Raw genomic sequence first — 243,793 nt, 5'->3', positions numbered from 1 at the left:
TTTACTAGGTTGTGTGGTTCCTGGAAGAGCCATTGCTTGACAAACAGCAATTTCTTTATGGGAATGATTCTGTGCATATGAAGGTGGTCCTTTAGGCTTTGAAAAGGCTCCTAATATGTGGGCAAAACCCAAATTGTTTAGTGTCTAATTGGGTATCTGGCAGAATACGAACAGATCGAGAAAATCTAAACTTACTCTGTACTATTGTATTTAGCAGGAGTCCTTTTAAAATCGGGAACCCATTGCGATTTCACAAATCTCGTATTAGCTATTCATCGGCTGTTTGTTAACAGAATATTATGGATGTAAATAAATAAAGGAGCTTTTTGGATCCATGATGTTGAAGGATTCTGTTGAGGACCAAAAATGGTTATTCTATGGCATCGCTCTGCAGAACCACTCTGGCACCTTTATTGTTAAGTGTCCTGTGATGAACTGGAGTTCCATCCACGGTTGCTTTCTACACTCTAGCAGAGAAGGCTCCCCCATCCTCGTGACCCTAAAATAGTATTATGTAGTTTCAGTAAACAGATGGCCATTTATAATATATTGCCCCAGGCATTTCATCTTAAGCTATAAGGTTTCTGGTTTTGGCTCTTCCTCTCACACTTACTTTAAAGTCACCTACCCATACCACTTAAAAATAAAACACTTGTAATATATGGCGTTCTTTAAAACACTTTAGTAGAGAGTTCACCACAGAACAAAGTAATATGAATTAAAGACTGCTTGATGATATCATGTTTTACAGCATAACAACTTTACAGTGCATTTTTTGGCCTGGCATGGTGGATTAGGTCTCTGTGCTTTTGAAGACGTATGAAAGCAACTGTATTGTATCTCGGTTTTTGGCCACTCTGATTCTGGGTTTCACACTCATTACGAATTGGATGAAAGGGGAGTGTTCAGAACAGATCCTTCTTGATTATTCTATTTGGAGTTAATACTGTAAAGAGGTCGACAAAACAGAAAGTGTTCCTTTGTGATTCGTGAATTCAGCTAATTGTGAACTGAGTGTTTATTCATGATGAACACCTCGGGCCCCACTTTGCTCATAGATCCCTCCCTTTTGTTACGCCTCTCCCGGGGTGACAAAGCCGGCAAGTTCAAGAGCACAGTGGCGCTCTCCCCAAGCACCCCACCCCTCCTTATTCGCCTTTTACTCGTCGCCTGGAATAAAAGAGCTCACAGCGAATGGTTCCACCTTCAGCTTGCTTGCTTGCTTTCTTTCTTCTTCCGAGACCTGTCCGCAGCATCACGGAGGATTAAACGGAGCGGGCATCGCAGTTACGTAGCCGCCTTCTTCTCTCACGGGCTTGGGAGCATCTTGAGCGCCGCTGTCCAGCATCCGGCGGTGCTGAAGTGGCGATGCGCCGGCGATGAAACAGCTCGCCGCCTCAGACCTCCGACAGACGCCATCGCCATGGACGAGGATTTGTTCCAGCTGAGACAATTGCCGTAAGTCGAGAGCCGTCTGATGATAAAGGCAGCGCGGAAACGAACGGGGTTGGGATGTAGGAATGCGGCGAGCTGGGGCCTGCGAGGACGGACCGCCAGACGCAGCGGGTACGTGTCGGTGTTTCTTCAGGTACGGAACGGGGCAAGCCGGGAGTGAGCGGGGTGGAGTGACACGAATGAAATCTGTGGGGAATGACTTGGAGAGGGGTGTGTGTGTGTGAGAGAGAGACACAGCTTACTATCACGGGATGTGGGCGCTGGCAGCTCCTACACATGACAAGATTTGTATGTCAGCACCAAACGACACACTGCAAATTGCATCGCTCGGAAGACCCCACAGGGAAGTAAACAGATCTGAATCGTCACGATAGAGATGAAACAGACATCATAAATCACTAAGGAGACAAAGAGAATATGTCAAGCTGTCTTGAAGATATATAGCACCTTTTACACTGCAAACAGCACTGTAGCTGAAAGTAATGTTTGAGTACGCATAAATTTGTCATTATTTGTAGTTCAGTTCATATCCACTTTACAGAGCACTCTTTAATTCAAACAAGAGTACAATTCAAAGTATACAAATACAGGATCATTTTGTATGTATTAAACTATAAAGAAACAAACTTTATTAGGTAAAGATGAATTTATGATTCATGTGAGGATATACATCCCGACTCTAGGAGACTTGCAGTGCGAGATGATAGCGCAGCAGAATTAAGATTAGTCCAGTTGGAACAGAAGATTTAGATTAAACACTATCATTGTATAACAGTTTTTAAAGTGTGACTTCAAGGTGACCAAAATCACAGACAAGCACACTGTTAAGAATGAAGGAGCCAAATTGGTTCTTTAGAGTAAAGCCATAGGGGAACCATTTTTGGTTCCAGAAAGAACCTCTGTTTATTTAAACCCATAACAGGTTCCTTAAATAGCCATGAAGAGATGATAACAGATTTCTGAAATAACAAAGTATTCTTTCAAAAGACTCTTGTTGCATGAAATAACAAAGGCTAAATTCAGGTTTTATTAGCTTTGTGTTGCCTATTAGATTTTAAAGATTTCTGTTTTAGGAACCTTTTCAAATGCCACAGAACCAATATTATATCCAAAGAACCCTTTCCAGAATGAAACAGTTCTTTGTCAAGTCTAGTAGAACCAGTTCACCCAGTAAAGTGCTATCAAGGATCCAGTATTATAAGAGTGAAGGCAGGTTCAGAAAGCAGCATTTGCACAATATTACAATCACAATATTATTGTTGTGTCAACAAGGCTCTGATCCAGTATTGGTTTCCTCATTGCATTAGATGCTGTTAGGCTCTATCCCTCACAAACTTGAACATTTTTAATAATCAATGAATGCGTTATAATCAAACAAAAAAAACTTTGCTTGACAAGTGAGAAAAAGGTGGGTTAAATGGGTGCAGTTGGTGAATGTAAAGAGGATGCTCATATCTGTCATTGCTTCGTGCAGCACATTTCATGGCGAATCTTATCAACATTATGCAAATGTTATGTATTCTGTTGTGTTCCATGTGTGTTGTGGGTGGTCCCCCAGGAGGCAGGGCCACCTGCCTTTCATTGTCAAGGGACTGCCCTCAACTCTATAAAGGCAGGACGACCCACAGTTCCTTGTGGTTCATTAAAAATGCTCATGGCTCATGCTCAAGTTCTCCTTTGTATTTTGCTTTTTGATTAGTTTGTGAAGCATCTAGATTCTGACTGCTGTGCTGTTTTTTGACTTTGTGTGCTGATTTTCAAATGATTGGCCTTATTTGCCTCCCTGCTGTGCCTTTGGAGCTTCACTCTTTGACAGTTTTTTTGTTTGTTTGTTTAAATAAATCTTTTATTTATACAGATCCTATATGTTCCTTAGTGTAACTAGCCAGGTATTGTATGGTATTTTCTCATCTAGTGGGCATTTTGAGTATTTTGAGGACATTTGTGCTTGGGACCCCTCTAGGACATAAAACATACCTCAGACAGTCAGACAGACTCAGCCCCCATTCCGGCCTGGAGGGAGAAGGGGTGCCAAAAATTCTACCTGTCCCTTTCATTCCAGAGTGTGCTGGCCTTTTAATATCCTTTCATCAAAGCCAACCTGTATTCCCACAGGCTAGCCGACTATCATTTTAAGCCATAGTAATTGCAACAATTGGTTACTATACTATTTTTTTCCAAGTACATGTTTTTATCATTATATTTTTACGCCGTCCTCATGACACTCACTTAATCCAATATAGAGTGATGGGTACAGAGCCTATCCAAACAGCAGTGGACTCAAGGTGCAAAAGCTGATGCCAACATCCAAATACACCTAAACAAAACATGTTGTCATAGGATCATTCGACTCACAAAATGGAAAAAACAATTGTACATTATCATTCATTCATTAACTTCAGGGTCACAGAGACCTGGAGTTTATCAATTCAACAGAACAAATCCAAGGACAGAGTGTGTGCTTTTAAAGGAAGAAGCATGGTTACCATGACATCAAAAGCCTAAAAATATTGCTGTCTTATTATAGTAGCTTTACCTTGAGAAGCAAGGTAACCAACTGTCTGAAGGCCCCACTCATCTGACACAAATAAAGGATGATAAAGGCGCATCTCATTTGGCTGCTTTTACTTTCTCCATTTTTTTTTCCTAGTGTTTCTTTAAGAATAGATAGATAGATAGATAGATAGATAGATAGATAGATAGATAGATAGATAGATAGATAGATAGATAGATAGATACTTTATTAATCCCAAGGGGAAATTCACAATTTAATTTTTAATTTCAATTTTTAATTTAAAATACCCGGGTTTGTTCATGTATTTGAGATATTTAGAATATATTCACTGATTAAAAGGCTTTACCAGGATTTATTTATAAATTAGAAAATGGAGCATTTTAGAATTTGAAGGAAAAGCATCACTTGCCAGGTGGTAATTAGACAAAGCTTGGGTCACAGGTGCATTGTGGGATTTCTCTCATTTCCTGTCACTTTCACAAGCTCATAGTACTTTATATTTATAGTCTTGAGCACTGTCAGGTTAAGGGTCTCCTACAGTGAGTCAAAGGTAGACATGGACAAGTCTCAGTGCACCCTATGACAGAATGAAGTTGTGTGCAGACCGAGAGAGCTCTTGTCGATCATCCACATCAGGAGATGCACTTATGGAAGCCGACCATGCAGCCCAGTGTGACTTATCTATCACCATTGACCAAATGTTAGGTTGCAAGTTAGGCATCCCAAAAATACTACTGTCTAATACACTGGTACGTTATTACATGTGTCTGTGGCTCTAGCACTAGCACGACAGTGGATACGTTTACAAGTAGCTACATATTTAGGGATGAGTTGCAAATGCACAGTGCAGTTGTTTCCCAGTTTCTGTCGCCATTGCACTGATTGGCATTAGTGATGGGAAAGGTCAAACACCTTAGCCAATGGTTGGCCACTCACCATAATATAAATAGAAACCTGCTCATCTCATCAGTTCTATAAGAATGGCAATAAAGAAACAGATGGCTGTGACAATAAAGAATCAACTTTACCTTGACTTTAGGTTGACACTTACTGTAAGTTAATTGTTTGGTGCTTTACATTTCTGAATTACATTTAAACTGTCCCACAGTTTTGCATAAAGACTTGATCTGCTCTCTCTGCTTCTGTTTCTAACAGCAGTAAACTATCATATTTTAGCAATCAGTTTTAATTTTCCTACTAAGGCAGTGGATCACTTTACCACTGTCTGCTTAGTCTGGCCATTACAGATTCTGGGTGAACAGTGCAGCGGTGATACTAAACACGTTTTGGGATGGACACGGCATCTTTAAAAACCTGACACAGCTGCTTAAAGCAGTGACCCCATGTCTGACGCTGTTGCATTACTGAATGTCGATATGTTAGGAAGAACCTGCCAGGAGTCACATTGCAGGTGACATGTGTACTATGATACTAGAGGGCACCTACTGGACAACCTGTAATTAGAAGTAAGTGCTTGTTCCTGCGAGGCAGTAATTGATGTCTTCTCTACATTGATTTTCACCCCGCTAATATCAATTCATGGACATAGATGTGTCATCTTGTTAGTTCTAAATTAGCTTCTACAATAGAAGCATCTCTAATTCGTCAGATGTTTGTGAACTACGCTCCACAGTATATCCAACCTGTATTGTCATAACCCACTTGTGTGAAGCTGGGGTCTATCCTGGAGGTTTCGGCAGCAAGGCAGGAACCAGTCCAATGAGGTGTTCATTTGGTGTCAGTATTAGTGTTTGGAAGTGACCTACTGTAATCTTTATGAAAATCTCTTCATTTCACCCTTCATTGCAGATGAAGCCAAATGGTGTTGCTGAGAACAAAATAAATTATACTAGCTTCTTAGATTCCTTTATTTTTTGTTCATATTGGATCACAGGCAGGTTTATTTTTACTTTTCCAAAACAGTATTGAACTTGCATCATATAAAATCATTCTATATAAAAAAGAACATTCAGTGTAACATCCACCCAATCCTTTTGAATCTATACAATGCAATTCATTGTCATAGTGTGGTAGAGGGGGTGTTCCTGGTAGTGTCAGGATCAAGGCAGGAACCAGCCCTAGACAGGGTGCCAGACCATCACAGGACACACGCATAACACTCATATTGGGCTGAAAAGTCACAAATTAACAAATATTTCATCATTTGGTACTTGGAAGGTAAATCTCCACACAGAGCCTTTACCAAGCTGGAATTCAAACCCAGTCTGGTGCTGCTCTAAGGCAGCAGAGCCCACTACTGCATCTCCATCCCACCTTGTAGCTTTTGAGTCCAACAACTTAACCACTGGGCCACACTCCATACAGAAAGCCATGTTACCTTCAGATCAATTTTTTTGCCGAAACGAGCAAATTCCCATGTATAACAGACAAAAGTCAAGCAGCCTAAAATAGAAAGTGAACACGCAGTAATTATGCCATCCTGAATATTATTCTTGAGACTTTTCAGAGCTCAGCACCCTGTGATGTGGCATGGGGGTGTTTAGCGGTTATCCCAGCTGATCCTGGTAATTAACACATCAAAAACTGCTAACATTCCCTGAGCTTTACTAGCTTTGAAGCAGCAGGCAGCCTGAACACATCTTGTGTAACAAAGAAGGAGCCTGGCACAGAACATAGCCCTGCTTCCTCTCACCTCCTAGAATCTGGGTTCAAATCCTGGCCTATCTTTATAGAAGTTGCATGTTCTCCCTTTATGGAGATTACAGCACATGTAATGGCAGAAGAACAAAGCGCTGACCAAAAGGGCTCTTAATCCTGCTGTTTACTTATGGTACTGACCTGCCAGTACGATACCACTTTCAAAATTGACTTTTTGGTAACTTTCTTGAAATGTTTATACCACCCAATCCTAATATACAGTATCTAACAAAAGTGAGTACACCCCTCACGTTTTTGTAAATATTTTATTATATCTTTTCATGGGACAGCACTGAAGATATGACACTTTGATACAATGTAAAGTAGTCCGTGTACAGCTTGTCTAACAGTGTAAATTTGCTGTCCCTTCAAAATAACTCAACACACAGCCATTAATGTCTAAACCGCTGTTAACAAAAGTGAGTACACCCCTAAGTGAAAAATGTCCAAATTGTGCCCAAAGTGTCAATATTTTGTGTGGCCGCCATTATTTTCCAGCACTGCCTTAACTCTCTTGGGCATGGAGTTCACTGGAGCTTCACAGGTTGCCACTGGAATCCTCTTCCACTCCTCCATGACGACATCACGGAGCTGGTGGATGTTAGAGACCTTGTGCTTCTCCACCTTTCGTGTGAGGATGCCCACAGATGCTCAATATGGTTTAGGTCTGGAGACATGCTTGGCCAATCCAGCACCTTTACCATCTATTTCTTTAGCAAGGCAGTGGTCGTCTTGGACATGTGTTTGGGGTCGTTATCATGTTGGAATACTGGCCTGCGGCCCACGGAGGGGATCATGCTCTGCTTCAGTATGTCACAGTACATGTTGGCATTCATGGTTCCCTCAATGAACTGTAGCTCCCCAGTGCCAGCAGCACTCATGCAGTCCCAAACCATGACACTCCCACCACCATGACACCGGGGAGGGAAAATGGCTAATTGGGCACAATTTGGACATTTTTCACTTAGGGGTGTACTCACTTTTGTTGCCAGCAGTTTAGACATTAATGGCTGTGTGTTGAGTTATTTTGAGGGGACAGTAAATTTACACTGTTACACAAGCTGTACACTGACTACATTGTATCAACGTGTCATATCTTCAGTGTTGTCCCATGAAAAGATATAATAAAATATTTACAAAAATGTGAGAGGTGTACTCACTTTTGTGAGATACTGTATATCGCCCCAAGGGAAGAATTTAGCATACATACACATTTAGTATATTAAATTCTGAGACTCAAGGTAGCACTTGTAAAACTCTTGCCAATATGGTCATATGTGGTGTGGTAGGAGGGAGAGTTTCAAAGTAATACGAGTAGGCACAGAAGTTGAAATAGCACCAATGGGTCTCCAGCCTTACTTTAACATTCTGACAAATAGAGTCTCATGAACACAGCTAGGGAGAGAGCTCCAATGAGCAGGAGTCACAAAGACAAACAAATGGAGCTCTGGAATAATTCAAAGACTAAGAATGTCAGGTGCAAAATGTGCTTACAGAGTAATTTGGATTATCCCAGTATGGATGTTAGTTAGAAAAGTTTCAAAATATAAATAAAATTTGTTATTATTATTATTAAGGTGACAAGAAAATGCTAATTTGGAGGGTGAGTGTGTTAAACCCACAGTGATTCAGTGGTGGGATTTGATTTCATACATGATTTGAACTACAGTCTGTGTTTTGGGGGTGGTGGTTGCTTGTTCTCTTGTTTAACCCCGGAAGAAGTCACTGTTGTCTCTTTTTGCTTTTTAACACACAGAATGTGTGACAAACTAAAAAAGCATTAGGTAAATTACCAGACAGGGAGCCTGTGTCCACAGTTAATTACTTTTTTCCTTTTGTTGTTTCCTAGCGTGGTGAAGTTCCGTCGCACTGGGGAGAGCTCACGTTCAGAGGATGACCACGTGTGTGGAGAGCATGAGATTCACATCGAGGGAGTCCGGGGAGACTTAGAACATGTTGAGCTTGGTGATGAATCGGCTGTGCCTAAGGAGTTTGCCAACCCCACTGATGGTAAGACAGGGAGGAGTAATAGGTAGCACAACAGAACCTGGGCCTGAGCAGATGTGCTAATGAAATTATTAGTCATGTGCTGTGGTTTCACAAATGGAGGTATCTTGGGTTGAGACCCTGCCAGTTGCCCATAATCACTCTTATGTTCTCTGACTTGCATTTTTTGAGACATGCTGCTCCACATGTTTCAAGTCTAAATTCAATTCAAGATTGACCTTGCTGGCTTGGTTGGATTCGACATAAGAAATCTGACAGATGAGAGGAGGCCATTCAGTCCATCAAGCCTGTTTGTTCATCCAGTTGCTAAATTGTTCCAATATCTCATCCAGATCTGTCTTAAAGCTTGTCAAGGTTTCTGCTTCAACTCCATGATTCAGTAGTTTGTGCCAGATTCCTACAACTCTTTGAGAAAAGAATTGCTTTCTGGCTTCAGTCTTAAATGCCCTTCCCATTAATTTCGCTGGTATCCTCGAGTACGTGATTCACTGTTAAGTTGAAAGAATTTTGCTAGATCTGCTTTAGCGATGCCTTTGAGGATTTTGAAAACCTGAATTAGGTCCCCACATATCCTCCTTTTTCTTGAGAATAAACAGGTTTAATTCTCTGAGTCTGATGGAGAAGGACATGTCCTTAATTCATGAGATGTACCTGGTTGCTGTCCTCTGCAGAGCATCAAGTGCTGCTATGGCTTTTTTGTAGTGTGGTGACCATGGTTCTGCTGTCTCTGGACATCTCACATTCAACTTTTGCTCTCATTGCAGATACATTTATGGTGGAGGATGCTGTGGAAGCAATTGGCTTTGGAAAATTCCAGTGGAAGTTATCAGTCCTTACTGGTCTGGCCTGGGTAAGTGGGAGTCGCTCATGTAGTTGGTGCATTTGTAGAGCCCACCATGTTGTCTCTTTGTGTTCAAGGCATGGGGCATTTGGCTTTATCTCTTTCCTTAGTGTGTTACAGACCTCTCCTTTGGTTTATTTTTATAGACCTGGCACTTGTGCCCTTCTTTTGGGACACTAATCCCTAAATCTGATACACCTGGCCTAATTGGGGTTTATACACAAGGTCTGGTTTCTTTTTTTAGCAGAAACAGAGGACATTTTATATATAAAAAATAAGATCTAAATAGAGGCTTGAGAAACATGTTACTTGTTTGCTTTAAGTGTGGCACAAGGATTGGGAGTCTTAGGTTCAAATCCATACTAGATATTTTATCTGAGGTTTGTTGTGTCTTTATGGGGTTTTCCATTCCCAGGATGTGCTAATTAGGTGTAGTCAGGGCCAGTGAGGCTGAAAAGAGAGCTTGATGCTATGTAATATAACATTTTCACATTTACAGGTAGAAGCCCTCTTGCTTTCTTGGGCAAGGGGAGTTCCTTTAACTCACCTGGTCATTACATCTCTCCTGAAGAATGGGCCTGAGTTGCCTCGAAAGCTTGCATATTGTAATCTTTATAATTAGCCATTAAAAGGTGTCATTTTGCTTGACTTCTCAACTGGTTAAGAAAATGGAGGCCCCGCGTTCACAGCCTGCCTTTTGGTTTAAAGACGTGAACCAGAGAAGAATGGACCCAGAGAAACTTCTCACCATTGGCATCTAATAACTCTAAAGTGGCCCAGTATGGGTGAGTGTGCCCTATGATGGCCTGGTGTCCTGTTCTCGATTGGTTCCCACTTTGTACCCAATGTTAACAGCAACCCTCAATCTCATAATAATTTCTGAAAAATGGATAGAAAAGTATTTGTTCAATTAAAGGAACTGGGGTCACTGGTTCAAGTGTCCATCTCTGGTCTGTGGTAAGAAAAAGACAAAAATCAAGGAAGGAATATGTAAATGATTTTTAAATTATGCCCATTAATTTTGCTTGTTTCCGCACAGATGGCTGACGCCATGGAGATGATGATCCTGAGCATTTTAGCCCCTCAGCTGCACTGTGAGTGGAGACTGCCCAGCTGGCAAGTTGCCCTTCTCACGTCGGTAAGTTTGTTGTGGTTTGCTCAGTCGTGTGTCAAGCTCCACTTTACGCCTTGCTGTGAACATTAACCTCTTCCTTGCCTCATGAACAAATGTGAATACTGCAAGTGTTTTTGGATTAACACTCTTAAAGTGAGGTGATGGGCATATCCATTAATTAGAAAACTCTTGCAGAGGGTCATTGACTTAAAGCAATTACAGGGTTGCATGCTGTGTATATTCCTAAATAACCTAAATTATTTACAGAAATCGTTGGTGCCACCATTATGATACCTGACAAAGGCACTCAGATTTACTTAACAGGCAATTAAAAAGATTACAAAAATGAATTAACCATTTATTATTCTTTTACATGTTTTCTTTTTTGGAGCAAAACTATATGAATCGATCAGATAAATATTTAATAGTATAAGTAAGGATTGCTGTACTGGAAAAAAGGAAGCAGCAGTTTCACTGAGTTAATGCCTTATTAAACCTTAGTTACCATCTTTTGGAAGTGTGGAAGCATCACTCACAGCCTTTGTTTTTTTTTTTCTTTTTTTTGCAGGTTGTCTTCATTGGAATGATGTTGAGCTCATCGCTGTGGGGAAATATTTCAGACCAGTACGGGAGAAAAACAGTATGTACATCATATAGATCATCTTGAAGTTATGAACAAAGCCGTTTGTATTTTTAAGGTGACAAAGTGACTCATGTTGAGTTATGCGAGAACTTTAATTTGGCCCAGTCTGAGTTGGTTTAGTTGTTTGTTATTTAGATTTATCATATAGCACCTTCTTTTCTGTCTATCTGTGTTGAACAAAAGAATCATAGAGGCGTAATTTAACCCGGATACCAACCCAGCCAATGTCCATTTAATAATAAAACTTCAACATAAAACAGTGTCTCATGGGACACAGACAAAACAAAAGTAGATTGTGCTCCTCACACTTCTTTAAGATTCAAATCAATTGGTGACATCTCTGGCTCGGTGTCCTGAGTTGGTCAGAAAATGTCCTTCCCCCTCCAAGCTCCCTGTATATATCAGCCCATCTTGAAAGGGGTGGCGCTTCCAGTGCCCTACATGATGTTGCCTCCAGGTGACAGCTCCATCAGAGATGCAGTTAGCGGCAGTGCCCCCTCCTGCCTGGTAGTGTTAGTAATCAGCTTATCTGAGCCCTTCGGGTAATCCCTAAGCATCTATCTATCTATCTATCTATCTATCTATCTATCTATCTATCTATCTATCTATCTATCTATCTATCTATCTATCTATCTATCTATCTATCTATCTATCTATCTATCTATCTATCTATCTATCTATCTATCTATCTATCTATCTATCTATCTATCTATCTATCTATCTATCTATCTATCTATCTATCTATCTAATGCCTTTCATAATTATTTCTCTGTTTATCTAAACTATGAGCTTACCCTACCTGTTCTCAGTTGTAAAAGGATTGAAGATTCTTGAGCGTTTGCCTCTAAACAGCATGTGTGTCATTGACAGGGGTTAAAGATCAGCGTGCTGTGGACACTGTACTATGGAGTACTCAGCGCCTTCGCCCCAGTGTATGGCTGGATCCTCTTCCTGAGGGGCCTGGTGGGAGTCGGGATTGGAGGTGTTCCTCAGTCGTAAGTAGACCTGCCAAATTGCAAGCCTCGAGAAATAAGATGGCTGGGGTTGACGGATGTCTAAAACAAAAATACACTCAAGAAATGGTATGGATTGCATAATACAGTATGTCTCAGGGACTCCTAATAACTGGTTACACTCATTAGCATTCACAGACATTCCACTACTTTTTTCATTCATTTATAATTTAACATAGTGGACTGTATAATACATGGACGCATTTTTATTACTATAGTAATTAAAATTATTCCATATCTGAACCGTGGCTAATGTTCAGTTTCATTGTAATTTCATGTTTAATATGTAACAATTACATAAATAGTAATTTTGAATACAGTAATGAATTGTACATGCCTAAAGCACAGGTTGATGGATACACAGAGTGGATGATATCTATTTTTAGATAGACAGACAGATATGAAGGGTGCTATTTAATGATAGATAGATAGATAGATAGATAGATAGATAGATAGATAGATAGATACTCAAGGTTCTATATAAGGATAGATAAATAATATTTTATATAGCAGCTACATGGAAGATGAAACACAGTGCCAAATGGTATAAAGAAAGTGTAAAACCATTTCAAGACCTAGAACTATACGCACACACAAAATGCCCAGTGAACATGTATTGTTTAGTGTCCCTATGCCAGTCTGTCTGTTATGTTAATATTTTGTTGGTGATATTGGCCTATTTAAGGCAGTTTTAAGTCACCTTCTAGAAGATTTCGAGTAGCAGCTCCCTACTAGGCTGTCACAAGGTTCTTTAGTTTTGAAGGGTTTGCGTCGTTGTTTTGTCGATTTTTAAATTCCACCTAACTGATGGCCCGCCAGCACCTCTCAGTGACGTAAGATCATATTGTACTTTTCTAGAGTGGGTTAATGGACCCCAGTGCAAATGTCAGAATCCATGAACTTTTGAGGATTTTGCTGATCAGTGATAGTGTGTAGGTCTTATGCAGAGGTAATTCTAAATATCATCATTTTCCTGAGCAATTGATGCACTTTCAGCATTAAGTAATCTCCTGCCATTCAACTGATCTTGTGAGAGTTCTGTTTTCAGTAGTATGCATAACAGAGCATGACCACAAATCCATGACCCCTCAGTCATCTTTCAGTCAGACATTAAAGCATTTTTAAAACTTACCCACCCCAGCATATCTGTCTTTGCTGGTTACTCCTTATAAACCAGTGAAATATGCTTTGTAATCTTCTATTACTTCATGTTGCATCCTTGTTGGTTTTTCAAAGCTCCTCATGATGGTGCTAACCAAAAGTGAGGTTTGATTGACTCATTAAAGGAGGCTGTTTTTTGATGTCTGATTGTTGCTTTCCTCATTCGTTCCCCCAGAGTGACGCTATATGCTGAATTCCTGCCCATGAAATCTAGAGCCAAGTGTATCTTGCTAATAGAGGTAAGGCTAATCTTTTTACTACTTGCTAGACTGCAGTTCTAATACAATAAACCATTGTGAGTTGCACAGACAATCAGAGACAGACATTATTGTAAAAATACAGGTCGGCATGTCTTCATTTGTACACACAGACACAACACTTGGAGCACCATTTCTAGCTTAATGTAGTTCTGTTTTACACTTTGGACAGTACCACCTACAGTAAATGCATTTATGACTGAGCTATGCTATAGCTTACAAGTAGACAGCCAAAGCATTCTGGGATGCCTGACATGAATCTTGGGTCTCGTAAAGCAGCAACAACCTCAGCACTTAGCAGCATACAATAAAAAAAAATACCTCACAATTACAATATTTAGAAAACCAACACTACACAAAATTACTTTGAAGATATTAAAAGATTGGTGCATCTCCTCCCATTCTAATACTCTTCCCTTGATTTGTAACAGGTGTTCTGGGCACTAGGAACAGTGTTTGAAGTACTGCTGGCCATCTTGGTTATGCCCAGATTGGGCTGGACATGGCTGCTACTCTTGTCCACCTTGCCACTCCTTCTCTTTGCCATCCTTTGTTTTGTAAGTAGAGCACATTTTTACAGCGTGGTCCAACTGTATCACAATACATGCTAATGTTCAGCCTTGTCTTTTTTTCCCCCAAAAGTGGTTGCCAGAGAGTGCAAGGTACGATGTGCTTACTGGAAATCAAGAAAAGGCTCTTGCCACATTGAAACGCATTGCCACAGAGAATGGAGCTCCCATGCCCCTTGGGAAATTAATTGTAGCCAGACAGGTGAGTAGAGATTAGCTGTGCAGTACAATGTGCTGGCTGCTTAGATGATTTCTCTTACGATTGTTCACCATCGGCACACTGGACTCCATTGTTAGCCATGCTGCTCCTTACAATAGAGCCTAATTGCATATTGCTGCTAAGTAAAATAATGATAAGTCTAGATTTCTTAAATGTGATTCAGCTCTGCAGTCCATTGAAGTACTCAGTAATATTTTGTGTCATTAATTTTATACACTTGCTCAGTTAATTTAGTCAGGTTCTTTACACTATATTCATTCAAAGGAGCACATCATTAATCAACTGAGTGGAAGCAGCAGACAACTTGCCAACAGAGCAGGCAGAGGAGCATGGCTGTTCAGTTCTTATTTGAGTAAAGCATGTAAGATTTGGAGAAATGGGACAAAATATAATTTTACCAAGAGAGGTTAGGAGTATCCCTTCTAACCCCCTACATTATAGGAGCAGCCATCTGTGGTTGACCGATCGATTGATCGATCAGTCCCTGCCCAAAATGGCTAACACGCAAATACTGTACAGAATATACTCAACAGGAAGATGACTACATTTAAATAAATAATATATAACAGTGTAATTAAATGTGGCATTTTGAAATTGCTCAAGAAAACATGTCTAGCCAGAAGTTATGTTGTAATGTCTGAAGATAGCTGGTGACAATGATCCCCTGGGAGTGTCCTGGCGTAATCAGTGTTGTAGTGAAAGTTGTCTGATTAATTTATTAATTACCATTCCCAGTGAAACTCTCTAACTGTGGTGTTGTTAAGTAAATTACCTGGAAGAGATGTCATCAGCAAGACAGTATAAAGGTCACACTGAGCACTTCCTCATCGTCCGAGTTTACGGAGTGAACATGAAGGTCTTAGTGAGTTATTCTTTAGGTTGTCTTCCTGGCTAATGAATGAATAAATGTATGGTTCTGATTTTTGGCTTGATGTCAGTGTGTGTGTGTGACCTCCTAGTTGTGAATCTTTGCCAGTTTTCTGATTCACATTTAATTTTCTGGTATTTTATTTTCCAGTCCCTTACTAAGTAATTTTCTGCATCTCACATTCTGGCAGAACAGTTATATTTGTGGTCTACTGTGCATTTCACCTTTTTTTTTTTTCCATCCAGCCTTCCATCCATTTGCCAACTCACTTATCCAGTTTAGTGATGCCGAATACTGAAGCCTGTCCTGGAAGAACTGGGCAGTGGACTAGGACCAGCTTTAGAGAGGACAGCAGCTAGTTAAGCTGTGCTCTGCATCGCCTGTGTGTTTAGTAAAGGAAGAATAACCAGTGCATACAGAACAAGGGCATCATGGGTGTGTTCATAGGCAGTACCTCATGGCACATGTTTAATTATTTTAAATGTTGTATCTCAAAATCACCACTGTTAATGTCTAGACATTATAAATAGGGATAAATATCTATAAGATAAAGGATGATTGTTTTTTATGTGTTTTGATGATGTGCTCCATTAAAGATGTCATGTAAAATACAGTTTGATTGATTAGAGGTCTCTGTCGTGACAGCAGCTGGTCAGGTGTAGGTTGTAGTTCTTAGTTTTTCATTTGTGACCATGTAGACCAGGTCACGTCCTTCTGCATTCCCAATAGGAGCAACAACTAGGTAAGAAAATGAAGCAATGGATAAATGCATCAAAGAAGGACAAAGTAAAGCAGTTGAGTCATCCTCCACCAAAAACCACCACTGCTTTGATGTCCCTAAATGGCAGAGTCTGGGTTATGTGGTGAGCGTGCTGCCCCTAAAAATGGAAAATATGGTAAAAGAAGAAAAAGAAAACGTGATTGTGGACAGATTTTGTTTCTCTTTGACAGGAGGACCGGGGAAAGATTCGTGATCTGTTCACTCCTCATTTCCGTTGGACCACCTTGCTACTGTGGTTTATTTGGTAAGTATAACATTCAGTAGAAATGGCAAAACCTATTTTGCCCCCTTCAGCATGTCTCTGTAATTTCAATTTGAAATATGTCACATACTTAAGCACCTGGTCAAAGAAAAATCTAATTGTTTTGTATTTTTGAGGTTCCAGTATTTACTTACTTATTTGGCCGACACCTTTATCTGAGGTAACTTGCAAAATATGAGATACATTTGGTAGCATTTCTTTTTTTTCCCAACTGGAGCACAGACAAGTGAAATGACCTGCTCAGGGTAACACAGTGTCAATAGGGGGATTTGAACCCACCACCTCAGGGTTTGAAGTCCAAAGGCTTAATCACTATGCTACCTCCTCCCAGAGTCTAATGCAGTTGACCTGCTTTGGCAAATCTACGCCCAAAAGTGCCAGTTGACCACCAAGTATTTCAGTCCCTGGTGAGGAAGTGGATGCATGGCACAAGATTTGTATACCTTGAATACAGGTAAAGACAAGCCATCCATCTTGTGCAGGCTGAATTAATTATTTGCACTCATAGACCACATGAAAAAATTGTGATTTGTTTGAGCAGGAAAAACTCCAGAAGTCTAAGTTGAACAGGGCGCTTGTAATGAATGAATACTAGGAGTTCTTTAAAATCAGAGTGAGAATTGCCACATACATCTCTGCTTTTCTGTCTGTGTTATTATGACAACTTCAGCTTCTCCACATCCATTCATAGGAAGATTTTACAGGTCATTTTGTAGCAATCTAAGTGGTAATTTCATCCAACCTGGTATCTGAGAAGGAATCAGGAAGATGTTAAAATACATATACAGAAGGCAAGAACATAGAATGCAGTGATGGCTTAACTGTCCGCTTAAAGTCGTGAGAATCTGCTTTTATTTATTCATTGAAACCTGCTAATAATTTAGGAGTGGAGTGTCTGTCCATGTTGGCTCATGTGGGCTATGGATAGTAATTCTGTCACACATAGATTGTTAATGGCATATTCTTCAAATACCTTTAAGCAAACTTTTTAAGCAAAGTCGCCCCTTCTGGCCTCCATATCAGCATGGCCTTGTTACACTTTCCTGTCCTTCTCTTCCAGGTTCTCCAATGCCTTTTCATACTATGGTTTGGTTTTGCTGACCACTGAGCTTTTTCAAGCTGGGGATATCTGCAGCGGTGAGTGACAGACTAATTTTCTGATTTTTTCCTGTATTTCCATAAGACACACTCTGATTATCCCTTTTAAGGCTAAAAACCATTTAATAAAATGGAGAACCCTGTTAGCCACCAGGATAGCCATAGCGATCAATCCTTGGGTAGAACTGGTTTCTACTTTTAGGTTGACAGTTGGGGGCTGACCGCTGGCTGTGAATCTGAGGCCTCTTAAGCAGTAAGCAGCAGTGGAACCGGTGGAGTTAAAGGGACCACCGTCATGCCCATTTGAAGAAATGGTCTTTATGATGCAGCGGCAGGCTTCTCATCCGTGTTCAGCCTCACTGTCCCTCACTACACTTGCCACAAGTAAGGATATGAAAATGGTGGGGTCTGAAGTGATTTCTCGCTGATGACAACAGCATTGTCTTAAGCAACAACCCCAGCGTCCATTATGAAAGGGTTGGTGAGCCTTCAACACAGCTTTTGTACTAATTAGGATGTCATATGATTGCTTTAGGTCATTGTAAGAGTCTCCTTTCACTGTTACTGTATTTAGTAATGCTTACGAATGAAAGTGTTGGCAAGTAGCCGCCATTAAGAGGTGGTATACCCTCTCTGACCAGTGGTGCCCTGAAAGTCAATGCAACATAAGATGATGTGTTCACTGTCAGTGTTTGAATGTGGTTCAGAAATGGCCAAAAACATCTCATCCTTTTTCCACACAGCCCCTCAGAGGCAAAAAAGGGGACTGGAGAGGGCGGCTCATTGTCTAAACAAGTCATATGAAATGGAGCAGAATGGAGACATGGTGGTTAGCACCGCTGCCTCCCAGATTCAGGATCCCGGTTGCTCTCTAGGTGGTTTCTGTACAGGCTCCCTGGGTCTGTGTGGATTTTTCTTCCACATTCCTAAATGCTTGTATATTAAGGTAACTAGCAATTCTAAAATGGCCCAGCATGTACAGTGGTGTGAAAAACTATTTGCCCCCTTCCTGATTTCTTATTCTTTTGCATGTTTGTCACACAAAATGTTTCTGATCATCAAACACATTTAACCATTAGTCAAATATAACACAAATAAACACAAAATGCAGTTTTTAAATGATGGTTTTTATTATTTAGGGAGAAAAAAAATCCAAACCTACATGGCCCTGTGTGAAAAAGTAATTGCCCCCTTGTTAAAAAATAACCTAACTGTGGTGTATCACACCTGAGTTCAATTTCCGTAGCCACCCCCAGGCCTGATTACTGCCACACCTGTTTCAATCAAGAAATCACTTAAATAGGAGCTGCCTGACACAGAGAAGTAGACCAAAAGCACCTCAAAAGCTAGACATCATGCCAAGATCCAAAGAAATTCAGGAACAAATGAGAACAGAAGTAATTGAGATCTATCAGTCTGGTAAAGGTTATAAAGCCATTTCTAAAGCTTTGGGACTCCAGCGAACCACAGTGAGAGCCATTATCCACAAATGGCAAAAACATGGAACAGTGGTGAACCTTCCCAGGAGTGGCCGGCCGACCAAAATTACCCCAAGAGCGCAGAGACGACTCATCCGAGAGGTCACAAAAGACCCCAGGACAACGTCTAAAGAACTGCAGGCCTCACTTGCCTCAATTAAGGTCAGTGTTCACGACTCCACCATAAGAAAGAGACTGGGCAAAAACGGCCTGCATGGCAGATTTCCAAGACGCAAACCACTGTTAAGCAAAAAGAACATTAGGGCTCGTCTCAATTTTGCTAAGAAACATCTCAATGATTGCCAAGACTTTTGGGAAAATACCTTGTGGACTGATGAGTCAAAAGTTGAACTTTTTGGAAGGCAAATGTCCCGTTACATCTGGCGTAAAAGGAACACAGCATTTCAGAAAAAGAACATCATACCAACAGTAAAATATGGTGGTGGTAGTGTGATGGTCTGGGGTTGTTTTGCTGCTTCAGGACCTGGAAGGCTTGCTGTGATAGATGGAACCATGAATTCTACTGTCTACCAAAAAATCCTGAAGGAGAATGTCCGGCCATCTGTTCGTCAACTCAAGCTGAAGCAATCTTGGGTGCTGCAACAGGACAATGACCCAAAACACACCAGCAAATCCACCTCTGAATGGCTGAAGAAAAACAAAATGAAGACTTTGGAGTGGCCTAGTCAAAGTCCTGACCTGAATCCAATTGAGATGCTATGGCATGACCTTAAAAAGGCGGTTCATGCTAGAAAACCCTCAAATAAAGCTGAATTACAACAATTTTGCAAAGATGAGTGGGCCAAAATTCCTCCAGAGCGCTGTATAAGACTCATTGCAAGTTATCGCAAACGCTTGATTGCAGTTATTGCTGCTAAGGGTGGCCCAACCAGTTATTAGGTTCAGGGGGCAATTACTTTTTCACACAGGGCCATGTAGGTTTGGATTTTTTTTTCTCCCTAAATAATAAAAACCACCATTTACAAACTGCATTTTGTGTTTATTTGTGTTATATTTGACTAATGGTTAAATGTGTTTGATGATCAGAAACATTTTGTGTGACAAACATGCAAAAGAATAAGAAATCAGGAAGGGGGCAAATAGTTTTTCACACCACTGTATGTGTGCACAAGTGATCTCTGTGATATGCTGGTGTTGTGACTGAAATTGCAGGGAGAAGCTCCTCTACCCACAACCTTGATTTATATTAATTAGAGATGAAAATTTTAGGTTATGTCCTGTAGTGCGGATTCCACAAAAAACATGAATAAAAGTGAAAATGGACAATTGTGTTGAAAAGTGATGTAAAGGTAGTGTGTTAATTGGTCTTAAAGGCCTGTTTGTATAAAATGATGGACTTCATCTGAACCAGATGTCATTGCTCATACAGAAGTCAAAAGAGTGTGTTTTTCAATTAGCTTTGTATTCCATTGCAACTGTTTTCATGTACCCATCCCTTATCCTGTCAAAACTGGGACCAGTGAATCATTTCTAATAAAATGAATGCCAGCCAAGTCACCATGCATACCTGATAATCACATGAGGATAACAACAGACCAGCATGTAGGTAGCTGGAAGGATCATCAGTGATTTGTGTTTTAGCAGCATCCAAAGGCAGGAGGACAATGGAGCCACGGTGCGGCCTTGAATGTAAATACTTGACAGAGAATGACTACAAGGACCTGCTGTGGACCACGCTGTCCGAATTTCCAGGTAGGTGAGCTCCACTATGTACTCTGTGATGGAAAATTCACACCTTCCATCTTAGCAGGACCATGCAGGGCATTCAGAGGGAAATGATGTCACCCAACCCATTATACTGACAGTTTGTTTTTTTTTAATTTTGGTAATGTCAATACATTTAAACAGGTCTGACCGATGTGAGTTCACAGTGTATAAGCACACTAGGCCAGTCACCTTTGGAATAGTCTTATTGCACCTAGAGACACTTTAGGACAATTCAAGGAAAGGGTGCTAACAACATGAAATTTGTGACAATATATCTGTTGCTATTAAGTCAAGTGGATTTAACTGATTTACAGTGTCATGTTTTATACAAAGATCTTGCAGAAAGAAAAAAAATCACTAAAAAGTGCAACTGAACACATGAACAAGTTAAAGCATATCTAATTTATTAAAAAAAGTCAAGGTGCATGAACTAACTACCAAAACACACACATATCCACTGCTTTGTAGAGAAATACACATAAAAAAAGAAATTCAGTGTGCAGTCCCCTGCATTCTTCTTATGCAGCACAAAATAAAGTGAAACTGGTGACTCTAGGCAGCTACAAATTTGTCAGTTTTAACTGAATTATATACAATTCTCAGTCCGTCACCACTTTTTGGCAAGTCTGGTTAAATGGTGTTATCAGCAGCACTGACTTCTGTCATCTCTTGTAACATTATTTGTATTCCAGTAGATTTCAGTCCTGTGCCAGGGCTGCCAGAAGAAGCTTCTGAAGTAGATTGAGGGTTTTATAATACTGTATTTGTAAAAACAGAAAAAACATTATTTCCAAAACAATTTGTAATATGTTTATGGCCAGTAGCAGTTTTTACTTTCTCTATTTTCATGCTATGATGCCAACAGAGGGGTGTGATTTGGCTGTTATTCAATTATTGAGATGTGTGATTGGCTGTTATTCAATTATAGAGCGGTGTGATTAGCTATTATTCAATTATATAGATTCTTCCTGCAGATCATAAATAATAACTGTCAACCCCTTGTCAATAATAACTAGCAGTTTCTTTATGACACTTGTGAATCATTTTATTGGTCTTTATAACATTACTATTCACAAGCTGTGTGTGCCATGGCCTCACAAGTCCAACTTAAGTCAGTTATTTACCTTCTTAGCAAAATTTGCTGATTCACTTTGTTTGTGCCACTACACAGTACACACCCTCCATTTGCTTGACTGCTCAACCAACTCCCTAGTTTGTAGAATGGCCAAATGAATTTAGTGAATTAAATTTGCTCAAAGGCTGTGTTGTCTTTGTTTCTTGAAGCTGAAACTGCTAACATGGCTACTTTTATGTAGCTCCGACACACATGGCTCTGCCCCACAGACTCTCACTTGCTTATTTCCTCACAGGTCTTAGTCAGTAGTTCTTCCATCTTAGCGAGTTTAGACAATTAGCAGTGCTAAGTGTTCTCCGTGGATTAGACATGTACACAAAATGGAGCTGCTAATCTTAAAACTGCAAGGTGCAGAACAGCACTTGGCGTACCAATGGCAGTTAGAGTGTAAAGGAGCAATATGAGTAGGGAAGGAGTGCTTGAATTAACATTTTAAAGGCTGTGGAACTGCCCTCTACTGACACGGTTCATGGTGCAACAGAAACACACAAATAATGAACACCCATCAGAGTAGTGAAGAGTCACTTAGCTAGTTAGAGAAAATCTTTTTAAGAAGTAAGGACACCCAGAGTGAACCTTCAAAGATGTCATCCTAGGGTGGGCATTTGGACATGTAAGGATACCAAAATAATCTAAGACTTTAGACTGGGCAGATAACAGTGTCAGCTTGGAAGTGAATTTTAGATGCCTCATTTGTTAAATGTCTAAATGAAATCTTTGTTAATCTGATTATGTTTTTTTTTAGTGATAGTCAACATGAATTATTTATTTTAAATATTTTTCGAAAGAGGTTCACTTTACAGACCATTTTGGTTGTTATTAATTGTAAACAGACTTCTTTCCAGCTTCTGCTAATCCCTGTTTTGTGTTTACTGTTCCATTTTATTTCAGTGACCTCTCATCACACACTTTACTAAATATAACCCGTTCATCTGTTTGACAGGAGTGCTCGTTACGCTTTGGATAATTGATCGGATTGGCCGCAAGAAAACAATGGCACTGTCTTTTGTTGTCTTTTCATCCTGCACTCTGCTCTTATTTGCCTGCGTAGGAAGGTGAGAATTCCTCCCTGTGTTCCCATTGTGACCTTCTGAGGTGTACATCTGTGTTTAAAATGTTCTGTGAAGATGACTTTAGGTGGGCTGATCATATTATAGCAGTTGAACTGTGTTGACTACCTGAGGCTTAAATCCATCAGGCTTCCTCAAGTGCAGTTTCATTTTCAGAATATAAATTTTATCCTGAAAGGAAGGCATACATGTGTGTTTCACAAAGGGTAATCTCCTCCAAAACTAAAAAAATAAGATGCCTCTTTCATATGAGACTCTAAATTACTTAATAAAGGTTTATGAAAAGGATATTGTTACGTATATGAGAGGTGACGTTCTCTGGCCGTTAGTGTGGCATACTGCCAAGTCGCCTCAGAGCAGGCAGTAATATATCTTAATCTCCACAAAGTAATCTATGTGCATGGTAAATTTTGCTAGATAAATGTTTTCATTATTATATGGTCTGTTTTATGTTTCCCACAGGACGGCACTCACAGTCTTTCTGTTTATTGCACGAGCATTTATTTCTGGGGGATTTCAAGCAGCTTATGTTTACACTCCTGAGGTGAGGAGGCTTTAGCCATACTATTATAATTCCCTCTATAACAATAATAATAATAATAATGATAATGCTAGTCAATGAAGATTTTGTTTCCCAAATACTTTTGGGTGTATTTTATGGATTTTGGTCTGCTGATCACAAAAATCACCTTTAAATGTAAGTGTTTATATTGTAATTGCCAATTTTTTTGTGATTTTCTCGCATTTTATAAGCATGCATACACAATAGAGCAACTACAACTGCAATATCTGCGTTGATCTAAAAGTAGTAGCACTACAGCTCAGATATACCAAGTACTGTTGTTTCCTTTGTGACTGGGACAGCCATTCTAAGGGGTCTCATTATATTAAAAACATCTGGTCGCTCAATAAGAGCAGAAAGGTGTAGCACATGTCAACCCAACAAAGATTTTTGCCTCCTCTCCATATAAAACAAATGAAAAATGAACAAGGAAGGTAAACAATTTCAGTATGTGAGGCAGATGTTTCTACAAATAACTGATGCCAAGATTAAGGAAGGCATTTTTGATGGTCCTCTAATCAGACGTCATCAGTGACAAGCAGCTCGAAGATCTGCTTGTGTGGCCTGATGAAAATGACATGGAAGGCATTCAAGGATGTAGATGAAAATTTTCTTGGCAACTACAGAGCACCAGGCTATGTTCAGCTGGTTGATAACTTGCTTCAAGCGTACAATACCATGAAGTATAATATGTCGCAAAAGATTCATTTTCTGCATTCACATTCCTCCCTGCTAACCTTGGTGAAGTTATTGACACTCTTAGTTAAAGGTTTCACCAGGACATTGCATCAATGGAAATGTAGTATCAGGGAAAGTGGAGTCCATCGATGCTGGGCGACTGTTGTTGGACACTGAAACGGGAAGCAACATAGGCAGAGTACCCATGAAAATCAGCAGCAAAACGTTTTAGCTCAGTTGAACTAATGTGTCAGCATCATTAAGTGACTAAACACACTAAATTCAAGAAATGTTAATTTCTTGCTTCTCTGAATTCCTGCATGATACAGTCAATTTAGTATGCTTGTGTTCAGCTTGAAGCTATTTATCATAATCATGAACAACTTTGCAGGAAGCAAACCAAATTTAAAAAATGTGTTACCCAGTTTAATACAGACTTCAGGCCTTATGACCCTGAATTGGATTCAGCAGGTATGAAAACACTATGGTGTGTTATAATAAGTAACAATAGTGTTTCCTATAGCACCCTTGTTGTTCAAGGGAGTGGGCAGATGTTCTGTAGTTGGGAGTGGGGCTGGAGGGTCCTCTTCAACCTTATGTCGCATGTAGTTATAGGTCACTGACCACATTTAATATCAATAACATTTTCCACTACTGTGGTCTGCATCTACTGAGAGCATATATGGGAATATGTTGTAATCGTAATAATAATGATGTCACCTTATCCCACAGGTCTACCCCACAGCCACACGAGCTTTGGGTTTGGGGACATGCAGTGGGATGGCTCGAGTTGGTGCTCTCATCACACCCTTCATTGCTCAGGTCAGTTAGAGTCCTCATACCTGAGGAGTACATGACACCTTTGATTCTTTCAGTTTGCTTGGAATAAAACAGAAGCTCATCATTAGCATCCTTTGGTTAGTCACAATCTGAACATCAAGCACCCCAGAGCTGCATGGTCCTGCAAATGAGATTCAGCTAGAATGGCTCCAGAGATGGTAGACAGTGTGTTATTGCTGTCTACTTTGAAATCTACACATGGTGACATGTTGGTCCATTTGTGCTCTTCTGCTCCCCAGTAAGTCATGGACAAAACAAGTGAAGGCCCAGTCTACTCCATCAAGGTGTGGAGTGCTGGGGTGCACATAACACCCAGCAGTGGTGGCCCAGAAATTCACAGGATTACTTCAGCACTATTTGATGGAAGCCTGTAGTTTCCACAAATTCTGCGTATTTATTTATGTTTCCATTTCAAAGACCCCAAAAAAATCAATTAATCATAAGATGTTTTTTTCGACTGGGAGTCCTAAAGTATGCAATTCTCAAAAACACTTCTAAAAATACCCACCAGAGGGGGAAATCCTGTCCTAACCCTCAGCTAAATACGAAAAGGGCCATATAGTTTCTTTATAAAAGATTTATTCTTCACACAAATGCTCTTCAATAAGTCTGTGGAGAACAAGGGCAGTAGTATTCACCCAAAACAACAAAGCCAGAATGAAATCAAAAACAGCATGACATCAAAATCCCAAAAATCACAATAAACTTACAAGATCACAGTAACACAACACTTCCTAGGGCTTTCAGTCGAACTGCCAGGAACAGTGGGAGTCCCTCGCCCTTACAGGGCAATCTCCAGTGGTGATGGGCAGGTGGCCCTGCCTCTTGGGGAACCACCTACAAAACACAAGGCACATTAAAATGGCAGATTATACACAAAGACACCAAACAATACTTAATGTGTTTTATTAGTTTGGGGTAATATCATATTTCTGATATAATTTCCAATATTAACATGAACAAAGAAGATATAAAACAAAGATTTAAACCCCAACTGGTGGGGGGAGGTTGGGAGACCCTGGCTGAAATAGAACAATTAAAGGAAGGTTGTTTTTGGAGTCTACTGCCGAATGTAACTGTCAAACAGTTGGCCATTGAGTCATCAAAAGCGTCAGAAACATACACACACCGGCCACTTTATTAGGTACTCCTTACTAATACTGAGTTGGACCCCTTTTTGCCTTTAGAACTTCTGTAATTCTTCATGGCATAGATTCAACAAGGTGCTAGAAGCATTCCTCAGGGATTTTGGCCCATACTGACATGCTAGCATCACGCAGTGGCTGCAGATTTGTCACCTGCACATCCCTGATGCGAATCTCCCTGTCCACCACATTTGGAAGGTGCTGTTATTGGATTGAGATCTGGGGACTTTGGAGGCCATTTGATTCCAGTGAACTCACTGTCATATTTAAGAAGCCATTTTGAGATGATCTGTTCTGACATGGCACGTTATCCTGTTGGAAGTAGCTATCAGAAGATGGGTACACTGCAGTCATAAAGGGATGGACATGGTCAGTAACAATACCCAGGTAGGTTGTGGCATTTAAAAGATGCTCAATTGGTACTAATGGGACCTAAGCATGCTAAGAAAATATCCCTGTTGATACAAGAGAGGATGGATCCATGTTTCATTTTGTTGGCGCCAAACTCTGACCCTACCATCCAAATGTCGCAAAAGAAATCAAGGCTCATGTGGCCAGGCAACATTTTTCCAATCTTCTAATCTCCTATTTTGGTGAGCCTGTGTGAATTATTGCCTCAGTTGCTTGTTCTTACCTGACAGGAGTGGCACCCAGTGTGGTTTCCTGCTGCTGTAGCCCATCTGCTTCAAGATTCCACGTGCTGTGCATTCAGAGATGCTCTCCTGCATACCTCGGTTATAACTAATGGTTATCTGAGTCACTGTTGCCTTTTTGTCATCTCAAACCAGTCTGGCCATTCGCCTCTAACCTCTGCCATCAACAAGCCATTTTCACCCAGATGACTGCCGCTCACTGGATGTGTTCCTTTCTTTGGACCATTCTCTGTAAAACCTAAAGATGGTTGTATGTGAAAATCCTAGTAGGTCAGCAGTTTCTGAAATCCTCAGACCAGCCCATCTGGCATCAACAACCATGCCACATTGAAAGTCACTTAAATCACCTTTCTTTCCCATTCTAATGCTAAGTTTGAACTTAAGCAGGTTGGTTTGACAATATCCACAGGCCTAAAAGCACTGAGTTTCTGCCATGTGATTGGCTGATTAGATATTTGTGTTAACAAACAGTTAAACAGGTGTACCTAATAAAATGGCTAGTGAGTGTACATTATATATTAAATAGCATTCACATTCATTTAGTCAACACTTTTATCCAGAGAAATTTACAAATGTAAATGATCCAAGTAATAATATCCTTATTCCTACAACTTCAGTTAGTTACACTTCTGACAATCACACAGGGTGTCCTGCAGTATACAGTTCAATGTGTAGGGGGACATGACAGATAATCCTACAGCAATCTTACCCCTCATTTTTTTCTGTTTTCTGCTTCCCCAGGTCATGCTAGAATCTTCTGTTTATCTCACGCTCTCTGTATACTGTTGCTGCTGCGTTTTGGCCGCCATTGCCTCTTGTGCCCTGCCCATTGAGACCAAAGGGCGAGGCCTACAGGAGTCCAGCCATCGAGAGTGGGGACAGGAGATGGTGGGTCGAGCATCACATAGCACAGAAGGATTCCACCGGTCAAGTTCGGGGTCCCAGGATTAGCGCAGACGGGAGTGGAGTATGGGACTACTCAGATTTGGGGTATGTGGGGACACACTAGTGGCTCCCAGGGGACCATAACACATTGTCTAGCCTGTTCACCGAGGAGTCAAGGAGGATGCCTGCTTATACAATGTGTGTTTATGATTGCATTTTATTAATGTAACGACCAAACAAATGTGAATTATAGACATCACTGGCAGTGTTGCAGATCACATGTCTACAGCCGAGGACCTTGGTGGGCTAAGGGCCGGTGGGTGGTAGAGGGAGCTCACAAACAATCTGTTTGTATTTTGCTTCCCCTCGTTCAAACTGAGGTATTGTAACTGAGATGAAGCCAAGCACCCCTCTGTGTCACATTTCTTTAGTGTAATAATGTCCTGTACTGTAAATGCAGTCATAACAAGAGCTCTGGCTACATGGCTTACACTGCTTGGCAGCCTCCTTTAGTCAATGCCAGGCCATGCGTTTCCTTTTTGAGTGATGTTAGCAAGCTGCTTGAGCTACAATGTCCATGTACACAAAAAACAAAGTCTAACTTTGATCATCCTGGGATGGCCACATGAGTCGGGTGCAGTAATACTCTCATTTTTTGAACTGGACATTATTTAATTAAGAATTTTAATTTTCTATGAAGTGCACATCCACTTAACAGTCCAAATGCAGTATGGCTCTCAAATGTCTGGTGGTTGTCCCTGTGACCCCCAAATCACCTACCACTGGGAAGTTCTCTTAATTTTGTCCAGACACTTGCTCAGTTCTCCATGTGCCCTGTGCCCTCAGCCATCACTTGGCACTCTCATTCTCATTCATTGACCAAAATGCACACATTCATGAGATGCAGCTTGACCAACTCAGCCGATCAGTTTCAGTTCTAGACGTATACACTTTGCCAGGACAGTCAGGTCCTCTGAGAATGTAAGATCTCCTTGCACACGGCTCAGTCTGCAAATCTGGGGATGGCACAGGGGACAGCCAGCAACATACACACAGATTTACTCCATGCCTGCCTTTTGCAATCTTCTTGCTACATTAAGTGTGTGTACACGGGTTCCTGCCAGCGCACTGTTTGTAAATGTGTATGATACAATAAATAATGTTTGGAAAAGTGGATGCCAAAGATGTTCTTTTTTTAAAATTGTCACCAGCTGGAATGTGTCTGCTGTTACTGCTGTTTGTTCGTCAAGACAAGAGTTAGCAGCATTTTCTCTGGCAATTCACTGTAATCGAATGGTGGCATCTGAGGGTGGTATTGCCTTTTCCTTTTTACACTAGGCTCGGAGGGCAGCAAGTCTTAAATTCAGCAGTGTGTGTGTGTGAGGGTCATGAACACATTGTTTTTAATTTTCACATGGGTCAGTTTTGGAACCCCGGGACAGTGGTCCAATTGGTTTGCCCTATAACTGGCTCTGTGCAACAGACAGCTCCATTTTGTATAACATCTCTTTGTGACTGACTGCTCCATTTATGAAGCAGTTCTGTAAAAGCTTCATGCACTCAGCTAATCACTCTCAGCCACTGCAGATTGAAATATATATATATATATATATATATATATATATATATATATATATATATATATATAATATATATATAAAGCTGAATGCATGTCTGTTTGTCCAGTGTTGAAATCCACAACATCTAACTTCTTTCTACCAAATTCTTCACAGATTTTCCCACTTGTACAGTACAAGACCATAAGCTGTGTTTTGTCTTGACATTTCATCCCCTTTCTTTAGTGACTGCACCACACCTGCGCTTTATTAGGGATGCGCACCTCAGAGACGTTTTTGGGACTTGGCCCAGTTATGCAACATTACTTCCCACAGTGGGTTTAGTCAGTGAAATTATGGTTGAGGCCACCATTTTTCTCCCCTTGACCGCACAGGTACTTTTAGGGGTGGCACTGCTGCCTTGCAATAAGGTATTTCACTGCACAAACTATATTCCTTAGAAATACACCACTAACTTTGAAAATGACAAATATCTCACAGTTGTAAACTTTACTAAAACAAATTTAAGTACATAGAATAATGTTTCCTTAGACAAATAAAGTGAACAAAAATGTTTTTTGATATAGGTGCTTTTAGACAACTGAAAGTTAAATACATGTGTTTAACCACCCACCTGAAAATTTCAGCTTCATTTGACGTTCTGCATCCACAAACCCAAAGTTACTCTAAACTCATTTCAGTACCATACAGTACATACGTCAATAAACATCTGTGTGTGAGGATGTGACATTAATGATAAAGTACAGATGTAAATGGATTTGTAGAGCTAACAAGAACAAACTGAACAAAAAGGTCCCACTGGACGCGTGTGTAGCTTCAGGTGCAGCTTCCCATATCGGCCTGCCGCTGCTGCAGTTGTATTGTGGCGAAGCAGCACAAGAAGTGTCTGAAGATTTATCAGGAGGAGACTATGACAGTGCTGATTTTCTCATTTTTTACTTCTCCTGCTCAAGCTGAATCCATCACATAGACTTGTCTTCATCTTCTCAAGGTAAGAAAAACCGATACATAAACTGTCTTTAATTACAGTATGTACTATGCATACATACTGTACATATAATTTCACTCGGTCTAATTCAGAATCCGTAAGTGACATTTATTTCTTTAACTGATTAATTTTCCAGTGCACAGTTCTGTATTATATATGACCATTAGGTTCAAAAGTTGTATTACAATGAAAATTAGTATTCTCAGTCAACCTTAAATACATTTCCAATTAATTTTTTAGGAACAAATGTTGTTATTTTGACATCAACAATAAAGATGTGTTGAACAGTTCAGCAAAAATCAAAAATGAGAGACAAAGCCATTGTTGAGGTTTTGAAGGCAAGGCCAAAAGAAATCATCTTGGAATCTCAGAGGGAGTTATTAAGTTCCGAGCTTAGCCATCTAGGCCTGCAAAATAAAGTGGAGGTCAGAAATGGATTTTGAGCTGGGTTGCTCTTCCTTTGTTAAAAATGTTAGTAAAATATCTGTTTATCAACTTAAGAATACAGCAAGAGTCAGACCTTTTTTGACTCTTCATATATATATATATATATATATATATATATATATTATATATATATATATATATATTTTATATATATATATATATATATATATATATATATATATATATATATATATATATATATACTGTATATACACTAGGGGGCTCTGTCCTCTGCTCGCTTCACTTGCCCACCCCCGGGTTTGGTTAACCGGATATACAATTTAAAGAGATTGTTATTTTCATGGGAATTGTTACATATGCATTATTTTCACTTTTACTTTAAAACTTTAGTAAAAACAATATTTGGAATTAACTTTTCTTTAAGATCGCATTGAATTTTGATTCCGTGTTTGGACTTGCATCGTGACAACACACCATGTAACTGCCTGTAAGTGAATATCGTTTCTTTCTCTCTAATAAGTAAAATGACTTTTTCGGATGTTTGTCCATGCTCTTTCTCCTTTGTTTCGTCGTTAACTTGTTATCTAGAACGTATAAAATTATTGTCCTGATATAATTTATAAGAGCTGAGAGCACAGAAAATGTGTCTGCCAAAAAGCATTCACACGACTGAGGTTAGATGACTGTGGTCTTGTTTGAAAATAGTTGTAAGTAGGGCATGACTTGAAAGAATATCATGTTAAAAGTCTCCGGCTCACAGGACTTCATACCACAACAACGTTTTTAGAATCTTTTAATTCTCGCTGGCAACACAAATTAGACAATCTACAAGTCTCCAACTTTAAATCCGAACAATATATTCGATCTCTTTCGCTGTTCCGTTATTTCACCAAGTAATAATTTCCGTTTGTTTGTGCTAATGCAATCTTTCCTATCCTTTTTTTTGAGACTTTTGAATTTTTGTACTTCCATAATCTCTAACCTGCTCTGCATGTGTACCGCGCCAACATTTTTGAATTCTTTATGACGTTCTACTTTGTCATCTACTCTTTGTCCTTTATTTCTGACTCCTGGCGTGGACTTGTCTTGTAGGACGTATAAGTGTCTCTCTGAGAAAATCACGTCCTGTCTCCTTCTAAGATTTATTTTTATTATATATATAATATGTGTGTGTTTGTGTGTATGGCCAGAAGCTGGTGAAGCAGTGAATCTGTAGGTTACAGTTAGCTAAATTCTGTGCTCTAAGTTGTGCAAAGGCCATCTTGTGAGATTCTTTTTAAAAGCTGAAATCAGATATCACCAAAAATGACTTGGTCTGTTGCATTTAAAGTCATTTGAAGCGTAGCTGCTTATCAATGAATAGCACAAACTCAAGATTTCCAAAACCGGACCTTCAGCTTTGGATCTTCAAACATGGGTACCAAAGCCTGTCCACCAGAGGGCTCATAAGCGGGAGTGAGTGGTCAGCCTCTTCTTCTTGAGAATCTTCCCAAAAAGGTTTGCGGCTTCCAGCGCACAGCCCCAGTGCATGGTGAGTCCACAACCTCCATGTCCATAATTGTGGATAACCTTTTATTAAAAAAAAAAAAAAAACAACAACATACAGTGCTTTGTGTGGCATAGTGGTTAAGGCTTTGGACTGAGGTTGTGGATTTAAATCCCATTAATGACACTGCGTGACCCTGAGCAAGTCACTTGACCTGCTTGTGCTCCAATTGGAAAAGACAAAAGAAATGCAGTCAATTTTATGTCACATGTTGTGCATCACCTTGGGTAAAGGCGTCAGCCAAATAATAAGCACACAGTTTGTTTTAAATAACACCATTACATATAGTTAGTATCATTCTGTGTAAATAATTATTATTATTTATTTATTTTTTTACAAGAGTGAATTTGTTCAGGGTCAGGATTTGGGTTTCCAGACCAGCTCCTTTGTCAGCAGACTTCACTGTTTAAAGTGTTTAAGCTGTTGGAGCAAATTTATATTTTATGAATAACAGTGCCCAAAAGGGGCAGCTTTGGCTTTTTAAACCTTGGGCTCAGTAGTCTTCTGCATACAAGCAAAGTTGGATGTGGCATGTAAAGGCCTTACCTCACACTGTTTATTTCCCAACTGCAAAGTCTCACTGTCCAGTCGCACTGAACTGCGCACTGGCCGCAGGCCTGTCCAGTCATCCATAATTCGGGCATTCTAAAGAAAACAGATGCAGATGCTTAACACTAAGTGACCAGATGGCCTAACATATTACACATGTTTAAACCCAGCTGTTTGCACTGCTGCCTCTGTGATGGACTGGTGACATATCCAAAGCTGATTCCTTACTTACCACCGATACTGCCAGGATTGGCTCCAGCTCCCTACAAACACAAAGATGGCCAAGTTGGTGTGGGAATATTAGGTCAGCTCATGATTGCCTGGTGCAGCTCTCTGCAAAAACTTCTGCAGCTCCTGCTTTTAGCCACAAGATCCACCATTACCAATCACTAGACCAACTTTTCTTAGTGTTCCTTCTTGTGATCAAGTTTGCTAAAGCCTCTGTCCATGTATTTTGAATGTACATCATTATGTTCACAAGATCATGTAAAGGTACACTGCTCCCTAAACTGTAAGGTGCATGTAGCCCCTCAGACCAGAGTACCAATTAGATGCAGTGCCATTGGTTCTTTTTAATTGGCACATTTCCAACTATCTCACTATCTCCAACAGGGTTGGCTTTACCATACTGGCGATCAAATATCATACACTTTCTACTCTCGTGAAAACTCAAAGTGGGGGGCCCACCCTGTTTTTCAATCTTACAGCCATGTCTGTCTCTTGTGAAACCCCAAGAGGGACACACCCAAGGTATTGAACCACCATGTATGATTCATGCAAAACCCCATGGGGAAGCTCTTTGATCTGATATTAATGTATGACTTGTGCAAAAGCCCAAAGAGTGCACAAATACCCCAAAAATACCTGCTCTTTCATGCAAAAATATATAGAACTACTGCCTTCAAGACTCCATGGTTTGGGCACAACATTTTCTGTTTTGCGTATTGCAGAAGAAAAGCCAGAACCAGCACTGGTTTTCAAAAGTGTGTGGGACAAAAATACAAAATACTGACCTTTATTCCTATTCTGGTAACTGTGTGATGTGCATATGGCCGCAAGGCTTGTCTCAGAGCACCTATATTTTCCTAATATGTAAATGGCAAATGATTTAGCATCACTAGACTGTTGCTATATAACTGAGTGCAAGAACATCTGATATGCCTGGCTGCTGTCAAGGGTTGGTTCCTCCTTTGCACCCAGTATAGTTATGATGGACGAAATGTGCAATTTCAGAAATACACAAATGCCACCAACAGCGATAAGCCAAAGCGCCACTGAAAAGAAGGAGTGGGACAAAATGACACCAAAAACAACCGAGAGACCCCAAAAGATGAATTTGTTATTGCGGCTAAACCTATGAAGGAGCTTGACAAGCTCAAGTGGCTCCTGCATGTCACATTAAGTTTTTTTGGAATAAATCACAACACAGAAAAATACATTAATTGTTAACTTTATCTCATTTTAGGACTACATAATCATTGAGTTTCTTTCTGATATATAAGACCATAGAATTGAAGGGGGGTGGTGACTTTGTTTTTAAATTCATATATATACATATTCATATATATATATATATATACTGTATATATATATATATATATATATGGAAGAGAAGGTCTGTGATACGGTTTGCATATTTGCACCCCTGATAGGGGTTGAAAGCTCAGGAATAAAACTATTTTATGATACGTGATTAGTTTTTTCTCCCTTCGTGGATCTCCAACTGCAAATTATATATATATATATATATATATATATATATATATATATATATATATATATATATATATATATATCTGTCTCAGTAATTCAAACAATGCACAATGGCAAATTTTTCCACTTTATTTCTATGTAGTCTTTGGCAAGTATGACGGTGATCCTGGATTAATTGGCAGTTCTAACCCAAGCCGATGTGCACCCTTGTGCCCATTGACTGAAGGTTCCTGCCATGTGTCCAGTGCCAATGACAAACAGGCTCTGTCCTGGCCAGAAGTACACCAGAAAATCCATGGCTGAATAAATAATGCATACTGCTATACAATTCTGGCTATACTGTACAGGGTTGCTGGGGGTCACAGATATTAAAGTGACCTTCTACATCTTGGAGGTAGAGCACAGCAGTTGCTCTTTATCTTTAGCTTGCTGTTAAAATTCATTATATGTCAACCTCCTAAGCACCACTGACTTCAGTATGAAGGAGGAATAATAAAGAGTTTCCTACAACTAACCTTCAGGCTGGGCGCCAAGCGGCATCCTTCCTCCCAGATTTGCCTGTGATCCTCAGAGTTGTTGGCTTCACTCCAGTTTCCCGCTTGAAAAATGCCTCCGACAGTCACTGAGCGACTTCTATGAAGAGATGACCATACAAAGAGATACATCAGGAGCAAATATGGTCCTATCTGTTACGAGCTGCCAGTACTGCGACCTTCTAGGTGGTAACCCACCTAAGTCAAATGGCCTGTCTTGGGGAAGCTGTGTTCCCCTAAATGTTGAGTGGCCATCCCCACCTATTAACTCCTACCTCAATTAGGTGACATCAAACAAGCTGATTCACACAATGGGCTTTAAAGAACCTTTAAAAATGAATATGGCACAATTTAATTGTTTTAGGTCATTTCCGGGGATGGAAACATGTACATGATACAGGAAGAGATCCACACTGTTGCCTGGAAAGCCTTTGTGGGTACTGGGTAAAAAGAGGAAGTCCTATTTGTTTAAAAGTGCACCTGATGGAATCAACACATCAAAATGAGAGACTAGTCATGAGAAACTAACAAACTACTATATGACTTTTCTCCCAACCAGTAGTTGGCAGTAATTCCAGAGCGAACGGGCACCCTGTTGTCTGTTTAGGTTATCAAGTGTGCCAGACACTTTAACGGGGAATTGTGAACATTGGTGGAACAACTTAAGGGCTATCAAGGGACATTCCCGACCCTGTATGAAACCCCAAGGGTTTAAATGTAGCACCATGTTGGTGGTCCAAAAAGTTTCTAGGCTGAGGGGCAAGTATTCACAAAATGGAACTGGGAACAGCCTCCCTACTTACTGTATAGTCACTAAATGAACCTCATGTGGCCTCCGGGAAACTTCTGTTTGGTTTTATTTCATATTTTGTGCTCTTCATATTCGGTAAAAAACCCTCCATTATATGTGTTTTTGGATTAATAAGATAGTTGTACTTGTACTTTTTGACATTCTTCTGCTTTTTGGTGGCATACACCTCATTAAGATTACGTACACGTGTGATGGCAGGCTAGTAGGGTCCTCATTTTCAAGTTGTTACTTATCATGGAGGGTGAGAGCTTGGCAATAAAAAGCTTTGGTAGATTATGCATTGGCAATATTAGACCACCAACAAGGGGGACTACAATTGAAGGGTGCCTAAAGATAATTATCCTGGGGCATAAATATGAATGAGAGACTTGGAGGGATCACAGCAAGCGGCATGCGAGTTCTTGAAGTTGACAGATGAATATCTAATTATTACTAGATTTCAAATGTTTCCAAGAGGTGGTCTAAACTTCAGGAAAAAATTGGGATTCAAGAAGGATGTTTAGGGCTGCTAGGCTTCAAATATATGATCTCCAGGAGTGCCCCAGGCCATTCCTGCTCCCTGAAATGATCTCTTAAGTTCCTGTCTTGGACTTAACTGACCCCCCTGGCTGCTTTACCTGTGAGCTTCAAGTCGGGAGAACTGCGTGTAGGAAAGTCATGAAGAAGAGAATCCCAGAAATGGAGAAAAGACAGGAGGAGAGAAAAAGAGACAGATGTAGGAAAGAAAACCAGCCACCATACCAGTTTTTTAGGTAGGTTCATTGTCTTTTTCTTTATATTATATATACTCTCGCCAATTCCCTGTATAATTCTGTGATTTATATTTTTTATTATATTAAGCTGTTTTGTTTTCTGTACATTTGTCTTAATGGCTTTGTATTGGCTTGAGGGATCAGTTGATAATGTCTTACAAGACATACAGTATCTCATAAATTTTGTTCTGGGAAATGTACAGCATTGTCATTACCAATATAGTGCTACCCAGGCACCCAAAACGTGCTAATTGACAAGACAGCATGGGCAGCCACTGTGACATTGTAGTGGTAGGTTCAGATGGAAAGCAGTGGGAATTCTTTGAAGAGTTTCAGGTACCTTCTGCACTCCATCATGTCTTACCCTGGAATGATGTAGGCTGAACAATATTTGCCACTTTTAGGATTGTGGGTTGTGATGAAATGTTTTAACCAAGGTGCGTCCACCTGCAACAAATTTCAAAAATAGTCAATCATGAGCCATTTTCTGTCATCTGGTAACTGTTTCTGTTTTACAACTCCTTTGTCTTGTGTAAACTTGCAAACAGAAATTCAGTTTTGCCCCAGTGTGCTTCAACATCACTGTGGCCATCGAACTGCTACAGGTGAGCCAGTAACCACTGGGTTTAGTCTTCACTAGGTCTTATACACACCTGGGCACCACTGCTGAACATCAAAGTGAAGTGAATGGAAGAGAAGAAATTAGTAAAGAAAACACCTGCCCTTAGGATCTGTCCTTGTCCTGGTGTCAGCAGAGGGTCTGGCTGCAGCTCACCGGCTCTCACTCCAGTACAGTTGAGAATGACATCCACTCCGTGGTCCGCCAGCTACACCAAAAACAAAGAAAAGAGAGGACAGAATTAGGGTCATAGCCAGAACAATCAATACCCCTGAAAAGAGAAAAGCAAAATAAAATTGGTTAAGACTTCCTTCTAATGTTCCATCTGTCACCAGCAAGGAATCGTTTGTCCCACTCTGAGGAAGCAACCCTGGCACTGATCATTCACCACGGGCCTGTTCGCCACAGTCAGATAACCAGACACACACTCTTTGAGACATGTGAATAAGACTGGAGTAAACCATGCAAACATGGGCAGAACATGCAAGTGGCACTCTGTCTCGACGCTGGGGAGGTGGCAGTTGTATTAACCGTTGGGCTGTTCCACCACATTCATTCCAATACTTTAAATACAGCAAGAAAGGCTTGATAAATGGTGAAATACAGGCTTCTGTTTCTAGGATTATGAACAGTGAATCAAGTACTCGACACCAGTGGAGATTAAGGGGAAGTGCATTAAGGACTGAAACCATGAAGCATGTCTCATTGGAATCTGGAACAAACTACCAAGACATGAAGCAGAAACCTTGACAAGCTTTAAGATGGATCTCGATGTGATATTGAGACAGCTTATCTTTTAGCTAAACAAACGAGCTTGATGGGCTGAATGGTCTCCTCTCGTTTGTCAAATTTCTTTTGGTACTTAATAAACACTAACAGCTTCCATTCAGGCATTTCACTAGAATATTTGGCACCACCTTTCCAGATAGCCATTCCCCCTGTTGGGCTCACATAAACATTCATGGCTGCTCTCTGCTTCCTGTATGTGGCCTTTTAATACCATAAGCCCAGGGTTCAAAAGAGATGATGTTAGGGCAGAACCGAAATGACAATTCAAGTCTGATGCACAGCAGGGCCATGACACCTATCCATCCAATGTTCTGTAATCTTCTTCAAAATTAAATTTACATTTTTAAATTAACTTTTTAATTACTGTATAGCATGCAGAGTTCATACATTTTAACCACTCACCTCCCTGAAGGACTCGATCTTCTTTTGGTGAAATTGTACGCCTCGTTCAGTGAGCCTAAAAAAATAAGGAAATGTGTGACTGGAGTTAATGCGATTTTAGACACACAATTTATTTCAAAATCATTATTTTTTGTTCTATTATGGTGTCCTGTAAGTCAATAGTAACCCATTACCTTTTTGGCATGCTAAAGCTTCACATAACCGAACTTGGCAGGCATATCACGGCAGTTCAGTCTTACTCTGTCTCAATGTCTGATGACCAATTCACAAATTTGCATGATTTGACTAATGGTTCAGTGTCAATTCGTCATAAATCTGGTCTTACATTTTTTCGTTTACATGCTATTGTGTGTTTCATGCCCCATTCATGAATATCGAGGACTTGCCAAGTCTTTAGAGTCCTGGTGCTTCCTGTTTTGCTATATGGCTGAGAGACATGGACGCTATCCAGTGACCTGAGATGAAGACTGGACTCCTTCAGTACTGTGTTTCTGTGGAGAATCCTTGGGTACCGCTGGTTTGACTTTGTGTCTAATGAGCAGTTGCTCACGGACACCTGAATGAGGCACATTACCTGCATTGTGAAGGAGCGTCAGGTATGGCACTACGGACAAACAGTACAATTCCCCAATGGTGATCCAGCTCACATGATTCTCATTGCTGAGGACCCTAGTGGCTGGCCCGTGCCCCATACAGCCTACTGAGCAAACATTTCCCACTGTGTGCATTTCAAACAGTCCTGGAGTTGTTATATGGCTTCTCAGGCCATATTTTCACTGTCTTTGTGGCAGTTGTGTTTCTGCGGATAAGAGGTCTTGTATGCAGGCAACACAAATAATGAAAAATGGTCAGAGTGTCCAAGGGGTGGGGTAAGGAGGGCTTTGTAGGAGTCTTTAACGTTAGTATACAATTTATCCAGGGTGTTTGATCCCCTGCTGGTGCACTGCACGTGTTGGTAAAAATCTGGAATACAGTTGGAAGATTTGATAGAAAGATGCTCGGCAGCAATGATCTGGTACATAGCCAGTCCCATACACCCACACACTGTCCCTGCTTCTGCTTCCTTTACCGACGCCGCCTCTGACTCCACCTCGGCAGGATGGTAATCCAGGGAGCCACCAGTATTCGGGCTATCTCCGTCTGGATGCTACTGGAGTTAAAATAATTGAATAAATATGTTCACAGCTTTGTCCAGTATTAAGCAACTCTGTGCGACTGTATGAACGTTTTGCACAAGGGATCCATAGCCAAATTAAAAGAACAGTTAAATAACCAACGAAACATTGAGGAAGGTACAAAGCCTCTCCGTCCAGATGCACCACCATGCTTTGTGCAAGAAGGAAGGAAGGAAGGCGATGAAACAGTGCAAACTGACCTGTCCATGAGCCATGGCAAGTAACTCTTTCCTTCTATCATAAGGGTAGTGTTGAACCAACCACAGCTGTGAAAAAAGAAGAGAAATGTAAATTAATTTACATATTTATACCTACACCTACAAAATCACTGTAGATATCAGTGTGACATTGATTCTAAATTGGTAATTTGTGGGATATGTAAAACAAAAAAATATATAAATTATAAAATTGGCCTGGTGTGATCAAATAACTGCTGGTTGCGATGCAAGGATCTCCATCTTGCCTGCCCATTTTCTGTTGACTGCATTTGCTTTGTCCTGGTTGTGGTGGTAGGGCCTTTTATTCTGGATGGCATGCTAGCACATTATAAGAAAAGAGTTTAGCATTGCTGGTCAGTCTTTTGGCATGTCTTTGGATGGACAGGATGGATTCAACTCATTATTAAGGACTGATGAAATGACGACCTGACCAAGGTTTGTTCCTGCCTTATGCTCAATGCTGCAGGAAAAGGCTTCAGCAGCCCAGTGTCCTAAATTTAATTATTCTGCCTTATGCTTACTGAGATAGCCTGCAGCTTCCATTGGCCCCGCTCAGGATAAAGCAAGTTTGGAAAATGGATGGATGTATGCTTGTAGAATGTTCTGTTAGCTTACATAAAAGATGAACCCAGCAGCTTGCAGGACTGACATAAAGGTGAGGGCCTCCGTGCCTACTTAACCTGATCAAAAAGGGCAGTTACTTAAAAACAGGCTTTCCAGTTAAGTGCCCATTTGAATTAGAAAGGTAGGGCAAAGTTTAAAGTATAAAATTATTCCGAGGTGTAAAAACAGAAATAATACAACAAAAATTACAAAGGGAACACAGGAGACAGCTATGGTAGTAAGTGCATTGGTGGGGGGTGGGGGGACACAAAATACAGTTTGGCACTGGGCTGTGGGGAGCTCTGTGATTTTGTATTTATTGTTAGTACCTCCCTATTTTTAAAAGCTTCAATTAGGGGGGGCTGGAGCCAATCTCAGCAACATGGGGCACAACCTCATGATGTATACACTCTTGTGGCTAGCCAGTCTGCAGTCAGTGGGAGCTCCATGAGACCACTCACATGGACATGGGGATTAGGTGCAGACTCCACAATGATCCCTTGGTCACCATTCTTAACATTTGTTGCTTTATGTTTTTAGAATACTTTATAATTCACCAATAAGCACTTTTCTTATATTGTTTTGTGGATGGCATAGCATTTCTTGTCTTTCAATTTGAGGGGGAAAGAAGATTACTTCAGCCTGCAAAATGGCAGTGACATTAGGTTTGTGGGGGCAGTTCTGTGTATGTTTTGTGCAGTTCTCTTAACCTCCGCCAGTCACAGCCAACAATAAAATGGCCCAGTCACAAACATGAACATCGTTTATAATGAAAACTGTGCCATAGCAGTAACCGGACTAGGAGCAGTCAAGGGCAGATAGGGGTTCAATGGCAGTCCTCCAGGACACGAGTCTCGTGTCATTTAAGAACCTGTCATGGCGAACAGACGTTCTTCACGTACTTATAATCGGAACATCTTCATCTCTTGAGGGGTAAGGTGCCGGAAGCCAAGCACAATGTCCTTCCAAGAGGGTTCCTGTGAAAGAAAGAAAATGCCAATAAATGGTGCCAAGGGGCACACAGAGAGATGGTGGACAACCCCAAAAATAATTACCGGCATAGGCTCTGTAAACAGACTATATCCAGACTGAGTGAAGATTCCCATTTGGATGGAATCCGGAGAGTTGATGAGGCTTAGAAGGTAATCAAATGTCTCTTTGTTCCATTTGCTAAATCAAAAAAAAGTCATCACTACAGTTTCTCCTTTTTTTGTGTGACAGAATTAACTGCTGTGATGAGCGGAAATACAGACATTCTCCAAAGACTTAATCAGGTAAGACCACTTTAAGCTCCTCCTCCTCCTCTTCATACCAGCCAGGGCTTGTGATTGGGTGTAGCTAGAATGCATTAGCACTGAGATGATGACATCATTTAGCTCCTCTTACCCAGTGTCTGTTAAAGTAGCAGCCCAACCTGGTAACCAGACACAGCTTAAAGCATTTTTTGTGTTAATTATTATCATAGATTTTTACCAAATATGGCCATTACATTGGAACCCTTACATCAACTGTTAGACAAGGGAACAGTGGTGTTGTACAGCAGTGGAACAGAAGGCTTTTCAGAAAGCCAAGGAAGCATTACAGTCTGACCAGTTATTAGTTGTTTTTGATGAGGGGAAGGACCTGTAGTGTACCTGTCTTGGAATGCCTCGCCATATGCTTTGGGGGCAGTCTTGTCTTGCATTGTGGGGGTTTGGAACAGAAAGACCCATTGGTTATATGTCTGGTATGCTGACTAAATCTGAGCAGGGTTATTCACAACCGTAAAAAAGAAGCATTAGCCATCATTTTTGGCCTGAATAAGGACTGTTTGGTGAACACAAGGGGGTCTCACAGTTGGCAGTAGCACCCATTCAGCACTGGGCATTGATTCTAGCTTCTTATGAATATACTTTAATGTATAAAGAAGGAACACAACCTGCTAATGCTGATGCTCTGCCACAATGTGGAGAGACTGAAGAAACCCCACAAACTGAGGAGGTCATCAGGCTGTTGGAGTACATGAACAGCACACTTGGGGGGAGTCAGATAAAGACATGGACATGATGAGACTCTATATTGTCATAGGTGCTTCAATGGGTTCTAAAAGGGAACTGGTCAAGTAAACCAGTGGAGCCATCTTGGCAACCGTTTGTTCACAGAAAAGCCGAGTTGAGTGTGGTGGATGGCTGTATAGTATGGGGGAACTGGGCTGTAATACCTCCACAGGGTAGGAAGACATTAATAAAAGAACTACATGAAGCACACCCAGATATCTATCATATCAAAGCACTGGCTCACACTTCTGGTGGCCAAATATGGATAAAGAAATAGAGCTTGCCATCCGTGAATGCACCAGATATCAAGAAAATCAGATTTTACCTTCATCCATGAGAGTGGCCTGAACAGCCATGGGCTCATCCTCATATGGATTTTTAAAATACTATTGATTTGTGTAGACCAGGGGTGGGCAGATTTGGCCCTGGAGGGCCTCAGTGGCTGCAGGTTTTTGTTCTTCCTCCAGTTTCTTAATGAGAACTCAATTTCTGCTGATGAAGCAATTATTACTCACGTGACATTTTGATGCTTCATTTTAGTGGTCTCGCTTGTTAAGGTTCCCTATTGTTAATTGCTTATTTCAGTCTTAAACAGCTGCATTCAGTGTTTTAATGGCTCCTTATTAGCAATAAGATACAAATGACAAAGGTGCCAGCAGTTCTCCAACTATCTTGTTTCCATTGTGTGGAATCATCATGCACCATTTGGTTTAATAAAACACTTAAGAGAAAAATGTGACAGACTGAAAAAGATCTATTTTAGGATGATTTCCTTGGAAACAAAAAAGTCTATGATATAACATTACATTGCAGACTAACAACCCATAAAATTAAATAAGATCAGAGATTGGCAAAGATTGTCCTGTAATTAAGCAACTGGATTGAAGTGAAAACCTGCAGCCACTGCAGCCCTCCAGTACCGACGTTGCCTACCCCTGGCGTAGATAGACATTCAAAATGGATAGCTGCCCACCCAATGCAATCCATCACATCAGTGGCCACTATGGAAAGGTTATGAAGCATTTTTGTCACACATCGCTTACCAAGAGTTGTATTAACAGACAATGGAAGCTGTTTTGTCAGTGCCAATATGAATCATTTTTTTTTAATGAATGTAACATCAGCCCTTTATCACCTGGCATCAAATGGCCTGGCAGAACAACAACATTTATTTATATAGCACATTTTCATACAAAAAGTAGCTCAAAGTGCTTTACATAATGAAGAGAAGAAAAATAAAAGACAAAATAAGAAATTAAAATAAGACAACATTAATTAACATAGAAAGGAGTAAGGTCCGATGGCCAGGGTGGACAGAAAAAACAAAAAAAAACTCCAGAAGGCTGGAGAAAAAAATAACATCTGCAGGGGTTCCAGGCCACGAGACCGCCCAGTCCCCTTTGGGCATTCTACCTAACATAAATGAAATAGTCCTCTTTGTAGTTCGGGTTTTTCACGGAGTCACTTGATGCTGATGGTTATACAGACTTCTGGCTTTTAATCCATCCATCATTGTTGGAATATCATGGTGCTTTGGGTAGATGGTGGTGGCGTGCGCCACCACCAACAGGACACCGGAAAAGGAAACAGAAGAGAGAGTAGGGGTTAGTACAGATTTTGAATGAATAGTTATTATAATGAATTGGATATACAGAGTATCAGGATTAAATTACAGTGAAGTTATGAGAAGGTCATGTTAAAATAATGTGTTTTCAGTAGTTTTTTAAAGTGCTCCACTGTATTAGCCTGGCGAATTCCTACTGGCAGGCTATTCCAGATTTTAGGTGTATAACAGCAGAAGGCCGCCTCACCACTTCTTTTAAGTTTTGCTCTTGGAATTCTAAGGAGACACTCAGTTGAGGATCTGAGGTTACGATTTGGAATATAAGACGTCAGACATTCCGATATATAAGCCGGGGCGAGATTATTTAAAGCTTTATAAACCATAAGCAGAATTTTAAAGTCAATTCTGAATGGCACAGGTAACCAGTGTAGTGACATCAAAACTGGAGAAATGTGTTCGGATTTTCTTTTCCTGGTAAGGATTCTAGCAGCTGCATTCTGCACTAGTTGCAAACGATTGATGTCTTTTTTGGGTAGTCCTGAGAGGAGTGCGTTACAGTAATCTAGCCGACTGAAAACAAACGCATGAACTAATTTCTCTGCATCTTTCGATGATATAAGAGGTCTAACTTTTGCTATGTTTCTTAGGTGAAAAAATACTGTTCTAGTGATCTGATTAATATGCGATTTAAAATTCAGATTACAATCAACGATTACCCTTAAGCTTTTTACCTCCGATTTGACTTTTAATCCTAATGCATCCAGTTTATTTCTAATAGCCTCATTGTATCCATTATTGCCAATCACTAAGATTTCGTTTTTTTCTTTATTTAATTTGAGAAAGTTACTATTCATCCATTCTGAGATACAAGTTAGACATTGTGTTAGCGAATCAAGAGATTTGGGGTCATCAGGTGCTATTGATAAATACAGCTGTGTGTCATCAGCATAGCTGTGGTAGCTCACGTTGTGCCCTGAGATAATCTGACCTAATGGAAGCATGTAGATTGAGAAGAGCAGTGGACCCAGGATAGAGCCTTGTGGAACACCATATAGAATATCATGTGTCTTTGAGTTATAATTACCACAACTAACAAAGAATTTTCTCCCTGCCAGGTAGGATTCAAACCAATTTAAGACACTGCCAGAGAGGCCCACCCATTGACTAAGGCGATTCTTAAGAATATTATGATCAATGGTGTCAAATGCGGCACTCAGATCTAAGAGGATGAGAACAGATAAATGGCCTCTGTCTGCATTTACCCACAAGTCATTTACTACTTTAACGAGTGCAGTTTCTGTGCTGTGATTTGTTCTAAAACCTGACTGAAATTTATCAAGAATAGCATGTTTATTGAGGTGCTCATTTAACTGTATAATGACTGCCTTCTCTAGAATTTTACTTAAGAAAGGCAGGTTAGAGATGGGTCTATAATTTTCAAGAGCAGAGGGATCGAGATTATTTTTCTTAAGTAGGGGTTTAACTACCGCAGTCTTAAGACAGTCTGGGAAGACCCCCGTATCTAATGACGAATTTACTATGTCAAGAACATTGTCACTAAGCACGCCCGATACTTCTTTGAAAAAATTTGTTGGTATTGGGTCAAGGGCACAGGTGGAGGGTTTCATTTGAGAAATTATTTTATGTAAATCAGGTAAATCTATCCTAGTGAAAGACTTTAATTTGTTTATTATGGGGTACTGGGGTTTAGGAGGATCCTTAGTGTTGGGGGAGATATACTATGTTATTTCTAATATCATTAATTTTTTGATTGAAAAATACAGCGATAGCCTCACAGGTTTTACTGGAAGTACTTAGGAGGCATTCCTTTGAGTTACCTGGGTTTAACAGACGATCAATTGTTGAGAATAAGACTCTGGGATTACTAGCATTGTTATTTATAATCTTAGAGAAATAGCAGCGCCTCTCAAGACGGACTGTGTTATTGTATTCTGTTATTTTAACTTTTAATATTTCATAGTCAATAGTTAGTTTAGTTTTCCTCCATTTACGCTCAGCTCTACGGCATGTTCTCTTTAAATCAGACACTCTTTGGGTCTTCCATGGTATAACAATGCTAGAAGATTTTTTAACTGTCTTTTCAGGTGCAACTAAGTCAACAGCAGCCCTCACTTTAGTATTAAATCTTTCCACCTTACTGTTTACATTCTCCTCGCTATTATAGTTGGCACTATAAACGGACTGATTGGTTAGAATGTTTGAAAGTTTTAAAGCTGCTGATGAGTCAAAGAAGCGTTTTTTAACAAAATGCTTCTCATGAGTGTTTTCTATCATTATTTCTATATTAAAGAGTAGAAGAAAACGGTCTGATAGACCCGTATCAATGACCTGCTTTATATCAACTTTTAGTCCTTTAGTAATTACTAAGTCTAACGTATGACCTGCTTTATGTGTAGGCTGATTAACGAGCTGTCTCAAATCAAAAGAGTCCAGGAGGTTCATAAATTCTTTTACTTTCTGGTCACATTGATTATCTATATGAAAATTAAAGTCGCCGACTATTAAGAGTGTGTCATAGTTCGTAATTAAGATTGACATCAAGTCAGAGAATTCCTCAAAGAAAGACGCGTTGAATTTTGGAGGTCTATACACGGATAATACTAGAACGTGAGAATCTCCCTGAATAATAATGGCGAGATACTCAAAAGACTTGAATTTACCAAAACTGATATTTTTACATTTTAACCTGCTAGAGTAAATGTTTGCTAGCCCTCCACCTCTCTTTCCTTGGCGATCAGCACGAGTAAAACTGTAATCCGGAGGCGCAGATTCGATTAAAACAGCTGCGCCATCTGAGCTAAGCCACGTTTCACTTAGTGCAATAAAATCTATTTTTTTATCACTAATAAGATCGTTGATAAAAAACGTCTTGTTAGTTAAAGCTCTAACATTTAATAGTGCCATATTCAATGTTTCGGAGGAGCAGAGATGAATACTATGTGCGTTATTGATATATGGAACAAGAATTAAGTTATTTTTATTAGCGCCGCTCTGCGTGTATTTTTTGTTTAATCTATGATATGTTTTTATAGTTTTAATACATTGTTCATCTAAAGTAGTAACTTTAATTAAATTATTGGTGTTTATGCCGTATTGCCTAGATTTTCTATGTGCATTAAGATTGGTTATTACAGTATTTATGTTGTGCACTTTTATGGAAGATTGTATTAAACAATTATCATGACCAAGCACAGGAGTGGCATTTCGGAAGGGGTTAAAAGCAGAGATAGATAGTCAAGATAAACGAATTACCTTGGATATGTTTTCGGAGAGGACCCGGGCGCCGAAGCTATTCGGATGCAGGCCATCTCACTTGAAAAAACGCGGTCTTTCCCAAAAGAGGTCCCAGTTGTTGATGAACCCGATGTCTTGATTCTTGCAGAAGGCCTGCAGCCAGTTGTTTAAACCAAGCAGACGACTGTAGTACTCGTTTGATCGTCTGACGAGAGGGAGTGGACCCGAGATGAAGATCTTTGCCGATGGGGTCCTCTCCTTTGTGTCTTTAATTAATGCAGTGAAGTCTGCCTTGAGGATCTCGGACTGTCGGTGCCTTATGTCGTTTACGCCAGCATGTAAAACAATGGCTCCAACTGCCCTGTTCTTGTAGATCGCCGGCGCACGTCTCGTCACATCTCGGACACGAGCACCGGGAAAACAAGAAACAAAAGATTTTCTATTAGGGCAAGTGATATTGAAGTTCCTAACAATAGAATCACCTACCACTATTACATCACTAGGAGCTGAAGGCGAACTGGGGACGCTTAGAGGGTCAAACCGGTTCTGCGTTACGATGCTTGCCTGTGCCGATGGAGGTGTTCTGGCCTTGAACCCCCGCCTGCATTGCTGAAATACACCGAGGTCATCATCGGTGTTGCTCCTACGAGGCGCGGGGGTGAAGGTGACTTGAGCGGCACAACGCGGGGTTGATGTTACGCTGATAATAGATGGCGAGGACGGTTTATCCAACAGCCGAGCCTTCAGATCTCTGAGGTATCTTCGTCTGGACAGAAGTTTCTGAATCTGTTCATCGAGTGCCTGGAGTTCCTCGACTACAATTTCAACGCGATTCACCTCACTATCGGCCATTGTCCGTTTCTGCTTCCGCTTCATGCCCTAGGAAGAATGAGAGAGATAGGTTAGAGTACTATTCTAGAGTAGAAGGAGCAGTTTGGACAGTTAAAGAAAGCCTGAGGAAGTTGACAACTGGGACACTTGAAACTAGACTAGCATGTTTCCCGTTATGCTGCAAGACAACACCACAGGCTTAACTCCTGCTGAGTTATTAATGAGGCGGTAACTAAAGACACATTTGGATTTACTTAGTCTGAGGCTGGTGGAAAACAGTGGCAGAGAAACAAGTGAAATGAAGAGCCACCATGACAATCCTGCAAAGGAGAGGACATGCTCAGTGAGATATCCTGTTTATATTCAGAATTTCCAGACATCAGAGAAACGTTTTATACGTGAGGCAGTAATAGAGCAGACAGAAAATGGGCTAAATGACACCAGGACCACATCCGCCCCAGCCGTAACCAACCAGTGCACAGCTGGCTGTGAAGCAAGATGACTTTTTGGTCCCTATGGCAGATGAAGGTCAGAGAACAGAACATGCAGAAGACGAACCAGTCATTAATCCCTTTCCAATGCCAGAACCTTAAGAAGGGTCCAGTGGCCTACAGTTGGAGAGCAGAGACGGGGCAGAGACTGTTCCAGCAGTTAAAAGATATCCTGTTGGACTGAGGAAAACACCAGCTTATTTGAAGGACTACGTCTGAACATGGACAGGGTTGTTTTATTTTTTATAGGAGGGTAGCAAAGGCAGTGCACTCAACAGAGTACAGGAAGCTGATAAATTATTACTATTTTATCCCGTTACTGCTTTTTTTTCCTTTCTCCAATTTAACATTACTGAGACAGTAAATTCAGTTTAATGGGGTGAAGTGTTGGATTATTAATCAGACAGCTACAGAGGCAGACCTGACTGCAGGGGTCCTAGTGGTGAGGTGTAAAGAGGAGGTCCAGTTGACCCAGGCTGGCAGGAGTACCTGTATGTGTATGAGTTAAATGGAATGGTGACAAACCTCCTTTTATTTACCACTGCAGCTGACCACACCCACTTGCCCTTAGCCCCTCCTCTAATGTTTAGTTGCTAGAAACCAGAATGGGAAAAAAGTAAAGAAGATAAAAACTTTTTACAAGGCGCTTGGTCATGCAAGTTTTTATGTTTTGTTTTAAACCCGTGTTCCAGATTCTCCTTTAGCCAACACATTTTCTTCCTGTTTGTCAGTTCCATGTATCCGGACTTCTGCCTGTTTTTAGACTATAATTCTGCTTGTTTGAAATAAATGAATCAATGCTCCATACTAGTAAGCACAGCAATTATACGGACAGAAGAGAAACTAAATGCCAGACATTTTTACATCAGGCACTTTTTAATTACTTTTTTTTTAAAATATTTACTTAAATTCTCAAATCTTAAATATTTATTTGTCCATTTTCAAACTCTTTCCCAGCTATTCCAAGGCACAGCAGAAGAGCATCCCTCAGCTTTCTGGAGTTCTTACAAAGGTGAAGTACTGAGGCTAAAGACTGATTCTACAGTAACATGTAAAGTATTAAGGCAAATATGTGAGTAGAATATCTTTGAACATGAAACTGGTAGGAGGAAATACTGCAACCAGAGTATCACTCCAAGAGAAAATCGGGAAAAAGTATAATAAATAGATATAGTGATATGATAGGCATTGTATAATTCACTGCTAGATGCAAAACATGCCATACGATAGATACAACAGCAGTATTAATATTGTCACATTTAAAGATGATAAACAAGAGCAGAGAATTCAAATGAAAAACAAATCAGCTTACCTGATGTACTCCTTAGATAGATAGATAGCTAGATATGAAAGGCACTATATGATAGATACAGAGATTCTCACGTTTCCTGCATATTGCCGTTATCATGCAAATAAGGCTGCCATAGTCCTGCTGCCCCATCACTGGTGGTCAGTGGAGTGAACCGGTCCGTATACACATCAATGGACAGAGGGGTCACCTTAGAATGATAGCGGTCATGTATGCACAGTGCTGACGACAGCCCAATGACCCCGGCACCAATTACTGCAACACGCATATCTGATACAAAGGAGATAAAAATATTAGAAGAAATAAAATAAAAACACAGACAACACCACTGTCTTTTTTTTGAAAGTATGCAATGCTTGCTGTCTAAAATGGTGTTATCTGAGAATCATCTAGCACTTGCACCTTCTCAGCTGGCCTTTTGAACAGAAGGGCTTTACCACCTGGAGTTCTGTCCTTTCAGATGTGAGGTCCCGGCTGAAATGTTGAGGCAGCAGTTGCTGATACGCACTTTCCACCCTAATCACTGCTAAGCTCTTAACACCCTAGTGGGGAATGAGATGAACAGCAGAAATATTACTGTGTCTGCAGGGGCCAGTAACATGGCCAAGATAACAAGAGGATTAGCAAGGCATCCTCACACACTGAAGAGAGACAAAAACAGCAAGGAGTAGAGAGCACAAATTGTGACAGCTGCATTGTAAAGGAAATGTCAAAAAATGCAGATAAACCGTTGAAAATATAGGTACAGTAGTCTATCACACTACCATCCTTTTATGACCCCATCCATTCCTGTCTAGGAAGCCAGTCTATCCCAGCAGTAAAGGGCAAAACACATGCCATACCATAAAATTGTTAAACTTATTCCAGTTCATGGTGGCAGGCAGAAGGAGCCTTTCCTTACCGCCCTGGGCAGGTTACTACTCCATCTTGTGTATCTATTACATGTACACACACCAAACGCACAGTCCATAATATAGCCATGTCTGTGAGTCCTTGGACTGTTATCCATGGAGTCTGTATGTTCACCCCGTGTCTGTGTGTGTTTTTCATTTAAGTACTTTGGCTTACCTCCCACATAACAAAGCCTTGCACAGGTGAGTTTGGCTTCTTCGCACCAAATGCAGCTTTGGTGGGTACTGGTCCCCCTGAATTGGGCAAAATGGGTGCAGATAATGGGGAAATAGACACCTAAGGATTTAAAAATATGGAATCCTCATTGCTATCGGTAGTAGGCAAATGTGGTAATGACCACTGCCTACAATATTCAAAAGCAATCAAAGCACACAGTGTACCACCAAATGTAACACAAGAAGAATTTGCCTAACAGAAAGGAAGTAAATGTTATGATAAACAGAACGAAAGCAGCAGTTGATATGGTTAAAAAGCAGTATGATCCATGTCATGAATCCACCAATTCCAGTAAAGTTTTACAGAAAGCTGATGTGTGTCCTGCAATTACAAGCAAGGCGGCTGATAATCACAGCCAGGGCACACTCATACAATTAATTCACATAGGCCATTTAAAAAAGAAAAACACACTTCTTTTAGCTGTATGAATTATGTGAAAAGAATTTTGATCAAAATAAGGGCATGATAACCAACACACATCTGTCAAACTTGCTTCCATTGTTCCATCTTCCCAGTTTCTAACGCAATATACCATTTTAAGGCGATAACAGAATCAGCACTTGGTGTAAAGTAAGAGCTAAGCCCGGGCTGGGCATCTGTTCATCACAGGCCAACTTTCCACACCCGCACTCACTTATACTTCTTAATTTAGCATCATCTACAGTGAAATTCATACTGTTATTAGAGGAAACGGTACAGTTTGGAACCGTTGCTTTAACGAGTCGGAATACGTCATTTTATAACTGAAAGAAAGTGTTTTGCAAATTAATGAAAAAAACACCTTCTGTTGTAGTAACAAAATGATCTTCTGTGTTGAGGATTTCTACCGACACCGAAGACAAGTTTGATCCATTCCCACATCCACCCGTACTCACTTCTAAATGATCCAAAACTTATTTCTCAGTCCAACTGCGGGACGACTTTATACGAAAATGAAAGTGCAAGAGGATCCATGCCCCCTCTTACGTTGTACGCCTACTTCGACCAGACGGCAAGCCGCCCGACCAATGAGCTGTAGTGTTTTGTAATATTTGGTGAGTTTGTAACTATCGGATGTATGTCCCCAGACTGCTTCAGCTTAAAGCATATCAGATCAAATCATGCTTTTTTGTAAAAGAAGTTTGTCGTTTATACGCAGAACTGGAATCTTTCTTCTCTTACGGAGAGCCGGGGCAATAGCTGTTACGATGTTTAATCCCAATGCTTTCTAATCTGTAAGAGATTCTGAGATTTTATTTTGCAGAGGCAATTCGCTTTGATTTTTCGTTTACTTGTTACATCCTGGATATTTGTATACCGTTAACCGAGGCCCCGCCCCTCTAGCGGTCATTGGCTGTTGCAATTTTCCAGTCAGGTCTGCGCAGCTCTGCTTCATTCGGTGATCTCTATGTAGAAACATCTGTCGTATGTGAAAATATGAATATATTTTATATTTATATATAAATATAATATATTTATATTACATATATAGTATATGAAAACGGGAAAAAGCGTAAGAAGACCATCAGTCAATTAACTGGAAAGAACCAAAGCGCCGATTATACATTACAGTACACTTTTGTTCTCCCCAGAGACCATAAAGGAGTAACGTCAGGTATGAGCAGCATTGAACAGGGTGAAAATCCATCCATTTTCCAAACCCGCTTTTCCAGAGCAGGGTCGTGGGGACGTTGGTGCCTATCCCAGCAAGAATCAGGTACAAGGCATAGTGCCAGCCCATCACAGAGGGAACACACACACACGGGTCAGTTTAGCATCGCCAGTCCACTTAACCTGTATCATTTTGCACTGTGGGAGGAAACCTCTGCAGACAAGGGGAGAAAATGAAAACTCCACGGAGGGAGGCCCGGTATCCTTACTACCACTGTGCCACACTAAAGCAAAATTAAGTTTGATGTTGTGGCATCTGAGTGCAGGAGGCATGGTTGACAGACCCGTCATAATAAAGAAATGGTTAATTCCAAAATTAACTTAAGTATTCACTCAGTCAAGTTATATTTTATGTAGTGGAATCATTTGATTAAACATTTACTGCCTCCATGTGGTATTCATCAGATCATGAGCCATTTCTTCTCTTCTCTCTACTTTTCTCTATCTATCATTCTGGTTTATATTGAACTTAGCTTCCTTTCTCCAAAGAAAATTTTTCCAGAACTGGAAAGTCTTTTAAAAAATGTTTTCTGGCAAAGTCGAATCTGTCCTTGCTATGCTTGAGGTTAACCAGTGTTTTGCACCTTGTGGTAAACCCTCTGTCCTTACTTTCATGAAGTCTTTTCTTGATTGTAGACTTTGGCAATGATAGGCCTATGTCCTGGAGAGTGTTCTTGGTTTGGCTAAATGTTGTGAAGGGGATCGTCTTCACGAAGGACAGAATTCTGCAATCATCCAGCACAGTTGTCTTCTGTGGTTATCCAGGCCTTCTGGTGTTACTGAGCTCACAAGTGCATTCCTTCTCCTTAAGAATGTACAAAATGATTGATGTGACCACTCCTGGTGTTTCTGATGTCTCTCCATATTCTTTGTCTTCTTTTCTCTGCCTAGTGATGGCCTGTTATTACTTGCATGCATAGACAGCACTTTGGACCTCATTTAGAGAGTCCACAGTGCCAGCTTCCAAATGCAAATTCCACACTTGAAATCAACTGCAGACCTGCTTAATAGTTAATGAAATAAAGGGGGGCCTGCTCACACCTGGCTATGGAATAGCTTCTCATTCAAACATCCAAATTCTTTTAAGCCCCTGAGCCATGTATAAAAATGTCTGTCATTCTTAAATGGCTTATACTGTATTTTTGGTAAACTCCTGAAATTAAAGGTGAAAGTCTACACTTCAATTACATCCACTGAAACTAGCTGACAGTACAAAAAAAGGTAAATAAAAAGAATAGATCAATAGATAAACAGATGTGAAAGGCACTATATAATGAACACAAAGATAGACCTGCTGAAACATACATTTCCTGTAGCCGATCTGCTTCTTCTGTTCTTAATCCAGACCAGACATGAGAAGAGTCTGTGTGAGGTTTTAGGCGCTAACCACATGGCACCGTTGTGTTTTTCACCCAGTTACACTGATGGTGTGAATATCCTCTTATTGGTAATCGTCCTGGTGTTCAAAAGCAAACGGCAGCATTTTAAAATGACAGCAAAATCAGTGGTGGACTTACCTGTTTGTAGTTGTGTTCTCTTTCTGGGAGTGATGGCTGAAGCTGCCGTGGACTAACGCCTGATGGTGAGAGGGAACTGAACTCCTTCTCCAGAGTACAAAGTCCTCCGACAGTGCAGCCAAGAAATGGGGCCGTGCAGGAGTGCCCAGATCAGATAAAATGCAGGAACATAAATCTGCAAACTTCAAATAACTTAGTGAAATTCAGAAAGCAAATAACTTCACCAGCACTGATGAAAATGTGCAGTGATGAGCAAATGCAACATATTAATAATCAAAAAATACAATGATTATACTCGTATATAAATAGTTAACTATCAGTTTTATGATCCTTTTTTATTGGGCACATGAAAAGCACCAACCCGGATTTAAGGCCAGTCTGTCACAGACCAAAACACACGTGTATAAGGCGACGTGAACTGAACTGTGGGTAGCCAGGGACTCCTGCCATGGAGTCGAGCCTTGCACCCCACTCTGCATAAACAGACTCAATAAACAAATGGAGAGTGCCAGTGAAGGAATGGATCGCCTTCCAGCCAGCACATACTATAATCTATTGTGCACTGAGCTCCAAAAAGTTCCTTCCACTTGGTTGTTTTTTTTATGAGCCTCTTGTTATTTTATAGAAGATTGCAGCAGTGATATACCATAGAGTGTAAAAGCCACCAATAAACAGAAGACAACCTTTGTCATCCCACATACAGTAGACGTTTTAAACAAAACCAGGGTTCCGCCCTGTGGGTTCCTGACCTGTCATTCGAGGCTGTCATTATCTATTCCTAGAAGGAAGCATTCCTAAGCATCAGGACACCTGGGTGTTGTGTAAATATGAGTGGTCCAGGTGACAGATTTGCTCCCCATCCTGTGCTGGTTGCAGCATTGCATCTGATCCTGCCATGACCACAAATTGGATTAGGTCAGTTTGAATGGTAGGGTTGTGCCATCTCGACTGGGCCCTTCTGAGAGAGTTTGGCATGCTGCTGACCTCTAGTGGTTCGAAGTGATCACAACAGGGATAGTATTCGTTAGTCATTCTCTTCTCTGTCATATTTACATATTTTATATCTTCACCAACATGTCCATTGAAATCTGCTCCAATCCTTACTTTCTTTCCCTTGGGTACACTCTCCACCACTTCATCCAACTCATTCCAGAAATCTTCTTTCTCATCCATCACACACCCAACTTGCAGTGCATTTGCAGTAACAACATTCATCATGAAACCTTCAATTTCCAGCTTCATAATCATTACTCTGTCCAGCACTCTTCATCTCCAAAACACTTTTGACATACTGTTCCTTCAGGATAACTCCTTCCCCATTTCTCCTCCCATCACCATGGTAGAATAATTTGAATCCATCTCCGATCCACCAGGCCTTACTCCCCTACCATCTGGTCTCTTGCATGCAAAATATATCAACCTTCTTTCTCTCCATCACATCAGCTAACCCTCTCCCTTTACCAGTCATACTGCCAACAATCAAAGTTCGTACCCTCACTTCCATTCTCTTTACCTTCCTCTTCTCCCCCTGCCGACAGACACGTCTCCCCCCCTCTTCTTCTCCTTCTTCGTCCAACAGTAGCCCAATTTCCGGCAGCACTCTGTTGGTTAACAGTACTGGTGGTGGTCGTTGTTAACCCGGGCCTCAACTGATCCGGTATGGGAATCTGTATTGTTGTCCGCATATCGACCTGGCAAAATTTTACACCAGATGCCCTTCCTGACATTACCTTCCCGATTTATCCGGGCTTGGGACCAACACAAAGAAACACACTTGTTTGTGCATCCCCTGTGGCTGGGTTCTTCTATATTAAGATCAGTAGCAATTCTAAAATGGCCCAGCATGAATGTGTGCACAAGTGATCTCTGTGATATGCTGGTGTTGTGCCTGAAATTGCAGGAAGAGGCTCCTCTACCTACAGCCTTGATTTACATTAAGTAGAGTTGGAAATGTTAGGTTATGTCCTGTAGTGCAGATTCCATAAAAACATTAGAAAAAGTGAAAATGGTCAATTGTGTTGAAAAGTGATGTAAAGGTAGTGTGTTAATTGGTCTTAAAGGCCTGTTTGTATAAAATGGTGGACTTCATCTGAACCAGAAGTCATTGCTCATACAGAAGTCAAAAGAGTGTGTTTTTCAATTAGCTTTGTATTCCATTGCAACTGTTTTCATGTACCCATCCCTTATCCTGTCAAAACTGGGACCAATGAATCATTTCTAATAAAATGAATGCCAGCCAAGTCACCATGCATACCTGATAATCACATGAGGATAACAACAGACCAGCATGTAGGTAGCTGGAAGGATCATCAGTGATTTGTGTTTTAGCAGCATCCAAAGGCAGAAGGACAATGGAGCCACGGTGCGGCCTTGAATGTAAATACTTGACAGAGAATGACTACAAGGACCTGCTGTGGACCATGCTTTCTGAATTTCCAGGTAGGTGAGATTGGGCTTGATCGGTCTATGTAAGAGCATTTTGTGAGAGTTGAACTAGTCAGCTGAAGAGCAGTGTAGTGACTCAGCAATCAGCTGGAAATAAGGAGTTGTGACTATGAGCCAGGGTTAGGCTCCTGATTATTTAGTCGAGGAGCTTTACTAAATGCATTGTGGGTTGATATCAGCATGCCATTTCACACAGGGGGGTTATTTTCCTGTGTATGTTTTTTGTTTTTTATTGCTTACTTTATATGTGTTGGACTTAAAACTGTATTTTTGAACACACCCAAATGTTTCCCTCTTTATGAGCTGTCATTTTTGAACTGAACTATTAAATAGCCTTTTGATAAGTTCACCAACAACTATATCAGCCATGTCAAAAAGTAATTGCCCCCTAAAAATACTACTTGTTTGTTTTTACCCTTTAGCCGCAACAACTGCAATCAAATGCTTTCCGTAACAGGAGATCAATCCTTAAAAATTCTGACCCACTTTTCTCTACAGACTGGTTTCAATTCAGTCACATTGGAGGGTTTTCAACTCTGAACTCCCCATTTAAAGTCCTTCCACAACATCTCAATGGGGCTCAAGTCAGGTCTTAAGGTTTAGGACTGACCTAGATAGTCTTTTTCCAGCCAGAGGTGTATTTGCTCTTGTGCTTCTGACTCTTGTCCTGCTGCCTAACTCGATTGCACTCGAGCTTAACATCACAGGCCGATGCCAGGTCGTTCTTTTTCAGTTCTTTCTGGTAGAGAGCTGAATTCATGCTACCCTCAGTTATGGCAATTTGCCCAGGTCATGAACAGCCAAGCATCCAAACACCATCCTACTGCCACCAGAATGTTTGAAGGTTGGCGTGATGCTGTCTTCCTAAAAGTTCCACTTTTGACTCCTCAGTCCACAGAACATTATCCCAAACGTTTTGGAGGTAATTGCCGTGTTTTGGGCAAATGCTAAACAAACCTTTATATTCCTATTGTTAAAGCAGGAGTTTTTGTCTTGCAATTCTTCCATGGATAACATTTTTACCCAGTGTCTTTCTAATGATGGAGCTATGAGCACTGACATTAACTGAAATGATAGAGCCCTGCAGTTCCTTTAGATGGTTGTCTGAGTTCTTCTGTGAATTCCCAGAAGAGGTTTCTATGTGCTTGTGGAGTAATGCTGCTAGTCTGGCCTCTCCTAGGCAGACTTACCATTCCAAGTATTCCAAGTTTTCTCCATATGCAAATGGATATCACGGTGGTTTGCTGGAGTTGCAGTGTTTTAGTGCTTTGTAACACCTTCCCAGCTGATATTTTGCAATAACTTCCTTTCTCTGATCTTCTAGAATTTCTTTTAATTGAGCAGTGGTGAGCTGCTTGTTTAATCCTTTCAGCTACTTTTACATTACTGGAAAGGTTCAACTGAAGTGAAGCAATCAAGCTTGGGTGTGCCTAGTCTTGTTTAACCTGTTATCTTTTAAATTTGGTACATCAGTTGATTGAGTGTCTGAGGGGGTAATTACTTTTTCATTTGGGTGATTTGTTGGTGAACATTGTAAATCAAATGGCCATTTAAAAGCCTGTATTTTGTATACTTATACAGTAATCCCTCGCTATATCGCGCTTCGCCTTTCGCGGCTTCACTCCATCGCGGATTTTATATGTAAGCATATTTAAATATATATCGCGGATTTTTTGCTGATTCGCGGATTTCTGAGGGCAATGGGTCTTTTAATTTCTGGTACATGCTTCCTCAGTTGGTTTGCCCAGTTGATTTCATACAAGGGACGCTATTGGCAGATGGCTGAGAAGCTACCCAACTTACTTTTCTCTCTCTCTCTTGCTCTGACTTTCTCTGATCCTGACATAGGGGGATTGAGCAGGGGGGCTGTTCGCACACCTAGACGATACAGACGCTCGTCTAAAAATGCTGAAAGATTATCTTCACGGTTGCTACCTTCTGTGCAGCTGCTTCCTGAAGCGACATGCTGCACGGTGCTTCGCATACTTAAAAGCTCGAAGGGCACGTATTGATTTTCGATTGTTTGTTTTTCTCTCTCTCTCTCTCTCTCTCTGCTCCTGACGGAGGGGGTGTGAGCTGCCGCCTTCAACAGCTTTGTGCCGCGGTGCTTCGCATACTTAAAAGCCAAACAGCCCTATTGATTTGTTTGCTTTCCTCTATCTCTCTGACATGCTCTGCTCCTGACGCGCACTCCTTTGAAGAGGAAGATATGTTTGCATTCTTTTAATTGTGAGACGGAACTCTCATCTCTGTCTTGTCATGGAGCACAGTTTAAACTTTTGAAAAAGAGACAAATGTTTGTTTGCAGTGTTTGAATAACGTTCCTGTCTCTCTACAACCTCCTGTGTTTCTGCGCAAATCTGTGACCCAAGCATGACAATATAAAAATAACCATATAAACATATGGTTTTCTACTTCGCGGATTTTCTTATTTCGCGGGTGGCTCTGGAACGCAACCCCCGCGATGGAGGAGGGATTACTGTACTGAATTTGGAGATCAGAAACAATTAAGTGTTATGAATAAGCAAAAACAGAAGAAATCTGGCATTGGCAAATACAGTACATGGAACTATATATACTGTATATATATATATATATATATATATATATATATATATATATATATATATATATATATATATATATACAGTATATATATATATATACAGTATATATATACTGTATAATATAGAGAGTTAGATATGAGGACAGCAGCATTCATATGGCAAAAAAGAAAGTGTACATATACACACACACAAAATAGAAAACAACCAGCTAGCATTGTATAAATATTTAAGTGTCTTTAATTTTTTTGTCCTGTATCAGATTAGCCTGCACTGCTTGCCATTAAAATCACAAAGCAAAAAAACTCTTCCTTTGATACTAAAAATTCATTTGGCAGTGAGATTTGTACATGTGCTCTTTAGTGTCAACGATGTACAAGCATCTGATTGTTTTATATAGCGTCACAATGTCCCATGACACTAGAAGTACCAAGCCGTAGTGCAGTAGCTCTGGTGAGCCAGCATTCTCCATAGTGAATTAGAGTAAACATCGATCAAATGAATCCCAATTCTGACGTTACTAAGACAAGGTAAAAAGCAGCACTGTTCAAAATTAATGGTGTGAGGAACCAATCTGACGAAAACAGAATTACAAACAAAAAACGTAAGAATCAAGGTCTGATGGCATGAAACAAATTTTTACCTTAAGTTAACCAAAGGCCATCTTGTGAGATTCTTTTTAAAAGCTGAAAATGAACATCACGAAAAATTACTTGGTCTGTTGCAATTAAAGTCAAATAATTAAATTCCTTTGAAGTGTAGCTGCTCAGCACTGAATAACACAAACTCAAGATTTCCAAAACCGGACCTTCAGCTTTGGATCTTCAAACATGGGTACCAAAGCCTGTCCATCAGAGGGCTCATAAGCGGGAGTGAGTGGTCAGCCTCTTCTTCTCGAGAATCTTTCCAAAAAGGTTTGCGGCTTCCAGCGCACAGCCCCAGTGGATGGTGAGTCCATAACCTCCATGTCCATAATTGTGGATAACCTTTTATTAAAAAAAAAACAACATACAGTGCTTTGTGTGGCATAGTGATTATGGTTTTGGACTTCAAACCCTGAGGTTGTGGGTTTAAATCCCACTAATGACACTGCGTGACCCTGAGCAAGTCACTTGACCTGCTTGTGCTCCAATTGGAAAAGACAAAAGAAATGTAGTCAATTGTATATCACATGTTGTTGTCCCAGATGGATGGGGACCCTACCCACCCAGGATGCCTGGATGGTCCCCGTGATGGACAATACCTTCCCTGGGCCACAAGGGGCAGCTGCCCGGGTCTGCTTATGGGCCACTGGACCGGAGCTGGGACGCTTATCCCTACCAGAGGACGTGGCCCCCGCCAGGGGGCACCCAGACGGTTGTGAAGTCCTGGATGGCAGCACTTCCACCACACCAGGAAGTGTTGCTGGAGGAATTCCCATGGGCACCCGGAGTGCTTCCAGGGGCTCTCTTGACACTTCCGCCACACCAGGAAGTGTCGTCAGGGGGAGCACCTGGAGCTCATCCGGGTCAGCATAAAAGGGACCGCCTCCCTCCAGAAGCTGAGCCAGAGTTGGGAGGAAGGAGACGAAGCTTGTGAGGAGGGGAGTGGAGGTCAAAGGAAAAGAAGAAGAGAATGAGAGAAAGAAGAAAGAGTGTTGAAGGAAGGCATTGTGGTGCTCAAAGGAAAATAAAGGAGTGTTTTGGACATACTGGTGTCTGTCTGTCTGTCTGTGTCCGGGGGTATGCTTTCCACATGTGCATCACCTTGGGTAAAGGCGTCAGCCAAATAATAAGCACACAGTTTGTTTTAAATAACACCATTACATATAGTTAGTATCATTCTGTGTAAATAATTATTATTATTATTTTTGTTTTTTACAAGAGTGACTTTGTTCAGGGTCACTCAGTGAGCTGGCAGGATTTGGGTTTCCAGACCAGCTCCTTTGTCAGCAGACTTCACTGTTTAAAGTGTTTAAGCTGTTGGAGCAAATTTATATTTTATGAATAACAGTGCCCAAAAGGGGCAGCTTTGGCTTTTTAAACCTTGGGCTCAGTAGTCTTCTGCATACAAGCAAAGTTGGATGTGGCATGTAAAGGCCTTACCTCACACTGTTTATCTCCAAACTGCAACGTCTCATTGTCCAGTCGCACTGAACTGCGCACTGGCCGCAGGCCTGTCCAGTCATCCATAATTCGGGCATTCTAAAGAAAACAGATGCAGATGCTTAACACTAAGTGACCAGATGGCCTAACATATTATACATGTTTAAACCCAGCTGTTTGCACTGGTTTCTCTGTGATGGACAGGGGCCACATCCAAAGCTGATTCCTGCATTACCACCGATACTGCCAGGATTGGCTCTAACTCCCTACAAACACAGAGATCCCCAAGCTGGTGTCAAAATGTTGGGTCAGGTCATGATTGCCTGGTTCAACTCTCTGCCAAACTGCTGCAGGCCCCACTTTCAACCACAAGGTCCACCATCAGCAGTCACTAGGCCAGCTTTCCTTCATGTGACAAAGTTTGCGGTCCACATATTTTAAATGTGCATTGTCACCTTTATAGAGTCATTTTAAATTTCTACCTCAGCTGTTAAGATTTGATCACCAATATGGGCTTATACTGCATCCCCTGACCCAGGGCTCAATTAGATACAATGCCATTTGTTCTTTTTAGTGGTACATTACAAACTGCAGCTCCAATAAAATGACTCAAAGCAAAATACTCGCAAATGATGCTTTGCATATTATCACTGATGTAAGTGATATGGAGATGGAGATCGAAAACAAAAGTGAGGTGCCAGCATCATTTGTTCGGTCCCCAGCTGATCGTGGTGCTGAACACGGTGACTGAAGGTTCCTACCATGCGCCCAGTGTCAATGACAATGGGTTCTGTACTGGACAGACATACATCAGTCTTATCTTATGGATGAGTAAATATTGCATCCTACTATACAATTCTGGCTATACAGAGTTGCTTGTCACAGTTAGTAAAGTGACCTCCTACATCTTGGAGGTAGAGCACAGCAGTTGCACTTTATCTTTAGCTTGCTGTTAAAATTCATTATATGTTAACCTTCTAGGCACCACTGACTTCAGTATGAAGGAGGAATAATAAAGAGTTTGCTACCACTAACCTTCAGGCTGGGCACCAAGCAGCACCCTTCCTCCCAGACTTTCCTGTGATCCTCAGAGTTGTTGTCTTCACTCCAGTTTCCCACTTGAAAAATGCCTCCGACAGTCACTGAGCGACTTCTATGAAGAGATGACCATACAGAGAGATACTTTAGTAGCAAATACGGCCACATCTAACAAGAGCTGCCAGTACTGGGACCCTGTAGGAGATAGGCCATTTGAATGAGATTGGCTGTGTTCCCTTCAGTGCTGAGCAGTCATTCCCACCTCTTATCTGCTTCCTAAATTAGGAGATGCCAACCAAGCTGATACTCTATGATACACACATTAGGCTTTAAAGAACCTTTAAAAGTAAGGGTGGCACACTTTTATTGTTTTTGGTTGTTTCCACGGCTGGAATGGAGGTAATGGGAGGGGTTGCTGAGACCTCATTTGCAAGATGTTTCCTATAGTGCAGGACAACAGCTGGGCCATAAAACAGCTTTGCTAGATTATATAATGGTAACCCTGAACCACCAATACTGAGCATTTTGATGGATGGGGGCCTGAAAATAATTATACCTGAGGCATATGCATGAATAGATGACTTGGAGGAACGATAGCAAATGGAGTATGAGTTCCCAAAATTGACTAATTTCTATGAACTTACCACTATAATGGTCAAGTATCCTAGAGTTGGTCTGACGCCATAAGAAACAATTGGGATTCATGAGGGACATCACGAGCTGCTAGGGAGTATCTGAGGCCATTCATACCCCCTAAAGTGACCTTTTAGGTTCCAGGTATGGGCTTAAATGCCCCTTCTGATTACTTGATCTATGAGCTTCATGTCTAGAGAGCTAGTGTAGGCAAGACCCAAGAATGGAGAAAAGGCAGGAGGAAAATAAAAGGGACACCATACCGGCTTTTAAGGTAGGCCCAATGAGGTGAAAGGTCATTGCATTTCTTTTTTTTTTTTATTTTATCGATTTTATTGTAATCATTCCATACAAATAGATCAATTTTTACAAAAAAAAAATAGGACTGAAAACAAATCAACCCCCACCCCTGGGAAGGAGAGCATGGCCAACCGACTAAAACTTAAAAATAGTAAAAATAAATAAATTGATGAGTTTATTAGTCAGATACAGATAAATGGAGAAGAAAAAGAAATGGGGAGAGAATCTACTTCCTCAGTGCTTTAAGAGCTTATTCTAAAATATTGATTAGATCCTGCCAGGTTTTGAAAAAGTTCTGCACAGATCCTCTAAGTGAGAATTTGATTTTTTCCAATTTCAAATAATATAAAACATCAGTTACCCACTGACTTAAAAGAGGAGAGTTAGGATTCTTCCAGTTTAGCAAAATAAGTCTGCGTGCCAATACTGTAGTGAAGGCAATCAGTTTGTCTGTCCTTCTCCACTTTAAGCATATCAAATGCTTTTTCTGCATCCAACGATAATAATATCTCTGGGGTGTATGACTTTGCAGGTGAATATATTACATTAAACAGGCGTTGGAGATTGTAAGCTAAGTGTTGGCCTTTAATAAATTCAGTCTGATCTTGTGATATTACCAAAGGCAGCACTTTTTCCATCCTTCTAGCTAGGACTTTGGAGAGTATATTAACATCATTATTCAGAAGTGAAATTGGTCTATATGATGCACATTGTAATAAGTCCTTGTTTTGTTTAGGAAAGACGGTGATTAATGCTTGGCGAAAAGTTTGAGGTAGAATTTGATTGTCTCTAGCTTCTGTAAATGTTGCTAATAAGAGGGGAGCTAGATGAGTGGAGAATTTCTTATAAAATTCGACAGGGTAGCAATCTGGGCCTGTTGCTTTCCCACTCTGAAGTGACTTTATAGCATCTAGTAATTCTGATAGTGCCAGAGGTTTATCCAATTCCTCTGCAATAAAATGATCTATTTGTGGTATCTGTAATGTATACAGAAATACATTATTGTATGTTGTCTTCTTTGAACTCAGTAGAATATAAGGATTTATAATAGTATGTGTGCATTATATTTTTATGGTCAATGATTTTATCTCCGTTCGTGTTGGTGATTTGCTGGGATTGTATTGCGAACTTCTTGCTTGTGGATTTGTTGAGCTAAGAGCTTATTAGCTTTCTCTCTGTGTTCATAGTAATGGTGTCTTGATTTGAAAATGAGTTGTTCAGTTTCTTTGGTTGTTAAGAGGTTGAGCTCTGACTGCAGAGCCTGTCTTTTCCATCATTTTGTACATCCTATTTCTAAGTCCCTGTACCATTCTGTGATTTCTTTTTTTTTTTACTATAATTAACCATTTTATTTTATATACGTTTGTTTTCTTGGCTTTATATTGACTTAATGGTCATTAGAGAATATCCCCAAGAAAACATATATGATAATGTTTGCTCTGGGAAAATTCTAGGGGGCAGCATGAATCAGTATGAAGTATTATAGCACCCTCATTACCACAATGGTGGCACATAGACGTCCAAACTGTGCCAACTGACGGAACAGCATGGATGGCCGTGGTGATGTATTAGTGCCAAGTTCAGCCTGCTAGCTGTGGTCATTCCCAGAAGAGTTTCAGGTACCTTGTGTACTTCATCATGTCTTACCCTGGAATGATGTAGGGTGTAGAATACACGCCAGTTTTAGGGTTGTGGGTTATGATGAAATGTTTCAACCAGGGAGCATCCACCTACAACAAATTTCAACAATAGTCAGTCATAAACCATCATCTGTCAGCTGATAACCCTTTCCACCTTGTAGCTCCTTTCTTTTGGGTAAACGTACATTTGCAAATAGAAATTTAGTTTTGCCCAGTGTGTGTCAGGGTCACGGAAATCAAAAGGTGTGATGCGACCATGGCCATCGGCCAGCCACAATAGGGCTGGGACTCAATGGGTTTAGTCTTTACTAGGCATTATACACACTTGGGCGTCACTACTGAACAAAGCCCTGAATGGAAGTGGTGTCAGCCAAAATAGGACCTGCCTTCAAAATCTGCCCTCGTCCCGGCTTCAGCAGGGGGTCTGGCTGCAGTTCACCAGCTCTCACTCCAGTACAGTTCAGAATGACATCCACTCTGCGGTCAGCCAGCTACACCAAAAATAAAGAAAAGGAGGATGGAATGAGTCAAGCCCCTCCAAAGAGATAGGCAAAATAAAATCAGTCAGGATCTCCTTCCTCCACTTCCAGTATGTGGCCTTTCACACCCCAGTCAAGGATTCAAACTAGTTAGTACTACAGCAGAACCAAAATGACAGTCGAAGTCTGATGCACAGCAGAGCCACAACGCCTATCCATCCAACGCTCTGTATTTATAATTTTTTTTTAATTTAGATTTAAAAATTTAAATGACATTTTTAATTACTGTATCATAATTTGAAGTCCACTTTGTAAGAATAAATTAAATTGAGTTTACCCACTCACCTCTCGGAACGATACAATCTTCTTTTGGTGAAATTTAACCCCACGTTCATTGAGCCTAAAAAAAAAAAAAAGGAATGTCTGACCAACATTATTGAGTTTGAAGACAAACAACTTAATTCTGAATCCATCCATTTTATGAAACCATTTTTTCCCCACTATGGTGACCTGAAGATCAGACAGCAATACATCACCCAGACTCGTTCATACCAAGCCAACTAGACGTGGCTGTTGTGTTTAGCATGAGGGAGTTACAATGACAAAACCCACAAAGGGAGAGTTATGTTACTGGCAATTGAACCAGGATCACTAGAACTTTAAAGCAGCAGGGTTAAACGGTGCTGCAATCTCACGGAAATGCATTTAATCCAAGTTTAGGATCATGGGAGTCTGTACTTCCAGCAGTGGGTGTAAGGTAGGATATGAAAATGAAGAGAAAAGTTTTGATGATACCTTTAGAGTCGATACCCATCCACCTATCACTAGTGAAGCAATTCACACCCACTCATACACCTGAAACTAATACTAAAAAATAACTGCAGTTGTTTTCAACATTAAAGTCCAATAATCAATATATGTTAAAATAAGAAGGAAAGAAACGGCTACTATGTAAAATTCAAATATAACAAAACTGGCCTGGTGTGTGCAAATGCATAAAGTTAGACTGCCTATGATCATATTGGAAAAGCTGTGAAATTCAGCCTTGTCCACCCATTTATTGTCCGCACTCACCTCCTCCAAGTCAGCTAAAGCATTTGGGGGGTATTGGCATTAGGACACTATGGCTTTGGCAGTCCACTTTCAAGATGAATTACCATGCAAACATATGGATGACGATGATAATTATTAATGTAATAATATGGATGAACTGCTGCATCCAGGGATGGTTTCTGCCTTGCACCGGATGCTGAGAGCACCCCTGAACTGAACAAAGTGGGTGCAGAGAATGGATGAATGAATGAATATTACAATAACCAAACGTAAGTTATATACAAACAAGTGCTAAAGCGTACAAGTGTTCAGTATTGTCACATGTGCAGAGTGCAGTGATATTCTTATCAGCATATGCTAATAACACTGAACTGTGCTGTTAATCACTTTTGAATGAACTGCACCACAAAAGTCACTATATATAAAATATATATCATACAAAATAATATATAAAATATATAAATATAAAGTATTGTATAAATATATACAATAAATAAAATTACAAACGGTTATCTCCTCCAGGTCGAGAACCAGAGGGGTACCTGCTTTGTAAAATTTCACCTGCGCTCCTCTGAGTATAAATTTCGGATACAACCAAACCACTGGGGATTACAAAGCTGAATGTCAGGATTTGGGGATCCACCTCAAAAGCGCTGAGGCTTTAGTAGGAGCTCCAGTGGGAACTCCTGGGATGTGTTGTTGTGGAAGGAAGGCAATCAAAGAGTGCAAACTGACCTGTCCATGAGCCATGGCAAGTAACTCTTTCCTTCTATCATAAGAGCAGTGTTGAACCAGCCACATCTGTGAAAAAAGAAGAGAAATTTTAAATAATTATACCTCTGCCTTCCAAATCTGTGAGGTTGATTCTAAATTGCTCATTTGTATGAGCTGTAAAGCAGAAAAAAAATGTAAATTACAAAATTGGCTTGGTGTGATCAAATCTTGTCTGCCCATTTCCTATTGACCGTGCTCGCTTTGTCCTGGCCACAGTGGTGGGACCCTCTATTCTGGATGCCAGACTAGCACATTATAAGGAACACATTAGTATCAGGATAGTTTGGCATTGCTGGCCAGTCTTGGTATGCCTTTGGATGGACTGCCATGGGAACACCTAATGGACTGGAGGCCTGACCAGGGTTTCTTCCTGCCTTATGCACAGTGCTGTAGGAATAGGCTCCAGCACCTTACAATTCTACATTGAATTCATTTGTTTGCAGAATGTTCTGTTAACTTATGCAAACTGAGAACCCGGCAGCTTAGAGGACTGACATAAAGGTGAGGCCCTCCATCTCTACTTAACAAGATCAAAAAGTGCAATTATTTAAAAACAGGCTATCCAGTTAAGTGCCTGTCCTAATTAGAACAGCAAAGTAAAGTTTAAATCATTAATTTATTGAGAAGCGAAAAAAGGGAAATAATGCAACAAAAATAACACAGAGGACACAGGAGACAAGCTGCGGTAGTAAGTGAATTGGTACTGTAGGGGACGTAAAATGCAATTTGGCATTGGGCTGTCGGGAGCGCCATGATTTTATATTTATACTAGCTGTGTAAGCACATGCTGTAAAAAGCACGGGGTCCTAGAAACTATTGAAATCGTCAGAAAAAAATTGAAATCTCGAGATGTCAGGTCATTGAAAGTTTCTTCTGAGATTTTGTTTTGCTGATGTGCTGGCCTCGCTTGTGTATCCTCAGAGGTGGAGCCCTTGGCACGACTCTACCTCTCACTTCCAGGCCGGACAGACAGACACTTCCACACATAGACGTTTATATATAAGAGTAGCAACCCCCCCGAACATCCCCATTTTTAAAAGCTTCTATCATGAGGATCTAGAGCTAATCTTAGCAGCTTGGGAGTTGTGCACATTTTCGGCAGTTCTCTTAACCTCTGCTAGCAACGGCCTACAATAAAATGGCCCAGTCACAAACGTGAACGTCGTTTATAATGAAAACTGTGCCACAGCATTAACCTGACTAGGAGCAGTCAAAAACACACAGGGGTTCAATGGCAGTCCTCCAGGACATGAGTCTCGTGTCATTTAAGAACCTGTCATGGCGAACAGACGTTCTTCATGTACCTATAATCAGGGAACATCTTCATCTCTTGAGGGGTAAGGTGCCGGAAGCCAAGCACAATGTCCTTCCAAGAGGGTTCCTGTGAAAGAAAGAAAATGCCAATAAATGGTGCCAAGGGGCACACAGAGAGATGGTGGACAACCCCAAAATAATTACCGGCATAGGCTCTGTAAACAGGTTGTATCCAGACTGGGTGAAGATTCCCATTTTGATGGAATCAGGAGAGTTGATGAGGCTTAGAAGGTAATCAAATGTCTCTTTGTTCCATTTGCTAAATCAAAAAAATAGTCATCACTACATTTCCTCCATCTTTTGTATAACAGGGTAACTGCTGTGATGAGCAGATATTTACTGAAGAGTTAATCAGATAAAACGTCAAGATCCCCAAGTGCATATTATCCAAATTAAGCCCTACCGTTTCATACCTGCTCCCACTTGTGATTGGGTGTAGGTAGAACATATTAGCATCGTGATGGTGACATCACTTGGCTCCACCTCTCACTCCGCCTTTATAAACAGACTGCAGTTGACCACACCCACTCCACTTGCACTAGTCCTGTCTGAATCTGAATAATCAGATTGGGAAAAAGAAAGCAGCGCCAAACCACAGAGTGCTCAGCCTGGCAACTTTTTTTTTTTTTTTTTTTTTACCCAGTTCTCCTTTAGCCAGGGAATGTTCTTCTCTTTTGCTTGTGGCACATACCTTGTACATTTTAGACTATGATGTTGGAAATAAATAAATCTACACTCCAGATTTGTAAGCACAGCAATTATATGAAGAGAGGAGAAACCATCTACCAGATGCATTACATCAGAAACGTTTTTAATTAAAATATTTATTTTAATATTATTATTAAAATGCAACTTCAAACACAGCAATATCACTTCAAGTTCTTAAATTCCTCAGTATTGATAACTGTGGTACCCATCTAAGACTGGTTCAAACCAAAGCAGTCAATATAGATCTCATGTTTCTTATTTGATTCATGGTTTGTCATTTGGCCTGGTATAATAATACACACCGAATCCCTTTCCCTCACAGTGGCCTTTTTACTTTTAAGATGGACCACCTGTTTTTGTCCCATCCTCTATATGTCACTTGTCAAACTGACCACTTTTATAGGCAAAGTGCTTTGCTGGAATACGGAGGTGGTTGCTACCACATTGGCCTCGTGTAACAACTCTAACTTAGTGGCATCGGGGCTTTGGTTTACATCAATTTGTCCGTATTTTCACTCATCCATTGCCCACCACGTGAAGTTATCAGTCGTTAGCATTACAGCTATACTGTTGTTGCTGTCATATAAAGTCAGTCAACAGAATATGTCGATAAGACCAAGATTCTTATTTTTAGACCTTTCTTGGTATTTTTATTATCATTTTTGATTTTTTTTTTATCCTTTTTCAATGTGTGTTGCCCATTTTTAAACTTTTCTTCCTAACCCTATCAACTGGACGAACACGCAGATACACACACAGACACTTTTATTAAGGTGGATTTGTCCATTTTCAAACTCTATACCAGTTGTTTCTAGGTGCAGCAGAAGAGCATCCCTCTGCATACAAAAGTGAATTACTGAGTCTGAAGACTGACAATACAGTAATGAGGCACAGTGTTAAGGCAAAGATTGGAATGGAAGGTCTTTGAATATGAAACTGGTGGGAAGAAATACTGGCAAGCAGAGTATCACTCCAAGCCTGGAAATAAAGCAGGAAGGATAGATGTGGCATTATGAAAGGCAAAATAGACAAGCAGATTCAAAAAGTGCTATTATTTTGCTTCTTCGGCTTTCATCATTGTTACTGATGTATATTTTGAACATTAGATAGATATGAAAGGCACTATATGATAGATACAGAGATACTCACGTTTCCTGCGTATTGCCGTTATCATACAAATATGGCTGCCATAGTCCTGCTGCCCCATCACTGGTGGTCAGTGGAGTGAACCGGTCCGCATACACATCAATGGACAGAGGGGTCACCTTAGAATGATAGCGGTCATGTATGCACAGTGCTGACGACAGCCCAATGACCCCGGCACCAATTACTGCAACACGCATATCTGATACAAAGGAGATAAAAATATTAGAAGAAATAAAATAAAAACACAGACAACACCACTGTCTTTTTTGAAAGTATACAATGCTTGATGTCTAAAATGGTGTTATCTGAGAATCATCTAGCACTTGGCCTTTTCAGCTGGCCTTTTGAACAGAAGGGCTTTACCACCTGGAGTTCTGTCCTTTCAGATGTGAGGTCCCGGCTGAAATGTTGAGGCAGCAGTTGCTGATACGCACTTTCCACCCTAATCACTGCTAAGCTCTTAACACCCTAGTGGGGAATGAGATGAACAGCAGAAATATTACTGTGTCTGCAGGGGCCAGTAACATGGCCAAGATAACAAGAGGATTAGCAAGGCATCCTCACACACTGAAGAGAGACAAAAACAGCAAGGAGAAGACAGCACAAATTGTTATAGCTGCATTGCAAAAGAAATTTTAGAAAATGCAGATAAACCGTTGAAAATACAGGTAGTCTATCACACTACCATCCTTTTATGACCCCATCCATTCCTGTCTAGGAAGCCAGTCTATCCCAGCAGTAAAGGGCAAAACACATGCCATACTATAAAACTATTAAACTTAACTTATTGCAATTCACGGTGACAGGCAGAAGGAGCCTATCCTTACCGCACACACACCAAACACACAGTCCATAATATAGCCATGTGTGTGAATCCTTGGGCTGTTATTCATGGAGTCTGCTGATTCTCCCCGTGTCTTGTATGTGTTTTTCATTCAGGTACTTTGGCTTACCTCCCACATAACAAAGCCTTGCATATGTGAGTGTGGCTGTGTGCCTAGTCTGAGTTTGCCTTCTTCACACAAAATGCAGCTTTGGTGGGCAATGGTCCCCTTGAATTGGACAAAATGGGTGCAGATAATGGGGTAATAGACGCATAAGGATTTATAAATATGTAATGTAGGAATCCTCATTGCTATCAGTGGAAGGCAAATGTGATAATGGCCACTACTTACAATATTCAAAAGCAATCAAAAGCACACAGTGTACCACCAAATGTAACGCAAGCAGAATTTGCCTAACAGAAAGGAAGTAAATGTTATGATAAACAGAATGAAAGCAGCAGTTGATATTATTAAAAACAGTATGATCCATGGCACAAATCCACCAATTCTAGTACAGTTTTATGGAAAGCTGCTGTGTGTCCAGCATGACAAGCAAGGCGGCTCATAATCACAGCCAGGGCACACTCATACAATTAATTCACGTAGGCCATTTCAAAAAGAAAAACAGACTTCTTTTAGATGTATGAATTATGTGAAAAGAATTTTGATCAAAATGATATGACAACCCACACACCTCCACTCTTTCAATCCATTTTGCCATCTTCTCAGTTTCTAACGCAATACTCTGTTTTAAGGTGGTAACAGAAGCAGCACTTGGTGTAAAGTAGGAGCTCAGCCCGGGCTGGGCATCTGTTCATCACAGGCCACCTTTCCACACCCGCACTCACTCATATTTCTTAATTTAGTATCATCTGCAGTAAAATTCGTTCTGTTATTAGAGGTAAGAGTACGGTTTGGAACCGGTGCTTTAACGAGTCGGAATACGTCATGTTATAACTGAAAGAAAGAAAGTGTTTTGCAAATTAATGAAAAAACACCTTCTGTTTTAGTACAGTATGCGGTCCACGAGCACTCCGCGCCCGACTGCTCCCGCCTGAGGGGCGTACCAGCTATAACAAAATGAACTTCTGTGTTGAGGACTTCTACTGACACCAAAAACAAGCTCGTTCCATTCCCACATACATCTGTACTTACATCTTAATGGGCTTAAAGATCCAAAACTCATTTCGCAGTCCCACCACGGCCCAACTTTATACGAAAATGAAAGTAAGGAGAGCCACGCCCCCATTTGCGTTGTACGCCTACTTCGCGCAGACGATACGCCCACTGACCAATGAGCAATGCGCTGTGCTAAAACAAGACGCCTGTGTACGGAAGAGATGAACTCTGGTGTCAGAGAATCTGTAAAATCGAGAATTATATTATAGCGCCCCTGACTAAAAACTGATTGTCATTAAACTAATTAGCAAGAGTCTCTAACATATTAAAACATAGAGATGAAGGAGTGTGTGAGACATTGCCTCGATCCTCCATGAGAGAAAAGAGATTCTAGTCAGCGACCTGGAGACTCATGGATGGAAGGATACTCACATGATGCACACGTCGTCCATTTAATAAACAACAAACAAAATTTATTTTACAAACTCTCCAAGTATAACTGACGCTGAGACAAGTCAATTCGCTCCTGCAATTCAATTCACGCGTCTTGGTCAAGCAACATTCACCGATTATCTTCTGCACTCAGTCCTCTGCAGTCTCGCCAGCGCTGAGGGGCAGAATCCCACCACCAGACCGGAGTCTTCTGCTCACGCTTCATCTCTGTGACTCTCATCTTCAGGTCTTTATGGTGCTTTTGGGGTTACTGTGACTAGTGCTGGAAAGGTTAGCATGATGATGAGTTGCTCCTTGGAAGGTTGTTCGGGGGTCTTTTTTGTAGTGTTTTGTAATATTTGATGAGTTTGTAACTGTCGGGTGTATGTCCCCAGATTGTTGCAACTTCAACCATATCAGATCATATCATGCTTTTTCGCAAAAGAAGTTTGTCGTTTATACGCAGAACTGGATCTTCTCAAACGAAGGACCGAGACTATGCCTCTTACACTCCTTCACCTCAATGCTTTTTAATCTGTAATAGATTCTGATATTTTCTTTTACAGACACAATCCGCTTTGATTTTTCATGTACTTGTTATACTCAGGATATTTGTACAGGTATACCGTTAACCGAGGCCCCACCCCTTTAGCGGTCATTGGCTGTTCATTTAAACGCGTCACCACACCTCCTACGCCGTTTACAGTCAGGTCCGCACACCTCTGATTCTTTCGGTGATCTCAAATGTTAAAACATCTGCCGGATGTTACGATATTTGAAAGTAAAAAGCAAGAAGAACATCAGTCAGTTCATTGGGAACAACCAAAGCGCCGATTTTACATCACAGGGTTGAGGAGTACGCTTTTGATCTGCCCAGAGAGGAGTAACGTCAGGTATGAGCACCACCCATATGATCCTGCTTCCAGAATAGCAAACCCAAGGCTCCATAAACATTAAACGCCAACTCGGGCCACATCCATTCATCCATTTTCCAAACCCTCTTTTCCAGAGCACGGTCGTAGGGTAGCTGGAACCTATCCCATTAAGAATCAGGTGCAAGGCACAGCGACAGCCCATCACAGAGGGAACACACACACACTCGGTCAATTTAGCATCATCAATCCACTTAACCTGCATCTCTTTGGACTGTGGGAGGAAACCTATGCAGACAAGGGAAGAAAATGAAAACTCAACACAGGGAGGCCCGGTATCCTTACTACCACTGTGCCACACTAAAGCAAAATTAAGTTGGATGCTGTAGCATTCGAGTGCAAGAGGCATGGTTGACAGACCCATCATAATAAAGAAATGGTAAATCCCAAAATTAACTGAAGCATTCACTCCATCAAGTTCTATTCAGACCATCATAATGGCCTTTCACACCAACATTAGGGTTCTGTCAATTTGGACTCACCATGCAGTTAATCTATCTAGTATAACTTTGTAGCTAAAGAGGAACCCGGAGGAAACCACTTGAGACATGGGGAGATCCTGGGAACTCCACACAGACAACGAACGCAAACACTCAATCACAATTTTATTGTATAACAGTGCTGACAAGTTACATTAGTCTGGCAATGGCATTTTAGCAATGTGTCACTAATAAGAATGAGCTGGAATTCCAGTATTCAAATGGGAAGCTTCAGAGCCAGCTGCAGGGGAGCCTGGGAAAACCAGAAAGCCTGCCCAAATCACATAAGAACTCCAACTAGTGGAAGAGCAGCAGGCTGTTCTCAAAAGAAGAGTGAGCTGCCTAAAACAGTGATGTAAAGACTGAGAATCCACTGTTTGTTGAAGACTAGTGCCCCATTGCAATATTAATACAGTACACTGCAATTTAATTTGAAGTGCCAGATAAAAGTAATGAGACACTACAGCTTCCACCCCACACTGCAGCTCCACGTCAAGCCCATTTTTGCAACCTGAGGTCTGTAACATCGCTTTGTCTATGCTGCTCCAGCTGGTATGGCTCCACGCCCTGCAGACACTCACTTGCTTACTTCCTCACAGGTAAGAAAGTCCGATATTTTTCTGCTTACTCAGTAAAGTTTGCTGACTTTTTTTGCATATGTCGTTACAGCAGGAGATGGCACACTAACCCATTTATTTATCCGCTTAAATCCTCAACTTCAAGATGCCGTTATAATCTTGTCTTTTTTTTTAAATAATTAAGCTGCATACTAGTTAGTTAGTAAGCGAGACAGATGGGTAGATATTAAAACCATTACATATCTTTAAGATAAACATGAAAGGCACTATACATTAAAATATAGATAATATATATTAGAGTCAGTATATAATAAGCAGATATAAAGTGCACCATATAATAGATCGTATGAGTGACAGGTCCATACAGAGACACCACATGACCTGAGGCTCCACATGTTAAAACATACCGTTGAGTTTTGTTTAATTTTTTTTTTTTGCAGGAGAACATTTACGTAAAAGATTTAAGCAAACAGACATGCATAGTTAGCTGCAATCATGCAAACATTTATAGTAAGTTCTACTGAAATTAGTTGAGCTGACAGTACAAAAAAAGTTGGTAGATAGAATGTAATTATATATGACTGGATTTACAGTACACGAGTAAATTTCATACAACCACGTACCATAAAAATTATTTAACTTCAAAAATCTACTTTTAGTGTATATGAAAAGCGGTATAAAATGAATAGATCAATAGATAAACAGATATGAAAGGTACTATATAATGAGCACAAAGATTGACCTGCTGCTGCACACCTGTATTAACGATAATACGACATTCCCGTAGCCGAGCTGCTTCTTCTGTTCCTAATGACAGTGGGCTTGATCGAGCAGGTTTGATCGCAGATAAATGGTGTCTTATTTGTTACATTCAAAACTTAGTTTTGTTAAGAGAGTCCAGTAAGCAGTGGCAGAGGGTTGGTGGTGCAGAACAGACACGAGGAGGGTCTGTGTGAGGTTTTAAGCGCTAAATACATGACACGGCTGTGTTTTTCACCCAGTTACACTGATGGTGTGAATATCCTCTCATTGGTAATCGTCCTGGTGTTCAAAAGCAAACGCCAGCTTTTTAAAATGACAGCAAAACCACCGGTGGTCTTACCTGTTTGTAGTTGTGTTCTCTTTCTGGGAGTGATGGCTGAAGCTGCCGTGGACTAACGCCTGATGGTGAGAGGGAACTGAACTCCTTCTCCAGAGTACAAAGTCCTGCAACAGAGCAGCCAAGAAATGGAGCCGTGCAGGAGTGCCCAGATCAGATAAAATGCAGGAACATAAATCTGCAAACTTCAAATAACTTAGTGAAATACAGAAAGCAAATAACTTTACCAGCACTGATGAAAATGTGCAGTGATGAGCAAATGCAACATATTATTAATCAAAAAATACAATGATTATACTCGTATATAAATAGTTAACTATCAGTTTTATGATCCTTTTTTATTGGGCACATGAAAAGCACCAACCCGGATTTAAGGCCAGTCTGTCACAGACCAAAACACACGTGTATAAGGCGACGTGAACTGAACTGTGGGTAGCCAGCTGTTTGTGCCTTACACCCAGGAGCGGACTGGGTCTCAAAACCAGCCCGGACATCCTTCAGCGAGTGAGGTGACCCCACTCTGCACAAAAAAGTCTCAATAAACGAATGGAGAATGCCTTTGAAGGAAAGGATCGTCTTCCAGCCAGCATATACTATGATCCATTTTTGTAAGGAGCAACGATGTCCTTAGTTGTTTTCCTTTTACAAGACCCTTGTACATACATCCCCGATATTAACGAAACGAGTGTTACGACCCTCTTGAGCTGCTGACTTGTCGAGCTCTGCATCTTAGAAAGCATTCTAAGCATTGCTACGCTTCGGTGTGTCGTGTACGTGGGAGTGAGCCGTGCGAAGGACTGGTACACATCCTGAGCTACATTCGACCTGCAGTGCTATTGGACTACGACCGTTTGAAATTTCAGAGTCGAGCGGTCTTGACGGAGCTCTTCGAAAAGATTTTAGCACGCTGCTACCCTCTGCTGGTTAGAAGCGGACTTGACAGGGATATTATTCGTTAGTCATCGTCTCTTTCTTCGTCTCTACTTAAGTACAATTTTACGAAGGGTGTTCAATAATGTATTTACCCAACTATAAAAATCAAATCTGATGGACAGATTCACCTCATTACTTATCAGTTTAATCTCCCTTGACTTCAACACTTTGCCTCCAGTGATTTAACCCAGTTGGAACTGCAGGATTCACATGTCCTGATCTCCATTGACAATTTCAGTTTTGTAGCACAAATATATAATACTCAGGTAGATAAATTATTGGACATCCATCTAACTTTATCTTTATTTATACCATGTAATGTATCCATTGATCATCATGCTCTCTCTCTCCCTCTGATATTTACCTGGAGAGATGTCTGACAAACGTGGCCCTTTTTAAGGTTACTGAATGTTTGATTTGATTTTTTTTTAATTTGATATCCTTTATTAATCACAGAAGGGAAATTCTCTTTTCACATGATCTTTGGAGGTCAGACTGTAGGGTCAGCCATTGTAGTGTGCCCTGGAGCAATTTTCAGGTGCAACAACCACAGCAGGCACAACAGGGAAGTCTTAATTAAGTTTGAAGTTGGATGGAGAAACAGGCCATGGTAGGGTGAGAGAGAGAAAGAAAAGGGAGGAGAAAACAGAGAGTGCTCTGTAGTGAGAGTGCTCAGTCGAGTACATAGCTTAGCTGATATATGATAGATAGCAATGGCTCAGTAAGTTAGATAGATAGATAGATAGATAGATAGATAAATGCTTTGTCTTTTTTATGCTTTATATTCTCCCAATGCTTATCCCCTTGTGTGTTTTATTAGTTAAATAAATGAGAGCACAATTTCCTCTTACAGTACATACGCTTATAATGTGTCCTTTGTATTTTTTTTCATTTGAATAAATAAAGTTTCAGTTATTGCTTTTTATTAATAGAACATCTTTGCATTGTCTTTAATTTTGGTCAAAACTGAAAGGTTAAGCCAGTTGCTCTTGTGCTGTGCCTTCCTCTCTCTGCTGTGCTGTTCCTCTGTTCAGTATCTTTGGATCTCTCATTGTTCTCCACAATTCTTGAAGTGCCAAATCGTGGTGATTGTAAAACTCTCCATGGCATAATCTGCTGAGCCTCTACTGCCACCAATAGCTTTCTCCAGACCTTTCTGGGGAATATCTAGATACTCTCAAAGTAACTAAGAGAAGTAATCCTCCAGTGTGTCCCAAGCTGTTAGAAATTACTGAAAGAATAAAAATGTGTGTATAAGCACCTCAAATGAAGCCCCTGTACCTTGACAGGCAGGTGGAAATATGTCTCCCTCCAGTATAGCCATGGAATTCCACTGGAGATCACAGAGTGCACCTGCAATCTTAACATTTGAAAATACCCTACAAGAATTGAAAAACTCTAAAGATATGAGATTCCAGAACTAGAGTGACATGACAAAAGGTCATCTTGGGCTAGTTCAACAGCAGGATGACATTGGGAAGCAAAGGGCATAATAATAGATTAACTTAGCAGCCATGCAAAGACAAATTAAGCCTACAACAATAAGTATAAAAAAATGGATGCATGAGAATATAAGATGCTAGTATCCCATATTGTTTCAAGAGAGATGATAGGAAAATCCACTTTTGTCACAGAATATTGAAAGATGAGAATACAAGATCCTGGGCTGAACATGTTATTGAAAAATGAGGCTCTGGTTTTATCAAACTGTAGAATCACAAAGGAAATAATAGGATGACAAAAGAGCTAGCCATAAAGAGTAAGACAGCAGAACATGACAGTAAAGAATGTGGGAGGTCAGCACAACTTAAGAATAAAAGATCTCAGGACAACAACGTTTCAAATGGAGATTCATTCCCATTTCAAAGCAATGAGAAAATCATACAGAAAAGTACTAAAAATCACAAATATTTCCAAATGCCTCAGAATAACAATATGAGATATCAGGGTGACCAGAATTGGGAACTTGAAATCATCCATCCAGTTCTGGTCATGAGGGCTATAGTCCATCCCAAAAGTGGTCCAGTCCATCAGAGGGGTCCTCTCCTAATGAGGCGTTGGTTGGAGATATCAGTCTAAAATGACCATTGCATTACACCTGAAAGCATTTACACTACCACAATGAGCAAAGAATATGGACAGTTAAATATGTAATTGCCTAGTATAACATATGGGAAAGTGTAGAACATTCCAGAATATCACCTTAACCCCAGAAAAAAAACAAAAACAAAACTAAGAGCATATATTGTCTAACATTCACAAACCCACTTATTTTAATTCAGGGTCACAGGGGTCTGGAGCCTGTCCCAGCTGCAGCTAGTGTATGGCAGGATGTAATTCCATCTAAAAGTACAAAAATTTAGAAATCGCAGAAAATTGAAATAATGTGTAATCTGGCACAAATGTAAAGTCACATGGCTTTGTAAGCATAATGTAGTGATTCGAGTATGCATGTACGAAGATAGTTAGATAGATCGACAGCTAAGCCAGATAGATGGAACAAACTTTATTTGTCCCCAGTGATATAAAGTAGAGAAAAGAGGATGGGAGCAACTCAAGAGAGTAGACAATCCTGGCTCAATGTGGTGCACTTATTGGTAATCAAGGTGTGAGTAATGGCAGTTGGCTGTTACTCTTTGTAATGCTGCTTCCTGCCTTTCACCAAATGTGCTCCTTTACCCTGAATTAAGCAGATGCAGAGCATGGATGGATGGATGGATGGATGGATGGATTCTGTATTTTAATCAATGTCAGTCTATCATAGGACTGGAGGCTGGTAATATGTAGTGTATTGATCAGACATCTTAGTAAGAATTTCACTGTACTTTATACACCTGATAATATGACTACTAAAACTACTACTGGGTGATGTCCCTTCCACAGTCATGAAGGTGGACCTCCTCTCTATCTCTGTCCAAGTTTTTCATCATCCCACACCCCTGAAGAGAGAACACCAATCCACCGTTAGAAGATAATGATTTGCTATCTACAGCCAGCTTCCTTTTTTCCTGTGCTCCTACTTCTCTTTCTTTCTTCCCTTTTCTTTTTTAAAAGATTTCTTGTGAACAATATATAAAATGACTAGTGTCCATAGTCACAGGCCACAATCTGTAACTATTGTGGTTTTGGGAGCAGGGGCTTTATAATGTTTTGACCCCAGAATGTTAAACTAAATACTCTTTGGTCTGGTGCCCATTTCTAAGACCCTAGATGGTGCCAGGGACCTTCAAAACCAATGTTTCAGGCCTATCTCTGATTCAGCGGTAGTTCAAGAAGCAGGTCAGCTGTTAAAAGTTAACAAACCTACGCTTTACAGGGTTTGCTGTAATTGTATGCTTGGTTCTCGCAACTATGACAGTGCTGGCATTTTAATTCCCAACACATCTTATTTTTATATGGGCCTGTGGACTCTGCACCATTGCAGTCACATGATGACAGGGCTGTTGATTTTTATTAATTATTTACTAATCCATGGAGTTTGACTGCACCAGGTGACAGGGTGTCAAGTTATGAAAATGACTAACACTTTTAAATAACGTCCACTGCTGATTTTGGTCTAGTATCACATGTCAAGTGTTCCATACCCTTAGTTTTCAACCTTTTGGTCTTGTGGACTCGTAGAAGACTGAGAAAATCTTCATGGACCATGGAGGTGAAACATATAATACACTTATTTACTCTGTATCACAGTTTATCCAGCCGGTGTCTGAAGTGGAAATACATAAGTCCGATTTCTTAATAAAGCAAAAAATTCCAGATTTACTCATTTCAGGTTAGAGAACGAGGTCCCCCTGGAACTTTCAAGTCTCTAAATCCACCAACATTAGAATGGAGAGCCAGGGATGGGGTGGGGGAGTTTTGAATATCTAAATTTACTAACATTACATTGGAAGTGTAAGGAAACCTAGACTTTTTTTATTGACTTTTGATATAAGGTGGTGTTTGGGCAAGGTCCATCATGGAATTTCCAGTGTCCAGATTTAATACAATTCGAACAGAGAGTGTTTGGGTTTCGGGTCTCCCTTGGAGTACAAACAGACAGAACATTACATCATCTTTCATTGTAAATTTTATCTGAAAAGTGTGTTCACATTGGCTAAAAAAACCTGACCTAGGAATTCATTGATTTTTGTGGACTGGCAAAAATATTCTATGGATCATTGAATGGGAAATAATGTTCTTTTCAGGGGTACTCAGCTCTGGTCCAGGAGGTCCACAGTGAGTGAAGGTTTTCATCCCAACCAGTACTGTAATTAGAAGCCGGGCCTAGCAGATAATGAAACTTAGCATTTAATTATATGGCTTGTTACTGCTTTTATTTTTCCAAGACAAATCTTTATTTTTTGTTTCCTGAGAACATTATTCAAATGTTTCTTGTTGTCCAGAACCAATTTGTACCTCTTGGTCTTTTCCCACTGTCACAATTATTTCAGAATATTGTATTAACACAGATGTTATATGATGCACGTACACAGCTTTAATTGGAAGCACGTTAGCTGGAAAGATACTGATTCCTCATTTTTAAAGAATAGCTGCTTAAAAAAACAGGCAATTAAAACCTAACTGCAGCTGTTTTAAAGTAAAATAGACAATAAAGGATTATTAATCATAATAAAGGAGTTAACTAAAAGTAAATACAAAAAAAATATTGCTTTAGTAGTAAATGAATGGGTTCTAATTAAAAATGTGGTTAAAGTAGAAACCTGCAGCCACTGTGGACCCCTCCATGACCGGAGCTGAGTACCCCTGTTCTTTAGCACTGCACCTTATGACCCTGTGCCTGTTCTCGACTGCACATCATTTTTAGCAGCTAGTCCCGCTATCCCCGTCTATCACGGTACATACAGTGCATATTTTAGACAGGATACATCCATCCATCCATCCATTTTCCAACCCGCTGAATCCGAACACAGGGTCACGGGGGTCTGCTGGAGCCAATCCCAGCCAACACAGGGCACAAGGCAGGGAACCAATCCCGGGCAGGGTGCCAACCCACCGCAGGACACACACAAACACACCCACACACCAAGCACACACTAGGGCCAATTTAGAATCACCAATCCACCTAACCTGCATGTCTTTGGACTGTGGGAGGAAACCGGAGTGCCCGGAGGAAACCCACACGCAGACACGGGGAGAACATGCAAACTCCACGCAGAGAGGACCCGGGAAGTGAACCCGGGTCTCCTAACTGCGAGGCAACAGCGCTACCACTGCGCCACCGTGCCGCCAGACAGGATACAATATCTGTAAAATAAAAAAAGAAATATATGTATTGGTATTGTTGCTTTCTATGTTGCTCCATCCATCCCCTGAAACCCACTTATGCTCATCTGATGGGCGCTCACCCATACTGGGCCAGTTAGAGTTACCAATGAACGTTAACACAAGTCTGTGGGAAGTGGTAATGGAAAAAAACGCACACTTAAAATATTTGCATGGTGTAATATGAATTCGTTAGACAAAAATCTTAAAAGGTTGATATCAAAGAAATAAGCACCTCCTAATCACGCATGTGACACTCCTTAGCAGCAGCTGCAGCGCAGACCAAGTGGCTCCGGCGGCGCGTGCCGTGACTGAGCTGCCTGCCCGTCCGCCCGCTCGCCGCTCTGCCTTCGCCAGCTGGCCCCGCCCACTGTAGGTGTGTGAGGGCGCGCGCGTGTCTCTGTGTTTTCAACCTCACCGAAGTGACAAGTGATAAATATTGAGGAAGAAAAGTGCGCCCGCCCGTCTGCCACCTTTACAAATTGATCCAAGGATCCAGTCCGCACCCTAACCCCCTGCCCCTGCACCTTTTCCTTCTCCCCCTCAGCCTCCACCGCAATAGACAGCGGGCGATGGATTAATCAGAGGCTGCTGGACCCCGAGCGTCGAGTTGTCAAAAGCGCGGCGAGGCGGCGACCGCTGAGGTAACAAGACCGGTGCACCGGCGGTGCTGCGACAACAACATCATCAGCACCAGTACCAGTATCAGCAGCAACTCCTCGCCCTCTGCCTGCCATGGCTCTCGTAACGGTGCAGCGTTCGCCCACCCCTAGCGCCGCCTCAACGGCCAGCACCGCAACCACCAACGCGGGAGAGGTGAGTACCGCCACGGCTAAGAGCTTCGCGTGGGCAGCGTCGTCTGGGAAACACCGGGGTTCGGCGGCCGTCGCGTAGGCCTGAGTCCGGCTGAGGGGTGGAGAACGGGGGGGAGCAGTGGGTGCACAGGATGGATAACGGCGGCTTATCAAGGGTCACAAATAAAAAGGAGAGAGTGTGCGTTGCGAGATGCTTGTCAACTATAAATAATTTCGTGCATCCTCAACTAGCGTCAAGCAGATAGATAAGAAAAAACGATGACAAACGAGATATGACGAACGGTAATGGCAGAGACAATCGCCTTCAACCTGTATAAGTGTCATTTAGGTCATGTGCATTGAAATTCAACGTCTGATTTATTTACAAAAATGTTGCATAAGGTGCGCATATAGAATTCCATGATTTAATAGTAAGGGGTTCAGACGTAGTGTGGGATTCTGTGATTACCGAGTCTGCATTGCAAATTTCGAGTGGACAAGCAAGGTTGTCCGCTGGTAAAAATCCAAATTCTCCTTGTCTGCCCAACGACCTCCACTTTTTTGATAAAGGCAAAGCCCTTCAGCACTTTAGAGCCCAATCTGACAAAGCTGCCAGTATATTCTATATTTGGCATGTGTTTGCATATTCCTTTATATGCCCCCTGAGACTCATCTTAACTCTGACTATGGCAAACCTGGCATCCCTGTATGCATCTTTGTAATCCTCAGTGTTTCCTAATTCGTTTATAACAATTGGAAGTTTTCTTGTGTGGTGTGATGCTTTACTTATATTGTGGCCCCTGCAACTCTGTCATGTAGATGTCATTACTATTATGTTCAGTTTCCTACTTAACCTTTTTCACCCTCTTTTAACATGAAGATTTATTTGCCACCCATTTAGGCTACAATCCAACTTCATGTACATTTTCCTCTTAAGATTTTATGTCCACAACAAGCTAGACCTTCTCTTTTGAGTGTTAGTGCATTTAATGTAACCATCTTACTGCCACCTAAAAGCCTGTTGTTGGCAGCAGTGCCTGTCATTATCCAAGCCAGAAGTTCTTGTGTGTGTGTTTGGCATGCTGTGGTTTATTATAATATTTATATATTTTTCTTTTTCTATCTAGGGACAAACACAGTATCTGTCTGTCTGTCTATCAACCAATAATAAGCAAAAAAAAGTTATGGTGTAGTGATGCATCTGCCTTTAAAGTTTCTTCTGGATCTCCTTACTATGTGACATTAGAGAGAATCTCAGGTTTACTGTATCCAGGCTAATGTCTGAGAGAGTCGGAGCGTTGCTGGCATAAGACAAGAACTAAACCCAAAGAGGTCGTCATTCCATTGCAGGGCCCAGTTATTCACACTCACGTAAGATCAGTTACAGAAATGTGGATATAGTTTTACTGTAAATGTCATTGGATAAGTGTTCGTAAAATATGTAAGTATGAATGTAAAGAATCATTTAAAAATCTAAACTTATCTGTTTGACTTAATTTAGTTTATTGTTATCTAGCACACTTCCTAAACCACTAGCTAAGAGTATCACACCCATCTGTCCTCCTGAACCTTTTCTTTTAAGTGTAAAATTGTGAGGAACAGAATTATATGTTCAGAACAACAGTCCAAAGCAGTAAGCAACCCTGGACTGGTCTGTAATTCACCAGGGACACCTGAGCATGTGCAGTCACTCACGCCATGCCAGTTTAGAGGGCCCCAGACAACTTTGTAAAGTAGATTTGGGAGCTAACTAGCTAGCTAGATGGAAAGTTTATTAACCTTGAAGGAAAAAAAAGGCAGAATTATGCATATAATAAGAATGATAATAATCTCAAGTTTACTAGCAAGCTATACTCATATAACAAGAATTCTCTATAAGTAAATTAACAAAGTGTAGGTATTTACTAAGTGTGAAGTAAATTAGAATTGCACATACTTACTGTATAAGTTGCAGTTTTACAGTACAGGATGTCAGTCTTTTCTAAAGTATATTGCCACAGTACATTGCACATGATATCGTCGTCTGATAAGATGTCTGCTAGATGAGCTCAGTACCATTCAGCACATTGGGAACAATACCTCTTCAGACGAGGGGTGACTCATTATAGAGCCTGATGGGTGAGGGTAGAAACAACCTAACACAGCGCTCCTTGGAACAACGCGCTTGTCTCGGTCTGTTACTAAATGTACTTCCCTGTTCATCCAGAATGTCACACTGGGAGTGAGAGTCATCGTCCAGGACAGTAAGCAGTTTCCTGAGTGATCTCTGTTCTACCACATCCGCCAGTGAGTCCAGCCTGATTGCCAAGATTGAACTGGCCTTTTTAATCCGTTTATTTGGTCTGTTAGCATCACCTTCACTATTGTCATTTCACCAGCACACTACCACATAAACAATATCTTGGCCACTACAGATTGGTAGTAAAGACTGAGCTAACCCAAGCAAAACAGGGAATAATAAGTCCCATGCCAACTGAGAACAAGCTTGTACACCGGTTTGCAGTGAAACTCGTCTCAAGCCCTGTGTGGTGGTAATGCTGGAGGTTTTACTGGTTGGGCAATGCCAAGTGAATTGTCCTGTTACTAAAGCTGGTTTAAGAGTTGCATGCAGTACAAAGTCTGGACTACTTCTCCTTTTGTTTTGTTCACTGCTTTCTTGCCACCACTTGCATTCTGGGTAATCACTTCAGGGCAGATTGAGTGACTCCTTTAAAGTTTGTGATATGCCAGTTTGTGAATCATAGGTTGTACTTGTCTCTCATGGGACAAGTGATAGGCCCTAGTGCCACAAAGCCTTTGTTTGTCTCAGTGATGCTTAAAGTGCCCTTTGAAAATATTTAGTTAACAAAGCTGCTGAGTGATCCATAAAGCCAGATGTAGTGCGGCCCTGTAAGTTCAAGATTTATTCTAAACATAATATATCGACTATTCTCTTCAGGTTTGACTCCTTTTATCTATTAACCCACCAATCAGTCTTTAATTATTAGCAGTATTCTGTAGTTTTTGTACTTTTTAGCTGTACCATACTTGTCATAAATTACTGAATGGCTCTCCAGCTTCCACCCAGTCAATAGTGGGAATAGCTTTCTACTTGAATTTTGAATTCAAATTTGATAAATCATTAATTTCATTTATAAATAGCCACTTCCTCTTTTTGCTTTAACTGCCTCTTTGTTTTTGGGAAGTATGCCATTGATTTCAGTCACTTAGCTGACAGCTTACCTCACAAACTTGAACTTATTGTACATTAAAAAAACTCATTTACAGTGCTATTTAAATTTGGGTTGTTTTTGTTCCTCTAGCATTGCATAGTTTTATGCTTTGTATTAACGTCACTCCCTAAGGATGAAACATCATGTTTAATTCTTATTAGTGTTAAAAGGAGATTATTTTGAGAGAAATAGCATTTTATGCAGAAGAAAGTCTGTAATGTCCTTCAAAAGTTTGCTTTTTCCCTTTTTGGTGTCCATTAATGGCTTTTTTATGAGTAATAACTTTATTTTACAGAACATATTCTCAGGCATGTTTTATTTTTCGTGTTATATTTTATGTAACTCTGGCTTATTATTATAGTGGACAAAGAACATGTAATGAAAACTCGGTTATTCATCATTCTTCCTACTGTTGTTCAGTTTAGTTTGTCCACCATATTCATAGTGTAGTGAAGTACCACAAATCTCACTCCATTGGCACAAACTGCCTTTTGTCAGACATGTTGTCAGTCATGGCATGTGCAGTTTTATTTGCTCGAAAGCAAAAATGATAGTATTGTGAATACTGTCGTGGGACACCACACTGGAAGGACTGTTTGAAAGGAGGCACAGCCCAGCCAGGATGGAACTGAAGCAACATCCATTACCAAGGGATAACTTAATGGATTAGGAGGGAGTGTTGGTGCATCCAGGGCAGTGCTCCATAGACGTGAATCCGTTAGTGTTTATGGGGGTCGTAGTTCTGAGGGGCAGCACTGTTGGGGTCCATGGGTACCCCCAGAAGGTGCTGCAGGGTGAAGGACCCTGCTTCAGGAGTGCTTCCATTGCGCTATGCCCCCGTACCGGAAGTACTCCCGGGTTTGACATAAAGGTGAGCCGTCCAGCCTCTTAGGTGAGTCAGAGTAGGGAGGCAGAAGGCAAAGCTCACCTGGAGAAGGACAGGGAAGATTATAGATTGAAAGATCATGGATCGACCTGTGCTTGAGGTATTTTTTGAAAATTAAAACCTTTATTTTGACCCTGGGACTGAATAGTGTGCTGTGTCTTGGGAGTTGGGGCTCAATGGCGCCCCCTGTCTTTTACAGTATCCAAAGTTGCAACAATATGTAGTGTATACATAGTGAAGTGAAAAAGTGGATAGGGATTGAGGTTTAATGGTGGAAAATTAATCGGGGTGTCACACATTCTGGCAGCTATACATTCCATTCATTTTTGCTCTGTGGAATTGACCTTTTTTTTTGGTGTCTCTTTGCAGTCAGCACACACTACTTGAAGACAATCGTCTGTGCACTACTGCCACAGCTTTGACTGTGCTTGTCACTTCCATTGTGCACTGCTAAGGAGATTCCTTACTTGAAGGCGATGATGGTGTGATGTTCTTTAACCTTCATACCATTTGAACTCGCTTGTGCCCCCTGGTGGACTTTACAGTGCTAACACAGAGACAGGCAACGCTCACTTCATCTGTTTATTCTCTTGACCCATTTAATCCCATTTTGGGAGTTTTGGGAGTTGGACTGTCATGTATGCATTAGACGAAAGAGAAGCACTGCAGTCAGAACATCATGCCACCTGTCAGAGAGTGTGATTGCACACAGACAAACACTTGGTGAAGGCACATTAGGTGTAAAATTAATTGATAAGGCTTTGCTGATTGCGTCTCAGATGAAGGTCATGTCAGAAATAAGATGTAGCCTATGAAGGTCAAAAGTAAAGAAGAATTAGAAAGGACTGAGACAGGAATGTTGTGGTGGAAATGCAGAGTTTCACTTTGGGAGAGTGAGTGGAACAAGTCCAAAGTTGATCGCTGTCATTAAGTCCTAGGATAAGAAACTAGAATGGAGGAGGATGAGCAGGAGGCTGAAAATCCTTTGAATGGCAGTGACTGAGTTTGGTTAAGCTGTGTCACACCTCAGGATGCCCATGACTGCAAAAACAGAGAAAAGGTGATTGAAGGGAGGGGCAAGGAACCAGGTGGTAAATGAAAGAATGTCAGTTTTTAAAATATAGCACAGGACATCTTTTTTATTTAAAAGATAGATGGACCTTCACATAGAGCAGGTGCCTCAGAAGTGAAGGAGTGTTTAATAAGCATCAGAAGATATGCTTGGAATGCTGCAAGTGGTGGCTAAGATAAAATGAAGAATTTCACTTTAGCTTTGAGTTGAAAAGGACAGATGATGAAGGAGAAAGTGATGGAGTGTCTTGGGGATGATTTATACGTGCAGCATTGTGGCTAGGAGCTTCCAATAGAGAGGAGCAGAAAGAGAAAATGAACCTTTGAAGAGGAGCTTGCTGAGAGCTTTAATAAGGGAGGAAGAAGGTGAGCAATCAAAACATTATGTTGTAGAAATCAGGAATTTGACTCTTGCATACATTGTGGATGAATGAAAAAGAAGGAGGATGTGCTTTAGTGTTCCAAAAGGTCAGAGGATTTAGACCTCCTGTGGTTGGAAAATTTTGGAGTTCATGAAATATGAAGGACATAAGTTGCAAAAAAACTGAAGCAGAGAAAATGACCCTGTTGTTGTTCTAGTAATATATATGAAAATGTGAATCTGCAGAAAACCTGTTCAATAAAAGTAAAACAATTGATATCATGGTTGCCAGGATAAAAATTCTCCGAAGCTCAATTTGTGGCAGGACACAGTAGCAATAGGAAAATTAGGAACTATTGGTTAAAAGCAAATATTGGTATAATCCTGTGTATTGTCCAGTGTGACTGTAGATGGCGCTATACCAGCACTTAACCCGACATAAACAGACAGGAGGCACACTTACCAAAACAGAGGCTTCTTGTTTTTCTTCGCTCGTGTGGAACGTCTTCCCCGTCCCCACAAGCCCACAACAGTCCAATGCACAAATCCCAATCACAATCCTTTTTTTTTTTTTTTTTTTCTCCTCCATTCCTCTCCAGCAAGCTTAGTCCTCCTCCTCCCGACTGTGGCTCCCTGATTGGTGGCTGCTGGCTCCTTTTATAGCCCACCCAGGAGTGCTCCAGGTGTTTGATGACCTATGTCTGGCTGCATTGCCAGGTGTGGTGGAAGAACCGCCGACACGGACTTGGGAACAACTGCAGCACCCCCTGGCGGCACCCCCGGATCCCAACAGGGTTGTAGAGAACTCCATCTCCCATGGAGCCCTGCGGGAATCCGAGGCACCACTGCCACCCAGGGGGGCTGCCATCTAGCTTCCTGGGGGAGGTACTTTTCTGACCAGGCTTGGTCCATACAGTGAAGAGGCGTCCTGGCCGTCTGGGACACCAGTCATACCATCCTTTTTTTTTTCATGAAGCTCCTTCTCATTACAGTGCTTAGTCAAGCCTGCCACAATAAAATGTAAATAAGATTTTAAAGCTGCATTGCCATAGTGTGGCTGATTACTTAAGAGCATGAACTGGAGCAGATGCAATGAATCTGAAGTACATAATGACTTGTGAACTCCTTAACTTTTAAAATCTTATAATCAGACTGAATTCAAATGTTATAATCCAATTATAGTTTCTTTTTGAAAGTAAAATGCACTATTTGATACTAGTGATGTTATTTAACAGGAAGTGAATGTTTCCCAGTCTATGGAACAATTTTATGATTTCTATGTATCAGTACCCTTTGCTTGGAACACAAGTGTTTAAGACTTTAAACAAATGACAGTGGGCCGTTTAGTCCACCTGGCTGATTTGGTTGGCTATGTTGTCCTAATATCTCTTCCGCAAACTTTTCAAAGGTTTCCAATGTTTCCACTTTAACTACTTTATCCAGAGGTCTGTTCCAAATCACCATGATTTTTTATGCTTCCTTCTGAAAAACACGTTCCCATAATTTCCACTGGTGTCCTCTAGTGTGTGATTGAAGTTTAACTGAAGAATGCTGCCAGATTGGTTTTACAAGTGCTTTTGAGAATTTAAAGACCTGGGATGTTTCTATGAAAACGTCTGTGTTTAGGACTACAGAGGTTTAATTCCCAGATATTATCAGAGTAGGACATGATCTGTAGTCTGCATGACTTCAAGTGCTGCTATGTCTTATTTTGTTGCATGGTGACCAGAACCACACATGACTCAAAATATTGCCTCTAGCTTATTATATAGTCTGAGCGTAACGTCTTACACTTGTATTCAACAGTTTTTACAATTTAACGTGACATTTTGTTTCCCTTTTTAATGGCTTCAGTGCCATTCCTAGAAAATCAGAATTTGGCACTAATATAAGCCCTGTATGCTTTTCAGAGGTCAGCATTGCCAATCTTGTTTCTTATGACTGCTTGTTAGACTTTGTACTTGTTTAAATTATCCCACATTTTTTAAGTGTTTGCCAATTTTAAATATTATCCAGTTTTCCTACCTCTTCAGTGTTTAGTCTCCTTCTAATTTTGGGGTCATCTACAGATTATACCAGTATTATTACTATTAATTCAGATTCTGTCATTATTAACATTTTGAGTGAGTACTCATCCATGCACAGATTCAATGGAGAATGTACTGGTGAGCTCACCCTATCGGAGACACCCTCTTCTTATGTGTACTCTCGCGGCTATTGACCAACTTGCAATCCAGTTTTTCAAGTTGCCTCTGCTGCCTAAGGCTTAGTTTTAAAATTAATCGTACAGAACCATATTAAGAGGTTTTGAAAGCCTACGTAAATCATGTTGCATGACAGTTGCCTGTTCAAAAATGTCAATGTGGGTACATTTGTGCTGATTTGTTTTGTTGGTTTAAAAGTATGATGTGTTCTGCACATTCAAGTGTATCATTTTGGTTACTTTGTATGCAGAATAACTTTTAGTCATTCTGTATTTTAGACTGTAAACAGTTTTTCATGTGTTATTTCATCTTCATTTTTTACCACTTTTTTCTTTTTCTTCAGTCCTTTCCCTTATAACACGAGTACATGCTAAAGATTGCTCGACTAATTTGGAAAGAGTTAAAATTCATTATGACATGTTAGAGTTCATTCTTTTCTTCCCACCTCTGACATTAAATGGGTATAATAATACTACCTTATTACAATAACTAGTATAAATTATACTCACAAATACACGATAGTTGAATCAAACCAAAGATTAGCATGAACAGCTCCTTATTGATCTTTCTGCTGCTTATCTGTTATTTCACACTGCATTAATAACGTCTGTAGGCAGTCCGAGCAGGTCTAATAGTGGCCACTCGCTATCACTACTGAAGCAGATGATATTTTAATTCGATATTAATACCACAAAGGGCGTTTTTCAATGTACATTTTAAACTTTAAATTATTCTCAGCAGCTGGCATCATTTTTCAATACATTTTACAAATCACAATAAATTAAGCAACCAACAGGAAATGCACAGTGTTGTGGGCTATAGAATCAGCTGCTAATGTTAAATGTGCATGTTGTGTACATTTTCAGTGGCACATAAAAGCCATAATTTAAATTATTTGATGTGTATATAAAATAGCAGAAAAATGCACAGACCTTATTGCTTCTTGCTGCAGCTGATTATTACTATTTGAAATAGTTTTTTTTGTTTTTACACTTTTTCCTAGTAAACTCTCTAATGCATGAGATTGTTTTAGTAGTTTATTCCCATATTTAAAAACGATAAAGAGAAAACGTCTAGTAATATTTGCCTTTGCATACTTTGATTCTCTGTGTACGTTTGATGCACTGCATCATTGTGCGTGTGTGTGCGTGCGTGTGCGTGTGTGTGTGCGTGTGTGTGTGCGTGTGTGTGCGTGTGTGTGTGTGTGTGTGTGTATCCCCTCATATGTATTTATTTATGCTTCTTTAGCTCAAAACCCAAAGTACAGACAGGCAAGACACTACAAAATAAACAACTCTAACCAGGGACACATTTTCAGAATAAAAAAGATGATTTGTCCTCCCATGGAACATAAACCTTAGTTGATCATACATTGTACCAGACAGACTACCCAAGTTACTGTATGTTTTGTTAAAATATATATTATAGTGTGTGTATATGTACTTTTGTACTTCATTTAAAGAAAGCAGCCAGATTTGATTACATTATTTTCTCCTTATTAAAAGCAAATAATAATATTCTTATGAACTTTTCTTTTTACCCTACTTGTTAAAAGCAGTACTGTACTGTGTTGCCTTACAGATGAGCACCAATTTCAAAAAATATCTCTTCCCACATGTATACAGCACTTCCCTTCACACAGTACAAAAGCCTGATGAAAGAAAACTCAAAACAGAAATGATTTTTATCGGAATTCAGCAATCTGTGGACTAACATTTTTTTTACAACAGAGGGAAACCTAAAGTAAAAGAAGTGAGCATTATTTTGGATGAGGAGAATGCATTGCCTCTCTTCACTTTGGACATAGCAGAAAGAGATGATGCCTGGGAATTTAACTGGTGCTGCAGTATTGCATTTTCTTTAAACATATATAGGAACTGTAGGCACAATGAAAGCTAAGAAGATCAAATGGCCTTGGTGCTTTTCCAAGTGAACCTGAACTAAAATTAAAACTAACTGCATCAAAATAACCATTAATAACATAGCATCACATTCTGTAAGCCATTTCATTCAGATTAGGTTATGGAGGGCCAGAGCCTTTCCTGGCAGCCATGAGTGTAAGGCAGGAATCAGGCTTACAATATATGGTGCACCAGTCCTTCACAGAGGCCAATCACACACTCACACATTAATTAATCCTAAGTGACGTGAGAGGAGCACCAGAGAATTTGGGGTAAAAAAAAATACACAGAGACACAAGGAGAAATGTAGCTTCCATACAGACAGTTGTCAGTTGTGGCGTTGGAAGCTTTTTGGGTGGTAACAGATGAAGCACAAAGACTTGTGATAGCCATAGGCAGGAATGCGGTAAGATTTTTGTTTTGATGAAGTAATTTGTATGATATCCTTTTGATTACTCCTCTCTTAGTGTACTGATTCACAATACCATAAGTCCTCTTTGGATTTTATTTATCGGTTTGTACGTACTATTGCATATTCACTGGTAAAGTCACTGTTGGTTCAGTAAAAAAAAGTGCAGACCATCTATATTTAATGATGATTGTTTTTCTTTTATAATGTATGTTATCTCAGTGGAGGTGATGCTGCATCCAAAGTTAACCGGTTGTGCACGAACATTGCATAAGATAATTGATGGCATGCATCTTTGTTCTGAGTGATGTACTTCTAAATTAGGCAAGGGAAGCTCCACAACCTGCTGTTCCTTTTAGCATATTACTTCGCAATTCACTGTTGTGGTGCAGCTGACTGCTAATGAGGAAGCTATTGAATAGGAAGAGAGACATGGATCAGTGCCTCTAACCGTTCAGCAGGTGCTTCTGGATTATAATGAGGAAGGCTTTAGAGAAGCAGTCCCCAGCCATTTTTCAAAGTATGATTGAAAACTATAGAAAGTTGAAAATTAAATAAGTTTGTGGAGTGTGAGTTAATTGATAACTTGGTTTTACTCTACAGGTTCAGTTTATCAGGCTGTACATGCAAGTGTAAATGTTGATTTATTTTCACACTTTCCTCAATATTGTCTAAATTCAAATTAAAGAACTTAGATACAGTATGACTCTCATCACAGTAGCGTTGGCTACTTTTTGATGAAGTCTATCTTTGTAGTATTTTATCTGTTTGCTCTTTTTTCATGCATAAAAAAATTTTTAATTACTTAATAATACATTACTGAATGAAGTCAGTAGACAGATTGGGAGAGCATGGGGGGTCATGAGGTCGCTGGAAAGGGGTGTGTGGCGCTCCCGATATCTCTGCACAAGAATGAAGGTCCAAGTCTTTAGAGTCCTGGTGCTTCCTGTCTTGCTATATGGTTGCGAGACATGGACACTATCCAGTGACCTGAGACGAAGACTGGACTCCTTCAGTACTGTGTCTCTCCGGAAATCCTTGGGTACCGTTAGTTTGAGTTTGTGTTGCTCATGGAGTCCTGAATGAGGCACATTACCTGCATTGTGAGGGAGTGTCAGTTACGACACTACAGCCATGTGGCGCGTTTCCTGTGGGTGATCCAGCTCGTAAGATCCTCATTGTTGAGGACCCGAGTGGCTGGACCAGACCAAGGGGTCGTCCATGTAACACCTGGCTGCGGCAGATAGAGGGTCATTACCAGAGGGTGGGACTGGACAGTGTGTCTGCCTGGGGGGTTGCAAACTGGGATCCCGAGATGTTTGTAGTGGGTGCGGCAATGTAATGTACTAGTGCATGCTCCCCAACTTGACTTGACTTAATAATACGTTCATGCTTAAATGAAAATTATATATTAATTCATCCTTAAACTTGTAAAAGTGACAAAAATTGTTAACTGCAGATAAAACTTTTGATTGTCTACTGGCTATGCTATATTTGTCCCTAAATGCACTGAAACATAAATAGCTGAAGTAACTATTGTGTATTTTCTTAATTTGTGGTGATTAATTAAATTAAGTTACTTTGCAATATACAGTTGTGATAATAAAACTGCTTAAAGTGTCACTGATACCTGAATACACTTGTGGGTGTGTAAATCCTGACAGTAATAGTTTGTCTAAGTTGTTCTTTCTGGAATTTGTAAGAACCAATAGACTCAAGTTAAGCATTAGATTTAAAGGGAAAAACAACACTTGTGTCTGTCTTTCAAACACAAGGGGGCGACATTGCACGTTAAAACTTTTAAGCCTAGTAATTTCCCACTTTTTTTATTCTAAATATTTCATATGTGGTTCAGTGATTTGACAGTTTTAATTAAGAAAATATCTGTTTTTTAGAAGTATAAAAATGTCTGAATTTAATTTTGCATTTTGTTTTTGTTTAAATTATTATTTTTGTATTCCTTTTGCCAGCTTTTTTTAATTTGTGTGTTTGGAAATATACTTTACATGGTGTACTTTTTCTTCTACTTCTAAAGAATAAATCCAGAATCTTTACTTGAACTACAAATCACAATTTATTTGGAGGTCTTAAACTGTTGATTAGCTTCTGGGGTCATTTTGAGACGAATTTAAAATCCCATTTTTCACATATGTTCTCTAAAGATGGTGTACTTTACCTTGTAGAAATGATTTATGTTGTTCATAGAGTAGAAGCAGATTCTTGAATAAATAAAAGGACTCTTTAGCTATGGAGTCCCTGAAGTCTGAAGTGGTCCATATGGCTATTTTAGAAATATTTTCCCAGTCATTACATTCCACTTTTCCTTGTTACCTACATTATCTTACATTTGTATAAGATTTCATTTACATTTTTTGTCATCTAGGAAATTGTCTGATTCCAGGAGGACTACTGAAGTATCTGTGTGTGTTTTTTTAAAACATAATACTGTATGTAATTAATCACACAGTATAATTAAAGTGAGGGATAAAGTAAATATTTCCACACAAGTGTATTCTTTCATTAAATGTGGTTATAGGGAGCTTTTGTTTTTTTAAATAATATATGTCTCATGTCGTCAATTGGCAGAATGCTTTTGTTTATTTTATACCCTGTAAATAACTAAAGTGTTGTAAGTGGCCTTCTTATTTCTTTTTGATTTAACACTGAACTATTCCACATCCGTTCCATAGACAACTGTTAGATTCAGTTGATGTTTTACCAGCATCTAAATCTTAACCTTAATTTTTAACTGAACTTTAGAAATCAGTGTCTTGCATGCTAAAAAGACTTGTAAAATGGACTCCAATTGCAAAGAAGGGCTTAAATGGGGGCCACAATAACTTAAGGCCCAAATATTCCTCATCAGGAAGCCCATTTGACTGTCTTAAAAAATAAACCTGACTGCCTGACTTTAATGTAACTATGCACTTTTGTTTGAGAGTTTGCAGTCTCGTAGGATGCTTGACCTAGTTTGATCAATAGTTATTCCCTTCTTAAAATATCTTAAGAGTGGCACCCAAGGAGCAGTCAGTAGTTACATGTAGCATTGTGACATGTGCATTTCCTGAGCTACTGTATGGAAGAAAGAACTGCTAAAACAAATCATCAAAGAAACTGATTAGTAACCAGCACTGATTCTTGTGTCTCCAGGTTTAGATAATGCTCCTAGGTTTTTGCTAGCCTTGTTTGTAACAGTATTGAAACTTATTCAATTAGCTATTGTGAATGCTGTGTATTGATACAGTAATCTGCTCTTTATTTAGATACTATTGTCAAATAATATTTCTGCCACTGAAAGTATCTTTTAACCAATATAGAAAAACACTATTTGAAAACATATTGTACTGTGAAGGGGGAAATTCAGAACTGCAAAAAAGCAAATTAAACAGACATATAGTTATTTATGAATGAAGCACCAGTCATATAAAAATGAGTAGCGTATTGCTTAGTTGTAAATGAAACCTTGTGCCTTTGAGTCAAGTCATACTAGTGAGTGTACCAGTAGTTACTTTTTTTAAGCAGTATGGAAGATGTTGAGAGAACTGCCATTAAATTATATAATTTTGAGCATGATTCAAAAATAATTGAATACTTTAAAAATATATCACTAAGTAAGTGAGTGTCATATAAACATGCAGTAAGCACCAAATAGTAGAGTGACCTGCCATTTTTTCAATTTTTTCTTTAATTTGGATGAAATCTACATCATGGCTGCAATGTCAATCATTGACGGAGATATCCCACAAAAGGACTGGGAAGAATCTGATTACAGGATTGGTCTCAGAACCCCAGAATCGCATACCTGAAGGTGCTGGGTTTTTTTTTTTTTGGTTTTTTTTGACTAATAGCATCAGATTTTTCTTTTAGAACTCTACTTTTTCTATTGCCTGTGTATCTATTCAATGTAACTGCGTTCTGATTGATTTATATACAGTATCTATTACTTATGGTACGGCATTTATTCGTTATTTTCATCTTTTTCATTTTGATTTTCTTATTTAATTGTCATAGTGTAAAGCACTTTGAGCTACTGTACATCTTTTTTTGTATGAAAATGTGCTATAGAAATATATCTTGTAGTTGTGTGACATGAGGAGTGCATATTAAGCATTTGTAAGATAGGGGAAAAAAGAACAGAGCTCCTTTACAGATTAGTTTAGAGTACACGTCAATGTGATACTTTAATTACTGAGTAATACCGTTTTAAACGTGTTCAGTTCTTTATGATTCACCTAGTATTACTTAAATAATTGAAAACCTATATTTCATTGATAAACACACAGATGTAAATTACACTAATATCACAGGCTTGAGGACCTTGGAACAGGGATATCGAGCAAAATATTATGGTTGAGGTTATTTATAGTCTTTAATACTGATTTCCATTAAATGCACATCTTGTTAAGTTGATAAGTTTCTTTCCCTAAAAATAATTTTCACTCCTGAAGTGCCCTGTCATCCCTAGAGCAATGCAGTCTTTGAATGTTACATTGCGTTTCTGACTTTGGCACAGAGGAACTGTTAGCTATGCGGGTCCTAGCTGTGTAATTATAACCCTTCCTTGACTTTACAAAAGGAAAATTATGAATTTGGATTTGAGAATGGAAGCACTGATGCAATTTAATGACGTGCAACAGAAAGCCACTGAGCACCGTGTGATCTAAAGCCTACGTTGCTTGTACCACTAAGTGTGTTTTGTTAAGATGTATAAACTGCCACAAAATGAAAGAGGGTGTCATTGCCCAGAGACACAGGCACCAGAGTCACTAACTCATAGGTCAAACCAGACGTCAGGTGCACCTCAGTACAAAGCCTCAGCTGGACAAACAGCCCAGCATTCCACTTCACCTTGTTTGAGGTTCATTATTGTGGCATTTATCTAACCGAGGAAAAACTGGATGATGATACATGTCTGCCGCTTTGTGTAAAGAAACCATACAACAGCCAAAATGTGCCTGTGCTCTAACCTTTAGGTACTGAAACAGGATTATGTGGAAATGCTAAGCAGAAAACCATCGCTTCCTTCTCCCTGCACACGTTATGAGAGATTGAGCCTGATAAGCATGTAGTCATGCAGTATCTTATAGTGCAGCCTCTGTCTAGACGTTTGGAAAACCAGGAAAGACAAAATTAGGTAACTGAGGTGAGGATCCTAAAACCCCATCAAGCTTTAAAGTCTACTACGTTTACTATAGCTGCAGTCAACTACTTCCAGTAATTTATTAGTGCTTGCAGTTGTTATTAAAATGGAGTTACCTTAGGAAATGGTATGGGATTTGTTCAGAAAGGCAAAAGCTAAGCATCCCCTGTTTGCAGTATTTAGGAAGTGGCACCCTTGACATCTCTGCTTGCATCAAAGTATTTTTATTGTTAAAAATTTCGTACCTTTTATTTTATGTATGGTAAGAAATGCCGAACATTTTCCACATTTAAGTATTTTTAGATTGGTATGAGTGTTGTGTATTATCCTTGTTTGTCATTAAGACCGCTACATGTTAGAGACTTCCCATAGCAGTACTTCACGAATCATTCTCTAAATAACGCAAGAGAAAAGTCACATGACCTCATTTTTAATGAATTGTCTAAGCAAGATAGATACGTAAGTCATCCACTTCCCTTTTTCAGACACTTCTACCTTTTGGTTGTGGATGGAATGGGCAAGGTTGGCAGTTTGTGGGAGTTTTCAGTTTCTCTGTTCTGAGACTTCAGTGCCCTGCAGCTATGAGAGTGCCGTCTGCCTCTCAGTTTCGGCCATAGTGCTAAAGCTGTGATTGTGTTTAATCTGGCCGATAAAACAGCAGTCATCCTAGATACAATCAGCTGCTTGCTTTACAGTAACTGTGAACAATAGGCAACTGAACTGACATTTATTACAATGATATTTGAGCTGTGTGCTGCGCTTAGGGTTTACAGCACACCTGCAGTAAAGTGATATTTCTTATAGTAAATGGAATGGGGTTTTTTTTTTTTTTTTAAGTGCAATTTGTCATTAAAACCACTGTAATCAAGCTGTTTGATTTTAGTTTTTTTTTGGCATAGTGCAGCAGTCCATTGACATCAAGTAACCCAGGTCATAATGGTTCATATTCCTATCTCATATTTGAAAAGTAATTAAGTGGTACAGTTTTATCTTAAATGTAGATAGACTTTTGAGACTCTATCATTCCCTGCCCACAGAGGTGTTAGAAGACATGGCCTGGCTGGGTGTTACTCTTTTCCCTTGAGATTTTTTTATTGGATCATTAGACTGGGTCATTGTATAGTAATAATATTATGTATGATTTGTATTGTATTCTTCTCAAACTAAGAAGTCCTTTCCTGCAAATCTTACACATTAACCTCGAGTGAATTCTTCCTAAAATACATTATGGGAAAGTGTCAGAAGATAATGATCCATCTTTATTATTATTGTGACTTTATCTATGAAAGTCAAACTGACGGCCAGCAGTGCAATAGCTGAGCCATTGAGTTAGATCAGGAATCAAAAAAAAAAGAAATATTCTTGATTGATGAATTTGGTACTTTGGTTGGTACTTTGCAGGATACTGTGAGACTTTGGCTGATGAGCTATTTAGTTTTTTTTTGTTTATCATATGGCTCTCTTTTTGAAAACTTTAAGTTGAAAATCTGCATGTGACAATGGAGTTTACCTCTGTCCAGCTATCTGTTTTCTTAACAACTTTTACTTTGTGAAGGGGGTGAGGAGTTGAGTCTATTCCAGTAACAATGGACAGGGCAAGAGCCAATCAAGGACAACAATGTCTGTCCCAGCGCTCACACATTACAAGGCCATGTTAAACTTTTATATAAATTTGGTAAAATTAAGTTTTAGGAATTACATATTATTTCCAACAATATTATGTTCTTTGTATTAAGTAAAACTGGCCCGTATTAATGTCTTCTTTGATAAAAAAAAGTGCAGTGAACTTTAGAATAGTTGTATTTTTTAACAATTTTTTTGAAAAAATAAATATTCACATTACATAATCTAAAATTATTTCAGGTAAAATAGACGGACGTAAGGTAGTTCCCTTCTCAAATCACAGTGCCAGAAAGTGGTGATGTGTTTCATGTTAATTAGCATATGCAAGTAACAATTTCAGTATACTTTGTTCAAATGAAATTAATAACCCAGGAGTCCTATAAGTTATGTCTGTATAAAATATTATAAATAATATGAGGAAGCTTTCAAAAAAAATGTTGAGAACATACAGCCTCACATAGAAGCAATCCAAGATGGAAACAGAACAGAACTAACTTATCCGCTTTTCTTCCCACAGAGCCTCTAAAATGTATTGAATAGCAACATCCATCCATTTTCCAACCTGCTGAATCTGAACAGGGTCACAGGGGTCTGCTGGAGCCAATCCCAGCCAACACAGGGCGCAAGGCAGGAACCAATTCCGGGCAAGGTGCCAACCCACTGCAGGACACACACACACACACACATACACCAAGCACACACTAAGGACAATTTACAGTCGCCAATGCAGCTAAACTGCATGTCTTTGGACTGCGGGAGGAAACCGGAGCACCCGGAGGACACAGGGAGAGCATGCAAACTCCATGCAGGGAGGACCCAGGAAGCGAACCCAGGTCTCCTAACTGCGAGGCAGCAGCACTACCACTGCGCCACCATGCCGCCTGAATAGCAATATAATTCATTCAATTTCTGTTCACTAGTTGCGTGCACATGTCAAAAACTCCAAGTGATCAGGTACATGCAGTCCTTCCCCCTCCTCTAATCCTCATTCAAAATAGTCCTTTTTCCTATGTATATGTACACGGAATGTTGGTAAAACACTTTTTATCTAAGTAGAAGTAATGCATTAATCAATAGTACTGTGTAATTTAAAAGATAATGGAAATAGTTGGAATACATTAGATACTTCCAATTAATATAAAAATAGCCTTGCACGCAACGCTTCATTCCTTAGGTTCGTGGAAAGACTACTGGCCTTTTCATGTTGGTAAAAATCGGAGTCACATGATATGCTTTTAAGTTTAATTTGCTTTGTGCTCTAACTCCACTAAATTGATTAGGGGATGGGCATTTACTCAGATTACTTTTTATTTTGTAGTCCACTGCAGTCTTCTTACTTTCCATACTGTTCTTTAATTTAATAGGATTACTCTGTAAAATTCTTTCTTTTTTATTTTGTGTCAATTGATATTTGCCAAGCATACTTGAGGTTGAAGAAGGAGAGAGCTTTCTCTGTGTGTGAAGCTCATATGTTTAACTTACATTAGTGAAATGCAACTTTTTATTTTTTATTTCTGGCTTTTTATTTATTATTAAAAACTTTTTAAATAACATCATAATCTCCAGCTGTAAGAGATTTCCTAGTCTGGAAATATTTTTGACTTTGAAAAGCCTTACTATCCATTGTGCTGCTGTTTTTTTTATTTTTTCTCATAACAATAAAAGAATTGTATTTATCCAGTTCATCTACATTTTTTGTCCTAGTGTCCCTCGGTCTTTAAACTCTGTCTGACTGCAGATATGAAAAAAGCCTTAATTACTCAAGAGATTCTAAACCAATTGTGGTGGATCTCGAAAGGCAGAGCCTTTTGGATGTCAGCACTCTAAACGTAATGTCCATCCATTCATTTTTTAGCCAATTTGCCCAGTTCAGGATCACTTGATATCAATACAGGTCCTGGCAGCCCTGTACCACCCCTAGTGCATCTCAGGGCACATTTATATATTGTATGCAATCAAACTGGTGTGTTTAGTGTCACAAATTAACGTAACACACATGTTTGGGATGCAGGTGACTAAATATGCATTTTTTAACCTTTATTATTCCAGAGGAAAGTTTAATTTGCAGCAGGAAACATTGTTGCACAGACAGTAAAAAACAAAGCAAAACACACAACATATGACAGTCAGTGTTACAATCTGTACACACACCCATAAGATGTCAACTAATAAAAATAATGACCTCTATCAGTACATCATATCATAATAATTTAGAATGCTTATTGCTCAGGTTCTAAAAGAACCCTTAGGTCTCTTACACTTGACCCTTGGGAACGCCAGTCTGCAGTGTGATGTCATCAAATGAAACTTGAAAAAAAGGCCTACTGGATGAGAGAATTACGTCAGTCTTTTTTTTTTTTTTTCCTAATTTGTTTTTTCATACAAATCAATGAAAAAAAGACTACTGCAAACCCGAATTTTACTACTCATTTTGTCGATTTCTTTTTAGACAGTATGCAGTTTGTTCTTAATGGAAAACATACCAATCCCCCATATAATAAAAGCATATAATACATTTGATAAAAGTTTCTATTACTGTTTTGTCTACTTTAAAACAATTTTGTTTTGTTAGAGTAGCAATTTCTAACCCTGCCTATAGATTGGTTCTGTAGTAAAAGTAACTTTTTTTTCCGATTATTAACAATTGTCCCTAGATATTTGCATTGTACCACTGTGCCATACTCTTCCTTTTTATTAATGATGATAGAAGGGGATTAGGGGAGCACAAACTCTACAGCCACATCCTTGGTCTTAAGCTCTCACTGCACCTCAGCTCCATGAACCAAATCACTGCTGGCACATGTGTGAACAGCACTTGAACCACTGGATATTTTTGAATTACTCTGAAATAAAGTTATGGTTTTTAGTTGAGACCTCTAATGAATCAAAAATAGTGTTTTGCTGCCCTTGTGTGGTTTATGTATTGGAAAAACAACATCCTTCTGTTTTGTGCTGTGAGACACAGATACTTGATATCTACTGTACAGTTTATTAAAAGTAGTACAGCATGGTAAAGGTGCTATATAAATGCATCATTAGTATTTCTGTAGTACATTGTAAGCATTTTAATATTATTTAGCACTTTGACAGCCAACCGTTTTCTACTGTATATAAAGGAATATTTGTCCTGAAGCTTGAACATAATTTTGAATTGTTAGATTTTAAAGCTAAGACATACTGATGCAATTTCATTTGTTCTGCAGGATTTTGGGAGTGATGATGAACGCAGATTAAACCAGAGGTAAGTTTCCATTTTGGAGACTGAATTCTTAAATATTATCTTTTGAGACTCACCTTGTTTTTCTTGTAATTTTAGCACCTTTTTTTTGTTATCATAAATATATCAATAAATATATCAAATCGCCAACAAAGTGCACTGTTTCAAAAATGTCATAAGCAAAAGTGTGTTCATTTTATGTCTGCATGTATTCCTAAACAAAACCAAATCATAATGTGTATTTTCTCTTTTACTTTAATTATTATCCATTTATTTGGTCATTATTATAGTTGACAGTATTATAGTTGAACAGTCTTTGAGAAGATGTTTATGAACTCAACAATTAATAAGTCCTCTGTTTAGGTTGTCATTAAGGAATACTCTTACTGTGTTGTAAAAATCCATCGATCCATCCATTATCCAACCCACTATATCCTAACTACAGGGTCATGGGGGTCTGCTGGAGCCAATCCAAGCTAATATAGGGTGAAAGGCAGGAAACAAACCCCGGGGAGGGTGCCAGCCCACCGCAGGTGTTGTAAAAATATTCAGAAAAAAACTTGCTGAACTGCTCTGTCCAAAAAGTCTCAGGTTTATTTTGTTCAGTGTCTTACTTAAATTACACAGTTTCTAAGAGTTATTGAGTAAACTGTCTTCTGTTTGCCTATTCATGTATCTCTGGTGCATTGTGTTTGAAAAGTCTGCTGGATGATATAGTGTCTTCTTTTGTTTATGCCCAGAGGTAAAGAGTGCTGATGTTTCCGTAAAGTGGATGTTCATACGTTTCTGACGCGCCTGATATTTCCCAAAGTGGCTAATTCTGCTCTTATTCCCATGCTCTAAATGAAGTATAAATGTACATTGATTGAATACATTTTAAAAGCATAATAATATCAGCATTAATGATTACTGTAGTAGAAATCAACATTTATTGCTTTTAATTTTAATAGAAAATTGTGGTACTGTCAACAGCAAAACTATAAACGCATACCAAATTGTGGTTGCTAATTGCTTCCTCTTTATTAAATGATGTAAACCCATGTTATTTTCATTATCATTACTAAAAATGTATTGTTCAAGGTTCAGATTTAGAGTAAGCCTTACTCAGAAAGCATTATTGTATGTAAAGTCATTAAAAATTTATATCAAATTTTAAAGTTTTCCAATGGTTTTAATTATTAATCAGTTACAAGATAAACCAGAATTTGGCATTGATTTCACATTTTCAGCACTTTTATACTCAGGACTGTCATTGTGGTTGTGTACTGATGAGGGGAAAAAATGCACCTTATTTCTAATTTAAGACTGTATTTTGTTCTTTGGACTACAGAGTATGTTGCTAAATGTTTTTCTTAATTTTCACTGTTTTTTTTGTGGGAAAATAGAATTTGTTACTAAACTGATTCATAAAGTTCCATGTGATGACTAAATGAAATTTTTAAGATTAGTTTGTGGATTGTCCTTAATTAACCATTTTACCCACCCCCTCTTTTTTTCTGAAAATTCTGCTATTTTGTTAAATCGCTGACTTTTGTTTTTTCTGGAAAACAGGATGATGAATCACATCCATGAAAACACAGCTTTTTCCTGTCTTAGTGTGTTGCTCACAATAGAGGAAAGACAGGGAGTCAGTGGCCTCTCCATCTTCAGAGCAGTCAAACGGTCACCGCAGAAATCGACACACAATAAATAGAGCAGCCTTCTGAATGAGTTTAGCAGGATGTTTTTCTGAAGTCATCATGTGACGTAAATTATAAATTGATTGAAAAATAAAAATGGTGAACAGCTTCATTATTGTACTATAGGCAATAAAATGTGTAAGCGTTATATTTAATCATGTTTAAAAGGTCTTTAAAAGAGTTATTGCCAAATAAACAGATAATATGGTGTCAGACACGTAGCCAACAGTTCTTGGAATTTATCTTTCAACAGACAGTAGTCAGGCTTTAAGAGTTGACTTTGTAGTTTATTTGTTATTGAAATCATAATTTGTTGTAATTGAAAATTTGTATTTTCATTAGTATTTTAAAGTAATTTATTGCAAATAGTGCAATTTAGATTAAAACTTTAAATTTGAATGCAACTAAAGTCATGATGTTTAATAACTGTAGCATTAATTCTTAGGTTAAGAGTTTGTGAGTCATAGGGTACATAGAGTAAAATAAGACTGTTGTACATTACTGAATTGTTTTAAAAAGCAAACCTTTAATATACTGGAGCTTATTTTTCATTATTTATTTTTTTTTTAATCGCTCAATACCAGTTACAAGATACTGTATAATACATGCTACATAACTAAAAATGTTTTTTTAAATAGAATTTATTTTTAATTCTTTTTTTATGTTACATTGTAAAATATTACCTATTTTTTTTACAGCAAAGTCACTAAGAATAAAAGTAATTTTTATAAAGTACTTATACTATAGTCAGTGTTGAGGGATGATATAATGGGTTTGTAATCATGTACCAGTATTAGGCAGTTGAAGTTAAAGTACATATAATTTAATGTACACATAAATTAACATTCTCAAACCCACTTAATCGTTTTTAAGTTAATGCGGGCTGGAGCCAATCCTGACGTATGAATAACTAATTAAGAGTGTATTTTAGAGTTATGTGGTGGTTTTTAAACAACCTAAATTCTCCTCATTGATTAATCATAATCGGCCGAGTGTACCTGTGCTGATGATTATGGGCTGAAGTGCCATCCACAACCCGATTTCTTTTTCCCCTGGGACATGTTCGTTTTTCCTATGACCCTGAACAAAAAAAGAGTTTGTCCATATTTGAGATAGACTTTGTAGCGGCACATAGAAACAGTGAAGATTATCAGGAAGGAACAATGGCACTGGCTTCTCAGACAGAAAAAAATGTCATGTGAAGACAATCTTACTCTTCTTTGTACATGGATATCATTTTTCATGGGAAGCATGCTGTGTGAGTGAGGTCAATGAAAGCAAGGCTTTTTTTGCTTTAACATGTCTGACTGTACATCTTCCTGTGGCAATTTGTTAGCCTTTTTTCTGTCCCTTTCACCTTAAGACCGCTGAAGAGTTTGTTAATTGAAGCACACCAGGTTAAACTGTGTGTATTATTGACAAGTTAATAACAGTCCTGCATCATTGAGAATCTCAATGTGAGTGCTTTTCTTTATAATTGTTAAGAAGCTGTACCACTCTCCATTAACACATGAGTGTCAGTTACTGGCCTCTGCCTTTTTTTATGGTTGTCTACGAGGACTCTGGTAGAAATGCATCTGTCAGGATTGTTGTGTCCCAATCTAATTACTAATTGTTTTTGCATCAAAACTAAACAATCTGAATCTATTTGTTTATTTTATTACGCAATTCATCTACAAATGTCATGTCGGAGATTTGATGTAAACAGTTAAAATACTGTTTTTTGACTGACCAAAATGTGATTAAGTGAAGACTGCTGTTCAGCAGAGTATCCCATGCCACCATTTGTGCATCTAACTAAACCATGAAGTCCCTGAATCTTTCTAATTAAAAGTGTTATTTGATTATTTTACAAAATTGGTGTCATTAAAAGTTGTTATTCATTAATGTGGTAATGGAGTCCACCAATCTAAATACTAAATATAAAACAAACTGCCCTTTAAAATGTGCCTTAGACATAAATCTAAATATTTTAAGACTTTGGCTAGGTAACCATTGTGCTAAAGTTGCAACTGTAACATGCCATAATGTTGCATTTTTATTGTGTTAATTCTGTTTATCATGAAAGACTACTGTTTACAGTAATTACAGTAGGTATAGAAAAGAATCACCTCCTTCAAAATGCTCACATTTTGTTGATGTGCATCCTGAAATTAAGACACACACAAAAAATATTATTCCAGCTGTATTTATTTACTCAATTCAACTTATAACAGCCAAGAGAAAGATATAATCCGTGAGATGGTTAAAGGGTCGTGCATCTGTGTCAGTTCTTTGCAGAACCACTTTTTGCTTTGAAGCGGGTGATTAGAGTGAATAGAGCTACACCCCTTCAGTCGTTCCATCCCATATATTAAAAATGTCCCGATTGTATCTTGAATTAACCACCCTTTGATTTTTTTTTTTTTTTTTTTTTTTTGGCCAAAGTCATTCTTTTAGTTTCTTTGAGGTATTGCAGGTACAGGCACCAGTGGAAAGTAAAGAAAATGTTGCATACATAATTGGCGTGATCATGTAGTGTGATGTGCTGTAACAAGAGAGAAAAAGCTAGCCAATATTAGTCTGAAAGGTCAGAGTTTCTTTCATCTGTCATAGTTTGTTAGCATGTAAAAAATAGTATTTTTTTTTTTAGTAGTAAAACTTATTTTAGGCAGTCCTTTGTCCTAGCAGAGTTTATTGAATTATTTGAAACTTACATGAGTAAAAGATTCCTGCCCTAGATCAATTCTTACATTTCCTATTGACTCTGGCTTATGTTGCTGGTCAGTGCTCAACACGGTTTTAGAGGAAACGATATTCTTTTGGGTTGAAACAGATAATTAGCAGGAATAATTTGAATTTTAGATATAATTCTAATTTCACCCTGTAGAACATCCTGTAAAAGTGATACCTTCTATCAGATTTGAATGTAATGCTTTAATCTGTAATCTTGTATTGTTACAAAGGTTTGTAAGGTTTAGATCAAGTGCAGTAAATATTGAATCATGGTTTCCTTTAACTTATTACATACAGTATTGACATTTACAGCCTGCACATTTACAGGTCACATGAAATTAACATCACTCCTGGCTTGCATTGTACATAGCAGCACATCACAGTACGACCTCTAGGGGATACCTTAGTGCTCCATAATATTGCATAAATTTTTCCACCAAGACCCCTAACACCCTCCCGTTCTTTGAAGTCTATGTATATAAGAGCTCTCGACAATCCAGTCTTGCTGGAATTTGTGTGCATTTTGTTGCATCACAAGGAGTAAGAAGAAGTCAACAAAATAGGGAATGCTGTGTGTACCCAAGGAAGCTACTTGTTAACAATGTTGCACAAAACTTTTCTTCATCTATTTCACAATTCACTTTCCATGCAGCTCGCCACCTCATCTCTTTTTCCTGTGCAGGGCAGCTGCCGTTTTATTTTAGTCGCAGCCACAGCATGGTCAGTGGCACTTGTTCTGCTTCCGGCTTTCATTTGCATGAACTGCACATCCTATTTCTCTGTGTGATCACAGCTGAAGATAAAAAAGGATACAGTGCCTAAGAGTTCCCCACTCACTACAGCTTTCTTACTGACAAACATCAAAAAAAAAAAAGTGTCAGATAATTTTCTTATTTCTATAATGTCACCAAATTTCCGTCAAATCAGTCAAAGTTTTTTGGCGTATTTAGTTTTTCTGTTGTAATGGGGGGTTTACCCCTAAATATTGATATATCAGAAATGTCCTTTCTTATTAGGGTGCTTGGTACCTACTGGCCTAGATGTACCACCCTGCTAAATTTCAGCTAAATGGGAAATTTTGTTGGTGAGTGAGTGAGTCATCTTTGCTTTATCAGTAAATATATAAATGCTGTAAAACAAATGTTACGTTTTGTTCAGTTTTTGTAAATGGGTGAATCTTTACTTGAGTTGGCAGTAATGAAGGAGGTTGAAGAGTTACTCAGAGGAGAACCAAGACGACACCCATGTGAAACTTTCAAAAATGATTTGCAAGTATAAAAGACAGGTTGTACTCCTGTCTGCTGATTACTTAAACAGACATCATCTTGACTGTTATAACTAAACAGAGTATTAGGTTTATTTTGTGGTGCCTTTAGGAGTGACAAATTGTTACTTATTCAAGCTTGTTTATGTGATTTTCTTATAGTGCTTCTGATTTTAGAGGTCTTGGGGGGGGGGGGGGCCTTGTTAACTTAAGAAAAGTAACTTTCCTAGTTTTATTATGATAGGTAATTAAACTTCTATAGTCTTGAGCAGAGGAGGTGGCATGATCTCTATGCTCAAGGTTACAGCTCTACAAAATTGTAGGAGACATTGGTAAAATGTATCCATCAAAATGTTTTTTTATTTGCATTGTGTTTAGTTGTGCTGGGCACAGGTAAGATATGTGGGCAGAAATTAACTGCTTGATACAAGGACAACCATTAGCTAGTGAAGCTTAGTCTTTGAACCTAGAATGCAAGCATCTGTTACACAGGCCCAAGGTGAATGAAGTTATACTTGTATTATTATCCCAAGCTAACATTAGTTCTTCTGTCTAAAATTCCTGTGTCTTGGGAACAACGTGACCTCGATTTGCAACTAGGTTGCATGAAATCTGCTTCTGGAAATCAGGTAACCTAGAAAATATTGAGCCTTAGCCAGTTTCTGCTGTCAGAAAGCAAATGTTTGATGGTTCTTTTTTCTTATTTGCTTTGATTATTATTTAATTAAGTGACTTTAGATGAATGATCAATGTATTATAGGTTTATGGGTATTGAATACACCTTTCTATAAATGCAATGTTGGTTTGACTTGGTGCTTTCTCTGGGGTTAACAGACATATAAATGTATAATAATACACACTACTATATTTCTTACCTTAGAACTAATAATTTAGATAGTTTGAGCATTTTGAATTTCAGATATTTTTGGATTTTGGGATATTTGCCTATACAGTACGTAATGAGATATCTTGGGGACACCCATGATAATGTAGGGAAATGCAGTCTGACCAGCTAAATGACTACTCATGGGTCAAATAGTTCAAGTCACTGAGCTGTTATTGTAAGGTGTGCTGACGTGACAAACCTATTAAATAACAGGAGTGATGAATATGATATATAGACAGTATTTTAGTTCCTTTTTAAGAGGGTCAATGCTGAGTGCTTGCACAAAAGAACTTGGTTTTTCATCTTTCTGCTGTGAAAAAATAAATCTATGTCGAATCTACACATATGTTATTCATATCCAGTTTTTGGCATACACATATTTTCACATTCGATTCCATTCAAAGTTTTCTAAAAGAGAACCTTGGTGTGAAATTTTCAACTTGTGGCAGAATTTCAGAGCTCAACAAAATTTCAGATTTTGGAATTTTAGATTAGGGATACTCAACATGTTCTTGATTTTTTTTTTAAAGTTTACTAGTATATTTAATCAAAGTCATGCATTATTTCCTATGATTATAGTAAGTGAAATGAAAAAAACGTAAAGGTAAGCCTTACAAATTAGCAGCAAGGCTTTCTGGTTTTCTTTTTGTTGTTGCTGTAGTTTTATTTATTTATTTTGTAAAATAGGCATTGCATCTTGTAGTTAACTTTCAATTTCCTCCACTGTATAAAACTGAAACACAAAATAATTAATGACTTCCTTACTTCATTTTTACTTTTGAAATACTCAAAAATATGTTTTAACTCCAGGACTGATTTAAATAAGTCTCTTCAATCTTTAGTATCTTGTGTCTTTAAAAAAAATTCAATATTAAATTTATTTTAGAAATACTTAAAAATAAATAATTGCCTTGCTTTTTGTTTCTGGTGTAGCTCAGCACACCCCCAATCTCTCTCCTCTGGTAGAGTTGCATAGACGCTGTTTGATGCTCCGTCAGGGTGAACACAGCAGCCCTGCCCACCTTTTTCTAGACGGTGCACTAATCCTCAGTAATGTTGGCAGGCCTGTGTTGTCTTTAATTACTTGTCTGCAGGGCTTCTGTACTAATCCACAGATTTGTTTATTTTGTTACTGAGACCATTCTGGAGTTTATGAAAGTTGTACAAGACAGTGCAATAAGATGTGAACATTGCTGACTGCCCACTGTAAATTAACATAGATTGCAAACACAATGCTGCCCATTGAATGTGATAGAGAAGAGGGGAGCGGTGGAATTCCTGGATAAATGAAGCTGCCTTTGTCATTTTGGGAAAAAGATTAAACTGAGGAATGCATCCTATTTCCATTTGCTTGCATTTTTACTGTAACACACAATTGAAGCCAAATAAATATGCTGTCTATCCTGCACAGTTTGTGTTATTATATAATAAAATGTGATTTATTTTTGGTTTATTTCAGGGTTTGATCAATTTTTGTTTTTTTTTTTGGCTCAGATTTCACCCTTAGTTCTTCTGGAAAACAATGTATTTTTCAGCTATGTAGCATTCCAGAGGTAGCATCTTGCTTAGTCTTTTTACAGTGTGTGTGTGTGTGTGTGTGTGTGTGTGTGTGTGTGTATGTGTGTGTGTTGTGCTGCTCCTTGAGCATTTGGAACAAAAAAAAAGGTGCTGATGGTGCAAAATTCAGAAATTTTGGGAAATGGACAGGTTCTGAAAGCCTATTGGAGGTGTGTATCTAATGCCTTGTTTGTTAAGGCTTTTCAGTCAGTATCTTTTAAAAGCTGAACAGAAACTTTATTTCAACCATTTTTCAAATATGTAAATTGAAGTAAACCAGTTTAACTGTATAGAAGTTAAAATTAGATTTTAAGCATAATCCAGTTGTCTCCCTGTTCATTTTGAAAGCTCTGTTTAAATGCTTATTTATTCTGTAGATAACTGAATGTTCTTATCAAGTCTCTTCTCATGTTTTATCTAAAGATATTCATCTAATTTCTTTCTTTTGTTCATGATAGCCTGTACACTGTAACAGTAGAATGTCTGGTAAAGACAATCATCAGGCAGCAGTTAGAAGAAAGCCAGTACATTCTGGCTTGCATTTATTTACTAAGGCATGAACATGGATATCTGTTACAGCCAGAGAGAAGTGTAGAGATCCTTAGATGTTATTCTAGGATTATTTTGAACATTCAGTTTGAGTTCTACAGGAAGATGCACAAATAAGTAGCCTGGATTTATTGTTAATGTCATTCAGATTTTTATAAAAAGAATATCAAATACGGTATTACACATTAAAAGTTATTTTGTTTTTTAATTGTTATTAAAGAATGTTACAAACCATTTTAGAGGCTGTGGTGAAAATTGTCTACACCAGCAAACATACATGATTCTGTACGCCATAACATATCCATGAAAATAGATGTTCGCCCATCTGTGGTGATAATCACTGTGTCAGCTTAAGAGGCCTGCTTTCCACGTGATTGGTGACAGTCTTTGGGGTACAAATGAAAGATTTGGTTTTGGTGCATTACTCAAAGAACCAGTACTATGACACTTTTTCAACAATTGCTGAATTGTGTGTTTCTCAGAATACTCATAATGGGATATTGTTCAAAAAATCCCTTGTATTAATTTGAAGGAGCCTGAATGAACACACAGCTCCACAATCAAAATACTTTGTTCTGATGAATATGGCATGTCTTCTCTCCAGGAAGCTCACAAATACTGTAACAGAACTAGTATAACAAAATGCTAGCTTCACCTGATTACATTTGCTACTGCTGAAAATGACAGTATTACACTTTACCATATGCAGGGATACTTTTCCATATGCTAATCAGGTCAACTGTGTTTCTTATTTTAAAATGTGTAGAGACCATTAAACTATCCATCCATTTTCTAACCCGCTGAATCCGAACACAGGGTCACGGGGGTCTGCTGGAGCCAATCCCAGCCAACACAGGGCACAAGACAGGAACCAATTCCGGGCAGGGTGCCAACCCACCGCAGGACACACACAAACACACACACACACCAAGCACACACTAGGGCCAATTTAGAATCGCCAATCCACCTAACCTGCATGTCTTTGGAGGGAGGAAACCCACGCAGACACGGGGAGAGCATGCAAACTCCACACAGGGAGGACCTGGGAAGCGAACCCAGGTCTCCTAACTGCGAGGCAGTAGTGCTACCACTGCGCCACCGTGCCGCCCATCCATTAAACTATGCTTTGGAAATTTACCATTTGATTGGTTAACTTGGTGTCCGATTATTTTAGCATTTAGTTATGGTTGTTTCATTTGCTGAATTAATAAATCTTCTGGCTTATTCATTTTTACACATGATCCAGTTCTTATTTACCTCATTCCTTTTTATTGCATGAAGTGTTTCCTCCATTCTATAGATTTAAAAGTTTTCTTTTAAATAAGTCAGGACAGATTTTAATTAAACAAAGATCTCAGTAAAAAAGGTAACATTTTAAGAACTATGATATAATATAGTTCACTCAGTTTCAATATTTGGGAGAAAAAAATAAATGCACATTTGAAATAATCCCAAAGAAATTATTTATCTGGCACATCATTTTCACATACTTCTTTGTTTGTATTAAATTTCTTTTAAAAGTATTTTTATGCAGAACCTTTTATACAATTATCATGTCAGTTTAGCATATCATGAATACTTTGTTATATTCCATCAATCGGTCAATGTTTATTTCAAATAGTGCTCTTCAGAAATCATGTTATTAGAAGATGCCATACAAATCAAACAAGACAAGAGACTTACAAGATTATTCAATATACTATAAACTACAAAGAATCTTTTGACAAATAAATGTTGAATTGATGTATAAGGATAGGCATTTGGCAACACAGCAGAACTGGGATTAGTACACTTGGCAAAGAAGATCCAAAATATGTCTGACTACAGGCATAACCAATTAAAATACTAGAAAGGAAAGGTTACTTCTTAATTGTGATTTGGATGTGGCCACTTACAGAGCCTCAGAGGTGGCCCATGGAAGACATTGTTCCAAGAAGCTGAAACCATAAAGCAGCAGTAAATGAGACTTTCACGATGAGTCTTTGGAATAGTCAGGAGGCACCAGAATATGTATTTGTGTTTAGGACATAAAGTAATAATACAATAAAAAGAAAAATGCTTAAAAATAAGGGAGGGGGGAGACAGAGAAAGATAATGAGAATACAACAGACCAAGATAAGAAAGAGCTACAAAATGTACAGTAGGCAGTATAGTAGTAATATTTAACACTGTCTCTGTGTGAACAGTGGTAGGTAGGCAAATGATTGTCTGCATCACATCAAACACTTGCAACTTGAAGATGCAAGTAGTTTCTGAACCTGCTGATTTGATGTTGTGGTGGTTGACGTACTTCATAATGGTTTAGGATTTATTTTGTCAATGTTTGGAATAAATCTGTTTACCTGAGGTCATCAGTCAGAGAAAAAATTTGTGGTGCAAAGGTAACAGTCTTAGAGAATTTCTTTTCCCATTTCACATTTACTTAAGTCCTTCAAACATGTGGACATTGTTTTACCTTCTTCATAATAATCTCAGCATTGTAGATTGAAATCATGTCTTGTTATCCAACTTTCAGTTGTTGCTTCATATATTCTTACTCATTCACTCTCAATCCATAACTTTAAATGCACAATTTCTTAATTACACATTAGTTTTTTACATTGTACATTGTCACAACTGAATTCTGTCTGACCACAACAATGTTTTCATAATGTATGCTATAATGCTTCATGTTCAATGTAAAACCAAATTTTCTGTGCTCACATGCTGTTATACTAGTGACTTTCAACCAGGCTTGTGTCCATCAGTAGCACAATTCAAAATTGTGCATGTTCCTTCTTATAGTCTAGGTTATTCTTCTTTAGTTTATGTCATAGTCAAACTAACTCAATGTGTGTGTTACAGTTGGACATAATGATAAAGTAGCATTGAAAAGTTTTGGATTTTTTCCCTCCACTCAGCTGTTTGTCTGCTGCTTGAATACATTCTGATTTACACCATATGCTGTTTGGATATTGCTAGAACACCTCTGAGTACCTAAATGTGTACCTTTAAAATATTGTGGAATATTTATTAGAAACATCCATATGTTTGAATTTCTGTAAGTTTCATATAATCAGAAAATGCCTTATCATCCTTAAAGTCTTTCCAGTTGTTAAGGGAAATTTTTAATCACTCATTATATTTGTGAACTGTCAAATTTTTCAATATTTTTGGGATTGTCATTTGATTCATAGGTCTATTTCCCATAGTTTATAAAGCCCTCTTGAAATGCTCCAGCCTTTGTGAATATGTCCTTTTTACAAATCTGTCAGTCATTTTCTAAACTGATTTGTCCTGAAACCAGGTCGTGGAGCCTATCCCAGCTACCATAGGGCACAAGGCAGGAACAAACCCTGGACAGGATGCCCTTATTTTAGAAATGAAAAATTAAGATGCAGTTCATCATTCTGATTTAGTAAAACTTTTAGAGTGAGTAACATATACAGTACAGTGTTAAAGGGATACTAGCATGGAACCATTTTTTGCTTATTAGGAGTAGTATAGTGTATAATTTCTAACAGGGGCTCCAAATAATGATCTTTTTTTTTTTTTTTTTTTATCCCGATTTGAAACCAGGCAGTGTATCTCAGTACTGTGCATACACACACACACACACACACGAAAGAAAAGGTAAGATGATCTTTAATTGACTTGCAGCCAAAAGTACTGAGAGTGTACGGTCATATAATTGGTGCTGTGTCGAGGCCGATGCAGTGGCCTAAAGCACTCCATATGCTTCTGGGGTGTGGTATGATCAGGTACCTCCCATTTGCCAGGTGTAACTAGGAAGGCTTCGTAAAGCTTGTGGAAGCAGCTGACCTTTAAAAATTGCTTCGTGTTCAAATGTTGACTTGGATTTACAGCATTATAGTGAGAGAGAGAGAGAGAGAGAGAGAAGCAAGCAATAGGCAGAGGGAGCAGCTAGCTGATCAGATTTGCTGTGAGCATTCTGTGCCTTTTTTTTTTTTTGTGCCGCTCGCTTCTCATTGGAGTGTAAGAGTCTGCTGTCAACTTAGTTTTGCACTTGGACTGCCTGCTTCCACAGCTTCAAGGAGAACTCTGTTTCTTTTTTTTTTTTACCTTGATATTTTTAATATTAACTTTCTACAAAGCTATTGCGGAATCATTTTGATTTGTCAACCTAAAGTAATGATTGTTTCTAAGTGGTGAAAAGAAGAGGGAAATGTTACGTTGCCTGCCTTTTGCCACTAATTACAATTCCTAAATTTAACACAAAGCGAAGACAAAGAACTGACTACACAATGAAAAGAAATGCATTCCTTAAAACATTTTGATAGACTGCACATTGCAGTTTTCGTTTGAGAAAAAAGAAAAAAAAAAAAACAGCCAGCCAGGATGCATCTCATGGTGAACTCTTCTCAACAAGCAATGCTGAAGATGCTACCACATTTTGTGGAGAATGCTGTTCTCACACAGACTGAGATCTACCGAATGTGAGTCTCCTTAAGTCCATTGTGATGTGCAAGGGATTTGTTTAGGGGTGGGGGGGTCTTCACATTCATCGGAAAGTTCAGTGTAGCCAAGTTTCCCATGTAATCAACATGAATGCTGTACTTGCTGGTAAGTGATTTTTGTTCTGCTTTTTAGGTTGAATAAATTGAGACAGTGTTTAAAAATATTTAGTTCCGTTACAGAGATCTTAGTCACTGCTGAGACTTAATGGATTTTCTTTGATCTTTTTCAGCTTTGTTTTTGCTGTTTGTTTAATTTTAAAATTATACTTAAGGCCATGGATTCATTCTTTTGATTTTAAATAGGTTTCAGTTTCCCTGCATAGTTTAAAGATCTGCAGAGAGGTTACTATGCCTAGAGACAGAGAGTTGTAACATTCTGCAGACCACCAGTGGCTTGAATAGACTCTGCCTGTCCATGACCTTATACTGCAGAATGTGTTTCAGGAAATGCTTGGCCAGAATAATTTATTTTTAAGGAATGTAATTTCTTCAGCAATAAAATGTTACTGACTAGATAGATAGATAGATACTTTATTAATTATGTTGTGACCTAGGTAATGTGTCAGTTCAAGGTGTTACTTAAATTAAATAGCATCAACTTTGAAGCAGTTTCTTTGTTCTTTTTTTTCCCTTACACTAAAATCAACTATTAACTCTAAAAAACATTTTTTTGCCTATTTTCCTTCTGCTAAATTGCCTTCCATCTATAGACATCCTGGAAACAATACAAATAAATTGGAAGAAACTGTGCTAAACTCACATACTCCATTTTTTTAAACTTGCCTTTAATTCCCCAGTTAATTGATTCATTCCCCAGAAAACTATTAGAAATAAGTCTGCTATTCCTTTTCTAAAATGATGTGTGCTTCTTTTGCCCACCATTCTAATTGCTGTGGTTAAAGTGCTAGTGCAGTTTTTTCTTATTAATTAGCATGTCTGTGACTGCACTGTAGACAGGTCTGCAGTGGTTGATTGAAAGTAATGTAGATTATATGGCTGATAAGTTTAATTATGTCTTTGCAAGTGTTATGTAATCTAAGAGAACAGATGTGAAAATTACCCAAGCAATTTAGGCTGGAGATGGGTTTAATGCTTTTGTACAATATGCAAAATGTTTAGAGCAGAGGTCTGTACTCTAGTTTGTATTGAACTTGCCGAAGATCTTACATTTTCTGATAGCTTGAAGTAAACAGATTTAAGAAGTCTGAGGAGTCAGAGTTTGTACTCTGATACTCCTTTTGTGTCTCTCTATGTATCCCATTTCTGGATGATGATCTTCTGCATATACCAAAATTTCAAAATACTAAATAAGTGGTGAGGCAGTGTTTTGCTTTGATGTGCTTAAGGTTTTTTTTTTTTTTTTTTTAATTATTGCACTGCCTTAAAAAAAGCTAAAGACTCCTCTTTTATTAAATTGGAATATAAAATGTATATTTTATATAAATATATATATCCTATATAAATATATTATTATTATTGTTATTATTATTATTAAGTATTAGTAACCACATCTTTTAAAGTTTAACAAGTTTATGGTGTCATTCTGTTGGGCTTTTAATTAAGTGGTGCTGTTTTTGTTCTCATTTCAGCTTAAGTGAAAGCTTCTTTATGGTGAAAGGGGCTGCTCTGTTTCTACAGCAGGGTAGTACTCTACAAGGTCAGAAAGTGCACTCTCATCACAAACATGCAGGTAAGGAAAGGGTCCAATAAGCCTGAATGCACACACATCATCTTCTGTCTATCTTCATAAAGTGGCAGTGAATTCCGGTAACTGGAAAGGAGTGTCAGTACATCACAGTTTAAATTAAAAAAAAAAAAAAAATCACTGTTTTCAAGAATTTAAATAAATTACAGATAAAAAATGTTTTACCGTTTATAACATTGTCATGAATGCTTAATATTAAATCACTTAAAACTGTTCTGGTTTTAAATGTGGTTTTGATTAAGATCCTATGTAATGTCAGTTTACCATTCCTTGCAGTAAAGCTCATCAACACCTTTGTATTTGTATGGAATAAAAATGTTATGTGGGAAACCAAAAAAAATAAATAAAACCCTGGTTTGCTAATTTTGTGAATGCATTGCAGCTAAATAACAAAGCTTGAAGAGGTGATGGGCAAATAAGAGAGAGAATGAGCTATTAACTGTCCAGAATGGATGTCTCTGAGCAAAATCCCCCTTTCATATTTTTTTCCACCATGCCTCTTCATAAGGCTGTTTAATTTTCACTTGACAGTTTGTTAAATTACTTTCCCAGAAGGAAGTAGCTGACTCGTGCTGCCTTGGCATAAGACTGACAGGAAGGCCAACTGCGTGCCTGAATTCAATAAGACAGGGAAAGAGCAATTATGCACTTTTTTCTGGGGAACTTCCTTGGCTGATTGGAATCTGCTTAAGGCTGTCCAACTCAAAAAAATAAACTTCATCAGAAAACTGATGACTTGGTCCGCTTTTTTTCCTTTATTTGGGGAGGGTAGGGTGTGAAATGGCAGAGAAAAGATTGGCTTTTTTGTGACTGTTTGGATACAAATTGCTCTTTGACCTTGGAGCCGTTGTATTGGTTCAAAGAAGAGCAAACTGTTGAAAAAGGAATTAACTTTGTCTTTTAAATAGTATCTTATTGTGTTTATACTAATGGTAAAATAAAACCGCAAATTGAAAGGTCTTTACAGTATTTTTTTTTTCAAATTATGCTTCTACATTTTACTTAAATTATTTCTGGAGTAGGCTATGCTCAGTGTAGTGAAAAGATTACCAAGAGCTATTAGCTATTATGTAGTGTGCTCTACAGAGTCAGTCAGGACAAGTTATGCTTAAGTTCTGTAATATATTTGTGCAGCCACATCTGGAGCCCTATGTGTAGCTTTGCTCTCCATGTTATATCAGCGACAAAGCAACACTTCTAAGAAAGAGCCACTGAGGAAAGATTGAAGCAAATAATTTTTTTTTAGCTTTAGAAAATGAAGAGTAAAAATGGAATATTTTAAAATGTTCATGTATATAAGAAAGGTTGATGCTATTTGTCACATTAAAACATGTTTTTTCTCCAGGATGTTAATGTACAGAAAGCAACTACTGTAGTTGGAAATTAATTATATGATAAAGGGAAAAAGAGGTATTTAGCTTTTCAGTTTAAAGTAGAACTTGAGGGGCTTTAAACCTTTGCTGAGAAACTTTTTGGGTCAAGGAAAACTGTTAACTCTGCTGGGCTTAGACCATTTTTCATGAAAACTTTTCCATTATTTAATTTCACATCCCCTATCCTTTGCAAGGTCAAGTTATTTAACTTCTCTTTTGACTTTATTTTTTCGATGGCAGGTTAGTTTTCCATTGGGCATCCTTAGTTTATTTCTTTCACGGTACAGCACAGGAGCCATTTTTTCAAGGCTTGCATTTCATAAGAGACGTTGATTGATATGTTCTTATCTTATATTTATTAACAGAGCCTTTACTTGGCATTTTCTATTTCTATCACTTCAGATCAGTTGAGGGAAATATTTTTTAACATTTCCAGTAGCACTGCCCTTTTTTTGTTAGAAATATTTATTTTAAATTATACCTAGATTCCTGCTTCTTCATACATTCTAAGTATATAATTGTTAATGTTTCATACACCTTAGATACTTAAGAACTTGAATAACCATTGTTTTTTCTAGCAGTGTTTCATAAAATTTCATCTTCATAAGGCTAGTGTTACACTGGTTGTCACAGGCACATGTAAAAGTCTATTTTTATTTTGATATACTTTGTTAATCCCCTAGGGGAAATTGTCTTTTTGCATGACGTTTGGGGGTCAGTGGACAGGGTCATGTAATGTGATGTGGGCTTAAATTCACTTCCTACATGGTACTGTGCACATTCGACTACATTTCCTTTTCTTCCATATTGTTAATACCCCGTGACACTTTTTCACCTCTCTGTTCCCAGAAAGCTGTGTATGTCTTCCCTATGACTGCATTTTTTAGTGAATATAGAGTTTATTTAGTATCTTTCACAGGGCACAGCATGACAACATACTTTGAAAAGAACACAATAACATTCTTTTAGAAGGTAATAGGAAGATGGCAGGTTTTAATAATTTAGTCAGAAACAGATTTCTTAAAATTCAATTTCCTCATTTTTCTAACATCTGCAGGTCTGCTCTTGCCCAAATCAGCTAATTATTTCTTATAGTCTTGATTTCACTTTGGCAGTTTTCTCCTTTTGTCCTTAAAAACAATATATGACTTCTTATTGTGTTTAATTTGGAATTTAATAACACACAAAACATAGTGTTTGCAGAGTCACCTTTTCTACATCTCAATGGGTCATTCATAAAATAGGAATGCTTTCCACTGAAATAATTTGTGAGGTTTCTGCCTCTTATAATGCCTCTACCATTATGATTATGTTAACTAGACAAAAACAAAATTCTTTCATTTCACATTTTTCAACTGGCCTATTAAACATTAGGTAGGCTTTCAACTGTAGAGCTAATTGCCAATACACAGTTGCAACTTTTTGAGGTCTTTTTGAGATTACACTTATTGTTTCAGGGTGTGTAAGGCTTACTACTATTTTTTTTTTCTTAATAGCTTGTACTGTTCTAGTTAAATTAGTTTGTTTGTTTGTAGAAGCCAGGTTACTATGCATGTACTTACTGAGACATGGAATGTGTAAGTATTTTATACAAACATGTACAATACAAATATGTTAACACTACCATATTTGTGAGTGTATTTTTCCTAACATTGTTATCATCAGTTATTTACAAAGTGTTTCATTCTTTTTTATATTTTATTTTAGCTCCAGAGCAGTATTAAATTATAATGACTTATGTTTCATCATCAATGTAGGAGGTACTGGGAGCTAAATATACTAATTGGAGACATTATTACATTTATACAGGGGACAGATGACCTTATGTTCTCTAAAATGCAAAACCTAGCAAAAAAAAAAAAATAGGTTTGGAAATAAACAGGATAGTGAAAAGAAATTCTGTTTCTTCCTAATTTTATAAGGTAATCAGTAAGTGTTAGAAGGAATAGAGTTTTAACTTAATAAATGTCATTATTTTATTTCTTAACTGCCCATGAAACTCTGAAAGAAAAGTGATTGAATAAAAATTACAATTAAATTATGAAAAAATCCATCAGTTATTTTTCTTAATATAAAACTCTGTTTTAAAGAGTTATAGAAATGTATTATTGCAATGTAGAGGTGTACTTTCTTGAACTGTTTATTCATATGTTTTCTCTTCACTCACACTTGAATGATATGTGCTATGAACTAGCACAAGGTATATTGTATCTATTGTATCTATCTGTAAAATGTAAAAAGCAACATCTCTTTCGCTTAGTGTATATGAGCTCTGTTGGAATTTTTTTCCAAGCAACAATAACCTTGACTTTACATGTATTTTATGTTCCAATTGAATGTTAATGTCCTGAAATGCATGAGTGCCTTAAAGACAAAAAACAATCATAATCAGTAATAATGTGAAGATTTTAAAAGAACATTCTACCCAAAAATTATATTTGTTTTATATATTTAATTCCTCCTGTGTAGTTTGTAGTGATTGCTGAAAATTTATTTTAATCTTATGTTTTCATGGAAAATTACATAGCAGTGTTTCTGATATGGTAGGAGACAATGGTGAACAATGCTGGATAACTGCAAGCAATATAAAACTGTATATGAAAAAAATTTCATGTTACCCATCCATATTACTAACCGAGAATGCTAAACCGGATGATGGACGCAGGCACATCCGGCCATGGGCCGTAGCTGCAAAAAGACGTACTGCGCAGGCGCAAAAAGAGTCCGCGAGAGGCGGATGAGGAGCTGCGAGAGGGGGACAAAAGAGGCCGCGAGAGGCGGATGAGGGGCCGCGACAGACGGACAAGACCACAGAAAAAAGGAGTGAGCACAGAAAAAAGACAAAAAAGGAGAAATGACGCGCAAGGAGCACCGAAAAAAGGAAAAGGCACATAAAAAAGTAGTCAAATGCAGGCAAAGCACGAAACACATTGCACACGAAACTAGACCCAAAAAAAAAAAAAAAAAAAAAAAGAGGCTCGCGCACAACAGCAAGGCAACCCAACCCCCCTACAGGCACCGGACAGGACACACACCAAGAGGGGGATTCAAAAAGCCCATGGAACACAAAAAAAAGAACACAACAAAACCACCCCACAGACCCTACAAGCAACGGACGGGACACACACAAAGAGGGGGATTCAACAAGACACAGGAACACAAAAAGAAAGAAGACGCTCGCGCAACAACAATCCTCACCCCCCCACACACACACACACACACACATCCATAAGAAGTGACACCCAAAGCCACATATTCTAAAGTGAACGTCAACACCTTCACACTAGACAGCATAGGTGTCAGCATAGGTGGATCTCCTTACAATAAAGCACTATTAACCGTTCAACTGCAGAAAAGGAAACATATTAACAGTGACTGCGATCCTCCTTATTACTTATCCATATTTCGCATGCTGAGAAAGAAACAAGTCTTGAATACACGGTCACGGGTACAAAACGAAAAGGAAAGGATAACAAGAACAAACACATGAACACGAAAGAAACAACAAAATAGACGGCTATGCAGCATAGGTGGATCTCATTATAATAAGACACTATTAACCGTTCAACCGCAGAAAAGGCTCCATATTAACAGTGACTGCAATACTCCTTATTACTTATCCATATTTCTAAAAGAAAAAATGTCTCGACTCCAAAAATGCAAAGCTCAACTACAGCTTCTAACTAACGATGTACCTAAAAGTAAAAAACTTTATGAACTGCATTAGATCCTACAATAGTTCATTTGCTTTTGCATCTAACCGAGTAAATATCAGGCCACCAAAAGGCAATGGCCCATACTGCTTTCGCATATGTGCACAAATACTGCATCGCATTGGAACAGTGCACCCTGAAACAAATCAACAACGCAAATATGCACAAATCTACATCCTAGATCCACATGACGCAAGCTATCAATCAAAGTGCTGCATCACAACAGTCACGGATTCAAAACGAAACACCTCCCATCTCAGACATACGTTAACGGCAAGGAAGGATACAACAGGCTTTTCACACAGCACAGGCAAATTGATTACAGCTCCAAAACAACACGTCCCAAATACTACACATGCAACAACGCGCCTCTCAAACGGCACAAGCAAAATATACACCAGGAAAATTCATTCGGATTAATGAATGTCATTTGCAATCATTGTCATTCAGTTCACTTCCCTGAAGAAACAACTGGCAATACAAGTAATACATTTACACGTTGTTGTCAAAAGGGTCAAATTAGACTGCCTTCTTTACATTCATATACTGAATATCTACAAAAGCTTCTAACTAACGATGTACCTGAAAGTGAAATCTTTATCAACTGCATTAGATCCTACAAATCGGTATCCACTATGAACATTAACGGTGGCACTGCACGTGACATCCGTCTTGAAAAAATGTTAATTATTGATGAATGTATAATGGCATGAAGTCACTTACTCAACACCATTCATAAACTTCTACAAACGTTTATGAATAATAATATTCGATTTGGATGAAAGGTACTTTTATGAGGAGGAGATTTTAGACAGTGCTTAGCTATTCTTCCAGATGCCTTGCACTCCGCTATTGTTCAGTGCACCTTAAAATACGCAGACAATTGGCATTGCTTTCAAAAGATACAGTTAGTAAAAAAGATACGATGTCCAGAACCAAATCATAACAATTGCTTATTACAACTGAGAGATGGTACACTCACCAATACAGATGGACTTCAGCCACATATTATTACAATTCCTCAAGCCTTTATCTGCGACAACTTAGTTACAGAGAGATTTGGAACAGCAATCTCATTAGACCAAATGCCCCTTTTAACACAACGCACTATATTAGGTCCAAAAAATATTAATGTGCAAAACATAAATACCCAAGTCATTCCATCACTTCCTGGAGAGACACAACTCTTTCTAAGCTCTGACAAACTTGACTCTGATCACAACAATAACCATCTTCATTGACCTTACAAGTTCTGAGCTGGAATTACCTTTTACACTTAAACGGCGTGTACAAAGAAATTTTCAAATAAACCTTTACACTGTGCCACACACTTTATTGTTTGCTTTCTATTTGCATCATCTACACCATCACACTATTCTATATCTCATTCATACATCGCGCTCTTTGTCATTCCCAACACCAGGGGTTGGCGAGCGAAGCGAGCAGGGGGCGGAGCCCCCTAGTGTTGCATAATCCACATTTCATCCACTCATATGCTCACAACATGTAAACTGCATGGCTTTTTTGCTAAGATGTTGGGAACTGAAAGTAGTTCATAAACAGGAAGCCCCTTCACACAGGGTCATATTTTTGAAACGAACTGCCAAACTCAATGCCCTGTCTTAGCTAATCCAGAGTGCCCTAAGGACAGAGAGCCCAATATGAAGTAGTTCCTCATATACAGTATATTGAACATCAAAAAGTTTAAGCAAAAACATGGTGTTTTATTTTAGAACAGCATTCATTTATTTTTGGATAACTATGAAAAAAATATGGTCTGTTCCACTTAGAGATGTTTTTCTCCAATATGTTAAAGTAAGACATATCTTTCCCATTGAGTTACAGAGGGTGGATTAGGGTTCTTCCAGATGAATAAGATATGTTGACATTAATGTAGGATATCACAATAGATTTTTCATTGCACTTTATTATCCAATTTCATGTTACTCCAGCTAATGATATTAAAAATCCAACTTTATCTATCTGACAGATATACAATGTTTTATTACCAGGCCTCTGCTTGGTGACGTTGTTCTCAGTTCAGTTTTAGTTTTAGACAAAAAAATGTGTGTGCAATGTACAGTTTATAGATGAGTTATAACATGGTTTAAACAGACTAAAGAGGAATGTACGGTACATCTTAATGATGGTTTAATTCCATTCTTTATATAAGATCCTAATTGAAAGTTTGTTTTTTTCTGTTGTTGCTTAGATTGTTTAGGGGCACTCTCCTTGAAATAAGCAGATAGCCTGAAAATACTGCCTGTGTCTTCATAATTATTGTTAGTGTAGTTTCACACATAGATAGTAAAGGAAGATTAGGGAAACTGAACTTTTTTTGTTTTCAACTATTTATTTAAGTTTAAATAACAATAATGAGCAATAGACAAAATAACAATAAGTAGGTTTCTCATAAAATTAAAAAAGCCATAGGAAGGCAATGATAGATAAATAAGTAGTACAGTAGTAGTAACAGTAAAAAGGACACATTTCTAATAGACATTCTAATTCTGAAACAGTGTGTTGCTAGTGGATTGTATTTGAGATGTAGTTACTCAAAAGATGCATACATGTTGTGTAGGTCTCCAGATTCCTTGTGACTTGAATTAAATACTGTGTATGTACATTTTTCATTGGAGGTGGCTAGGTATAGTACACATTCATGACATATTCCCATATAAACTAAAAGTTCAGACTTGGCCGTAATTGTCTGTGCTAACCCTTTGTTAACATGGTGCTTTAGCATAACGCAGGCTAAAAAACATGCTATACCCCTAGTTGGAGTGCTTTTGTAACGGGACTGTAGACGTTACCTACTTTGGAAAAGAGGAATGAATTTCCACCAGCACTAAAACTTGAAAGTTTAAGTTTCACACATTAGATAAAATGGGCCACAACAATTAGTGAGAACAGACTCTAGATGTATAGGAGATTAAGTAAGGAATAATCAAGTTTAATTTATTGTAACTTGTTTACTATTATCCTGGTGATTGGTTTTAATTAAAAAATGAACAAACATATTTGGTCCCTAGTTTCAGATACTTGTGTTATGTTATGAAAATATATACAGAAAAGCAAAATATAGTTTCTCTAAGGAACCGACACCACCGTCCATCAATTCTTAATTAGGTCTGTTGTTTGAAAAACAGAAGCTATGTATGAATCTGGACAGACTGTACTCAAAAGTATTACATTAGCATTTTTGAAAAATTGTCCTCTAGCTGACACTTGATCCTTTAACCTTGGGAATGGTGAGGAATTGAGCAGCTTCCTTTGGGACCACAAACAGGATTCTTTAAAGTCCTTTGTCTGTGGTCCATTTGAAGCCAAGGACATGGGCAGTCATTTAGTTGGAGACTGCACACTGCAGCAACTGTCTGACTGCTTGATAAACACTTAAGTAGCACAAAGGATTTCTGTTGACCTGCCTGGGCCTATCCCACCAGTGACCACTGTCAGCACTTCTGTTCTTTTGTGGGCTGAATTCTGCTTAACGTATTATCAAGAATAGTGATACTTGTGTACGCTTGAGTGTCATCAGCTTGTCTTCTGTTTTGGATTCAGTAGTATGTTCAGAAATACCCCTTTCGTTAGTAGTATCAGTACTTTCCATGGTTTTACAAAAGTAAAAGAAATGTGTGAGTACACACTGTGAGCTGTAGTTGATTCAGTACTTTGTTTCGTGTATTTATTCGCTTTATACAGTATACTTACCTCATTACATTCATTCAAAGAAGTTCGTTCATCTATATACCCAGTTTATTTGATGTGAGGTCTCGGGGGCAAGATCATGTTCTGCAGCATCAGAAACAAGACGGGCACTAAGTCTGGACGGGGCATCAGCCCATTGCAAGACACACTTGGGTGAGAGTCACCTATTAACTTAATGTGTGTCTTCAGCAAACTGGAGATAAAACCAATAACAATGCATGCAAACAGAAGACGTTTTAAACTCTGCACAGACTGTCACTGAGCTGAGGATTTGAACCATGTGTGAGCAGCGCCACAAATCCTAAATGTATGCAAGTTAGCTGAAGTGGTAACATATTAAATTTGCATGGTGTGTATGAGAGCATTTGTAGTTACGAACTGGTAACCCCTTCTTGGTTGATTCCTGCCTTAAGCTGTATGCTGCCCCTCACTCCCCTGATTTGATATGATGCAACCAAAGCAAAAAAGAGTTTGATAATTTTAGTTCTGTTTCTGGCTCACATAATTTTCTGCTCCTAACAAAGTCTTTTCTTTATCACCAAGGTGATTTACCCCAGCATCTTCAAGTGATGATCAATCTTCTTAGATCGGAAGACAGAATTAAACTGGTAAGTAGAACAATTCTCTAAAAATGTACTGGGATAAAAGTTACTGAAAGTATTAATAGTATGGCAAAGTGAAAATAATAGCAACTTGACTATGCATTTGTTATATATCCATGCAATGACAACATTTTTCTCAACCTGAGAATTCTTATGTTTTATTTGAAGGTAATTCCAGTACTTTAATACATCCATTAAATTATGTAAAGTACTGTTTATTAGTTTTTAATACTCTGTGCATTTTGTAACAAAAAATCTTTTATACAATTGAATAATATATATGTTTGTCTTACATTTATTGCTGTGTAGGCTGTGCGATTAGAAAGTGCTTGGTCTGATAGAGTCAGGTACATGGTGGTGGTTTATACTAATGGTCGACAGGACACAGAGGAAAATATTCTGCTGGGCATGGACTTCACAAGCAAAGAGAGGTAATAGCAGTCCTCGAATAACATATTTCTGATCCCTTTATACATTTGAAAGTCAGGAAGGACTTGCATTATTAGAAGTCAGGTTTGTAGCCTGTATTCTTGATAAGGGCATCATTATGTACTTTTTAAATTACTGAGCTCAAGTAAATATTACGTTTCCTCCTTGTTTGCAAATAATAATAAGTATTTAGTAAATTCAGAAAATTAGAAGCTTTCTATCAAAGAAAGAAAGCAAAAGTTCTGTGTGTAAAAGTGGTTAAAAGAATTAAGATTTTTTTCAGAACCAGTTTAGACAATTATGATGTGATGGAGTCTTGGGTCACAAGTACTGTAAACGTATGCTATAGCAGCTACGCAGTTAGGAAAGCCTTATTTTTTTTTTTTTAATTCCGCAACATAATATGGTGGACAGTTGCAGTGTAAGTAAAAAAAAATGCTGTGGTGTAAATTTAATTTGGCTTCAGAAGAGACGTATTAAAATAAGATTTTCCCCCATTATGTTTGCTTCCGGTACTATTATTACAGACAGCTGTGGCTTCACATGGACATGGCCATAAAATTCTATATGGATTAAATCTGAATATTAATAATTAATAATTATTATTATTATTATTAGTTTGAAAGTTGGTTCTATTTATCGTGTGTTATTTCAACAGATGTTGCACAATTGGAATGGTACTGCCCCTCTGGAGTGACACCAAGATTCACCTGGATGGTGATGGGTAAGATTTATGCCTCTGAGTGATGAGTTCATTTAAGAGCTGGATTTCTGTGGTGGAACATTTCAACCATTACTTAAGGGAAACTATGTTGGAGACTAATTAAAATAATTTATGGATTTCTGAGATGGTATAAAATATAATAGGAACAGTAGTTTTGAAAGCATGATTGATTGTAAAGTTGGCAAAATGATTTTCATTTTGGCATTGAAAATGAGTTTTCATTCTTTTTCCTGTCTTGCATTATATATCTGTTAAATCAACTTGAAAAGCTTACGTATACAACAAAATAGTTAACTTTGTTAAGTCATAAAGCTAATTTTGATTCTAGCTGCCAGTGTATCAACTAGAATATGGACATGTGATATAGAATAACCAGCACTGTACTCCATGTACCAGCCGATAGTTACATTTCAAAACTGGGAACTACTCATACTTGAGGTCAATGTACACATGCTAGAAAGTCAAAACAAGGTTGTGAGCACTACATTGATTCTGTCCTTGTCATAAATAATGGAGCATAAACTTTTCAAACCAACTTAATCCAGTTCAAGGTTGCAGGTAATTGAAGCCTATCTGGGCAGCATAGAAAAAGCTGCAAAATAAGATGGAAGAAAAATTAATTATCCTGTGTGCTGAATGTGGGTGGAGCTTGAGTCTGACCCTGCTGTGGTGTTCCTGTTTTGTTTGCACTAGGAATTCTCAATTGTCTTCTTTCTCCCACAGAGGCTTTAGTGTGAATACAGCAGGAAGAACACACATCTTTAAGCCTGTGTCAGTGCAAGCCATGTGGTAAGTGCACACCTTTTTATTTAATGGCAATTAAGTTAGAATGTTTAAGCGTTCATTTCACTATTTCATTGACCTTTTGATATTTTGCTTTGTTTATTTGTCTGTGCTTCTCTGGTAATGCAATTTGTTGGTAAAGTAATCTTCTGTTATAATTTTATTTACCTTTGTGATTCTGTTTTAAATGGAAAGTACAATATAAAACACAAATCACATTGTTGTCTTATTAGCTTTAATAGTAGACTCCCTGTTTATACTGAGGTATTTAGTTTGACACTTAAAGCAGTCTGCTTTAATCTCTTAGAAAACAGGCTAGCAAAGTAAGCCCTGAAGGATCCATAACACACCACAACATGAATTAAGTGGGTTTGGGAGTGAAGTATCCATGTGCTGTAAATTTAGTACTAATTTAAATTGTGTTATGTAACATTGCATGGTTCAAAAGTTCTTCTGTAAGTTTTCTAAATGTAAACCTGATGATGTTAAGAAAAATCACAATAAAGTCTATTGTGGAGTTTTTGGTCATGTTTAACGTCAGATTACAAATTTATCCTCACTGTGTGTAATTGTACTTCACAGAATACTTTTTTAACTGGTTTATAGTGCCACATGGTGGTAAAGTTTATGTAACTGCAGATATGCTGCTTTATTGTGCTTTTCATCTATAGTGCTGGTACAATACCTAGTTTTTTACTTTGTTTTTTAAATTAGTTACCTCATAGTTATTTGCCTATTAATATTGTAATTTTACATAAAAGTACACTTAAGTTTAATATAATTTAACATAAAGTCTTTTCCACAGGTCTGCTTTGCAGATTCTCCACAAAGCCTGTGAGATTTCCCGAAGGTACAACTATTATCAGGGCAGTGTAGCTCTCACATGGATGAGTTACTATGAAAGTTGTATCTCTTCTGAGCAGAGTTGCATCAATGAGTGGAATGCCATGCAGGATTTGGAATCCACTCGGCCAGACTCGCCTGCTATGTTTGTTGACAAGTACGTTTTATCTTTTCTTTTGTCTATAGCTGTTTAAAATGTCTGTAAGTCTTTACAGCAAAGTGGATATAATGATTTATGACAGAGCTTTCTTCCCATGTAAATTATGCCAATTTGCAAAAACATTCCTAAGGTAATTCTTGTATAGCAGGGTTTATTTATTTATTTTTGTTTTTCTTTATCTTCATTTTGCTTTAAGTAATTTGAAAATATAAATAGCATGGTCAGATATTTATCTCAAACTGCCTGGAGATTTCAGAAATTTGCTGTTAATTTGTTCATGTATTTAACAACATTTTAATTAATCTTTCTAATGATAGTAGACTTACATATGACATATAATGATATGATAATTAGTTCAATATAAGTGACTGGCTCAGCTAGAATAAAAATCCTAAAAAACTGCAGTTCCATAAACTATAATCGGACTACAGCTTCTTAATTAGCAGAATTTTATATACATAGGTTGTAAAGATTTAAAAATAATAAGCACTTGATTTTTCTTACTTGATTACATAGCTTAAGAAATTTTACTGAATTAACTAATTAGAGCCAGGAACTCAACAGGAGTGATAAATGGCATTGTTAAGAGTATGTCTTCTTTTGTAAATATCATCTAAGAAACTGTACCCTTTTGGAAGAAGTTCACTAGCTTCTTGTACTGTTACCATGTAGACTGTAATGTAGAGCAAATCACACTGTAAGAAGTGTCATTTCATTATACCCCTTAGACCCACAGAGAGAGAGAGAACAGAGCGTCAAATTAAAGCTAAACTCCGCAGCATCATGATGAGCAAAGACCTGGAAAATGTAACTTCTAAGGAGGTAAACATTTCAAGAGCAATCTTAATTCCCAAGTTCTGGAACTCAGCTGCCCAAATATGTATTCCTTTTTTATGAAATTTTCTTTTCTCTTTATCATTGCTGATGCTGTTTGTAGATACGCAATGAACTGGAGCAGCATATGAACTGTAACCTGAAAGAGTACAAGGAATTTATTGACAATGAAATGCTGCTGATCCTTGGGCAAATGGACAAGGCCACGCTGATTTTTGATCATGTGTATCTGGTATGTTGTTGGACCAGGCCAAAACTCTCATTTAGAATTTGCTTTGGTCAGTCTGTTTCTGTTACTATGGATAATAAATATATTCTTTTTTACATTTTCACTCATTTTATGATTGAAACCAATTTTTATCATATGCCTGGGGAATTTAGTCTATATATACACAGTATAATAACAATCGGCACTCAAACTCTGTGGTTGAATTTCATATAGCAATGGGAATTCTTTACAGTTCTCTATTTGAATAACTTAGTCCGGCAGAAATAATATGGTAGTGTGTGAGATATTATTTTCTTTATTATTTAAACCCCACTGTTAAAATTAGTTGTATTCTTCATCCTTTTATCTTAAATATTTTGTTTGGCATTTATGAATTTCTGGATTTAGGTTTTTTTTTCTTTTGGTTATTATGTTTTTATTATGAATTCTCCTGAAAAGGAGAAATAAGCAAATTGTTTGTATCATTGACCTCATAATCTCCAGGATATCAAAATACCATTTTTTTTTTTCCAAATTTTGTATTGGAAGTATCTCATATCGTTTACACTAGTAGTTAAGTGTTTCATTCAGCATGTATAAGATTAATAGGGATAGCACCAATGTTGTTTTCTGCTAGTTCCTGAGACAGCAAAATGTGAAAAGTGATGTATCTTGTTCTTTTGCCATTTTTTACAGGGATCTGAGTGGAATGCCTCCAACTTAGAGGAACTGCAGAGCTCAGGGTAAGTGATGTTTGCCAGACCTGTATTTTATGAAAGAAAACAGACTGTCATTTAGAATTTAATTCTGAAAAAAATATAAACATTAATTTTTAAAGATGTTATTAATAAAATTTATTTTCTCATTTGTCAGAGTGATGAAAGGCTTTGTTGATGAGCACTGAAGCTTAAAATAAGAAAATATATAATTAATTATTATATCTAAGTACATTATACTTAAATCTTAAACTGTCCCATGCATATATTTTTATTCTTATTTTAGTGTTGGCTACATACTCAACGTAACCAGAGAAATTGATAACTTTTTTCCGGGCTTGTTTTCATATCACAACATACGAGTGTATGATGAGGAAGCCACTGATCTTTTGGCCCACTGGAATGACACCTACAACTTCATAGTTAAAGCAAAGTGAGTACAAGCTTGTTGGTCAGGGCATAACTTACACTGAGAAAATGGCAATTTGAGCAGAATGCTGATAAAGATCTAATTTATATGTCATATTTATGTCACAATTTTGAATAAAATTTGAAACAAAATGTGAGGATCAGCAGAAATACTGGAAAAGATTAAAAATATCTCCAACTATTTTGGTTTATTTAATATTTGCTGAGTACGTGTTGGATGACGCAAAGAGCGTTTTAAGTTTTAGCCTTTGTCAAACTTAGTCAGATTGAAGAATCTTAATGACTATAGTTTTCTAGTTTTGCTTCACATGTCCTGTTGGTTTCAGGTCTGCATTTACACAAAAACTCATAAGGATTTATCTTTGTGTTCTGCTAATCTAGTGTTATTCTATTGCTAGAAGGGTTATTTATTTATTTATTTATTTACTTATTTAATGTAATGAAATAAGTTGTCTTGTCCTTTAAGGTCTATCCACATGTTGCTCCATTGTTGGTTTATTTAGCTTCAAATTGATAATGTCACACTGATTGGGTTACAAACATTATGCTAGACACTGAGCATCAGATAGTCTAGGCTATTATTCATAATGAGAGGTACTGTATACTGTATAGTGCTTTTTTTTTTTAACTAAAACCACTAATGTCTTTTGTAAAAAGATCAATTTCTGTGTGTTTGTAACACAATATGCTTGTTAGCAGTTTTACCTTGAATTAATGCCTGTTTCTTGGTACTGTGTCTCATTGCATTGTGACAACACAAGGATATTATTCACCCTCAGACACCTGTTTCCATACCCATACACATTTGTTACATTTCCATTGTTAGTGTTAGCCTTATAGTTGCATTACTCGGCATTTTTCCTTCTTCCATGGTACCATGGTGTATGTGTGTGTGTGTGTATAATATATATACATACACAGTGGACCCTTGACTTACGAACTCAATTCGTTTGCGAGGGCTGGTTGTAACTCAAGTTGGTTGTAAGTCAAGACTATTTTTCCCATAAGAAATAATGGAAATACCCATAATGCGTTCCGAACCTCCCACAGCAACACTTACTTAACATTTTCATAATAAAAAAGTGTTGTATAATGTGCATAATTTACCAAAACATCAATAATTTTTCTAATGTACTAACCAAAAAGTTATAAAAAGTGCCTAGCCTACCAGAAACAACAATTTCATACTGTACTCACCATTTAATTTGACATCTTTGGGCTGCAGGAAGGGAGGAGGAGGAGAATGAAATGGAAGGTGGTTATTGTTTGGAAGGAGCCTCCTTATACAAATCTTTTCTTTGTAAAATTGTCGAGATGGTGGATTTCGACATGCTGTACATATTAGCAAGATCGGTCACACAAACACCACTCTCATATATTTCCGCACAATTTCCTTCTTTGTTTCGATTGTGATTGCTTTCTTTACCTTCGTTACCTTCTCTTCCTTCCTTAGCAATTATCGAAATAAATTATATAAATCACTGCACTGACGAAAATTACGTCCACAAACACATGTATCTGGGCTCCGACTGACGCTTACAAACGCTCTTGGCTGTTTGTTTACAATCGCACAAGCGGATACACGTGACCGCATTCAGGTCGTAACGCAAGATGTTGGTCGTAAATCAAAACAAAAATTTTGGTCATAAATCAAGTTGTTCTCATGTCAGGTCGGTCGTATATCAAGGGGTGACTGTATGTGTGTATATATATATATATATATATATATATATATATATATATATATATATATATATGTATATATGTATATATACAGTATATATATATATATATATATATAATGACACAGTTTAGATTGTAAGCTCCTCCTTCCACTTCCTAATTACTAATAATGCAATATTCAGTTGGAGATTGAATATTGGAGTCCAGAGATTATTTTAATCATACCTATCAAAACATGTTTTTTCTTAGTCGTACATGCTGCTACATTCTCTTGAAGCACAGGTGTCAATCTGCTCTGCAGTTAATTAACCAGAGCTTATAGCTGATTGCGTGCCTTACCACTTATGTGTTGTCTTGAACATGTGCTGCAACATTGAAGTAGTTCTAAAATATCAATGAAGTAGGGAAAACAATGTTATGAAACCATGCACTTTTTAAGCCCACAGTGATGAGCGGCCTCTACACCAATATTTGTTGATTGCATTTTTTAGTAACTTGATTGTTTAAAGTTGTGAATGATTTTTGTTTAAATAAGTTGCTGAGCTCTAGTATGCTGGCTCCAACGTGACATTGAGAGTTTTGTCTATCCTTCCACTTATTTGTAGTTAAAGGGTTTTTCTTAAGATATGCAGCAATCCGCCACAGCATTAAAACCGCTTGCCTAATTGCATAGGCCCCCTTCATGCCTATAAAACCTCTTTTTACTTGTCGAGGCATGGATTCCACAGACCTATGAAGGTGTCTTGCGGTATCAGGCACCAAGACCTTCATTGATCAGACTTATTTTTCCAGCACATCCCACAGATGCTGGGTCTGATTGAAATCTGGGGAATTTGGAGGCCCAGTCAACACCTTGAACTCTTTGATGTTCCTCAAACCATTCTGGAACAATTTTTGCAGTGTGGCATGGTACAATATTGTGCTGAAAGAGGCCACTGCTATCAGCGAATACTGCTGCAATGAAGGGGGTATGTGTGTTCTGCAGTAGTTTTTAGGTAGGTGGTACATGTCAAAATAACATACATATGAATGCCAGGATCCAAGGTTTTCCAACAGTACATTGCCTACAGCATCACACTGCCTTCACCGAGTTGTCTTCCTCCCATAGTGCATCCTGCTGCCATCCCTTCCCAGGTAAATGATGTGAGTGCTCCCGGCCACCCACATGAGATGGGGTCACTATGAGTTTTATGACTGCCTTGAGGCTATGCAGCCCCGTACACAGCAAGATGTGATGCATTGTTTGTTCTGACACTTTTCTGTTATGGCCAGCATTAAGTTTTTCAGCAGTTTGGGCAACAGTAGCTCTTCTGTGGGAACAAACCAGGTGGGCTAGCCATCACTCTGCACATGCATTAATGAGCCTTGAGCACCCATGACCCCATGCTGGTTTACTGGACAATTTTGCACCTGTTAAAGTCCCTCAGATCCTTATGCTTGCCCATTTTTCTTGTCTCCAAAATATCACCTTCAAGAACTGACAGTTCACTTGTTGCCTAATCCAGATGCCATTGTAATGAGAAAATCGGTATTATTCACTTCAATTCTCAGTGGTTTTATTATTGGGACTGATGTGTGTATATTCTTCTGTTGGAGCAAAATAGCTGATACTGACTAGTAGTAGTGCTGTTACATGCCCAGAGTACAGTAAAATTCTTACTTGAATGTCTGATCAACATGGAACATACAGACATGCTTTAGTGCTATGATAAAGAAGAAGGTATTTAAATACAGAACTTAATGTAATTGAATAGAAACAGACAAATCAGCTTACCTGATGTACTCTTTATTTGTGTGACAGGGAAGGTCCAATTTTACAGTCTGGCATCGGTTATACAGCTGATTGAAGTAATTAACTATGGCTGGTATTTTTTCATCTCAAATTAAAATGCCGTATATAAGACACAATTAGTTAAGATTGGTGATCTAATATAATTTTAGATAGCTAAATAAGTATTATACAAAGAGCAGTGAAGTGCTTCAAACATTGATTACCAAAACCTATATGTTTTTATTGTCAGTTGTTGAATTATAATTGTTTTTCTCCCTTTCTTCTCTCCCCAGAAAGAACCATTCAAAATGTCTTGTTCATTGCAAGATGGGTGTAAGCCGCTCAGCATCTACAGTCATAGCCTATGCTATGAAAGAGTATGGGTGGTCGCTAGAAGTAGCATATAACTATGTCAAGCAGAAGCGAAGCATTACACGTCCAAATGCAGGCTTCATGAGACAGCTGGCAGAGTATGAAGGAATCTTAGATGCAAGGTAATGGCTTTTTGTGGGTTTTTTTGTTTTGTTTTGTTTGTTTTTTTAAACAAATTTCACATTGCTATAAAAGTATGTACAAATTTCAGTAACCTGCTGATAATAACTAACATTAAAATTTATTGACAGTTATTTTGTGTGTGTGTGTATATAGAGATATTTATATGTATGTGTATATACTGTATCTATGTATGTCTATGCATATATATATGGGCTGAGAATCGATTAAAAATTGTAAGTGTGAAATTAATACATAAATCATGAAGTAAATACACACTGAATCACAAATTTAATGTAGAATCAATATAAGGGAATTAAAAAAAATACTGGCATAGTTTAAACAGTGTTAAACCTTTTCACCATTTGCCCTTTCTATCTGACGGTGACTGCCATACTACAGTATTTCATGAGGTCACCAACTTATTTCAAATGGTAGCATTAGTGATGTAAAAATGACTGCTTTTCCATTTATGTAGAGTTCTTCTGGAGTAAATTTTAAAATGATTTAAAGGTTATTGTTTGCTTCATATATTTTATTTTTCCTAAGACAAAAGGGAAATAATATTCATTCGTTAATATGTTCCAGTTTAGTCCCTCATAGGGTTATAGGAAGATGGAGGTTATGTAGCACCACTGGATGCAAGGCAGAAATTAATGTGGGCCGAGACTGAAGTCCATCACAGGAAATGCTCATACTAACACATACAAGCGCAGGAAAATTTAGAGTTGCTTTATAACCCATAATCATTGTAATTGTGTTAAGCTTATTTCTATATTTTTCTTTGTTTCTTTTAGTAAACAGCGGCACAATAAATTATGGCGTCCTGACTCTGATTCAGAAATGGCGGATGGTCAGCAAGCCTGTTTGCAACTTGATGAGGCTGGTGAAAACCCATCTGAGTTTACAATTAGACCACCTGATGAGCTGTGGGATGTAGATGGAGCAAGACCTTCACCAAGTAGGACAATAGGTGTTGAAGTGGATCCTGCTGATCCACCCAATTATAACTATTACTTCAGGAGACTGTCCGATTCTGCATTGGACAGTGAACCTTCTACCCCTGTGCGAGCCCCGCCACTACTAGACATGGATCGAGTTTATATTGAAATTGAAGATGTTGAAAGAGATGCACTACTAGATGATGAGCCGTTTGAAGGTAGAGAGTGTTCTCTACATCATTTTGCTGTTGCTAGTGAAGGTACAGCTGCTCAGACATGTCGATTTGAACCATTAGAAGCTGAAATTCGTAGGAAGCTGGATTTTGGCACTGTAGAGGAGGAGGATGAAGAGGAGGCAGAAGCAGAGGTTGCTTTGTTAATGGGACCACAACGTGAAGGGGGAAACATTGGTGAAGGTGAGGAGAATAGTGCACATGTCAAAGAAGATATACAGGCTCCCCGCTGCTCTTCCATTGAAGAACAAAACAGGCTTAACAACAAAAATTCAAACAATAACAACAGTCTCAGTAGCAAACGGAGCTTTCAAGAAGGGTCTGACGTGAGTAAGACAGCCACTATATTTCCCTAATACAGTAGCAATTATTTATTGGGTAACACACTTTAATGCCTTTAGTACCATTTATCTTTAATTATTTTTAACAATAGTTTATAAATACATATTTTTAAATTTGCACATAAGCTTTATTTAAATACAAACCTTAAAAATGTCAAATGAAAGCTTTTGGGAGGGGGGGTGTCAGGAGTATATTCTGCTGGCATTTATTTTTAATCAGTATCTGTGCACAGTGTTTTGAGTATTATTAAGAAGAGGCATCAGATATTGGCAATTATGACTGAAGCACAAGTAAGATTGAACGGCGTTTGTTCAATGTGAACGTTTCCCTTGTCCAAACATAACTTTGTTTTCTGTGCCCTCACCACATATTTGTTTTTGTCTGTTTCCTCTTTTTCTTATATTTTAGGACAGTGCTAACATCAGAAGTATCCACAAAGTCAAGCCTTTATATTGGGTCTGTACAGAATGCATGCCTTCCCCTAGCCATCTGTGCTGTGAATCCATGAAAATCAACCATTCTCAGAGCCTTAACCCAGTTCAACAGAGTGGCAATTGTACCTTGGGGAATCCTGTAATGCGTCCCTTGTCAGGTGTGGTTAAAAAGTCATTGGGAAACTGTGCTATCTGTGGCATTACTGCATCAGAATCCTTTTTGAAAACCTGCCATCAAAAGGTGGATCCAGTAAGCTGTGATGGCTTTATTGAGAATGTGCAGGCACGCTGGGAGTCTAGTTTCTTGACAAAAATTGGAGAACTTAATGAAAAAGCTCCAAAGAATATCAAAGACCTTAAACTGCTTAAAATCAGTCTAGATGAAGAAAAGCCCGTGGTGGCTAGCTACTTAATGCAACATCAGGAATCCATAATTCAGCTTCAGAAAGCTGGCTTGGTCAAGAAACACGCTAAAGAGCTAGAAAAGCTGACCAACATAGCAGTGGATAACAGCAAAGCATCAGTACAACTGAGAGATGGTGAACATATGGATTTCACTTCTGAACATGAGAGTCTTCTCACAGGAAGCCAGAAAGACGTACAAGTTGATTTTGTGAGTAAGGTGTGTGAACCAAATCAGCAGCAGACTTCCACACCACATTCTGGCCACCTGAGTACCCCCCTGTGCCTGACTAGAGATCTCCTGAAGACTGTGGGTGGACAGACTCCTACATCTTCTCCCCATGGCTCAACTTTGACCCGGAGCTCTAGCAGTGATAGCATTCACAGCATACGAGGAAAGCCAGGTCTTGTCAAACAGCGTGCTCAGGAGATAGAAGCCAGGCTTCGTCTGGCTGGACTCACTGTGTCTTCCAGGCTGAAGCGATCCAACTCCCTGGCCAAGCTGGCCAGCCTCAACTTTTCTTCAGATGACCTTTCTTCCATTGGTTCCTCTGCAGAATGTAATGTCACCTTTATAAGTAGGTCAGCATCCAGCAAAGATAGTCGTAGCTGGCAGCTGAGTAGTGTTCAGCGCGAGACAAAAAAAACGTTTATGAGCAGCTTCTTAAAATCACCTCTTGAGGTCAGCACCTTCAGTCCTGGTAGCTGATGTTCTAATGTAAATTTGAGTTTTAATGAGCATGATGGGTACAACAAGAGTTTGCAAACTTGAAATGTAATTACAGGAAGAATACAAAGATTAAAAATTATGCATTATGTGTAAATAATTTCACAAGGTATTTAAAAAAAAAAAAAAAGAATCTCTAAATACTGTTATTTATAAGTAGTTATGGACATCAAGGATTTCACATGGAGGTGATTGTCTTTAAAGTGACTATAATAGAATAGTGGGGCCCTCTGAAGCCGCTGTGAAGTTCACAATGCGCACGTGATGTGTGTAGTTTTTATTAGTGATGCTCTTTTAATTTAACCAGCCGTGAACAGTGCAAGATTGGGCATGGTGATTTATGTCAAGATTTTACCTGCTGTAAAAATATAATATACTCCAAAACTTCAACAACACATACAGGAACTGTGACATAACCTCTGTTGTAAATACAGTTAGAGTTAACTCATTGTCTTGAGAAGCATGGGTTTAATCAGCTTTGATAGGTCTCATGCTAGCCAATGTGTGGAAGGGTAGATTGCAGAGGGCTAAATGAATGTACAGTATACGCTGCTGCTTTCAGTTTCTGAATGTATTAATAAATGGTATAAAGTTTAGTGAAGAGTATCTGGCTTGCAGGAGCCCAAGCGAGTGAGACTAGCTGTACTGTATCATGTGCCATTTTCATCACAGCTTCATATCTGTAATGGGGCAGGTAGCTTGAAGGTTTTGAAATGGCCATTAACTGATCTTATTGGAATATTCCACTGAAATAGTTGCTCTTTAGGATGAAAGAAACTGTTTGTTTGTATAACATGATAAAGTGCAAAACAAGGATATATGATTTTAAAAATGTTTCTAAAAATGATAAATTAGGTTAAGGCTGAATTATAAGCTACAGTTAAAGAAATCTTATTACCTAATGTGTTCAGGTTGGTTAGGTCTCTGATCAGTTGAAATTAAATAATGCAGCATCCAGTGATACATTTTCAAATGCGTAAAAGCCTCTTCTGTGACCAGTGGCAAACTGCGATCAGACGTGCTCGATCATTTTTCTTTTACTATTTTGATTTTCATCCACTGACCCTTAGTAGCTGACAGCTCTCTCTACCTCCATTATTTCACCACTGTGGTGCTAGTCTTATTTTTCAGGAAAATAGTGCTACTGTTTACTGTGTGCTTCAATCACTAAATCGCAAGCTCTTCAAGCAGTTTAGTTAAAGTGGTTGTGGAATATTTGTGGAAGGTTATACTAAGGCATAAGTAGAGGTCCACTACTTCAAGGGTGTTTGCCACTTGAGGAGTAAACAACCTATTAAACAGTTCCAGCAGATATCGAATTATGTGGAATATTTAGAATATTTCAATATTTATGTTGAACCTTTGAAGTCCAAAAAACTACATACATGGACATGTAATTTCCAGACCAGAATTGGAGTGAAAGAAATATTTTGGAATGTCCTGAAGCTCTTTTGAGTTAAAGATGTGTTGCTACACATACTTTTGAAATTTTAGCTTATACATTTTTAAAATTCACACTACCCTGAGTGTTAATGTGAAAAGCTGCTCCACCACATATTCAAGCATTTGGTGTGCTTTTACTTACCGCAGTCTTTCCTCCACTTTAAGTAGGTTCTGTACTTCTTTGTCTTATTGCACATCTAAAATGCCAAACCAGAGATTACATGATTTTATTAAGCTCTATATTTTTGTCACCTCAGCCTCAATTATTGTATAGTTTAATTTTATTAACACATTCCCCTCTCCTGTTATTTGCGGTAGAATACTTTTCCAGTTGAGGCAGAGAGAAATTCATTCTTTGACCATTTTTCCCTTTTCATGAAAACAGACGTGGTTTTTCATTTGTTGAGCTAGTTAAAGTTTGCCATGTCTTCTGTTAGTCTGGCACAATTTAAAGTATCTATTACTCATTCCTCCCATAAATTGCTATACTCTTATTAAACTTTCACCTGTTCTAAATGATGTAAAAGTAATAGGAACCAGAAACACAATGTATGTACTTTATGAGCTATGCCAGTTCTAGCTTTGCTTTAATTGTGTTTTACCATCACTAATGTTCGTTATCTTAATGGGATGTTCACCTTATTCACTATTCTTAAAATCTGGTGAAATATGCATTTTACGCCCAGCATATTATCCTCTGTAGTCAAGCTTGGAGAATTCAAAAGACAGAAGACCATTGTAATTTGCACTTTTCAGTTTGGTTGTATCACTACTTTAGCTAGTACTGCAGATTTTTGTTAGGCAATGTAGGGCATTTAGGGTCCTCTGAATAATTCTGAATGTTTGGCACAAGTCTGAACTTGTGTCATTGATTGATTGTTCAACAAGTCGTCCCTTTAATGAACGTTCATCTTATTTATGGGTTAGTGAGTCAATCTAAAGGAGTGATCAGGTACAAAATTATGCTGCTTTAGAGGCAAGAGTAATGACATGCAATTTGGTCTGTCATCTGGTACTCATAATAGGACACAAATGGGTGGTGGAACTTGTGAAGATGGTAGAATTATTACTTTTAAAGAGTGATTTATTGTTTAAATACACTTGTTGAATCACTGTACTGTACAAGAAAGTTCTTAAGCTTGCTGTGTGTTGAACTTTTTTCATCTCACTATTCTGAGTCTTATTGTACATCTGTGTATATAATTTGGATCACAGTTGACTGTTTTGCTATTGTGCCACCAGGCAGATCTGTGTATGTGCTCGTGTATGTATTGTATCCCAAACAGAAAATACAAGCTACCCGTGATTATCAAGTATACAAATGGAACTGTCCCAGCATCAAGTAAGCAGCATTCCTAACTGAAAATTAGTGAAGGAAAGTGCGTCAGTATTTAAATATTTTCCACAGGTATTCAGTTAGGCAAGAATAGATAATTTAATTTTATTTTTCACTGTGTATACATACATATATAGTATATACATTTATGTATATATGTGTATGTATAAATATATAATATAATGTGTATATGTGTAATATATATGCACACTAGTATACAAATGTAAGATCACGTCAAATTGAGTAGGTTATAATAAAAAAATCTTGTAAATTTGTGTGAGCGTGTGTGTATAATGTGTTTGTGTATCTATTTATATATTTGTGTGTGTGTATATATAAATATATATGTGTATAGCAGTATATATATGTGTATAGTAATATATTAAATTATAACAAAATGAGTTTATTCATATGTGTATATATAATTGTTTTTATATTCATTTTGAGTTTGTATACACAATCCATTTGTCCATATATCATATTTTTAATGTACAGGATATGTTTTTTCACTGTGTCTGTATGGCTGGGTGTACGGCTGAGCACATGCAATGTAAACGATATATCTGAACCTGATGGAATTCTACTATAATGCATTTTTTATGCAACATTGTCTCCACCTAATTGCTGTATTAGACTAATTGTAACAGTTACGTGTTTGGTCAGGTTATGATTGTACATCTAGGAAATTTCTGTCAGAATGTTACCTGTAAACCGGTCACAGGTTTGTTCTCATTATAAAAATGGCACAAGCACAGATCTGGCCTCCACAATCCTCCAGTCCCCTCTGTTCACTGATGTAGCAGATAGTCAGTAGGCATTGTCTGTATTCACAAATCTAATTCTGTACTCTGCATCATGGTGGCGTTTGTGTGTTTGTTTGCTGCTGACTTTTTCCCCATTGTTTTTTTTTTTTATTATGGCATTTTTTAATATATTGTATCAATACACAAGTGCCTTAAATCCATACTGTCATCAACATTGTGCGTAGTTTATATAACCATAATCATTGGTGCACTTTTCTGGCAAGAGAGTCAAAGATGAGGAGGGTGGGACATGTGAATGGTGGCCCTGTTATATTTGAGAAAGAAAGCAACAGAGTTTTTTATTGCTTTTATTTTCATCAGTGGTGTAAGGAGTGAGAGGATAGGCAATTGAAAGTTGGCCTCACTTACATTATAGTGTATTATCTGCCACATTTGTTCCTAAACATTAGTTAATAATTGCTACTAAACCCACAAGCTAATACTTGCCAATCAGCAGCTCTTTTGCTCAGTGATGATACTGTTAAATTTTCATCAGATATCAGAAAGTGACCAAAGCTATCAGAGGGAGCTAATGCAGAAGACTCCAATATCAAATGACAGATTGGATATTTGGTATTGAGGTTTGTAGCTTTCCGTGTTGGAGGAGATGTACTGTACCAGGAAGGAAATAAAATGTAATTTGCACAAGTCAAGGATCAGCACTGTCCCCATGTGGCCAAAATGACTGCAGTTTTTATCACTGCATCTTTCAGGAGCCCTAGGAGGAAAAGTAAATTGTATCATTGGTGACTTTTTTATGTTTAGTTTTTTTATGTTTTTTTTTTTTTTTTTTTTTTTTTTTTGTGTGTCTTGATGTTTTAATGTAATTTTTGATTTTATATTTATGTATGCAGTAAATTGTTTTTGTACTGTACATTTACTGTACTTTGAATGCATATTGCACTTTTTTATATTTGTTAAAATGTACTGTATGTGTTTATTATTAAATAAACTTTTTCATTCTGTAATTACCTAATGTATTGTTTAAATTTATTATTTACTCAACCCATGCCTACAACTCTAAGTTTCAAAATGTTTTCTGATTTCTGTAAGAAATATGTCAATGTTATATTCGTCGTATTGATTGCTTTAGGTAGGAAAGATGGCCTAGTGGTATAAGAACTGCACTGGGAAGCCCAAGGCTGCTGTTTCAGATCCACTCTGCGACCCTGAGAAATTCACCTATACTGTCGATGTTGAAATTGTGGAAAAATGAAGCAAGTGCATGGTGATCACCCTTGAAAGGTACAATATATAATGAAAAACTAAAAAATAATTTAATGCAGAAAAAGTAAAATTCATAGCAAATAATTATAGGTATTTGCTAGGTGAGGATGACATCTCTGTATCTGAATTATAAAGTTTTTAAGTCCGTAAATCTGCCATCTAAAGACCTAAAGGTTAACAGACATCATGTGTATAATTTGTAAATGTTCTCCCTCTTTTGCCAGTGTATGTCCTTTCATCACTTTATACTTAAATTCCCCAACTAACGCACATTAGAACATAACTGCAAATAACGTGAAAGAATCTCTTCACATAGAAACAACTTGCTCCTTCTGCTTCTCTTTTTGTTCTTGTACTTTCTTCAACTATCATTCTTTTGCTTTTTTTTTTACTTTTTTACTTTTTAAATTTAAAAACAAATTTTATGTGAAAAAACTCCTATCAGAATATTTATTTTTTAGTCATTCTTTCATAGACCTCTTGGATAAAGACTACAGTACATGTATATACAGTTCTCTCTGGGAATTTTATCTAATAATTTATTTATATGCCACATTTTATAATGAATGCAGCACTAAGTGCTTTTCAAGAATTACAGTACAATAAAAAAAACATAAACCAGTAAATTGTTATTGCAGTTATATAAATATAGTAATCATTTATAAAATACAGAAAATAGTGACATATACAGAATTATTTAAACGTTGCTAACCAATAAATGTTAATGTAGTATAGTTATTTATTGTTTGCAAAAGCTATGTCATGATTGCAAAGGCAGAGAGGAAAAGAAAAATCCCAAGGAGTATAAATCTCTGCGGGCCGACTATCCTTGACAGTAAAGTAATGCAAAGACCCGTCTACCTCGGCCAGAATGACAGCCCATCCAGTTCTCTACATTCTATAATACACTATCTAAGGCACTATGTGTTATGAAAGCATGGAAGTCTCATGATGCCAGAGTCGTCATGGAGAGATTGTTCTGCAAACCCAAGACCCTTTCAAAAGGATCACTGGGTAACGTTGACATTTGTGGGGGGGTGTGGTGGTTGAAGTTGAATTTTGCAGGGTGTAAATGCTGCCTAAGAAGTACATTCTCAAACCCTTATGCTAATACTAACCTAAAGGTATGCACACACACATCTCTCAAAAGAGTGGTAGAGAACAAAAACACGCAAACATTAGGGAGAAAACCGTACATAGCTTAGATTGTAATGCTAGTTAAACTCGTGAAGGCATGACATCAACAATATCAAACAAGGCAAGTGTCTTGTCAGAGGCTCAGGGTTTACCTCTTCAGCTTGGTTTGTTGAAATAGTTTAAAGGCTGGATGGTTTGATGATTTCCAATAAGTTGGCACTTGGATATGCAGATATTGCTGAGCAACAGTTTATTGTTGCTGCCTTTTTATTGTTGTTTTCGAATGGTATTTATAAAGTGTGCTCAGTAAGTTGAGGTACAAATTCAATATACACACCTCTTTTTCAATTTAAACAGGAATTCTGTAAGGTTTTAGACCTGTGGCAGTAATTTTATTTCTCTCTTTTCTCTGGATGTTTACATTTCAAAAAGAACTTTACTCTGTAATTAATATTAGGTTGTCAGATCAAATTTCACTATTCAGATATGATTTTAATGGATTACAAAAATCTATTCAAAGGCAAAAACTGCCATTTGAATGTGGAAAAGAAACAAAACAAAAAGTCTTACCTCAAACTTATTTCAGCGTCCATCTCAAGACATTTTTGGACAGATTTTTCTACACCACTTGCCCTTGGGTCTACAGTTGTGTTAAGAACATATTTTTAAACACTTCTCCGGTGCCCTAAAAGTATCATTCTGTTCCTGATCCTGTCTTGGTTCACTCTTAAACCTAACATCCCTAACATAACAGTTCTAGCATAAAACAATAGAAATCATTTATAGCAGAAGTTCAGCTTTTTTATTTAAGAAAATTATTTGTTAAATTAGTTATTAACATGTTAAAATGTATTTGAATATATACTGTACTTATTTTAATATAAAATTTAAATGTGAATTTTTGGCTAATTTGACAGCCCTAGTAGCCTGACCATACAGATGCATTATGTGAACAGCCAGCCTAGCTATGCAAAGCAAGGACTAATGTAAGGTAATTTTTTATTTTAACTGTTTTTAAGCAAGCTAGTAATATTTATGAAAATGGCAAACTGCAAAAGTGTGTTTTAGAAGCATTTTGATGTGCTTTGCATTTCCTGTCTGATGTATTTAAAGCACCTGTCTCTCTTATTCTGGAATCCAGAAAACATTTCTTTAAGCTACAGAAACACAAGGATAAAATCTTTAAACCAAGCATTCAGAGTTGTAATTTATATCTCCATAAATGCCATATGTTTAATTGTGGTTGGCTAGTAAGTGTAAAATGTATTTACAATATGGAAAATGTTTTTATATTTGCGAATAATGAAGTGCTTACTGCAGAGCCCCTTAGTGCCTTTTATAAATAATGTTGTAAAATGTTCTCATCGTTTAAGCTGCTAGAATGAGAATTAAAAGTCAAATGAAAACAGCTGGGAATAAAAATATGTTCTGCATTTGTCACAAACGTTTTTGATTTTTTTTTCTTTGTGGAATAGCAGAAGCCATGAAATGACCACTGAACAAGACCTGACTTAAAGCCTGACAGAGGGATATTCTAACCTTTTGTATTCTTTTGTACTTGTTTACCTCTTTTAAGCAAGTGCTGAGATAATTTTATAGTTTATTAATAAGGACAACAGAGCATAGTTGTGCTGCCAAATACAGTGATCAAATTAGGGAGAAATTTTGAGTCTCACATCCTGGCCATGTTGTTAGAAATCATTGGTTATCTAGAATTGTTTTAAGCAGAATGAATCAATATGGAACAAGACACCAACTATGTTCCAGTTTATGAGCTCATAAGATTGTGTAATGTTTTTAGAACTTTTTTAGTAGACAAGTCAAAACTAATGAGGATTTAATATTTTAGGCAATCATTCGAAACAGACTTTAAATGTGGAGCTGAGATTAGTGTTCTTGGTGAGAAATTCACTTGGGTGGCATCCTTCACTTGGAGTGGCAAAACATGAACTCAGGCTGCCGCAGTAAGATTGAAAAGTTAATTCTAGTAACCAAAGACATTGTCTTTTTGTAGTGCGCTCTCTCTCCATTTCTGTCATGCTATATTTGCCCTTCCCAAATCAGATCAAAAACCCTGACAAAGGCCCAAATCTTGACACCAATAATTTGCTTGGCTGTATAGCAGTGAATGTTGCAAGAATGAACTGTAGAGAGTCCTGTGGTGAAATGAAGATGCTGGAGATGAGCCTGATTAGTCACTAAAGGGGCCATCAATTGGCTAAAATGGTTATACTGTCTACTCATAATCCAGTGGCCCCAGTTTGTGTCCCAAAGCTACAAGTGAGGATGGACAACCAAGAAGGGTGACATCCAAGCAAATTTCTTGCCAGAGACCGTAAGAACATTTCTTGTTCTTAGAACACCAGCAGACACAATGATCCTCCAGGAATGATCTTTGATACCATGTACAGTATATATCATGTAAAATGGGCAAACCGTGTTACATAAAACTACATGGAACAGACAGACCTGTGAACTTCTATTCTGGAGCAAGATTTGCATCGGGCATAAAGTAGTAAGATAAGAATATGAAAGATTATTTTAACATATGAATTGTCTGCTTAACATTTTTAACAAGCTAGCCATTTTCTTGACTCTCTCATTCTTCAATGCAGGGTGGCAAGTGGCTGAAGTTTATCCTGGTAAGGTGGATCATATGACCCATACTTGAATGTTGTGCCAGTCCAATTTGGGTCACACATATATTGCAATCACAGGTCCATTTAAAGTTACCAGTTGATGTAATAGTGTGATTATGAGAGCAAATTAATGATCTTGACAAAAGCCCATACAAAGGCTAAAATAGCATGCAACCAACGTTCAAACACTGGAAGCATTCAAATTCCAGGGTTTGTGAAGCCTGCATGTTCCCCTTTTATATCACTTGGTTTCATTCCTATTTTCCTCTTGCACCCCAAAGGTGAACTGACATATACAGTGCACGTTGGCCCATTGTGAATAAGTGTGTGCTAAGATGGACTACAGTTTCATTCAATAGTGATGCCTGCCTTGTACTAGGTAATGCATGCATAGACCCCAGCACTAAGTGATGACATGCAGGAAGGCCCAGATATGTGAAACAGATGGACGTTGGCGTACGCCTGATAGCTATGCTAGGTGCCTTCTTCCTGTGACACTCCATACTGCAGGTGATGTAGTTGTGTATCTGTGAAAGTCAAATATTGATTGTTACCAGGCTGTTCAACATGTTCAGACCCTACTTGTCCTGTGTAAAGGTTCCCGTTCTCGTTCTGGTTAGTTTTGTTGTATAAGGTAAAATGTTTTCCCCAAGTATTCTCAGGGTGAAAATATACAGTATAGGGATGAGAGAATCAATAAAGAAAAAATGAAAACAGTAAATGTAGGGTCACTTTTATCATAGAAAGCATTAAATGAAATAACAGGTTTGTTGTTTGAGATCAAAATGACATAAGAAAATGTAATAATGGGTTGAATAAGACTGAGAATACACTGGTAAACACTCAGGAGGTGTCCCCCATCACACCGTGTGGGTCTTTGGGCAAACTATTTAACTCCACTTGATCTATTGACTTCCCTGACATGATGCATCGTCCATACCCCAGCAGCTTATAGAACCCACTTAAACCAATTTCAGGGGTATGTTACAGTATTTTGTCAGCCAGGACAGGCCCCAGCATTCCTGGAAATGTGAATTGCATTAGCTAGGTTTGTTTTCCATTTTGTACTTTGCTTAAGGCTGGAACAGGCCCTGGACAGGATGCCATTCCATCACAAGGCACACAACTCGCACAGTGAATTTAAATTGACTAACACACATCTTGGGGAATGTGGGAGGTAAACCCCCATTTTAACACTGTGCTATCATGCCGGCCCTCCTAGCCTTACATTGAAGAGCTGTGAATATAATTGCACTCTCTTCATGTGATTTGTAAGTCACTTAGGATAAGCACAGCAGCTGAATAAATGAAAATGTCAAAACCTAATGGGAGTGGCAGGCTGCATTTGGTAAGTGTATTGAAACAAAAAAAAAGCTTTTAATCCAAATATAAGGCCCACCTGACCCCTAAAATCATCTTTTAGGTCATCTGTCAGCAGTGAGCTCATAAGTACCATAAACAGAACCTTCATTAACATAAAGTGGTGGCAGTCACTTGGATCACCTGACATCATTACAGAGGACTCCATGATAGCTGATGTTTGCATCGTCTCACTTTAATGTATTCTTGGCTGAAAGAGGGATAACAATATGAATAATGAAAGGGAATTTGTACGCTGGTGGTCAGTACGTGTTTGGCTCAGAGACAGAAGCTACAGGAGAACACCAGATTTCATGTTACAAAGGCCAGATCACTCTCGATAACTGCACACTGTTAGTTTCATCAGTTACAGCTAACTGATGACTTAAACCTGTCAGTATACCTGACCTCCCTGGCCTTGGTCTGAGAACTCCGTGTGCATCAGACCGTCACGTGTTTCACGCGGTCCTTATGCTCACATATGAAGCTGCACCCTCTTTAACTGCTGGCCACTGGAGCACAGGAGGGGCCTACTTGGCAGAGTGATTCTACCCAAGAGCTTCCTTGACTAAATATGGTCCGGAGCAGGCCGTGTCGGGGCAGCACACAGCTGCTTCCAACCAAAACATTGATGTTCGCTCCCTGCCCTTCAACAGCTTTCGACAGCATCTAAATTAATGGAGAAGCTGTGATGACAATAACAATCCTGTCTTTGTTTTAGCCGGAGAGCAGCCCTGTTATTTAGGGGTCGGTATGGCAACGTGAGAGACACAGGAAAGGCTGCAGCGTGACATCTTTTAGGAAGTCTTTTACCATCAAAGATGCACTGATGGCAGGAGTGACACTCCACTCCATTTCTCTGAAAATGTACGTTTTATTGTAAATTGTGCCTTTCACAGTGAACAAGATTTTAAGTCACTTTACCAAATAAACAAGAATATACATTTCTTTATCAAGAAAAGTGTTTCTAAAAACTATACATATACTCCCATAAACTGTATAAAATATATCTACTTATTCATAGAATATTTTATGTTTTTGGTAATGTGTATGAAGCACTATGGCTGTAAATGGACTGAACACAATTCAACTATTCACATTGGTCGTGGCTCCATTTTGCAATGAACTCTGCATTTTTGGGGTTACTCTTCTGCTGCTATGATGTCAACTTGATCATTTGTGCCAAAGCTGAGGACAATATAAAAATGTATAAAAGTAATATTCACGTTCATAATTGAATCAAATTCAAGCAAGTCCTGTGATACAGAAATAGACAGTTGATTGTTTGTATTTTAAGAGATGTGTTTGTTTTTCATACTGCTTAGCATTTTATTGGCCTGTCTTTTTGTGACGCTAAACTGTCTAAATGTGCTGGGAAATAGATGGATAGATCTTATTGTATTATATGGTATTTATGCAATGAATGGAGCTATATAACAATAAATAATCCAAATTGTCTCTGGGGCTGTCTAAAAGGCTTTAAGTTCTTGCAGAAGCTACTGTATGGCGTCAGGCCTGCTAGTGCAAATGCCTCAAGGTTAAGAGCTAACCAGAAACGTGGCTAATGACATTGGAGCGTCAACACGTTTGTCGTCGGATGGGCTTTTTTTTCCTGGCCTCACGGTTACTGACTGAGTTGTGTCCAGCAAAGTATGATCTCTCCACAAGTGGACCTGCTTTAATGCTGCCAGATGCACTGTGGAAAAGCAGTTTCACTTACAGGACCACATCAGAGCCAAAACAAAATAAGAAAAACACCAAAATCCAATCACAAGACAAATAATCATTTTATGCTTCCCTTGTGTCATTAATTTGTCATGAAATTCATGTCCATCTTTGCTTTTGGAATTGGGCCGAATGACTGTAGCGGCAGCGGTTAGAATGCTTACTTACTGTCTGTCTGTCTGTGTTAGCTTAGGCGCTCACAGTTCTGTAGGTGTTCATTTTTCCAGGTGCTGTCGGAGTCTGCAGAACTTTGAAGAATGTACAAATCCCATTTCAGCAGTTGAGCAGTTCAGCAGTTGTGGTGCTCCAGCATGTCCGAGATCCAGCGGTTGTGGTAACGCTTTCTGTAACTGTAAGTTAATAATTGTTTTAGTACAATAATTACATCAGTCTTTAACTAGCAGTTTTGTTCTCCTTTTGCTAGAAATCTCTGGAAACAAAGAACTTCATCAGTGTTTCTCCTGGCAGATCCTGAAAAACACTTTTTCACAGACCGATACAGCATCATAATGAAACAAAAGGCAAGAATGCATAATACTGTATATAAAATATAAAAAGGAAACAACATTGATGTACAATAATCCATCCATCCATTTTCCAACCCGCTAAATCCGAACACAGGGTCACGGGGGTCTGCTGGAGCCAATCCCAGCCAACACAGGGCACAAGACAGGAACTAATCCTGGGCAGGGTGCCAACCCACCGCAGGTGTACAATAAAAATAAGTGGAAATAAAATGTTTATTTAGGAATATTTGTTTCATGAGCAGGTTAAGTACTGTATCTGAATGCAAAGCACATTGAATACACAGACACACTGACTTACCGAATATTGATAGAACGTCAGGTTGCTACATGATCCTAAAATGTGCGTTTCTGGGGTGTGCCATGAAACTCGAGCATCCAAAGTAAACATGGGCTTCTAGGAAAGCTGTACACTGGCAGTCAATGGGTAATGCGTTTTATCAAAGCCTGAGGAGGTGTAAGGTAGTAGCACTTACCTCTTTGCCATTATGGCCCTCATAAATTGGAGTTATGATGCCATTTCTCTGATTTCGTAAATAGATTTAAAATATGACCTGTCAGCAGGTTTGAATGTTTGGTTCTAAGCTGCAGTTACAACCGCAAACAAGCCCAAGCTACATTGCAGCCTAGAAATGTACAAACAAATTGGCAGTTATTCCTAATGTCACTGGGATGTGTGAAGTTTCAAAGGCTATAAAAGATGCCCTGTGGGACGTGTGAAAAAGAAACGCTGGTGCAAAAAGAGGGGTAGTGCCAGCTCTGCACATCAAATGCTCCTAATAAAAGAGGGGGCTAAGAGTCTGTGAATTCCTGTTTTTCTTTTCAATTTTTTTGGTACTATTATAGCTGGGTGGGGACAGAGGAGCACATGGAAATCAAGTGATTTGCCTGCAGCTACCATTTCCACAGTAGCCGGAGTATTTCAACTACCATTCTCCAACAATGCTGCTTCTCCCGAATGCTGGGTGCTTTAAACGAGTCCTCTTCTTGTGTACCTCATTCCGCTGAAGGTCAAAACAATAATGAATGTTGAGAGATGTCATGGCTCTTAAGTTGAATGGTGAGGTCACATTGACATTGACCCCCCCCGCCCCGTCAGCTGAACACATGACTGTCCTCGGCAGGTCCTCGAGAGCTCTCCGTGTGAATCAAGTCTTCTTGGAAGTGAGATGTGCTACAAGTGGGACGGGACACACTGCTCTTTGGGTGACTAATTAAAGTAAGTGCCCGGGTGCTGCTCTCCGTTGACCGCCTTCAGACCTCCTCATCAGTTGTACTGAAGCGTAGTTTAGTTGCGTCGAAAGAAGGTGACCTTGGGGTGAAGTTGTTGTGAAAATGTTCTGTCATATGCATTGTAAAAAAGAAGAAGAAACAAGAAGGCAAAGTTTTCTGTAATTCAGTTTTGAACGTTATTCTGTCTTATTAAATGTAACATTCTTAAACTTGCTCAATCGAGTTCATGTTTGTACCGAATCTTCTCTTCACTGTGTGCCTTCAACCAAAACTGCATGCCGGTGTTACCATCTGAAAAGATATTGGGCTGTCACTGCTCCATAGTGACATTCTCATTTAATAAAGAGGGCAATTGTTCAAAAAAATAATAGAAACTATCTGTTAGATAACGGGATCATAAAATCTCCTTACTATACGTGTTTCATCAAGTTCAGGTTCATATAGACCTGAGACTGTCATGGAAACAGTAGGCACAAGGCAGGAAGCCTGTCCATTAAAGGTCACATCGGGCCATTTTAGAGCTGTCAGTTAGCCCAAGATGCACATCATGTGAACGCAGATATCAGGGGAGATACGCAGACAAAGGCAGGACCTTCATTCTGTGCACGGGACGTCTGCAGGAGCCATAAAGGAAGGAGTGTCCATGTGGACAGGACAAGTGTGGGGTCCGGCCCTCTGGATGGTCTCTACTACTGCAAATGGATGGGCTGTTTTAGCAGCGAGGATAGCAAGTGTTCCCATGTTACTTTACATCAAAAATAATAATAAAAAGGAGTAATAAATCTCAGGCACCAACGTAACCGTGTGCCATTTCAAAGAGTAGACAAGACGCCAGAGCTCAGTGGTGAGCGGGACGCTGTGTAGGAGGGTCTGCTACTTTATGCCAAGTGAAATGCAATCTTTTTTTTTTCTTTTTTCTTTCCACAGGTTCCAAAATGGGACAGCAACTGGATCATTTCCAGGGCCCTGAAGGGAATCCGGAGGAGTTGACGGCAGCCACTGCAGAGGCAGACATGAACCAGAAAATGCAGAATCAAGCTGAAGAAGTCATCCCCAGTGATGTGACAACTGGAACGGAAAAGCTGAAGGATGAGGGTCACAAAGAGACTGGTGCATGGCCATCTACAGAGGAGAGCACAGAACAACATCAGCCTGCCTTCTTGATTCCTGACAATGGAAAGGAAAAGGCAGAGAGGCAAGAGGATAAGACGAAGGAGCTCAGCAGTGTGAAGCTCCACCAAGAAGGCAGATATGATTTTAGTGAGGAAAACATTCCAACGTCTTCCATGGAACCGTCGGAATGTTGCTCAGAACTTGGCTCCCCTATAGAGACTCATGAACTTGGAGCTGAATCCCAAAATCAGGAAGGTTCTGTTGTGCACAAACCTACATGCCTTCTAGAAGCAGGTGCCATTACATATCAAGTGGAAACATCTCCTATTGAGCAGCGTGTCGTGAAGCATGAATGGCAAGTGAAAAACGGAGAGGTGCTGGGAGGTGACACGATCCAAAGGAACAGTGAGGCTGAAGACCTTCACACGGGAGATTATCAAGGAGAAGCTTATCATTGCAGTAAGAGGCAAGTACTTACTATCGACATGTCTGATTCCAAAAGATCAAACCAACAAGTGTCTTCTACAGCTGAGCGTGCAGAACAGCATGCGCCAACCAATGTCCTCCTCCAAGACGAGCAAGAAATAAGTGAGAGTGTGAAAAATGTGGATGAACAGAAGAATGTGCGTGGGTTCATGAGTCAAAGTCACACTTCCTTTATGGCAGATGGAAGCAGCACTTTGCTGCTGGCCTCTCAAATCAAAGTTTGTGAATTAAGAAAGGAATCAGATGAGGATTCAAGCACCCTACACCCTTTAGAAATCGACTATGCAGACTGTAAAAAGGTCAGAGACAGTTGGGGGACAATCGAGGAGGAGGTGAAAGTGACACCCTTCAACCCAGCAGGCACTTCTGACATAAATGAAGCAGATAGACACCATGATATGGAAATTGAGATAGGACCAAAGGAAAAGGATAACACCAAAATAGTGGTGAGTCAAACATTTGAGCAAAGTCACAATGTAAAGGCCTTGGCTGAAGTAAAGTCAGAGGAAAAGAAGGAGACAGATGAGGAGCTGGCATTGTCTGTGGCAGTGATGACCAAGAAGTTTGAAACATCAAAGAAAAAGAAAGATCAACCTGTGAAAGAAAAGAAGGGTGAGTTCTGCCTGTCAGGTTGACAGAGATTACAAGAGTGCTCAGCTTTCTTGCGCTGAATGGTCTGTTCTTGTTACATTTTTTCTGTTGTTCTACAGTGAGGCAATTTTGGCAAAAACAAATGTCCTGGATTATAATCCCAGTAAAACAACAGGCTGTTATGTCATTTGAGTGCTTACATCTAGGGATGTTTCAAAGAGCATGAAGTTTGAACCCCAAGCTGTCTCATCCACACCGTTCATTTTCTTCGCCACGTGTATTGTAGCATTGTTTTACATGTCAAGTAACTGTGAGGTCGAGGTTGGGAGCTTGCGCCGATAGCACGCCATTCCCCCATTCCCTGATTGGAAAGTCGTTGGTATATATGCACATTTAGTTTGGTCCCTTTTGGTTTTGCTTTTTCCAGCATTTTCTGAATGTGGATTTTAAACAACTTTTTCATAATATATTTTTTTTATATCTGCAGGTTTAAGACCAAACACTAAACTAAAGCTCTAGTTTTCCTACCTAAGCTTTTTAATATTACTTAATTCTTTAGAACTAAGTTAGAAAAATATTTTTTCCCCCAGTACCAATTTCAGGTACTATATGTTTTCTGTGTTTGTCTTTGAAGGCAGCTGAATTTGATAAGGATCATAATGTGTTACCTTTGTTGTCACATTTTGCTTCCTGCCCATCCATTTATCCAAACCTGCTAATCCTGCGCAGGATTGAGGGAAAGCTGGAACCCATCCAAGCAAGCGAAGGTCACAAGGCAGGCATACTTTGAAAAATCTGAGGTCACAAAATAGCACAAGGCCTGAACAAAACGGCAGAACACTATCCTGCAAGCATATAATAATAATAATAATACTAACAATAATACATTTTATTTATATAGCGCCTTTCCCATGCTCAAGGCACTTCACAGAGTTTAAGATAGAACGGCAGGGTATACAGTATATAGCATTGTACAAACCAGCTAATATGCCGTACATATGGAGACAGAGCCCTGCACGATGACCATGAGCTGCATTGAGTGGGTCTGACAGCAGATGGGTGCACGTGTGTTACCGTCCCAGCGACTGCTGCCTGTTTTAATCTTCAGGTCTGTGCTGTGGCTGCCGTGGCCACTCCATGAAGAACTCTAGCGCCCTCTACTGGGCCTTAGGAGACCTGCAGTTGAGTGCACCCATAAAGTCTGCTACTGAATTTCTGTAGAGGAAGTGGCATTAATAGAACTACGTCAGAACTGACTTCCAGTTTATGTTTTAAATGCAGAGGTCTTTTTGGAATTAAATATCATATAGAATACCCATACAGCCCGAAATTAGTTTAAGAAATTTGAGAATAATACAGGTTGGGGGGAGTGTTGCAATTGATGATTCTCAAAGTGGGGTTTATATGTTCTTTCCATATAAAGTACTGTAAGCATGGGTTTCCATGCAGGCATTTCAGTTTGCCTCCAATAAACCCAAGGTTAGCCATTACAAAAGCTGGCTGGTGTCATTAAGTTAGCCTGGTGCCTTGTTCAATGTTGGTTCTTCCTTTGTGCCTGATGATAACAGAATAGGTTCGAGCTCCACACAACCTTCAGCTGCTGTGAGGCTAGTGATGTTAACAGATGGATGGAATTTTGCCACAATGAAAACTGTGGATTCTCATTTCTCAGGTTAACAGAATGTTGTGAAATTGTGAACGTAGGCTGAACTGTTCATTTAAAATGAATCTAGAGTGTATATGCGTGTATAGGTGTAACACCAGATACCTGTGCAGCACTATTTCCTACAAAGCCCTGGCATAAAATGACACCTCTGACGGAGAGAGAAATCAAACCACAAGGGTTCTTTTTATCACACAAACTAACCTGCTTTGTGTAAAAGTGTCAATTTACAGCATAGCAGCAGCGGCCACTTCGTTAGGTCCATTGTACACAGTCCTCCAGAGAGCCAGTCATATGGCTGACACCCTTATACATAACATGCAGACATAGTCATGGGGTTTACCTTTTGTTCAACCAAACGTTACAATGTGTGACTGTGGTGTGATTGTGGTCTCGGCATTTTCAGAAACAGGCATCCCTCTTGGAATTCTCACAAACTACAGTCGGTAGGGCTTACAGAGAATGCTGCAGGTCAGTACTGGGGAGGAAACGCCTCGGTAATGAGAGCTGGCAGAAGGGCATGTTAGACTTTGACAGCAAGAAGTGGGACTTGAGACCGCCGAGGGCATGTGACCTCCTAAACTGGACAATGGAATACTGGAAAAAAGCAACTTGGTGTGGCGTAAACGGCATGGCTCCATACATCCACCCAGCCTTGTGCTAATGGTATAGGCGGCTACACATTAGGCCTCTTAATAGCAACGTCACAGCACTGCTGCCGAGCTTGTGCTTCACTTTACATCCACAGTCTCCCCTTTTTCAAATGGATACTTCCAGCAACAGAAAGTGCTAAGTCACATTACCTTGAGCCGATTCCACATATGTGACAGTGACTTTAGTTTACTTCGATGGCCTGCACAGGCCCCAGGCCTCGCTAAGAAACTATGTAAGGTAGGGGAGTGTTAGGCCGTAACTAAGAACCTGGTCGGAGTGACGACAGACAGACAATGTGATGGTGCACGACAGATGAGTAGATACATTCTTTAGATGGGTAGGTCCTGTCAATAAATAGAAAATGCACTAGAATTGATAGAAACCTTATCACGTACATTCTTTTGGAATACTCCTTATTCATTCACATACTGTATTTACACATAGTGCGGAAAAAGTTATCTATTAATAGGCTGAGTATTGCTAATAGATGAAGCATAAGCAGTAACAGATTTTATTTTCCTTGGCTTCAAGATTTCTGTAAATGAAGATCGATAGATACTTTATTAATCCCAAGGGGAAATTCACATACTCCAGCAGCAGCATACTGATACAAAAAACAATATTAAATTAAAGAGTGATAACAATGCAAGTATCCAGACAGACAATAACTTTGAATAATGTTAACGAAGACTGCAGCCATGAAATTAAATGACTTGATCCTGAGAAGACAGCAATAGGAAATGTAGACGACACCAAAGAGCCAAAACATCATATTGTTAACAAAGGTCCCTAAAGCTGTAGTGTTTCCAGTAGTGACGTACGTACGGCTGTGAGACTTGGACATTTGCTAAAGCTGAATACAAAGGAATTGACGCTTCTGAACTTGTTGAGAGACAAGCCTGCTGAGAGTTCATTGGACAGCACAAATCTCCATCAAAACAATACACGAGGAGCCACAAGTAGACATATTATTGTATGGCTTGATTGCCAAAGATAAGCTCAAATGCCATATAACGTAAAGACAGTTTGCCCTGTGATGGACTGGCACCCTGGCCAGGCATTGTAGCTGCCTAGTAACCAAAGCTTGCTGCGATGGGGTCTGGCTGCCCCACGACCCTACACAGGAGAAAACAGGTTTAGAAAATGGATGGATGGATGGAGTGTCAACATTGTCACTGTATGAGTGGCGTGTACTCTGCGATGGACAGGCATCCATCCATTCAGCCCCCTGCCACACTCTTCTTCTTCTTCTCCTTCTTCTTTCGGGTGGTCCCGTTAAGGGTTGCCACCACGGATCATCTTTTCCCATATCGGCACCCTGCAACACTAGAAATAATCAGGTTCGGAAAATTGATAGGCATACCTTTCCAAGATGAAAGTATTCGGTAAAAGCACAGCATCTCCGACATCTGTGAAGGCTTACTAAATGTTCCGCAATTTTGCAATTAATTCAGCTTCAACGTGTTGAACGGCATTTTGCCTTTCAAAAATTCTGTCATCATATTTTCTGGTGTTTATTATCAGTACGGCTAAGGCGCATATTGTGCATGCATACTGCATAATAACGCAATAACAATGATTGCTGAATGTTTACTTCGTTACCCTGTGTTGGAATGGCATCCTGTCGAGATGCTGTCGGGATAGGCTCCGACCTCCGCGACCATGAACTGGATGTATTGCATGTCTTAGTTTTTCTTCTTCTTATAATTTCGGAAGACATGCGACTGTGAGACGCCTTGGTCTTGCAATGTCGAAGAGAGCTGAGCGCTAATTCTTTATTGATTTTTGCGTCATCTCACTCCCCATTCAAATCCCCCACACCCAATTTTTCCCCTTCTAATTCTTGATGAAGGTGGGTCCTGGTGACGTCACTCGTTCTGATTTGCCAAAGTTATCCTCATTTCCCGCCTCCTTCAGCTGCTTGGCCCGCCCACTTTCCTTTCTTCTCTTTCCCCAATTGGATTTCGGGAATGACTGAGGCGTGGGCGGGGACGGAGCAGGGCGTTGCTTCCGGCCTCGCGCGCGGGCGGGCGGGCTGTTTCCAGTAGGAGTTTGCGGTAGAAAGATCGCAAGCCTAACGTACTCTATACGCCTGGACGTTTGGGGTTCCGATTCGTGTTCTTTGTTTTGGCGTTACATTTTTCTTTTTATTGTTTTAGTTCAAATTATAAACTGACTTATCTAGTGGGGACATTCCAAGTGAGCGTGACGAGAAGGTAAGGATGAATTTGTAAAGGAGGGGCGGAATGGGAAGTGGGGGGGGGTTGAGGGGGGGTGCTGGTTATCTTGGTGTGTTTTTTTAAAATATATGTTCAGTTTTTACAGCTGTTTTAATACATTAACCAGACGGAGACACATTTTGAGCAAGGTTACATAACCATGTTCAGTGGCTTACAGGCTATTTATTTATCAGTTCAAATTACGGGTGCCACGTTTTCCAAAAAGCGGCCTGCATATCCATTAGACACGTTATCGCCTTTTTTTTTTATTGCATTCATTTTAGAATTTCGGCTGCACTGTCAAGACAGTGGACACAAATGTTAAGCAAGGCTATCTACGTTTGCACTTGCTTTGCCTGTCAGTCATTTCGTTACATATGTACACACTCAAGTAGGTGTTGGTCTTTTGTGCTTTGTCAGTGTTGGATGTTGCGTGATGAAAGGGAAATAAATGATCGGACGAGAACACTGTTGGCCACTGACATCAGAAGAGGATCAATGGTTTCATAGCAAGGAAGTAGAAGACGTCTGCTAGTGCCTGCCATTTAGACTTCGCTCTGGCCTCCCAACCTTTATGTGTGGCTCTTGTGAATGCCGAGCACGCTGCACATTGTCGTGTAAGGTGGCAGTTTCTCGCTTGCTTGAATGATTTGCATCAACCTATTGAAGTGCATCATTTCTGCGCTCCGTGCGTAATGAACGAATTATTTAGTTGAGATTTAACTGGATGTCGCACATGCAGGAATGTATTTTTTAAGAAAAGGTGTGTCTTTATATTGGTGCTAGCAAGGCCTTTGACTTGCAACATGTTCAGATGTGAGGACAAGTTCATGATTAATGTTCAGTGGTTTTACAGGTATTTGGGGCTAGGAACTGTACATACTGATTAATCGATCTGAATTCTCGCATAGACGGGTGTCAGCAAAACAGAAGTAGCAAACCTACCAAATCGGGAAGTCACCAGTTTGAGTTTATGTATCCCGATGTGTGGATTTATTTAGGTTTTAGTAAAAGGCCAGATTAAAAATAAACGACATTCGTAATTTGTGTTTCATTGTGGAAGAGACAAGATGATTGCATTCAAAACCAGTGCTGGACAAGGCTCTCTCTGCATGTCTGCACTTCACCCAGCAGTCAAGGAGAGCAGAGCTTATGTAATTGTAGCAGTAGCAGCACTGCATTAGTTTTGTCTACAATGCCTCGTAATAAGTAAGACCTAATATCCAGATATCAAGGCCTCATTGGCAAGCATTTCTCTGTTGGGATTTACTTTCTTGACATAGATGAATGCAGCTGAGTGAGTTGCGTTATAAGTATTAATAGGTTTGTTAATGCATGTACAGTGAAGATAAATGCCTTGGATATTGTAATGAATTAAACCTGAGCAGCTCCCTAATAATCAGAAATAACAGATTTATATACTAGTGCTATTGTGTCAAGTATCTTCTACTGAACAATGAGACACGATTTTAAAGGCTAATTTTATGATTAGAGTTCCTGACAGAGAGCATTTAGTAAGTCTTCAGCCTGGGATGAATACCCACACCTCTTCCTAGTAATGCTGCCCTAAAGAAATAACGAAACACACACACCAACCATATTGAAAATTATTTCCTTGAATAATGTCCCTAATCAGGAAATCGAGAATAATTTAAGTGCATTAACAGAATGGTACAAAAAATCCTCTACTACTGTTCTGCTGCATGCCCATGTGCGAACTGAAAACTTCCTGGGAATTGCCAAGGCAATAAAAGTTGATAAATGGTGAGTGTATTGTAGTTGGACCAAGTGACCTGATTGCAATGAGCTTTACGCATCATATAAATGAGCATCATAAAAAAAGCTTTGCTGTATGTGGGATCTTATGACATTCAGGAAAGTGGTACAGTATTTATTGAAATTATCATGCAAGGATTACGTTGTGAATAATTATAATTTATTGCACTATTAATGATCTCATATAGAGCTCAACAGCACACTGTTTTATTACTTTTTAAATCTAGAAACTCAAAGGATGCAGTGAATTTACCAAGCCTCTCAAGCATAATTGAAATTGACCCTGTGCACCCTCCTATTATTATTATGGTCAGTCACTCAGCTGCTACCAGCACCATCTAATGGGCTCCTTGCCGCTAAGAGAATTAATCATTCCAAGGGCAGCACCTGTCATTTCTTAACAAACGCACATTTGTTTTCATTAATTTTTTTGCTATTGTGTTAGTATCATTGCTCATGAGAAGATTTATTCATTTTGTTCCCAATAATGTGTTTAAAATTAGACTTTTTTTGCTTGTCTGCTGCTTTAGGGCATCTGCTTGATTGCTTAGCAAATGGTTACTTTCTTATTTATGGAAATAAATGTGTGCACATTTATTATTTACTCAAGTCAAAGTGTGCCAACATTTTGAAGTCTGCCTCTAAAAAAAATCTAAAAGTAAGGCCTTATGTTCCTTGGCATGCAACTAATAAAGGCATTTTAAGAATCTCTTTTGCCTAAGGCAATATAAAAGTGCTTCAGGGGACATCATTGCACTGCAAAAATGAGCAGATGGTTATTGTTATATTATAAAACTATTGACTACTGTACAGTTGCATGATTTTCATTTATTTAGAGCAAAACATTTGTGAAGACGTTCCATGGTTGGTTTTATTTATTTTTGTTTGTTTGTCAATGATGCTGTGGCATAGCACTGCTGCTTGAAAGATGCAGCATCCTTGGTTTGATTCCTGCACCTGAACGTTTTCTTTGTGGAGTTTGCATGTCCTCCTTGTGTTTTCATACGTACACGTACAGTCTGGTCTTCCTCCCATATCTCCAAAAGCATGCAGTTTACGTTAACTGTCAGGCTCAAATTGTCCCCTGTGTATGAGTCGTTTGGTCCTGTGGTAGACTGGCACCCATTTCAGGGTGGTTTCCTGCGGTGTGCCAGTGTTAATTGGATACGCTGCTATGGAATTTGAGTAAATGGGTTTGAGAATGTCATGTTGTTTGTGTTTCATTGGAGGTCTGTGTAAATCGAACTTGGTAAACCGTATACCTTGACCCTTTATTTTATTCCAGCAAATAGAAAAATCTATTTGCTTATAAATAAGCAACCATTTTACAATTAGTGTAAGATACAGCACTATCTTCGGCTTATGATTTTGCATTCACAAACATTGTTTAAATAATTCCCTGGGTATGGAAACTCCACTTGCTCTGTCAAATGGTTTCAATCCTTATATGTGCTGATTTGCATTTTAATAGCTAGCCCTATTTAATAACAAGTTAAGTCCTATTTACCCTTAGAACAGAATGCTCTCTTCATGTGTGTCTCGTAGCAGTTACAGACTATATCATCTTATTTTCTATATGCTCAATTGGATTTGGATGCAATGACATGGCGGGAGTTACTGAATTAAGAGCAGTTCAATTTCATGTTCCTTTATAGCAGATTACTGTGCTTATGACATGAAGCAGTGTTTATCCTGCCAAAACCCCAGAATCCCAGATGGGTATACTGCTGCCATGAAAAGACACGACAGATTGGAATCAATATTCAAATATACAGCAGCATTCAGATTGTGCTCTCTACTCCCAGAAACCCAATATCTGACATGAATACGTCGCTCTATAGCACCACCTTCAGCCTGTATCATTTGTTTGTCCTTTAACCAGTATTAATCAAAATTCAATGTTTGTATTCCTTATCTCCTTGAACCATACATAGTGTTTTATTTTTTCTGATAGATGTGAGACTTGCTTGGTCTGTCAGTCATCATAGCCAGTCAATAGCTGGGCATAGCGAGTGGAGCTTCTGGATACTTCTCATTTAGCAGTACTGTTGTACACAGCATTAATGGCTTAACTAGTCCATCACTTACCTGCACCAGTATTTTTGCCTCGGTTAGCTTTACATATTCATCAAGTATGTATTTTGTGAGCGATGGTTCATTGTTGTTGATTAGTATGTGACACTGATGTGTGTGACGGCCCAGTAGGGTTGCTTTCTATTTTAGACTCTCTGAGTCCCGTCTGTGACTCACAACTGTGCCACGTTCAAAGTCACTTCAGTCTTGGACTGTTGGTCATGCTATGAATGGCAAGGTCTGTATAGTGGATGCTGTTGCTAACTAAAAAGTTAGTTACGAGGGGCAGACATGTGTTCTTAATAAGGTGACCACACTGTGTATATTTTTAAAATTGATTAGCTATCAGTTTGTTACTGTAAGGAATCTTTCTGAAGGGTCGGCACTGAATCAGAAAACAATCCATTCTTCCAAACCCAGAGTTTAATATGCTTATGAACTGTAAAACATGGGGAACTTTTTTTTTTTTTTTTTTACTGATGTACACATACACAATTCTTTTTGTTCAAGGATATCCTAAATCATTCCTTACATATGAGCTTGTAACAGTACAGCTGCTTGATTATCTTGTGACTGACTGGGTTGGCAAGATGATAGGAAGTTAAGTCATTCATTTATTACTGGTTTTCCTGGCTATATTTAAGTGTGTGTGTTTTGTGTATTACAGCTGAATTATAATGCAGAGACTTATAGAATGAATTGACCATAAATGTTGCATTTATAAAATTGCATTATTTTATTTGCTTTGTTGCCAAGACTCCACATTTGTGTTTGTAAATGACAGTGTCATGTATTATTCAACATGTGTGATTACCCCAGACTGATTTGCAGTTGCCCGGGTATTTTCAAATTATCTGTATTGTAGTTTTTCATTCTCTTTTTGAGATTACTTAATATTTAGCCTTTTTTATGTACTTTAAAAGTCATTACAGTGCATTGCTGACATTTTAAAGAAACTTTGTTTGTGCTCAGTTCCAAATTTTCCTGACCCCCAAAGGGTAGCTCCTTAAGTTATTGGGTATACAAGTCCACCAGGAAACTGTTCAGCCACAAGATCTGCAAAAACTCTAAAGAAATTGTAAATTAGTTTTAAATCTTCACCTTTTACATATGTAATCAATGTAAAAAATGTTTTTTAAAAGGGAAAACTGAAACTAACACACGTAAAAAGTTTTTAAATTAAAAAAAAAAATCAAAATTCTATTGCTTAAACCGTTTGAAACGTAACCTTCTTACAATAATGCATTTTTGACGTTTATGTGAAGGTTAATTTCAGACACACACAGCTGTGTTATTTTCATCAATGAGCACTTGGTTCATATTCTCTTGGTTTAGTTTCAGATAGTATGATGGAGTTGTTTTAGATAAACAGTGATTTAATTAATTATATTTTTAATAGAAAAAAGGAGAAATGCAGACTTATAAAAGGGTATAAATAAAACCACATCATTGAAAAAATCTATTGGAGAATTTGTTTGGAACCCCAGTGGTCTAAATGTGAAAAAAAAACTCAGTGTGCATTGTTATGGAGTGGTATCCTGCCCACCAGACTGGACCACGTGAGTCTTATAATAGAGGACTGGATTATCACGTTTTTATGGTTATGGCTTTAAAGGCTGTTGGATGATTTTTTTTCCCCATTTGCATGAAGAAAATTTTTTGAGTTTTTAGCTTTGTGCTTGCTTATTGTTGATTTATTATAGTTTCCTCTGTTGGCCGCCTTTTTTTTTAATCAGATATTGAACGTAAAGTAAACCGACGGTTTACATGGCCTCACGTAATGTGACTATTATTGCCAAGACGAGGCTCCACATCTACACGTTCACCGTGCTTTCAGTTTCATCACATTCAGAGCTGGAAATGCATTGGGACAATCTTGGCATTAGTGGACAGGACCTGCTGTGCAGATCCTATAGAATTGAGAATTTCTGCGTAATTATTATTGTATGTAGATTTTCAGAAGAGACCATGTTTGCAGTTTTGTATTACTTAATGATCCTATTACACACACTCATGTATTCATGTTCTAGTGAATGTCACACAGTGTCCTTGTTTGCTTCTTGTTGAAAGTTTTTGTAAGTGAGAAGTACTAACGTCTATAAAGCAAAGTATATTAAGATCTACTCGGGACTTATATAGGCAAAATGTAGACTGTTTTTATGTGATCTAATTGTTCACTGCTGATGAATGCAACATGCTCCTTTTTTTTTGTAATAAATTCACTAATCCTGCCTTGTAATATGTCCACACCTTTATTTATACAAGGTACAAGTATATCAGACACACACTTGTTTGCTTATTTGACATGAACAAGCATGCCATATTTTGTATTTAAAAGCTGTCATACAGTACATAAAAGTAGCATCATTTATATTTCTACAGTCATCATACCTGGCATACCTGGTTGCAAAGTTATTGTATATAGAATATAATATCTCTATATTAGTATATCTGTAACTTATTTGAAAATGTCTGTAAGATTGTAAGCATAATAGACTCGGGTCTTACTGTACATTCCAACAGTGTACATGTAGTCTTTGATATTGGACATTCTTTGATAACTGTTTTAACAAGAAGCAGTCCTATCATCTTAGCTTAAGCCTAGTGTCCATTTACGTTTAAAGGAGATACTGTTTTGTGTTTGACTAAAATGTTAATTTATTACCTCTAAACTAAACTCCCCGTATGTGTATAATGCTGGCTGTTGTGTACATTCATAAAATAGTTTTTGGCTCTGCCAAAATGATTCCTGTAATAGTCATCGTCCCAAGAGCATCATCTGCTTTTAAAGGGATATCAATATATTTAGCTGTGGTTACTTCTTTCTGATTAAAGTCCAAGCTTAAATAGCTCTTAAAGGATTTCTGCGGATGGATGTAATACTCTGCCTGATTTAAAAGGATCAGCACAGGCTTAAGCTTGATTTGATTTTAAAGTCAGAGTTGAAATAATTCCTTGTTTTCTTTAAATGCACTTTAGTAATATCCTTATCATTTGGTTACTTCTTGACGTTTACCTTTTAAATGAGCATAGATACTTATTGGTGCTACTATACTTTACGATTTGAGGAATTTGTTTGTCAGTCTTTTTCTTGCCTAATGTGTAACCTAGATTAGTATGTGGTAGTATTAAGTGTTTCACATTGTCCTGCTTTTCTTCATAATTAGTTTTCCCACATTCAATGGATTGGTTTCTTTCCTAGGATTTGTCATTAAAATGTAAATTTCACACGTATCTTAGACTTGCTTTACGCATGTGCTGCTATTTACAACAAGAACTTTATTATCTAATGCATCACAAATAAATGCTTTGGTTTTCTTTGTGTTATTTCTTTTCACCAATTGAAATAAAATATGCGTTGTGCTTTTCTAATATGGCCAAAAAGAAAATATATCACATTAATAGTTATGGTTAAATAAAGGCACAAAACAAATGTCTAATTAATGGTGGCATCATTGCAGACAGTTTAGTTACAGTTCATTGTATAAAAACAAGAAGAAAAAAGGTCATTGAGAAGTTGAGTTTTTGTGGTAATGAGCTCATTTACTTAATTCCTAATTTGTCTTATTTGACAATGCTCAGACTATTTAATGCAAAATTTGCAATATATAGTATAATGCTTGCCAGTATGAAAAATGGTTTGCTTTATTTAGCAATTTTAGCAATTAAAAAGAATATAGCTTTGATATTTTTATGGCTTTTAATCAGAAAAGAATATAAGGCAACACACGCTACATAGCTATAATTGTGTTGCTTTTCTGTTTTTTGTCATTTTGGTGAGCAGCACTGTAGTATACATGTACAGTGTAGCCTCATAACTGTGGTCTCAGCATAGCAGTTTATTACCTTCTATTTATTCTGTAAAGTTTGTTTTGTGGCATTGGATGATCATTTACAAAGTTAAGATAAAAAAGTAAGCAGAGGGAATTTCTTCGTAGCACATTGTTTTTTCCCCATCAAATTGTGCTACAAAAAATTAGTGACAGTAAGTAGTATGCTGTATTCTGAAAATAAATGTAAGTTTGTGTGTTCTTAACTGTTCACTGATTTGTTTAGATCCTTCATTTGTTTTTATAACTAGTATTATGGATAGGCTGTGTGACGTAATGGTTAAGGCTTTGAGGTTGTGGGTTCAAATCCCGCCACTGACACTGTGTGACCATGAGCAAGTCACATGACCTGCCCGTGCTCCAACTGGAAAACTAAAAAAGAAATGTAACCAATTCTATCAAAAATGTTGTATAAAGGCATCCTCCAAATAAGTAGATGTAAATGCAGCATTAACATGGCTCAATATAACTACATAAAAATGTTACAGTAAGAGAGGAGCATGACTCACTGTGCCCATATACAGTAGATGTTCTTGTTTAGTCAGTCTAATGTTATGGGGGGCCAGGGGTAATGAAATTGCTTTGTTCATCTGAACTGCGTTTCCATCTGTTTATACATCCATTGTCAAATTCTATCCCACAGTTTTGTTTAACTATAAAATTCAGACTTAATGTTCTATATGTAGTGTTTCATTTTCATTATAAAATAGAATATTTTAGTTCTCAAAGTCTTGAATTATCTAATATTCCTTGCATCTCCAATTTGAAACATCTAAAATGTACCTTTTCACACTTCGAGTCGGTTGTAGTTCCCTAAAGATCACATGGATTCAGTAATTCGCGGAGCTGCAGTTTGATCTCTGAGTCTTCAGTTTTTATTAATGTGGATGGTGTCACACTGAGAATTAGAAGATGAGTTGGGATTTCATAAATTGTAACAACAGAGACCTTGTTAACAACCACATTTGTGCTTTATTTATTTATTTGTTTATTTTCTTCTTGCACCAAATGTTGTTTTTACTTTTTATAATACATTAAAGGGGTGTGATTTTTCTCCCATATTTTTTCTCCTTTGGTACATTACTGGTTTTTGATATTGTGTCATAATTAACTATTAAGGATAAAGTATATGAAGTACTCTGAATTAGCACAGTATGAGTGAATGTGGCTACATGCGTGTCTTACAGTGGGCCTACAAATCATCCAGGCTTGATGTCTGCATTGTGCCTGTTGCAGTTGGGTTGGGTTTTGAATGCCTGAAACTGGATAAGATTAGCCTGTCCACAATTAAAACTGTCTTCTAATTAATGTAATTGCATATAAGAAGAGAAGCATTTCAAAATGTGTTAACTGTAAGAAAGACTCAAAAGTTGAAACTGTAATTTAAAAATACCAGTTGTGTACTTGGCTTTTAATCTGACATTTTGGTGTATATTAGATCGTACAATGCTCTTTTCTTATTTCTTGTGTATTACAAATTCATCTCTTTCGTGGAAATATAAAGTATATGTGTGTGTGTGTATGCATTGTGGCAAATGGTTGGGACCCTTACCCCGCCGGGATGCCGTAATTATGGAGGGACCTGGGGAGAGAGTACTTCCAGGACAGTTTCTCTTCTGGACCGACACAAGGCAGCCCCCTTGGTTTCCAGCAGGGCCGCAGGTCATGAGCATAGAAGCTCAAACCTGTTCGGGCCCGGGGGCACATGGACATTTGCAGGGCCCTATTTGGCAGCACTTCCGCCACACCCAGAACTGCTGCTGGTAGAATCTCGTTGGGCACCCGGAGTCCTTCCAGTTGCCAGCATTAGTGTGAATCTTAATATTTCCAATTAGACATGTTTTGTTCCACCTTATCTCAAACATTTGGTGTTTGTTGTTACTGGCACACATTTGAAATCTGACGTGGATTCCTTTCATACACATTTTGATTGCCACGGTGTATGCATACGATTTTGACTTGCTTACCAATGAGAATGTTCAGCCGTACTTGTGATGGGAAGTGTCAGCTGTGCTCTTAGAAAAGGTTGAACTGCCTTGCACAACACTCCTTCTGTTTTAATTATCTGTGCCTACAGCATTAAGATTGCTTTTTGGCCAAGAAAGAAAACTGTTTTTCAGTCTGCTTTGTAAAAGGAAAGAAAATGCATCTGAAAATGCAAAGTTATTGTTTTTTTTCCTAATCTCTTCCATTCATTAGTTTACTTGTTTATTCCTCTTTTGTGTTCACAGAGCGCTTGAGCCAGTAGATGTAAAGCTTTTATTTTTTTTGCCTTATCACACACTGTAGGTAGTTAAATGAGAAACTCTAAGTGTGCAAAATACTATTTATACTTAATGATTTAAGTACTTAAGGACTTCATATTACAAACAAAAACTACAAACTTCACCTTCCCTGACATGTTTTATTACCGTTTTTCTGTTAAAATATTTTAATGTAGAAACACCCCAACATAGCAACTCTTCAGCCATCAAAAAAAAGACAATTAAGAGAAAATTCAGAATACTGTATATTGGAACCAGGAACCCTTTCATTTCAGTACTTTTTGTAAAACTCATAATTTGTGAATGTACTAAAAAATGTTACCTGGAACTGGCAGGTATATTAGAATATTGTAAGATATATTTTGTAAGTTGAGTGCAGACATTAGCATTGATAACAGAATGAAGGAAGCTGTTAGAAACTTCGAAAACAGTCGTCAAACAATACAACTCTCACTGTGCCTAAATGTCATGAAAGGCTTTCCCCCCTCTAGACAGTAGAGATTAAAGACATAAGCAGGGTGAATTACTAAACTGTGGATGGCTCAAGGAAAGTTAGTCAAGTGTTAGATAATGCTCATTCAAAAAGAAAGTGCTAGAATGAGTCTAGAAAACTACTTTGTGATCAGCATTCCTTTAAATTCTCCAGCCTACTTGGAGAGTACTTAAATAGCGGAGGATCCTGAGCTACCATTTGACTAAAGGGCAGAGAAGGAGTCCCAAAGAGGTGAACCAGGATTATTACTTTTATGTTAAATGCCAGATCACAAAGTGTTTAATGGTGGGTTTGAGTCCATGTAATGTGTTTTGTAGTATAAATGTAATCTGTGCATATAAATCTTTCCATTAAAATATTGCATCAACATACAAGTATACATTTTAGTTCTTTCTTTAGTTGCATATACTGTACATCCAGAATCCTTCTTTAATACTCTATGCCCATATACAGCTTTGCTTTTATTTTCCATTATATGAACATATATTTACTTGCATAAGCAAAATTAGCCTTTTGCATCCATTCAATTCAGTTGTGTATACTTGGACATTTAGATCCGTGACTAAGAAACCAAGTTATGATGATTTGAAGTATTGTCATGTTGTGTACTTGTACATCGAAGAATGAATAAGGACTTTGTAATGAGTTTTTTTTTTCTTAGGGATAGTGGTCAGGGTTTACAATGAAATGATAAAGTGTAAAAGTCTAAGATGATAATTTACACAAAGTAGAAAATGTAAACAAGACCTAACATTCAGGTGTGTTTGGTGACAGTGTTTAATCACAAAATCCTGTAAAGGATTTCCAGATTGTTGTAAAAATCAATTTCTGTGAGACTTGGGGTCCCTTTTAGTACCCAGACGTCCAAAATTTTGGGAAATAATTTCTCTGTCTGTCTTTTTTTGGTTGCATCTGTTTGACTTTACAGTTCAAGTCCACTGATCTATGAATTGATAACATAAAAGCCTGACATGGCAGCAGAAACACATGTTCTGATGAACACAGAAATTTGTTGTAGGCCAGGACATGCCGTGTATAAACAATATATATGCTACATGTCATGTTGCTGCCTCATTCCTCTGTATTCATTTGTGTTTCTGATTAATTTTAACTTCTTCATGTTGTGAAGGCCTTAAAGTGACACAATTTAATTTGAAGAACTGTCATGTCGCATATAAGAATGACAAAGCTTGAAAAGTCCTTTTTGGATGTCCACAGTGACATGACCACACAAGGACCAGTAAGTCTTACAACAGGCCATGATAGTAATGTTGATGTGATCCTGAATCTGTAATGAATACCTTTAGATTATGTCCTCATTTACAGAAGTGAGACATTGTAGCATCCACTGTGACACTCGTCTTTGTTTCCCATCTGTAAGCCTTCTAAGTGTTATAATTTTACTGGCGGGGCAGTTTTGCAGTTAAATTTGCCACAGGATACCATTCTTGAAGTGTATAACAATGGTACGCAACCTCTTATAGTGCTAACCAAGAGGAATTGATGGTAGTTTCTTTCTATTGTCACTTGTTCTCTGTGTTGACTTTTATGTATATTTAACTACTGCTTGTAGGTACCTTTTTAATATAGAAGACTAACTTAAAATTGTAAATTCTTTTGATTACAAAAGTTGTCTTCAGCATCAGGCTTCAAATCTGAGGTCTTGAGCCTGATATGTCATTGTTAACAGGAACTCTATGTATCATTTCAGAACTGTACTGAATAGCTTTGCTTAAAACTACCTTTTTATTTTTAATTTATGTATGTATTTATTTTAATGTGCTCATGTGCAAGAAGCGAATGGGTTTTTTGGTCATGTCCGTCTTTTGTTGTCTAGTGTGCGTCTCTTATTTTAGTCTAGAGTAATTAAGGCACATCACTAAACAATGTCTCATACTGAAAACCACAGAAGAGTTCTATTGACAAAATTTGTGTTGTGAATTGCTAGACGGAGTATGACATGAATCTTAGACACTTGACTAAGCAGTATTAGTCAGGGTCACAGGTTCTCAGTAAAAGGGAGAAGAAGCCACATTATGGTTTGGTCCGACTCTTTTGGCCTGATGTGGTGTTTCACTTATCGTGTATGCATTCATTGTGAGCCTTGTCTGGGCACTGTTAGAATTTTGAGAGAACAAGGATTCACTTTGTTGTATTGTTCATGTCTTCATTTGTGTCTAGTCTTTGGGTTTACTGTATGTTGTAGATTGTCAAACTAAAATGTATGTATTTTATTTTAAATTTAGTGGTTCCTGCAAATACCTGAACAAGTTGTAAGTGTTGATTTTAGGAATATGAGCATGTTAATTGCAGTCTTGAGTTGGTTGTTTCAGCAGCTGATTAAATATTCTAGTAATGGGTGATGCCAGCAGTTTTTGCATTTATTTGTCGACTTTTAGGAAGACAGATTGACAGGCGAGAGTATTTCAAGAATTGTACTTGTGCTGTCATTATGTCAGAATTATTGACTTGAATTGTTGCTGCAACAATATTAGAGGAATAAATTTCAAACATTTGATTTAATAATGCAAAGAATGTATATTGTGCCTAGCAGGCTGTCTTGGACTGCATGTATAAAACGGGTATCAGTGTTATTCTCGGAGTGACTGTCCAGGGTACTGTAGTATGAGAAGAAGCAGGCATTTCATTTTTATCTCCAATTCTGTCATTAATAGGCCAAAGGGATGTTTTTCAACTACTTGACTATAGTCTCAATAGGGGTCTTCGTCACAGGCGTTTGGTAAATAGAAAAGGCCATTTATATTCATTTCCTTATGCTGTTACAGATATTGTGTGCATGACCCAAAAAGTCTTCAATTGGGTGTGAAATTGTTGGGGATTTGCAGTATATAATGTTTATATTGGCTTAAAGTGACATAATACACCAATTTTATTATTTGGACCAGAGTTGTTTGCCTTGCTTGACTAACAAACAAGTTTGGTTCTTTTTCTTTCTTGTGTGTCTTTGGTTCTGTTATTTACTCTTTGATTGTTAAAGGTCATTATGTGTTAGTTACTTTGTTAAGAACTTGTTTATAGTTGGGCTTAGTTGATAAAGCACTGATCTATAAGAAACAAAGCACCCTAAATATTAAAGTTATGTCTTCTGTCCATTCAGGATCTTCATTGGTAGGTCATCAGGGTATAGCCAAGGTTTGCAGGGTATCCAGTTTTTTTGAAACTGAGAGTTGTGTCTCTGTTGTTTGTAGATGTTGTTCTCCTGTTGACCTCACAAGATTATCTTCCAGTGCATGTGAAATGTTATCAAATTGAAAAAGGGTGGAATGACAATTGCTACCTTCAAATCTGAGGTCATGGCAGAAAGACATAATCATGGCTTTGACCAATGACTCCGTGCTCTGGAAACAGTTTTGTAGGAATTGCACTGGACTGTGGTGGAGAACCTGGAGCAACATTTGTGGACCAAGTTGTCCATTTACTAGTTGGCTTACATCCACATCTTTGCCTTTAGTCACAGGCTCTGGATTGAATCAAGCAGCTGAAGCGAGGTTCTTGCTCAGATTAGATTGGCTCACTCTCCAAGACAGCAATACAAAAAGACATCAGAGTAAAACTGTTGTTTCTCCACATTGACAGGGTCCAAGGGAGAAGATTTTATCATGTATTTCTGATGCCCTCTGGATGCCTTCCTTGGGAAGTTACCAGGCTTGGCTCAGTGGGAGAAGATCAAGAGCATGATTTTTCTCTTGACTGTCCAGGGACCACTGCTGGGGATAAGGAGGACTAGAGAGCCCACTTCAGCATGTTGCTGTAGTGACCCGTACCATTAAAAATAAAATTGAGAGGATTATGAAGATGGTGATAGTTTTCCTTCAACTTCATACCGAAATCTTACCTATTTTGAGTTGCTGTAAAGCTCATGACTCACCATCATGCTGTTGTAGACAATGTCTTCAGAGTGTTTGATGTTCATGCTAGTTGCAATTAATGTTGTATTTTCAAACATCTTCAAAGTGTAGGTGTTGAGAGTCCTTTTGGTTTCCACTGACAAATGTTAGTATTCCGTGCCTTGCACAGAGTAAATGTGTCCATTCCATTGGAGGAAGTATTTCCTTAGTGTTAAGTCTTTAAGTGCCAAAGATAGTGGAAGAGAGAATTTATTTTCCTGTTTAGCATTGTCCGAATTTTGCTGCCAGACAATAGTGTTAATGACACTTCAATTGTAAACGGCCATTTTGTCCTATGTTGTAACCCTGTTGTTTTTGTGTGTGTGTGGAGTGCCTAGATAAGGTAGAGGCGGCATTTCCTGTGTGCTTGTTTATCTCGGTATTCAAGGAAAGGTTTTTACTGATGGTGGACTCAAGATAGGCGAACTGGTGAATGACTTCCAACTTATTGGTAATAATTGGTGGCATAAGAATATCCTGCATTAAGAATTGTTAGCACAAAGTTTTACAGACCTGAGAGAAGCCTTTTGATTTTTTTGTTTTGTGAGACTGCATTGTTTTTAAGCACCAACACGTCTGCAGACAGATTCCCATGACTTTTCAGCTTCATGGCCTCATGTAATGACTTCATTGTGTAAGTGTAGAATATTCTAGTGATGGTTGACTTATGTAGCATTAATTACAACAGCAGAACACCCTTTATATGCCAGAAACCTTCACCATGACTTTTCTGGCAAACTGTAGCATACAGAATTTCTTGAGGGTCAGGGTCCCTTGTGCTGTACCAGCTGAAATACCTAGTTCATGGTAGGTGTGAGCCATTGGTCTGTGATATTGGCCGTCACCGATTAGCTAGACAAATCATCAGTATTAATAAACATCATCGATTGGCGCTAAGCATTTGCAGAAATGTCTTCAACTCATGTTTACAGGAGGAGATGCATGAGATTCCCATGCTTGGCTAGTTGAGCAGGAGCACAATGTAGTTTAGAGGAGGTACCCTGATCAGTACATAATGCGCAATGTCTGAAAGAGGAGAGTACATGCACATTTGAGGCACCATGCTGCTATGGTGCTTGCAGACCAACTGCTTGAAGTAGGCCTGTAGTGGCAGTGTGCAAAGATTTGAGGGGACCAATCACTTCAATGTCTTATAGTAAAGGTTTCTTGGTCTTCTAGTCCTCAACTTGACTTCCACCATTACTGTTAACTGCCATTTCTTAATAACATTAGGAAGAGAGGAAACCGAGACCTGGTAACATTTTGCTGTGTTCTTGTAGCCTTCTTCTGCTTTGTGAGCAGCAGTTGTTTTTATTTTACAGTGTGCTAGGCAGCTGCTTAGTAGAGCCCATGGCTGCTGATTGTTGGGACAAGGTCTGAGGAGTCGGAGAATTTATACAGCTTTGTAATTCGCGTAACTTGGTGTTTCCTGACAATGACACTGAACAAGCCATAGTCCTAATGAGCTAATTTAGGTCTGAGACTTTTGGAAAAGTTATGAGACCTTAAATGTCTTGGAGTGCCCAAAGTTTTACATCGTGCTTCTTTCCTTGTTTCACAATTGTACAAAACAAAAACAATACAATAATCTTGCATAAAATATGTATTGTCATCTTTTATGCCTCAGTTCATCTTCTGCTGACTTAACTATTCACAGTAACAGACACTTTGTGCAGGGGTGCCCCAGCTTTTACTGCCTCTATTGCTAAAATACGACTGCAGCAGTATAATCTGCAGAACCAACATACCAAGAATATGTGATGTAAATGACGTTTTGGTGATATGGTGGAAATCTGGGACAATTACTTTAACATTATGCATGACAGGTGTGTCAGCCTCAAGGCCCATGGCTGTTAATATCAGCCAAACAATGACTGAAAGTTTTCTCAAAGACTCCCTTTAATGTGCCTTTTTATTTATCCCCCCCCCCCCCCCCCCCAATTGTGTATACAGTAATCCCTCCTCCATCGCGGGGGTTGCGTTCCAGAGCCACCCGCGAAATAAGAAAATCCGCGAAGTAGAAACCATATGTTTATATGGTTATTTTTATATTGTCATGCTTGGGTCACAGATTTGCGCAGAAACACAGGAGGTTGTAGAGAGACAGGAACGTTATTCAAACACTGCAAACAAACATTTGTCTCTTTTTCAAAAGTTTAAATTGTGCTCCATAACAAGACAGAGATGACAGTTCAGTCTCACAATTAAAAGAATGCAAACATATCTTCCTCTTCAAAGGAGCAAACAAATCAATATGGCTGTTTGTTTTTAAGTATGCGAAGCACCGCGGCACAAAGCTGTTGAAGGCGGCAGCTCACACCCCCTCCGTCAGGAGCAGAGAGAGAGAGAGAGTTAGAGAGAGATAGAGAGAGACAGATTAAAAAATCAATACGTGCCCTTTGAGCTTTTAAGTATGCGAAGCACCGTGCAGCATACTTAAAAGCTGCACACAGAAGGTAGCAAAGTGAAGATAATCTTTCAGCATTTTTAGACGAGCGTCCGTATCGTCTAGGTGTGCAAACAGCCCCCCTGCTCACACCCCCTACGTCAGGATCACAGATAGTCAGCGCAAGAGACAGAGAAAAGTAAGCTGGGTAGCTTCTCAGCCATCTGCCAATAGCATCCCTTGTATGAAATCAACTGGGCAAACCAACTGAGGAAGCATGTACCAGAAATTAAAAGACCCATTGTCCTCAAAAACCCGCGAAGCAGCGAAAAATCCGCGATATATATTTAAATATGCTTACATATAAAATCCGCGATGGAGTGAAGCCGCGAAGGGCGAAGCGCGATATAGCGAGGGATTACTGTAATATATGTATGTACAAGCAAACCCGCGATTCTCAAAAGAATCGCAAATCCAAGAATGGCAATCACTTTCTGTTTCCTCCGATATTTTGAGGAAAGAAAAATCATAGAGGGTGGGTGCGTCCTGGGAAAGTTTTCATTTAATTAAATAAATATATTTGTACTAAAGCAGTTTCTTTTTGGAGCCGTGACTCATATGGTTCTGGTGTTTCAGAAGCGTGTTGTAGGCGCCTGCGTTCATTGTTTTTATCCATGTAGTCTCGTTTTTTTTTTTTTTTTTTTTTTTTTGTATGGCTGTGTCATTAGCTAGATTCACATGCTGAAGTGACCATGGCGGCGGATCCGGGCTTGGAGGGCTACATTACTAAACGAAGGTGGTATATGCGGTGGTGTGCGTGGTCACGTTCGGGCGGCGGATGTACTGTGTACGGCTTGCTTGTGGCCTCTGGCATCTGTGCATATATACAACCTGGTGTGCACACTTTACCTCAAGTTTAGTTTACAGGTCGTGTTGTGCTGTTTGAGCGCCACCTACTGACTCTGGGAAGCCAATGGGTTTGACCTGGGGGTGCTGAGGCGCAGTGCGGTTGCGCTTTCGGTGCTTCTTCCTTACATATATACAAACATCACTAAACGAAGGTTGTATATGCGGTGGTGTTCACGTTCGGGCAGCGGTTGTATTGTGACGTGAAGTTTAGTTTATAGGATGTGTTGTTTAGGCGCCAGCTACTGACGTTGGGAAGCCGCTGGGTTTGACTCTGGGGTGCTGAAGCGCAGTGCGCGTGTGCTTTCGGTGCTTCTGGCCTCTGCAATCCTTGCATATATACAAACATTACTAAACGAAGGTTGTATATGCGGTGGTTTGCGCGTTCGGGCGGCGGTCGTATTGTGACCTGAAGTTTAGTTTACAGGTTGTGTTGTGTTGTTTGGGCACCAGCTACTGACTCTGGGAAGCCGCTGGGTTTGACTCTGGGGCGCAGTGTGCATGCGCCTTTGGTTTGTCTGGCATCCATGCATATATACAACCTTCGTTTAGTAATATAGATGTGTGTATAAAATATATATATATCCGTAAACAATTTACATCTGCCCTCAAAATGCATATTTAGTGTCTGTATGTATTTATCTGCACAATGCTTTGCAGTTACTAACTTGTAGTTAGAATGGGACCTGGCCATCCATAATGACTTGGCAAGAAAAATTAAAAAGAAGGTGACATGGCACACTGCCATAGAGAGCTTTAGTGTTTTAGCATGATGATAAAGTGATAGTTTCATTGAGGAGACCTGGCAACCACTTTCTAAAGATGTGCAGGTCTCTGGACTAGCCAACACCCTACACAATGTATGTGGATAGAAAGCACATTTGCATTTATACTCCTGTAAAATGTGACCGCTCTTCACCTCTGACCAACTCCAAGTGTGGTCTGTGTGATTCATGACAAGCACATTTACACATTTTTTTATGTGGTCGTGTGCTCTCCATTTGTGATGCATGATAATGCAGGTATAAATGGTTGTACTTTGCTTTAGCTACAGATTCTTGTCCATGTCCAGACTGTTGCTCTACTCGACTATGCACACTGTCCAGGACACCTACACTAACAACTGCCAGGTTATTTTATTTTATTTTCCACAATAATTGTGACAATGGTGCGGATTTTGGTTACATACTGTATGTTTCTTTCAGTTTCTTTTATTTTGTAACTGACATATACTGACATCATGAACTGTCTTAGAAGAATTGTCCTGCAACAGATGAGCAACTGAAGTATTCCAAGGCCGGTCGTGTGACTAATTGATAAAACAGTCAGCATATAAAATTGCATATTTAATATTATGCTTACTTAATGCCTGTTTTATATTACTGTTAGTTTGTTAGTAAATGTGAATAATTTGTGTAATGATCGGGTTTTTGTTTAATTTTCACTAATATGTATGTGAAGGAGTCGTATAATATACATGGTTCATATAATTCTCAGCAGCTTTACCTGTGGAGAGTGACTTTGCTTAAAAGAAGTTGCTTTAGTGTTCGCAAAGACGAAGGCAAAACAAGTTTTGACTTTTAGGTATTTTTTTTACAATGGTGAATAACTTTAATTAAAAGTATTGTTATTATATACTGTACTTTTTCAAACCTGGTATTTAATTTGTAAAATGGAACTACTGTTAAGCAGTTAATCTAATTTCCAAAATACGATGTCAAGTTTACATTTGTTTACGTAATATCTGTAGTAAACTGCTAGTTTTCTTTGGCATTTTTTTTTTACCAATATTTGTGAAATTCATTAAAAGAAATGTGTACCTATAGTCCACACAAAATGCATACATTACACGAATGTGAATATATAAATCAGTTACTATCCATTTTTAGAAGCAAGATGTTATATAGGTAATAATTTATCAAATGGTTAAAGTAACAATAATCCTGCATTCCACAACATAATAGTTTCATTAAAGGATTGTAAAATTGGCTGAGTGGGAGTGATGTTGATGATGATGATGATCTCTCAGTGGTGATTTTGGTTCCATGGCTGCAGGTAGCTTTCCACTGCAGTGTCCTAAAAATAAAAGAAAAACTGATAAGAGGAAAGGCGGTTTCAAGAGAAATGTAAGGCAGAATATATGATGGTGATGAGCAGGAAGGTAAACAGTGTCTCTTATCTGTAAATGACATCGTGCACAATGTGTAACCTAGGATGGGTCCTGGTGCGATTCCCTGAACAAAACACCCCTCCTCTGCTGTATGCCTCTTTTATCCATTTGCATTTCTTGGCCATAGTGTTCCAAGAGAAAAACACATTTAGATGTACTCATGAAGGCCTCGTAACATTTTCTATTAAACTGACTTTACAGGTGCGCATATAACAAAAGAATTGAGAGCTTTTACATATAATTCAGTGTTAAGCATCCACTAAACCTAAACGTACAGCTGAATGACCAGCGCAGGTGATTTGTGTTTGCATGTCGGTGATACTCCAAAGCCTGTCTGGGCTGTGTGTCACATCCAGGTGGATTACAGGCTGAGAACTGTCGGTGTAGGAATTTGAGGTAGTGAAACTTTCAGTGAGGATAGATTTTTTGCCATCAGAATATCTTTATTTGAAAGTAACTTTGCTTGTTACTTGAAGCCAAAAGTAAAGAGCCAGATTCAGAGTTTCAAACAAAAATATTTTCCCCTGGAAGGGGATTGGCAACTCTTAGAAGGTCTGTGTGGATTCATTGTTTTAACATATTCCTTCTTGGACGTGAAAATGTTGAAGTGCTATGTTATTTGTGCTGAATGATAAGAATATTCCTTAATGAGTTTTCATGATAGACCAAATAATAAGATTTGACTTTGTATTTATGCATAACAGCAGGTTATTGTAAACATTGTTTTGTTTATTAGGCAGTGAAAGTATTCCTGCTGTTGTCTGGTGTTGGATAAATTAAGAAAAAAAAAGGAATAAAGCAGATTATGATTATTCAAGATCTGTCATGTATACATTAGCTAATCTTTAAAAATCTAGTATGTTAAATATTCTGTTAATTTGCATTAAAGTTAGTGTCTAAGTATACTCATGGTCTCTATAGCACTAAAAAGTACCTCTTATACAGTAGTTTAATTTTTTAAATCTGTTTTCTTTCATTATATTTGCCTCTTACATTGCCTGTACCAATGTTACAAAACTTCTTTGGTTGGGGGTGTTATCAGTTTGGTGTTTATATTGACTTCCAGATACACCCCGGCTGATAACAGTACATTTTGTTTACCTTACACTGTTTGGATTATAAAGGTAGGATCATAAACGTGCAAGTATGGATATAGTTAATTTGTAATAAGTTGTACTTTTTCTCATTTTCCCACCCCTATCGGAAATGTAAAGAAAATGTAACGTATTGCACCACTTTTGTGAGCTCTTAGGAGTTTGACCTAATTCTTAAGATTTTCTCTGTTTCAAGGTTCCTTTCCTGTCTTACAGGAACTTAAAAGACTTCAATGGAAGAATGCAGTCAGCCAGGCCTTGAAACACATTTTTATGTGGAAAAATCTTCACTAAGCATTTTTGTTCTTCCACAGACAGACGTGTGACACTATCTGATATGTACTGCTAATGGTGTCACTTAGCAGTCAAGAGACCTGCTGCTTTTGCTGTTTGCAGAATTCACGCCGAACAGTTTCTCAAATGGATGACAACATAACTTAGAGCAAGTAATATGCCCTTTGTTAGACTTGCTCCCTTTTTTAGAGCTGGTTCCCATATTAGCCTTGGTTTTCCATTACTCTTTTAATATGCAGTTAAATGAAAATAGATGCATTGATTAATGATAATAGTGTCTCACTTATTACTTGATTGCAAGACTCTCACAACCTTAATTAAACAATACAAGGTTAAAAACTGTATGACAGAAAATTTTATTTAGACCTCTAAAATAACCACGGAACACCATTTAAGTAATGGGATGTGTGACCACAAATATAAAGTATATAGAATACATTAGTTGCTGTAAGCATTTATTTAATTATAAGGTTAGACTGACTTTAATTAATCTTGATTTTCTCAGAGGAAAATTTTAATAAAAGGTCTTTCAAGTGAAATTTAAAAAAAATTACCATTTTTGAATTTCATAAAAGGCAGCTGGGATTGGCTCCAGCAGACCCCCGTGACCCTGTGTTCGGATTCAGCGGGTTGGAAAATGGATGGATGGGCAGCAAACTTTGTAAAATATAGATCTCTCCTGCAGTGCTGCAGAATATCAAAGTAGACTTGGAATAGTAATTCATGTTAGAAAGAATCGTTGGTGTTAGTACAATATGGCTACATTTATTTGAAAAGCTTTAGAGGGAATATATTTCTTTTACAGATATATCTGAATTGATACAAAGACCCTTTGGTCTTTTGATCATAGGAGGCTATTTTTGAATTACTCTGTGGTTGTGTTACTTTGTAATAAATATTTCTGCTTACCACATAGTGGTCTTGTTTGTAATCTGTTTTGAAAACTCCACAATTATCCCATATATCCTGTAAATGCAGCATTCCCAACATGCATCATCTGTGAAAAACTGTTTCCGTAACAGTTATGTTACACTTGTATTTGTGCTGTTGTGTGCTTCTATAAAAATGTCTGTAATGGTTCCAACCGTAGTTTATTTTATTTCAACCACAAACTTTTCAGAAGGTGATGGTTTGTTTTCTAGTGTGTCAAATAGAGGTGTTGAGGGCTTAAACCTGTCCTGACATTTTATTAATATTTAATGATCCGGTTATATTTTGGATATATTCCCTTTTGGATTTATGGTGTTGATAGCATATCCCATAACAATCTAGGCAATATCGGGCCATTCAGCCCAACAACGTTTTAACGTTTAACATTTATAGTTATATTTGTGACGCAGACACAAAGGATGGGATCTAGAATCACAATCTTTGTGCTTTAGGAAAACCTCTGCCAAACAAACTTCTTATTGTCCAGATTTTGATTAGTTGAACATGAGTTTGGACTGCACTTGAGCTGTGACATTCGGAATTGTGTGAGTAGGCAAAAGTGAAGGCAATGTTATTAATGTAGTGCAAGTAGTCCCATTACAGCCGTGTTAAGGGTGGAATCCTGTTTGGAAAGATTCAGTCCAGTGTTTGTCAGTTTGGTGCTGAGCACCTAACAATTCTTTTGGCACCATTCTCCCTTTTAACAAACAAAGTTTGCATTTTATGTTTGCAGACCTACATATTATGTGGCAAGGCCTGCAGCATGTTTTAGTAATTTTCAGTCCATACACTTGTCTTGCTTTTATATGTCCCAAACACCCTCTCCTCTTAGTCTTCAAGCATATCTGTAGTCATTCAAGTATTGCAGGTCTTTGCTTTCATGCATGTTTTTCATTTCATTTCTCTTGCAGTGTTGCTTTACTTTACCTTTTTTGCCTTCGATATGTTCATTGTCATACAGGAACTCTTTTTGTCACAGTTCTTCATGCACATCTCTTTTGCTGAAAATATTTTTACTGTCACATTTCTAGGAGAGGTGTACTGCCTTTGAGTATTGCTTGTGCTTCTTTGTGTTTTGCCATTGTGAAGGGCACTAACCATTGACAATTTAAATTGCTTACCCCACTACATCAGAGTATCCTGTCAAGTGCCATTTTCTTTAAGAACATGTGTGGACTTTATTGGAGGTATTATGAATGTGATATCAAACAGCATTTCAGACTTTTAACTGATCCAATGTATTTGTCCTGACACTTTCTCAGCTGTCTGCTTTGCCAAGTATTTTAATAACCGCCTTAATTATTTTTAAACATTTACTAAATTCTTTCTTTCTAAATTCTAATCTTTAATAGGAATGCACTTTCCTCAGTGGGTTTTATTTCATGTTCACATAGTTGGGGTGTAATCTTGTTAAACTGGCAAACAAAGTACTGCACCCAGCTTTAAGTCTGTGAGATCAGCTGTATCCTGCTGTTTGGTGTCTTTTATACTTCGCAAACAGAGCTTGTATGAAAATTAAGATAGTCTGGTGTCCCTGATGGCAAACTTGGAGCTGTTGTATCTCTGTAGGGAAAATATTCACTAGCGTGAGCATTTAATATACAGTTGCATATATTTTACTTTAATGCAACACACGCCTTATACAAGTAGGTTGACCCATGTATAAAATAATATATTGCTATAGGATCTATAGACAATTTTAATTCTACTTTGATTAGTTCTGTTTTGGGTAGCAGTTAATAAATAAGTAGGTAAATAAACTAAATTTGTTGTTTAGATACTGTATGTTTTAAAATGTGTTAATTGGAAAATGTACTGTGGCCACTATACCATTCCATCTGTGGAAGCCACAATAATGAGGAAAGTGGAAACATGAACATTTTACTGCTTTGTACTTTTGGGTTTTGTTTTTTTTTTTTTTTTTAAATGGTGAGAGACAAAGCACAAGCATTTTAGAACCTTAATGTATGGCTGAGTTAAAGGATCACATTTTCACTTGTGTTTGGTAAGATTTGGTGCTCTGCTACTGTTAACATTTTATTGTTTAATTTTCCCATTTACTTTATAATACAGAGTAAAAATTAAAACATTATTATAAACGAAAGACCTGTGTGTGTGTATAGAGCAGTCCGCTCTACTCATACTCCGCTATGACCACTAGATGGCGCATGCCTGCACTTTTAAACGGTTCCAGTGCTAGCATGCACCTCATTACGAAAAACATGTGTGCAGCAAATGCCACTGTACAACAACGACGTTGTGCTAATAACACCGATGAAGAGACACAATGTCGAAAGGAAGCAAACACTGTGGCGCAACATACACGTGAAACAAGTCAGCAACGGAGGGCAAGGCTTTAAATTTTCACTAAAAACATCTATCTGGAGGTATTTTCTCGAGACAAAAGATTACTAGGATTCATAAGATATGACATCGCCAGTGTCTCCTTACAAAAGCCAGTGGGGTTGCAAGCACAGGTGGGTACACGTCTTCTACCCAGGGTAATTCTTAAGGTGCAGCTGACGCCTGTCGAAGTTCATGAATATAGTAAAACTGCTAGGGAATCTTTGCAGCTAGTAGAAAAATAAATGAAAGACCTGTGTGTGTGTTTGTGTTTGTGTGTGTGTATGGAACAGTCCACTCTGCTCACACTCAATCACAACCACTAGATGGCGCCTGACTGCACTTTTACATTTTTTGCCACTTGCATGGACCTCTCTTCTCACTATGAAAGACGTGTGTGTGTGTGGAGCAGTCCGCTCTGCTCATGCTTAACCAAAGCCATGGGAGTTGGTGTGAATTCTATGGAAGATGTAGAAGCTTATTCAAGTGTGACTTGCAAATGCATGCACTTTTAAATTTTTTTCAATGCTTGTATGCACCTCACTTCTCATTCAGCCCAAGCACAAAAACTAAGCTGTGTGGTACATGCATGTTACACATTCACACAGCGATCTACCATATATTTGCCTGAGACGGGTTCCAGCTTGTCCCGCTCAATTTGTGCCACAACTGCACTCGACTACACGTCCTTGTCAGACAAGCACGACCTGTCCCGGTCCACTTAGCTGACGCATTTGCAAGTTCACCAATATAATAAAACTGCTAAGGAGTCCTCGGGTTGTTTTTTGTCCCGAAGATCACACACAGCTAGTTATTTCTAATTCTTAAATCTTCCATTAGACCCATGACTAATGTCCCTTTCTGTTTTGTGAGACAAGCTTCAGATTTTGGTTGGCTCAGAATCTTTCTCACCTTTCCAAAGAATTCACATATTCCAACCATAAATGCTTCAGAGGACTACTACATTATTTTTGCTTAACTTGAATTAGCATTTTCTGAATTCTCCTACAGTACTGTGCAAAAGTTTTAGGCAGGTGTGAAAAAATGCTGTAAATAAAGAATGCTTTCAAAAATGGAAGTGTTAATCATTTATTTTCATCAATCAACAAAATGCAGTGAATGAACAAAAGAGAAATCTAAATCAAATCAATATTTGGTATGACCACCCTTTGCCTTCAAAACAGCATCAATTCTTCTAGGTACACTTGCACACAGTTTTTGAAGGAACTCGGCTGGTAGGTTGTTCCAAACATCTTGGAGAACTAACCACAGATCTTCTGTGGATGTAGGCTTCCTCACATCCTTCTGTCTCTTCGTGTAATCCCAGACACACTCAATGATGTTGAGATCAGGGCTCTGTGGGGGCCATACCATCACTTCCAGGACTTCTTGTTCTTCTTTACCCTGAAGATAGTTCTTAATGACTTTGGCTGTATGTTTGGGGTTGTTGTCCTGCTGCAGAATAAATTTGGGGCCAATCATACGCCTCCCTGATGGTATTGCATGATGGATAAGTATCTTCCTGTATTTCTCAGCATTGAGAACACCATTAATCCTGACCAAATCTACAACTGCATTTGCAGAAATGCAGCCCGAAACGTTCAAGGAACCTCCACCATGCTTCACTGTTGCCTGCAGACGCTCATTATTGTACCGCTCTCCAGCCCTTCGACGAACAAACTGCCTTCTGCTACTGCCAAATATTTCAAATTTTGATTCATCAGTCCAGAGCACCTGCTGCCATTTTTCTGCACGCCAGTTCCTATGTTTTCATGCATACTTGAGTCGCTTGGCCTTGTTTCCACATCAGAGGTATGGCTTTTTGGCTGCAACTCTTCCATGAAGACCACTTCTGGCCAGACTTCTCCGGACAGTAGATGGGTGTACCTGTGTCCCACTGGTTTCTGCCAGTTCTGAGCTGATGGCACTGCTGGACATCTTCCGATTTCGAAGGGTAATAAGCTTGATGTGTCTTTCATCTGCTGCACTAAGTTTCCTTGGCCGACCACTGCGTCTACGATCCTCAACGTTGCCTGTTTCTTTGTGCTTCTTCAAAAGACCTTGAACAGCTCATCTTGAAACCCCAGTCTGCTTTGAAATCTTTGTCTGGGAGAGACCTTGCTGATGTAGTATAACTAACTACCTTGTGTCTTGTTGCTGTGCTCAATCTTGCCATGACATGAAACTGTCTTCCACAACCTCACCTTGGTAGCAGAGTTTGGCTGTTCCTCACCCAGTTTTAAGCCTCCTACACAGCTGTTTCTGTTTCAGTTAATGACTGTGTTTCAACCTACATGTGACATTGATGATCATTAGCACCTGTTTGGTATAATTGGTTGATCAGACACCTGACTAGAATCCTACAAAATCCCTGACTTTGTGCAAGTGGACCTATAAGAATTGATGCTGGTTTGAAGGCAAAAGGTAGTAACACCAAATATTGATTTGATTTCGATTTTTCTTTTGTTCGTTCACTTTACATTTTGTAAATTGATAACAATAAACAATCATTATTTATATTTCTGAAAGCATTCTTTGTTTACAGCATCTTTTCACACCTGCCTAAAACTTTTGCACAGTACTGTATATCCAAAATACTTCTTTGTGTCAGAATGTTGGCCTTTATGGCTTAGATGGCTCATCTAACTTTTTTCAAGATTAAATGAAATCCTTTTGGAAAATATCTTAGAGAATACTCCTCATCTTTTGAAGTTTTTTTTTGTATCTTAGTTTTCTGTGACAAATTTTGTTCAGTTGTTTTTTTTTTATCGCATGAAAAAATATTAACAAACTCTGGTACATTATATTTATAGTTCTATTTGTTTCATTTATATAAAGAGTGAGGCCATTCTTAGGGATTCAGTAAATAATGTTTCATCTCTTTTTCTGTTGTACAGATATGTTTAGACGAGTTGTACGGCAGAGCAAATTCCGCCATGTCTTTGGCCAGGCGGTGAAGAATGACCAGTGTTATGATGACATCCGTGTTTCACGAGTTACTTGGGACAGCTCTTTCTGTGCAGTCAATCCAAAATTTGTTGCCATAATCATTGAGGCTAGTGGTGGTGGTGCCTTCCTTGTACTTCCTTTGCACAAGGTAAGACTAGGATATATTATATAAATAATAAGTAGTGAAAGCTCAGATTGTTGAGCTCAGCAGAGATAAAATGTTACATATATGTGTGCATTTTCACAATGCTTCTATGCAATATAATAGTTGTTGAAAGAAAAAATAAAGGTATATAGGGTGTATTGTAGGAATTCGTTTTGAATTTGAATAATTTATAAATGAATGAGACCCACTGAAATTGTATTTCAAAGGTGCTTTACTTGTTGAATCAATTTACTGTAATATGATATGGTAAGAGATTTGCACACATGAAGTTAATGACTGATGAAAAGAGAAACATAAGTTGTTTAAATTTATATTACATTGAGTTAGATATATACAATATAGAATGGACACATTCAAATTTTGGAACACACAGAAATTTGTGGTGGTGGATCGAATTAACTTTTATTTAACAAAAAAAGGGAATTGTTTTAAGGTGCCATCAAAAGTAACCTTAACTTACAGTTGAATAAAGATGCAGCATTAATAGGAAAATACTGTATGTCAGTAGCTAAGTTTCCATCCAGTTTTTTGCGACGTTTTGTAATCGACAAACAGAATATACGTAAAAAAAGATGTGCGAAATTTGCTGTCTCCAGCCTGTTTCCATCAAACTGGCTTTTTATCGATAAAATGGTGTGCGTGATGACGTCATCCCCCCCAAAATGAACTGTCGCATAACTTTTGTTGTATCACGAAAAAAATCTGCCCTTGAGCCGTTTCCATACATAATTTTGTGTATGTCGCAAATTATCTACCTTTTGTTTTCCACGTTACACCCCCTCCACTAAACAAAGAAATGGAGAGATTATTCAGACAGTTTTTTGAAATTTGCCAGCTTACTGTTATTTCAGTTTCACAAATAATTGGAATTGTACATAATATCCGAAGACGACAGCAGAATGAAGCAGTTGCTTGTCTGATAGCCCTAGAGCTCGAAGAAAGTACCCCAGTGCGACGAAACCCACGGGTATGGGAGAGACAACGGAATAAGACCTTCTGGGAGGAGGTGGTGGAGAGACACTTAACAGAAAATCTCTGGCTGCAACATTTTAGAATGACACGGCCGACGTTTGAGATGTTGTGTGGATTCATCAGTCCTGATGTTGCGCCCATCACAGGTTGCCACCGACCACCGGTTCCAACCCAAAAGCGGATTGCCATCGCCCTTTACAAGCTGGCAACCTGCGCCGAGTATAGAGTAGTTGGAGAAACTTTCGGGGTTAGTAAAACTACCGTCCATCGATGTGTATATGCTGTGTGCACCGCTATTAAAGAAAAATTAATGCGGCGTTATATCAGACTTCCGACTGTAGCGGAGGCCAATGAAATTGCATACCGCAATTCCTTGGTGCATCTTGTGCCACAGATTTACGGTGCGCTGGATGGCACGCATGTGCCTATTCTTCCCCCGACGGAAGGCTACCGCGATTACATTAATCGCAAAGGGTGGCCATCTATTGTTCTCCAGGCCCTTGTTGATGACAGGTGCATGATACGAGACATTTGTGTTGGCACTCCTGGAAGTGCCCATGATGCAGCTGTGTTTGCAGCATCGGATCTGTACAGGTGAGCCTACCTTTCAACATCCCTTCACAGTGCGATAACAACTGAATTAACCTGCTTCCCTTAAGGTTTTTAATTAAAACTGAAATTTGAATTAATACAAAATAACGACGTTTAATCAAAAAAAAAAACTCTCTTCATCAGACCATGCGAACCGCTCCGCCATTCTCGTTTTGATTGCACGTGATGAAAATGTGACACATTTATTTGCGTTAAAGCCCTTTTTTCCAACAAAAACTGTTTCCAATGTAGTTTTTGCGACATCTGAAGTATCGATATGGAATTTATGCGCTAAAGTTAAACGGAAAAATATTATGTCGACATGTACAACATTTTATCGATAATTAGCATTTCCATCAGCTATATCGGTAAAAAAATTTGAAGCGCTAAATATTTTTTCGCAAAAACTCCTTGGATGGAAACCTGGCTAGTGTAATCTACATGTCTTTAATCTACATATCTTTGTTCTCCCAGAGGTATAATAAGGTTGTTAATTATTGTTAATTTTCTCTGAATTATTTGCAATCAGCTCTTCAGAAACAATCCATAATCTGTTTCTGTGTTATTCTCTTTAGAAGCAGGTTTAAAAAATATAACTGTAAACAAAGAAAACACAAGCATCTGGTAATACAAATAATAATGAGTAATGTACACTATATCTAACAAAGTAATCCTCAATACTGCTACAGTAGATTCTTAAATGCTGTCAGTTATTGATTAAACTGAACAACCGTGCACACTGTTAGTGGGGGCAAACTTCTCTTAACAAGCACAAGTCTCCTATGGATCCAGATAACCACTGGAAGCTTGCATCACATATAATTTTCTTTTCTCCAATCAAACATTGTTATATTTGCATTTTTCTAAATAATAGAAAAAATAATGCTTATAACTAGCCTTGGCAAAAACACTGAATTTTTTTCTCTCCATTCTGCATGAAAACATGATTAAAAGTTTGTCTCTGCCATCAATACAAACTACATGGGGTAAGTAACATAAATGTTATTTTTGGGTGGAGTGTTCCTTTCAGTATTGCTATTTCATATTCATGTCAAGTGCTACTTTTCTCTGTCTCTCTTAAGTGACAGTTAATTAGATTATTATTTTGCGTTTTTGGTACTATTAGTATAGACAGTGTGGAAAATACTACTACAGTCATTTAAGTGGTAATGGTTCAAAAATGTAAACCTAATATGAGCTCCAGCTCCACCAACTCCATCTCCCTGGAGTAAAACATGAAATATCCTATATGTAGACAAGTGTTCATTTATGAATACTATACTCTTACTGTTATTTTTATTATTGTATCTGTCCAAGTTTTTTCATACACTAAAGCCAGTATACAGTAATCCCTCCTCGATCATGGGGGTTACGTTCCAGAACCCCCCCCGCGAAAGGTGAAAATCTGCGAAGTAAAAACCATATGTTCATATGGTTATTTTTATATTTTTTAAGCCCTTATAAACCCTCCCCCACTCTTATAAACATTTCCCGCACAATTATACAGCATAAACCCTTTGTATTCTCTTAGATATTAGGTAAGATTCATTGAAATTATGTATGTAAACACACTGTTTATATACAGTAAAACCTAAATATTATTTTAAAGATATCGAGCGTCTCCGATATCACATATGTTACAGCCATTATGACAGACAGGCTACCAGCAATAAATACGTACAATGCAAGAAAAATTGTATACAGTAAAATGTGTGTACAGTGATACTAAACTATGTACATGTAATAATTACTGTATGTAGAAAATGAATTATGTTACTCACCAACAATGACATGGCGACTTGTCCAATAACGATGAATTTAATTTTACTGCACAACAAAGGAGAGCGTTACAACTCTTTTAAAGGAGCCTCTTCAGGCGACTGTGTAGCACCGCAGTTGTTCTTCTTCCGGCAGTCTTCAATCCAAATCCCTAAAGCAGATTCCATCCAGACTACCGCCTTATTACATCCACTTACAACTCATTTTGCGCCCTGGTTAAAGGACACTGCGACCATAGATCTTATATTCTTTTCCTCCTTTTTGAATAAAAAACAATCGTGGACTCATTGATGCCGTAATGGTGTCCTGCAGCGGTGTAGCTGTTCCCTTCCTTCAGCATGTCTAAAACTTTTACCTTTTCGGAAATCGTTAGCATCTTCCGTTGGCGCTTGGGCACGGCCCCTGAAGCAGTAGCAGGAGCACGTTGATGCTGAATGAGCAAGACGAGACTTCCTGGTTAATGCAGCGGAATCAAATTCTGTGCTCCATCGCTGAGGCAATCAGCACACAGGAACTTAACTGCGTGCTCTGATTGGGTAGCTTCTCAGCCATCCGCCAATAGCGTCCCTTGTATGAAATCAACTGGGCAAACCAACTGAGGAAGCATGTATCAGAAGTAAAAAGACCCATTGTCTGCAGAATCCCGCGAAGTAACAAAAAATCCATGTTAAATATTTAGATATGCTTACATATAAAATCCGCAATAGAGTGAAGCCGCAAAAGTCAGAGCGCAATATAGCGAGGGATTACTGTATTTAATTATTCTCTTAAGTCACATGGTTGTTGAAAATATAATTTAGATGGATAAACAAATCTCTGCTTTCTAGATAGTAAAAGGTAATCTGTATCTTGTCAGAAACTCGACACAGAGTCATAAAAAGGTTTGGGGCAGCCACCCGTATAATTGGTTTCCTGGCTGCAAAGTTGCGTGAATAAATACAGCACTGCTGTGCACAAAACCAAGTCCAAAACAGAACTGAGAGAACAGGGAAAAGGTGCAGGCTTTTAAAGGGGAAGACAGAAAGTGAGATCATATGGGGTCGGGCTCATGAAGGTCTTCAGCCATTGATTCGAGCCCAGACATGACATCAACGGGGCCAAAGCCGGCAAGGTCTCCTTCCATAGGCTCGGTCCTGGAAGTGACGTCAAGAGAGCCAGGTGGAATCTCCCGTGAATGGTCTACAGGAAAGGGAGAAAAAGAGTCAGTGCACTCTGCCACATCCCGGCATGCCTCAGAACTGCCCTTACTCAAGCCCTTTAGCTGCCTCCCATGCGCATGTGTGTGACAATCTGCAAATTTCTTTTGATTTAATGTGTCTCCGTTTGTCAGAACTTTCTTTTGTATAAAGTGGAAAGGATTGTGTAGGCTCTAGATGGGCGTAATGTTGGGTATTAAAAATGGAAAAACTGGTATGTGAAGTAAAATTTTGTGCCTTTCTTCAGCTTTGTATTATATGCATTAATAATGCGCAAACCTTATTGTCAAGTGAAAGCAGACTACTGCAGCCTTGCATTCCACCAAATTTGTAGTAACATCCCTTAGTTTTTGCAGTCTTCTTTTGTCTGAAGCTGTTTCAGTGAACGTAGAGTTTTCTTTTTTTCCCCTCTCCTGCTCGAGATCTCTTCAATGCATCTTGATAGGTGTGGATTTCTTAGTTGCCTCTGATTAGCAAATCAAATGCTTCAACCTTTCATGATGAAAATAACAAGGAAATCTTTATAGTGTCTTATGTAATGCTTATGTTTTATAATTATTAAATTTTCCTGTCTCTTGAACGAAAAATTAGATTAACTGGTAAATTTGCTGTATTTTCATTTGCTGTTTTTTCCTTCTGAATAATGTTTCATTTTGATATTATTTAGCTTTACAGTTATGGATTATGGTGTACATTTGTTGAGGTACACATACCACATTTTCAAATATGCTTATTAAATATTCCCACATATAATTCTTCTGTGCTGTCTTGGCTTAAAAGCTTAATCATAATACATATCGTGAGTTCTGTTTGAGTTAGTATGATTGTAAGAAGTTTGGTTAATGATTGTTAGAGGATTGCTAGCACTTTGATTATTTAACATGCTGATGGACTGTGGGGAAAATGTTCCTTGTTAGTCTCACTTGATTCCATTTAGAGTAAATTACACACTGAGATGTCTTTTTTTGTAATATTCAGCCTTATAATCAACTTTATGATATGTTTGCACAATAAATTGTTGTGCATTTCTTTTGCATTTTTTTTTCTTTCTATATATCTTAATTTAGAATTTGAAATGTTTGCCATCAGTTAACATGCTGATATTTTAAATTCATTGCTGCCGGGAATTAGTATTTTCAAATTTGTACTTGGAAATCCATTCCTGTTATTAATAGTTTTATGACCAGGCGGCCAAGGACCTGACACACTTTTTCTCAAAGCGATTGTTCAGTAGTGATCCTTGTATTCCGTGTCATTTTTTTTTTTTTTTTTTTCATCAGTCCTGGAAACAATGCTGTCTAGCATGCATGTTTAAATACAGAAAGGTTCTTTTCAGTTTCTGTTTTGTTTCCATAAAATATTAAGGTTGTGTAATAAGGAAGACTGTGCTTAGAATGTGTACAGAAAATGCTTTTATTACATTGCCTAATTCATGTTGCCATCAGGGAAAAGTAGTGTTTCTACACAATGAAGAGGCGTATCGGCGAGAATTAAAAGATTTGTTGTTTGGTGAAAGTGAAATCCAAATCCACATATGTGAGCGGCAGAGACATGAAGTGGGTGGCACGAAGCACAGGCCAGGGGGGTTGGCGAGCATAGCGAGCAGGGGGTAAACCCCTTATTTTGTGTGTGTATATAATATAATATATATAACCAATCTCCTTGAGAGGGGCTAGACTCTGTACCACTCTGGAGTTGCTCCCGGTGAGAGGTGCAGAGCGGGTGTGGGCATACTTATTGCCCCCCGACTTGGAGCCTGTACATTGGGGTTTACCCCGGTGGATGAGAGGGTAGCCTCCCTTTGCCTTCGGGTGGGGGAACGGGTCCTAATTGTTGTTTGTGCGTATGCACCGAACAGCAGTTCGGAGTACCCACCCTTTTTTTAGTCCCTGGAGGGGGTGCTAGAGGGCATACCTTCTGGGGACTCCCTCGTACTGCTGGGAGACTTCAATGCTGACGTGGGCATTGACATTGAGATCTGGAAGGGCGTGATTGGGAGGAATGGCCTCCCCGATCTGAACCCGAGTGGTGTTTTGTTATTGGACTTCTGTGCTCGTTCACGAGTGAGGGAAGAATGGAGCCTGAGATTGACAGGCGGATTGGTGCAGCGTCCGCAGTGGTGCAGGCTCTGCATCGGTCTGTCGAGGTGAAAAAGGAGCTGAGTCGTAAGGCAAAGCTCTCAATTTACCAGTCGATCTATGTTCCTACCCTCACCTATGGTAGTGACCGAAAGAACGAGATTGCGAATACAAGCGGCTGAAATGAGTTTCCTCCACAGGGTGTCTGGGCTTTCCCTTAAAGATAGGGTGAGAAGCTCAGTCATCCGGGAGGGGCTCAGAGTAGAGCCGCTGCTCCTCCGCATCGAGAGGAGTCAGATGAGGTGGCTTGGGCATCTGATCAGGATGCCTCCTGGACGCCTCCCTGGTGAGGTGTTCTGGGCACGTCCAACCGGGAGGAGGCCCAGGGGAAGACCCAGGACACGCTGGAGGGACTATGTCTCCCGGCTGACCTGGGAATGCCTCGGGATTCTCCTGGAAGAGCTAAATGAAGTGGCCGGGGAGAGGGAAGTCTGGGCATCTCTGCTCAAGCTGCTGCCCCCGCGAACCGACCTCGGATAAGCGGAAGAGGATGGATGAAAATATATACATTTTTTTTGGCTACATAGTAACACGTGCCTAACCCAAATTCCTATAATGTATGTGACCTTTCGTTTGAATTAATAACCATAAAGATAGATGCTTCAACAAATTACCAGGTAACTTCCTCACAGATGGACAGATTATTCGACTAATAAATATGTTCTGATATGATTATCCAGCAGCAGTAAAGAATTAATCCTAATTACAACAAATATTTTAAAATAATGTCATTAGTGCTTTCTGCTGTAAAGAGCATAGTTTGCAAAGAAATAGGTCTTTCAAGAGATCAGGCTGTTTTATTTTCTGCACTTGGATGATGACAGTTCAGAGTATAGCACAGTATTATTAAAAGCATCTTTCAGCTGCATGGTGAATTATACAACCATATTGCGATTGCTTTGTTGGCCTGTAATATCCCTGTAGCAAGATGACTGCACACACCTCCCCAGCCTCCCTGAGAAGGGTTTCTCTGTCCTTCCCGACCTGTATTCAGATGGAGGAGCCCAGCTGACAGCAGATTTTACCTTATATGGCCATTCTAAGTACAACGGCTGTCAGCCTTCCAGAGCCATTTCCTCAAAGCATCTTCATTGGCTAAGAGCAGTATTAGAGCCTAGTGGTTTCTGGGATTGGTTTGGATACATCATAAGATTGGACAGGACTAAGAAAGAAGGGGTGGGGGGATCCCAGCTATATGAAGTATTGAATGTGCAGTGCTGTCTGTCTTCTGATGTTTTCACTCCATATAAAGGCTGCAATTTTTGTGTGGTATTTGTAATGTGGAGACTAGGCTTTTCTTGTATGCTCTGAGTCACACTGTTGAGGATCTCTAAGGCTGAATTTATTCAAGTAAAGTTAAGATTTCTGAGCTTTGATAATCAAATAATGACACTAATTTTAGAATCACATTATATCAGTCCACTGCTGTATTTAGTTTTATGTGCTATTTCTGTACATATGCTTATTTCAGAACTGCCATTAGAAAATTCTGATACCTAGCCATCCTAAACTTAAACTGTCGCTGCTCATTTAGCTTGGGTGTGTTTTTTCCATTATTTATTTCTGAATAAATTCCTTGTTTACTAAAATGATCTCACTCCTGGATTTCTCCTTTGTTGTTGTTTTTGTAATGTTTCTAGTTTCAATACTTAAATGTTTTTTTTTTCTGTTGTTATAAATAAGTTGTTCCAGTAGTGGTTTTCCCCTGCCCCTGTTTTGGCAGTGCTTATGAAATTAAAAAATGTTAAAACAGACTTTATTTAAAGCCAAGGGATATAACCAGTGTGTCCCATACTTCAAAGTTACTAATATTTTCTGTGGAATGTTTTTCTGTTGATCCTACATATTTTAAATAATGAGCAATTCATTCTTCCTACTGACTCATCACCTAGCACACTGATGCATACACGAGCTCCTGGGTGAGGCCCCAGCTCAACACTCACAGGCTGGCGCTGTTAACCTTCACTGGCTGCTCCTGGCTTTTCAGATTACACATTTCCTTACTTGGCATCTTGAAATTCTTTCTGTATTATGAACATCTCTGGCAGTTTATACCTTAACAGCTGGTTTAGGAATCCACTTTTGGGTTAGTAGTGAGGAAGAAGTTGTCACTTAATTTAGATTCAAGGACATTATTATGAGATGTTTTATTCGCACTACCTCATTTGTTTAAAGTTAATAGGACATTTTAACATCATTGGCCATACCAAGAGCTTGAGGGAAAATGAAGGAAAAAAACGCAGCTTTAGAAAAGGCTACAAAACTGTATTAGTGTCTTGAATCGCCACGATTATTGTTGGGTTGATATTAATACTGAAAGCTGTGTCATACCATCTAGACAAGGAGGAGATCTGTGAGGAAAGCCAACAATCATTTGGCGGTGCTGGTGAATGGAACTACAGAGTTTGATTGCTAGACCAACAAAAGGGTACATACAGCCATCTATTATAGTATATCATGAGATCGGAAGATAAGCAGGAAAGCATTACTCATAAAAAATTCAAATTAAGTTCTTTGTAAAGTTTGCAGAAAGCATGAGGGTGAAATCTGTTCATAAAATGTTGATGATCCCATGCCCCAGGAAACATTGTTAAAGAACCAGGATGGAGGCAGCATCCTGCTGTGGCATGTAAATCGGCAGCAGCAGGACAGGACAGCTGATTAAAAGTGAAACAAAAAATGGAGCACCATACCGTAAACTATTGCAAGGGAGTTTGTTTCACTCCTCTAAAAGAACATAAGCTTTTTTTCATTCAGGTGAATAATGATTCAGAGTTCGTCAGAGCAAGATTAGAATGGTTCCACAATTTACTAAAAAAAACAAAACAAAACACTTAATGTCTCATCAAAACTTGTCATGAGCCTGTAGAACAGTTGGAAGATTTTGATTCTTCAGTGCTGTGAATTTAAATTATCCAGCGCCACCTTAGTAGAAGGAAAAAAATCACTTGAATAGAAACTCTGAAGGCACCTGTCCCAAACAAAATGAAGCTGCTACTGTAGTAAAAATGGTTCAAGCACATAGCATTTGCACACTTGGGCAAGTGGCAAATTTGAGATTTTGATTTTAAGATCTCTACTGACAAAAATAACATTTTCTTAACATCTTTTTCTTCTTGTCTAAGTAAGTTTGCAATGAAAATAATAATTGAAACAATATATTTGAAAATATACTGCAATCCACCCATCTTTTTAAACCTTTTAATGGGGTTGAAAACTGTTTGCAAGGCCCTGTTTCTTTAGTTTTAAACTTGTAGATTCTTTATAATTCATTAAAGGTTGTGGTGGTAACGTTTTTAGAGTTGCTACCTCATAGGTGTAGAAGATGGGAGCTCACATGCAGGAGTAATCTCCATTATCGGTGGAGTTTGGATATTTCCTCTATATCCCTCGCTACCTTCTGCTCACACAGTCTGGGTATTCATATTTTTCTCTCACACTCCTTAAGGCATGCATGTTAGGTTAATTTCTGACTGATGTCCCATGCAGGAATTTTGTTTGCAGAGAGCCTGAGCTTATCCTGGTAGTATAGAAGTAGTGGCACGTGATTATCACCTTCTGCCTAGAATTTCTTTCTTCATTGATATGGAAGCATCAAGAGTCTGTTGAATGAATGATGGCAGAATAAAATGTGTAATGTGTCATTTGTCACCTGACTTGAGGAGGACAAGATGCCATAGAATGACTGTACATCTGTAAAACAAATTCTGTAGGATTTATTGTAATTAGAAATGGAGCAAGTGAGATACACTGGTAGTTTCTTTGTTTTCTACTTGGACGGCTATTCTAATTACTTCTTCACAAAGTAGGAATATGCTTTATTCAAAAATATTTGCATTTATTCTGGAGTTTACTATTTTACATTTTGCTTACCGCAGCAGAATATTTGCAAGCAACATTCTGTTTCAAAAGCATCTAACATGCTTAGATGGCAGCCAGAGTTTTATTTTTAATTTACAGTGTATCGGTGTCAGAAAGGTACTGTGTATATTTTGTTTTTTCTCCTGACTTTAGAAGTTAAAGCTGAAGCTTTCCAGCCATTGTATTTGAAGCATATTATAAAAAACTTCAGTTTAAGGAAAGGTTTATGATCCAATTTATATTAGTCCTGTATAACTCATATGTTCATGAACCTGTTCTGCAGGGTAGAAGAACAGTTTCATATTTGGCCAGTGCTTGTGCCAATGTAAATGTACGGCTGATTTCAGAATATATAAATTCAAATTATAGGGAGTTAAAGGTGGTCACCCATTGGATTTATTATTGCTTTTCTGCCCTTTAATGCTGGAATAGACTTTAACATCATGTGCCTCATAATTGGCACTATGTAGGTGTGAGAATTAAACTGACAAACTTTAAAATTCTTAATGCCTCAGGATAATCTGCCTCAACATGTGCTTTTGCTCTCTTCCCGAGTTGCTTCTAGCATAAGTTTTACCCTCCTTCCATGTCCTTCATAATCCTGCTACATTAGTAGCAACTGGGCCTGAGGCAAATAGGGTGCAAGTCCAGTGCAGGGCTCACTTACACAGACTCTCGCATGGGAGCATTCTGGAATCACCAGTTGATCATACCAGCCATCTTTGAGGGAACAGCAGTAAGACCCACACAGACATTTACAACAAGACTTGCATAGAGAAGTCCCTGTGCAAAGAACCCGTGTTCTGGTCCTGGGTCAGACTGGCAATCAATGAAACCTGTGCATTTAATAAAATAAAACTTGCATCTGATGACGAAAAACAGTCGGCGACTCAAAAAATTCAAATTAAGACCACGAAATCCTATGTACTGTATATATTTTTATTAGAATTTTATTTCCTTTACAAATTTCCTTTCCTTCATAACTAACTAAACAGTTAATGCAAAAATATGTAACATTAACTAGTATTAACAAGTCCTTCTTATTCTCTTCCTTCATATGGCACATTTTTAATTTGTTTAAATTACGGGTAGCCTAAGGAGTTTCTTTTTAAAAAATGCAACTTGTAGATAGATAGATAGATAGATACTTTATTAATCCCAATGGGAAATTCACATTCACAAAACTTGTTTGCGTCTCTATGAAATGGACAGAAGGAAAGAAATCACTACAGTTTTAAAATATAGATTAAACAATTTTGTTTCCAAAAAAATTTGATATTTTATAATAAAACAATATAGATTAAAACAAAATATATGCCTCTTCATCTGTCTTTTTTCTGTGTCAATTACATTCCCTTCTTTCTTTGTTGCATTATACATTTATTGATTTTCTTCATAGAAATTTGATCACTGTCAGAGTTCCTTAAGTCTCCGTTATCTGTGACACTATTCAAGAAAAATGATTTCTTACTCCTGTTTCATGCCATACAAGCTTAGCATGACTTCAGAAGTCCTGTCCCTTTGACCAAAGTTTGCAAACTCTATCTTAGGGATTTGGTTATAAAACACATTTTTTTTTTTTTGTTTGTTTGTTTTTTTAATCATCCACACAGTATACTGAGCGTAGGTTGTGTTTTATCAACCTCTGCATGCTGTTAGGCTGAGGCCCTGCTGCACAAGATGAATTTATAGATGGACAAATTCAATTACACTGATATCTTTGTTTATTTGCCATTATTGTTAAAAGAAAATAACAAGCTTTACTTTAACAATCATAATGTAATGATATGTGCCCTAAATATTTGCTTTGTTAGGTGCAGCTGTATATAATAAATTACATTAAAAAAATCTCTATCTAAGGAATTTATATGTATGACCAATATGGTACAAGTATCAATGTAAAACTAAAGCTTTATAATTAATTAAAAATGTTTTGAATTAATTGTGGCAGACTTCCTGTTTTCACAGTGCATACTCCCTGTATTTTGGAGATCTGTTTATGATAATAAAACATTTATAATTAATCAATTTCATGACGTGTTTTTTGGAGGGGAGCGTACTTGTTCTCATTTACAGAAACTTTTGTGGTTTGAGTTTTCACATAAATATCAATACATCTGTAGCTATATGAGAGAGACTCATGGAAACTCCCTGACAGAATAAAAGTACAAATGTAAAGATAAAATGAATATGGGTTTACCATCCAAAATTATATCACTTGGGACCTCAAACTTCTATAACCATATGTAAATATATATATACTAGCTGAAGCCCGCCGTAGCATACAGCGGTGTAGGAATAGGAACGGAAAACGTTCAGAAAGGAATTCAGAAATCAAGAAGAAATAAATAATTCACAGTTGTGAATAGGTGTTTTGGTGGAGATGACAGATAAAGATGTCGAAAGATCTACTCATACTACAATATTAGGTCTGTGTTCCGGTCTTTGGGTATCCGACAGTGCATGTAGAATTTCCGGCCAAGCAGGATTACATGTGAAAGTGATAAATAAATCAGGCTTTCCGAATTTAGGTACTATGGCCATGGCATCCTGATAGTTTTGTTGCATGTATCTTGGACTTCCTGGAAATGTGGACGGTAATATGATCATTTTGCCTACACGTACGTTGTTATTTTTGGCATTTGCTTGCAGTGCGTCTGATAGTCCTTTGTATTGTTCCACGCACAGATCTTGTTGATGTTATCTGAGATAGTTGAGACGCGCGCCCTCACATCTACAACGTACTGTTGGAATAGTTTGCCGCTGGAGTGCAAAATACTAAATGTATTCCTCATTGCTAAACGCGTAAAATTGGCATTGAGTAAGCCTTATTCGCTTGGCAGTTCTTTTATCAGGAACATGTTGTAAATCTTTGTGCCAGCCAATGTCTCTGTAAGGGAATAAAAGTGGGTAAACCATAGGATCGCAATTCATATTGAGTGTGGAAATCTGTTTACAGGAGTTGCCTATGGGATAGATGCAAATGTCCCTTTCGGCAGGCGGTTCACCATCTTCTCCGACGAAAATCGCTGCAACATCGGTGTGACATGTTGGGGCATTGTATCGTCGTAAATCCTGCCTAGGGTTTTCCTTGAAAACCATTCGTACAGATGCTGTTGGACTGGACTGAGTGATTTCATGCATGTGTTTGTATGATTTAGCGAAGGGTTTGATGGTTCTGAGCATGGAATCTAGCTGGAGAAGTAAATTTTCACTGCACACAGAGTTTGCTTTATTTTGTAAGCGTACTTCAGTAGCTTGCGCTGTGTCAAAAACATACAACTGTCCATATCCTGGAGAGGTAGAAGTGTTAGCGTATAGTGGAGAGATTTGGTGATAAATTTGCCCGTGTATTTTAAAACCGTATGGTCTGTGGCCAGGAGTTTGAGTTATCTGTGCACCCATGGAAGCAAACGCTAGAGAAGAGTTGTATTCTCAAATGTGTTCACGGTAATTTTTAGCTTTTGATGATTGCTGTGTAAGAAGCTGTTGTAAAGACACAGGTGGCTCCCGCAAAGGTGGTAAAGCTACTTTACCGTTGTGGCAGCACCTCGAGTACTTGTTGAATGTATTAAGCTCAGCAGGTCAGTATAGTGCATGACAGTGTTTGTACTGCTGGTCTGGAGTCCCAATGTTGTACTCTTGGATGGGAAGACAAGAATTATGTGAAGAAGTACCTGTGGTAACGGGAAGAGGATTGTGTGTATGTCTGCTGAGACTGCGTTGGTTTGGAAACGTTGCTTTGCAGATGTCGCATTGCAAGAGTTGTGAATGAGTTTTGTTGTGTTTAGTCAGACAATCCTGTGTAGTGAACTTCTTATTGCATTTCTGGCACTCATGTAGTTGTTGGGAAGAATGCCTTTTCTTCTGTTTAGCAAGTGAGGTTCACGCTTGAAACATTTTGTTGCAGGAACTGCACTGGAAGAATGTGGGGAAGGGTTTGGAGGAGGACGATTAGGAATCGAGAAATGCCGTGTGGGCAGGACCGGTTTTGAAGTGGAAGCAGGACAAACCAGAAGAGAAATATATATATAAGAGATATATACAGTATATAAAAAAAAAAAAAAAGAAAACCTTAGTTTGTACTAACATGATTTATTTTTCTCACCTTTAGGTGTGTGTGTGTTTTATTTTATTTATTTATTTGCCATTTTGCCAGCTTGTGTTGCCTTAGTCTTTCTTTTTCCTTGTATCATTTGGTCAGTTTTGTCTCTTAAGCAGTGGATGTTTCACTGATAACCAGATTTTTGCTTTTGTGCTCCTTTTGAAAAAAAATTAGGTTGTATGCAATATTTTTGTCCCACTATAGCTTTTTTGAGAAAGGATGGCTTCATAGAGAAGTATTTTTCATTTTCCTGTAGTTTTACTCCAAACTTCCTTCCAATTGCCACACTTCCTTCTCTGAAGTGTAAATCCAATCTCGGCAGGAAGAATGGGCAGTATGCAAGGCTGTTCTGCTGAAATTTGTACCATTGCTTTTGGGACTCATGCCAGTTTTTTTTTTCTTTTTTTTTTCTTTTTTTTTTTTTTTAATGACATCACTTTAAGAATTCAAACTCCTCTCAAAAGAGTTTTTGCCAATTAAATACTGGTAAAATTCCATTACAATGAACTTCCAGGGACCTAAAAAATATTTCATTGTAATGAAAATTTTGTCGTAATGAGATTCTATATTTGTCACTGTAGTGCTTTCTTTAACTTGCATCCAGGCGTTTACAATCATTTCAATAGCTTCTTTTGCATTAATTTTAATCTTGTCCTGTCTACAAGTTATGCTGATGAGAATTTTCCTCAGCATTTCCTTGCGATAATACACTTTCAGGGTGCGAATGATGTCCAAATCCAATGGCTGAAGCACTGCTGTGCAATTGGGTGGGAGGAATTCAACGCAAACATTATCTAAATGCGGAAGCATGTTGTGGGCAGCTTAGTTATCAATCAGAAGCTGAATCATCCTTTTCATCTTCTTCATATTGTGAGGTTTCTGAATTTTTTTGGGATCCTCCCACCCCCCCACCCAATGGGAACGTCACGCTGAACTGCGTCCCAAAGTGTGATTGCTGTGTCTGTGTAAGATTGTTTGTCCATTGCTGGGACAGGGCAACAGCAGACACACAGCGGCCTAGTGAGGCACCACAGAAGTGAATCCTAAAAGATTGGGGTCGCGCTATAAGTCCCTTTCTTACACCCAAAAACACGAGGCTGAGTCTCAGTACTTTAGCAAAACCAGCTTTATTCAGCTTGAAACAGGAACAGCATGGTTATGTATTGTAGCGTGATCTGCCACTCTCCTAGACAGACACAGCAGTCAGAGAGGGTCGTGGCCAGGTTAGTGGCCAAGTAATCCTGTTCCTTGCATCAGAGATCTTTTCTGTTTGCTTTGATGAAGAGCTGCAGCAGAGCTGTGAGCCTGCTGTTTCCCCGGCAACATATAAACAGACAACAGATGCGTTGATCGCACTTCGGGACGCTCTTTGGCGTGTTGTCCTGTTGACGGAGGTCTCAAGAGAGTTTAGAAACCTCACCTTTTCTTCAGTGATTGCCGCATTAATAGGAATGTTTCTTGAACGAGCATCACTGAACCACAGAAAAATGGCAGTTTGCATACATTTGCAACCCGAGATTTTTCTGCTTTTTTTTGCTTGGTCTTTCAAGAAAATTGACTGTGTTGATGGCAAAATTCCAAATTTGCTGGCAACATCTTTTTTCTTTTTGCTGCAATCGAGAGCTGCAAAAATTTAGTTTTTTTTTTTTTTTCTAATATGAACTGTTATTGTTTTATCGTGTCTGTTGTTTCTATAGGAGGATGACAATGAGTTAAATTCCAATGGATGTTTTTCAAATGTTGACGAGCGATAAGCAAAATGGTATCACTGAAAACAAAAACAGCAAAAAAACAGTATGAAGAAAGTTTGAAGAAAAATGTTTTTACAACATTTCTGTTTGGGGTTCGTTGTGCACAAATGAGCTGCGACCACAGAACTAACTGCTCTGTGGAAGATTCATTCAGGCATTTCAATGTCTTTTGGGCACTTCATTGTAATGAAAGTATCTGCTGAATGTACTTCGTAGTAACAAGATTTCTATAGACTCGTGTCATATGGGGAAACTGTTGGGACCATAAAAATACTTCGTTGTAATGAAAATTTCGTTGTTAAGATATTCGTTGTAACAGAATTTTACCTGTAGTGTGTGACACCATTTAGCTGAACAGAGCAGCAAAATTCATGAACTGATGCCAGATAAAGCTCATCTCCTGACCCCACCCAGTATTGGGGCATGATGAGTTATTCTTGTGCCTTTAAAAACTGACACTTTTAAACAGCACTGTAGTGCTCTTTTTAAGTGATCTTATTAATCAAAAAGAAAATGTTTCTTTTTTCCATAGAAAGAAAATAAACTGGCATAAATGATGTAAGTCAGGGTTCTCAAACTCCAGTCCTGGAGGGTCGCAGTGGCTTCAGGTTTTCATTCTAACCCTTTTCTTATTTAGTGACCTGTTTTTGCTGCTAATTTAACTTTTTCCTTAATTAGCAACTAAACAGTAATGAGATACAGAATGAACCACAACATGACCAGCAAACTGTGACAATCGTACAATATCCGAAAATAAAAAAAGTGAAGGTCTCAGGAATGCTGATCTGCTCATGTCCCCAGAACATTTACCGGTGCTCTGAGAAAAGAGAAAATCAGCAAATTCAAAAATGTATGCCATTGTACAATGAGAACATCAACAAGCCATAGAATTAAAAAACAGATTTAATTAACAACAAGAATCACTCCTAATTAAGCAACTGGTTGGAGTTGGAGGCCCCAACTTAGTTGGTCTTTTGTTGGCTCACTCACTTCACATTTCATTTCTATTTAGGTGCCATTTAAGCAAAAATGAAGCAATTCAGGGAAACATCTTAAAAAAACAAGTCAATTAAATTGAATTCAAAAGAAGTGAATTAGCAGCAAAAACAGGCCACTAATTAAGAAAAGGGTTAGAATAAAAACCTGCAGCCCTCTAGGACCGGAGTTTGAGAACCCTGTTGTAAGTGGTACTTAAGGTGCCAACTGCTTGTTTGTGATTTTTGTTTTAGTATTTTTTGTGCATGGGTTTATATATATATAAATTATACGAGGTGAGACACAAAAATAACCGGATTGGTAAAAAAAATATTTAATGATGAATTACAGCATTCTAAACAGTCACTTTTTATACATTCTTGCAACTGATTCCCTGTCAATACCAGCCAACTCTGAGATAGCTCGAACACCTAGGCGGCGATCATTTCGAATAATCTGATTCTTCATTTTTTTCCATCCGTCTGAGACGGGTGTGGGTGACCTGGGTATTGAACGTCTTCCAGATTTTCTTGTCTTTCCATGAAACGTTTGTGCCACTAAAACTTGTGTGTGACAGTACACTGTTTTTATCATTTAATAAGTTTCTGTGGCTGTTTGTTCAATTTCATGAGAAATTTGATGTTGATTCTCTGTTCAGTTTTTTTTTTTTATAAAAAAACTGAGAAATCCCATGTCCATAAGTATTCACAGCCTTTGCTCAATACTTTGTCGATGCACCTTTGGCAGCAATTACAGCCTCAAGTCTTTTTGAATATGATGCCACAAGCTTGGCACACCTATCCTTGGCCAGTTTCGCCCATTCCTCTTTGCAGCACCTCTCAAGCTCCATCAGGTTGGATGGGTAGCGTCGGTGCACAGCCACTTTAAGATCTCTCCAGAGATGTTCAATCGGATTCAAGTCTGGGCTCTGGCTGGGCCACTCAAGAACACTCACAGAGTTGTCCTGAAGCCACTCCTTTGATATCTGGGCTGTGTGCTTAGGGTCGTTGTCCTGCTGAAAGATGAACCGTTGCCCCACTCTGAGGTCAAGAGTGCTCTGGAGCAGGTTTTCATCCAGGATGTCTCTGTACATTGCTGCAGTCATCTTTCCCTTTATCCTGACTAGTCTCCCAGTCCCTGCCGCTGAAAAACATCCCCACAGCATTGTGCTGCCACCACCATGCTTCACTGTAGGGATGGTGCCAGGTTTCCTCCAAACGTGATGCCTGGCATTCACACCAAAGAGTTCAATCTTTGTCTCATCAGACCAGAGAATTTTCTTTCTCATGGTCTGAGAGTCCTTCAGGTGCCTTTTGGCAAACTCCAGGTGGGCTGCCATGTGCCTTTTACTAAGGAGTTGCTTCCGACTGGCCACTCTACCATACAGGCCTGATTGGTGGATTGCTGCAGAGATGGTTGTCCTTTCCACAGAGGACCTCTGCAGCTCTGACAGAATGACCATCGGGTTCTTGGTCACCTCCCTGACTAAGGCCCTTCTCCCCCGATCGCTCAGTTTAGATGGCCGGCCAGCTCTAGGAAGAGTCCTGGTGGTTTCGAACTTCTTCCACTTACGGATGATGGAGGCCACTGTGCTTACTGGGACCTTCAAAGCAGCAGAATTTTTTCTGTAACCTTCCCCGGACTTGTTTCTCAAGACAATCCTGTCTCAGAGGTCTACAGACAATTCCTTTGACTTCATGCTTGGTTTGTGCTCTGACATGAACTGTCAACTGTGGGACCTTATATAGACAGGTGTGTGCCTTTTACTAAGGAGTTGCTTCCGACTGGCCACTCTACCATACAGGCCTGATTGGTGGATTGCTGCAGAGATGGTTGTCCTTCTGGAAGGTTCTCCTCTCTCCACAGAGGACCTCTGCAGCTCTGACAGAATGACCATCGGGTTCTTGGTCACCTCCCTGACTAAGGCCCTTCTCCCCCGATCGCTCAGTTTAGATGGCCGGCCAGCTCTAGGAAGAGTCCTGGTGGTTTCGAACTTCTTCCACTTACGGATGATGGAGGCCACTGTGCTTACTGGGACCTTCAAAGCAGCAGAATTTTTTCTGTAACCTTCCCCGGACTTGTTTCTCAAGACAATCCTGTCTCAGAGGTCTACAGACAATTCCTTTGACTTCATGCTTGGTTTGTGCTCTGACATGAACTGTCAACTGTGGGACCTTATATAGACAGGTGTGTGCCTTTTCAAATCATGTCCAGTCAACTGAATTTACCACAGGTGGACTCCAATTAAGCTGCAGAAACATCTCAAGGATGATCAGGGGAAACAGGAGGCACCTGAGCTCAATTTTGAGCTTCATGGCAAAGGTTGTGAATACTTATGTAAATGTGCTTTCTCAGTTTTTTTATTTTTAATAAATTTGCAAAAATCACAAGTAAACTTTTTTCACATTGTCATTATGGGGTGTTGTGTGTAGAATTCTGAGGAAAAAAATGAATTTAATCCATTTTGGAATAAGGCTGTAACATAACAAAATGTGGAAAAAGTGATGCGCTGTGAATACTTTCCGGATGCACTGTACTTAGCCGGTTGGCAGTTTGAGAAAGCATGTAGGAGGGGATATAGTTCTATGATTCACGTCCGGTTATTTATGTTTCTCACCTTGTATTATTATATATTATTATCATTATAAATGAATTAATATATATATAATATTTTGTAAAGTTTTATTTAGTTGGGTAGTGATTAGTCCCATGTCTAAGTGAATATACAAATTAGTTCAAAAGACTTAGTGCATTTTAGAAAGTGACCTGCTCATATTTACATGAAGTCAACATTCCTCTGATACTTGCCGCACAACAAGTACGGTTTTAGGTTGCGTAACTGCATAGTTGAAATTATAGAGAAAGCAAATTTGTGCATTTAAATTTTCAAAGATTTTATATCGCTATGCACTGAATATTGAATTCTGGCCATTGATGATAATGATTTCTGAAGCTGTCTGGGCTCTTGATGAAGTGACTTGTATTAGCCTTATTATTTTTTGAAGATGTCATCATTATTTTTTATCCATACATTTGTTTTAGTTATTAAAACTCACTAGTTACGCTGCAACCAAGCTCCTGCCTCACTGGGTCACATGTTCTGGGTCTGCACCAAATTAACATCATTTTGGACAAAAATTTTTAAGTGCCTTTCAGACAGCCTTGGGATCACAATCCCTCCTAACCCATTAACAGCTGTGTTCGGTGTTCTTCCAGACGGACTTGAAGTGGAGAAGGACAAGCAAACGGTAATTACATTCACTACACTTTTGGCACGCAGACTTATTCTGTTAAATTGGAAGAATCCTAACGCTCCTCTGATAAGTCAGTGGGAAACCGATGTTTTATATTATTTGAAATTGGAAAAAATCAAATTCTCAGTTAGAGGATCTGTACAAAATTTTTTCAAAACCTGGCAGGATCTGATCAATATTATTTTAGAATAAGAGAAATAACTATTACCGCATTTAATTCCCTTCTCCATCTCTTATTTGCATATATATTTATTTCTCCCTTTCCTTTGTTTATTGTTGTCTTATTAAAAAGCCCTAAGCAACTCTCCTTTTGCTAAGCTCTCCTTCTCTGGGGTGGGGTCTGATTTGTCTTTAATTTGTTTGGTTATAAATTGATCTATTTGTATGGAATGATTACAATAAAAATTAATAAAAAAAAAAAAAAAAACTCACTAGTTATTAAAATAAAAGGAACTGTTTTTTTTCTGTTTGGTGGGAATAGATGTTTTTTCAAAATCTGCAAAATGAAAGAATCTAATATATATGGAGTTTGGACATTTTTATAGTAATACTACGGAGTAGATAGATAGATAGATAGATAGAGTAAACTTATATATAAAAATAAAGGCAATTTCCATCATTATCTCTTACATTTAAACCATATAAGTTCAGTTAATTCCCTTAGTTCAGTTTACCAGCCCTGGACAGAGTGGCAGTCTGTGCAGTGCCTGCTTATACACAAATTCTATGCTGGCATTCAGACAGATTCTTGTTTGGAACTGCAGTTAAACTAGCAGGCGTGTGTTTTTAAGAATCTGTGAGAGAAGCCCACACAAGCATGGTGAGAACAGACAAACGCCACATGGACAACATCAAGATGCAGTATTTCTTGGATGCTGTGATGGCGTTCATAGGTGGTAGCAGTGTGTGCTGAAGTAGAATGTCTTACTTCTAATCAAGTGTTTTTCTTGAGGCCCTGTATAAAAAGCCCATATGTTACCCATACATTCTTTTAACTTGATTTCTCTCATAATGCTAGATTTTGCTTTTATTGGACTGTTTTTTTAATTGTTGCAGAATACCTATAAAGGTTAATCTGCTACTGCAAATTTAAATATATAGGTTTACTTATGCATTTAAATGTTCAATGTTTGAAATCTCTCTTTGCAGAAAGAAACCCTTCATAAGACTTTTTTTTAATTTTTTTTTTTAAACTCTGTATGGCTGTATCCCTTTTCATGTCCAAAGATCTTTCATTTGTAGCGATGTCTGGAATCTATAAATGAGGTTGTAGATGTTTGGGTTCTTTGTTCTATCTTGAAAGACTGAATATCTCAACTAGAATTCTGAGGTCTCCCATGTGTCTGTGTACTTTATCACACCTGTTTGCCTTTCTCTTGTTATCAGTGTAACCATTTTTGTTCCGCTTGAAAGTGAAAAAATATAGTAAACAAGAATTTCTGCATGTTCAGTTCTCAGACAGCAGAACTAATGTGTCTTAAACTGGGGATTAGGTATGCACCTAGATACTGCAGAAGAGTTTTGAAACTTAACAAGTTCCATATATGCAAAGTCATTTTGTTTATGTATTTTTCCTCTCCACAGACGGGTCGAATTGACAAATCGTATCCAACAGTATGTGGCCATACTGGACCAGTTTTAGATATTGACTGGTGTCCACACAATGATCAAGTTATTGCCAGTGGATCCGAAGACTGCACAGTGATGGTGAGTAAGCAAAAGCATTTCAGTGTCTTATCTACCAACTTTCTGACTCATACTAGATTATTCTGAGATTTTGAGGTAAAGAAGTTATGCTTGCTAATCATTGCACTGGAGTTTGAGGGTGTGTTACATGTTAGCATGTGCAAGTAATTTCACTTCACTCCGTATGCATGACAATAATGACTGTACTGTATATACCTGTATAATGATGCTGTGAGCGGCAGGTTTGGATTCCGGCCAGTGTTTCAAAATTTGAGAGTGTTTATTTCCAAGGGACCTACAGTACTGTGAAAGTGACATAAAACCCTCAAGAATATTACTTTTCAAACCCAGTTGCAGGATCTGAGCAGTAAGCATTACATAACATTAGAATAAATACAAATAAACATTTATGCAACAAAAATTGACATTTAATAAGATGGCTAGAATCATGGCAGTTTGGTTCCACAGCCTCTCCTTAAGGCGCCCCAGTTCTTCTGTATAGTTGTATTTGTTAAATTTCACCATTGTTGAATTCATCTGATTCAGGTGGATGAGATGGTAACTGCAAATATTGAGGTGCCTCATAGAGTGGTTTGGTAATGCCCAAGCTAAGATACTTTCATAGATTAAAATGATAACTTTGTATTGTCATGGCTATAGTTATTAACTAGTAAGTGGATTTTCAAGATGCATTATTCAAGCTCCTGCACTGAACTTTGAAGAACCTCTACAAGCTGAAGCCAGAAAGCACATCAGGAGGAGGAGTGCCTTCTCAGTTTCTGATGCTAATGAAAATACTAGATTGTGTGAAAAAGTCCTAAAAGAAATGAATGGTGGTGTACTGTATGTATGGTATGTTGCAGCTAAAATCCACGTCTCATTAGATGACTTTTTCCAGTGTGTTTTTCAGTCCTGTCTTTCAAATACATAATCTTGGTGAGTTAGAGGCAGATGATGGTATGCTCCCATGAAGTCTACTCCTCTGCTCTGACATACCCAGTGACTTATTCCAACAAGGAATAAGGAATGTGGCTGTTTTGGATCTCACAATCTGGAGAGAAGGTAGTCTGTCTGTCTGGATTGTGTTTTACATAAAACAACAGAATGGAAAAAAAGAGTAGAGACTATGGCTGAACTTGCCATCCATGCTAATCCTTTGTACAGCATTGACTCCATCAGACATCACGGTTTTGGTTGTCGCAAAGGTGTGAGCATGAAATTGCTAGAAAGTCAGTTGCGTAATTTGACATGCACAGAAATTTTTCAGTCATTTAAACAGACATGGTCTGTTAACTATAGTCTGCTAGTCTGACATGCACCACAACTAGAAGTTGCACAATGTGATATCACTTTAAGAAGCCATTTTTAGATAAAGAAAACAAGTCAAAGTAATTGCAGTACACAAAAGGCCATAAAACCTGGAGCTACAAACAGAGGTAGAAGGCAAAACAGTCCACATTTGAAATTTATAGTTCAAAATACAGCAGAATATTTGAAGAGGAAATGTCGAGAAGCACATTAATGCCTGTCTACAGCTTTCTCTGAAGCATGGTGGCAACTTGGTCTTGGATAACTGCTGAGAAACAGATTTTGATTAATCGTGATGCACCTTCAGGGGAAACTGCCTTATTGACAAAGCTATATCATCTGGCTCGATAACATCCCCAAAGACCACACAAACGTAACTAAGACCAACTTGGAGCAGACATCTGCCAATGGTACACTAACGTTACTGTGTTAGCCACCTCAGAGCCCCAACCTCAATATAGCTAAGGCAGTGTAGGATCACTTGGACAAGAAAAAGAGCAAAAAGCAAGCAAAGAAGAGTTCATGGCAACTCCTGCAGCATCAAGGAGTTAACCACAGGATTACTTAAAAGAATTGCACAACTGTGTGCCAGAGGTAATTGCTTCTCTTTTTCTTTTCAAAAAAATACTGACTTGTATTACAAACATAACACATTTTTGTTAGATTTTGTTATATCAAGGCTTATTTATATTTGTTCTAATGTTCTATATTGTCTTCACAAGCAAATAAATACTCTCTGCCCAGAACATATCAAAGATGATGATCTAGAGGCAAGAGAAGATTTTTTTTTTCTTGTTTTTAAGACATTTCATTTTAATAGCTCTTTTAGGCATGTCAATAGGTATTTCATCAGATATAATTTTAGGGCTATGACGTATGTCTAGTTTTGCATGCATAGGGACATCACACTAAATGCAAATTTAAACATGATGTCTCCATTTTAGTTCAGCATCCTTGATTCTAAAATAATTTAATACATCCTTATTCAGTTTCTGCAATAGATACTAATCAGCAGTTATTAAAAATTCACCTTAAGTAACTGGGTGCGATTATCTTGACATAAGCCTGCAGCTGGAATTATTCAAGGGTCACTTAGTCACTTACCAGATGGGTCTTGTTATTTAGATAACAGGTGAGAGAAAGTGTGCACTACTGAGCAGGGCAGGATTTGTATCAAAATGTCTGCTTATACTACCCACATGGGCAATGTGCTTTTAAGTTAATACCTGTCTGATGGTATTACATCCATCTAGAACAGGGGTGGCGAACTCCAGGCCCCGAGTGCCGCAGTGGCTGCAGGTTTTCATTCTTACCATCTTCTTAATTAGTGACCCGTTTTTGCTGCTGATTACTTCTTTTAATTAACTTGACTCCGGCCCCATAGTTGTTTCTTTTTCTTTAACTAGCAGCCAAACAATAATGAGACACAAAACAAGCCACCACATGACCAGCTCCCCTGTGCCCATCACACAATATCTGAAATTAAAGAGAGGTGATGGTCTTGGTAAGGTTGATCTCTCAGGTCACCACAATATTTTGACGGTGCTCTTTGAAAGAACAGAAAAACAACAGTTTTCGAAATGTATGCTGTGGCAGAATGAGAGCAGCAACAAGGCATGGAATTAAATAACGGGTTTAATTAACAGCAAGAATTGGCTTCTTATTAAGAAAGTGATTGGAGTGAAATTGGTTGGAGTTTGAAGCCCCAGTTTAGCTGGTCATCTGTTAGCTTATTTCACATCTCATTTCTGCTTGGTTGTCATTTAATGAAGAAAGAAATCAATTCAGAGGGCTGAACTCTTCTAACAGGGCTATTATTGTGATGGGGAAAAAGTTAATTGGCAATGAAAATTGGTCACTGATTAGGAAAAGGGCTAGAATGAAAACCTGTAGCCACTGCGGCCCTCCAGGCCTGGAGTTCGCCACCCCTGATCTAGAATATAAGTAGATGCATTAAGCAGAAAAGTTCTAACAAATGGCTGTTAACTTAGAAAAAATGGACAATAGTATTTTCAGAATGAATTATGACCCGTTTCTAGAAAATTCAAAATCATACTTGTAGTAGTTTTGTGAAGTGTACAGAATCCAGTGGAATACTTATTTGCAGGCCTATGCACCACTGGTATAAGCTGGCTAAAGTCATCCTGGTACCTAAAACTTGCAGATCTGGTCATAGTACATCCATGCAGAGCTCCACTTAAGAAATGTCTGGTTTTGCAGGCCAAGTGCACACTACACCAGAATTCTGCATACCTGATATTTTCTGTTTGTTTCCTGAACAGATTTCTAGATAGTGTTTCAGCTCAAGTTTCGTCATGCCCGAAGCACCTGCTCAGTGAAGAATGTTAACACTATATAAAGGTGGTTTTGAGTGTTGTAGTAATTTGCAGGGGTGTTTGAACACAAGCTATACAATTTAAAAAATTAGGAAATAGGAAACATGTTACTATATTAAAAAAGTTATTTTTTTAATTTATTAGCAAGATTTACTAATGAACACCTTGTAGGGGAAGACCAAAAAGCTGTTAGCATGTGGAAGATTTGGATCTGTTTGAGCTTATCTCTCTGCTCCCCTGCAGAAATCTACAACTTGTTACGCCTCCAGGCATTAGCTGACTACTTATGTGTTATTGCTAGTTTTTTTGTTTATTCTGTGACAAAGTCGAGCACTAAACATGTTGTGCTATATTTGCACTTTCTTCTGTTGACATTGAACTTTATACCTTACAACTAAAAATAAATCTCAGTAACATATCTATGTTTTTGAAGGTGCTCTTAATTAAGGGTATCTGCTAAATGAATACATGACCTTTATTACATAATTCTTAATTCCTTGTTCATGCATAAACTGTATAGAAGACATTTCTCAGTGAAGAAGCAGACTGCAACCTTTTATAGCAGTTATCGCACAGTAAAGGTACAAAAACATACTTTTTTTTTCATAAAATTACTATTTTAATTAAATTTGTGTAGATTTCATTTGCCACCTACCTATATATGCATGTTTTCATGAAATCAGTGCAACTTATGAAGTTGCTTATGGGCCTAATCCTGCACCCTCAGCTTAACCCCCGCAGACAAAACTTTTTTTTTGTACTTGGGGGGGGGGGGGGGGGGGGGGGGGGAGGGGAATTGGGCTTTTAACATAAGTCCAATTAGTTAATTAATTAATAAATACACAGACTAGAATGATTAAAGGTAAACACACAGTGAGGTATTATGCAAGTGTATTTCTGTTGGTATAAGGAGCCCCAGTAGTGTTTCTTGACACACTTCTGCTGAATGATTTGTTGGCTGGAAGTCCTCAGTGTTAGTGTGTCAGAGAGAGGATGTGCAGTATTGTTCATAATGACACTCAGTTTTGTTTTCTTTCTCTCCTTTGCTACTATTTCCAGGGAGTCCCATAATTGAGAGTGATCTTTAAATTTCTTTGTTGACAAGGTGGACCTCTCTTGAAGTGATGTTACTGGCCCAGCACATTACAACCTAGAAAATTGCACTGGTCACCACGAAGTTATAGAAAATGTAAAGGATGTCACTACCCACTAGTGCTGGGCAGTGTGACCAAAATTCTTTATCACGGTATTTTTCTAAATTATCCCGGTTTCACGGTATTCAATGGAATTTTTTTCCCGTGCATGAGTGTATGTTAACCACATTTTCCGCTGCAATTACTGCAGTAGACTGGCTAAGAATAACCTATTCCACTGTCACGAGCATTGTACATTGTACAAAAAAAATTTTAATGTGCACACAAGTATTAATACAGGTTTACATGGCCCATAAAGTGATAGTTTTCAAGGGGGTGGCAATAATGAAGAGAAGGAATCACATTGCATGACAGTTCCAGTCAAAATATAGAACCTTTTTATTGAACAAATTTTGCAAACAACTTAAACTAAAATTTTGACAACATATTTTCAACCATCCAAAGAGGAATTTAGACTTCTTAAAATATCCAGAGGTGCTTGCCAAACGTTGTATTGCACTGAACATGTCTTAGAAAAGGAATAAATAGTAAATATTTTTTGTAAACCAACTACACTTTGTTAATGTTAACGTGTCAGTGGACAGAGATTGTTAAAGTGACTTTTTAAACAACTTTGCCATCATTAAACTGCATAATATTTAAACTAATAAATAATAACAATAAAATAAATAGTGCTACTTCCAGTAATAATACTATTACTTCAAGACTTCAAGCCCAGGTGCATTACACAGTATTCACCAAATAAAAATAAAATAAAACAAGTGCAACTTGGTGATGACAACATGTTGACTTTATTCTCGACATTTCCACTTTAATCTCGATGTTTATTTTATCATTAAAGTAAAATGTCGTAAACTAAACTTCATCCTAAAAATAAATGTTTAGTTTACTAGATTTTCTCAAACCCCATCATAAGTGTTCTCTGACCCAGTTGTTAATCGCTTTGTGCTTCTTAAACTGACTTCCTCTGCACTAAGAGGAGAGGTGTAGGCAGCGATCGCCGCACAGAATGCATTCACTTCATGATATTCCTGCTCTCTGAACATTTAGAATGCTAAGATAAATACCTGATATCATTTTCATGATGAAATGCATTAAAGCAGGTATCATGCACGGTAGTGTGGCGGTAGTGCTGCTCCCTCGCAGTAAGGGGTCCCCAGGTGTACGTTCAGTGTAGACACGTTTATGGCAGGTGTGACGAGGCTCCAAAAAAACTGGATGTATGACTGGGTATCACACAGGGTTAACTGAAATATTGTGTAAATGCTGGGTTTGTGATCTGGTGGTCGGTGACACGAACACAGAATTCTATGGATGTTCTTCTGAGCGGACTTTCTTTATTGCATGCATGCTGTCTCTGTCTGACGTACCAAACCCCCAGTTCCTATCCTTCCTTTTTCTTTCTCCACATAACCAATCACCACACGATAAACGTCTTTGTGAAATTAAAACTAGTTATAAACTCAGACCATGGAGTGTTAAGAACTTTAAAAAATCTTTGTTATACATGTTTAATTATGCCAACCATTCAATGTTGCGCCCATCCCAGCAGGCGTTGTGTGTGAGGCAATGAGCAAATCCTGAACGGGGTGTGCCAGCACATCACAGGGTGAATATGAGCAACACATACACTAGCAGGGTTAATACAGAATAACAAAACCCGCCATCCTACATGACTTTGAAAGGAAACTGAAACACGCTGAGTAAACCCACCAGAAAAACATGCAAATTCAAGGCAGGGAACACCCGGGACCCCCTTGCTGCGAGGCAGCAGTGCAACCTCCACGCCACCGTGCCCCCACATGATTAATACATGCTATAATGTATTTTATCATGAAAATTATATCAAGTATTTATCTTAGAATTCTAAATGTTCAGGGAGCAGGAATATCTTGAAATTAATAAAGTAGAAATGTATTTTCGTCATAAGCATAGAAATTAAAGTGGAAATGTCGAGAATGAAGTCAACATGTCGTCACACTATTACACAGTACCCAGGTACATTACACAGTAAAGTACAACTTGGCTTGCAGTATTGTCCAGTAGTATAGAAACATTATTCACACATTTGAACATAATGGTCCACATCTGACCTTTTAGAACCAAAGTATCTCCAGACAACAGACGCGGCTCCTTTTTTCGGCAAAAGTTCTTCTGTGTCATCATGTTCAACTTTGTGGTCTGCTACAGCTTCAAATTCTGAATGTTCTCTGTCCATTTTCACTGCTCAGTACCTCCAATAATGCATGTACCCCATTGTATGCGTGTTTAGCGGTGCAGCAGTGAAAAGCCCAAACCCCCACCCCCCAAAAAAAACAGTTTCCCGCTGCGCCACATTCCGAATGTTGTTTAGGCTATTTAAACCGGTGTTGCGGTATAAGAAAAATCTATATCATAACAAAAATAAAAAACGTTTTTTGGTATGAACCGGGATGCCACCCAGCATTACTAACCACATTAAAGTAAAAAAGAGCCTGCTCTGTCCTTCCATATATATGTTTCTCTTTGTCACAAGACCAGTTCAATCTGTCATTGATGTGGACACCCAGGTACTTCTGTAAGTGCACCACCTCAACATCCAGTTCCTTAAAAGTGACCAAATATGGAGACTCTTTGGCGCAACAAAAGTCAATAACCAGTTCTTGGATTTGTTGATGTTGAGTCGCAGGCAGTTCTCAAAGTTCTCCACCTGACACCTTTACTCTGTCTCATCCCCCTTATCGATACACCCTATAAGGGCAGAGTCATCTTAGAATTTCTGCAAGTGACATAACCTGGTGTTAAATTTATAGTCTGAAGTTTACAAAGTAAGGAGAAAAGGAGACAGGACTGTTCATAAGTGATGCCTGCACACTTGCTTTACCATGAAAAATACAAAGGTGTCCCCAGATATAAGACCCATGGAGCCTGATGCACCTTGGGCAAAGTCACTTATCAACCAACAATTCGTAACTTCCACTGTGCGATCCCTCTGTCAAGATGTCTCCCTCGGCTTTCTAACCCAGTAAAAAGGAAAGTGGTAATCTCCCGACACCGGGTGCCCTGTTTTTAATTTATTATTTCAGTCATAAAAAATTTACAGACCAAGTATAGAAATTTAAAATTAAAGCAGTATGTGTTAAAAATAGAACAATAGCGAGTGAACCAAAAGAAATAAATGATCGACAATAGTGAATAATAGTAAAATCTGGATGAAACATCCTTAGGCTTGGTTTAAAGTTACAAAGCCTAAACAGTGCTTTCCGTAAAATGTGTTAATAATTAATAAGAATAATAATAATTGTATACATTTATATAGCACTTTTCTCACTACTCAAAGCACTGTCCACACAGGGAGAACCTTGGAAGTGAACCCACAGTCTCATTACTGCAAAGTAGCAGCATTACCACTGCGCCAGAAGGTGTTAGAAGGGTCATCGTCTTTTTTTGGAGGCTTTTTGATTCAGCAGCAAGGCTGATACATTGTCTGTTTCTTCAATGTCCAACTAAAGGAGTGCCTGTGATTGAATAGAGGGTCTCTATCTGACGTCTCTTGGACAAACCCTTCAAGTCAAAAGGTGTCCATGGGATTCGATACCTTGTGATGTTATGCGCAGATGATTGGCTAGCCATTCTAGTGATGGACAGCTCTGCCTAAAAGCTTTGATCACAAAATTATGGAAACCAATTTATCTTGTCAAGGGTGCTTTATCTGTTTGTTCTGCAGTTACCTTGGTAAAATTAATTTGTCTCATCTAACATTTTGAGTTATGATATATCTTGTAATTCCAAGGTACGATTATCATTTAGATAATAGTGACATATAATGTGCATTATTCTGTGTCAGACGTAGTTTATAGGTCATTGAAGTCCATCTAAGCACAATCTTGTAAACAAGGCAGACTGCAGTGTGCTTTTAATAAAGTGATAGAAGTTCCAAAACTGATGATTGTCTACTCCATAACACTGCACAAATTTGAATTCTGTGCTGTACCATTAGTTAAAGCCCCTCTGACTCTAGGGTACCTGCTGTTCCACCTAATTGAGCATTCCCTGCAAACATAACTTAACTTATAACTTACATATTAACTATATTGATAGAAATATATCAAAGAGTAGTGGCCTAAAGAATCAATTGCCGAGGGAACCCACATTTTTAACACTGCTTAATTTTGATAAAAGACTTCACACCAAACCCTTTTGCTTTCTTTATTTGAGCTAGTTTTTTACCCATTTACTAACTACATCTTGAATTCCAAATTGTTTGTTTTTTTTTCTGTTATCTCCTGTGGTGTCTTTGTGATATGTTTTTTTTAAATAAAGGTAAATATTGTAAATCACTCAACTTTTGAACTGTCCAGTACAATATTAAACATTGCCAGTGTGAATTTCATAAAGTACAGTACATTTTATGTGTAGATGTTGGTTTTGGTGTTCTCACATTGTTTTTAAAATTGCTTTGCTGGTTGTATTTTGAGATTACTTTAAAATGTATTGGCACACTTTATGCTTAAGCAAAAAGAACTTAACTATATGAATGTCTCGGTTAGCACAGGCAGTCCAGACTTAGTTTTCTTCACTTGCAGTCTTCCGTTTTTCCTGAGAGATTTATGGGTGCTTTTTTGTGAAATTCCCTTGAGCCTGCTATGGGTCTTATCTAGGCTTCCATCCAATATCCATTACAATTCCCATGTTAGTTGCCCAGGTAGAAATCTGAACCACCTCATTTGGGCTCGCCAGCTTGTTCAGTTTTAAAATTTAAATTTGGAAAGTGTTACTCTTTCTGTAGCTGCTCTCAGCTGCTGCAGAGCTTCTTGTTTCCTACATATTTTTTCTGGGAGTTAACATTATAAATCGAAGATCCAAATTTCGGCAGCCCTCACAGATGTGCATTTATATCAAGTCTTTTATGATGAGTTCTCCCACATTTGTGCCCGTTTACCGTAATAAGATAGTGTTCACATTTTCAGTGACTGATCTGGCAGTTTTACAGCTTTGCTCAATTATGAGCCCAGGCGTTTCAGGTGTTGTATATTGACCTGGAAAATCACTGGTTGAGTTTCTTCAGGGCAGTCAACTTCGCCTTTGTTCTCATGTGTCCTCAACCCTCAGATTTACCTGTAAATTTCCAGGACAAGGATTTCCAGCATGTGAGTTTTAAAAAATAAATAAATAAAAAAATAAATTATGTAGTATTCCAATAGATTCTTCTGTCATTCCTGTCAACACAAATCATTACTTACACAAGAAGTTGAAAGTGTTTATATATTTGTTATTTTAATCATTTAGAAAATAATTTTCACTATTCATTAGAAGTCTTATTTTAAAATAATTGGAGTAAGTTTAATTTAGTGGAACATTGTTCAAAGTCAGGTGTCTAAACCTTATTTGTAATGTTTATTATAGTAGATTAGGTTATTGTAGAGTTTTTATTCATGTCTGCCGCAATTTGCATATATGTACTCCTTCAATGTTTGTGGTTAAGTTTCATATGTTTGTCTATGGCAGGTCTGGCAGATCCCTGAAAATGGACTTGCACACTCTCTGACTGAACCAGTTGTGGTTTTAGAAGGACATTCCAAGAGAGTAGGCATTGTGACATGGCACCCCACTGCACGGAACATCCTACTTAGTGCTGGTTAGCTCTGTTTATTTGCTTACAATAGGGTAAAAAAACAAACTGATCATTTCATGTTTTTATTGCTAACACAATCAAATTTTATGGAATATTCTTCTGGCACCTAGAAATAGTTTAACAATAAAACAGTGTATATTTGCAAATATATGAGTACTGGCATTCTGTCAAGTCAGTAGAAATTTTCTTCCACAATAAGAACAGATTACTCTGTAAGGACTGCATAATTTACAATGTGATGCTTTGGAGAACAAATATAATATTGTTTTAGACAATAATCTTTGAAATTATTGTAATCAGATTGATCCATTTAATTGAGCAGTTATTTTTCTGTTTGTATGCAAACATCTATTACAGAATGATTTCAACTGGGAAGACATTGTAAAAATAGTGTGAATTAGTACATAAGTGACTGTAACCTGAAATTTAACAAAAAAGGAATCTTCTTCTTGCCAATCCAGGTTGTGACAATGTCGTCATTGTATGGAATGTGGGGACGGGAGAGGCCCTTATCACACTAGATGACATGCACCCTGATATGATCTTTAGCGTCTGCTGGAACCGCAATGGCAGTCTCATTTGCACAGCCTGTAAAGACAAGAAAGTGCGTGTGATCGACCCCCGAAAACAAAAGATTATTGCTGTGAGTCATCAGTTTTCTGTCATTTACTATGTTAGGTTAAGGAAATACATAGGTTTTAATGAAGCTAATCAAAAACTTGTCATCAAAATGTAGTTTTAACTTAAAATAATAACGCTTCACTGAGTTTAGTGGGCTGTATGCTAAGTATTCTTCCAACATAAAATTTTTTTGTGGCGTCTTTTAGTACATTTAATGTAACTGTAATAATTATGTAATACATAATTAAGTGTGTGTGTATATATAATTATTATAATATAGTGTGTGTGTGTATAATATGTATGTATGTATATACATGTGTGTGTATAAATGTAAAATTTATCTTTTACTTTATTTCAGGAAAAAGAAAAGGCCCATGAGGGAGCTCGCCCCATGAGAGCCATTTTCCTTTCTGATGGGAATGTGTTTACAACAGGCTTCAGTCGTATGAGTGAGAGGCAGCTTGCCCTCTGGAACCCGGTTAGTATCACAAGCCTAATGTGCATTTGATTGCACAAGGTCTAACGCTGATGTAGAGTTTTTTGTGGAATATTTAACATTGTATTATGTAAAAGTATTATTTCAAAACAGCGGACTCACAAATGTAAAACAGAAAAATGGCACAATGCAATATGCATATGCATATTTTCCAAAATAAATGTAGGCATTAATAAATACAAAGCTTTATTGTCATTGTACTTTTGTAGAAACGTTAAAAACCTGTTTTAACTTAGGTTAACTAATGCTGTTAATATTGATTATATTGGTAATTGAGTAATTGACTGACTATTTTCAAAAATTAACCAGTGTTCCAGAAATCTGTACATGAAAAATGTACTTAATTGAACAATAAAATATGTATATCACTTGAAGGTTGCCAAAGTAATTAATTGAAATTTTTCACAACCAGACAAATTGTATTAAAAAATAGGTTTATGGGTGAATAATAGTACAGAAATTTCAGTAAGAAAACTACTAAAGTTTTTCTCAAGTTTCATCATCCAGCGTTTGAGCATTCTGGTTTGGCTCGATCAGACATCCATCCATCCATTTTCCAACCCACTGAATCCGAACACAGGGTCACGGGGGTCTGCTGGAGCCAATCCCAGCCAACACAGGGCACAAGGCAGGAACCAATCCCGGGCAGGGTGCCAACCCACCGCAGTCGATCAGACATGCACACATTTAAGCCGAATGTTACCAAAAGAGCAGTCTCTTAGCAAATTCAAAAGTTTTTTCTCAGTTGAAGCATTTAGTCATTAGGAAATGGGTTGCAACATCTTTCCATTTACAACAGAAGAATAATTATTGTTAGGGATTTTCGGTTTCAGTTCTGGCTTCTAAATCTTAACTAAAAACATAGGTTTACAGAAAAGAATGTTCAATGAAGTATTGTTAATCAAGAAGTATCAAAAAAGGAATTATAATCACTTAGGTAGCCATTTATCTGTTAAAAAGATATGAATAAATATCATGAATTAAGCTTAAGACATATATACTACTGAATTTGTTGACTTGCACAAGAGATTTCTGAATAACTGTGTACAGAGTGAGACAGAAAGAACTGGGCAGGCATCATTCATACATTTTGTACTCTGAAGCATATTATTAAGTTGTCTGCCACTTCAAATCAGGCTGTTGTACTTTAGTGTGATTTTAATAAATTTACTTGAAATGTCTTAGCTCTGTGTCATTTTGTTATGATTTTGTGACTGTTTATTCCACTTGATACAAACTGTTGGTACCTTTTGTAGTTTTTTTTTTTCTGCTGATGATTAACAGGCTGCCTTTAAATTTGTAACACGGTTTATTGTTTGAAAAACTCATTCATTTGGATGTAATCTGTGCTTGATGACAATCTCTGCTTATGAATTAGCAATGCTGACATTTCACTTTGTGCTTTGCTGGAGTTTTTTATATGAAAGCAACTTTATATTAAATGTAGGCTTGTATTGCTTATGGCTGTCTTAGAACTGACGGTGCCGATATCTTTCATAATTGAAAAAAATATCGGAGGATAGTTGAATAAAATCTGGAGTGTAGAAAGTAGCAAATCATTCAGATGGGAGGAGCAGCACATGCGTTCTGTTTGTATTTCAGGTTTGGTGCTTTAGGGGAAACAACCTGTGGGGAAATGCTGAGCTTATTTGCATCTGAGTTCATATTCGTTATACTCTCAGGTCTGGTAATGAATGCCTCTTTTCTTTCCTCTGGCATATGTATAACGGAGGGTTCCCTTGTTTTACATTAACAGCAAAACATGGAGGAGCCTATAGCATTGCATGAAATGGACACAAGCAATGGAGTACTGCTACCCTTCTATGATGCAGATACTAATGTTGTTTACTTATGTGGAAAGGTAAGATGCCATATTGTACACATGTCCATTAACTGAGGTGAAAAACTGCTTGTTCTCTGAAAGATCAACTAATTCAACAAGATAATAAATGTATATTTAAAATACTACCTAAGTATTGGATTTAATATAGCTTTCAACACGAGTATAATTTAGTATTATGTGTGTCTTAAAAATGTAATTGGGATACTATTTATGATCCTGGAAATGACTTAAACAACCTTTAAGATTGCTTTATTTGTTTTTGTGTTTTTTTTTTTGTTTTTTTTTGCCCATTTCCCATTAGTTAATTGTTCACTTGAGAATACCTACAATAAATAAACTCTGCATTTACATTTGTTTGGCTAATCCTTTCTTTAACTTAACTGCCCCCCTTGTCATTTTTATTTTCATGTCTATACCACTGAAGTGTCTTGCGTTTGCCTGTACAGTAGAGACAATTATGTGCGCATGTAGACTGTGGACTTTTTATTTTATGTAGTTAGTTTCTTTGCACCAGCTGCAATTTTGAAATATTCAAATTGCCAGTTATATTACTTAACATTTTTCACTGACCCATTTCATAAGGAATCAAGTATACAAGTTTAAAATCCAAGGTTTTATCAAGTAAGATGTTTGTTCTTTTCAGTTGTAGCTTTCTTTCTTTACTGATTTCTTGACTGTGTACAAGATGTTTGAAGCTTGAAAAAGCTGTCCATAATTAGTTCATTTAGACATCTTTATCTGGAACTCTTGACCGTTTACTACAAACTGTACCTACCAAAGATGGAGTAGGACCTACAGATAACCGGTTATCTTATTCTGCAGCTACTTGAGTCACCAGAGTTAAACACAGATGCAGAACAATAAGCAAGCGGTGTAATCTGTAAGGTAGCACTTGTTATTTAATATCTTTTTTTATCAGTTGCTGGTGATGTGTATTTAACGAAAGCATTAGAATTTTAACTTAATTTTCCTTTTTTGAACATTTATTTGAAAACATTATGTTAAAATGCATAATGTTCCTTGGTTTCAAGTTGTTAGTTTGCCACTAGATGGCAGTAAAGTAACATTGTAAAAATACCAAACTTGTATCAAGGTAAAGAAAAAGCGAGATAAAGGCTCCAAGCATAGCCAGTGGTGCTGAATAAATGTCAAAAATATCTTCGCCAACATGATGGTTATAATTATGTCTACAGTTGTACCCATTATTAAGTTACAAGCATTTAAAAGCTAGATTAACAGTCCATCAGCACAATAAATGTCCAGTGGGGATTTGGGGTATTAGACATATTCTATATTGGTGAATAAATTAAACAACCTGTTTTTTTTAAGTTGGGGCACAAGGCAGTGTAACTACCAAGATTCATTTAATTTAATTTGTTTCATTTACTATCCAGGTCCTTAGCCTTTCCGTAACACTGCCTCAAACTGCTCATTTAGTCTGAATATAGTTGTTTGTCCATGTTCCAAATCTACTTTTTCCACTATAGGGGCACAGAGAGCTGGAACCCATTTGGGGAGCTTAGGGACGCATTCACGCAAACAGCCGCACCCATTCTTGCTTCAGGCAAATGTTCACTACTTAGCCACACATATTATATTTATCATAGGAATGTAGAAGAAAACCTGTGTGAACACTGGGAAAATGTGCAGACTCCACACAGGCATTTAATTTAACTGTATTGCAGGATTTTCACCAGTCCGTGCTAGTCACTTATACCACCATGCTGCCCACTGTATAGATACAGGTATGAACCCTTCTAAACACATTGACTTGCCGTTGATGTCTCCTGCTTTTTATTAAATGGCCTATCTGCTTTTCTGAATTATCTTCTCAGGAGTGCCCTTGTTGAAAATGGAGTTGTCTACAATTTATAAACTAACATACAAGTCCAACCATTTTATGACATTAGGATTGTTTCATTACTAGTATGTGTTGTCGGACAGACTGACATTATCAGTTTTATCAAGCTGGAACTCAAGTAATTGGCTTATCAAGCTGTTACCTGACACTATTAATATTGGCTAAAAAAGAAAGTCTGTGCCTTATCTGATAAGATTATCAACCCTAGACCAAGTAACAGCACTGCAACATCTCTTGGAGGCACCAAGGTGTTATGTTAGTGAACACCCAAGTTTGAACGAACATTCTTAACACAAGGATGAGTAACATTGATGTACAGGACTCTACACAAATTGTCAACCAAAATGATGGGCTTATGTACACCCAAGAAACAAGTGACAAGACTTCTGTTCCTTCCTTTAAAGTAAACCTTAAAATTCCCACATCTCTCTTCTCACCAAGCTCACTACATTCAATCTGGCCATAAATTTGGCTGTTTATCGCCAAAACCCATAGCCTGTTGAAGTGGCCATAATGGAGTCTGAAGCAATCCCTTTACTCGGAAGAGCAACTGTACTGGATTGGAAGGGTGGAAGACTTGTCTGATTTGGAGTTGGACAAGTTTACCAGAAGACTAAATCTTGCTGAGCAATAGCAAGTGCACAAGCAGAGAGAGACCGTATACGTACATAAAGCCATGCGTTTGTCTTGCTGGAAACACTGACTGACTGATAATCAGTTTCCCAGAAGATGTGCTTTTGCTAGCAACAAGAGGACCGACATGGTGTGTTTGAACCTCAAAAAAAAAAACTGCAGCACCTTCTGCAATCAAAATGTACAACCATGACAATAAAGGGGGCATGCTCCCAAAACAAAGAGAGCACACTGAAGATTCTTTCACGTGTCTGGACAAAGGCATACAGGAAAGCATTGTTTCGACCAGAACTATAAGTACAGCTACGTTGATTCTGAAAACTATTAATTGTAACTTAGTGGCTGGAGAAAGCTAGCTAATATATTGTATTTGTCAAATTACAACTACAAGGTTGTGAAAGATACATTCTAGCCATAAGTTTCTTCTTTAATTCGTTAAAGTACAAAAATGCAACTCACACCCACGTGAACACACAGACAGTTTGTAGGGATAAGCCAGTTAAGAAATTGTCTGTGAGTAAATGAACGCCATGGTGCAGGCAGTAGAAGCTTCATAACCAAGTACTTCTTATCCATTTTAACCACATGAATTGAAAGATCACAATTCAAAAGTGCCAATCCTATAAGACAGGAAAAGTTGTAAGCTTTCATGTTATCGTTTATGTCTGTTGTCTTTAGTTTATATATATATATAATATATATATATATATATATATATATATATATATATATATATATACACACACACACACACACAGTGGGTACGGAAAGTATTCAGACCCTCTTCAATTTTTCACTCTTTGTCATATTGCAGCCATTTGCTAAAATCATTTAAATTAATTTTTTCCCTCATTAATGTACACACAGCACCCCATATTGACAGACAAAAAAAAGAATTTTTGAAATTGTTGCAGATTTATTAAAAAAGAAAAACTGAAATATCACATGGTCCTAAGTATTCAGACCCTTTGCTCAGTATTTAGTAGAAGCACCCTTTTGAGCTAATACAGCCATGAGTCTTCTTGGGAAAGATGCAACAAGTTTTTCACACCTGGATTTGGGGATCCTCTGCCATTCCTCCTTGCAGATCCTCTCCAGTTCTGTCAGGTTGGATGGTAAACGTTGGTGGACAGCCATTTTTAGGTCTCTCCAGAGATGCTCAATTGGGTTTAAGTCAGGGCTCTGGCTGGGCCATTCAAGAACAGTCACAGAGTTGTTGTGAAGCCACTCCTTCGTTATTTTAGCTGTGTGCTTAGGGTCATTGTCTTGTTGGAAGGTAAACCTTCGGCCCAGTCTGAGGTCCTTAGCACTCTGGAGAAGGTTTTTGTCCAGGATATCCCTGTACTTGGCCACATTCATCTTTCCCTCGATTGCAACCAGTCGTCCTGTCCCTGCAGCTGAAAAACACCCCCACAGCATGATGCTGCCACCGCCATGTTTCACTGTGGGGACTGTATTGAACAAGTGATGAGCAGTGCCTGGTTGTCTCCACACATACCGCTTAGAATTAAGGCCAAAAAGTTCTATCTTGGTCTCATCAGACCAGAGAATCTTATTTCTCACCATCTCAGAGTCCTTCAGGTGTCTTTTAGCAAACTCCATGCGGGCTGTCATGTGTCTTGCACAGAGGTATGTGTAGAGCCCTGACTTAAACCCAATTGAGCATCTCTGGAGAGACCTAAAAATGGCTGTCCACCAACGTTTACCATCCAACCTGACAGAACTGGAGAGGATCTGCAAGGAGGAATGGCAGAGGATCCCCAAATCCAGGTGTGAAAAACTTGTTGCATCTTTCCCAAGAAGACTCATGGCTGTATTAGCTCAAAAGGGTGCTTGTACTAAGTACTGAGGAAAGGGTCTGAATACTTAGGACAATGTGATATTTCAGTTTTTCTTTTTTAATAAATCTGCAACAATTTCAAAAATTCTTTTTTTTTGTCTGTCAATATGGGGTGCTGTGTGTACATTAATGAGGGAAAAAATTAATTTAAATGATTTTAGCAAATGGCTGCAATATGACAAAGAGTGAAAAATTGAAGGGGGTCTGAATACTTTCCGTACCCACTGTATGTATATATATATATACAGTGGTGTGAAAAACTATTTGCCCCCTTCTTGATTTCTTATTCTTTTGCATGTTTGTCACACAAAATGTTTCTGATCATCAAACACATTTAACCATTAGTCAAATATAACACAAGTAAACACAAAATGCAGTTTTTAAATGATGGTGTTTATTATTTAGGGAGAAAAAAAATCCAAACCTACATGGCCCTGTGTGAAAAAGTAATTGCCCCCTTGTTAAAAAATAACCTAACTGTGGTGTATCACACCTGAGTTCAATTTCCGTAGCCACCCCCAGGCCTGATTACTGACACACCTGTTTCAATCAAGAAATCACTTAAATAGGAGCTGCCTGACACAGAGAAGTAGACCAAAAGCACCTCAAAAGCTAGACATCATGCCAAGATCCAAAGAAATTCAGGAACAAATGAGAACAGAAGTAATTGAGATCTATCAGTCTGGTAAAGGTTATAAAGCCATTTCTAAAGCTTTGGGGACTCCAGCGAACCACAGTGAGAGCCATTATCCACAAATGGCAAAAACATGGAACAGTGGTGAACCTTCCCAGGAGTGGCCGGCCGACCAAAATTACCCCAAGAGCGCAGAGACGACTCATCCGAGAGGTCACAAAAGACCCCAGGACAACGTCTAAAGAACTGCAGGCCTCACTTGCCTCAATTAAGGTCAGTGTTCACGACTCCACCATAAGAAAGAGACTGGGCAAAAACGGCCTGCATGGCAGATTTCCAAGACGCAAACCACTGTTAAGCAAAAAGAACATTAGGGCTCGTCTCAATTTTGCTAAGAAACATCTCAATGATTGCCAAGACTTTTGGGAAAATACCTTGTGGACTGATGAGTCAAAAGTTGAACTTTTTGGAAGGCAAATGTCCCGTTACATCTGGCGTAAAAGGAACACAACATTTCAGAAAAAGATCATCATACCAACAGTAAAATATGCTGGTGGTAGTGTGATGGTCTGGGGTTGTTTTGCTGCTTCAGGACCTGGAAGGCTTGCTGTGATAGATGGAACCATGAATTCTACTGTTTACCAAAAAATCCTGAAGGAGAATGTCCGGCCATCTGTTCGTCAACTCAAGCTGAAGCGATCTTGGGTGCTGCAACAGGACAATGACCCAAAACACACCAGCAAATCCACCTCTGAATGGCTGAAGAAAAACAAAATGAAGACTTTGGAGTGGCCTAGTCAAAGTCCTGACCTGAATCCAATTGAGATGCTATGGCATGACCTTAAAAAGGCGGTTCATGCTAGAAAACCCTCAAATAAAGCTGAATTACAACAATTTTGCAAAGATGAGTGGGCCAAAATTCCTCCAGAGCGCTGTAAAAGACTCATTGCAAGTTATCGCAAACGCTTGATTGCAGTTATTGCTGCTAAGGGTGGCCCAACCAGTTATTAGGTTCAGGGGGGCAATTACTTTTTCACACAGGGCCATGTAGGTTTGGATTTTTTTTTCTCCCTAAATAATAAAAAACACCATTTACAAACTGCATTTTGTGTTTACTTGTGTTATATTTGACTAATGGTTAAATGTGTTTGATGATCAGAAACATTTTGTGTGACAAACATGCAAAAGAATAAGAAATCAGGAAGGGGGCAAATAGTTTTTCACACCACTGTATATATATATATATATATATATATATATATATATATATATATACAGGTACTCGTCGACATACGACCTATGCAAGTTACGACTGTTCGACTTTACGACGCGTTTGACTGTTTCCCCCGCCAGCTGTTGGCAGCGCCAGTTTCCCGCACTCTCAAGTCTCGCTACGCAGCAGTAAAAATATACGCAGCAGTGTTGCCCCACGTGTGTTTGTGTCTTGTTGTTTTGGCAATTTTCGATAATAATATAACCCTAACATATAACCCTATAATATTAACACTAATAGCAGCTTTCTACTCAAAACGGCAAACTTGAGAAGCTGCCAGCATCAAACCCAGAAGCTCTTGATTGGGCAGTTCTTAGGATTGCACTACGCAAGCAGTCGCATCAACTGCTTACCGCAACCTGCTTTCTTTTTTCTTCTTGAATAAAAGCGCACTTGTTCTGTTATACTTGTACTTGTGAAAGTGTTTATTTGATATTTGGACTTCAGGCTTCACACCAGTCATTCTCAGTCACACACACCACTCACATCCACATCCACAGTTATCCCAGTCTCGTTCGTGCACAAGTTTTATATACAATCATCACATTCAAATGTTAACAGTTCCCACACACAACTGCTGACTCCCAATCAAGAGCTTCTGGGTTCGATGCTAGCAGCTTCTCGAGTTTACCGCTTTGAGTAGAGAGCTGCTGTTATTGTTAATATTATACAATAAAAACATACATTTGATTTACGTCTATAACAACCATTGTAAATTTATAGTGCTTGTCAAAGTTAGCGTTCACACTCGCCCCGATATGACACTGCTCTTTTCAAATAAAGACGCGCTATAACAGAGGTGAACTCAGATCAGAGAAAACAGAAGCCCTCCCCGCAAGAAATGTCGACTCACAGTGTATGAATGGCGTATGGAAGAAGTGTGTTAAGCGTTATGTAAATACTTTTGCTGGATTTAACAGTGAACAAGAACTTGATGAGATTCGTGAAGAAATAGTGAAACTGTCAAAAGACCTTTCATTGGAATGTGAAATGGAAGATGTCGAGGAGTTGCTAGACCGGGAATCAGGTGAACTTATAAATGAAGAGCTGATAGAATTGGAAGAAGAAAGAGTGGCGGAAGAAGAAACAAGAGAATTGGAGTAAGACGAAGAGGAGGAGGTGCCACAAAGAATGTTCACCACAAAGGGATTGTCAGAAGATTTATCTCTACTGAGTAAACTCCTCGCTCATTTTGAAAAAATGGACCCAAATATTGAACGATTTGCGAGGATTGAACGGATGACACACGACACATTTCATCCTTATTGCAAAATTTATGAAGAGAAAAAAAAACAAACAATTCAGACGAAGCTCACTATGTTTATGAAAAGAGCAACTCCTCCCATCACCCCGTCCGCAGCCTCGCCTGATCTGATGAAGGCGATATCGACAACCCGCAGCCAAGCACCAGTGGTGCCAGGAATTAAATGTACAGTACAGTATTTCTTGTTTTGTACGTTTTCCACATATTAAACAAATTGTACTGTAGTATGCTGTGTTTGTCTTAGAAAGTAAGAAAATGTTGATAAAATATTACTTTAAGATGATTACAATATTATTACCCAGTCTAATATTCTTACCTTAAATTAACATAGGCCGACTTACGTCCAGATCAACTTACAACCAGTCAGTCGGAACCAATCGCGGTCGTAAGTCGACAAGTACCTGTATATATATATATATATATATATATATATATATATATATAGGGTGGTCCAGATCTAACTATGCAATTATTGTTTTGTATTGCATTCAAAATTGTATAGTTAGTTCTGGACCAGCCTGTATATGTGTATATATATATATATATATATATAATATATGTGTGTGTGTGTGTGTGTGTGTATATATGTAAAATCTACAGTGCAAAATTTTTGTACAGCTAAAATTCAAAATAACTTAAATTCAAGTTAAGCACAATGTGGTATGTAAGCAACCACCTATCACCTGGTGGTTCCTGTCTGCCGTCTTATGCGGTCACCTACAGTTCAATTGTGTGTGTTTAATGGTAGAATGAACACAAAGATGGAAACATATTTATTTTTCTTGTTATTAAGTTGGGTTTTTTAAAGTGGCACCTTTACCAGTACTTGTAGTAATGGTAAATTATGAATGTATTAAGCTAAAACATTTGGAGGAGTTCAGTATTTTCAGAGAATATAAACAACTAAAGCTTTTGGCCACTAGGGAAAAAGGCAGGTTAGAAGTGATCTACTAATAAAACAGTAATGTGTGTGTGTGTGTGAGATACCTCTGAGCAATCAGATTGGTCAGTTTGGCTTTGGTCTCATTACTCAGATTCACTCTTGTGATCAGGGGCAGGAACTGCCGAGCAAGGCAGGTTGATACACACAAGGATACCAAGGAAAAGCATAGGAGGAATGCTGAAAGTTAGCTTCAGGTACAGGAAGTATTCACATGAGTATGAATGAAGTTTTCACAGTGGGTAATGGGCATCTGTTTACCATTAGTGGCAGTCAAAAAGCAGACAGGAGGCAAGTGACACACCTTGAAATGATGGAGTCTGTGATGCAGGCTTTAGGAAACACTGGCCAGCATAGGTTGAGACACACTAGGGTACCAAAGAAAGGCATAGGAGGAACATTGAAGGTACAGGTAAAGCAAGAGATATCAAATCTTTTTTAAAAAAAATAATAATAATTTTGTTACCTGTATTTCACAAGCAGTGTAGCTAGTTCATTAATAAACAATATTAATATCCTCACTAGTGGCCAGTGGGGTATTCGTTAGTGACAGATAGGTCACTTTAGAGACTGTAGGTACCATATCTAAAGGTTCTGCCTTCTATTGTTAATTTAAGTTACGCTGGGAAATTTAACATTGCCTAAACACTCTTATTGTAAGGTACCCTTTAAAGCATCGAAATTAAGTTTTATAAGGTAAATAAAGGACATCCTTTTTCAGCAGCATCTTTCTTCATGGATGTGTTGTTTTGTTACTTTGGGCTCATGTAGTGTTCTGTCATTAGTGATGCTATATCCACAGTTCTCCCTGAAGTCCCATTTTATGGCTATTAGAAATTACTTGGTTACCCCAAATCTCAATGGATAGGTATTAGGACAAGAAAGGGAGAAATTATCATACCCACATATCATTCAGTGCTGCCATCTGAATGCCATCAATAAGCAACAAGCAGTTATTGTCTGTGCTTGCCTGTTTTGTTATTTAATTTTTTTTAACAGTGAAGAATAATCATATTTGTGGACATGTGTACACATTTAGTACAGAATACAATTTGAAACCCATGCAGATATCATAATAGAAATTGTAGCACATAGCCTGGTGAATTATTTGGAAATAGATATGAATAACCTCTGGTGACTTTAGAGTTTTGTTAGAAATTGCCCATTCTGCAGAAAAATATCTAACAAATCTTTAAGAAATGCCTGTATTTTTTTTTTCTTTCTTTCTCACAAGGGGGACAGCAGCATCCGATATTTTGAAATCACAGATGAAGCTCCATATGTCCATTACCTCAATACTTTTAGCAGCAAAGAACCCCAAAGAGGAATGGGTTACATGCCAAAACGAGGTCTAGATGTCAACAAGTGTGAAATCGCAAGGTATGCTTCTTGTAATGCCAACTAGTACAGAATGGTTTTTTTTCTTGAGAATATTGCATCTTAAAAGAAGTAAAAATGTTTTGATGACATAGTTTTTGTCAGGTTTTATATACTACAGAATCAGTTAGTCTTCCTTTTACAAACATTTATATCCTACACGTGTCTGGTTTACGCCTCCTAGATGCTGCAGCACTTTCCACTTGTCATGTAGTATTTCAGAGATCATTGATGTGGTGTCAGTCTTACCTACCCAGCTTAAAAATATTCAATAACTAAACAACAGCAAAAGTTACAATTCATTTAATTACCTGTAGATGAAAGATAAATATGATCATTTCAAAAGTAAGATTGTATTATTGGCCAGAAATAATTTACTCAGTACTATATGATATGTCTTTGGATACCTATAAAACAGAAAAAGTGTAAAGTGAATGTAATATGCGTTAAGCAGCTGTCAGTGCAACACAGCAGTTGTGCTAGTGCTTTGCTCCCTGATCATCATACCAGTGTCTGCAAGGGTTTCCTCAGGCTGCTTTTAAAGACTAGCATGGTAAAGTGCCTGGCACTTTTAAATAAGTTAATTGTGTGCTTGAGTGTAGGTGTGCCCTGGGATGACCAGTGCCTGAGACTACCAGTTTAGGATTCAGTTCTTAAATAATTGTGAATTGCAATAGCAGGCTTGGAAAATGGATAGAAGTTTTTAAAATTGTTTAAACCAATGATTTTCTTAATATACTTTGTTCATATGCCTGCTTTTGATGTTGCTGATTTACCTAACAAAATATGTAGGGAATCTGACACCGACTAACTAAAAGCGTTCATGCTCTGTATACTGTACAGAACGTAAACTGAGCATCTCTGCCGCATACTACCACTAGATCTGTCGATGAACACAGACTTGAAATGCCAAGTTAATTTGGACTTCTCTGTTTCTGTTGTATTAGAATGAAAGCTGCCTTAAGCATAAATGCAGAAGGAAACCTCAGTCAAAGTAAGAATAATAACTGGAGGATCTGAAAGTGATGCACCCATTGTAAATAATGTTTCAGTGCATTGTTAATACAACATGTTATTTACAGTAGGTTCTATATTATAATCTGAAGGCCACATTTCATGTTTGATTGTCATTAGAATAGTCACTTTTAAAAATGTTAGTAATAAAAATATACTTCATTTTAACTTATGTTCACAGATTATCTTTGAACAAGAACTTGCTTTTTGAATGCAGTAATATTTTTCTTGATGCAAAATTCTGATCGAAGATGGTCTGTTGTATGTCAGTAATAATAATTGGTGTCGAAGCTGCAATAGGAAACACTATGCAGTTGTCTAGCTTTAAGAGGTGGTCACAATGTGAGTCTTTTTATAGCTTTTTATCTCATTTTAATCTTCAGCACACCCAGTTGCCATCTGAAAACAATTAGACTTAAGGCTTTCAAAGTTTTTTGCTTTTTTTTAAGGTTTGTATGAAATCTTCCCCATCTTTAATATCATGTTTCTAAAATTAACATACAGGTTCTACAAACTGCATGAGAGGAAATGTGAACCAATTATCATGACTGTGCCAAGGAAGGTGAGAAGTAGCTGTGATCTTAAAAGGAACTGCTAGCCTCTTCCTCAAGTGGGTTTAGAGAGATGGGACAAATCTAATGTAGTCAGCTTAGCTGTGCAAATTTGAATACGTTAAAATGATGGGGTGTTTAAACTGCTAAAAACCACCAGGACTGACCGGGTGCACATAATGAGTTTTCCTTGTGAGAAAATTAATCAAATAATGAGTTGTGCCACCTTTTGAGAACCATCTTAGTACACTTAAGTCTCCATTAATGGAGTATTTTAGGTACAGGAGGTGCTGCTAACATCTGCTGTCCACAAAATTTACACATCTGTTTTTCTGCTTATTACTAATTCATCTATAATTAATTTTCATTGGATTAGTTCTCTCAAATATATAGCTCGGTCCACTTTAAAACACTACAGAGTAATGAATTCATCTAAATAAATTGATATTTGGTAAGCTTCAAATACATAAGAGGCCTGAAAATGCAGCTTGCAGAATGTGTTCGGAGATGTTGTATATTGGCATAATGGATGTCTGTAATAATGACGCAGAGGCAGCTTTATACAAATATGTGCTTTAATCCATCTATCCATCCATCCATCCTCTTCCACTTATCCCTCTCCCCGGCCACTTCTTCTAGCTCTTCCGGGAGAATCCCAAAGCGTTCCCAGGCCAGCCAAGAGACAGTCCCTCCAGCATGTCCTGGGTCTTCCCCTGGGCCTCCTCCCGGTTAGACGTGCCCAGAACACCTCACCAGGGAGGTGTCCTGGAGGCATCCTGATCAGATGCCCAAGCCACCTCATCTGACTCCTCTCGATACGGAGGAACAGTAGCGCTACTCTGAGCCCCTCCCAGATGACTGAGCTTCTCACCCTATCTTCCTATCTTTAAGGGAAAGCCCAGACACCCCATGGAGGAAACTCATTTCAGCCGCTTGTATTTGTGATCTCGTTGTTTCGGTCACTACCCATAGCTCATGACCATAGGTGAGGGTAGGAACATAGATCGACTGGTAAATTTTTTTACCACGACAGACTGATGCAGCGCCCGCATTACTGCGGATGCCGCACCGATCCGCCTGTCGATCTCACGCTCCATTCTTCCCTCATTCGTGAACAAGACCCCGAGATACTTGAACTCCTCCACTTGGGGCAGGATCTCGCTACCAACCCCGAGAGGGCACTCCACCCTTTTCCGGCTGAGGACCATGGTCTCGGATTTGGAGGTGCTGATTCTCATCCCAGCCGCTTCACACTCGGCTGCGAACCGATCCAGAGAGAGCTGAAGATCACGGCCTGATGAAGCAAACAGGACAACATCATCTGCAAAAAGCAGTGACCCAATCCTGAGCCCACCAAACCGGACCCCCTCAACGCCCTGGCTGCGCCTAGAAATTCTGTCCATAAAAGTTATGAACAGAATCGGTGACAAAGGGCAGCCCTGGTGGAGTCCAACTGTCACTGGAAACGGGTTCGACTTACTGCCAGCAATGCGGACCAAGCTCTGGCACCAATCGTACAGGGACCAAACAGCCCTTATCAGGGGGGCCGGTACCCCATACTCTCGGAGTACCCCCCACAGGATTCCCCGAGGGACACGGTCGAATGCCTTTTCCAAGTCCACAAAACACATGTAGACTGGTTGGGCAAACTCCCATGCACCCTCCAGGACCCTGCTAAGGGTATAGAGCTGGTCCACTGTTCCGCGACCAGGACGAAAACCACACTGTTCCTCCTGAATTCGAGGTTCGACTATCCGACGGACCCTCCTCTCCAGGACCCCTGAATAGACTTTTCCAGGGAGGCTGAGGAGTGTGATCCCTCTGTAGTTGGAACACGCCCTCTGGTCCCCCTTCTTAAAGAGGGGGATCACCACCCCGGTCTGCCAATCCAGAGGCACTGTCCCTGATGTCCATGCGATGTTGCAGAGGCGTGTCAACCAAGACAGCCCTACAACATCCAGAGCCTTGAGGAACTCCGGGCGTATCTCATCCACCCCCGGGGCCCTGCCACCAAGGAGTTTTTTGACCACCTCGGTGACCTCAGTCCCAGAGATGGGGGAGCCCACCTCTGAGTCCCCAGGCTCTGCTTCCTCATTGGAAGGCATGTTAATGGGATTGAGGAGGTCTTCGAAGTACTCCCCCCACCGACCCACAACGTCCCGAGTCGAGGTCAGCAGCGCACCATCCCCACCATATACAGTGTTGACACTGCACTGCTTCCCCTTCCTGAGACGCCGGATGGTGAACCAGAATCTCCTCAAAGCCGTCCGAAAGTCATTCTCCATGGCCTCCCCAAACTACTCCCATGCCCGAGTTTTTGCCTCAGCAACCACCAAAGCCGCATTCCGCTTGGCCTGCCGGTACCTATCAGCTGCCTCCAGAGTCCCACAGGACAAAAGGGACCGGTAGGACTCCGTCTTCAGCTTGACGGCATCCTTCACCGCCGTTGTCCACCAACGGGTTCGGGGATTGCCACCACGACAGGCACCGACCACCTTGCGGCCACTGCTCCGGTCAGCTGCCTCAACAATAGAGGCACGGAACATGACCCATTGTGACTCAATGTCCCCCACCTCCCTCGGGACATGGTCGAAGTTCTGCCGGAGGAGGGAGTTGAAGCTACTTCTGACAGGGGGCTCTGCCAGACGTTCCCAGCAGACCCTCACAACACGTTTGGGCCTACCACGCCTGACCGGCATCCTCCCCCACCATCGAAGCCAACTCACCACCAGGTGGTGATCAGTTGACAGCTCCGCCCCTCTCTTCACCCGAGTGTCCAAGACATGTGGCCGCAGGTCCGACGACACGATCACAAAGTTGATCATCGAACTGAGGCCTAGGGTGTCCTGGTGCCAAGTGCACATATGAACACCCCTATGCTTGAACATGGTGTTCGTTATGGACAATCCGTGACGAGCACAGAAGTCCAATAAGAAAACACCACTCAGGTTCAGATTGGGGGGGCCATTCCTCCCAATCACGCCCTTCCAGGTCTCACTGTCATAGCCCATGTGAGCATTGAAGTCTCCCAGCAGAATGAAGGAGTCTCCAGAAGGTATGCCCTCTAGCACCCCCTTCAGTGACTCCAAAAAGGGTGGGTACTCCAAACTGCTATTCGGCGCATTCGTCCCCCCCCACCCGAAGGCAGAGGGAAGCTACCCTCACGTCCACTGGGTTATGACTGGCCAATGAACAGGCTCCAAGTTGGGGGGCAATAAGTATGCCCACGCCCGCTCTGCACCTCTCACCGGGGGCAACTCCAGAGTGGTAGAGAGTCCAGCCCCTCTCAAGGAGATTGGTTCTAGAGTCTAAGCTGTGCGTCGAGGCGAGCCCGACTCTTATCTAGCTGGAACCTCTCAACCTCGCGCACTAGCTCAGGCTCCTTCCCCTTCAGAGAGGTGACATTCCACGTCCCAAGAGCCAGCTTCTGTAGCCGAGGATCGGACTGCCAAGGTCCCCGCCTTCGGCCACCACCCAACTCACATTGCACCTGACCTCCTTGGCCCCTCTAATAGGTGGTGAGCCCATGGGAATATGTGCTTTAAGTCCTAAAAAGTTAATGAATTATCACTTGTTGAAGCAGCCCCAATCTGTTTTATGTGGTTAAAATGTTTACTATCTACAGTTTTACTTGCATTTTTTTAAATCAATTCCAGAAAAATATAAGTACAATTTCAGTGTTTGCCTTATTACATTAATGATTATAATGAATATTTTGTGTTGAATGAAATTGGCTGTTGAATAGCTAATCACTTGCTTTAACCTTTTCGTCTTCCCTGCAGTCTGACCTGTTTCAGGATGACCTGTATCCTGATACAGCTGGACCTGAAGCTGCCCTAGAAGCAGAAGACTGGTTTGATGGAAAAAATGCAGACCCCATTCTCATCTCATTAAAGCATGGGTATATCCCTGGGAAGAACAGAGACCTTAAGGTGGTCAAGAAAAACATCCTAGACAACAAGTTGCCAGTTAACAAAAAGACTGAGCACACAGGTCCAATAAACAAGCCAGTATCTGCCACACCCACCATTGTAAGTGTATCAGTCCTTATTATTGTGCTTAAAGATGACCTTACAATATGGGAGAACAGTTCAGTGCATTGTACAGTCAGTTCAGCATTTCAGAATACATTTAATTAGAATCAAAAAGAGCCATGTATCTTTGGAAATACATGCACTGATCAGTTAGCAGCCATGTGTAATGTACGAGTTAAATCTCCCAGATATGTTTGCAGTCTGTTTTCTGGAGAGCTCTGTGGCCCGATCGAGTTTCTTTTTATATGAAAATGTCGTTCTCAAATTGTTAAGTCGACTTGTATAAGGTATCGCTCACTGAAGTCAAGTGGGTGCACTTGTGATTACTTGATCACAGATTATTGATAGTAGCTTTCAGTTTTGTGTATAATGAAGCGAAACAGAACTATGGCAGTTTCATGTTTGTATTCCATGGGGGAATAACACTTGTAATGACTCCCTATCCTCTTTTTAATTTTTTGCAGCAAAGTGAAGCAAAGCTGGATGAAATTCTCAAGGAAATCAAATCCCTTAAGGACCTAATCTACAGCCAAGAGAAAAGAATCGGCAAACTAGAACAGCAAATGTCCAAGATAGAAATCTGAGGACAAGTGCCTGATTGTTTGCAAAGATCCATGGGCCAGAATGAGTGGGGCTGGGCTGGGCCGGGTGCTGGTTGGGGATTGGGTGGGCAAGTCACTGCCAGTCTTAATAAAAACATTCCACCTGTGGCCCTGTGTCAGATAAGATTCCAAATGACATTCCAAACTGAACTCTTTCCAGGTCCTCTTATAACATTTGAAAAAAAGGAGAAACATAATGCAATTATGACAGCTTTTTATTGAAGATTTTCATATGTTTTAATAAGTGGGAGTTGACATTTTGTCTTTTTTGTTTCATTTTTTTATTGTGACCAAGAAATTAAAAAATTGTGAACAGATTATATTTACTTTGTTAAACCCATATGTTTTATATATAGGTATGATCAGTATTGCATTTTTCCCTTAATTTTTCATTGCCAAATTTTTAAAAGGAGTTTTGTTTACATGCCTCCTTATCAGTATTTTTCTTTTTCCTTTTTTTATTATTTGCTTACAGAGGAATTTTGACTATAAGGGACAATGCAATAAGACCATGTTTGAATACAGTGGAGAAATTGAAATTTGAAATCATAGACATTCTGTGCAGCCTTTTTTATTTAAAAAAGCAAAAAGTGACACACAAAAACGGATGTATTCATTGTGGCTGTAAGTGTAATGTGCAGATTCCCTGAGATATGAAGTGAGAGATTTTTAACTCCGTGATCCCAAATTTTTGTTTGCTGTCTCTTTTAATTTTTCCTTCCCCCGCTTACCCCCCCCCCCCTTCAGGTGGGTCGAGATGGAGGATGGAGGCTGAGCACATTTATACTGTAGGATCAAGTGCAGTTTTAGGTAGTCTGTGTATGGAAGGATTTACTGTCAGGGCTCTTAAATAAATGAATTAAAATATGCATGCATTGGAGTTATTTCATGTAGACAATGGTAATTATTAATCACCATTCTTGAAAAGTAATGTAAGGAAAGATGTTCATAATCCTTCATTTTTCTTTTATTCCATCTCGATAGCCCTATTTAGGTCGTCGTTTAAAAATGACTAATTCGACACACTAATAATAAAATGTGCTGGTTGTCAAATATAGCTTTTTTTAGGTTTTTACATATGTTTACAAGCAAAGCAAATGGCAGTATCATTTTTATCTTATTATTTTTAAGCAAAGGCATAATTTGTGCTTTCATTATGAAACCCTCTGGTTTAGGGGATCTTTATTTGAAATGCTGTCAAGATTAATCTGTGTACTACTGAATTTTTCAAGCTTCAGCACAAAGGGGTGATGTTCTTTTATAACGGGTGGTGCTTAGGATTGTTCGGGGTATTTAGTTGAAAAGGTCATCATTCCTTCTCTTTATTTATGATGAAAGATATGCTTTTTTTGCCTTTTATGTTATAAGCTCTAATGTAGATGTTGCCCGTCCAATCTGTTTAACATATCATTTTGTTAAGTTACAATAAAACAGGTGAGAATGAGAATATTCAGTGTGGCATACAGTTAACAAAAGATTCATCTAGTCAAGTGAGGATTGGAGGGGGAGAAAGCAAGATGTCTTTATTATTATTCCTTTTATTTTCTCAGTGTTTTGTATATTTTTAACTGTGTTAGAGACTAGTATATATATTTTTTTAAATACTTTTGAGGTCCCAGAGAGAGAGAGAGAAGTTTTTCCTAAACTCTCTATTTTCATCAGCCAATACTCAATGTTGCCCATCGTACAAAGCCTGTCACGGTCCGCTCCTTGTCGTGACCACCTTCTCGCATTCAGCCTGTCATTTTCCACAGTATTACAAGCCTAGACCACCCCTGTGGTGTTTCTTTTGTGTTTTTTTTTTTTTTTTTTTTTTGGTTTTAACCAGTGGGGCTTTGCCAGGGTCATACTAATTTGAGATCAACCCAAATTTCTCAAAAGCATGCATCTTAAATGAAATGTTATCTTTGTGTATTTTTTTTCTTTTAAATAAATTTATCCAGCTTTTTGAAAAACTGCAATTCTTTCTTTAAATATTCTTCACAATGGAGACATTTTGTTCCTTTTTAAAAGTAGCCTTTGCAGTTAAGAATGTCCCAAGTCTGAATTGTAACTGGCTATTAGTAGTCCACCCTGTTAAGTAAAGCCCCTTCCTTTCATCTGTCTGCTTGCATACTGAGAGATTACACTTTCTCGGATTTATTTCACTAGTTTAACATTTTAATTTTTTTTAGATCGTCTTCAATTTGTTGGCATACTGTTATTTTGTGTCTCTTAATTGTTCTCCATGTGTAAAATGTATTTTATGTTCTTCATTTATTCAGCATAGGATAAAGTAATATATATAAAGTAAGTATGTATAGTGGAGGTCGTAAATGTTAAGTCATTTTGTAACATTGGAGCATGCACTGTATGTTGGAAAGCCACATCAAAGATTTACGAAAAGGAATGCAAGAATGGAGTTTGGATGTCTTCAGTGTCAACCTCGTCTCGAACGGCGTTCTTGTGTTATCAGCCTTCCTCTATTCCCATGGCCGAAGTGCATGATGTGTGGTGAGTAACTGCATTCTTTTTATCTAGTTGGTCGAGCCTTATAAAATTGAGTCATTGCTTCTTAATAAAATATTACAGTAGCGGACTTCAGCTTGTTGATCAGTTCCTTACTAAAGTAAGCATATAACTTCATTATTCACTAACAAATTAAAGGGGATTTGATGAACGTAGAATTGAAAGAATTCATGTTGTGGTATTTCAGTCTGATGACTCTGAAAGTCCACTCTGCTGGTATGAGTTATTGAGAGTCATCTTATTAAGGGTAAAAAGAAGAGAGGTGAGATTTGTATTGTGAAGACAAGCAGATGAGGGCATTCAACAGACATCTGAGTAGCGGACTTTGAGCAAAGTCAACTGCTTTAAAATTTCTGTAGGCCGACAGTTGCTCAAGAAGTTGTTTTTAATTGCTAGACTGGTCTTAAGGTCACTGAATAGAATAACAAAGGAAAAGAGCACTAAACGCTCAAAAATTCAGATTAAGACAGAAACAGAAGTGAGCAGTAAAAAATGTGTCTAGGAATCAATGCTGGAAGGCGGTGGTACAGATGGGACATACTGACTGTGCCAGTGCTTGTGAGGAGGGAACGTCACACAAAGCATAAACGCGTATGTAAGATAAGTTTGCAGTGTTGTGTTTGGTGTGTCAGATTACAAAGTCTGCAGCTTTTTTTTTGGTCTAGTTTTGTTTTTACCAGGACTAACGCACAGCTCACTACAGAAGTGTGGAGTCCCAGTCATAGGATGTGTGAAAAGCAGGCTGATTGTGCATTTTAGTGAAAGATTTTTACACTGCCAGATTTCTTATGTTCTGACTTAAGCCCAAGTATGTGTGTTTGAGGGGTCTTCACAGACTTGCTCCCAGGCTCTACAGCTGTTCTGTTATGCCAGTTGCACCTGACTCCTTGAAATTCTCACCATGATCCACTCCTGTTCTCCAGGCCGAGTACATGGATGGGTTTGAATTTCATCCCCTTTGACATTTTTTGCCCTACACAATAAAAAAGAATCCGTTGTCTGCAAACTACCTGACACCCAACACAGTTGTGACACGGACCCAGCATGATGTGTCAGGAGTTGTCATAATCACAGATGTGCTCAGCTGGGATGTCCCCCTGAGCCTTTCTTGCTGGCCGCTCTTTATATGTTTAACTGTTGTCTTTCAGCTAGCGCTAAGCTGATGAGCTCAGCTGTACACATTTTTAAGACACTGCATCTGTTTCTGTTTTCTCCCACTTGCCTACATGACTTCATAGTCAAACATTTCTGCCCTTTCAGCTTTGCCCATTTTACTGCTCCATGTGTTTCTTGGCATTGCAGTCTCTCTGTGATGGCCGTCTGCTCTCTTTCTAGTTATGTTTGGTGTGTTTTGCCTTTTCACAAGGTGACTGACTTGCCACAAATAAAACATCATTTGCAGCTGCAGCAGACTCATTTGGATGTTCTGCTAGGGCAATGACTGACCCGTCACAAAGAGGTGCAGTGGTCCCAGTAAAGTCTGTATGTTATGTGTGTGGCCCCCATGATTGTTCTGGAAGAGCTGATGGAGATGGTGCAGCGCTCTTGAGACCTCACATGGAGTTAGTGTGGCGTTCACTGAATGTCCAAGTGGACTGCATGAGTACCACTTTACAAACGGGTGGCTGGGTGGGCCATTGGTTGATTGTTTTGTTAGACAAGTGTAGGGAAGACCAAGGTGTGACGTTTGGGGCCATAAGGGCAGGAGACATGGAAGAGGTTGAGTGTGGGGTTGTGTGTGTGACAGAGAGGCAAAGGTGTTAGAGTAAACTCAGTCCAATGCATAGTTTGTCAGAAGTGGGTGCATAAAAGATGTGGTGGTGCTAAGGGTGGTGTACAGGAGGCAAGTGAGACTTTTCTACAATGTGAGTGCGGGAGTTGCAGAATGCTGATGTGGCAAGTACAAATTAAAATATTGGCAATGGAGCTGCTTGGATAAAGAAGAGAAGTTGTGATGATGAGGTGACATGTTTAGTGCAGGTGGGGCTGCAGGCAGAGCAGTAGGAGAAGCTGGGGATGAATTCTGGGATGCGCTTCATTCAAACTTCTGAAGGAGCTGCCGTGGTATAAAAACTGAATAAAAAGCAGTATGCTCTGTGGAAGTGAAACATGGCCGATGAAAGCATAGTTTGAAGCAAAGCCGGACAGAACAATCATGAGTGATTAGGTGGAGGTGTGGAGTGTCGCACAATTAGGAGGAAGGTTTGACGTGGAGAGTATAGATGTTAAGGCACTTTGGACGTGTGTAGCACAAGTGGTGAGGTACACCAAGATGCAGGTGGGGGAGCTCCAGTGGGAGGCTGAAGAAGATATGTGGTTGTAGGGGTTATTAGTTGATATGAAAGCAGTGGGTCTCACCCCAAAAGGGTGATGCTTACCTGGTGGTGATTACATAACTACAATTTTCATTTGTAGTGAATCACTTCTAAAAGTGTAGATGCCTTTGGACACTGATTTAATATATAATAAAACACAAAGGTCTGTGTGTGTGTGTTCAGGCCCTTTGAGCAATCTCACAGGTCATTTTGGCTTTGGTGATGTGATTGAAAGAGAAAGTTCAAGTGTGAGACGCACAAGGAGGAGTAAAGGCATAGGATGCACGCTGAGAGTCGTCTTCAGAGATGGGAATTCTAAAAGCAGATAGCAGGTGAGCAAGGCGTCTTGAAATGACAAGAGTGCGCGCACTTTATGGGAGTGCTGCTTGCAATATCCAGAGAAAAGGTACACGT

The 243,793-nt window shown here is 38.7% G+C and overlaps 5 protein-coding genes across 16 annotated transcripts; 3 read left to right on the top strand and 2 right to left on the bottom strand.

Annotated features, from left to right (window-relative positions):
• Positions 1-957: 957 nt before the first annotated feature.
• svopa (SV2 related protein a) lies at positions 958-28,812 on the top strand. 3 transcript variants are annotated; one of them, XM_028824926.2, is made up of 16 exons: positions 958-1,458; positions 8,478-8,638; positions 9,400-9,485; positions 10,516-10,614; positions 11,159-11,230; positions 12,104-12,228; positions 13,583-13,646; positions 14,096-14,221; positions 14,307-14,435; positions 16,273-16,346; positions 17,425-17,501; positions 20,546-20,653; positions 22,747-22,858; positions 23,336-23,417; positions 24,846-24,935; positions 27,493-28,812. In XM_028824926.2, the coding sequence occupies exons 1-16, from the start codon at positions 1,025-1,027 to the stop codon at positions 27,700-27,702; spliced, it is 2,049 nt and encodes a 682-aa protein (XP_028680759.2). In that variant the 5' UTR covers positions 958-1,024; the 3' UTR covers positions 27,703-28,812. The 3 variants fall into 3 exon arrangements, with proteins under 3 accessions (XP_028680759.2, XP_028680758.2, XP_051777280.1); XM_028824925.2 differs by having other exon boundaries at positions 20,543-20,653; XM_051921320.1 differs by lacking the exon at positions 958-1,458 and adding an exon at positions 1,506-1,588 and having other exon boundaries at positions 20,543-20,653.
• On the bottom strand, positions 21,258-75,894 carry LOC114668908 (D-amino-acid oxidase-like). Of its 9 annotated transcripts, none has more exons than XM_051921327.1 (12): positions 72,258-72,374; positions 70,282-70,477; positions 68,569-68,683; positions 68,415-68,491; positions 67,072-67,137; positions 65,629-65,683; positions 65,191-65,295; positions 64,812-64,894; positions 34,933-35,050; positions 32,702-32,800; positions 25,664-25,790; positions 21,258-21,399 (listed from the first exon to the last, which is right to left on the bottom strand). In XM_051921327.1, exons 1-11 carry the CDS (start codon positions 72,349-72,351, stop codon positions 25,668-25,670), a joined length of 1,131 nt encoding a protein of 376 aa, XP_051777287.1. In that variant the 5' UTR covers positions 72,352-72,374; the 3' UTR covers positions 21,258-21,399; positions 25,664-25,667. The 9 variants fall into 9 exon arrangements, with proteins under 9 accessions (XP_051777287.1, XP_051777286.1, XP_051777285.1 ...); XM_051921326.1 differs by lacking the exon at positions 34,933-35,050 and adding an exon at positions 62,229-62,346 and having other exon boundaries at positions 21,261-21,399; XM_051921329.1 differs by lacking the exons at positions 21,258-21,399; positions 25,664-25,790; positions 32,702-32,800; positions 34,933-35,050; positions 72,258-72,374 and adding exons at positions 59,322-60,095; positions 61,194-61,292; positions 62,229-62,346; positions 70,620-70,845; positions 75,745-75,822.
• On the bottom strand, positions 43,502-49,944 carry LOC127526264 (uncharacterized). Its single transcript, XM_051921331.1, has 2 exons — positions 49,809-49,944; positions 43,502-48,053 (listed from the first exon to the last, which is right to left on the bottom strand). The coding sequence occupies exon 2, from the start codon at positions 48,048-48,050 to the stop codon at positions 47,250-47,252; it is 801 nt and encodes a 266-aa protein (XP_051777291.1). The 5' UTR covers positions 48,051-48,053; positions 49,809-49,944; the 3' UTR covers positions 43,502-47,249.
• Positions 75,895-82,268: 6,374 nt separating the features above from the next.
• Positions 82,269-143,672, top strand: ssh1a (slingshot protein phosphatase 1a). Of its 2 annotated transcripts, XM_051921318.1 has the most exons (16): positions 82,269-82,755; positions 102,744-102,781; positions 117,454-117,554; positions 126,910-126,974; positions 127,278-127,399; positions 128,056-128,121; positions 128,845-128,910; positions 129,710-129,904; positions 130,636-130,729; positions 130,845-130,973; positions 131,646-131,692; positions 131,952-132,098; positions 135,842-136,042; positions 136,838-137,540; positions 137,965-139,824; positions 139,981-143,672. In XM_051921318.1, exons 1-15 carry the CDS (start codon positions 82,675-82,677, stop codon positions 139,099-139,101), a joined length of 3,192 nt encoding a protein of 1,063 aa, XP_051777278.1. In that variant the 5' UTR covers positions 82,269-82,674; the 3' UTR covers positions 139,102-139,824; positions 139,981-143,672. The 2 variants fall into 2 exon arrangements, with proteins under 2 accessions (XP_051777278.1, XP_051777279.1); XM_051921319.1 differs by lacking the exons at positions 82,269-82,755; positions 102,744-102,781 and adding an exon at positions 115,379-115,843.
• Positions 143,673-159,057: 15,385 nt separating this feature from the next.
• Positions 159,058-240,511, top strand: coro1ca (coronin, actin binding protein, 1Ca). Its single transcript, XM_028824115.2, has 11 exons — positions 159,058-159,268; positions 186,636-186,835; positions 209,060-209,182; positions 219,447-219,576; positions 220,035-220,216; positions 220,553-220,672; positions 222,447-222,551; positions 232,213-232,358; positions 233,874-233,931; positions 237,703-237,951; positions 238,419-240,511. The coding sequence occupies exons 2-11, from the start codon at positions 186,638-186,640 to the stop codon at positions 238,536-238,538; spliced, it is 1,431 nt and encodes a 476-aa protein (XP_028679948.1). The 5' UTR covers positions 159,058-159,268; positions 186,636-186,637; the 3' UTR covers positions 238,539-240,511.
• Positions 240,512-243,793: the final 3,282 nt, after the last annotated feature.

Source organism: Erpetoichthys calabaricus, chromosome 18, assembly GCF_900747795.2.
Source record: "Erpetoichthys calabaricus chromosome 18, fErpCal1.3, whole genome shotgun sequence".
In the NCBI taxonomy this organism is placed as follows: domain Eukaryota; kingdom Metazoa; phylum Chordata; class Cladistia; order Polypteriformes; family Polypteridae; genus Erpetoichthys; species Erpetoichthys calabaricus.
The sequence above is the reverse complement of the archived record's forward strand: the minus strand, read 5'-3'. Positions and strand labels throughout refer to the sequence as shown.

What these genes read in the sequence shown, in the direction of transcription:
- svopa (XM_028824925.2), top strand. Translation starts at nt 1,025, where the DNA reads ATGATGAACACCTCGGGCCCCACTTTGCTCATAGATCCCTCCCTTTTG. An exon ending in GTTTGCCAACCCCACTGATG is followed by an intron (nt 8,639 to 9,399) that starts GTAAGACAGGGA and finishes CTCTCATTGCAG; the next exon opens with ATACATTTATGGTGGAGGAT. An exon ending in TTGCTACTGTGGTTTATTTG is followed by an intron (nt 16,347 to 17,424) that starts GTAAGTATAACA and finishes CTTCTCTTCCAG; the next exon opens with GTTCTCCAATGCCTTTTCAT.
- LOC127526264 (XM_051921331.1), bottom strand. Translation starts at nt 48,050, where the DNA reads ATGAAGCGGAAGCAGAAACGGACAATGGCCGATAGTGAGGTGAATCGC.
- LOC114668908 (XM_051921325.1), bottom strand. Translation starts at nt 72,351, where the DNA reads ATGGGGGCGTGGCTCTCCTTACTTTCATTTTCGTATAAAGTTGGGCCG. An exon ending in GACAAGGACAGATCCTAAGG is followed by an intron (nt 36,961 to 37,235) that starts GCAGGTGTTTTC and finishes AATTTGTTGCAG; the next exon opens with GTGGACGCACCTTGGTTAAA. An exon ending in GCTTGGCGCCCAGCCTGAAG is followed by an intron (nt 32,801 to 34,932) that starts GTTAGTTGTAGG and finishes TGTTTTCTTTAG; the next exon opens with AATGCCCGAATTATGGATGA.
- ssh1a (XM_051921318.1), top strand. Translation starts at nt 82,675, where the DNA reads ATGGCTCTCGTAACGGTGCAGCGTTCGCCCACCCCTAGCGCCGCCTCA. An exon ending in CAACCACCAACGCGGGAGAG is followed by an intron (nt 82,756 to 102,743) that starts GTGAGTACCGCC and finishes TTTGTTCTGCAG; the next exon opens with GATTTTGGGAGTGATGATGA. An exon ending in GTGTCAGTGCAAGCCATGTG is followed by an intron (nt 128,911 to 129,709) that starts GTAAGTGCACAC and finishes TCTTTTCCACAG; the next exon opens with GTCTGCTTTGCAGATTCTCC.
- coro1ca (XM_028824115.2), top strand. Translation starts at nt 186,638, where the DNA reads ATGTTTAGACGAGTTGTACGGCAGAGCAAATTCCGCCATGTCTTTGGC. An exon ending in TTGTACTTCCTTTGCACAAG is followed by an intron (nt 186,836 to 209,059) that starts GTAAGACTAGGA and finishes TCCTCTCCACAG; the next exon opens with ACGGGTCGAATTGACAAATC. An exon ending in GAAAACAAAAGATTATTGCT is followed by an intron (nt 220,217 to 220,552) that starts GTGAGTCATCAG and finishes ACTTTATTTCAG; the next exon opens with GAAAAAGAAAAGGCCCATGA.